Genomic DNA, 288,358 nt, shown 5'->3' with positions numbered 1-288,358 from the left:
CAATATTTCCACAATTTCCTCTTTCACAAGAAAAACACTCTTAAGCCAAGCCCCAGCTTGCTTCAAGAGTGCAAAAAGATCCTTTACGTGCTGTAGTATATCAGGTGCTGAGGTATGCGCCTTTAGGATTTATTTCCTAACTCCAGATAAGTTTAGACTCGTATCAAGCATTCCAAAGTAGAAATCACCCTGGTTTTTGTGCAACGATCGGCACACTGATTTTATCTCATCCGAACTGTGACTCATCAGTCACTGCAAAACAGAAACAGTTGCTCAGGAATTCTGGACAAATAATTCAAAGGATGCACCCTTGCCCATTATGAATGTCTATCCCAAAGTACAGTCATCACAAATGCAAGATGTTTGCAATAGCAAAGTATCAACCTAATGCCTGTGAATAAGACAGACACTCTTGGACTACCCAAGTTTCAGGATGAATCTAATGCAGTAATCTTGCAAAATATCAGCAATTTCTGCCACACTCACTCAGTTCTAAATGTACAGCAGTGCCTTTTATAAAAATAAATCATCTGTATGACTAGCAATTAGTCCTTTCTCCTTCCTCTCCTCTAGTCAGTAAGTTCCAGGAGGGCAGGGACCAGTTCTGTCTCATTTATACTGTATCTGGTATACAGTAGGCACCCAAAAATATTTCTCATTTGAAGTAATAAAAAAGATGAACAGAAGTATTTGCTAGCAGATCTTATATAACAACAAAGAATATATCACACTTAACATATGGCAAAATATATTATCTGGCATCTCTAATTGGTAGCCGTGAATTAAGAAAGAGCAGCATGGTAACTGCTATGTTTCCATGTACTTTAATTAGCCCAGGTTTCTCACTGAAATTCCACCATGGTTCTTCCTCTATGCTGCAAAACCTCTGAAATGAGAATTATAAAACTTATGTATCCATAAACCAACAGTGATCTCCTAAAGCTCTACCTGTAAAAAGATAGTCAACATTGGGGGGCAGGGCCAGCGGGAAAGGTACAGTGCCCTCTCATTTTACATTGTAATTGATTTCTGAATAGCAAGTCTCGGATAGCATCTAACTATAAATATTTAATATATCCATATTGAAACAAATATGTCTGAAGTTTCTCTAGCAAACATCATTGCAGTCCATGATTGCCTGAGCTTTCAATATCTTTAGTTGCCAGTCCCCATTGGCTTTGGTCAGCATTTCCCTAAAGTGGGATCTTTGGGGCACTAGTCCTAGCAGATGCACTTGTGACACTAGGGGGTTTAAAAGGAATCTCTTTTAGAAAATGACTATGAACATTAGCATATTTAGGGTTCTCAGAGTTCCTGCAATTAAAATGTTTCATTTTGTTAAGACTAGCATTTCCTACTCAAACATGGCAATTTTCTTTTAAATCAAAGTATGAATGAACCTATCTTGGAACACTCTTAAAGAAACACTAGCACAGATTGTGCTATACTAATCCATGTCTTCAAATTTCATTCTGTTACACTTCATGACAAATAAGTCATGCTTCTGGTGTGTTTTTAAAGTTCTTGCACCAGGAGTTTGGAACTATTTGGTTTATTTTTAATGTTTTTGATATATCCCAGAAGTCTTAAACCATCTCCCTATGGGCCAAGTGGGTATCTTAGGGTGCCCTGACTATATCATTAAACAAATGACAGATACCTGAACTCATACTGTGAGACTAGTTTAATGTAATCCCAAACACAGTAAAACACCATCACACAAAATTCCTGGGAATTTCCAGGGAAACCCAGGGAAATGTAAATGAGCTTTGCTTCCTCCTCAAGACAAATAACATGAATATCCTATCAAAGTGTGTTTAGAGATAAAGGAAAATATAGAGAAAGCCTTGGGCTGTCTGTGTGAATACAGCCAATGAGCTGCCTTTATTAATTGCCTACCAGTGAGTCTCTATATTTCAGTCTCCTCAGGAAAATCACTATATAAGCCAGTTTATGATTTTCTTTCTCTGATCTTCATTGCAGCTGGTGATTGCTGAAATGATGATCTCAGAGTCGGCTGTTCCTGCCAGAGAGCTTGCACACAGAGAGATGCCTTTGTGAAGCCAGCCATAGAAACCTGCATAAAATTGGCCTTCTTTCCTTAATAGAACCACATGAACAAAGATGAGTTTGTTGCTGACTCAGAGCTGAAAGCTTTGTTTTGTAAAGCTCTCTGAATGTATTGCGCTCTGCCAAAGGAGAAGGGCTCCTTCTTTAAAAAAAAAAAAAAATAGAGGAAGAACAGTAAGCGGAAATCAGACAACAAATCAAAGTGCACACCCTTCGGGTAGATATTTGTGACTAAAGTGGCCTGAAACATTTTTGTTCTTTTCTTTTTTTTTTTTTTTTTTGGTGAATACTGGTCACATTTCACAAGCTGAATAAAAATGAAAGGAAAAGGAACTCTAATTAATGGGGTGCCTTTTGATTTGCAGAGCAAAACTGCCATAGCAGATGTACCAGCAAAGAGGATTAGATTGTCCCTTCTATGAGGCACTGAAATTTTCTTTCTTCCCCTGTAGTAACCCCATTGAAGAGAGGCTGTCTTCAGTGTCGAAGATTCAGTGCTGCAAAGAAGCTGTTGTACTTAGGCACAATGGGCCACTCTCACAAGACCAGACGGAATATGTGAGGAGAGAACTAATATCCCATTCAATCTGGGCAAGACAGTTTTCATTTTACTATTTTTAAAAGGCTAAATTAAAAGAGAAATTTGTGATGCATTCAAAGTTGATAAAATATGCATTAAAGTGAACCTTAAAACATTCATGGATAACATTCATCATTTTGAAAACTGTAATTGAATCAAGAAGGAATCTCATGCTAATTTTCCTTTGTTTTAATTTAATCAGTCCAGGGTGTTTTTATTTTGTGTATGTGTCTGTGTGCGTGTTTATTTGTTTCTGATGGTTGTTGAGATCCTCATCTAAAAAGGTAGCTCTACTTTCATTCAAAAGGAATAATTACCCGAATGGTAACTTTAATTGCCATGAGAGAACCAAAAATGATTGGTTAATCATCCAGATAGTTAATGTTTTGCTTAAGTGAGTTTTGAATGAGGAGAGAAATAATGTGTTGCTGTTGTTGTTGTTATCCTTAATATGATCGTGGGAGGAAAAAGAGAACTGAAGAAGTGCATTTGTTCTTAATGTTTAGTTTCAGGTCATTTTGTATTTATTTCTGCACTTCTGGGAAAAAAGCAAAAAGGGCAGAATGCTACTCAGCTGGGGTCTGATTCTACTGAAAATAGCTGTGGTTCTCTGTATAACTTAGGTTGTGAAAAACCATGAATGCTGGCACCACCACAGGCTCACTTATTCAGGGAAAGAGTGAGGTCAACAGACTGCGGAAGTGAAAGAAATAATCCTCTCTCTCTCCTCATCCTTCCCACTACAGCTCTTTAGTGATGAGTTGCAAATCTGCCCCAGAGTAGGGTACAGTATTCATTAAATGATTTTCCTCTGCACTCAGCTAACTCTGGGGTGAGTCTATCTCTTTTGCTACTGTGAGGTTTTGTCTTCTGACAACAAATAAAGATGCAGTTCTCTCTCTCTCTCTCTCTCTCTCTCTCTCTCTCTCTCTCTCTCTCACACACACACACACACACACACACACACACACGTGCCTGGATTCTCCCATTCTTTATAATAGTGAAACTGCATTTGTTAGCAGTTATCCCTCTGTAAGACAAAAGTAATGCTAATACGAAAAATGTCTTCACATTATGATGGTCTATGTGATTTTTCAAGTAACATCTACTTTGACGGGTACACATACAGGCTGATTGGATGTCTAATTAAGGATGGCTCTACCTGCTTCCCTAACTCTCCTTGGCTGTTAAGAAATAGAACAAACTTCTTACTCTGATTGATGGAGAAAGTTCTCAGGGTCCCATTGTTGCGTTGTGGCTAAGTGTGAGGTACTTTGTTGGTTTTCTCTTTTCCTCATCTAAACCAGCACTATAATCTGGATAGAACACTGCCACTCCAAACCCAGTCTAATCATGTCTATTAAACACGTTTAAATATAGAACACATTATCTATAGGGGCCTAGCGCACATAATCTCTGAAAGGCATTGTCAGCACTGACTAATTTTAAGATAAAATTTAGACTCAACAACACTGGCGCAGACACTGACCAATTTGCATTTTTACATACCAGCTTAACAAAATTCTAATGGCCCGTAAAGTATTATTGCTCCCTTTGTTTTTACAGAGCGACACAGAAACATGGTAGATGAAGAAAGGATTCTGATATCAAGAAATATGTGGGAGAAAATTAGATAAACTGAATTATATTCCTCTTACATCCTCAGTAGAGCTATGAGATACTTTCCAGCCCTCTTTATGTCTTTGTGCCTGAACACTAGACCCTTTCCAAATGTACCTCCAAATCTTGCCATCATTTCTAAAAGCATGTTTCCTAAATGCAACTGCTTCTCTTCCAGGATAGCAAAACCTCTTATTCATACTACTCTTTCTTCAGCTGAACAAATTAGCACTTACTGCAAAACTACTGACTACATTATAGAAGACACTGTTGGGAGAAATAGAGTCCAGAAAATAAAGATCCCCAGGAAGCTTACAATCCACTTGCAGATACTGATACATACCCAAGACAGAATGAAATAACATTCAAGAGGTATGTTATTGCAGGACATAGAATGAGTATTGTTATCAGGCTAAGGGACAATGAGATAGAGGTCAGGGATCACTGTCTATGGATAGATGCCATTTGAGCTCATATTGAAAAATGAGCAAGACTTTAATCAGTTAAGGAGTGATCCCTAAGGGAAAGCATGGTGGTAAAAATCAGCCTTCTAACATTACATGGTGCTATGCAACACCCTTTTGCAATCACAATTTTCAGCAGGAGACTGGTAAAAGTTTACACTTATGCTTGCCTTGCCCCAGGTAAATGGGTCTTGCATCTTCTCCATTCACTAGTGGTGAGGTTGGTGAAGTCTGCCTCAATTCCATAGACTAGAGTTATGTCTATGTTGATGATTTTCTTGACCTCTCTCTTTTCCCATGTATGAAAACAGGTGTGATAGATGAACCTGTTCAGAAATTTGGACATAGTGACATAAAGATAAGCTGAATATTCAGAAAGCTTAGATGATCCAGTATGAATAAGTTAGAGTTGTTGAAAATTTGAGCATTGTGATTAAAATCATACCTATCTGTTCAGTTTCTCTTAGGCACCTATCCATTGGCCACATTTGCCAAGGATGTTGGGAAAGTGGGCCTGAAGCATATCTTCCATGATTCATCTGTTTCTGATTTCCATATATTGTTTCCTCTGCCTCAAAAGCCCTTCTACCTTCCCCAACTCCTTAACAGCTCCTTTTTTCCTTTAAGCTGTTGAGCTCCCTCATGACCCAGCTAGAAATGACATGCTCTCGGTAGTGTCTATTCTAAACTACTGGAATTATAAGTCTTTGCAAATTAGTTCTCCAAGGTTCTTTAAGCTCATGTTTTACTTTAACAATACCATCCTTATTGGGAAGCATGCATACTATCTTATAGGTATGGTTTATAGAAGAAATGGAACTAAACACTCCAATCAATAGATTCATGCATAGAACATGAAAAAATGACCAACAAGTATGTATTTGTTTGGGTTAAGTTAAAGAGATAGGTAGGTAGGTAGGTAGGTAGATGGATAGATAGATAGATAGATAGTAGATAGATAGACAGTTAGATAGATAGATACATGTACACACACACACGCATCACTCAGATAATACTCTACTTAAATGAACTTTTTGATAGCCACTTTTCTTTCAGTCCTAACTTAATAGACAAATGAGCTTCTGTTGTATCTCCATTATGGTATTCTTTTTATCATGAGCAGCCATTATTTATGTGTTTAACTCCCTGTATTAGGGGGAGACTATGCCTTACCCATTTTTTGTGACTTCAATGCCCAGTAGATTACCTAAAACATTTTTTCCGTAAGTGTTTTTTAATAAAAGGTTATATTGATTTTCATAACAATTGATGACATAGATAATACTGACATTATGCTCATTTCATAGATGAGAAAACCAAGACTCACAGAGCTTGAGTGATCTGTCCAGGGGCAAGAGCTTTAGATGAAAATGACCTCTCTTCTTGACTCATCTAAAGAGCTTATGGCACCAGTAAATGATGAAGCGAGTTTTATTTGGTGATTTTCCAGAGGAAGCTAGATCTTACCTCTCCTAGGAAATGAGATCCCATTAAGTGGCCTATATGGAATTCTTTTTCTTTTTCTAATTACTCAGGGTAATTAGAACCGACAGAATAAACCACTCCTGCCTCCAAAAAGCTTACCTGGTATTTTTTGTGTTCTCTTCTCCATAGCCAAGACTATCTAATATTAATCATATCTATTCTCAGGTAAATTGTGTTAGAATAAGAAATGATAGGACAAAACCCACCTTGGGCTTCTTTTCAGGAGCTCCCGGGACTGCAGAGACATATGGGGGAAGAATGTCTGGTTCTCATTGCACTTGCTGAGAATTTAAGAGGCAATATCATAAAGAGCTTTTTCAGCTTGATTTTGAAGCCTAATAATGATTCTATCTGTTTTTTCTCGAATTGTAATGAAAACTACTATTTATTCATCATGTTCTAAGTTCCCAGTACTCTGTAGACAATGCCGTATTTAATTCTCATAGTGAACTGCCACTTCTTATTCACCTGTCAGATACCTGTGCTCCCCTGATTGAAGAGAGATATGATGAATTATTGATTGGGTAACTAACCCCTGCTAATGTGTTGGCTAGCTAATTTGTAACCCTAGTGTTCAGAGAAAAAAAAAATCTTTATTTATTTAGAAGATATGTATCCCTAAAAGGTAACTATGGCAAGAATTTGAGATTACATACATATGAATAGAATTTGTATTGAGACTAGCTTTTTAAAGCCCTCAAATTAAATAAAATAGCTAACCCATCTGTCTCTATGTAAAATCAATGCTGCTGAAAATATGCTCCAAGGAGTACTTCAGTAACCTTGGTAATGACATGCAAGCTCCCTGCCCATAGACTCTCCTTGACTCATCAGGAAGTGCCATTTGGACAATTTTAGTTTAGGAAAGCAGCCAGTCTCTAGCCCAACTCCTGCATACCCTTTTCTTTGTTGGTAGAGGTAGAACTGGATTTAGAAAACACTTGTCTCTAAATATTATGTATCTGGATATAACAGCTCTTTATAAATGGTGGTAGAAACCTCAACGACTAGGAGCAGCTATGGAGAGTGACACAGGAACTCAAGCAATCTTCCTTTCAAGTCTCTTCTAACACCATTTATAGCAAGAACACAGAGAACACCATTTAAATAAATATTATGACATCTGCCACAAAGATATAGTGGAGAAACAGTCATAGACACATATTTGAGGAAGAAACAGTTTATAGAAGATTTAAAAAGCACCAGATCTTGAAATCGTATATCTTTGGTAGAATCAGTACTTTTGGGGGACTGGTGGCATTTTAAATGGAAGTGATGCCTTTTGAACAACATCCATAAGACTACAGTGAAAACTCACTAGAAGAAGCAGGATAAAAAGCATAATTGGAAGAATAGTGGTCACATGGTAAGCAGGAGGTATTGATAGGTAATGACAGCTCCTGAAGCTAGAGCAACCTGCCTCTCTCCTTGCATTAGGACATGCCTAGGGCCTGGATCCCCATGACATCTCCCTGTCATTCTAATCCCTGACTCCCTGGTTTAGCAAATGCTTTCTCCAAGAGCTGATCCCTGTGAATGTTCGTCCTGTTCACCTGTCTTAGGAGCTCCTGAATGTTGGGAAGAAGGGAATCTTTTTTCTCTTTGTGGATATAGGTGAGGCAGCCAGGACCTTAGTGCACCTGTATCAACTGCCTAAGGCTGGTTCCAATTATGCTTTTTCTAATAGAACCAAGAAAAAGTTAGTTAATATTGTTGGTATTTTCTTCTTTAGTGATCAACAATTATTCATTTCATGCTAAGCCCTTGAATGAGTATCTTCCCAGTCAGAGTTACCTAGCACTGTTCTGATGTCATGGGATTTATGTCCAGGGATACTTTTTCCATGGTTTAACCTTTTAAAAGGCATTATATATTCTATCACTGTTTTACTAGTATCTAAAGTAAGAGTCTTTGCTTTGCAGAGGAAATTGTTCTTAGAAATAAACAGATTATTTTCCTGAAATTGTAATCTTTAGAAAAGCATCTAGGAGTTGATTGGGGGAAGTGATATGTGATGTGAACGACTTTGCCAAGTTGATTCCAGATGCAGTAAAGTAGAAAATTTCAGAGGAAGAACTTATATTTACTTCCATAGTTCTTCAGGATTCATTCACAGAATCTGAAATATATTGGTTTGTTCTCTGCAGTGTTCAGCTTACCAAAGCTAGGTGCAAAATTTTATCACCCTTGGATGCAGCAAACTACCACCATGGCACGTGTATACCTATGTAACAAACCTGCACGATCTGCACATGTACTCCAGAACTTAAGGTATAATAAGAAAAAAAAAAAGGAGATGAAAGAGGACAGAAGCTAAAAAAACAAAACAAAACGAAGTTATCACCCTTTCATATATGTACAGAATGGCAAGGTATAAACTTTGACACTTGATATGATCCTTTCCCCCTATATAATGCATTTTCCTCTTGCTCCTAATTTAATAATATTTAACATATCTATGATTCATTTTAGTGTTATAAATCATTATTAGCATAATGTCTTCTTTTTTCCCTAGCTTTATTAAGATATAATAGACAAAAAATTATATATATTTTGGTGTGAACCATGATGTTATTATATATGACATTGTAAAGTGATTATAACAATCAAGATGATTAATATATTCATCACCTTACATAGCTAAAATTTTTGTAATGAGAACATTTAAGATCTACTCTCGGCAATTTTCACATATACAACAAATTGTTATTAACTATAGTCACCATGCTATATAAAAGATTTCCAGAACTTATTTATCTTATCTAATTGAAACGTTGTGCCCTTTGACCAACATCTTTTCCTCCTTCCCCCTAACCCCTTCCCCTGCTCAGACAACCACCATTTTACTCCTTGCGTCTATGAGTTAGGCTTTTTAAATTCCACATATAAATGACATCATGTAGTATTTGTCTTTCTGTGCCTGGGTTATTTTACTCATCCTGTTGTTGAAAATGATAAGAATTCCTTCTCTTTTTTAAGGTCCAAGAGTATTCCATTATACATTTATATATTTTATGTATCCATTTTTCTGTAGATGAACACTTAGGTTGTTATCATATCTTGGCTATTATGAATAATTCTGCAATGAACATGGGAAAACAGACATCTATTTGATATACTTATTTCTTTTCTTTGGATGTTCTATGATCTAAATGTGTCCTCCAAAATTCCCATGTTGAAACTTCATCACCAGTTCGATAGATTAAGTGGTGGGGCCTTTACATGTTAAGTCATGAAGGTGGAGCCCTCATGAATGGATTATGGATTAGTGTCCTTCTTTTTTTTTTTGTTCAGATGGAGTCTTGCTCAGCCACCCAGGCCGAAGGGCAGTGGCACATTCTTGGCTCACTGCAACCTTCACCTCTCAGGTTCAAGAGATTCTCCAGCCTCAGCCTCCTGAGTAGCTGAGATTACAGGCGCACACCACTACATCTGGCTAATTTTTTTGTATTTTTAGTAGATTTGGGGTTTCACCATGTTGGCCAGCTGGTCTCAAATTTCTGACCTCAGGTGATCTGCCTCCCTCGGCCTCCCAAACTGCTGAGATTACAGGCATAAGCCACTGCACCTGCCAGATTAGTGCCCTTCTAAAAGAGAGGCAAGAGAGCTGCCTCACTCTCTCTCTCTTCTCTTTCTTCCATGTGAGAACACAGTGTTTGCCCCTTCTACCATGTAAGGACTCGGCAAGAAGGCATTCACCAGACATTAAGTGTTGGCACCTTGATCTTGGATTTCCCAGCCTCTAAAACTGTGAGAAATGAAATTCTATTGTTTATAATTTACCCATGCTGTGATATTTTCTTATAGCTGCATCATAAATGGACTAAGGCAGGATACTGTCTTTTTCAAGAAAACCCTATTCCTTTATCCATCTTTAAATCAAGTTATTTGTTTTATTTCTATTGAGTTGAGTTCCTTATATATTTGGGTTATTAACTGCTTATGAAGTGTGGAGTTTGCAAATATTTTCTCTCATTTCATATGTTGTCACTGTACTCTGTTGATGGTTTTCTTTATTGTGCAAAAGCTGATATGTTAGGTACAGTTCTATTTGTCCATTCTGCTTTTGTTGCCTGTGCTTTTGGAGTTATTTCCAAAAACTCATTGTCTAGTCCAATATCAAGAAGCTTTTTTTCTATGTTTTCTTCTAGTACTTTAACACTTTCAGATCTTACACGTAGGTATTTAATTCATTTTGAGGTGATTTTTGTGTATGGTATGAGAAAAAGATCTATATTCAAATTTAATCACCAATGTGATAATTTCATTCTTCTACATGTGGATATTCAGTTTTTCCAAATATTATTTAATGAAGAGACTGTTCTTTCCCATTGTGTATTCTTGGCAACTTTGTCAAAGATTATTTGCTTATATATTTCTGGGCTTTATATTGTTTTACATTGGTCTGGTTTAATGGCATCACCATACTGTTTTGATTGCTATAGCTTTGGGTATATTTTGAAATCAGGTAATATAATGACTCCAGCTTTGTTCTTTTTGCATACAATTGCTTTTGCTATTTGGGATCTTTTGTGGTTTTACATAAATTTTAAGATTTTTTTATTTCTATGAAAAATACCACTGCAATTTTAACAGGAAATGCCTTAAATTTGTAGATCACTTATAACAATATTATTCTACTTCATGAACACAGGGTATCTTTCCATTTATTTGCCTCTTCTTCATTTTATTTCATGAATATTTTATAGTTTTCAGTGAATAGAGCATTTAGTGACTTGGTTAAATTTATTTGTAAGTACAAGTTAGGCATCTCATATTCAAATATATGAAATCAGCAAGCCTACAAAATTCAAAACTTTTTGAGCACCAGCATAACAATCAAGGGAAATGCTCACTGGAGTATTTAGAATTTCAGAGTTTCAGATTTGGGGTGCTCAACTGCTAAGTATAATGCAAATATTCCAAAATCTAAAACACTTCTGGTCCTAAGGCATATTCAACCTGTATTTTATTTTCATTTATTCTTAAGTGTTCTATTCTTTATAGCTATTGTAAATAGGATTGTTTTCTTGATTTCTTTTTCACATAGTTTGAGTGTCTAGAAAAGATACTGACTTTTGTATGTTAATTTTTTTTTTTTTTTTTTTTTGAGACAGAGTCTCACTCTGTTGCCCAGGCTGGAGTGCAGTGGTGCAATCTTGGCTTTCTGCAACCTCTAGCCTCCTGGGTTCAAGTGATTCTCCTGCCTCAGCTTACTGAGTAGTTGGGACTACAGGTACATGCCAGCATACCTGGCTAATTTTTGTATTTTTAGTAGTTATGGGTTTTCACCATGTTGGCCAGCATGGTCTCAATCTCCTAACCTCATGATCTACCTGTCTTGGCCTCCCAAAGTGCTGGGATTACAGGTGTAAACCACTGCGCCCAGCCTGTATGTTGATTTTGTGTCCTTCCACTTTACTGAGTTTATTAGTTCTAACAATTTTTTGTTGAATTCTTTAGGGTCTGTATATATGAGACCATATCATCTCCAAATGGAAAATTTAATTTCTTCTTTTCTGACTTTATTGCCTTTTATCCCTCTTTATTATCTAGTTACTCTGGTTAAGACTTCCAGGACTATAACAAAAGTGGCAAAAGTGGGAGAGTGAGCATTCCTGTCTTGATCTTCATCTTAGAGAAAAAGCTTTTTAATTTTTTGCTGTTAAGTGTGATGTTAGCTGTGGGCTGGTCATAAGTGGCCTTTTTTATGTTGAGGTACATAATTTGTTGAGAGTTTTTACTACTGAAAATGTTGAATTTTATAAAATATTATTTCTGCATCTATTGAGATGCAGTTTTTGTCCCTCATTCTGTTAATGTGGTGTATCACATGTATGTGGTACTTAATCCTTGCATCCCAGGGATAAATCATACTTGTGCATAGTATATGTTACTTCTAATGCACCGTTTAATTCAATTTAATAATATTTTGTTGAGTATTTTTGCATCTATGTTCATCAGACATATTGGTCTGTAATTTTCTTTTCTTATAGTGACCTTGTCTGGCTTTGGTATAAGTGTAATATCTGAGTTTGGAAGTGTTCCCTCCTCTTCAACTTTTGGAGGAAACTGGAAATTATAGGCCATAATTCTTCTTTAAATGTTCAATAGATTTTTGCCAGTGAAGTAAGCAAGTGTTGAGCTTTTCTATGCTGGAAGTTTTTTAGTATTACTGCTGATTCAGCCTCCTTATTCATTATTGGTTTGTTTAGACAGTTGATCTCTTCAAGATTAGTTTGTGGTAAGTTGTATGTTTCTAAGAATTTACTCATAGCTTCAAAGTTATTTGATTTTTTTTGGTATATAGCTGTTTGTAGTAGTCTTTTATGGTTCTTTGTATTCCTGTTGTATCAGGTGTAGTGTCTCATTTTTCATTTATTACTGTCTCCTGTTTTTTTTCTTATTTAGCAAAAGAATAATTGTTTATCTTTTCAAAAAACTGACTATTAGTCTCACTGATCTTTTATATACTCTTTCTAGTCTCTATCTCATTTATTTTCACACTGATTATTATTTCCTTCCTTCTGCTGACTTTAGCTTAGCTTATCTTATTGTTCTAGTTCCTTGAGTTGTAAAGTTTGGCTGTTTGGGGATGATTTTTCTTTTTTCTTCATGCTGGAATTTATTACTATAGACTACACTCTGAGAATTACTTTTCCTGCATCTCATAATTTTTTGTATGTTATGTTTCTTTATTCATTTTCCTCAAGACATTTTAAAATTTCCATTTCATTTCTCTTCTGAATCATTAGTTGCTCAGGAGTGTGTTATTTAATTTCCACATATTTGTGAATCTTTCAATTTTCTTCCTGTTAATGATTTCATTTTATACCATGTGGTCAGAAGTTACTTGCTACAATTTCAGTATTCTTAAATTTGTTGACTTGTTTTATGACTTAACATATGATCTATTCTGGAAAATGTTCCATGTGCACTTGAGAAGAATGTTTATGTTTTTTCTGCTGCTATTGGATAAATGTTCTGTATATGTCTGTTGGTTTGTTTTATCTGTAGTGTTGTTCATGCCCGCTGTGCCCTTTTTATCTTCTGTCTTGATAATCTATCCCATTGGTAAAACTGGGGTACTGAGGTTCCCTACTATTATAGTATTAATATCTATTTCTTCCTTTAGTTCTATATATTTAGGTACTCCAATGTTGGGTGCATATATACCTACAATTGTTATAGTTTCTTGATGAATTAACCCCCTTTCATCACCTTTCTTGTACCTTGTAATAGTTTTTGACTTAGAATATATTTTGTTTTACATAAGTATAGCCATCTCTGCTCTTTTTTGGTTACAATTTACATAGAATACCTTTTTCCACTCTTCACTCAGCCTATGTGTATTCTTAAAACTAAAATGAATTTCTTATAGGCACCATAGAGCTGGATCTTGTTTTTTATCCACTCAATGACTCTGTGTCCTTCATTGAAGAATTTAATCATTTTGTCTTTGTTATTATTAGTGTATAAGGACACAGTACTACCTCTTTAATAACCATTTTCTAACTGTTTTGTAGCTCCATTGTTCCATTATTCATCTCTTGCTACTTTCGTTGCTATTTAATTTTTTGTAGTAGTATGTTTTGACTTATTTTCCTTTATCTTTTATGTAACAGCTATATGCTTTTGCTTTGTGATTACTGCAAGGTTTACATAAAATACCTGATGGTTATAATAGTCTACTTTAAAGTGATAACAACTTAACTTTTACTACATACAAAAACTCTACACATTCTCTTTACACATCTTATATCAATGTTAGAATTTACATATTTTACATTTGATGTATATGTTAAATCAATATAGCTTTAATTATATGTAACACATTTGCCTTTCAACTTTTATAGTAGAATTAAAAGATGTTTATGTACCACCATTACAGTATTGGAAAATTCCAAAGGTACTTATATTCTTATCTTTACAGTGAACTTTATGCTCTCCCATAATTTCATGTTGTTAGTTATCATCCTTTTGCTTCAACTTCAAGAACTCCCTTTAGCATTTTTTGTGAGATAGGTCTAGTACTGATTAACTCCCATAGCTTTTGTTTAGAGAAAGTCTGAATTGCTTCTTCATAGCTGAAAGAAGACCTTATTGGGTAAAATATTCTTGGTTGACAGGTTTCTTTCCCCCCTCCCCCCAAGTACTTTGAATATATCTTTCTACTCTCTTCTGGCTTACAAAGTTTCCACTGTGAAATTTACTTATAGTCCTATGGAGATTCCTTCATATATGCCATGTTGCCTTTTGCTTGCTGCTTTCAAACTTCTTTTTGATTTTTGATAATTTTGTGACAATGTGTCTCAGTGATGATCTCTTACATTTAATCTATTTGGAGTATGTTGGGCTACATAGAATGCTCATTTTTCTCTACAAATTTGGGAAGTTTTCTCTCATTGTTTATTTAAATAGTCTTTCTTCTCCTTTCTCTGTCTCTGTTTCTTCTGAGACTACCATAATGTGTACAATGGTTTAACTCATGGTGTCTCATCAGTCCTCTAGGCTTTTGTCACTCTTTTTCATTCTTTCTTCTTCTCTCTCCTCTGACTAGGTAATTTCAAGTGACTTGTCTTTGGGCTCACAGATTCTTACTTCTGCTTGATTGAGTCCACTGTTTAAACTTTCTGTGGAATTTTTCAATTTAGTCATTGTGTTTTATATTTCCAAAATTTATGTTTGGTTGATATGCTTTCTATCTATTTGTTGAACTTCTCACTTTGGTTATGTATCTCTTTTAAAATTTTGTTTAGTTGTCTGCATTTCTTGTAGCTCAATGAATTTCTTTAAGAATGTTATTTTGAATTATTCATCAGGCAGTTCATAGATCTCCATTTCTTTAAGCTCCATTGCTGGTGTTTTATTTTGCTCTATTGGTGGTGTCATATTTACCTGATTCTTTTTTATTCTTGTGGCCTTGTGTTGATGTTTGTGCATTTGAAGAAACAGGCAATGCTTTCAGTGTTTATAAAGTGCATTTGGTAAGAAAAGCCCTACACTAGTCAGTCTGTGTAGATTCTGGGTGGATTATCTGGAGGGATCAATGGGCAAGCTTGCTGCTTGAGTCCTTGTATGAGCTGGCATAATGCATAGATCAGTAAGCAGATAGATGTGAAGCCTCAGATTATAGGGATGTGCCTTTGTCCTGAATATTCAGGGGTAGTCCCATAGTCTGAGTCCACTGGGATGAGCCTGGACCTCAGACTAAGAAGACCAGCTTGGTACCAGAACTAGACTGGAACCTGAGTGTGAAGGTGCTAGTCTAAAGCCTGTGGCTACAGGTGCTGGTCTGGTGCCATGTTTCTCTTGGGTGAGCCTGGTCCCAGGGTTTCTAGGGTCTTCCCACATAATTCTACTTCTCTCATGCACAAAGTGTCTCCCTTCATGTTCTGCTGCCAAGGCTTGGGGTACAAGTGATATTGGTGATGTGAAAGTGATCTTCCTACTTTCATGTCTCTCTTTTTTTTTAATTTCTCTGCTACAATTAGTTGCTATAATCTCTCACTTGAATTCCTTAGCTCTTTTAAAGGTATTTTCATGCATGGATAGTTGTTCAAATTGCTGTTTCTGCAAGGGGACTAGTGCTAGGAAGTCCTATTTTGCCATTATGCTCTCATTTTAGTGTCGGCTCAAGTGCTGTAAAAAATACTTTAATTTTATTCAAAAAAAATAACAATAGTTAAGATGTATTAAGCATATTGTATGCTGAGTGTTCTACATAAATTATTTTATTTAATCCTCATAACAACCCCAGTAGGTATGATTATCATATTTTATAGATAAACTGAGGCTTAGTGAAGTTATGTGAATCACCTGATTTGTGAAGCTGGGAAGTGGTACCATTAGTTTTTGAACCTAGGCAATATAAAACTAGGTTTTCAAAACTAGTTTTGAACCTAGGCAATATAAAACAAGCATCTAACTGTGTTGCCACACTGTCTCCCTTTAGATACTCTCCTGATTCTGAATCTCTATAGCCTTAATAAAAATACAGTATGTGATGGCAGGCACTTCAACTTCTTAATGTTCTAATAGTCTCCCCATTGCCAGCAAACACTCATGAGATAGGTGGGCCCAGCTATGACCTATTTTCCAGGCTCCTTTATTCAATTGCTCATCAATTTCTGTCATTCTGACTTGATATTTTCTAGAGTCTAAGCCTTCATATCGTTTCTAAGGAAGAAACAGCTCACTATTCTATTTTGCTGAAAAAGTTATTGTTCAAAGTCTTAAGATGTACATCTGTGGTTAACTTAAGGGTCAGAGGTAGTTACTATGGGATCTCCTACACAAGTGCTATTCAAAATATAGCCTGCAGACCAATTTCTACCTGTGAACTTTGTGTTATTTGTATGTGATGAGATAAAGAGCTGGTATCAAAATAAAAATCAAGAAGCCAAACATTTCTTTTAAAGTAAAAGCTTTCACAAAATCTCTGTACATTAAACATGTATTGATAGAATAGTCCTAATTAAAGTAGAAGCAGAGGAACTGAAGCCCTATCTTCAATGATTACCTCCAGAAAACACTTAAGGTACCTTCTCAGAGCCCTAGGATTCCTTGAAACACAGCTTGAGAGTCACTGTTAAACTTCTGGAGTATCATTTACAGACTATAGTATTCTAGAGTCATTTTTGTCCTCATTTTGAATTGTACAGGAATGTGTCACAAAACTGTTCCTGTTTCTCAATGCTTTCAACATGAGGACCCAATTACCAAAGGTGATTATGGACAGTGATAAATGTTTATCAATGTTTAAAATGTAAAAATACATATGACAGACTCCCCAAATCTCCCGAATAAACATTACCATTTCTAAATTTTGGAATATGCTTCAGCCAGAGTTTAAGTGCTTTTTCTATTATGACAACCTCCCTCTAAGAACGAAACAGCTTCTAGTAGTGTATCAGGTCAAACAGTACCACTTATCCTAGAATATGTTCCTGAGCTCTGACCCAAAAGTGTATTCCAAGTTTGTAGCCTAACCACCCAGGGAATTTGCCATATATTTCTCTTCTTTCTATTGAGACAAGTGATTTTTCTTAGAAGTTATAACATTAGGGTTAGGTGATATTTTTCTATTCACTTCTTCTAATATATTTATCTCTCCCTGAGTCTCAAAAGCAATGGAAGACACATTTGCCACCATTTGAACTGTATTCTCTCCTAAAAATCTTTTTCAATACATAATAACCTCTACATCAGTCTGCAGAAACATTTTATATCTGCCAGCCATGATCACAATCTATTAGTATCATTGATATTCCAAAGCTTTTCCTCTTAAAACACACAATACTCATATTCAAATTCAACTTCCTCTGCTACTCATGCCACTTACAGTCCAAATAAAGCTGTTGTATTTGGACTAAGTATTGGTTGTTTGCTTGTACTCTGGGTTTTGCAGAATGTATCAAAGGAGTGTATTTATCTGTGTGTGAGATAGATGTGTAAAAACAGCATACATTTAAATTTAACTTTATTTCACACTTTTGTCTGGAGTTTTAACTAAGAAATTGTACTGAGCTCTGAATTTTCAAAAATTAAGGTATTCTAAAAGGGGGCAGAGCAAGTTCTCAGAAGAGAAGGCTCTGCTAATTGTCCCCTCCTAATCCCCTGGCAAGGACACCAATTTACAACCATCTCCACACACGAAAAAGCACCTTCATCAGAACCAAAAATCAAGTGAGCACTCATAGTACTTGGTTTTAACTTCATATCACTGAAAGAGGCACTGAAGTGGCATGAAAAACAGCCTCGAATCATCAATTCTACCTGTATCAGTCTGTTTTTATGCTGCTGATAAAGATCTGCCAGAGACTGGGCAATTTATAAAAGAAAGAGGTTTAATGGTTACAGCTCCATATAGCTGGGGATGCTTCACAATCATGGCAGGAGGTGAAAGGCATGTCTCACATGGTGGCAGAAAAAAGAAGAGAGCTTGTGCAGGGAAACTCCCCTTTTTAAAAATCATCAGATCTTGTGAGACTTATTCACTCTCACGAGAACAGCTTGGGAAAGACTTGCCCCCATGATTCAATTCTCTCCCACTGGGTTTCTCCCACAACACATGTGAATTAAAGATGAGATTTGGTTGGGGACATAACCAAACCATATCACTACTTCTTCCCCATCCCCTGGCAGCAGTGGTGTGGTGCAGAGTGTTCCTGTGCTCTGGAAGGAGAGCACAGCAACCATGAGACATTGAATGCAGTGCCATCTAGTTATAGAAGAAAGAAAAAGCAGACCAAATTCAGCTGACACCAGCCCATGGAAAAGCATTTGAACCAGCCCTAGCCAGAAGGGAATCACTTATCCCAGAGGTTGGAACTTAAGTTCCTGCAAGCCTCACCACTGAGGTCTACAGTGCTCTGTGTCTCTAAGTAAACTCGAGAAGCAATCTAGGATCTAAGAATTGCAACTCTTGGGTGATTTCTATTGTTGAACTGGGTCCAGAGACAGCAGACTGGGAGGACACATGACCTGCTGAGACATCAGCTGGGGTGTCTAAGGGAATGCTAGCATCACTCCTTCCCTAATTCCAGGCTGCACAGCTTATGTCTCCAAAAGAGATCCCTTCCTTCTGTTGGGGAGAGAAGAAGGAAGAGTAGGAAGGACTTTGTCTGGCATATAGTATACTAGCTTAGCCACAGCAGGATAGGGCACCAGTCGCAGTTGTGAGGTCCCTGTTCCAGGTCCTAACTTTCAGATAACATTTCTAGACACACTCTGGTCCAGAAGTGAACCTGCTAATGTGAAGGAAAGGACCCAGTTCTGGCATCATTCATCACGAGCTAACTAAAGAGCCCTTGGCCCCTGAACAACCAACCAGTAGCAATACCTAGACAGTACGTTGAGAGCCCTAAGTGAGACTCTGAGACATGATGGCTTCAGGTGGGAATCAGCAAACTCCCAGCTATGGTGGCCACAGGATGAGACTCTTCCTGCTTGAGAAAAGCAGAAGGAAAAGTAAAGGGGACTGTGACTTGCACCTTAGGTACCAGCTCAGCCACAGTGGGGAGAGCATCTGGATTCCAGGATGTGGCTGTTGGATGGCATTTCTAGACCTGCCCAGGGCCGGAGGGGAGCTCAGTTCCCTGAGGGTCACCACAAGCTGATGAAGAGCCCTAAGGCCTTGAGGGAACATCAGCAACAGTCTGGCAGTATTCCCTATGATCCTGTGGTGGTATGGCCATGGGATGAGTCTATTCTGCCTTTGAAGAAGGGAGGCAAGAGTGGGAAGGACTTTTGATTTGAGCTATGGCTAACCCACAGTATATTAGAATACCCAGTAGACTCCTAAGGTTTTAACTGTAGTCTTTGGCTCCTGGATTGTACCTATAGAGCCGCTCAGAGACTGGGAGAGCTCACTACCCTGAAGAAAAGGACAGAGGTCGGGCTGACATTGCTACCTCCTGATTGTAGAGCCCCAGGACCCAAAGATTGATTACAGCAGGCCTTGCATGAGACCCCGTGCAGTGCTGGCACCAGCACAAATCCAGTGGTGGTAGCCACAGGAACGCTTGTGTCAGTCAGTCCAGCCCTAAGTGGCTCAGAACACAGAGAGAGAGAGAGAGTCTGTTTTGAAGACAGTAAGGGAAGAGAACAAGAGTCTCTGCCTTGTAATCCAGATTCTTCTGGAACTTATCCAAGACCACCAGGGTGGTACCTCTTTGAGCCTGCAAGAACCACAGCATTACTGGGCTTTGGTGCTCCCTAAAGCAGATACAACTTAGAGCATAACACCAAAGTCCTTTTGAATATCTGGAAAGCCTTTCAAAGAAAGATGAGTGCAAACAAGCCCAGACTATAAAGCCTACAATAAATAGCTAACCCTTCATTATCCAGACATAAACAAACATCTGCAAGCATCAGGATGATCCAAGAAAACATGAGGTCACCAAATGAATTAAATAAGCCTCCATGGACCAATGCTGGAGAAACAGAGATATGTTACTTTTCAAATAATTCAAAATAGCTGTTTTGAGGAAACTCAAGGAAAGTCAGAATAACACAGAGAAGAAATTCAGAATTGTACCAAATATATTTAATGAAGAGATTAAAATAATTAAGCAGAAATTCTGGAGCTGAAAAATGCAATTGGCATACTAAAAAATGCACCAGAGCTTTTAAATAGCAGAATAGATTGAGCAGAAGAAAGAATTAGTGATCTTTAACACAGGCTATTTGAAAATATGCGATCAGAAGAGACAAAGAAAAATAGTTTTTTTAATGAAGCATGCCTATAGGATCTAGAAAATAGCCTCAAAAGAGCAAACCTGAGTTATTGGCCTTAAAGAGAAGGTAGAAAAATAAATAGGTATAGAAAGTTTATTCAGAGGGAAAATAGATTTACAAACAAAGATATTAATATCCAAGTACATGAAGGTTAGAGAACATCGAGCAGATTTAATACAAAGAAGACTACCTCAAGGCATTTAACAATCAGCTCTAAAGATCAAGGATAAAGAAAGAATCCTAAAACCATCAAGAGAGAAGAAACAAATCACATAAATGGAGCATCAATACATCTGGTAGACTTTTCCATGGAAACCTTCAGGCCAGGAGAGAGTGGCATGATAAATTTAAAGGGCCAAAGGAAAAAACTTTTACCCTAGAATAGTGTATCTGGCAAAAATATTCTCCAACATGAAGGAAAAACAAAAACTTTCCAAGACAAACAAAAACTTTCCAAGACAAACAAAAGCTGAGGGATTTCACCAACACCAGACTTAGCCTGTGTTCTGAACAGTTGCTCAAAAGTTCTTATTGTCATTGATGATAGTGTGAGTGTGATAGGACCATTACAAAGTTTGATGAGTCATGGTATTGATTCTTTGCTATCTGCTAATAATTATGAACAAGCAGCAAGCAAAAGCAAGTGATAAATATGTTGAAACTAAATAAAGAAAATGTCCAGAAAAAGTGATTGCCTGGATTCACACATTAGTTGTTAAATATATGGAATCATCTTACATCTTCTGAAGCCTGGGTTCAAGCACATGATTTCACAATTTGTAGCAATACTTTAACTTTTTTATCTAAAAAAAAATAGTGAACCTTTTATAAAGGTACAGTGATGTGGTTTGGCTCTGTGTTCTCACCCAAATCTCAATTGAATTGTAATCCCCAGTGTTGGGGAAGGGACCTGGCGGGAGATGATTGGATCATGGGGGGCGGATCTCCACTCTGCTGTTCTCGTCATGATACTGAGTAAGTTCTCATGAGATAGGGTTGTTTGAACATGTGTGCCACTTTCCCCTTATCCCCCTGCCCACCTCTCTCTCCTGCTCCACCTTAGCAAGACGTGCCTACTTCCCCTTTGCCTTCTACCATGATTTTAAGGTCCCTGAGACCTCCCAGTCATGATTCCTCTTAAGTCTGCAGAACTGTGAGTCAATTAAACTTCTTTTCTTCAGAAATTACCCAGTCTCACATAGTTATTTATAGCAGTGTGAGAAGGGACTGATATGTATGGTAATTTTAATAGACTGATTACAATCCTTTTAAATAACTTTTATTCCATTTAGATCTAGATTCCACCTCTTACATTTTGCGGAAAGACAATCAATTTCCCTAAACCACTGAACACCAATTTTCTCATCTGAAAAATGTAAATAATATAACCTGCCCACCCTAACTCATAGGTTCATGTAAAATAATGGATAAAATAGCCCTCTGTAAATTATAATATATTCTATAAATCTTAAAATATAAATCACAAAAGCATTTAAGGAAATTGTGACTAAAATTCATAAATCTCCAACATTTGAATAGGTTAGACTACTGTTAACACTTTACAAGTCAGTGATTGCAAAACTTACATATGAAATTGCATACTACACTATTAGGTTTGCAGTTGATTAGGTGCCATCAACTGGGATTTTTAAATAAAAGCACAAGGCTGGGCATGGTGGCTCATGCCAGTAATCCCAGCACTTTGGGAGGCTGAGATGGGTGGATCACTAGGTCAGCAGTTCAAGACCAGCCTGGTCAATATGGTGAAACCCCATCTCTACTAAAAAATACAAAAATTAACTGAGCATGGTGGCATGTGCCTATAGTCCCAGCTATTCAGGAGGCTGAGGCAGGAGAATTGCTGCAACCCAGGAGGAGGAGGTTGCAGTGAACCAAGATCAGGCCACTGCACTCCATCTGGGTGACAGAGCAAGACTCCATCTCAAAAACAAATAAATTAAATTAAAAACAAACAAATAAATAAAAGCACAACTGTTGATGGTAAATAACCTTCGTATAAAGACTAATTTACAAAAAGTTAAAATGCTGGATCAATTTCTTTTTGTACAAATTAAATATATTCTTATAAAATTCCACAGGGGAAAATATACATTTCTTAGGATTTAGATAACTTATTTCCATAAATAATGAGACATCATTAATGAGGAAGTTATAATTGCTATTTAGTGATGAAATGTTCATCTTTGGGCATATTTGAGAAGTAGCACTGTAGAGAGTTTGGTAATGAGAGAAAATATATGCAAATTATGTATCTGACAAATGTCTAATATCCAGAATCTTTGAGAAACTTAAACAAATTTACAAACAGAAACAAATGATCCTATTAAGAAGGAGGTAAAGGGCATGAACAGAAACTTTTCAAAAGAAGATATCCATGCAGCCAACGAGCATGTGAAAAAACACTGAACTTCACTAATTGTTAGAGAAATGCAAATCAAAACCACAGTGAGATACCATTTCACACCAGTCAGAATGGTTATTATTAAAAAACAAAAATTTAAAGGATGCTGATAATATTGCAGGGAAAAGAGATGCTAATACACTGCTGGTGGGAGTGTAAATTTGGTCAGCCATTGTGGAAAGCAGTGTAGGGATTCCTCAAAGAACTCAAAACAGAATTACCATTCAACCCAGGAATTTCTTTATCGGGTATATACCCCAAAGCATATACATTATTCTACCATAAAGAGTAATTCATACATATGTTCATTGCAGTACTATTCACAACAGCAAAGACATGGAATCAACCTAAATGCCCATCAGTGGTGGAGTGGATAAAGACTATGTGGTACATGTATACCATGGAATACTATCCAGCCATAAAAAAGAATGAATTCATGTTCTTTGTAGCAACACAAATGGAGCTGGAGGCCATTATTCTAAGCAAACTAACACAGAAACAGAAAACCAAATACCACAGGTTATTACTTAAAAGTGAGAGCTAAATAACAAGAGCATATGGGCATGAAATTGGGAACAATAGACAAAGGGACTCATTGAGAAAAGAAGCTGAAGGAAATAGAGGATCAGAAAAACATTTATCATGTACTAATGCTTAGTACCTGAGTAACAAAATAATCTGTACACCAAACCCCTGTGACATGAATTTACCTATATAACAAAACTGCACATGTAGCCCTGAATCTTCAATAAAAATTAAAAGAAAAAATAAGGAAAGGAAAATTCATCAGGTATGGTGCTGTGTACCTGTTGTCCTAGATACTCGGGAGGCTCAGGCAAGAAGATTGTCTAAGCACAGGAGTTTGAGGATGCACTGAGCTTTGATCACACCACTGCACTCGAGCCTGGCAACAAAGCAAGACCCTGTCATAAATAAATAAATAAAAGAAATATAAACAACATTCAACAAAGTAAAATTCAGAATGCCTACCATCCAATCACATGTTACCAGCATCAAAGAGGTGGGAAAATATGACACATAAAAAGGAAAGGCTGGGTGCAGTGGTTCACGCCTGTAATCCCAGCACTTTAGGAGGTTGAGGAGGATGGATCACAAGGTGAGGAGTTTGAGACCTGCCTATCCAACACAGTGTAACACTGTCTTTACTAAAAATATTTTTTTAAATAGCCTGGCATGGTGGTGGGCACCTGTAATCCCAGCTACTTGGGAGCCTGAGGCAGAAGAATCGCTTGAACTTAGGAGGCGGAGATTGCAGTGAGCCGTGATGGTACCATTGCACTCCAGCCTGAGTGACAGAGCAAGATACTGTCTCAAAAATAAAAAAAGGAAATTAATCAGTTGAGGGAAACCAACCCAAGACTAACACATATGTTCAAATTATTAAGTAGGAACATTAAAAAGTTCTAATTGTATGCCATGTGTTCTAAAAGTCATGTAGGGGCCAAGTGCAGTGGCTCTCTATTAAAAATACAAAAATTATCTGGCCTTGGTGGTGTGTGCCTGTAGTCCCAGATGCTCAGGAGACTGAGACAGGAGAATTGCTTGAACCGAGAGGTGGAGGTTGCTGCAGTAAGCAGATATCATGCCACTATACTTCAGCCTGTGTGACAGAGCGAGACTCCATCCCCACCCCTACCCACCCCAAAAAAGTTATGTAGAGACACAGAAGGTATTTTTTTAAATGTAAACAAAAGACCCTAATTAAACTTCTGGAGATAAAAATACAACCAGAGGGAATAAAAAGGAAAGATTAGTATACTTGAAGACATGGCAACAAAAACTCTCAACAGAAACTCCTTTTCTCTTTTTACAGAGAAAGGGGTAACAAAAAGTAAACAAACCATCAGTGAGCTGTAGGACAATTTTAAGCAGCCAAATATACATGGAATTGGAGTTGTACATAATTAGAGAGGAGAAAGTGGATGGAACAAAAACTTTTTTTCTAAATCTGATAAAAAATTATACCACAGATTGAATAACACAATGAACCTGAAGTATGATACACACATGAAGCAAACTACCCAAAGCCCGTTGTAATTTAATAGTTCAAAACTAGTGAGAAACAAAAATACCTAAAGGAAGCCAGAGAAAAAGTGCCACATTATAAGTGGATGAAAGATGTGAATAACAGCAGTTCTCATTTTTAAAAATGTAAATTAGATGATAGTGAGGCAATATTTCTTATTATGCTGAAATAAAAAACTAAAATATATTTCAAAAACAAGGTCAAATGATAAAGACTTTTTCAGAAATAGAAAGGATGAAAGAATTCAGCACAACCACCCCGGCACTGTAAGACATACTAAAGGAAGACCCAAACAGAATAAAATGATATCGGGGGAAACCTGACCTATACAAAGGAATGAAGACCACCAGAAACCACAAATACTGAGTAAATAAATGAAATTGGTAATGTATAGCTCTTTAAAAGATGATTGACTGTTTAACCAGAAGTAGAAACCATCTATTATGGTGTTTATAACACATTCAAAAATAAAGTGTGTGTCAACATTATCTCAAAGGCTGGGCCAGGAGAAATGGGAATATATTACTATAATATTCTTCTAGTACACATAGAATGGTATAATATAATACATAGGTAGAGTGTGATGAGTTAAAGGTATACATTATATACTTTAATGTAACCACTAAATTAAACAAAAACAGTAGCTAATAAGCCAACAAATGAAATAAAATTAAATCACAAAAAGGTACTCAATCTCAAAGAGGCAGAAAAAGTTGAAAAAGAGAATAAAGAGCTGGTGAGACAAATAGAGAATAAGTACCAAAATGATAGATTCAAACTAAGCCATATTAATAATCACAAAATATGTTAATGGCCTAAAAATTCAATTTAAAGGCAGATGTTTTAAGATTTTACAAAAAAGGGAGATATAACTATATGCCATCTTTAAGAAAGGCACTTCAAATATAAAGATACAAAAAGGCTACAAGTATGGAGATGGTTAAATATAGAGCAGGCTAATGCTAATCAAAAAAAGTAGGAATAGCTATACTAATATCAGACAAAGTAGATTTGAGAGCAGAAAATACTACCAGAGATAAAGAGGTCACTTCATGAGGATAAATGATATGATGGTGATAAAAGAATCAATTTATAAAGAAGATATAATGATCCTAGTCATTTCTACACATAATAAAAGAGCTTCAAAGTACAGGAAACAAAAACTATACAACTAAAAAGTGTAATAGATAAAGACCTAAGAACAGTTGGAGATTTTATACCATTTTCTTAATAATTGATAGAATAAGTAGAGAAAAGATCAGCAAAGGTATAGAAAATTTGAACATTATCAATCAACTTGGCATAATTAATATTTATAGAACATTATACTGAACAATATTCTCATTACATCCATATGTTATATTTAACAAGATAGACCATATTCTAGGCTTACAGGCCAAATCTGTCCCATTGACTGTTTTTATACAGCCTGCAAGGTAAGAATGGGTTTTACACATTTAAATGATTGAAAAAATATCCAAAGAAGAATATTTTGTGACATGAAAATTACATGAAATTCAAATTTCAGGGTCCACAAATAAAGTTTTACTGGAAATAAGCATATCCATCAATTCACATATTGTCTGTAGTTACTTTTGCACTGCAAGTGGCAGAGTTGAGTAGTTGCCCACAAAACCTAAAAGATTTATTCTCTGGCTCTTTACAGAAAAAGTTTTCTGACTCCTGCCCTGGCTAAAGAAGCTGGAGATGTAGGGACACGTTCACCTGGAGCCAGGCCTGGCTCTACCATTCCTTTCCTGTATTATCCTGACATGTTACCCTATTTCCACAAGCTTCAGTTTTATCAAAACAAAAAGGGGACAGTAATGTCTACTGTACAGAATTACCATTGATCATTATATTTCAGAGCAAAAGTAAAATACCTGGCACATGGACTAGCACACACAGAAAATGAGTTCTGTCACTAAGTGAATAATTGGTAAAAATACCATGGAACGACAAGCAATGCAAGTTTTCCTATCTTACTGTTTATATAACTTTTCCACTTTACCATTTACTAAACATATGTCTATCTTCTCATCATTCCAACTGGTGTCACAGGAGATTTGCTTCTTATCTAAAGCTTATCCCTTTCCTGTAGACACCATATCCCATCCCTTTCCAATCTGCTGAGATAATAGTTTCTAATCTTTAGTGTGCTTGCAAAGCGTCTGGGTGTTACAATACAGGTATGAGAGCCTGAAGAGGAATCTGCATTTCAAAATCACTTCAAGGAACGTTAATATACACTCTCTCTCTCTCTCTCTCTCTCTCTCTCTCTCTCTCTCTCTCTCTCTCTCTCTCACACACACACACACACACACACACACACACACACACACACCTCTCTTTCTCTTCCTTTCTAACATTTTTGCAATCTCTTTCTTCATAGACTTCTCTCATATCAATCAGAATCATTATCTTTAAAAAAATAAGATGGAGTTTCTGTTGTCATAATATTTTTTTCTGGCTACCACCAATCTCTTTATTCTACCATCAAACTCCTCACATGAGCAAATTATACTACATCTGAAGCTATTTAGGAAACGTATTTTATGATTTTTATATCTGTAATGTCCTGTGCCACCTCTCACTTTCTATTTCTTCGTACTCTATTTCTTTTGTCATTTTCTCTTCATCAGACATAGAACCTCCTTTTACTCAGTTTACTGCCTCACAGTCTTTTACTCCCAGTGAACTTATGGAGCCCTAGTCAGAACCATCTTTAGGGAACTTCACAATGGGAGGCTAACATCCTTTTGCCACAAGGCCATGCAGTTGTATTCAGGGTTTCCTGACATAGTTTCCAGGTCTGGGGTTTGAGGGAACTCAAAACTTATTTTTCCCTTCCTGAATTAGCAGAGACAAGAGCTAGACAGAAATAATGCAAATAGAAAAATAAGAGAAAAAATGCTATTGCTGACAAGAATGCTTTATGGAGAATGTAGCTTATGTCAGCACCTAAGTAGTTTGCAATACTGAGACACTGAGTTATACAGATTTATACACCCAGTAACAGGCATTACTGTTAGTAACAGAATAACATCAGAAATTGGAAAGAACTCTTCTTGACAACTGTGAGTCCATTCACAGAAAGACTCTCTACCTAATTTTAATTCTCAGAAGATAAACTCCTCCCATGTGTAGTATGATTTGCACATGTGAGGAGTTTGATGGTAGAATGGAGATTAATGGTAGCCAGAAAAAGATATGACAACAGAAACTCCATTTTTCTGATTGATATAAGAGAAGTCTATGAAGAAAGAGATTGCAAAAATGTTAGAAAGGAAGAGAAAGAGAGGGGGTGTGTGTGTGTGTGTGTGTGTGTGTGTGTAGAGGGGGGAGTGGAAACATGTTGGGTAGAAGATACAATGTGACACAGAACTTGGTAACAGTGAGGTATGAGAATGGAAAATTCTACTTGAGTTTAGGAAATGATATTCAGATCTTCAGAGAAGAAACACACAATAGAAACGTGATATAAAGGGATGTGCTTTCAGATAATAGAGGTAATATAGAATGGCCTAGGGGGAAAGAATCCTAAGTAATCATTTTAAAATGCTCTCATTTTTGTGCGTGGTGGCTCATGCCTGTAATCCCAGCACTTTGGGAGGTAGAGGCCAGTGGATCACCTGAGGTCAGGAGTTTGAGACCAACCTGGCCAACATGGGGAAACCCCATCTCTATTAAAAATACAAAAATTAGCCAGGCATGGTGGCAGATGCCTGTAACACCAGCTACTTGGGAGGCTGAGGTAGGAGAATCGCTTGAACCCTGGAGGCATAGGTTGCAGTGAGCTGAGATTGCACCATTGCACTCCAGCCTGGGTGAAAAGAGCAAAACTCGGTAAAAAAAAAAAAAAAAAAAAAAGCTCTAATTTTTAAGGGCTAACTAAAGAAATCTTCTGAAAAGAACTAGAAAAACCACTGAATGTGAGGCACATGACCAAGACTAAGCCAAAAGATCTTTATAAACTTATATAAATAGTGTCAGGAAGACTAAAGTCCTCACAGAGGATATATGAGCAAGATGAGGTTCAGAAATGCCAGACAGCAAAAATAACTTTATAGATGTGATCAAAATGAAATGAAAGTAGAAATAGTCTCAGAGAAGATGATGTAATGTTCAAAGATTACAAAGAAAAGGCAACTGACTCAACATTACTCTTAAGCAAGTCATTTTATCTTTCCATGACACAGTTTCCTGCCTCCTCAACAAATGAAAAGGTATTGGGCACCATGTTGCCTTCCAGTTTATTTTTGTTTTTCATATACATAAAAGAGAATGATCTTCAATCTAGGAAGGAGGATATATATAATGAAGAGATTTAATTATAATTATAACACGATAAGGGGGATAAGGTAGATTGAATTAGTAGATATAACAGCTACTGTAAGTACACTAAATAATAAGATATGCCACACTGACTTCATTTCTGCTGATGATAGAAAAATGTCATAACCATAAAGTTTCTTAATTTCAGTAAAATGTGAGATTAGTCCTCCAATGATATAAATTTGGATAAAACAACACGAGAATAGAAAGGAACATGATATTGGAATTAAATTTCGCAATAGTATATCTTTTTATCATTCCAGCAATGTAATCTGGCAAACATGACTTAATTTATCTGAGTCTGTTTCCTAATTGGATAAAAAGAAAAAGTAAGCAGCTGAACTATTTAATTCTGAGCTGATTTCCTACTCTAAAATTTAAAGTTTATAATGTTTCAAACAATTTGATATCAGCATATAAGAAGACCAGTAAATTACAAGATTTTTTTTCTTGGTTTTGCACAGTTCAAGATATTTATAAGTGATTTGGATGAAGATATTGAAGACCTAATTACAGGACTTACAGATAACACAAACCTGGATGGGGTGACAAAAATGACATGCTGAAGAATCAGGATCTGAAAAAAGGTCTCAAGAGATTAAAGCTTAGAGGGTACTTTAGCACTCGAATGAGAATTAAGAATACCTAGTTTGGCAACAGTTTATGTTTGTGAGAAAGCAATGCTGATCTCAAATTTAGCATGAACCAACAGTGTAATGGGAGTGCAGAGAGAGAGAGAATGAGAGGAAACAAAGATTTCACCATATTGTCAATATACATCAAGAACTCTAAAAACTTTGTAACTTTTAAAGAGAAATTCCAGTTTTGATAGTTCAGAATTGAATTATCAGAGAAAAAAGAGTAAGACAGTTTCTAAGGAGTCAGTGAAGGATAAGTATGTCTCTAAGTATCAGCTACAAAAATTGATTGCTGAAGTATTTATAGTCACTTAAAATAAAATAAAAAACAGAAATACGTAACAAAAAGAACATACATTTGAATAAATTGTGACAACCCCTACAACAGATTCTTATACAACTAAAAAAGTATATACAGCCATATGGAAAGATCATAATATATGACTGAAAAAAAATTCACAGGTTTACACTACAGCATATGAGTTCATAGTATGAACTCACATGTATGTAACAGATTGTCTCAGAATTCCATGTGTGTGTGTATGTGGAATACTTTTCCAGGTACACACTGGCAATATCCCACTCATCTGTGTTTTCACCAGTATACCAGAGGACAATGGCAGGTTGTAGCAGATACCCATTGGGTTTCAGCAATCCAGCATTCATTTCCCATTCTTAATAAAAGTGATCCAGTATTTTCTGGAGTCAGCTCTATCCCAGTCTGGATTTGGCATGTGACCCCAGCCGAAATCAATTAGTACCTTTCATTTTCCTGCCATAATAATTGGTTCACAAATTGTCACTAGATTAATTTGAGTCAAATATTAATTTTCTAACTGAACCTGGGTAAAAGAGCCTCTTTCTTCTGAGATTTGAGACTGAAAGGAAGCTGCTTTGACCTATACAGCACCCGTCTCCCCACTGATTTGATAGAATCTGTCCAAAAAGGAACCCAACAGAGAAGTAGAGCACAAATGTACATAAAGAATCCAGGCACTAAAGTTGTCCTTTAAGCCTCTGTATACAACTCCACTTAGAATCAGTTTATCCCACTTGTCCAAATTTCCAGGCGTGTTTTTTTAATCTTTACTATGGTTTGAATGCGCTCCTCAAAGTTTATATTTTGAACACTTAATCCTCAGTGTAACAGTGTTGAGAGGTGAACCTTTAAGGGGTGATTAGATCATGAGGGCCTTGCCTTCATAAATGAATTAATGCCATTGTAGAGGTCGCAGGTTAGTTATCTTGAAAGTGGGTTTCTGATGAAAGAATGAATTTGGCCCCCTTTGCTTCTTTCTCTCTTGTGTGTGCTCTGTCTTCTCACCTTCTGCCATGGATGACACAGCACAAAGGGCCTTGCCAGATGTGGGCTTCTCAACCTTGGACTTTCTAGCCTCCAGAGCTGTAACAAATGAATCTCTGTTCTTATAAATTACCCAGTCTCAGGTATTCTATTTTGGCAGCACATAACAGAATAAGATAACTTTATTGAGGTATGACTGAGGGAAAGATTGTATATATTCAAGGTGTATAGAAAGATGTTCAACATCACTAATAATCAGAAAGTGCAAATCAAAATCACAGTGAGATATTATTTCACACCTGTTAGGATGGCCATATAAAAAAGCAAGAAGATAACACGTGTTGGCAAGGATATGGGGAAAACGAACACAGATACACTGTTGGTGGGAATGTAAATTGGTGCAGCCATTATAGAAAATAGCCATTATAGAACATAATCATCCTAGAAAACTTTTAAGGATATTCCTTTAAAAATTAAAAATAGAACTATCATTTGATTCACCTATCACATTTTTAGGTATATATCCTACGGAAATGAAATCAGTTGAGATCACAATCAGCGATGGATAAATGGTTTCAAAAATGTAAAATGTGGTGTGTCTGTGAGATAGGAGTGTGTGTGTGTGTGTGTGTGTGTATGTGTGTTTCAGCCCTAAAAAGAAGTTAATTTTGCCGTTTGTGACAATATGAATGAACACAGAGGATATTGTGCTAAAAGAAATAAGCTAGTTACAGAATGGCAAGTATTGCATGATCTTACTTACATGTGGGATCTTAAAAATTCTAACTTACAGAAAAAGAAGGTAGGTCTTGGAGGTTGGGGAAAGGAGGCGATTATGGTCAGAGGATACAAAGTTTCAATTACTAGATGAATAAATTCTGGAAATCTAGTGTACAGCATGGTAACTTTCACTAATAATAGTTAATGATCATGTATTATATATTTAAAATTTACTAAGAGAGGAGATATTAAGTGTTCAACCATAGATACACACACACACACACACACAATGGTAACACACATTTTCAGCTTTTTAGGCCAATAAATTCCTGTTTGGCTTTGCCCATGTAAATGGTACTTTCAGGTTCTTATTACTTTAGTATTCCAATAATATGGTGTGGTGAATTGACGATAAGTCAAGAGTTTACTATTGAGCTCAGTATCAAGAATACTGACGTCCTGTGACCAGCTCCTTCCACCAGATAATTCAGAGTTAGCTGGGACTCCAATAAGGTAGACATTCTCATTTGGAGAGTGGAACAGAAATCTCAAGGTGGTCTCCGAAGCCAGTGTCTCTAGTAGCTGTTCTGGGAGTAGGGGAGAGTACAGTGGGAAGACCCTGAGGCAAGAAAGTGATCAGAGGAAACTTCAAGGTCAGCGACTCCTGTAAGGTGATTTTGTTTCTAAGTTGGCATTAATTCGAACTGATAAATAGAGTCAAGTATCAGTCACTGAACGTCGCTGTGCAATGGCGATGAGTACAGCTAGTATTCCCCTTAGAACTTTCTCATGGCTTAAGCATCACTCGATGATTCTGACACCCATGCAGATAATATATGCTGTAAAGAGAAAATACACTAAAAGCTCTGGAAAGAAGTGGCAATGGTGTCCACCCCAATAAAGACAGAGTAACTGCCAAGGGGCCTAAGGAAGGGATTGCAGGCAGTTTCCATCATGCAGGGAAACAACGTGAGTGCAGGAGCAAGAAGCACCTGGTGAGCTCCAAGCATCAGGCTGGTGTAGACATTGGCAGCAGCCTACATCTGAGAAAAGGGTCAAGATCTAAGACCTGGGGCAAGAGTAACAGGAAATGAGGCTGATTGAGAAAGGGAAAAGCTAGGTGCCACCCATAAGTATAGGTATCCCAGAAAAGGCATGAGAACCTCAGTCCTGCGGTCACACAGCTGTTAGACAGAGAAACTAATAAATATTTGACTTAAATGTTAAAGTGATCAATTTGTATCTAAAAACTGGAATTTGGGGGTGTGGAATTCTTCTCCTCTTTCTCCCCCTCCTCTGCCTTCTTCTGTTCCTCCTCTTCTTCTTCTTTCCTTATTTCTCCCTTTTTCCTCCTCCTCCTTCTTCTTCGCCTCCTTCTTCTCCCTCCTCCTCCTTCTTTTCTTCTTTCCTTTTCTCCTCCTCCTCCTCCTCCTTCTCTTCTTCTTTCCTTTTCTCCTCCTCCTCCTCCTCCTTCTCCTTCTTCTTTCTTTTATTGCTTATCTGTACATCCTATTGGTTCTATAATAAAGATAAATTGCTTGTGTAATGAAAAGGCTATTTTTTTCATAAAATGGCCAAAAAGGGGTCTTACCTTACATTGATGGAAATATAATTCCCTGACCTAAGAAATTCTGTCATTGTATGTAGTAGCCACTCTCCAGCTCTCAGTGATCTACTTACCTTGGCACACAATTCTGACATCAACTGTAAGAATAACATTGATAAATTAGAAGGCAAATGGGCATAGGAAAAAGATGTGACACCATCTTGTTTAAAAGCAGTAGTTGAAAGAACTGAAATGTCTAGCCTGAAGAAGAGATCTCTGATGGGTAAGAGCTGTAGCTATACCTAGTACAAGGTAGGTACTTATTTCATGTTTTTGAATAATCTTAATCAATACATCTCCCTTACTAGATTATGAACTTCTTTATTAGAAGAAATTATGAACTGTACTTCCTTCTGTCCCTTCAGAGCCTATTACCAAGCTTTGTTTATAGTGAAAGCTCAGAAGATATTTAGCAGCTGATTATATTTCATTCGTAGCCCATCACAGTTCTCTATACATAGCTAGAGGCAGAGCCCAGGAGCTAGGAATTAAGTTGTAAAAAACCCTCTTTTATCTGTGTGCTTTTCCAGATCATCCTTTACCCCTCAATTCCTCTGGCACTGAAGAACTTTTTGCCTTCTCATTTCCAGTGACCTCCACCTCCAATCTATTAGACCTGCCTGCTGCTCTTCACCAGGGTGTCCCATGATCATGGGCTACTCTCCCATGGAGTTCTTAACTGAGAATCCAATTGCATTTTGAATTAAATTTTCTAGGCCAATGGCCTATCAATGCTTCTAACTACTATGCTTAAGGCTAAATTCATCATCTTGTCATCCAAATTTATCTTGTTTTTTTTTTTTTTCATACTTCTGGTTACCGTGCCATCACTGGCCTGCAAATAATGTTTAAAACCTCCAAGTCATCTCTCTGCCAAATCCAAATGCTCTCCTGCCAAAAGCATCTTCTTTTTGCCATTGAATCGTCTCTCCTATTTAAACTATCTTCTCCATTCACACCCTCTTCACCGTACTTTATACCCTTGTTATTTGCTTTCTAGATTAATTCAACCCCTCAGTTTCCTCTTCACTCTCCAACACATCTTTCACATTGCTTCCAGGTTAGTGTCCTCAATGCCTTGTTCTGATTATGGTCCTTTACTCACTAAAAATCCTTCCTGACTCCCGTTAGGACTAAATAAACTTTAAATCTGGTTTGTTGCACAAGGCTCTCAACTAATTGATCCTAATCTGTTTTTACCAGCATGATTTACAGCAGGTTCTGTAAATCAGCTCTGCTTCAGACAATTTGTTCTATGCGAATACTGTCTATGCTTTTCAGCTACTTAATGTTTTCATTGTTCTTCTACCTTCAAACCCTAAGTTAAACACCACCTCTTCCTTGCAGCCTGCTCTGATCTCCCCTCCCCAGAGTCAAAAAGTAAATTTCTCCTCTCCAAACTTCCACACCACTTTCTCTCATATTTTAGTTATCACTCTCTAATACCTTCATGGGAATGTATAAGTTTTGTTTGATTTTTCATAATAAAACATACCTCATGTTAAGCACAATTATTGGCATACAAGAGGGAGGTTTTTAATACCTATTTTTAGATTGTATTCCAGCCTGGGCAATAGAGCAAGGCTGCTGTTCTCTCTCCCCCTTTCTCTTTCTCTTTCTTTCTTTCCAAAAAAAAAAAAAAAAAACAAAACAAAACATACCTTATGCTATGATACCTTACATTATATATACTTGTATTAGCTATATATTCACTAATTTAAAATATTTATTGAGCACTGGTGATGGGGATACAGTAATAAACAAGATGAACTTGGCTTTACTTTCTCAGGACTTAAGCATGGAACACTATGGATAAATAACTAATACATAGTTATTAATTTAAATTATGATAATATTAAAAGTATACAGCACTGTATGGAGATATAGAGGGTGGATATATAAGATAACATTGTTTTATTACCCAAAATACCCTTTCAAGGTGGAAGTGCATTCACTCTGGCTTAGCAGACTTGCTTATTTAATAGACACTATTTTCTTTATATATAGCATGTTGTGGCTGTTATGTGTAAAGACAATAATATCCGATGTACAGAATAGGAAACTAAATTTCCAGTCCTCAGCAACCAGAACTGGCTAGTTTTGCTGCCAAGCTAAGCAGAAGTCTTGTCTTTTTCTTCTTTGTTGTTTTACTCTGGAGCAATTATTTTTTGCTTTTACCAGTTGCATGGATCCATCAGTTGAGGCCGGTAATCTCCGACAAAGTAAGAGGAATTAAACCATAAAAAGACAAGTGATTCATCACTAAGCCTGATGCCAGCTACAAGGGAAAAAGCCCTTTCTGACTTGGAGCTAGCAGGCACAATAGCACATTATTCCCAGAGGGGCTATGAGTTGAAGTTTCTGAATGGACTTACCAGCAGTCTCAGCTGGCAGCTTACTACGCATGCACGGGCATATAAAGTCTTCAAATATACTTCTCTCCCCAGAATGGACACTGTTCCTAATCTTTCCATATTTATTTGAAAAACAAGATTAGACTCCCATTTTTCTTTGCTCCCACTGAATTAATGCTTCATCTAGGAGAGTATAAAATTACCTCCTACTCTTTCTTAAACAAGTGCTTTCTTTTTCGCACACACAAGGTACTATATATATTTTGGCACCTCTGATTGTCAGTAGAGGAACACTGAAAATAACAAATTGCAGCCCGATAATGATCATGTAAATGAAGGAAGAGAACCACCGTGACAGCCACTTGCATAATGTGGTGTGTGGATGAAAGACCCACCGTAGGACATAAGGCAACGGTCCAGGTGGAGACTGCCCCCCTGGGAATGAAATAGCCTAACAGAATTACCCAGACAAAGGTTACTAAGGAGAACTAGTTATCCTATGGCCTTGAATTGAAAGGAAAATGCAGCAAACTCATAAAAGCCATTGTGCCTGTGTCCTATAATTAAATGTTGTTTACACATCCTTAAGGACTATGAAAGATGGATAGGGCATATGGGAAATTTTCCACAGTGAGCCATGAGTGTTGCCCCTGCAACAAGGGGTTTAGTTTATAAAGAGGGCAATGAAAAATAAAATATGCCTTGCCATGTATTTTTCCCTTTTTCCTGGGAAAAATAAATAATTTTTGTGGCAAGTATATTGGAGACATTGTTTAGGAACAGTTCCTCTTCACATAAAGGTTACCTCTGTAAAGCTGCCAAGGTCGGTGCCCTGGCGGGTTATCTGCCAAGTAAGTGCCAGTTGTGGAATCTACACCGTGGCAGGCGTGGAGGCAGGCTTCACTCTCCCACCCTCCTTCTGAATCATCGTTCTTTTCTCCTTTGTACCAGAGTTGTCACTTTTCCCACTCTGTGCCCTTCCTTCTCATTGGTGGGATCTCTTTCCTTACATATGAGCTGAATGTTCCGTTGTTTGCCAGGAAGACAGACTTGCTGAATGCTGATTTCATGGAAGTCACACAAGAGAGGCAAACAGTACTTTTCCAAGTAATCTGCATAAAAAGTAACCTTTTAAGGCACAAAGTGCTCAGCTTGGCCCATGATGCATTTATGATTTTTTAAAAGGGATGATTGTTGCATATATGTGTGTGAATTTGTATGAGTCTGTCTATATGTGATACCTCTATGTATGTACAATACGATATGCTATACATATACAAAAGCATATTTATATGGATTTTTCCCTTCATATATACACATATACATATATGTTTCTGTTTCCACTTTATGCTGGGCATTTTAAATGGCTCTCTTTTCTTATCCAATGGCTTTTTTTCTCTTTTTAAAAGCACCACAAGAAAAGTACAACTGCAAACTAGCTCTTCAATTTCTTTAATCTCTTCTCTAATGTATTCAGACCACCTAATAGCCACTCTCTAGGGTTTGATATGATGGAAAGGTTTATTTGTATTTTGACATATAAAGCAAAAAGGGGCTATTCAGAAGAAGCCTGTGTTTATTCATAGCTGTTTGCCTAATATAAAAGATATCCTCATAGTCATTTCAATTTTGCATTACTTTCTGCAGGAAAAATTTTTAGCACATGTCCTATTTGACTATGACCCTTGTAACATTCATTCAAATCATTTTTATGTTGATGTTTTATAGAAATTAAAGAGAGGTTAAGTAATTACTTGTAGTAAGCTGTGTCTTTTTTACCCTAAATAGCTCCCTCAAGAACTGTCACCTAACTGTACATCTATCATTAGGGTGTATGTGCCTTGATAAATCCATAGGGCAAGCACCACTTGATGGTAATGACTTGTTTTTTTAGGCAGTGAGAAAGATTTCACTGTTATATTTTGAATAATACAATGTTCATAGGTATAACTCTTCAAAACCCTGGAAAACACAGAGATTGTCCATAATGAAAACCATCCCTTTTTGTGCCTTAATATCAATTAATTGTGCAAATGCTCAAACTTGTCTAATTTTTCTCTGATGTTGCACATCTTAATGAAGCAGTAAAATAAAACCACCAAAATTTGTTTTATTTAACATATTATATGCTTCCTTACTTTTGACACATAACAAAAAGACAAAAAAGAAAAATCGCAGAGGCAGCTAGCGTCACAGAAGAGAGAAGTATATTTGTTGAAAAATTCAGTAACCAACAGATAATAAGTTGCAAAGTGTGACCAGGACAACTACTGAGAAATGAAATATCTATATTAGTAATGTGATTACACTATAGACTGTTTTATATATGATTACTCTTTTTTTTCCTACTGCTTTCATTAATGAAACCAGCAGAAGTAATCAAAATTGAAGTAATGATAGGAAGTCAGATAACTCAGAATTTCTAATGGGAAATAAAGACTCCATGTGAATTCATCTGTTCAGCACAGCTCAGATCTACAAACAATTTAGAGCTGTTTGGCATTCTGTTCTCAGTTCTGGCAGAGATTTGAAAGATTGAATGGAGATGAATTCTTAATGGATTCCTAACATTTAGGTGAGGGCTTTTTCCAGAAAGATATTGAGATACAAGAATTACAAGAGCAGAATGAAGGAATTGGGTACTTTGGGGCTTCTCCCTGTCAGGATGGAGACATAGGAAGTCAGTTCTTGGCAGACATGAGTCTGCAATAGACTTAGATGAAAGCAAAATTATTGCCAATAGATTCTTTTTTTCTTTCTTGGATTTCAGCTTTTATTGTAGATATAGAGAGTACATGTGCATATTTGTTACATGGGAATATTGAATGATGGTGAGTTTTGGAGTATGGATCCTGTCACCCTGGAAGTGACATAGTACCCAATAGGCAGTTTTTTAACTCACCTTCCTCCTCGACCTTCTAGTAGTCCATGGTGTTTATTGTTCCCATATTTATCTCCATGTGTGCTCAATGCCTAGCTCCCATTTATAAGTAAGAACATATGGTAATTGGTTTTCTGTTCCTGCATTAATTTGTTTAGGATTATGGCCTCCAACTCCATGCATGTTGCTGCAAAGGACATGATTTTATTCTTTTTTATGGCAGCATAGTAGTCCATGGTATATCTGTACCACATTTTCTTTATCCAATCCACAGCCGAGGGCATTTCATGTCTTTGCTATTGTGACTAGTGCTGTGATTAACATATGAGTGCATGTGTCTCTTAGGCAGAATGATTTATTTTCTTTTGGGTATATACCCAGTAATGGGATTAATGGGTTGAATGCTAGCTCTGTTTTAAATTCTTTGAAAATTTGCCAGAAAGCTTTCTACAATGGCTGTACTAATTTCCATTGTAACCAGCAGCATATAAGCATTTGCTTTTCTCTGCAGCCTTGCCAGCATCTGTTGTTTTTTGACTTTTTAGTAATAGCTATTCTGATTGTTACGAGTTGGTATCTCATTGTGGTTTTGATTTGCATTTATGTGATGATTAGTGATTCTGAGCATGTTTTCATGTTTGTTGACTACTTGTATGTCTTATTTTGAGAATGTCTGTTCATGTCCTTTACCCATTTTTTTAACGGGATTATTTGTTTTTTGCTGGTTGACTTGTTTAAGTACCCTATAGATTCTGGATATTAGGCCTTGTTGGATGAATGATTTGCGAATATCTTCTCCTGTTCTCTAAGTTGTCTTGTTTGCTCTCTTGATAGTTTATTTTGCTGTGCATGAGACCTTTAGTTTAATTAGGTCCACCAGTCTATTTTTTGTTTTGTTGCCATTGCTTTTGCTTAGACAAAAATTCTTTGCAAAAGCTAATGTCAAAAAGAGTATTTTCTAGGTTTTCTTCTAGGTTTTTATAGTTTGAGGTCTTACATTTAAATCTTTCATCTATTTTGAGTTAATTTTTGTATATATCAAAAGGTAGGGGTCAAGCTTCTATTTTCTGCTTATAATTAGCCAGTTATTCTGGTGAAATTTATTGAATAGAGAGTCTTTTCCTCATTGTTTGTTTTTGCCAGTCTTTTCGAAGCTCAGATGGTTGTAGGTGTGTAGCTTTATTTCTGAGTTTTCTATTTTGTTCCATTGGTCTGCATGTCTGTTTTTGTAACAGTACCAAGCTGTTTGGATTACTGTGGCTTTATAGTATAGTTTGAAGTTGGGTGGTGTGATGCCTCTGGTTTTGTTCTTTCTGCTTAAGATTGCTCTGCCTATTCAGCCTCTTTTTGATTCCATATGAATTTTAGAATCGTTTTTTTCTAATTCTGTGCGAATGACTTTGGTAGCTTGCTAGAAATAGCATTGAATCTGTACATTTCTTTGGACATCATGCCATTTTAATGATACTGATTTTTCCTATCCATGAGCATGGAATGTTTTTTCATGTTTGTGTCACCTCTGATTTCTTTCACCAGTATTTTATATCTCTTCCTCTAGAGATCCTTCATCTCCTTGGTTAACTATATTCCCAGGTATTTCATTTTCTTTGTGGGCATTGTAAGTGGTACTGTGTTCTTGATTTCATGGTCAGCCTGGACGTTAGTGGTGTATAGAAATGCTACTGATTTTTACACATTAATTTTGTATCTTGGAAATTTACTAAAGTAGTTTATACATTTTAAGAGCCATTTGTTTTAAACAAAGATTGTTTTTTGGGGGCATCTTCTGGGAATGCTTTACACATTTAAAGATATATTTTCCTGATTATTTTTGGTCTAAGATATATATATTTTCTCTTTCTGATCAATTTCAAATGGAAAGCACATTGATACTTTATGATATTTAGTCCTATGCTATGAATTTTTAGGTGGTCACATTTTTTAATTTTAAAGAGGTAAAATATCATGTGCTAGATGAAACATCCCCTGCCCAGTTTGTATATTTTGGAAAGTTATTTTAAAATAAGAATCAGCACCAATCATACATTCCATAATGAAAATATCTTTCCTTGTGTAATCACATTTTCCCTTAAATCAGTTTAGTTCTATTCTCCCCCAAGTCTCTATGCCAGTGCATTGGCTGGTTGCTTCTTCTAAATCCAGCTGCAGCTGTCTTTATCTGTGCTGTCCAATATGGAAATCACTAGCAACAGGAAGCTATTGAGCACCTCAAATGTGACTAGTCTGAGTTGCCTTGTGATATGAATATAAAACATACTGAATTTGAAGATGCAATATAGAAAAATAATGAAAACATCTCAGTAAGATTTTTATATAGATTTCATGTTGAAATGATAATATTTTAAATAGGTTGTGTTGAACCAAACATACCATTTAAATAAACTTTACCTGTCCATTTTCTTTTTTTTTTAATGTGGCTACTAGAAAATTTGAAATTACACATGTAGCTCATGTAGTGTAACTATTAGGCAGTGCTACCCTGTATAGCTAGCAGTCAATACAGTTGCAAATCCAGTTTGTATGTTTTATGCAGTCCACAGAGGTTCTTTCACCAAGGAGAAAATATGAAGATCATATCAGGCAGAGTTGCTTGACCTCTAAACAATGGCCTTAATGTCAGTAGTAGATGCCCAGAGATGGTGAGTAATTAGCTCTTATTCACACAGCCTGTGACAAAAGAAGGTATATCTAACTCCAAAGTAGTTACTTTTAATCATGTAACTGCACTGCCTTTCAGTGCATGAATTATGTACAACAAAGCCAGATGGCACATGGATTCTAAATTTGCAAAACATTTCATCTGCCTAGTAAAAAGTGTGAACAAGAAGAGGACATGATTAGTCACCCTTTAATATAAAAATGTTGAACTGCACTAGAGGTGCCCTTTTTCTCAAACACAGAACAAGAACCTTGACAAAAATATGTAGCTCAAATAAACCTTGTGTTTTAACAAAATAACAAATCTATTAACCAAAATAATATAATGCAGTTTAAAAGCATGAAACTACAGATAAGTTACTGGTTTAAATATTTATCTTTTCTTTCTATTATCAAAAACTTTGAAAAGTATTGCCATCTATACACGTCTAAAATACTTATGCTTACCCATAAGTACTATTGTGTAAATTTCATACAATTTTATCTTCAAATATGCCTTTTATGCCTGCTTTTTTTGTCTTTGAGAACTTCTTCTAAAATTGACACAGAATGCATTATTTTTTTCTTTTCAGCCATGGAGTCCATCTGTTGTGATGTATAAAGTCAGGAGCAATTAACAGAAAGCAATAGGATGAAATTTTATTGAAACTAAAGGGACTATTTTGATGACTCTTTGAATACTTTGCTCTTTTGAACAAATATACCTGGCTTAATATAAATTAGCAGCCACTCAGTGCATGACACAATAAAATCATAACATATTCCACCCACAAACTAACAGATTGCATTTTAGGTACTGAAAAAAAGGCATTCAAACTTATTAATTTTTAATGTCAGAAAAAATTAGCATCTTTTGTAAAGGCTGTATTAAATGTGCTTTGGAAGTAAATAAAATTAAAATTGATTAAAATATTCTAACAGAGATAAGTATTTTTCTATATTGAAGAGAAAGTTTCTTCTGGAGTCTAAATTGTTTTCAATGGTTTTATGTACATTGTCTTCATTCTCCATCTGTTCGATTTTCTCACACTAAATTATATTACCTTTTATATACAGGCCATTTAATACATATGTATTATATATATAATGTATGTATTAATTCTTAGAGATAGTCAAACAATATGTACATAGTTTATATATTAACTATATGCATATAGCTAAACTATATAAACATTTTCAGTGTCTTACTTTGAATAAAGTTAAACTATACATATATATATAGTTTATCTACTCTATAAGAATTAATACATAAGCAACCATAAAAATGCTCACTAGGAATATATGACTGAATGCATGCATGAATAAATTATTGAAACAAATGACATAAACAATAAGGAGTTTAGGGGTGGTGGCTCATTCCTGAAATTCCAGCATTTTAAGAAGTTGGGGTGGAAGGATCACTTGAGGCCAGGATTTTCAGACCAGTCTGGGCAACATAGTGAGTCCCTGTTTATACAATAATAATAATAATAATTGTAATAATAACTAGCCAACCATGGTGACATGCACCCATTGACCCTACTCAGGAGGTTTCAGCAGGAGGATCACTTGAGCCTAGGAGTTTGAAATGATAGAGAGCTATGATAATGCCACTGCACTATCATGGGAGATACAGAAAGATTCTATTTCTAAAAAAATTAAAAATTAAAAAAAAGAAGACAACATATGGAAGAAAAGTTTAAATTAAATAATTTTGAAATATAGAAAATCAACTCAAAAAATATATTAAATAATCATAATTATTTTAAATAATTTTTTCCAGCCCCTTGAGAGAGATCTGTTGATTCCTAAAATCTCACAAAAATAAACTTTTATAAGCTAAGATATAAAATGATATGTTAAGCTCTAAATGTATTAAAATTTTAACTACTTTGCTGGGTGCAGTGGCTCACACCTGTGATTCCAGCTACTTGGGAGGCTGAGGTGGAAGGATCACTTGAGATCAAGAATTTGAGGCTAGCCTGGAGTGATATAGTGAGACCTCCATCTCTAATAAATAAATAAAATTTTACCTACTTTTCCATGTTCTGAGTTATGTTAGTATTTTTTCTTGTTTCAGATTGCCCTCTTCAGAAACCTGACCCAGTCGTTTAAAAGTGGCATCAAATGACCTAGCCTTCCAGCTCTACTGAATGGAGGTAAAGAAGCAAACTTGTTATTCCATATTGCTCTTTATTCAGTTTTCTGTGCTTTATTATTTTCAGATCACAGTGGATTTATTAAGAGCCTTTTTTTTTAACATTGGACTTTTGGCTACTTTTTATCTTTGGGTTTTAGGGAAGGGTGTGATCAGTAGCTATGATGGGCAAATAGAGGCTCCATTCACCATGCATAAGCACTACCAGATCAGGATGAAAATGGGAAGAATTTTCACCTAGGAGGTACCAGCTCTTGAAAAACCTTATACCTAGATAAAATTGTCAACGTTTACATTAAACTTGGAGCCCTAATAACTTTCATTCTAAGCTGATTAGAAATCTGAAAACACCCTGAATGAATGCACTTTTCCAAGGTTTCCAGGGTTTGTAAGGCCACAGAACTTAAAAAATTCCTGTCTTTCTCTATAAACTGGCTGTTCATAACTTTTGTCTATTTGCATTTTTTTCATTAAGAACAAATTTACATATTGTAAGTTTCACACATTTTAATGTATAGTATTGTGAGTCTGGGGAAATGATCACAGTCATAAAACAATAACCACAACCAAGATATAGTATAGTTCCGTCACCCCAGCAAATTTCCTCATGCAACTCTGTCATCATTCCATTTCTCCACACCAGCCCTTAGCAATTCTGGATCATTTTCCTGCCCCTATTGTTTTGTCTTTGTAAAACTGGCATATAAAGGGAAGCAAATGGTATGTATGCCTTTGAATCTGGGTTTTTTTCATTTAGCATAATGCATGTGCCATTAATCCATGTTCTTATGGATGTCAGTAGTTTGTTTCTTTATGTTGTTTCTTTGTATCCCAATTCATAAATATATCACTTATTATTAATCCATATTCCACTCGAAATGCATCTGGATTGTCTTCAGTTTTGGGAGGTTACTGATAAAAACCAATATAAACATTGATATACAGTTTTTCCATGTGAACATGTGCATTTATTTCTCTTGGCTAAATACCTACAACTGGGATTGCTGGGTTATATAGAAAGTGTATGTTAAACTTTTTAAAGAAATGCCAGCCTTCTTTTTCAAAATAGCTGTATCATTTTTGAATACTTACAAGCAGTACATGACAGTTCCAGTGGCTCTGCCTTTCTCCTAGCACTTGCAAACTTTAGAATTGTGTTGTTATTGTTGTTGTTGCCATTATATGCAACGTACAGTTGCATTACATCATGTTTTTTATTTGCATTTCCCTACTGATTAATAATGTGAGGCACTTTTTATGTTTACAATGCCTCCTATTAATGATGTGACCTCAACTCTTTTACCCATTTCTAGACATTCAGTTAATTGTTTTCTTATTATTGAGTTTCGAGACCTATTTATATATTGTGCAAGCAACAGATTTTCTAAGTATACAACCAGCAATATGTGTTCCAGCTTGCTTTGTCTTTTCAATTTCTCAACTAGCAATAAATAACTAAAAAATATTTGGAAAATCCCTAAAATATTCAGATATTAAACAACTCACTTCTAAATAAGTTATAGCATCAAGAAGAAATCAAAAAATATTTTTAACTTAATGAAAATGAAAATATGTCATATAGAAAGCTGTAGAATACAGCTAACAAAGTATTAAGAATAAAATGTATAAAATGAAATGCGTATATTAGAAAGAAGATAATAAATCAATAACCCAAGATTCCACTTTAAAAACCTAGAAAAAGAAACAAATTAAATCCAGAAGAACAGAACCAAAACACCTTGTTTCAGTTAGTGTTCAATAAATCAATAACATAAATCAGTAACATAAAAAATCAATAACATAAAATCAGTGCAGAAAATCAATAAATCAATAACAAAATCAATGCAGAAAAATCAACGGAACAAAAAACGGTTATTTCAGAAGATGAATAAAATTAGCCAACCTCTAGTCAGAACTATTGGGGGAAAAAAGAGTGAAGACACAAAGTACAAACATCAGGAATGAGAGATGTGGCAACAATACAAGTTCTATGGAAATTAAAACAACATAAGGAAATATTATGAACAACTTTATGATAACAAATCTGACAATTAACATGAAATGGGCAAATTTATTGAAAGACCCAAACTTCCAAAGCTTACTCAAAAGGAAATAAATGTATTAAGTAGCCTAAAACCTTCTCACAAGGAGTCCAGATGGCTTCAATGGTAAATTTTAACACAAATTTAAGGGAAAAAAAAAGATCAATTCTATACAAACTCTTCCAAAGAATTGATGAGGAAGAAATATTTCCCAATCCATTTTAGGGCATGATCATTACCCTGATGCCAAAACAATATAAAGATATTACAAGAAATAAAACTGAATATTGATATTCTTTATGAACAAGATACAAAAATCCTCAAAAAATTTTTAGCATATCAAATTGAATAATATCTAAGAAGCAAATACCTCACGACTATGTGGAGTTTTTCCCAGGAATGAAAAATTGGTTTAACATTTAAAAATCTAACAATTTAAAAATCAATTCCAGATGGACCACAGACTTAAATTGAAGACCTGAAATCATAAAAATATGCTAGAAGATAACATTGAAAAACCTCTTCTAGACACTGTCTTAGGCAAAGACTTTATGACTGAGAACCCAAAAGCAAATGCAACAAAAACAAAGGTAAATAGATGGGACCTAATTAAACTAAAAAGCTTCTGCACAGCAAAAGAAACAATCAGCAGAGCAAGCAGATATTCCACAATGTGGGAGAAAAGCTTTACAAACTATGCATCTGACAAAGGACTATTACCCAGAATCTACAAGGAACTCCAATCAGCAAGAATAAAACAAACAATCCCATCAAAAAATGGACAAAGACATGAACAGACAGTTCTCAAAAGAAGATAAACAAATGGCCACGAAACATGAAAAAATGCCCAACATCACTCATAATCAGGGAAATGCAAATCAAAACCACAATGTGATACCACTTTACTCCTGCGAGAATGCCCATAATGTAAGAAATAAAATTCCAAAAGATGTTAACATAGATGTGGTGAAAAGGAAACACTTTTACACTGCTGGTTGGAATGTAAACTAGTACAACCACTGTGAAACAGAAGTATGGAGATTCCTTAAAGAACTAAAAGTAGAACAACTATTGGTTCCAGCAATCCCACTACTGGGTATCTGCCCAGAGGAAAAGATGTCATTAAAGATACTTGCACACACATGTTTATAACAGCATAAATCACAAATGCAAAAATATGGAACCAGCCTAGGTGCCCATCAACCAACAAGTAGATAAAGCAAAGGTGGTGTGTATATATGCATACACTACTCAGCCATAAAAAGGAAAGAAATAATGGCATTCACAGCAACCTGGATTGAATTGGAGACTATTATTCTAAGTGCAGTAACTGAGGAATGGAAAACCAACATGGCGTGTTTTCAGTTACAAGCTATGAGTACACAAAGACATAAGAATGATATAATTGACTTTGGGAACTTGGAGGGGAAGGGCAGGAGGGCAAGGGATAAAAAGTCACACATTGGGTACAGTGTACACTGCAATAAGGCAGAATAAAGCAAAAGACATCCATACTGGAAAAAAGAAATTAAAAAGGCACTATTGGAAGACAACATAATTTATGCCGAAAATCCAACTGAATCTACAAAAACACTACTAGAAGTAATAAGTGAATTTAGCAAGATTGCAAATTATAACACCAGTATTAAAAATCAATTTTTTTCTATATACTAGCCACAATCCACAATCAGAAATTTAAATTTAAAAAAAAAAACACTACAATTACAAAAAAATAAGTTCTTAGGGATAAATCTGACAAAGTTGTAGGAGACCTGCACAAATTAAAACTACGACATATTTCTGAGAGTAATTAACTTAAAGAAATGGAGAATTATGTTGTATTTAAGGGTCAAAAGACTCAATATTGTTATAAAATGAATTCTCTACAATTTGAAAAAATTGATAGCTCACACAGTTAGAAACACATCTACTCTTTGGCAAATTATTCCACCTCTGGGTATTTATCATGTAGGCTTGCTTTCATAAGTGAGAAGTTATATTCCCAAATTACACATTGCAGAATGGTTTGTAATTCCAAAGTTTAGAAACCACCATAATACCTAATAATAAATAATGGATTCTATAAATAGTAGTTTTGATTCAGATAATGTAATACTGTATAGCTTTTTGTGACTTGACATGGAATAATCTCCAAGCAAAGTGCAAAGCATGGTGCAGAGCAGCTACAATGTTTTAAAGGAGGTTGGGGAGTGAATAAATAAACATAGTTGCTTGTAATATATTCATAGAACACCTCTGGAAAGAAACACAAGACTTTGTAACTAGTTGCCTGTGAAATTGAGGGATTAAAGATCAGTGAAATGTTTGCATTATATATTATTTTGCATCTTTTAAACATTAAAGTAGGTAAATGTATTACCTCTTCAAATTATGAATAAATACAATTAAAATTAAAAGTCAATAATAACAAGATAACTAAAAATCTCAAACATTTTGAAATTTTAAAATATACTCATCTAAAGAGGCAAGGGTCAAAAAAGAAATCATGAGGAAAAGTAAGAAACGCAGCTCAGTGATAATGAAAATGTTAAATATTAAACTTCCAGGATATAATTGAAGCGGCATTTAAGCATTATTTGCAGGCGTATATACACATTTAAGGAGAAAGCTAAAACCAGCAAATTAAACATACAGTTTATAAAGTTAGAAATAGCACATCAGTATAAACTTGAAGTTTAAGACAGAAGAAATTAATGAAATAGAAAACAAAGATACAAATATAGAGTAGCTCAACTGAACCAAAATTTGTTCCTTAGAAATGTAGAAACAATGAATAAAAATAGAGACTCCTTTGGCAAGATAAATTTTAAAAAATAGAAAAGGCATAAATAAATGATCTCAGGAAGGTTGGGCACAGTGGCTCACGCCTGTAACCCCACTTTAGGTGGCCAATGTGAGCAGATCACTTGAGGTCAGGAGTTCAAGATCAGCCAGACCAACATGGTGAACTGTGTCTCTACTAAAACACAAAAATTAGCCAGCACAGTGGTGCATCCTATAATCCCAGCTACTAGGGAGGCTGAGGCACAAGAATATCTTGAACCGGGGCAGTAGCGGTTGCAGTGAGCTGAGATCATGCCACGGCACTCGAGTGTGGGTAACAGAGCAAGACTCTGTCTCACACACACACACAAAAAAGGGAAACAAAAAGAAAACCTTATGATTTTTAAAGAGGAGGATTTTTCTTAATTGAAAGAGGAAATCATGACCAACTTTATGCTAATAAATTTGTAGATGTTGATTTTTTAATTTCTAAAAAAGGTAACACACCAAAACCAACACAAGTAGGAAATATTGAATAAAATCCAAAGCACTACACCTGCTTTCATAAATTTAGTCTCCCAATAAATAGAAGACTTTTTAAAAAAAATCTATTCCTAAAAATACACAAAACAAATATAGTTTTATAGGTGATTTCCATGATTTCTTGTGAGATCATTCCTATTTATTGACTCATCCTGGAGATTTTATTTTATGAGGCTAATGTTACATTAAAACCCTCACCACTTTCAAAGTTTAGGGGTTTATCGTTGCTTAATTTTCCAAAAATCCCTGGTATTTGTAATTTTCATTTTATAATTTTCCTTGTTGCTTTTGAATAGTTTATAGGCAAAGAAAAAGAGAAATACATGAAATTATCTTCCCATCTTTCAAAGTGTATTTAACTTTCTATGTCTTTATGTGTATCTTCTGTAGGCAGCATATAACCCAACAGTTTCTTTTAACTCTGTGTGGAGGTAAAGGTGAGATTAGTCTACTTACATTTATTGGGAATACTAATATTGGTACATTTAACCTTAATTTGTTTCCTGTCTTCTTGCCTTCTAGTGTCACATTTTTACTGCATTTTTTCCTCTTCTACAGACTTGGATGTTATGTACTCTGTTTTTCTTATTAATGAATATTCTTTAAGAATAACATGCATATTTAGTTTTTTTTATTGCATTTTAGGTTTTGGGGTACATGTGCAGAACATGCAAGACAGTTGCATAGGTACACATATGGCAGTGTGTTTTGTTTGCTTTATCCCCTTCACCCACATTTGGCGTTTCTCCCCAGGCTATCCCTCCCCACCTCCCCCTCCCACTGGCCCTCCCCTTTTCCCCCCAATAGATCCCAGTGTTCAGTACTCCCCTCTCTGTGTCCATGTGTTCTCATTTTTCATCACCCGCCTATGAGTGAGAATATGCGGTGTTTCATTTTCTGTTCTTGTGTCAGTTTGCTGAGGATGATGTTTTCCAGATTCATCCATGTCCCTACAAACGACACAAACTCATCATTTCTGATTGCTGCATAATATTCCGTGGTGTATATGTGCCACATTTTCCCAATCCAGTCTATCATCAATGGGCATTTGGGTTGATTCCAGGTCTTTGCTATTGTAAACAGTGCTGCAATGAACATTCGTGTGCATGTGTCCTTATAGTAGAACGATTTATAGTCCTTTGGATATATACCCAGTAATGGGATTGCTGGGTCAAATGAAATTTCTATTTCTAAGGCCTTGAGGAATCGCCACACTGTCTTTCACAATGGTTGAACTAATTTACACTCCCACCAACAGTGTAAAAATGTTCCTATTTCTCCACATCCTCTCCAGCATCTGTCTCCCGATTTTTTAATGATCGCCATTCTAACTGGCGTGAGATGATATCTCAATGTGGTTTTGATTTGCATCTCTCTGATGACCAGTGATGATGAGCATTTTTTCATATGATTGTTGGCCTCATATCTGTCTTCTTTCGTAAAGTGTCTGTTCATATCCTTTGCCCAATTTTGAATGGGCTTGTTTGTTTTTTTCCTGTAAATCTGTTTGAGTTCTTTGTAAATTCTGGATATCAGCCCTTTGTCAGATGGGTAAACTGCAAACATTTTTTCCCATTGTGTTGGTTGCCAATTCACTCTAGTGACTGTTTCTTTTGCTGTGCAGAAGCTGTGGAGTTTGATTAGGTCCCATTTGTCGATTTTGGCTCTTGTTGCCAATGCTTTTGGTGTTTTGTTCATGAAGTCCTTGCCTACTCCTATGTCCTGGATGGTTTTGCCTAAATTTCCTTCTAGGGTTTTTATGGTGCCAGGTCTTATGTTTAAGTTTTTAATCCATCTGGAGTTAATTTTAGTGTAAGAGATCAGGAAGGGGTCCAGTTTCTGCTTTCTGCACATGGCTAGCCAGTTTTCCCAACACCATTTGTTAAACAGGGAATCCTTTCCCCATTGCTTGTTTTTGTCAGGTTTATCAAAGATTGTATGGTTGTAGATATGTTGTGTTGCCTCCGGTGCCTCTGTTTTGTTCCATTGGTCTATATCTCTGTTTTGGTACCAGTACCATGCTGTTTTGATTACTGTAGCCTTGTAGTATAGTTTGAAATCTGGTAGTGTGATGCCCCCCGCTGTGTTCTTTTTGCTTAGAATTGACTTGGCTATGCAGGCTCTCCTTTGGTTCCATATGAAGTTCATGGTGGTTTTTTCCAGTTCTGTGAAGAACGTCAATGGTAGCTTGATGGGGATAGCGTTGATTCTGTAAATTACTTTGGGCAGTATAGCCATTTTCACGATATAAATTCTTCCTAACCATGAACATGGAATGTTTCTCCATCGGTTTGTGTCCTCTCTGATTTCATTGAGCAGTGGTTTGTAGTTTTCCTTGAAGAGGTCCCTTACGTTCCTTGTGAGTTGTATTCCAAGGTATTTTATTCTTTTTGTAGCAATTGTGAATGGCAGTTCGTTCTTGATTTGGCTTTCTTTAAGTCTGTTATTGGTGTAGACGAATGCTTGTGATTTTTGCACATTGATTTTATATCCTGAGACTTTGCTGAAGTTGCTTATCAGTTTCAGGAGATTTTGGGCTGAGGCGATGGGGTCTTCTAGATATACTATCATGTCGTCTGCAAATAGAGACAATTTGGCTTCCACCTTTCCTATTTGAATACCCTTTATTTCTTTTTCTTGCCTGATTGCTCTGGCTAGAACTTCCAGTACTATATTGAATAGGAGTGGTGAAAGAGGGCATCCTTGTCTAGTGCCAGATTTCAAAGGGAATGCTTCCAGTTTTTGCCAATTCAGTATGATATTGGCTGTTGGTTTGTCATAAATAGCTTTTATTACTTTGAGATACGTTCCATCGATACCAAGTTTATTGAGGGTTTTTAGCGTAAAGGGCTGTGGAATTTTGTCAAATGCCTTCTCTGCGTCTATTGAGATAATCATGTGGTTTTTGTTTTTGGTTCTGTTTATGTGGTGAATTACATTTATAGACTTGCATATGTTGAACCAGCCTTGCATCCCCAGGATGAATCCTACTTGATTATGATGGATAAGTTTTTTGATTTGCTGTTGCAATCGGCTTGCCAATATTTTATTGAAGATTTTTGCATCTATGTTCATCATGGATATTGGCCTGAAATTTTCTTTTCTTGATGGGTCTCTGCCGGGTTTTGGTATCAGGATGATATTGTCTCATAAAATGATTTGGGAAGGATTCCCTCTTTTTGGATTATTTGAAATAGTTTCAGAAGGAATGGTACCAGCTCCTCTTTGTGTGTCTGGTAGAATTCTGCTGTGAACTCATCTGGACCTGGGCTTTTTTTGTGTGGTAGGCTCTTAATTGCTGCCTCGACTTCTGACCTTGTTATTGGTCTATTCATAGTTTCAGCTTCCTCCTGGTTTAGGCTTGGGAGGAAACAGGAGTCCAGGAATTTATCCATTTCTTCCAGGTTTACTAGTTTATGTGCATAGAGTTGTCTGTAATATTCTCTGATGATGGTTTGAATTTCTGTGGAATCTGTGGTGATTTCCCCTTTATCATTTTTTATTGCATCTATTTGGTTGTTCTCTCTTTTCTTTTTAATCAGTCTGTCTATTTTGTTGATCTTTTCAAAAAACCAGCTCTTGGATTTATTGATTTTTTGAAGGGTTTTTCATGTTTCAATCTCCTTCAGTTCAGGTCTGATCTTAGTTATTTCTTGTCTTCTGCTGGGTTTTGAGTTTTTTTGATCTTGCTCCTCTAGCTCTTTCAATTTTGATGATAGGGTGTCAATTTTGATCTCTCAATTCTCCTCATATGGGCACTTATTGCTATATACTTTCCTCTAGAGACTGCTTTAAATGTGTCCCAGAGGTTCTGGCATGTTGTGTCTTCGTTCTCATTGGTTTCGAAGAACTTCTTTATTTCTGCCTTCATTTCATTGTTTACCCAGTCAACATTCAAGACCCAGTTGTTCAGTTTCCATGAAGCTGTGCGGTTCTGGGTTGGTTTCTGAATTCTGAGTTCTAATTTGATTGCACTATGGTCTGAGACACTGTTTGTTATGATTTCAGTTGTTTTGCATTTGCTGAGGAGTGCTTTACTTCCAATTATGTGGTCAATTTTAGAGTAGGTGTGATGTGGTGCTGAGAAGAATGTATATTCTGTGGATTTGGGGTGAAGAGTTCTGTAAATGTCTATCAGATTTGCTTGCTCCGCATCTGAGTTCAAGTCCTGGATATCCTTGTTGATTTTCTGTCTGGTTGATCTGTCTAATATTGACAGTGGAGTGTTAAAGTCTCCCACTATTATTTTGTGGGAGTCTAAGTCTCTTTGTAGGTCATTAAGAACTTGCCTTATGCATCTGGGTGCTCCTGTATTGAGCTCTTCTTGTTGTATCGATCTTTTTACCATTATGCAATGGCCTTCTTTGTCTCTTGATCTTTGTTGCTTTAAAGTCTATTTTGTTTAGAGATGAGAATTGCAACTCCTGCTTTTTTTTCTCTCCATTTGCTTGGTAAATCTTCCTCCATCCCTTTATTTTGAGCCTTTGTGTATCCTTGTATGTGAGATGGGTTTCCTGGATACAGCACACTGATGGGTTTTGGATTTTTATCCAATTTGCCAGTCTGTGTCTTTTGATTGGTGCATTTAGTCCATTTACATTTAGGGTTAATATTGTTATGTGTGAATTTGATACTGCCATTTTGATGCTAGCTGGCTCTTTTGCCCATTAGTTGTGTAGATTTTTCATTATGTTGATGCTCTTTAGCATTTAGTGTGATTTTGGAATGGCTGGTACTGGTTGTTCCTTTCTATGTGTAGTGCCTCTTTCAGGAGCTTTTGTAAAGCAGGCCTGGTGGTGACAAACTCTCTGAGTACTTGCTTGTTTGCAAAGGATTTTATTTTTCCTTCACTTACAAAGCTCAGTTTGGCTGGATATGAAATTCTGGGTTGAAAGTTCTTTTCTTTAAGGATGTTGAATATTGGCCCCCAGTCTCTTCTGGCTTGTATTGTTTCTGCCAAGAGATCTGCTGTGAGTCTGATGGGCTTCCCTTTGTGGGTGACCCGACCTTTCTCTCTGGCTGCCCTTAGTATTTTCGCCTTTTGTCAGGTTTATCAAAGATTGTATGGTAGCAGATATGTTGTGTTGCCTCCGATGCCTCTGTTTTGTTCCATTGGTCTATATCTCTGTTTTGGTGCCAGTACCATGCTGTTTTGATTACTGTAGCCTTGTAGTATTGTTTGAAATCCAGTAGTGTGATGCCCGCCGCTGTGTTCTTTTTGCTTAGAATTGACTTGGCTATGCGGGCTCTCTTTTGGTTCCATATGAAGTTCATGGTGGTTTTTTCAGGTTCTGTGAAGAAAGTCCGTGGTAGCTTGATGGGGATAGCGTTGATTCTGTAAATTACTTTGGGCAGTATAGCCATTTTCACAATATTAATTCTTCCTAACCATGAACATGGAATGTTTCTCCATTTGTTTGTGTCGTCTCTTCATTCGTTGAGCAGTGGTTTGTAGTTTTCCTTGAAGAGGTCCCTTACGTTCCTTGTGAATTTGTTTCTATTGTTTTAAAAATTCCTTTATTGCATTTTAAACAAAATATTAGTGCGTATTTATTTTTATATAAATGCAAACACTGGAATTCTTGAAATGCTGTCTCTTTCAATGAGGTAAATTTTACTCTTTAATTATTTAAGAAATAATGGGAAATCATAAATAATAATTGAAGGATTGCCTCTATATTACTATATTACTTGTATCATTTAAAGACTTGACAGGAGTTATAGCAGACAATTGATTTACTTTATAATAATGTTTCATTCTTTCATCAGCTAGATAATATTCAAAATCTTTCCCCTGTATTTTTTGTGCAATTTCTAGTTGTAGGACAGTGGAATATTTAACCTTTCATTGATCAGGCTGGATGTTATGAGGTATATTGCAATCATACTTCAATATGGCTTTACCATTGTTGCAGTGTCTCTGATATCACTCTTTGTGTCAGTATAAACTGCTTCAGATTCTAATTGCATCCCCTCATTATCTTTATAGATATTACAAATGAGGTATTTTACTTCATGCATGGCACTGCACTACAAAGTAATACAAATATAGACAAATTCTCTTCTCTTAACTGATGAATAGTTATTCCTCCTTTCACCTGAAGTTTAAAAAGTTACATCTACCTGGTCTGAGAAACTTGGATCATTTTTGTATAATGAAATCCGGACAGTTTCTACAACAGGTCTGTTTTATTTTCTAGATGCAGGAGGCTTTTGAGTTATTTTTTTCATTGCCTGTTATAGCTTCTGTGTTATTACTGAGGGTTGTTGAATGGCCTCCATTAAATTTTTATTGGTGTCCTTATAATTTAATATTGGGCTATACTATAGCTACTTCTCTTTCAATGTCAACTATTTTAAATTAGTGTCACCATCTTAATCTCTAATTTTCGTGAATTCTGTCAACAAATGATCATCTATTTTATACTCCTCGATATTAGTTTTGGTAAATAATAACATTCCTACTCTCCAAGAGCATGTGAAGTTGGAGCCACTGGATCTAATAATTCTAAATTTCCACTAAAACTTTATGCTATAGATTTGCATTGTCCAATAATGTAATCATTAGTCACATGTGGCTATTTAAATTCAAACTTTAAAAAATTGAAAATTTTGTTTCTCAGATATGCTTGCCACATTTCAAGGGCTTAAGAGCCATGTGTGACTTATGACTACCATATAGGACAATGCAGGTATAGAGTGTTTTCATAACACTGCAGAGAGCTTTATTAAATAGAACTACTTTAGATCAGACCCTTTCTATTCAAGGACCTCAGCTGTAACTCTCACAGTGAAAGCAAAATATTTGTGAATAACACTTTAAAAAGATTAATCTGTCAGGTCATCATGCCCGGGTACTCTTTAATTTATACATATGACCTAGCCAATTTTACTAGTTGTGTAAGTCGGAAATTCACAGTGCAATATAAAGCTTGTATCTTGTTTCATTTATTGCTATTGTAATAAAATCAGACTTCTCAGTGAATTCTAATGGATCAGGTGTGATCATACAAAGTACTAGCAATTGTCTTTTTTAAAGCAGTGTTGATCCAATGAAGGGTTTGAAATACATCAGCCTTACAATACATTCCTAAATGAAGTCATATCTCAACTGCCATACCTTTGTAGTCATTCAAAATAATATTTTTAAAACCTCTTTTAAAGTGGTACTTTAAAAGTACCACTTTAAAATATGGAATATTGTCTAGAAATTTTTCATTTAGTATCACTACTATATCCAATATTATTATGTTAATAACTTTATCTCTAGGTATTTTTACATGTTAAAAATTAAAACTAAATAATCTTTCCAAAGACAAAGTGTGACTATATTTCATAATCTCTTGTAAAGAAGAAAGTGATGCCTAATTTGTCTGTTTGGTAACACCAATTTTGTTTACTCATTGCTATGTGGCCTGAACTGTTTGTTCAGTAAACTTCACTTCCAAATTAATGTTGTGGCAGAAATTCTGCTGTAATACGTTTTTTTTTTTTTTTTTTTGCAGACATTGTAATATCACAGTCTGGCTTTTTAGGTGCTTCAGCATCCACCAAGTTTAAAGCATAAGAAGACATTTTTTGCATGAATATTGTGTTAACACTTTTGCTTTAGTCATTCCTAATTGTATTGCCCCAACAATACCCATTCCAAGAAATATCTCCTATAAAGGGGTTATAGAAGCTCTGTTGTTTGCTAGGACATCAGGTTCATTAACACCACCTACTGCAAACAAAAAGTACAAAGGAACTATGTATCTTAGAACTAGTCAGCTGGAAAGAGATGTTTTGACTGAACCATCTGTTATTCACTTGTAGCCATTTCTTTATCAGAGAAAGCAACTTCTCTTCTAAGAGAGTATATGGGAATTCTACCTGCTGCAGCAGCTTTCTATCTATTGTGACCATCAAGGCATGAACAGAGACCATGAAGATTTTGTTTCACTGATCACAGTGACTATCACTGCAGTGTCATCTGAGTACACTACAATAAAGCCATCCACAAACCTGACCAGTTTTCCAGCAAGTATTCCTGGTTTGCTATGGCTGAAGTTCATAGCCACATTTCTAGACCTTGTCCCCTCTGTCTGCAGTACATCCATCTCCATAAGGGGGCATACAGGATTCCACCTGGTGGCCAGAGGGTTGGTCCTTAGTGGGTGGAGTCACAGGAATCTCCCTATAATGTACTTAAGTATGATTCTTAAGGTCTTTTGAATTATTCTGATATTTCTGGTTCTTGTGGTAAAAATTCATCTATTATTTTTGATAATTCTCTCTTACAGTTTTTTTTTTCTACTGTGTGTATTTTTTAATTGGGGGTATACTTGAGTGCATGGGTGTGTGTATGCATGCATGTATGTAAGAGAAAGAGAGTGTCCTATAGAACTTGAGTTGTGAAAATGTCCAAATACCTGAGTATTCATAAATCTTGTACCAGTTTTTGTATTAATTTTATTTATTCCTAATCTCCTACTGGGGCTACTCTTGCTGTTCCTTCATTGCTCAGTAAAAAAATCACCATCTCCAAATTTGATTTTAATCATGTTCAAGCTTGTGCTACCCAATAATTGAGTTTGAATTATAATCTTCAATCAAAGAAATGTGCTATACTGAAAAAGGGAAAAAAAATGAAAGAGAGAGAGGAGAAGGAGAAGGAAGAAGAGGAAAAGAAGGAAGGAAAGAGGGAGGGGGAGAAAGGAATGGAAGGAAGGAAGGAAGGAAGGAAGGAAGGAAGGAAGGAAGGAAGGAAGGAAGGAAAGGAAGCGGGGAAAGAGGGAGGGAGGGAGAACTTGAACATATTTTTTCATGGAATAAATATGGCCTTACATTGACATCTGCTCTTGCTGTGAAGACTATATCATTAAACTAGTTTCCTCTCCTTTGGAAAGAAAAAAATCTACTTAATAATGATTATTGGTTTATCCTTGCATAACAATGAATAATAAACGTAGTTAGTAGGCTCCTCTTGGATACCATATAGAGGTAGTACAGTCTGTTTTTCTAGATTGCAAGCTTTAGGGAATAGGTCAGTTCTCCCTTCCCAGCTCTCTTTGATCCCAGGCTTGCTTTTTTTTTAATTGCACTTTAGGTTTTGGGGTAGATGTGAAGAACATGCAAGATTGTTGCATAGTTACACACATGGCAGCATGATTTGCTGCCTTCCTCCCCATCACCTACATCTGGCATTTCTCCCCATGCTTTCTCTCCCCAACTCCGCACCCAGCCCTGTCCCTCCCCTATTTCCCCCTGACAGACCCCAGTGTGTGGTGCTCCCCTCCGTGTCCATGTGTTCTCATTGTTCAACACCCGCCTATGAGTGAGAACATGCGGTATTTGATTTTCTGTTCTTGTGTCAGTTTGCTGAGAATGATGGTTTCCAGGTTCATTGATGTCCCTACAAAGGACATGAACTCATCATTTTTTATTGCTGCATAATATTCCATGGTGTATGTGTGCCACATTTTCCCAGTCCAGTCTATCATTGATGTGCATTTGGGTTGGTTCGAGGTCTTTGCTCTTGTAAACTGTGCTGCCATGAATATTCGTGTGCATGTGTCCTTATAGTAGAATGATTTACAATCCTTTGGATATATACCCAGTAATGGGATTGCTGGGTCAAATGGAATTTCTATTTCTAGGTCCTTGAGGAATCGCCACACTGTCTTCCACAGTGGTTGAACTAATTTACACTCCCACCAACAGTGTAAAAGTGTTCCTTTTTCTCCATATCCTCTCCAGCATCTGTTGTCTCCAGATTTTTTCATGATCACCATTCTACCTGGTGTGAGAGGTATCTCAATGTAGTTTTGATTCGCATTTCTGTAATGACCAGTGATGATGAGCATTTTTTCATACATTTTTTAGCCTCATGTATGTCTTCTTTTGTAAAGTGTCTGTTCATATCCTTCACCCACTTTTGAATGGGCTAGTTTTTTTCTTGTAAATCTGTTTTAGTTCTTTGTAGATTCTGGATATCAGCCCTTTGTCATATGAGTAGATTGCAAAAATTTTTTCCCATTCTGTTCATTGCCAATTCACTCTGATGACTATTGCTTTTGCTGTGCAGAAGCTGTGGAGTTTGATTAGGTCCCATTCATCTGTTTTAGCTTTTGTTGCCAATGTTTTTGGTATTTTAGTCATGAAGTCCTTGCCCATGCCTATGTGCTGAATGATTTTGCCTAGATTTTCTTCTAGGGTTTTTTATGGTGTTAGGTCTTATGTTTAAGTCTTTAATCCATCTTGAGTTAATTTTAGTGTAAGGTGTCAAGAAGGGGTCCAGTTTCTGCTTTCTGCACATGGCTAGCCAGTTTTCCCAACACCATTTACTAAACAGGGAATCCTTTCCCCATTGCTTGTTTTTGTGAGGTTTGTCAAAGATTGGATGATTGTAGTTGTATTGTGTTGTCTCTGAGGCCTCTGTCCTGTTCCATTGGTCTATATCTCTGTTTTGGTGCCAGTACCATGCTGTTTTGATTACTGTAGTCTTGCAGTATAATGTGACATCTGGGAGTGTGATGCCTCCTGCTTTGTTCTTTTTGCTTAGAATTCACTTGACTATGTGGGCTCTCTTTTAGTTCCATATGAAGTTTAAGGTGTTTTTTTCCAGTTCTGTGAAGAACGTCATTGGTAGCTTGATGGGGATAGCATTGAATCTGTAAATTACTTTGGGCAGTATGGCCATTTTCACGATATTGATTCTTCCTAACCATGAACATGGAATGTTTCTCCATCTGTTTGTGTCCTCTCTTATTTTGTTGAGCAGTGATTTGTTGTTCTCCTTGAAGAGGTCCTTTATGTTCCTTGTTAGTTGTATTCCTAGGTATTTTATTCTTTTTGTAGCAATTGTGAATGGCAGTTCATTCTTGATTTCACTCTCTTTAAATCTGTTATTGGTGTAGAGGAATGCTTGTGATTTTTGCACATTGATTTTATATCCTGAGACTTTGCTGATTTTCAGTTTCAGGAGATATTGGGCTGAGACGATGGGGTCTTCTAGATATACAATCATGTTGTCTGCAAATAGAAACAATTTGACTTCCTCCTTCAGAAGGTGGATAAGAAACTTCTGTGAGCTAAAAGAACATGTTCTAACTGAATGCAAAGAAACCGAGCCCAGGATCTCTTTCTCCTCCCCCATGCTTCTCAAATCCCATGAGTCCTATTTGAATCAGCACTTGATTATTGCTTTGCTTTGACTTCTCCTTCCTTTCTGGCACTTAGAGTTTACCTGTCTCCTTAAGTTCAACTCTGGATTGTTTTAGTTTTTAAAATTTTATGGAAAATGTTTCTAAATGGATTCATCACTTATTTTATAAAAATTTTTTTGTGAAAATCATTTAGCATCAATTATAGATCTATTGAAAGCATTAGGTTTTCAGAATTCAAGCTGTTGATATTAGGGTAAAGGTAAAATCAGGAAACAAAAAATAAAAACAAGCCTTGCAATACATCATGATTATTTACAAGTTGATTACACTACTGATTGTCTTCAATAGATAATTTTTCTTGAATGGGTAATAAAAATAAGCACCATATCAATCTTTTTAGAATTTAGGCTTCTAAGCTTTTATTAGATCTGACTTAGACTGCAAATATTTTCCAAGAACTTCCCCACTTAGGATGACATTTTATTTTATTTTAGGTGTTTCTCCAGTTTTTTTCCACTTTTTTCATTATTTCTCATATTTTTTATCACATTGCCTTTTTCAAATATGAATATTGCCTTTGTGAATATAATTTAATTTTAAATGACCTAGTAGAATCTTAATATTGTGTCTTTGCTAGCTTTGTATTTTGACATTGACCAACTGTCTTATATCAGAAATCCAGAAAGTTGGGGCATGATGGGAAAGATATGGTAGCAGGAGGTCATTAAGCCTGTTCCCTCAACACATACACGTGCCCACATGCATGTACACATGTGCATATATTCACAAGTAGCAGAATATAGAAAAGTCCTGCCAGCTCAACTCTAAGTTTCCCATCTGTTTCATTCAAAGTCAATGAGAGAAAAAAGCAGTTTAAAAATTAAAACAAATTTACCATCATGGTGAAGTACTTCGTCAAATATCCACCTCTTATTTGTCTCCTGAGGCTATTTCCCCATGGTAAAATCAATTACACCACTGAAAAATAAGTAGAACCCATGGGATTTCTTTAAACTAACTCAATGTCATAGAATAAAAAGTAGAGAGTTGTGGCAATCACCTTAATATGCTGCGGAAAGAGAGGAACACTCATGTTTAGGCAGAAGCCAATGTTTCTAGTAATTTAACAAATATTTCTTGAGAGACCAAGCATTTAAATCCACAAATTTTTACATGGAAGCCTTTATCTTTAATAATTGTTAATATACTTTCAAAATTCTTTCTTTGTTTTCTCACATTTCTGCCTAATTTCATTGTTGTTTTTTTAGGGTGGGGTGGATTGTTTTAGGATTTAAAAAAAAAACTCATATAAGTTCTATTTTCTCAGGCTGCATCATTTTTGTTGACTACTTTTAGAGCCTTTTCAGCTTTACGTCACTCCTACCACCTGGCCTCATAGTGGGACAATTACACTTGCTAAGGTTATAAGCCATGTTAAGGATTCCTATGTGTTTCCCAATATTAAGGCAATCCCTCAACAGCAGGGATATACAGGAGGCTGGTGAGATAGGCTTGCAGTCACAATTCCACAGTTCAGAATGAAGGAGAAAGAGGGGGATAGATGGAGGTGAGGAGTGCTGTGGGAACTTAGCAGGAGTACCAATTTAGTTGTATCTCCTTGGGTTAAATCATGAATTTGCACATCTCTAATTTTAAATGAGAGCTTTAAACTTATACCATCTTAATCTTTACCTAAAATTCAAAGGTTTTTCTATGCCTCTCATCCAGGAGAGGCTTGCAGATAGTGGATGATGGAATTGTGAATCTCACAATTTACGATAATGCTATGCTTCATTAATCATCCATTATTTTTGAAATCTTCAGCTCCATTTTCTCTGGTGATTCTCTCTAATTCATCTTCAAAAATGCTTAATTGTTCCTGTAATAAAAACAGAACAACAGAAACTTTTATTAAATATACCTCTCTCTTTTTCTCCTACTCTTACTCTCTTCTTTCTTTTCTTTACTTTGGACTACAGTAACCAAAACTGCATGATACTGGCACAAAATCAGACACATAAACCAATAGAACAGAATAGAGAGCCCAAAAATAAGGCCACACACCTACAGCTATCTGATCTTTAACAAACCTGACAAAAACAAGCAATGGGGAAAGGATTTCCTATTCAGTAAATGGTGCAGGGATAACTGGCTAGCCATATGTGGAAGATTCAAACTGGAACCCTTCTTTACTTCATATACAAAAATCAACCGAAGATGGATTAAAAACTTAAATGTAAAATCCCCAGATTATAAAAACCCTGGAAAACAACCTAGGCAATAACATTCTGAACATAGGAACAGGCAAAGATTTCATGATGAAGATGCCAAAGCAAGTTCAACAGTAGCAAAGGTTAACAAACGGGATCTAATTAAAACAAGAGCTTCTGCACAGCAAAAGAAACTATCAGAGCGAACTGAAAACCACAGAAAAGGAGAAAATATTTCAAACTATGCATCTGACAAAGGTCTAATATCCAGCATCTGTAAGAAACTTAAACAAATTTGCAAGAAACGAACAAACAACCCTGTTAAAAAGTGGGCAAATGACATGAAGATAAACTTTTCAAAAGAAGGCATACATATAGCCAACAAGCATATGAAAAAAAGCTCAATGTCACTGATCACTAGAAAAATACAAATCAAAACCACAATGAGATACTGTGTTAATACCCTCTCAAGCTGCTATGAAGAAATACCCAAGACTGGGTAATTTATAAAGAAAAGAGGTTTAATTGACTCACAGTTCTTCATGGCTATGGAGGCCTCAGGAAACTCACAATCATGGTGGAAGACACCTCTTCACAGGTTGGAAGGAGAGAGAATGGGTGTCAGCAGGAGAAATGCCAAATTCTTATAAAACCATCAGATCTTATGAGGACGCACTCACTATCACAAAAACAGCATGGGGACACCACCCCTATGATTCAATTAACTCCTACTGGGTCTGTCTCCATCCTACAACACGTGTGGACTATGGGGATTCCAATTCAAGCTGAGATTTGGATGGGGACACAGCCAAACCATATCAGATACCATCTCACACCAGTCAGAATGGCTTTTATTAAAAAGTCAAAAAATAACAGGTGCTAGCCAGGTTGCAGAGAAAAAGGAATGCTTATAAACTCTTGGTGAGAGCATAAATTAGTTCAACAATTGTGGAAAGCAGTGTGGTGATTCCTCAAAGAGCTGAAAATAGAATTGCCATTCAATCCAGCAATTCCATTACTGGGTACATTCCAAAGTAATATAAATTGTTGTATTATAAAGATACATGCATGTGTATGTTCATTTCAGCACTGTTCACACCAGCAAAGACATGGAATCAACCTAAATACCCATCAGCGATAGACTGGATAAAGAAAATGTGGTACATATGCACCATGGAATACTATACAGTGATAAAAAAAAAAAAGAACAAGATCATTTCCTTTGCAGGAAAATGATCCAGGAGCTGGAGGCTATAACTCTTAGCAAACTAACTCAGGAGCAGAAAACCAAATACCACATGTTCTTGCTTGTAAGTGGAAGCTAAATGATGAGAACACATGGACACTTACAGGGAAACAACAGACACTGCAGCCTACCAAAGAGTAGAAGATTGGAGGAGGGAGAGGATCATGAAAAATAATTAATGAGTATGGGCTTAATAACTGAGTGATGAAATAATCTGTACAACAATCCACCCTGACATGAGTTTACCTATATAACAAACCTGCACATGAATCCCCAATACAATACAAAGCAATTTTATGAAGTAAAATATGGTTTTATTTTTTAAAAGTACGGTTCTTGACAATGATCAATATTCCTGCCTCTGCTTACTTAACTCTGCAGCACTCACCAGCATACTGAAATCTAACTTTCACTCTCAAATGTTCTGCCTGCACTTCTTTGTCAAAAGTCAACATTCTAAATTAATGACATTCTAAATTAATGCCCAGTGACCTCTCCTCAACGCTTCCTCTATTGACTTCTGTTGAGATTTGGGAATGTTGAAGCTATTTTTCTCTTGACTTTTTTACCACAACTCTCTGTCCACTTAGTTACTCAGTCTTTAGAGCTTGGACTAAGACTATTCATATCATTTTCAGGATATTCTATTGAGTTCCTAGTCTTTTTTCTATTGATTTGAATGGGATCCCTATGTTTTTTTTTTTAAAAATAGCATACAGTCTTACATGAGGTGCAAATATTTCTTTTTTATCTGCCAAAAGAATGGAAAAATCTTGTATTTGTAAGAAAGAAAATCCATAAGGTAGAAGGAGGTTGAATCTCTGGATGGATATGTAGAAGACATATTGGAAGTGCCCATAATGGACTATAATGTGACCAAAATATTAACATTTATTAACATAAGCCATTGAAATTTGGGGTGTATTTGCTACAGAAGCTTTCATTACCTTAATCTTTCAGAAGAGGCTAAGATCATCTAGATACAGTCGAAAGAGAATTAGGAACTCTAACATTTTTAGTCAGATAGTAGAAAAAGGGCCCCCAAAATATGGATTAATAGTTTCCATTAAGATAAGAATGAAAGTTAAATAATGCAATATTACTGCAGTCAAGGAAAGAGCATTTCAAGAAAGATGGAATCATTAAGTGGGTTGAAAGTTGACAGAAGTTAAGAAAAACTAACATGGTGTTAATTGGAGTTAGTAACATAGAAGACACTGTTAATTTTAGCAAAATCCAATTATAAGGAAAATGGATGAGGTATGAGTGTGAATGAAAAATTATAAAAAACAAAAGTCATATTTGAAAGAGATGTGTGATTGAAGAAGTGTTGGTTTAATTTTTTTAAAACTCAAGAAAAATTTCCCAGACTTAATACTGAAGGTAAAACCTAATAATGAGGGAGATGTGGAAAATCAAAAGAGCTAGATAGTAATTGATGAGACGGGGACATAGAACAAGAAATGTAATGCAGTAAGTGGGGAAGATTCAACTGCACTTCAGAGCCATAAGTTTTCGTCATTAAAAGAAGAAAGATGGAAGACAGAAGGAGATCAACCAGTATTACATTTGGAAATACAGTGGAACAAAGCTGAGGCAGCTCCAGATGGTGGCTTCAATTTCTTCTTTGGAAATTTTCTGATGAAAGTTAAGGGTCTGAGTGTGGAAACTGGGTAAGATATTTAAGGATAGTGGAAAAGAAACTGAATAGTTACTATGTATAGTGGAAAAACAAACTGACTTGAAAAATGAGATCAGGCTTCTGATATAGTTGGAATACATTTGAATTTGATTAATATAAGCTAATAGGGAAACCTATTTACCCTGCTTCGAGTTTCTTTTGTAGTATCTGTCACCCACAGGCATAAAAAAAAAAAGAGATAATTGGGTTCATCCTGGTTTGAAGTTTTGCCAAACAAGGGGAAATAAATTTGGAATATTGGAAATAGGAAACTTAAAATGACAGACTGTAGAAACTGAGAATAGGAAGGGGAGTGAAGACAGGAGATGTCTGCGAGATGGAAAGAAATGTGCAGATAAATGGACTAGAAATCATATTTGTGTAAAATCAGAACAATCTCAATACAATTAGTTAAATAAGGAATTTGAAATATCAATTGTGATTAAAGAGTGGATTGTTCAAATTAGTGCTTTTGGAGGTGAAGTGGCATTAAAAGAAGAAAAGTTCCATGGTGTGCATAGAGCGTGTAGTAATGAAAACTAGAAGTAAGTGAAAATTATCAGAAAAGAAAGTGTATTCGCTGGGGTAGGAGTGATTCCTACAGTCATACAGTCACGGAGTCAGATAGGCACTAAGGCCATGCTGAGGAAATACATCATAAATCCTCATGTTCTTATCTAAGTGAGAGCTAAATGATGAGAACACCTGCACACACAGAAGGGAACAACATACATTGGGGTCTTTCAGAGAGTGGAGAGTGGGAGGAGGGAGTAGATTAAGAAAAATAACTAATAGGTACTAGGCTTAATACCTGGGTGATGAAATAATCTGTACTACAAACCCCAATGACACAAGCTTACCCGTGTAACAAACCTGCACATGTACCCCTGAACTTAAGATAAAAGTTAAAAAAAAATACTTAATACTGTGAGAGACTTTGGGATAGTCTGTGGGCTTCCTCAGCATACCTTTAGTCACTGAGTCTCCATAAGCGTAGAAACCATATCTACTTTTGTTTATTGTTGTATCTCCAACATGTGGCACACTTCCTGGCACATCAAAGGGACTTAATGAATGTTTACAAATGAATGACTGAATAAATAAATAAACAAATGAAGGAAGGAAGGAAGGAAAGATGGTGTTGGTAGTCAGCCTCCAGGATGGCTCCCTATGAACTTTGTTCCTGGTGTTCACACCCTTGTGTAGTCTCTTCTCATGCTGTACCAGAGTTGGTCTATGTGACCTAAAGACTAAAGAAGAAGTGAGGATGTGTCACTTCTGAGGGTAGTTTATAAGACTATGCAGTATTCATTTTGGACAACTTGCACTGGGGAAAGCTATGTCATGAACAGCACAAGGTGAAGAACTAAAGCCTCCTGCCAACAGCTATGCAAATAAACTTGGAAGCAGATCCTCTGGCCCCACTCAAGTCTCCAGAAACCGGAGCCCTCCTGGCCAACAGCTTGACTGCAATCTCATGAAAGACCGTAAGCCAGAATCACTAAGCAAAGCCACTCTGGATATCTAATCCTCAGAAATGATGTGAAATAATAATGTTAGTTGCTTTAAGCAGATAAGACATTAGGGTAATTTGTTATGCTGCGACAGATAACTAATACAGATGGCAAGCTATTTCTACTGGACATCTCAGAACTCGTTCCCTTTGCTATTTTCCCCCATTTGTGCATAGAATCATAATTAATGTCTTTTCTCCTTCTATAATAATTTTAAGAATCTGATATTCTCACTTTAGTAATAAAAAAATCACAAGTATATATTTTGCAGTCAAAAGTATAACATACCACTACATTTTGGCATAATGACTTTTTCCCCTCACTTTGTGAGACACTGTGTAGGCTGACACAGAAGGTATGAACAATGTTGAAATTGCAGTGGTTGCCCAACTCACATTGAATTATGGCTATATTTGGCATGTTTTTCAGTTTTTCTCATAAGCAAAGCAAGTCAGTATAAGTCATAATTGACAAAAGTCAGAAAATGCACTTTCAGCATAGCGTGGCTCCACTATTGCTCACTTTTTGTTCATCCCATTTCTAATTCTAAGTAATTAAAGCCTCGATAGTAACAAATCCACGAATAAATTGGGAGCTTAACTTTAGAGATAATTAGTACTAAATGTAATACAATTTCTGCTCAAATTAAGTATTTATTCATGGCATTGATTTAAAAACGAAGCATTACATGATAAAACCTATTATGCTAAATGATACTTAAAAGTTAATTGTCAGAAAAGACAGTTAAATGAATTGAGGAATATTGTCTGTTATTTCTTAAATGGGAATGTCATTTTCAGCAGATATTTTACACAAGAATTTTAGAATAAAATTTTTAAAGAGAATTAAATTAAGACAGTTCATGGCATTGGAAATTTTCCAAACAAATTTTAATAAAATGATAGATACTTTATAAAAATAAAATCTTACCATATGGAGTTTTCCATTATTATCTGTATGAAATATAGCGACATATACAACCACCAAAATTTTAGATAATATCATGATTGTTCCCTCTATATATATGACATATATAATGTTCCTCTGTATCTTGCTTAAGGATTATATATTAAAATTAGAGACCTGTCTTAATTTATGAAACTGAGTGAATACTACAGGATTATTGCATATTTCATGCCAAATTTTCAAATTTATGAAAAATGCAATAATCATAAGCATTTTATATGACATGCTCTAGCTTATCTATATAATTATCAGAAAAAATTGTACTTATTTTATTTAGTATTTCCCTATATTATAGCAATATATTTTGATCTAATTTATATTTTTAAAATATATAACTAAACATCATTCAATTCTTTGGTTAGGTTTGACTCATAGAAGAGATAACCTTGAAGCACAATTAGCACTGTGAAATTTGCCCTAAAAACATTTCAGTACACATTTACACCTGTTTTAGTTCACCTACACTGCAAGCCTGGCTCATAGTACTTTGCAATTCATTCATCCTGAATGACAGCTTGAAAAAATTAGCACACCAGATAGGATAATAGAGGGCCCATAACAATAAAAAATTCAATTTCGTAATATAGAGTACATTTTATATTATTAGGTATATTCAAAACTACTTGAAAAATTTTTAAACAAAAGCATTATGAGAATTATAGCAGAAGCTGTAATCTCAGTTGCTTATATCTTTTCATGTTGTACCAACAAGTCTAACATTCCTACACTGTATTTGCAGAGAGCAAAAAGCAACATATGCACGCATGGACAGTATGTGTTTTATTTAATGTCCAACTGGCTAATATTCACCACCATTCATCAAATTAGAACCTCGAGGGAAGAGACAGACATCTCCCATGCTTCTTGCTACTTTTCCTCCCATCTGTAAGGTGTCTAATAGAATGTACAAAGCAAGGGGTTAATCGATATTTTTATTTGAGTTGACAATGGCTGTGTAAACATTTCTTCTCAATCCAATAGCTTTATATTTAGTGCTAAGCTTTCTTTTTTTTTTCTTTTTCTTTTTTTTTTTTTTTTTTTTTGAGACAGAGTCTCACTCTGTCACCAGGAGCCAGGCTGGAGTGCAGTGGCACAAACTCGGCTCACTGCAACCTCCGCCTCCCGCTTTCAAGCAATTCTCCTGTCTCAGCCTCCCAAGTAGCTGGGACTACAGGCATGCACCACTATGCCCAGCTAATTTTTGTATTTTTAGTAGAGATGGGGTTTCACCATTTTGGCTAGTATGGTCTCCATCTCCTGACCTCGTGATCTGCCCGCCTTGGCCTCCCATAGTGCTAGAATTATAGGCTTGAGCCACCACACCCGGCCAGTGCTAAGCTTTCTTTTGTGTTAACTGGGTTAGAGTTATACTACGACTATACACTATTTTATCCCCCAATAGCAAATATTGTTTAGTATATTTGTTTTTCTAAAAAATATTCATAAGGATAGGCATATGGTAACTCAGTCATTAAGTTAAGAACACAGTGTGAAGGCAGAATAATATTTTTAATGGATTTGGCTTCATGGAATATAAAAATACAACTTAGGTAGATTATGCATTTGGCTATTTGTTCAAGAGTGCTCTCAATCTGCAGATACCCTTGACTGAGGCACTAGGTCCTAGGCTCACACAGAAGTAGCCTGCTTTCCACACCAGGTAGCCTGTCATGAAGCTGTGCTCTCCCACAGGTGCATCTTTTCTTTTTTGGTGCTCCCAATCATAAACACATTCTACTAATATTATTTATTGTATTGAAAATTGCTAACAAAAATTGACAACATTTAACAATTTAAAACAACAGGAAATTTAAAAGTTTTATAATTATAGAGGGAAACAACACACACTTGGGCCTTTCAGAGTTTAGTGGGTTGGAGAAGGGAGAGGACCAGGAAAAATAGCTAAGAGGCACTAGGCTTAATTCGGGGGCAATGAAATAATCTGTACCACAAACTCCCATGACACAAGTTTACCTCTGTAACAAACTTACGCTTGTACCCCTGAACTTAACAGTTAAAAAGTGAAGAAAGGTTATACATTCTAGTAGTGTGTCTTTCTTTCTCGGGGTGGGGTCACTGCATATAAGACAGGTTGAAGTTCCATTCTCCACTTTTACTCCATCCAGAGGGAGACTTTCGTAAACTTCCACCATCCTTCCTGTCCATACTCTTGCTTGGTATTATTTCACGGTGAGGAGTCTTTTTGGTCTATAGGTATTTGAAGGAAATCAGGACAAAAGCAATTTCTCTGTAGTCTCATAGCACAATGTACACTACTCCCAGTTTGCATGGATATCTATTTATCTCTTCTCCATATAGAAAGAGCCTTCTTTAGGCATCTCTTTATTTTAAAATCCCATGAAAATAATCATGCTCTTTAGCTCATAATCTTGTTTCTATTAACTTATCCTCAGGAGAAAGAGAAACTTTAAAAAGATAGCTTTATGCATGTATACCTCCACTGCAACATTACTTATAATAGTCAAAATTGGAAGCAGCCAATTAAAATTTCACAATAAGGAAATGTTTAGTAAAATTATGATTTAGTCACTCAATGGAATATCATACAGCATTAAATTATGGTTGTGAAGACTGGGTTATAAAGCATAAATGTCTGTATTTTAATGTGAATTTAAAAGGAAAAGTGAATTCAAAAAATAATTAAAGAAAATTAAAAAGAAAAAAGTGATAGTACATAAAATTGTACTTGCACCATGATAGCAATGCTATAAAAACATGTATGTACTTGAAAATTGATGGTAAGAGAATTTTTAAAATAATGTACTAGAGTGTTTCTTCTTTGTTGGTGATTTGGTTGATTTTGTTGTGTTTTTTTTTATAACAACAAACAGGTTTATGGGACTTTGTTGTTGTTGTTGTTGTTTTTGAGACAGAGCCTCACTCTGCAACCCAGGCTGGAGCGCAGTGGTGTGATCTTGGCTCACTGTACCCTCCACCTTTCAGGTTCATGTGATTCTCCTGCCTTACCCTCCCTGAGTAGCTGGGATTACAGGCATGCATCACCACACCCAGCTAATTTTTGTATTTTCGGTAGACATGGGGTTTCACCATGTTGGCCAAGGTGGTCTATGGGACTTTTGAAAATAAAATGTTTTTATAGTGAAAGAGGGAGAAAAGGAAAGAAAAGTGTATACTTTCTTCAGTTTTTTCTGGGGTAAAATGAAAATTAGTCTTAACTGGTTGCAGTGAAGATTAAAATCAGACACTGCACTAAACCAGAATAATTAAACTACTCTGAGAAGTGTGTGCCGGATGGTCTGTTAGGCTTCTTCACTCTCCATATGACTTCCTTCATACATCAACCTTATATTACAACTGAACACTAGTAGAAATGACTATCCACATACCATACACTTCAAGGAACTTCAAATTGGAAGAACTTTGAACTGTATGTTCTCACTCATAAGTAGGTGTTGAATAATGAGAACACATGGACACAGGGAGGGGAACATCACATATCGGGGCCTGTCCGGGGTGGGGAGATAGGGGAGGGATAGTAGACGGTGGGGGTTAGGGGAGGGATAGCATTAGGAGAAATACCTAATGTAGATGATGGTGTGATGGATGAAGCAAAACACCATGGCATGTGTATATCTATGTAACAAACCTGCACATCCTGCACATGTACCCCAGAACTTGAAGTATAATAAAAAAAAAAATCTTTCCTTACACTGAACTCATTAAAAAAAAAAAGAAAGAAGATGTTGATGTCTCATAAATTTTTAACATGACAAGAAGTAAGTTTTTAAAACTCAGGCTATAAGTAGATGTCATAATCCACAAAACCCTGCCTATTTCATGAAATAAAAAATAATTAGACACAAACAAACACACACATATGTTTCTGCATGGATATACTAGAGACAGAAGGAAATGCCCCCAGATTGCAACAATGTTTATTGCTAAGTGGTGTTATCATCTGTAGATAATTTTTTCCTTTATGGTGTGTTTTTATTTTCTGATTTTTCTATGCATGCATTGTTCTATTAACAGCCGAAATATATGCTAATCTTAATAACATATTTTTAATTTTTAAATTTTTGTTTATTTATTTTTTTGAGACAGAATCTCACTCTGTGGCCCAGGCTGGAGTGCAATGGTGTGATCTTGGCTCACTGCAACCTCCACCTCCTGGTTTCAAATGATTCTCATGCCTTAGTCTCTCAAGTATCTGGGACTATAGGTGTGCACCACCACATCTTTCTATTTTTTTTTTTTTTTTGTATTTTTGGTGGAGATGGGATTTCACCATGATCTCGAACTCCTGGCATTAAGTGATTTACCTGCCTCGGCCTCCCAAAGTACCAGGATTACAGGCATAAGCTATGATGCCTGGCTTTGAATAACATTCTTTTATGTTATGGAATATAATGCTGAATCATTGAGATTTGGCTGCAAAGAGCAGAAACTACCAGCTTATTTAATCTTATTTTTGGGAAAAGGAGAAACCACTTGTGCCATATATCCCATTCGAACATAGTTGCTATTCTTTCTTCAACAATGATAATTCTTGGCAAGTTAGATTGTATAGACTTTAGAATATTTCCTATAGTTATATACCTCTCCTCCCCCCGCAAAAAGTTGATGTTGTTCTGGAATCTATATGATGTCATGTAATTACTCATTATTCATGGAACATTTTTATTTATTGGCTAAGAAAATGAGATATCATTTACTAAGCATATGCTTTGTCAGGCACTGTGTTAGATCAACCTCTAATGCACTCTTCAGCTTTAGAAAGCATTAAGCAATCACACCATTTAGATTTTCATGGCACTTTAAAATTTACAAAGGACATTCACAAACATTATCTTATTTAATACTCATAAGAATCCTGTAATAAACAATACTTTGCTAATTTACCTAAGAGGCAACCGGGGTTTAGATAAATTGCTCACGCTCATACATCAAGCAAATAATAGAGCCAGAGTCCAGATAGCTCTCTGTGTCTCAAGGCCCACATAGTGCTTTAGCTATAACTTCATGGGTACAGCACTTAAAGCAACGTTTTCATTATTTGATATCACTCTGCTAGAGTTCCTTCTTCCCTTTTGCTCTGAGCAAGAATGGTTCAATTCTAGGCAAAGCCAGCACTTACTCCCATTATGTTGCTTTCCCGATTGGCCATCTACAAAATGTAGTCATCATCTTAAACAGAGATAGAAGCTTTGCCTTGCTAGGTAAGCTCTCTGATTAATATAAATTATCAATTTATTGCAGTATAGCACAATTTTTCTATTTTCTTTTGCTGTAATTTTATTGGCTTCCAGAAATTATGGCTCTAGCTATTTAAATATTTATAAAAAGTGGTATTATAAAATATTGATAGCAAAAGATATATAGGATAAGAAAAGTCTCTTTTAACAACATCTCACCTGCAGTAAGATTGTAAGACAAAAGTGGTGGTGAGAAACAGCCCTAGGCACACCAGGCACTGTAGCAAAGGGGTTGTCTTTTGTGTAATCTTGTCATTGAGAAAATCTGAAGGTATCATCCTGTCAAAAAAAAAAAGGAGGGGGGAAGGGAGTAAGAAATAGGAGATCCTGGTATGCAAAAATTAATAGAACAACAACTCTATTTTCCATCATACAGAAAAATAAATTATAATGATGAATAAATTAAGAATGATGTAAGAGAAATAACAATGAAAAGGAATAAAAATGATTATTTCTAGAAATAGATGAAGTTCCAAGGCAAGTTCCTTAAATAGAATCAGTGAGCATTAAAAAGGAAGGTGATGTTACAGAATTGTAAATCACTGGTTATGATATCATTTAGCCCTGACTCCCGAGAATTTATGATGGACATGTGTTGAGAAGTTAGAACTAGCATTAAAATTGTTTTAGACCATTAAATATTTTAAAAAGTTAAAAAATTGAAATCCTTTAAAATATAATGTGTGATCTATTAGACTGATGATCTTAAATATTTCTCCTATAAATCTTAATTTAATACTTCCATTGTCACACAGAAGCATATGCTATGAAATATACCCAATAGTTTATTCATTTGAAGACATATACATTCTTAGCTCTGAATAAGTAACAATTGAAGACTGCATAAACTTGTAGGAGCACAAAAAACAAATCTGTTTGTACTCTTATGTTTGAGGACAAAAATATAGATAAGCAAAATGTATAGGTAAAAAAAGCAAAGCCAAAACAACTATTGTCAACTGATCACTCAGAACAACTCCATAATTTAACAAATCATTTAATAAATAAGTAATAGCTATTTTAGTTCAGTATGTAATAGGGCATTGAATGGATTTGTTTTCTGTTATCACAGAATTTTGTCTAAGGTTCAATGCCAATAATTAATTGCTGCATTCTAGTGAGAGTCACCTCAAAACGAAACTGTGGTGAGACCTTTAACATTTTCTAAGAGGCTATTAAACCAGCTCTGGGACCACCAACTGGGGAGAGGTACACAGCTGTCAGTTCTTCAGGGAGTACAGTGCTTGTGTTGAGAGGGTTTTCTTTTTTGCTCGTGCCTTTCTTTACCAAAGCCATGGAATTAGTATGGGAAGGATAATTTTCAGTGAATCATTGCTAGAGATGTATGGTGCTATCCCAATTAAAGATATTAAATGTGGACCAGGCACAGTGGCTCACGCCTGTAATTCCAACACTTTGGAAGGCCAAGGCAGGATAATTGCTTGAGGTCAGGAGTTCAGGACCAACCTCAGCAGCATAGTGAGACCCCCTAGCTACAAAAAAGCAAATATTTTATATTAACTAGATGTGGTGGACTGAGACTGTAGTCCCAGCTACTTGAGAGGCTGAAGCAGGAGTATCGCTTGACCCCAAGAGTTCAAGGTTTCAGAAAGCTATCATCACGCCATCATACTCTAGACAGCCGGAACAACAATGCAAGATCCTGTCTCTCAAAAAATAATAAATGAATAAATATGGTTGATTTAATATATACATTTATCTTGACTCTTTACAGAAGCCTGCTTAAACAACAGTTAATATTTAGTATGAATTTTTTGAAAATGATATCCCAAGAACAAAGAATATGAGAAAAAATTATTGCAAAAATAGAAAAATGAAGAAAAATCATAACTTAAAAATCAGGATAATGTTGACTGATCTACCAATCCCAAGAAACTTGAATCCTAAATGACTGTGACAAAAGCCAATAAGCAACACAAGGTGCACTGCAGATCCCTGAAAATTCTTCAGTAATAGGTGCTATCAGGTGCTTTTGGAAGTGAGGGAAAAAGTGATTTTAAAACTAGAAGATGGTCTCTAAAGCTGATAATTCAATTTTAAAATGGCCTAAAAACCTGAATAGACATTTCTACAAGAAGACATACAAATGGCCAAAGGTACATTTTTAAAATGCTCAACATCAGCAGTCATCAAATAAATGAGGCCAGGAATGGTCGCTAATGCCTATATCCCCAGGCCTTTGGGAGGCCGAGGCAAGTGTATCACCTGAGGTCAGGAGTTCGAGACCAGAGTGGCCAATGTGGAGAAACCCAGTCCCTACTAAAAATACAAAAATTAGCTAGGCATGGTGGCGTGTGCCTGTGATCCCAGCTACTAGAGAGGCTGGGGCAGAAGAATCACTTGAACATAGTAGATGGAGGTTGTGGTGAGCCTAGATTGTGCTGCTGCACTCCAGCCTGGGTGACAGTGAGACTCCGTCTCAAAAAATAAAATAAAAACCATAATGAGATATATCATTTCACATCTCATTACGGTTTCAATCTGTCAGAATGGCATTATGAAAAACAAAATTAAGGAACAATCGTTGGCGAGAATGTGAAGAAATAAGGTTCCTTGCACATTGTTAGTGAGAATGCAAAATAGTGCAGGCACTATGGAAAACAGTAGAGAAGATCCTCAAAAATTTGGAAATAGGCTTAGCATATCATCTGGAAGTCTTGCTTCTGGATATTTATTTCAAAGAATTAAAATAAGAATATTAAAGAGATATTAGCACTCCGATGTGCTGATATGGGAGAGAGAGAATACCATGAATCTGAATGGCTTTGGAAGCATCAAGAGCTTGACAACAAGAAAAAAAATACAGCAGTGACCTCAAGATTCTGATCAAAAATGGTTTTCAATTTAGAATTCAACACTCAGCCAAAATCAATTCAAGATAAGAGGAAACATGTTTCTAGATAGACAAAGTCCTCAGAATTCACCTTAGGTGCATACTTTCTCAGTAGTGAACCCTAGTAACAAATAATCAGGCACAAGGAAAAGGTGCCCGGGAGGAAGATCAGCAGAGGTCTCAGAAGGAAAAGTTTCAGGGACCTGGAAGGAACTGGTCCAGATTGAAGTAGATCAGAATTTTATGGAAGCATTTTCTCCAGAAGTAGCAAAAAACAGAACATCTATTGAGTCTGAGTGTATTGAGACAGGATTTGTATTACTTGGCAAAAATCTTGGGTGGAATTATAACATATATATAGAAAATCAGGAAAATAAACAGGAGAGGTAAACATTATTCCAGGAATGATGAAGAAAGAAAACAATCATAGATGAATGGTATTTTTATGGTCATAAAAATGTAAATTCTCAACACTGATCAAATGAAAATTTTAATGTAACTCTTGAAGAATGGGAGGGAGGGAGGAAAGTTTGTGTATGGTGGACAAAGATGTAGCTAAAGTATATTTAAGTTTTTCATTTGGGGAAGTCAGCAGATTCAGAAAGATTAACAAGTAGCCATATGAGCCTGCCACTCAGAGGTTTAAAACTGACCACCAAAAGAGGGAGCTAAATAAATTAAAGTTGGTTGTCTCCTGTAAGCAGTTAATGGTGAAAGGCATTGATGGAAAGAGGTTGTTATGTTTTTTTGTAAAGAACTTTGTGGAACATTTGTAGTAACTAAGCATGTACACATTAGTGGAAAGCAAACTCAACAATTAAAAAAGATGAGCACTGCCTACATGAAGGAGAAAGTGGCATTTTGTTCCCTGCTCAGATATCTGTCCAGGCTGCAGAATTGCTAAGCTGTACGTTTACCTGTGGTAGGAAAGAAACACAAGGCTAAAAACAACACTGGGCAGCCAAGTGGAGCAGCCAGCAGCATTGGGCTTAGCAAGGATACAAGGGATATCTAGTATGTTAGTTTTCTATAGCTGACATAGCAAATTGCCATGACAACTCAGATTTATTTTATATTTCTATAGGTCAGCGGTTTGACAGGGGTCTCACTGAACTAAGGTCAAGGTCTCAATAGACTGCCTCCCTTTTTGGTCTATCTAAGAAATAACCCATTTCATTGCATTTTCCAGCTTCTAATGGCCACCCACATTCCTTGACTGGTTATCTTCTTCATCTTCAAAGCCAGCAACAGCTAGTTGAGTTTTTTTTTTTCACATACATCAACTGAACTTACGCTTCTGCTTCCCTCCACCATTGTAAAGGGCTCATGAGTACTCAAACTCTCATGGATACTCTAGGATAATCAACTAACTTAAGGTCAGCTGATTACCAACCTTAATTCTGTCTGTAACTTTAACTTTTGCCATGTAACATAACTTACTGAGAAGTTCCAGGAATTAGGATGTGGCAATCTTTGTTGGGGTGGAGTGGAACCATTATTCTGTTTAACATACTTAGGGATGGAATGGGCAGCTGAAATGGTAGCTGGGCTTCAGTTATCTTTCTAGTACTTCATCCATTAGGGATTCCCACTACTAAGCCACAGGGTAGCCAACCATAACGGTCTCTGGTGTGGATCAATGGTTGTAGGCTTTAAAGGGGAAAGGTAGAGACTACTCTGGATCATGTACATCAGAAAATGTTGCAGTACAGAAGCTCTAGAGTCCACATGTTCACCCAACCTACAGAGTTAGAGTTCAAATACCTCCAAAAGAAACAGGCAGTCAATCAGTGATAGAGAAGTGGCAAGAATCAATAAGAAGAGGATTGCATTATTATAAAGATAAATGAGGAGATACTGGCCACTTTTCTCTGAGGAGTCAGAGCTCTTAGAGAATTTAGGAGATACTGTAAGAATACTCCACAACCGGGGCACTTGAGTCTATCCATCCCTTAGAGGCAGGGAGAGAGGGAAAGAAGTTGACTTTAGATGATATTGAAGTTTCAGACTTGATTGGAGTAAGTTCTCAGAAGTGCCCAGAAACCTCACCAACTCTGACCAAGATGCAATAAGGGGATGAGAAAAGGACTTTGCAACTTGGTAACTACTGCAAACAGTTTATGAAGAAAATTAACTCTCTGACATTTTTACCGCTATAAATCTACATTTTTCAATATCCTGTTACAAGTACATAAAAATCTGGAAAGACAATTTGTAATCTAACGCAGATATTTGTGCTGGGAGGTAATCAATAAGAACACCACCTCACTCAACTAAACTGAAGGACCATGTTCTATCCTCAGGCTTTTTCCAGCAGTAGTTCTTATTTCCAGTAATAGTTCTTTTTAAAACTGTAATCTTACTGTACAATGAAGGAAATGTGGCTCAAATTAAAAAGTGGTAAAATCATTTTTAAAAGTTTTCTAAGCAGTAATGGAATGACTGGTGCTGATATAAATAAAGGCTGACAACTGTTCAAGCTTTCGTGATCTTAAAGTATATAAGTGGCATCAACATTTTTCTTTTCAAAAGTGAAAAATGTAAGAAATAATCAGAGAAGTGATTTGCTTCTGTAGTACATACTATTGTTTTGCTGTCACTTTCAGTCCCTTCACCCTTATTCATCCACTCTCTTCAGCCTCCTACAGAAGCCTTCAGGGATAGAGCAACACCTCAAAGATTAATAAAGGAAGTGGGTTAATATTCTGTGTTTCAGTTTTGACAATGGAGGCTTTACGTATATTTTTTTCTGTGAAAGACTTCAGAATATTTTTTATGTTTAGAATATAAGATAGCAAAACAATTATCAAGTCATTATGCAATCACAAAGTGTAGTCTATTGATTTGGGGTTTCTTCATATAATTTTATTTTATACTCTCAGATTTTCTTTCTTTTTCTCTCTCTCCTCTCCTTGCCTCCCTCTTCTTTCTTTCTTTCTCTCTCTCTCTCTCTCTCTCTCTCTCTCTCTCTTCTCTATGTAGGGGACATCTCTATTCCTATCTATATTTCTTTCTCCCCTTTTTCTAGGCACATTGGAAAGCCAGTAGGTTGGAAGGGAAGTGATATATGCCATATCTGTGTGGAGATATTTAAGTTGATAGTGCAAGAACAGCCAGCACACTCTTTCTCTGAAATGGTGGCAACACAGGTAAAGAAAATGCCTAAAGCTGAAAGCACCTTGGGTTCCTGAATAAATACATCCAAGACAGGTACCCTAAAGAGTTACCTGAATACATAACAGGCTTCAAGAGAGCAAGACACTCCTTGTTGCTGCAATATTACATAGCCAGTCCTGACTGACATACTCACTTTGTATGACTTATTTCCCCATTTATTTTTTGTTATTTTAATTTACCCTCATTTTTAGGCACTCATTCATGTTGTTAAATATGCTTGACTGATCTTCAAATTTTAATTTTCCAAGTGTGTGTGTGTGTGTGTGTGTGTGTGTATAGATATACAGGTATACATCTTTATATATATCTTTATATGTATATATACATATGTATGTATATATATGTATGTATGCACATCTAACTATCTAAAAATATACGGACATAAATGCTAAGAAGAACCAGTATTGTTGGAATATGAAGCTAGCAGGAAACTTGTCAATTCAGTTTGCACCTCAGGTGTTCGCCGGGTGATACAGTAAATACTGAGTACTGCTGCTTAAGAAAGGTGCCTTCCTATGGCCAACTCAATTCAAGGTGTATTTATGGAAAGACGATACACACTGGAATCAGAGAATCTCAAGTTTTAATTCCAATTCCACTGCCACATTTTTTTGTTTTGGCTCTGAGTAATGCTAAACTCTGAGCCCTGGGGAATATCTATAAAATGGTGAAATGATATATCTCATTTGCAGAATTTGAAAGAGATTAAAGATAACAGATGCTAATGTATTTGGCATAGAGTTGATAGTCAATAAAGGAAAAATATTACTGTTATTATGTTTTTCTGATAAGATTTTGGAAGTTAATCAGATGCTGAAAGCTTTAGGAAAGAAAAAAAGGGTTCCAATATTACCCCTTTGTTCTCCAGCCATGAGGAGCTGGATAAGGGAACCCAGGCTTTGCAAGCTGTAAAGGATCAGAGACCCATGTTAAACACTCGGGTAGCTTGCCTACTTTACTTATCTCTTTCACATTCTTAGAATTTTATTTTTAAAAGCTTTAGCTTGGCATTGACTATGTAGTTTTAAAATAGTTTTAGCACACTGTGCATTTTTTAAAAGCTACTCTTCTCTTCATCTTTTCCCACCCCTGTATCTTGTGGCCTTGTGGATCCCTTATTATTTATGTATTTATTGTATTTCCCTTATTTTTGGTATCTACTTATTCTCAAAGTATTTCTTTTTTTATCTTCATTCTTACTAGCTTTTAGGACTTCCTCTTATTACTTCTATAAATATGAACCTTTTTATATATTGTATTTATCTCAATGTTTACATTAATATATTCTTTATATTTTTCTTTACCGTATTTTTGTTCTTGTTACTTTAATGGAAAGGTTTTAAAAGTCTTTTTCTTATAATGTTTTAGTACATTTGATGTTAATCAGCCACCTTTAATCTTTAGTGCCTTAATTCTTTTCCTTGTTGTGCATCAGGGCATGGCTCTACCTTGGATAATTCTGATTTCATAGTGCAAGAGACTATATCAATCCATTTTCATGCTGCTGATAAAGACACACCCAAGACTGGGTAATTTACAAAGAAGAAGAGGTTTAAAGGACTCACAGTTCCACATGATTGGGGAGGCCTCACAATCATGGTGGAAGGTGAAAGGCACATGTTGCATGGTGGCAAACGAGAGAATTGAGAACCAAGTGAAAAGAGTTTCCCCTTATAAAACCATCAGATCTTGTGAGACTCACTTCCATGGGAACAGTATGGGGGAAACCACCTCCATGATTAAATTATCTCCCATCAGGTCCTTCTCACAACGCGTGGGAATTATGGGGGCTATAATGCAAGATGGGATTTGGGTGGGGACGCAGCCAAACCACATTAGAGACTATTTCAAAAGATTTGTTCAGCAGCTACAACAGGTAGGATCTAACTTTGGGTGCTGATTGGTCTTTAGTTAACTAAAACACTGTTAGGGGACTTTGGGTTTGTAAAGTTAAGTTCCATGCCCTAGTCTGGAAAGGAGAGTATGAGACAATTGATTCCAAATTTAAGCACAATGTGAAAAGTTTCTAAATTGTAAACTCCTCCATCGTGTATGCAATGTGTAGCACAAACAAGTACTGAACACCTGTAGAATAATGAACTGCAGGAATGATTGGTGTTAGACTGCAATCTAAAGAGGTGGCCAGCAACTTAAATGCCTTCCTTGTAAAAGTACATAGAACATTTAGTGATATGTGATATGCTTTACATGTTCCTCTTTGCAATGTAATTCCCTCACAGTCTCCTCATATCTTCAGTGAATTTTATAATCACTACCGTCTAGCAGTGCAGTGACTTTCTGCAGTCACACAGCATGTGATCTCAGGGTATTTTTATTTAAATTTTAAAGGAATGACTGGTCCCATACATGAAACGCTGAATGTCACTTGAGTTTTTTGTTTATTCTTGTGTTTGCTCTCAGTCCCTAGTATCAGGCATGAGGCAAGGATTAGGAGAGCGCCTTCACTGTCTCATCAATCTTGGGAGAGGCAATGTCTTTTTCTGTTCAAATCTGCTATATTTGACCAGAATTCATTTCATTTCATTTCAAGGATTATGTTCATTTCCCTCTCAATTCATTTCGAGGATTATGTTCCAAAATATTTCTACTGGATAACTGAAGAGGCAGACAGCACATTTTAATTCCCAGAATATTGTTTATTTCTCACATCACACATGTGTAACTGACACTTGACATTGGGTACACTTTGTAAAATATACTATATATGAGGAAAGTGAAGTAAGCAAACATTTTCTCGTCTGGGTTTGGCAGCAAATTAGTTAGTGTGGAACCTCCTACGCATTCTCAAGGAGAAGCAGTGTAGATTAACGATTAAGTATGAGTTCACGTCCAAGTTCTGTCACTTACGATCTGTGTGACTTTAGACAAGTCTTCTGCCTCTGCTTTCCTGTGAGATTGGAAAGATGGTGGTAAGACTCACATCATAGGTTTGCTATAGAGATTAAACAGTTATATACGACGCTTTTAGAACAAAACTTGGCACCCAATAGGTGCCATGTAATTGTGGCTAAGTCACTATTATGACAGAAGGAGATAAAATATGGGGTTGATAATTAGTTTTCTGAAACCTTGGTTTGTACTAGTTTCTCAATTGCACATTTTGTATTTGAGTTACATTCTTTCTTATGAGAGTAATGAGAGAATTTTTTAGGGCTGTAGGCCTCCTCGGCTTCTGTTTTTATTTTAAGGATCAAGAGAAGCTGTCCAGAAATAATGTAGGAGAAGCAGATGCTTAGGGAAGATGACCAATGGCAAAGGGTTTTGCAAAGGCTAGAAATAGAGATATTTCTTAACTCTCAAATTTAAAATAGCTAAAGGCCGAATATTGCCAAAACTTCACTAAAGTCCAAAGTCTTCCGGTCTGCCTGGTTCTTTGCTTGAACAAAACCAGGGGAGGAGGATTTAATTGTGAGTGAAAAAATAGAGGGTAAGACTAAAACAAGCCAGGAAACACTCTGGAGCTGTTCTAGGCCTGCTAGCCCACACTGTCAGTTGAAGAACTGCACACTCAAAAACCATTAAGTTCTACGTCATGGAAAGTAGGTTATGAACACTCTAAGAGTGTTGTTAAAAAAAAATAGCCAGTAAGTCAAGTGAAAGAAGATGCCTTAGTCCAAGAGCCTAATCTAGTGTCCAGGAACTGACAAAAACGTCAGATATGTGTGCTGGAACCTTGTTATAAGCAGGCAAGAGAAGGAGCTGGTAGTATTGGCTTGGCAGCTGCACTTCTTCAATAAATTAGTTCATATATTTGAATATTTTTAAAGCACTGAATATGTGCCAGGTCTGTTGATTATGTAAAAAAAAAATTATAGAAACAAAATGGAATTTAAGAGTAAATGTAGGATTTGGTGACTGATCAGATGGGAATGTTGAGGAAGAAGGAGCCGGGAGAATTCTTGATTTTGTGGACTACAGAAAGCACCAGTTTTAGAGGAATGATGAGTTTTTGTTTTGTGTGTGCCTCATATGCAAGACAATTAGAATTTGATGTTTTTATCTTTTAAAGACCACTATTTATAGAATTAGAAAGGCAGAAACCTAAGTGTAGTAGCTTGAAGAGAAATTAAGAGGAGGAGATAATGATTAAAGTCTATTCTTACCAGAAAATTATGAAGAAAGAGGCATCTGGGGATACAGCTGTAATAAGATATGGGGACAAGAGAGACTTTTTTTTTTTCTAGGAAAAGATAATGATAGTGAGGGACTACGTTAACTTCTCTTCCTAGGTCCACAAGGGGCATAGTTTAAAAGACTAGAACTTCCCAGTGCCAAGCCTCCATCCACCTCCCCATCCGGGAACCTAGAGGTCTTTGTCTAACTTTCCCACACCCAGGCCAAGTAAAATTCCCAGTGACCTTCCTTTGTTCAGAAAGCCCACCAAAAGCCCTGGAAGACAGGGTTCTGTTGTGGGCCCAAGCAATCAATCTGGGATCAAAGTCAAAGATCAATCACTCCAGAGGAAGTTTGAAAGAGCTCCTCTCATTAGACAAGAACATGAATGGGGTGGGAATAATTTCAAAGTTAAAACTCCACTGCACCTTTCCTGCGTGTATTTCCCTCTCTGGGATCCCTTCCCACAACAGTGTGGGAGCTCTCTCTACTTCTCTCTTTTTCTCTCTCTGCCTAATAAATTGCTCTCTGCAAAACTCTTTGAATCCTTTACTTGACCGGTAAGCTGACCACACCACCAGGACCTCTTTCCCATTCCTGGGACCAGGGAGCCCAAGAACCTCAGGCACATCAAATCAGGGTGAGCTGAGTCCCGTCCCATCCCACAACCAGTTACAATAGCTTTGTGAAAAAAATACATAGGGGGTGGGAGATTGAAAGAACTGATGGGCTGAGCATGGTGGTTCACACCTGTAATCCCAGCACTTCAGGAGGCTGAGGTGGGCAGATCATGAGGTCAAGAGTTCCAGACCAGCCTGGCCAACATGGTGATACCCTGTCTCTACTAAACCTACAAAATTAATTGGGTGTGGTGGTGCACATCTGTAATGTCAGCTACTTGGGAGGCTGAGGTAGGAGAATCACTTAAACCCAGAAGGCAGAGGTTGCTGTGAGCTGAGATTGGAGTGCCATTGCCCTCCAGCCTGGGTGACAGGGCAAGACTCTCTCTCAAAAAAAAAAAAAAAAAAAAAAAAAGAACTGATGGACTGTTGCTTCCAGAAGAGTCAGGGAGTTCAGATCAAGCTTGGAAGAATTAGAATTTAGCAAGAAAAAAAATCACATCTGGAATTAGAACAAGAGTTCTCCTTACAAGTAAGGAGAGATTTGTTCCAGGTCCCTAAATTTAAATGGATGGCAGGAATAGAGAGAAAAATATTTTTGGTCAATATAAAGGTGAATAGTTTTTAATATGGTCAAAGATAAAATGGATCATCTAAGGTGATTGTGAATTATTTTTTCTTGGAGATAAGCAAAAAAAAAAAAGCAAAATGACCATTTATCAGAAATATTTGTAAACCTGAAATAGAGCCGCTCATTCCAGTGACCCCATCCAGTGCTGATTCTCTAATTTGTAGCTCTTGTTTTATATGTTTGCTTTCTACTCTAAAATATCCTGAACATTTTTCAAAGGCCTAGTGAGCAGGCAGATATTGATGTTTAAGCTTGTAGAAAGACTTTAAATTTCAGGGTTGTCTCTGATATAATAGGCAGAAAGGTGGGGTTTTTTTTAGATGGCAAATAAATGAAATTAGCAATAAACCTATATTTGGTCATATGGATTTTTATGACTTCATACAAATTTGAGGGCACATTCCCTTGCAAGTTATTTCAGTAATGAAGTTAAGATCATGGGGGTTTGGAGGGAAGAAAAAAACGTTTCTTCCATGATGATCCATAATAAAGGTGGTGGTGGGGCAAAGAGAAGGGAGCAAGTTGTGCCCATGTTGAAATATCATCACTAGCTCTGGACAATCACAATGTAGAGGAAGAATCACCTCTCCTATTCTAGAATATACAAATCTATCAGTATGACAAATACTTGTCTTAACACAACCAATAATGAATAATATAGGACACTGCTGATTTACATAATCTCCTCAAATAAAATATCCCACTATAAAATCAGATTGATTCTCTTTGGTTAATAGTTTTGAATCTTTAAAAACAATCACTAATGCTGGTCCCTATTTACTGGTGTTTACTCCATACTAGATACTCATTATATAAAGATTACTCTGGTACTGAACATGGATGAAAACATAAAAAGACGAATGGCAGTACATTCAGTAGGAAGGCGGGTACAAAGTCTTATCCAAGAGGGATAGAGCCAGAAACAAGATAAATGAGAGCTGGAAGAAAGGGAATTGTACCTGAGAATAAATATCTTCAAGATTAAGAGCAACTTTTCTAAGGAAGCAGCATGGCTCTAGTAAGGCTTATCCTTAAATAACCCAAGGTGGTGCCTAATAATCATTAATTACTCTTCTCAGTGATTATAAATTGGGACTTTAGTAAATATTCTAGAATCAACAAAAGCTTCTTTGATAAGATCAAGAAGCTACCGAAGGACAGCAGCCTGAGGAATGGTGTGTGCAGGAATTTAGATGAGTCCAATTACTTTGCCAAGAGGTCTTTTTAGTTTATAGCTATGGATACAGATGGATAGATAGATAGGTGGCTAGATAGACTGACATAGGCATAGAGGTACAGAAGGAAGAAAGAGCAGAGTAGACAGAATAAAGGTAAAATATTAATTGGAGAGTACAAAGTGTATACAGAAATTCTTTTAGAATTTCTACAACTTTTCAGTAAGTCTGAAATTATTTCAAACTGAAAAGTTGAAACAAATGAAAATCAAAACATAAAACCTGATTTTAAAATGGGCAAAAAGCCTGAACAAACACCTCACTAAGGAAGACATACAGATGGCAAATAAGCATATGTAAAGATGCTCAAGATCATAATTCATTAGCAAATTGCAAATCAAAACAATAATGAGATACTACTGCTACATACCTACTTAAAGAGTCAAAATGCAAAACACTGACAATACCAAGTGCTGATGAAGATGTGGAGCAACAGAAACCTTCTTTCAATGCTGGTGGGAATGCAAAGTTGTGCAGCCACTTAAAAACAATTGGCAGTTTCTTATAAGACTAAACATACTCTTATTATATGATCCAGCAATCAAGCTCCTTGGTATTTCCTCTAATGAGTTGAAAATTTACGCCCACACAAAAACCTGAATACAGATGTTTATAATGGTTTTATTCATAAAAGCCAAAATTAGAAGCAACCAACATGTCCTTCAGTAGGTGAATAGATACATGAACTGTACTACATCTCAGTAATGGAATTTCATTCAGCGTTAAAAAATGAACTATCAAGCCATAAAAAGACATGGAGGAACCCTAAATACTTATTAAGAAAGAAGCCAATTTTAACTGGCTGCATGTTGTATGATTCTGCCTATGCAACATTCTAGAAAAGGCAAAACTATGAAGATAGTAAGATTAGTAGTTGTCAGGTAGGAGGGCAAGACGAATAGGCAAAGCACAGGAATTTTAGGACACTACATTATTCTGTGACAATATAATGGTGGATACATGTCATGATACTTTTTTTAAAACTCGTAGAATGCACAGCACCAAGACTGAATCCTAATGTGAACCATTGATTTGGGGTAACAATTAGGTGTCTATTGATGGTAACAATGGGATATTCATGATGGGGGAGGCCATAAATGTTATGCATGTCTTGGGGCAGGAGATAACGGAAACCACTCAATTTTGCTATGAACTAAAAACTGCTCTAAATATAAAGTCTATTGAAAAGAATCAAAATATGTAAAAATGAGTCAGTCAATTAAATAGTTCAACATAGAGCCTCAAAAAGACCTTAATGCCCTGGCTGGGCATGGTGGCTCACTCCTGTAAACAATAGCACTTTGGGAGGCCAAGGCAGGTGATTGCCTGAGCTCAGGAGTTTGAGACCAGCCTGGGTAATAATACAGCCTGGGCAGCCTGTATTATTCTACTGATGCTCTGAGAAAGAATCATCCTGAATCAGTACTATAATCCTGAATCTTGTACTATATGGTGAAACCCCGTCTCTACTAAAATCCAAAAAATTAGCCAGACATGGCAGCATGCACCTGTAATCCCAGCTACTGGGGAGGCTTAGACAGGAGAATTGCTTGAACCTGGGAAAGAGAGGTTGCAATGAACTGAGATTGCCCCTCTGCACTCCAGCCTGGGTGACAGAGCGAGATTCCATCTCAAAACAAAACAAAACAAAACAAAACAAAACAAAACAACAAAACACCTTACTAGCCTTTATTATAAAAAAATGCAAAAATGAGTTTATCCATATGATAAATGAAAATTTTCAACTCAAGATAGCATTTTAACAAAGCATGTGTTTGAGAGGCCTTCTACAGGCTGAATATTTGTCCTTCCTCCAAAATTCATATGTTGAAGCCTAATCCCCATTGCAGTGGGCCCTTTTGAAGGTGGGCCCTTTAGGAGATCATTAGGTCATGAGGGTGGGGCCCCTCATGAATAGAATTAATGTCTCATAAAAGGGGATTCAGAGAACTGCCTTGCCCCTTGACCATATCAGATTCTTGCAAGAAGATGGCCATCTATGATCCAGGGATTGGGCCCTCATCAGACACCAAATTTACCAACGCCTGATCTTGGACTTCTCAGGTTCCAGAACAGTGAGAAATAGATTCCTAATTATAAGCCACTTAGACGAGAGTATTTTGTTTTAGCCGCCTGAATGAACTTAGAATAGACCTAAGATCTTTGCCATGATGACGTGTTTTCTTTTTACAGAAGAAAAACTGAAATCTAAGAAATATCCATCCAGAAGTAATTTTCAAAGTTTATGGTTATCTTTTATAACCACTGTTTCATTGAGAATATACAAAATACAGAATAATATTATTCTACTGATACACTGAGAAAGAATTATCCTAAAACTTGTACTATACCAAATATTCCCAAATTGGAAAAAATGATTCCTGCCTTTTTGTGTTTTTTGATATAATGCTCCCACTGAATTATTGAATATAATAGGTTTAAATTACTTTATAGTCAATCCTAACAAGATACTAAAAGGCTAAGTAGGTAAATGCTGTGGTTTTCTTCAAACATAATTATGCCTCCTTCAGATGGACTCAGGGCACCATATCACTCTTAGCTCTGGAGCTATCAGTGAGGTATCAGGTACCCTTCTACCTGTTTTATGCCTGATACTGGAAAAATGCAGTAACAGGTTATCTAGCTAAACCCTAAGGGTCACTAGGAACAAAGATGCAAAGCTCAGGCAGGTAGGAATAAACTGCTTTTGAAGCAGAAAGTAGCATCATCTTTTCAGAAATTTCACATTACAAGAATACTAAGTAGATATCATTGTGTCCATCAGATGTGAACAAAATTTGTAAGGTGCAAAACACATGATAAATCTAGCCTCGTAGTCTAAAATACATTGTTCCAGGTAAAATGAGATTGGCTTCTGACAAACACCTTATAATTATTAAAACTATATTTTACTTCAAGCAAAATAAGCATGACTTTCTCAGTCTGTAGACATTTGTTTCAATTCAATGACTTCTGTTCGTATTTAACTTCTGTTCAAACATAGTTTTCAATGACAATTGATAAAAATGAGCAAAAATGTATGTGAGCCAAACAACTTATTACAACTTATAACTTATAAACAACTTATTGTTATAAGAAGCACAGATATTTTGCTTACCATTTAATTCCATAGTTTATTCAGTGACTATATTCTATACTCACTGTGTTACAACATAGAAGTGTTTAAGAAGCACTTCCATCGAATTTAAAAGTCAAACAGATTCTGCAGAGTAAACATCTCCTTTTCCCCATTTGCATCTACCTATATTTATGTTAGGGACACTTAAGAAATAATTCGTGGAACAAGGAAACTTATGGAAAACTATCAACATTTCATAATCACAAGTGACCAATCCTGATATTAGAAAATTCTCAGATGCAACAAAATGAACTGCCAGAATTTGCAAATAAAAATAAAGAGCACCTAGTTAAATCTGGGTTGTAGATAAACATTAATTTTTTAAATATAAGAATGTCCCAAATATTGCATGAGAGTGCATAAAAATTATTTACTGTTTATCTGAAATTCGAGTTTCACTAGGCATCCTTTATTTTATCTGGCAATACTATGCACCGATGTTTTAATAATGATGCCTTTCTCTCCTATTAGAATGTTGGTCCCTTTATGATACAGACGAAATAATTCATATATAAACATAATGAACACACAACAGAAATATATTAAAAAACTGAATGTAAAGCACAAATTTTAAAGACCCTCAAATTTGTTCTTTCTTGGAAAACTTACGAGTTTTGAAATTTTTGTCAAATCTTCCATTAAGCCACCATTGTCTACCTGCAGAAATGTTCCTCATCCTTGTAGGTCCAACTAATATAATCTCTTCTCATCTCTTTCTCTAAACTATTTGTACTAAATGGTATATTATACTTATTGAGAGTGAGAAGACCCTCAGAGCTTTGGCTTAGACATGAGTTTCAATTTACAAAATGCTCCAGGATGGTATGTAGGTGAGAATAAAATGGATCTAGTTCACCAAGTTAATGTTTTAGGTATAGGTTCTGCTATCTCTGTCTCTCTGCCTCTTTCTGTCTGTCTCTCTTTCTCTACATACATTCTGTCTGAATACATGTATACATAAATTCATATATATGTATACTCTGAATAAAGGTATGTGGGTTTGCAAGTTTATAACTTCAACTTACATTGGCTAATGCATATTGAGCAGGTACCATGTCTCAGAAATGACTATGACTCCAGTAACATTTGTGAACTGTGAGATATGCAGTACATTTTTTGATGTTCCCGCTCTGCTGATGCCTTCTCTTCTCCCACACTTTGGCTATTATAGTGACCTATTTTCCAAAAAACTCAACCTCCTATTCCATCATCCCTCCCCAGGATCATCAGAACCACATCCACTGGTCCTACCAGTCAGTTTTCCACAGCTGTCATTCAGTCTCACTGAATTGGCCTCTAACCTGCTTTCCTTAAAAACCTCAGTAGCAATATGGCTGCTCCCTCAAGGTGGCTTTTGTGCCTTCCCAGGGGAATGACAGTAATATTAATTAACTCTGAGAACCAAATTAGAAGAAAGCACATATTCACCTTCCCTTTTTACTAGGGGTGGGTGCGGTGTCTCACACCTGTAATCCCAGCACTTTGGGAGGCCTAGGCGGGCAGATCAAGAGGTCAAGAGATTGAGAACATTCTGGCCAACATGGTGAAACCCTGTCTCTACTAAAGGTACAAAAATTAGCTGGGTGTGATGGCACACCCCTGTAATTCCAGCTACTCAGAAGGCTGAGGTAAGAGAATCACTCGAACTCAGGAGGCAGAGGTTGCAGTGAGCTGAGATTGCGCCACTGCACTCCATCCAGCCTGGTGACAGAGTGAGATTCCATCTCAAAAAAAAAAAAAAAAAAAGGAAAAGAAAAAGATTGACTAGTGATGTGACTTTTTTGGTCCAGTAAGAGAAAAGACAGGGTTATGGTGGTTGTTGTTGGATTATTCTTGCAGGCTAGTGGGGTATCCTTGATAATTGGAAACTATTGGAACACCATAATCTCCCTGAGCAAAACAAGCTTTCCTTAAATAGTTGAAGTTCTTAGGAGTTTCTTTTGTGATTGCCCCTGTTTTGTATTTCACATACAAGCTGCTCCATTGGGAAATCAATGTTTGTCACAGTCCGACCCCACTCAATCTGCTCAAATGTAATTCACACGGTTTTGTTTTGTTTTGTTTTTTTTTATAGCATGTGACATCTGCTTCTTTCTTTCCTGTCCTCACTGCCTTTGACATGAATTTTTTCCTGTTAGTCCTTCTTGTTTAACTACACATTTATAGGAAACCTTCCCTGCCTACTACAGTTAATATTAAATAAACACTTTCTCTGAACTCTCTGTGCATACTCACTTTATACACCTGCACACTTCTTGTAATGCTAGCAAAAAAAAAAGGCCCCCAAATTTTCTTCCTATATAGAAACTCATATGAGCAGCTATCAATCCCCACCATAATTCTTGTAAAAGCTGTAGCATTTCTATTTCTGTTCATGGTAAAAATAAGATCAAGGATCAATTTATTAATATTGACACGTGTTTCTGAATAAACACGCTAAATGCTTTCAAAATCTGTTATTACACGACTATAATCTACTCCTGAAGCAACAGCAAACTGCCATTAGTTCTACATTAGCCAATTGTTCACAGGTTGGGATATTAGCAAGAACTCATAGTAACACTTGAAATACATTCAGAACTCAATTTTATGTGCAGTAAGTTTTCTTTAAATTTTTTAAAGCTAGAATACTATTTTTGAGACAAGAACAGGACACAAGAGTACACACTGTACAGATACCTACATCAAATTGTTTCTAAGAATACATGAGATAATTCCAGAACTTGGCTTTCCGTGCCTTAGATGGGACTCCTAAAAGGCTCTAAAGTGGGTCTCATATAGAGAAAACCATCTACTAATAGTTAAAGACTATCATATATATGAAAATCTCATGAATTTTTGGTGTAAAGAATACCACCAATTACCTTATTGTTTTCTTTAGGCTTCAAATTAATTCAACAAACATTCAGGGAACACCGATTGATTTTTTTTAAAGGCTACTGTGCTAGGAGCTGGGATTATAATAATAGAGGCAAACTCCCGGCCATCAAGGTGCTTACAGTCTAGTTATGAACACCACTAAAGAAAAGAGCACACGAGGGTGACATTTCCAGCTCTAAGGCAGCAGAAGATATGTATTATACATTTTTTGCATAACCTTCAATCAAGAAATAAAGTCTTCCCGTGCGACCCTGTGCGGGAAGCACTTGTGTGGTTCTGTCTGGCAGGACCACCTCCGTGTTGAAAGTTCCCCCAAACAGCTGTGCCCAGCAGGGCAATTTCGTTGGGGTCTAGGGAAAGGGCAGGGTCACACTAGTCACAGTCAGGGCTGGAGATTTTTGGAGTCAACCCTCCCAAAGGCAATGGGGTCTACTACTTTAATAGGAAAATGGAAAGAAAAAAGGGAGGGAAACAACGTGCTCAGTCGCCCCCAGCACATTCTGATTGGACCCACTTAAGCTTCTGCAGAAAACGATAAAATGAGAAACTCTCCTAGAGGTGAAACTCAAAGGTCAACCCCTGGCTGTGCGGGACGACGGGGGTCCGGACTTCCCTTCCCTTCCGAAGTGACGGAGCCGTAACCAGGAGAGATTTTTTTTTTTCTGCGAAGATTGGAAACCCCAGCGGATTCCTCTAACTCCAGGGCCGCGAAACCACCGGCAGCGGACCAGGGGAGGGAGGTCTGTGTGTCTCGCTACCCTGCGACCCGGACCCAGAGCGGCAGCCGCGCCCCTCCGCCCCCCGCGCGACCCCGGGCCCGCCGCACGCTCCCAGCCGCACGGTCCTGCGCCCCCGCCCCCGCCCCCGCCCCCGCCCCCGCCCCCGCAGGGAACCGCGACGCGCACAGCCCGGCCGGAGCGCGCACCCGACACTCAGGCTTCGCTGCGCTCTGAGCGCTCAGACCGCGGCCGCCGCAGCCAGCGAAGGAAGCAAAGTCCCGCCCGGCGACCGACGTGCGCCTCGGCCCCAGCACCGCGCGGCGGCTTTCTCCGGATTCTTCCTCCCCCTCTCTCTCTCTCTGTCTCTCTCTCTCCACACACACACACACACACAAACACACACACACACGCACACACAAACACACACACACACACAAACACACACACACACACACACCCCACGCACGCACCATCTCACATCCATCTCTACACTGGAGGATTAAAAAACAACCAACGTTTCCCTCGCGCACCCTCTCTCTCCACTCGGAGAAGCGGAGGAGCCGCACGGCGCGGGGCCCGCGGACCGCCTGGAAATGCGAATCCCAAAGCGCTTCCTCGCTTGCCTTCAGCTCCTCTGTGTCTGCCGCCTGGGTGAGTGCGCACAGCTCGGTGGGGTCTCAGCTCCGGGGTCGGTGGGAAGCGGGCGGGGGATTTCAGCACGTCCGCGACTTGTCGCCGCCGCCATCCAGCCAGGAGGAAAAGGGGGCCGCCGGCTGGGCTCCCACGGAGCGGTGCAGGCAGCCGCTGGGGGTGTGCGCGCCCCGTCCCCGCCCCGCGCCCTCGCCCCGCGCCCTCGCCCCGCGCCCTCGCCCCGCGCCCTCGCCCCTGCCAGCCGCCCGCCGGCGCTCGTGCTCCGGACCCTGGGAGACAGCTGGGGCTGCTCGGATCCCTGCCGCCGCCGTTCTTCTCGCCTCTTTTGCAAACTGTAGAAATCGCCTTTTAGAGATACGTACGAAGATAAATAAATGACCAAAAATACAACTGCGGTGCGGGGCCGCTTACTGTAATGTCTTTTTTGCTGTTCACTTTTATGCTACAGGTATGATGGGCTTAAGTGAAAAGTACACGTGTCTGATGTGAATTGCACACACACACACACACACACACACACACCTGAAAGGTAATAACAGGAACAAGCACCAACCTGACTTTTCAGGGTTTTTTATTGCTTTCAATTTAGTCATATTCAAGTCTGAGCAGTTACTTAAAAAAAAAAAAAAAAAGTTCAATCAAAATCTCTAGGTTTTGCCAGTGCTGCCAGAGTCAGAGGAGAGCTGCAGGTTGATATATTTATTCACAGATTTCATCTTTCATCCACACCCTCCAGGTGACATTTAAAACCGAAACTGCATTCTGAAATAGCCAGTTTAAACATTGCCTTTACCTGCGATGCAGACTCAAGTTTTCCAGTCATTTCCAAGAAGTGCAAGACTGGACATTTGCGTTTTATTAAAGAAATGCCTGTTTTCCTTCATGATTTTCCATCAGGATGGAATATAATGGGTTTAAGCATTTACCTGAAAGTTACAAAGTGTGCCTCGCTTTGTGAGTACACATATTTCTTTTCAGTCAGAGGCTCCCAATTTTTAAATGTTAGCTGGTTCATATTAGAGTAGATACTACACGTACATTTTCTTCCAATAGATGGTGCTGCTCTCGGCACAGTAACCTTTACAAACAGAAATCATTTTTAAGTTCTAATAAATGAGAATTGCATTGCAAATTTGGTGATAATTGCCCACAGACCACCACACACGGACATAATTTAAATTTCAAACACTTTATGAAAGTGCTCAGGGGCGGTGTGATGCACAGTTGACACGTAAGACATTCAGGCGAATCTCTGGTCCCCGTTGATTCTAAAACCTTTATAGTCAATTCTGGAGACGGGAAGACATTTTTGAAAAGTACTGTGGTCATCAAACACACACCTGTTGAATTCACATTTCTATTGTATATCTATTTTAACAGTGAAGCCAGGTCTTCTAAGTACTTAAATAAGTTAAGTAAACATTACAGCAGTGAGGAAATTAACCAGAGTATTGCTTTGTCTGTCTTCAAAGTCATGTGCCCAGAGCATGTTGTGGATCCTTTTGAAAAAATGTTGAGATAAAATTCACACATCATATCATTCACGTTTTTAACATGGTTCCGTGGTTTCTAGTATATTCATGAAGATGTGTAGCCATCACCACTATCTAATTCGAAAATGTTTTAATAACCCCCAAAAGAAACCCCATGTTCATTAGCAGCCATTCTCCATGACCCTGGCTCCTCACAACCACTAATCTACTTTCTGTCTCTATAAATTTGCCTATCCTGGACATTTTATATAAATAGAATATGGAACATGTGGCCTTTTCTGTCTGGCTTTGTTCACTTGGCATAATATTTTCAGTTTCATTCTTGTGTAGTATGTATCAGTACTTCATTCCTTTCTGTGGCTGAGTAATAGTCCATTATGTCAATATACTAAATATACCACATTTGCAAAGGTTTTTCTCTGTAAAGCATTATTTGTAGCCTATTTTTGTAGTATAATTTTCAGTCTGTTGAACATTTTCTTTAACTCTTTGATGATGTAAAATTTAAGTGTAAAGAGCTTAATTAACCTTTAAAGACTAGCACAAGCTTATGTAGTGCTACTGATTTAAGCTTGCATTGGAACTCAAAGTGAGTTTTGTTGAGACTGGAAGGTGACTGATTTTGTGTCCCTCACTATGTTAACAAAGTTGGTCTTTCACATAATTGCCAACAGGCTGATTTGGAGGGACTGGCAACATCAAGTAACATAAATATCTTGATCTTAGGGCAGCATGTTTTGAGAAAGTGAGGCACATTATCTTCAAATGAAAAAATTAGGCTTCATTTCAATTATTTTTCACTCAGCTCTTACTTCAGTGTTTGTGAATGTGTTTACTCCTCATCTTCAGCTTTCCTGGAGCCAGTGAGATAGCCTGACACATGTAATAAGTGCTTAGTAAGGGTCTGTCAACTGACTGAGGCTTGCTGTACAGGAAGACAGCTCAGTAGAATTTGAACATTAGGTTGCTGTTCTTAGCATTATCCAGGAACAAGCTGTAGAGTTCACGAAGATATTTGATTATTGGCAATTAAGAATGTCTTAGTGATCAGATCATATCATTTTGTATCTAAAATGCCCTGATGTTTTGAACTGAACATAATAGACCAACTGCTTCTTTCAAATAACTCTCCAGACAAAAAATTTACCAGAGTCTATGGACCATAACAAATTTTTCTTGACCCACTGAACAGGTATAACTTATGGGGAAAGCTGCAGTGGTTTTCCTGTAAGGAGGCTTAACTATGAGTCATAGAAGAGAGGTAGATGTTTTAAGAGCTTTTAAGGAATAATTTCTTCCAATTAATGAGAGAATTCAGGATCTTTGAATTAAGTGAGTTGTAGTGCCATAAGGTATACTAAGTTCAAATGTTTAAGTATTACTATTAAATACGTAATGAATCACATTCTGAACTTTTTAGTCATGTCTTACTGCTTTAAGAGCCATATTAACAGCAAATTATACCCAACTCCTCTGCAAGAATTAGCTTCCTAATTGATGCTGGTTATACAGTCAGTGAAATTTAATATGTTGTGACTTTGAGTTTGGTCCGTTTATCCTCTGAAAACAAATTGTAACCATATATATAAAATATTCATGCTTTTCTCCCAAATAATAACTAGTCTCTATTCAGAAGATTAATTACTTTTGATTGCAGAGTTGCAATTTTCTTTATTTCAGTTCACTCTCCTTTTTACATATACTGTGGTTACTTCCACTCAGGGAAGTTTGCCATGAGAAATAATTTCATTGACGAATTCGTTTTTACTATCATGTCTGCACTAGAGATTTAAGATCTTGCTTAAAATTTTATGTTGTGGGAATTTTGCTTTTGGCAAAAATTCAGGTTTTTCTGGAAGCACAAGCTGCGTTTTCTCATTCTCTTTAACTCTGAAAAGATTTGAGTACTGTCTAACGTGAGAGATTTGCTTGACCACCCATTTGCCAACCATTCAGACTGTGGCATGGAAATGGAACCCCTCAGTCAGAACCAGAAGACTTCAAAGGAAGGCATCATCAAGAAGATGAGCCTCTGTTTTATTTTCAGTTACCATCTACTCAGATGTTTACCAGATGCAGTTTCAGTATTGACCATCTAAGGCACATTCTCTCATTTCACTCTTCTCAAAACCCGTTGATATTGGCATTTTCATTGTACACCTTTTACAAATGAGGAAACACAGTACAGAGAGCTCAAATAACTTGCCTAACATCATACATTCTGACTCAGCCTGTGTAGTCCTTCGGACTCCAGAGCCTGAGGCGTTTCCTCTTTTTATTTCCAGGATCAATTTGCTATTTGGCAGTCACTAGCTTGCTTACATGCAATGTGATGGTACATTTCACAGTCCCATTTGCTTTCCTGAGGATCCCTTTCATGATTTTTCCCAAGTGCTCTCGTATTACCCTTTTGTTCTTTATTGAAAACTAAGGCTTAGTTTACATTTTGTTAGTGTACCATCTTGAAAATTTTCACAAATGCATATGGTCGTGTAGCATCCACTGTGACCCTGATACAGAATAGTTCTGGCCATACTACTTTGACTACACATTCACTAGATGTCCATAAGTGCCTGACATCTGCAAGGCACCATGCTAGGCACTAATAATTCAGCTGTGCGCAAACATAATCAGACTTAATACTCATAATGCCAACAACCTAGCTAGTCTGATTCAATCCCACAATGAAAACTTTCTTTAAATCTAGTTTTAAAGATACTCTCTCTGTTCATAACTAGTTGAGAATATGTCTTTTCCAAATACCTCCTAATGTGTTGAATATGTTAACTCTTAAATATTTTTAAATGCTTCCTGCTCCATTACAAATTCTAATGGTGAAATTCAGAGCCAATTTAAACGAGAGAGATATGTGTGTGTTATGTATCTATATGCATATACATAAATGTATACATATATCTGTGTGTATACATGTATATATGCATATATAAAAATGTGTGTGTATGTATATATATATATATATATATATATATAATTTAATTGTTTTTTAACTTTTAATGTCTTACTGAGATTAATTAATTCCTAGAAGGAACTTCAGGTTACAAAAGGAAACCAGTTTTTCTCTGTGTTTGCAATTCTTCAGAAACATATATAACATATTGTATAGAAATTAAAGAAAGAAAAAATATCATATTGCACAATCTTAAAACACTTGCATTTAAGAAGTGTCCTGTTTAATTCCATAGCCACTAGGCAGATGTAGCTATTTAATTTAAATTGCATTAAAATAAAACAATTCAGTTCCTCAGTCACACTACGCACATTTCAAGTGCTCAGTAGTCTGTGTGGCTAGTGGCAACCACATGGGGCAGTACAGATATGGAACATCTTCATCTGGGCAGTGCTGTTTTGGCACAACAACAACAACAGAAAAAATACTAGTAAAATAATGATTGGTAAGACTCATGAGGAGCTGTCAACTCAACAAGGAAAATTTCCAAAGTCATTAAAATTGTTTCAAGTGTTGATGCATGTGAGTTACGGTTTATATCGTGTTAGCCTGCAAACATCCTAGAAACATGATGGGGCCTTTGGTAGAGCAACAATAAGTGAAGAGTTCAATGGCCACTTTGTGGCCTTTATGGACTGCAGTTAAATGGAGGAGATTAAGCACCAGTACCACCAGTTTGAGAGTGAATGCTCTGCTCCCATAACACATTTTCCGTAATTTGTTCTGTTATCCACTGTATTGTTTTTCAGTGACTTGACTAAATTATTTGAGGGTAAAGAATTCATTCTTATTTTCATCATTCATTCATTTTTAAATTCATTCAGTGAAGAATTCCATGAAAAAATCCAATCACCATTGCATTGTTAAACTTAACACTTAAAGTAGGTGCCAATAAATCTTTAATGTGTAAGGTCATAGGAAGATTGTACCATGAAGCTTCTTAGAAAAAAATAGTTGTTTGTTGTTGAGACTGGCCAATTTTCACTGGTCTTTCCCTCCTTTGATTATGATCTCAGTCTGGGAGTAAGGTCAGCATTCACCTTAACCTGTCCATCTTTAATGTCACTTCTGGTACAAGAACTTTACTATCATCGATTCTCCCAAAAATACGCGTAAGCACATAAGCATCCTCTGTGAGGCTGGAGCTGTCATTAAAGTGATCGATGCCTGCACAAGCATCACATAGATCCAGACACTGTGCATGGAAAATAAAGCTCCTGTGATTGATACTGAATGTGTACTTACAGAATCAGCCTTGAGTGAGCTTTTAGTTCTAGATGAGTCGGCACCAATTAGTTTTGGATACATTCCAGGGGACCAGAACTTCAAGTCAGTTGGTGTGCCACTTTGTATGTGTACGAGTGCATGTGCCTGTGCTGCTCTGGTGTTGGGGAGGAGAGGGCAATGGCGGATGCAGGATGGTCAGTAATGAGAAATAAAGTATCCTGAGCCTGTGAAGACTGTATTTTCAGTCAGTCAAAAGCAATCACATTGGTTTAAGTCTTCTTTAGTCAGACAGGCCATAAGAGATAGTGGCACAAAACAATTTTGAAAACCAGGCAAATTATGGGAAGTGTAGTTTCATCATGTGGATGTACATGCTTTTGGAATTTGTCTATAATTTTATCATTATAGTTTTATCATTAATCCTAGAGATGATGTGCTGCACAAGTTTAACTCTGCACATAGCAAATATTTGAATCTTCATAGGAGTCAAAAGCAGAAAAAAGGAGGTGATTTTCTGTTAGGATCATTGCCTTCCTTCCTTCCTTCCTTCCTTCCTTCCTTCCTTCCTTCCTTCCTTCCTTCCTTCCTTTCTTCCTTCCTTTCTTCCTCTTTCCTCCCTTCTCCCTTCCATTCCTCCTTTTTTTCTTCCTTTATTTATTCCCTCCTTCTTTTTCTTTTTTTGTTTCTATCTCCTCTTCAGCTTCACTTTCTTTGAGCATGAGTTTAGGATAATTAAGCAAACTTAAGTTTGCTCAGCACCTTGATGAAAAGTTTGATAAAGAAGAGACTAATGCTATTTGAAATCATTAGTTAAAATATTTTTACTGTGTTAATAACATTTGGGAGTCTTCATAGTTAACATAATTTTTGAAGTATGAGTTGACAGAAAGTATATGTTTAGGCAGAAAGTATATGTTTCCGCCTAAAAATTCGAGTGTTATAAAATGAGCTGATTGTCTTTTTTTTCCCCCCTTCTGATACTTGCCCACAGATATTAAAGTAAACTTAATTATTCTGGGTACTGGTTAATGTGAACTTTCTGGGCTTATTCAGTAAGTACAAGTCAATTTATGTGCACACTAACGGGATATTTTTTACACGTTTCCTTGGAAATGTAGTACTTAGGCATTTGGAAATAATTTATTAATTAGCAGGAAAGAAGGATTTTCTGTTAACATATGCATAACTATGATGAGAATACAGTTATCTTCCTGCTCTTGGAGAAATATTCTACCCTCTCTCTGCCTTCCCTTTAGCACTTGCTGGATAAATTTTGTAATTTTTCACTGTCACTTACTGAACTGCTTATTTCTTGAATCCTCAAGCTCTAATGTATTTACCCAGGGATCGGTCTTGATATGAGCTCTTTTCTCCGAACTGATTAACTCAGTACTTTGAGTGGGAATAAAATAAAATATTGCTTTTTAAAATGATCACTTTAAGCAGAGACCATGGTAATAATCAGAGTCTTGATTGCACGCTTAGAACATGCTAGAAGAACATAGGAAGTTTCTAGATTTTCTGACGGTTTTCATTCATATTGTCATCAAATTAAAAATTATTTCTATTCTTATATTTTTACCTGCTTGCATTCTGACACATTTTCTTGAAGAGGATATGTTAAGGTGGTCTTGTCTCAGCTGCCACACACATGATTTTGTGCAAAATCATGATCTTCCCAAAGGAGTGTAAGGATATCTTTGAGGAGCATGTGGGATATTAGCGTCATGTGTGTTTTAGTGCACAAAAAAGCTGATGACCATTTATCTAGGACGGTAGTTCTCAATCCTGGCTGCATTTTGAACTTACCTGGTGTTATGGACTGAATGTTTGTGTCCCCTCCAAAATTCATGTTGAAGCCCTAATCTGCCAATGTGATCGTATTTGAAGATAGGGCCTTTAGGGGTAGTTAGGTCATGAGGGTGAAGCTGTCATGGATGAGATTAGTACCTGTATAAGAAGAGAAAGAGATGAGAGTCCTCCCTCTCTCCACCATGTAAAGACACAGAAAGAAGGCAGCTACCTGCAAGCCAGAAAGAGAGCCCTCGCCAGAGATCAAATCTGCTGGCCTTTTCATATTAAACTTCCCAGCTTCCAGCTCTGTGAGAAGCGAATGTCTTTTATGTTAGCCACCCAGTATATGGTATTTTGTTACAGCAGCTCAAGCTGACTATGCGTCTGGGAGACTTTTAAATCATACTGATTCCTGGGCGTCAAATTAAGTACTTCATAATGTATGGGTGCTAAGCCCAGGCGTAGACATTTTTCTAAAATTCTCCAGGTGATTATAGAGCACAGCTTGGGATTAAAACCACAGATTTAGGCCAAATTCATGACACTGCTAATCTTAGTTCATTTTTCTTAAGGTGGAGATATTGGCAAGTTTTACGCTGTCATAAAACAAAACTAGTGCTATAAGACAGAGGTCCTGAAGTTTTCCCATCTCTCTCTCTCTTCTTAAGGCCGTTTTAGTTTCAGAGTAACCCTAGAAGTAGAGTATGGTCTATGGTGGTTGACCTCATAGTCTTTGAAAGCCAGAGAATTTCAGGAGGCCAGGCAGTCTTGGAGTGGGTCCAAAGATTCAATTCTGTTAGTAGGTAGGAGGATAAATTAACCAGCCTCCGAGATGGGGACTCCAAGTGGCATTTATCCAGATATAGGCACATAATATCATTCATTTCATCAGTGATACATATTCTTGTTGTTCTTTGTGATTTATTTTCTTTCTCCATGCATAATTTGTTAGAATTTTGCTTTTTGTTTACTGTTATGAAATAGATATTAAGATTTAGCTATTGGTTTTCCATTTTAGCAACTTATGTGTTTTTGTGAAATTATTAATCAATTCTAGGCTATTTCTTTTTACTACATTTGAAAATCACCAAGAACTCCATTTACAACCAATAACTCAGTGCCTTGATTAGCAATAACAATGAACTTTTCTAGGTGTTTCAAATAACTCCTTTAATATACTTATTAGTGATTACACAAGTACAAATTAATTGAATGAATCTTTACTGAGCAACTTCCTTGGAATAAATATTCCTCTGGAGAGACTATTCTTCTCGTGGTCAGCTGAACTTTTACAAGATAGAAAGATGCAAACATAAGTAGGTCTCATATATGATGGAATTTCTGGCATATGAGATTGTGAGATGTGTGGAGATATGTTTAATCTTAAATTCACCTCTTGGAAGGTTTCTAGCAGGAGATGGAGTTGGATATACACCATGCAGGATGAATGGATAGAGCTTCAGGAATCACCATGGGAGCAAAGGGCATCAGAAGCATTAAGGTGACATGCAGAGAAACATGGACTGAAAGTAAGAACCTGGCAATTGGAGGGAGAGGACAGAGGGTAGAGGGGTATAACAGTAAAAGGTCTCAAATGGTAAGTAGGATTTAGAATGGCCGACTGAAGAGTTTTGAGTTTGAAATCTATTCATTATACAATGGGAAAGTATTAAAGTGTTTTCAGCTGTGAAATGACTGGACTAGATCTCTTTATTTTAGGAAGATAACTCAGGTATCAGAGCATAGGGTGGATTGAAGCAGAGGAAGACAGGGAATCAGGAAGCTTGGTTAAAAGCCACCTTTGTTTTTTTTGAAACGGAGTTTTGCTCTTCTTGTCCAGGCTGGAATGCAATGGGGCAATCTCAGCTCACCACAACCTCTGCCTCCCAGGTTCAAGCAATTCTCCTGCTTCAGTTTCCCAAGTAGCTGGGATTACAGACATGCACCACCATGCCTGGCTAATCTTTGTGTTTTTAGTAGAGATGGGGTTTCTCCATGTTGGTCAGGATGGTCTCGATCTCCCACCTTCAGGTGATTCACAAGCCTTGGCCTCCCAAAGTGCCAGGATTACAGGCGTGAGCCACCGTGCCGGGCCTCTTTAAAGCCTCTTAAGACGGTGGCAGTCACAGTGGAAATTTATAGATCATTTGGGATATAATAATATCATCCTCTTTAGCGAATTCTTGAATGTTTAACAAACACTTTCAAATACATTACCCCACTTGATATGAATGTAATTGGTATAATTGGTAGGACGTTGTGCCATTCTCTGGAGTGAGTCACTGGTGATCCTCAAGGGAGTGTCTTCCCTGGGAAAGTGAAGATGTAGCATGGAGCACATGGAATGCAAGAAATATCCAGGAAGGAAATGAGAAGGCAGCAAATACACACAATTCTACAGAATTTGATAACTTGGAGGGAAGAAAGAAGAGAGAAAAATAGAGGATGGTTGCTTGAAAACCTGCTTATTTATTGAATGGTAGAATGCTAAATTTGTTAAGACAAGACAGGAATTGACGCTAGGTATTTTCTCTGAACGGATTAACTCAGTGCCTTGAGTAGCAGTAAGAGGAAATAGTGCTGCTTAAAATGATTATTTTATTTAGAGATTAGCATCACAACTTAAACAAGAGAAGCAAACTTTTTTTAAAGAATGGATTTGAGCTTATTTATAGCTTTAGTTTAATCTTATCAAGTGCTCATCTCAAAACTGCTTACTTCATTCGCCTTTCGAACCCTTGTATTTGTCCTTTTTGCAGTGAACACATTTACTCTTGTGACATTCAGCCAGCAGTCTGCCAGTACACAGCCTTCCTTAACCACAAGTTCAGATTACTTGAAGGCCATCGTATTTATGTCCATAATCTAGTATCTTTGTAAACTGCTAACAAATTTATTAACATAACGTTAACATCATTAATTTTCGGAAAGAGAGAAGGCGGCAGCTGTCAAGGACTGAAATGTAAGCATATATTTTCCTATGTGATGAAAAAATATGGACATGTTGTACTATATAAGAGTTTAATATACAACTTTTGTCTATTTTTAAAGTATGACTGAATAGATTTTCAATAGAAATGTTTGGTTACTGTGAAGTTTCCTTTGATACCTTTCAGAGTGAGGAAATGGCATGTGATGTTTTATATATATAAATACATTTACATAAGTATGTTCTATGGAAATGTATATGTATATGTGCATATGTGCATCTATGTACACACCTAAATAAGGATATATATAAATGCATGTATGTAAATGCATATATATACACAAATGCATGTGTATATTTTATTATATATGCATTTTTTCCTGCCTTTAAAAACTGATACTGCTTTATTTTGAATGTTAAAAGATTATATTATTTGGGAACATTATTATGTTTAATTGTACCATATATCCTGGATATTTTGACCCTGACGGTTTCCTGCCTCCAACATAAAGAAAGAACAGAAAGAATTCTGCTTCTTCCTGTGACCTGAATACACTGCCGGCCCTCTCCAAAGGGTTTGGGTCCAGTTAGAGCAGTGAAACTCAGTTCAGCACATGTTTGTTGAACGTTTTCTGTGTGCTCCACACTGTGCTTGGTCTTCTTAATAAATACTTTTTGTCTTTGAAGAGTTAATCTGGTTACAGATATCAATTGTACCCTGTACAATTGGCAGCATACCAAAAAAGAGAATAATAATGTAAATGTTAGACTATTTGGATGATATTTTAAGTCTGTGGAAAGACAGAAAAAGGAAAGACAAAATAAAGACATAAATTTATTTTTCAAAACGTCTCTGACCATATGAGCAACACTTCTTCCTTTTGAACATGGATGGACCATTAGCAGTTGCATTCAGTATTCTGAGCCTCTTTTTGTACCCCTCCCCATCACTTTTGCTGCATTTCAAAAAACATAAAAATAAGCCTATATTACTCATTTTAGATTATTTTCCTAAGGAAAAGCTTGAATACAGAAATTTGTTGGTTTTTGTCCCTACTCTAAAATGCATTTAGTGTTCCTCAGCATTCCACTGTATCATGTCCAGATAATTGTGTAAGTAGGAAAAGATATAAGCAAAATGTGTATGTTAAAACACTCCTCTTGTATGTTCTGTTCAACACCTACCACTAGAAAAATGTCACATCATTTCCACAATTAAGTCTTCCCAACTTGAGTCTTAATTTTTGGTGGTGGCAGCTGCTATTTTGCCACAAAGGTAAACTCTTGGTGCCAAAATTTCAAAGAATGATTTAGGATGCATATGATTCTTGGCCACTCTGGAGAATTTTGAACATAGATGGCAATGCCGTCTGAAAAATGGATTCCTGTGACAGAAGCACAAAGAGTGAAGTCACGTGGCTAATTAGAGTAGCTAGTGTATGTTGCCATTAAATCCTTTAAGTGACAGCACATCTGGGCACCGTCCATCCCACAAGAAAGTATCCAATGATGCTTCTGTCTTATCTGTGAATCCAGCTTACTTTCTTCCTAACCTCTCATTACTTTTTAACTATTCAGTATTCTTGGCATAAGAAATCAAGAAAACACAAGAACCTCCCATGTTTCTAAATAAATTATTCAAAATTTTATACCAAACCCTTTCCACCCCCAAAAAAAGGCAAAATGCCAGTAAGAAAGTATTTTGATTCCCTATTTGGAAGGAGCTTTTAAGACATCCTCTTTTACTTCACATTTTAAAATTAGAATTCTACAGCATCTGTCAATTTGGAGGGGCAAAACACATAATTTTTACAAACACGACAAGAGACTAAGTTGTATTAGACTTGATGGCATTCAGGCAAGTGAAGATCCCATATATAGCCAGTCTCTTTACTGATGATAAAAGGCCTATAAACCCTTTTATAGTGAGACACGTTGGGTCTTCTACTGGTAAAGAAAATGTATCTTCATGCAGTGAGTTTTCACTCATAAATACATGCGAGTGCTGGCTTTTTAAATATGAGGCTTTGAGACTACAGTACACAGTCTGCTGGAGATGTGTTGGGTGATTGCGCTACTGGGGAAAATGCACCGAAAATAGGTCATCAAGAAAAAATTGATATAGACTTTTTTGTGTGGCAGTAATTATGCTTGATTATATCAGTCTGTTACAATCTAATATGCCAGACTATGCAGTTTCAGTGAGAAAATATTAATATGTGCACATATAATCCTACTTAGGATTTGTAGACTGGAGTTTAAGTTCCTACTGATTAATCCTCACAGGGTCTTTGTCTATTATTCAGTAATAAAGAATAAAAAGTTTTTGCATATCATATATGTTCTTGTTCATTCACTTAAAAATACCAAACACACGTTAGTTCATCAAAAACACAGCTGAAATATTTCACTCTATTAAATGTAACACACACACACATGTACACACATGCGTAACCATAAAAATAGAAACAAATCCATCTACCATCAAAGTAGGAAATCTTCACCAGCCTACTTTCTTGCCAAGATGTATGCTGTTCAACAAATGCTTTATGGTTATTACTTATTTGATAAATTATTGCCTAAGGCCAATGTCATCAGACTTTTTGCAAGTTTGTAGCAGTGACTATTGAAATGATTTAAGGAATCAGATTCTTAGGGCTTTCCTTTTACATGATATGTTTCTGTAATTCTCAGAAAGCAATTCTTCTACAACTGACTTTAATAACAAAACACAGTACAGGTCCCATCAATGGAAACCTTTGAGAAAATAATAAACAAAATCTGTGTTTTTCCTACTCATCAGGGGAAGGACCTGTAGATTCTTACGAATTTTTATGTCATATGATGCTCTTATCAGGGCACGCAAAGTGCTTCAAACCTGAACTCAGGCCACCTGTCCAGCTTTACTTGAATCTCCATACGTGTGCTCCTTCCCTTCAGCTCAATCTTTTCCTTGTCTTGTGGTGTCTTTTGCCCCCATGCATTCCAGTTGTCTTTTACTGTGAAACTTTCTCTGATACATCACTGACCCCTTCCAGAGAAAGGAAAACATCTCACCCATGATGGCACAGCACTCATATTGCATGTCAGTCATTTCTATGACTGTGTCTTCAAGGATTCTAGCCTTCTCATGAGATATAGCCACTGGGCTCTAAAGACTTCTTGCTTATATAGTAGGTGCTCAGTAAATATTTGTGGAATAAATGAGTGAGTGAAATTCCTTCAAAAGCAATCACTTGAAAAATAGAAAATACAGTAATTTCTGGGCAACCGAATGTTAAACGTTGCTAATTATGTACCCCCATTTGGCAGAAGAAGAGTCTTGAGATCACATTTGCTGCATTTGGAATTAGAATTCAGTTCACCCTCAAATTCACTCAATCCCTCTTATATTTTTTTTAAAAAGGTAAACAGAAAGTAGGTCAATCAAATCACATTCTCATTTTAACAGGTCCAAGAGTCTATATAGATTTTGAACTGAATTGGCAGACAATCGTGGACAACTTCCTAAGGGCTTTTACTCTTGGCATTCAGAGTTTTAAGAAAGAAAATTAAGTGATTGGAATAGAGTATAATAGTGAATGCAGAAGAAGGGAAGAGAGATGACTGTGGCCAGAAACATGAGAGAAAGAGAACTATAAGTTTCTTTATTCTAAGTAGCAGTGGGAGAATCTACTTTTTGGCCTGCGAAGCGGATGCACCATTTCTATGGGTAAGTTTTCCCTGTGTTTCCTGTCAAGTCGGGGTTTTAATGAAACAAAAAGATACCGGATCCCTCTTGCTAACACCTCTTCTTCCCTCCAACATCCCAGCCAGTGCTAGCCAAGAGCATTTCTCTTGGTTCCTTTTATCCCTTTCTACCAAGAACAAGATCTGAGATATGTGAGATCCTGTTTGATTCAAGCTTGGAGAAAGCACTGTCTGTATATTTTACAGCCACTGGATGTATTGTCAGCATTTTTATCATGGATTGAATGCTTTAAAATTTTTGATCAATGTAAAAGATTTATAGAGGAAAAGCTATTTTCCTTAGGAAAGAGAGACAGTGTTTTTTGATGCTTCAAAGTCTTAAAAAATATAGGAATATTAGAGTTATGCCCTGCCCTGCTTGGAGGGTTTTGAGTGACATTCTGAGGCCATACATTTTGTGTCAAGAATCAGTTTCTCTTCTTTGGGCTGCTGGCATTGTTTAGAGTGTAGATGAATTGTTCCGAATAAGAATTGTAAAACACTAAGAGACTGTGAAGAAATCCATTGTTAAAATAAAAGTCTATCAAGATGGGGCAAATGTTTCGAATACTATTGAAGTTAGCATTCTATTCAATAAAAAAATAGCTGAAATAGTTATGAGACTAATAGCAAATGGAAGTTATTTACACAAACTTCTGTAACTTCCCAATTCTGTGAAAAACTATAAGGAATTCCTATTCAGAAAACATTCATCCCAATCAGAATTAGAATCAGGATAATGGACCCACTAAAATATGTAATCGCTTACACTGAAAGAATAGCCATTACTTTTAGCTTAGGATGAATTGGACTAATATTAAATAACAGGTGATCTAAGAAATTATTTCAAAATGTTTGTTTTAATATGCAGGACAAAATGTAATCATTATAATTTAAGAAATGCATAATTAAGAAAAAACAACACATCTGAGGAAAGTAATTACAGTGCTCAGTTGTTAATTAAGAGACACTAAAAAAACAGACTATTTGTTGAAATAGTGATGCTTGATAGACTATTAACTATGTTATTAGACATTTAAAGGTTATTATTTTATTACATAATAGCTAAAAGCAGCAGTATTTGATCTAATGAAGAATTGGCAAATAGCCATAAGCAATGATTAAGGCTCCGGTCAGACTTAATTTGGATAATCATGTTTTAAAACACAATTATATAGGGAATGAATTAAATTTTTGAAGTTTTAAAATTATGAACACAGAAAGGAACTAAATAGGTTTAAAATTAATATTTTTAAATTAATACTTTGATCCCACCTTCAAAAGGCTTTCTTTTTTACAAAAAATTATGTAAAATGAGGGCTGAGTCAAACATTTCAGTATGAGAAGCGTTGCACAAAATTTAGCCATTATACTTACGGTCCTTTGTATTAGTCATAAAATTATGTTAGGTCTATGTATTAGGATAAATTTACTTTGACTTCTGAAATTTTTGATGAGGAATTCTTTTGTGCAAAAGCATAAAGGGCTGTAAAATATTAGAGAATGTAGACAAAAGTACCATGAATTACTTTAGAAGGACTTCCTACATCCTGAAGCAACGTTTTGTGTGAATGTTTACAGCTAACTGTCACATCTTCAGTTACAAAATTCATTTTTTTTGCATTATATCCATTTGTAATTGAAGCATTGGTGTTTTCTTTCAAATTAACAGCTTAGCATAAGGTAAGTTAATCAGCAACTGTGGTTAAAATAATGGGTGTTTCTTAACACGCTGTTATTTCTACCATTAGAAAAAAAAAAACAAAAACCAAAAACTTCTCTTGACTTCTGCCACATTTCTCTCTTCTATTGCCTGCTAAACTTTTGGGAAGAGTTTTCTATAGCCGATGTCTCCGTTTTCTCTTCTGTCCTTTGTTCCTGAACTCACTTTAAACAGGATTATGCTTCCACCATGCAAAAAACAAAAAAACAAAAAACCCTTATCAGTCTCACCGGTGCCTTTGACGTTGCTATATCCAGTATATATCAAGTGTTGGTCCTCACCTGATAGACCTGCTAGAGCTTTTGACTGTTACCATTGTGTCATTCTGGAGATGCTTTGTTCACCTGACTTCCAGGGCACCATGCTTGTAGCTTTCCTGCCATCTCACTAGCCACATACATTGTACTCCACTGGCTTCCTCAATCTCTTTTTCTAGTTCCTTCTCATCCCCCCAACTTCTAAACACTGGAGTCCTTAGAGTTCTTCCTTGGGCTCTTTCTGTTTTGTGTCTACACTATTTGCATTGCTATCTCAACCCTGTATTCTCTACATTGATGACTCCCAAATTTGTTTGTCTAGACAAGAAGTTGTACCTGAACTTTAGGATACATATTCAGCTATCCATTTAGATACGTAACACACTTCTCAAACGACGTGTTCAAACTCGATCTCCTGATCTTCCTCCCATCCCAGCTCCTACTTCCACTGTCTTCTTTATCCCAAAAAATAACAACCATACTCAGTTGCTTAAGATAAAAACCTTGGAGCCACCTTTAATTCTTCCATCTCTCTTATGACCTATGCATAATCTTCAATCGCAGATGTCAGTATTGCTCCTGGGCTATCTTTTCTCATGATCTCCATCAACTGCTACCACCTATCCAAGTTTTTACATCATCTCTTCTTGGATTATTTCACTGGCTTCTCCACTGATGAAGTTGTGTGGCCTACTTTGCCACACAAATCAGGCAGGGTGATTTTGTTGGAATGTAAGTCAGATCACGTCACTCTCCAATTTCTTATTTCACTCAGAATAAAAGCCAAAATCTCTGCTCATGAAGTGTCCATCAAGCCTCAAATGCTCTGGCCTCCTATTGTTTTTCTTCTTATTTCTTAAAAATTTATTTTGTTATCACTCTGTCACCCAGACTGGAGTGCAGTGGTGTGATCAGAGTTCGCTGTGGTCCTGACCTTCTGAAGTGAAGCAATCCTTCTACCTCAGCCTCCCAAGTAACTGGGACTACAGACACATGCTACCACGCCTGGCTATTTTTTTCAAATTTATCGTAGAGATAAAATGTATCTATGTTACCCAGGCTAGTCTCAATAGCCTGGGCTCAAGCGAGCCTCCTGCCTCAGCCTCCCAAAGTGCTGGGATTACAAACTTGAGCCTTGAAGCTTGGCTCTGCTGTTGCTTCTTCAGTGGCCTCACTCTTCTCTTCTGGACTCACTATCCTCCTAGCTCTTCTGAATCAAGGCACATTCTCCTCAAGGCCTTTGTTGTTGCTATTCTCTCGAATTGGAATGGCTTTCTTGCATAATTATTTATGATCCACTTTCTCACCTCCTTTGTTTTTTGTTCAATGATACGTTTTCATTGAGGACTTTCTTGGACACATTACTGCAATACTGCAACCACCTCTCTTCCTAAATGTCCTATGTCTTCCCCGCTTTATTTTTCTCCTTAGTCCTTATCACTCCTGCATTTTTCAAAGTTCTTTTATTCTCTATCTCTTCTCAGAAGAATGTAGCCCTGTGAAGGTTTTTGTGTTTGTCCACCATGTAGTCCCAGCCCCTAGCATAATGCCTGGTATGTGAGACATGCTCAGTAAGTGTTTGTTTAATAAAACAAAATATTTTTTTTCTTTTTTAGTTTGACTTTGCTTGAATCATATTTTGGCTGATATCACTGCTTCTCTTTTTAGTTTGTATTGCCATATGCATCTTACATTTTCATTTTATTTTTGACATTTTATGAACCTTTTATTAATATTAAATGAACCTTGAAAATATCATATAGTCACATTTTTTGACCTTGTCTGAAATCTTAGCATACTTTTTCAACATTCTTCCTTCATCTTGTTTTATTTTTCATATCTATGCTCATTTATGCACTCTCTGGTTTTTGGTTTTTGCATTGTCTAGTCTTTTCATGTATCATTTCTGGGTCACATTTTTAATTATTCTACCCATTAACTACTAACATACCTTAAAATTTTTTTTCTGTAATTTTCAAAAGGGAAACCATTTTTTGAATCCTGCACTACAGCAGAGAAGAAGTGCATTACCACCCACCACCAGCAGCCTTCTTCCATCTCCCTCCGACTTCTCTGTCTCTTGTCATTTAGTACTGTAAATACAAATTTGTTATTTTAAATACAGAATGTTCTTAAGATTTTTAAAAATTATTATTATACTTTAAGTTCTGGGTTACATGTGCAGAATGTGCAGGTTTGTTACATAGGTATATACATAGGCATGTATATACCTATGTATAAATATGGTTTGCTGCACCCATCAAGCCGGCATCTACATTAAGTATCTAAATGTCTTACAGTGACTCTTAATAATCAACTTTCTATAATAAGGCAGTTGGGATTTACCCCAAAATACAGATAATAGACCAAGACTTAGGAATATGCCAGCTTTTCAACCATATATATATAATTTTCTGTGTGGTAGTGGGTATCTTTGTTTTTTTGAAAAATATTTTTGTGGTTATAAAATTATACACAATCATTGCAAATATTCAGAAATTAGGTAAAATACATAAAAGTAAATTTTACTCACAATTCCATCAAAGATACAATTTTTTAAACATTTTAGTTAACTTCTTTCTTGGCATTTTTCTACATGCACGTGCATACACACAGTGAAGAAGAAAGGAGGGAGGGGTAGAGAGGAAGAGAGGAGTGAACATTTTTAACAATGATTGCCCTATGCAAATGGTTTGGTGATCTGCATTTTGAACCTAAAATATACTGAAACTTCGTGATGTCATTAAACATCATTTTCAGTCACTGTATCAGTTAGAATATAGCTTGATTGCATGTCTGAAAAACCCCAAATGGCTATGTGTTTCTCTTCTTTTCCTTGTCAGCCCAGACTGGTGGGCCTCTCTTTTATAAAGTCACTCAGATGGTTTGTACCATGGTGTCAACATCCAAGGTTCTTCTATCTTGTTCCACTGTCATGGAGGTAGTACTGTCTTCCGTATTTCCTGATTAGTTCATGATCCTGTTAGTATTCTATCAAGTAAGAAGGAGAAATGGGGAAATGGCAAAGCCCGTGTATTCTCTTTACAGACACAGTGCAGAAGTTGTACTCTTCACTTTGCCAGAACCTAGCCACAAGTCCACAAAAAAGACTGGAAAATTTAGCGTTTATTTTGGATGACCAGGTGCTCAACTAAACGATTTTGTTACTGTAGAAATAGGGGGAAATGGTTATCGGGGAAACAGTTAACATTCACTATTAAACGCCAAACTAGTATTTCATTACATTATGTTTTGACAGGGTTTTTTTTTTCTGTTATTCACCATGCATTCATGAATTTTCTTGTATTGGTTCCCCTGTAACAACAAATTCGTAACGACAGCCAGTATTTCCTAAGTGTTTGTAGGGTCCCAGATAGTATTTTAATTATTTTGTATATATTTTTTCTACTGAAAATAATGATGTTATTGGGTAGCTACACTTCTTTATCCTCATTCAGGGGTGTGACTGAGGAAGTCTAGACTTCGAATGTGTTAAATGAGAAAGTATTCAACAACCTAATCATGTGCACAGGGCTAGTAAATAGTTGATTGACATGAGACTCGGATCTATGTCTGAATTCCAAGTCCTTAACTCCTACTGTCTAATCATTTTTTAGAATAAATTTTTAGAAGGCAAAGTTCTGCCACAAAGTCATGCATGTTCCTAAAACTGTTGATTCAGATTGTCAGACTGCACCCTGGAAAGCAGGTGCCAGTTGGTGCTCCTGTCAGCGGTGTATGGATGGACCCCTTCGCCAAAACCCTTCCCAGCATTAAATGTTTTACAGACCAAAAGAACAGAAACATCACTCTTGTGTTACTTGGCATTTGTTTGATGAATAATATGGTTAAACATTTACATTGGTATTTATTATTTTTTGCATTTCTTTTGTGAATTGCTTTTTTGTACAAATCTTCTATTTAAATTGCTTGTTTATTTTATATTTTTATTTTTTATTTGAGAAAGGATCTGGATTCGTCACTCAGGCTGGAGTGTGGTGGCGTAATCTCGGCTCACTACAACCTCTCTCTCCCAGGCTCAAGGGATTCTTTCACCTCAGTCTCCTGTTTAGCTGGGACTACAAGATGCACCGCCACGCCTGGCTCATTTTTGTATTTTTTGTAGAGACAGGATTTTGCCACGTTGCGCAGGCTCACCTCAAACTCCTGAGATCAAGCAATCTGCCCACTTTGGCGTCCCAAAATGTTGGCATTACAGGTGTGAGATAAATTGCCTTTTATCTCAGCCAGTCGTTGTTCTTTTGCTTATATTATAGATTATTAGAATTATTTGTCGTAAGGATATGTAGTTTGGACTCCCCCTGACCATTTCCTTGGATTTTGATAGACTTTATCAGATTTGAGGGAGGGTGTATTTTGTTCACTGTTTTTGTCATATATAACTTTTTAGATAATTTTGGGATTTATCACTATGGAAGTGGATAGACTTTAAAAGGAAAGACACCCTAAATGTCATCATAGTTCATTCTTGGTTGAGAGTATCACCTTAATTTTAAAAATGATAATCCCTCCCTTGGAAGACAGAAGTAAAATCTGTTCTAGGAAGGCTTTTGTTTGCATAAATTGTTTATATCTTTTGTTCAACAATCTTTAGCTCTTTTGATATCCAAATGTTTTAAAGGGGTATATTATTTCTTCTCTTCTAAAATAGAGGCTGTACCCCTGGTTTTTGGAGCCCAAAAAAATAGGCATTGGCCTAAAAGTCTGGCTGTGACCCTAATGAGAAAAATAGCTGTGACCTCTCTCTCCTGTCTGTTCTCTTCTAGTCCCATTTCCCCTACCTTCTTTAAGTCTTGTGCATGTAGGACAATCACACTTATTTCTCTTTTGGGGAGACAGGTTATTGAATCACAAGGCTTTTAGGAAATAGGGGGACTTACAGGAAGTGGATAGTATTGGGTAGAATTGATTTCATACGCTAATTAAAATTTTTGCAGACTTTTGCAACAAAAATAGCAATGCTCTTTTTCTTAAATTTTTATTGACAGAGATGTAAAACAATATTTTAAAGGAAGTGTAAACTACAGGAGGGAGTAAAGATTTTGTTTATTGCAAGTTGCAAAGGCTTAGTTTATAAATTATTTTATTGTAAGCACAGCTATCATTTTATAAATCTTTAGTTTTACACACTAGAAATAAAGATCTCTCTCTCTCTCTTAAAGGATCATTTGAGAGTCTTCATGATGACTCAGATTGGCCTTATGAGGAAGGGGTATAAAAGGCATTGGCATCCTACAGTCTGTACACTAAACAGGTCAAGAAGATAATTGTCAGTGAAATGTAAAAGACCAGATCCTTCAGATACCAGACAGATCTCAGAGAAATAGAAGTTTGGCTTAGCATTTTCCCTTTTTCTTGACGTATTTTCTCCTATGCTCCCCAGATACATATTATTTCATTGACTTGGAGAGCTAGAATCCCCGTTTCTGCCCCTTGTCTGGGTCCTCCCTCTTGCCAAGTGTTACCAGTCTCCCAAGTTAGTCAGTCATTCTGCCTGTTTTCCCAATCAAATCTCCATTTCTTTGTGTACTCGTTTATACATTTATTCACTGATTATCTGGTCAATGTAATTTATGCTGAACTTGAATGTCCAACCTTAATAAGAGCATATATACATTTTTAAAAAGGAGCACATTTACATCAATGATTCTGTAATTGATAAAGAGTAGATGTTTTAAAAGCTTATTGTGATAAAAAAACACGTAACTTGAAATCAACCTTCTTAAATTTTTAAGTGTATAGTATAGAATTGTTAATTACATGCATATTGCAAAGGATATATCTAGAATGTCTTAATCTTGTATGACTGAAACTCTGTATCCATTGAATAACTTCTCATTTTTCCCTCTCCACCAGCCTTGGAAAGTACTATTCTATTCTCTGTGTCTAAGAGTTTGCCTACTTTAGATACTACGGCATTATTCATAATAGCTGAGAGATGGAAACAACCTAAATGTCCATGAATGAATGAATGGACACAGAAAATGCAGGCAGTGAAATATTAACCAGCCTTGAAAAAAGAAAGAAATCCTGTCATAGGCTACAACATAGATTAACCTAAAGAACATTATGCTAAGTAAAATAAGCCAGCTACAGTAAAATAAATACTGTATGATTCTGCTCATATAGATAAGATATTTATGAGGACTTGGGAAACAGACTTTCTGGGGTGAGATTTTTTTTATTGCTCCATGCTTATGGCTTCAGTCCATTTTTCCCTCAATTGGCAATTTGCCTTAATCTCTAAATTGTCAATGGGTTTATTTGATAATCAACATTTCTTGTATAAAGAGACTAGCTTGGTTTGTATTGTCCTTACTAATAACCATTTCTTCAGACATTCCTAGTACCAGGCACTTTCTATTTGTGTTCTCATATAATCTTTATAATGCAATGATAGACACTATTGTTGTTTTTCTTGTTATTATTGGTCTTTTAGCTTCCTTAAAGTCATAAGTGGACGGTAGAAGAGCTTGGATTTGAACCAATGTCTGTCGATTTCAAAGCTTCTGCTTTTAATCCCATACCCTTTAGTGTTAATGGGCTTTACTCATAATAGTGGTGGAATTAGGTTTGAAATAGGTTTGACATAGATTAGCATACACATTCTAAGAACTAGTCTCTATGGGAAAAAATGTAACGTGACCTCTTCAAAGCCAGAATCTCAAGTTTTTTTACATTGATGCTATGGGTTCAAGGCTTTCTGCTGTCATGGTGCTTTCAGAGTATGGACATTTGTTCTTGTTTTTCTACCTTGTTTTATGCATCCCTCTATCCCCACAGCCCATCAATGCATGATGCTGTCTGGTTGCTTAGTCTGCTCTCTCTGTCTCTCCCCATCTTAATATCCATTTTTCACCAAAATCCCTCTTTCTGTTAGCTAGGTCTTCTTTACTTTCTCCACTAACCTGACCCGTGTTCTTCCTGCCATTCTCACAGCATTACTCTACCCAAAACTATGCACAGCAGCTTACTCTGCCTCCTCCCCAAGGCTGCATGTAGTGAATATGTTTTCATCTCCATGGGTAGAGTAAGTGATCAAGAAACACTAGATGATTGCGGTGGCCAAAATGCAGAGAACATTATAGTATATAAGGAACATTATAGTATATAAGGCAAAATTATCCATTCATGACTTTATTACTTATTTGACCATTCAACTACAGTTTTTAATCACTTGTTCTTTTCCCTAAAACCTTATGATATCATAATGGATCCATTAGTTAATCTAGTTGAAATTAAAAAAAAGAAAAAAGAACTTTGCCCTAGGGAAGGAGGAAAATAACATCCTACTAAATGTAGAATGTACCATTTTGGTGGTACATTTAAATACTATGGTAGCAGAAAATAATACCTGCTAATGTATACAGAGAAGTATCAGCCCTCTCGGTCCTGAAACAAAACAGTAAACCATGTAAGTACTTAGAGACTTTCAAGAATATGAGCAACTCTCTTAAGTGTCATCCTACTCACTGAATTCACTTCAGAGAAGATTTCTTTTAATCATAGAATAACGTGATGGGTTTTTTTTCATGTTCTATGTATGGTTCTATGCTGAGGAACAGCCTTCAGTGAAGAAATTCAAAATAAACAGGATGTAATGTTTTCACAATCCAAAAATGTCGTTGCATATACTCCAGAAAGTGGTTCTGTTGTTAAGAGAATTTCTTGGAAATCTTTTATCCACTGTTTTGCATAGCTATAACATAGACATAATAGATATTGTCTCTATGGTATTCAAATTGTATTTTCTAAAGCATGAGAAGATGAAGTCCGATGTCAACTTTCATTTTTTTGTAAAAATATATACTATTTTTCTTTCCTGCCAGAATAATGCCAAATTTATGTATGTTATCTACACTTCCTTCGGGTAGATGAGGGAATTATCTTGAATATGTTTCTTTTGAGAAATTGAGAAGTGTGCTCAAGAAGTGCTGCTGAATGCTTTGCTTGCTAACCTATACATCAGAACAAGGTGGTATATCTGCTGCTCTAAGAATAAGAACATTTTGCTACAAAGAGACGTCTTTCATATACTGACTTAAAATCTACCAGAAAGTTCGGGGAAGCTCTTAGTAAGTAGTTGGGTTACTTAGATTCAGGGGAAAAAATACTAAAGCAGAGTGTGTGTTCAAGAATAAAATAGTGCATGGAATCACTAATGGTGGCAGTACATGAGGAATTGTTGTGAAATGAGGCTACAGAAATAACTCAGCAAGTCTATCTAAAACTTTTACATATTCATTATTGTAAAGCCTGAGTAATCTCAGGTTTTAAGATACTTCAAATTATTTCTATAATTTAAAAAAGTAGTAACAATGAGCAATGTCATTTAAATTATTGCTATAATTTAAAGTATCTTTTAGATAAAATTTTTTCATCACTGCTTTCTCATTCCTTTCTCAGCTTATCGTAAGATTTAAGTCCCAGGATGGTAAACATTTTGTAGCTTCAAAAGCCCTTCAATACTAATGGGTTTTTTTGAAACTAGCAGTTTTCAATGAAACTATAGTTATGAGAACACATCTCTATTTTCTTCCTGTTGGCAAATTCTTCTAGGTATTAATACTTATTACTAAGTTCAGACTGATTATTTTCAATCATGACTCACAGTGTTTCTACCTTTTAATAATTGTAGCTATATTCAAATGTGATTTCAAGATCTCTCAAGTACATTTTCTATATTTATTACTTTGTTATATTTGTATTATTTCATAGGTAACATAAAGTATATGGAAGATAAATTCTGCTAACTGTACAAGTTCATATTTTGTTTTTTAAGTTATCAGAAATTTTGTTCTATCTTTGAAGTTACTTAAAGCTTAGATTTCATTTGAACAGAATGAAACATTATCTAGTTTCTTTCAGGCAATCTCTCTCCTGAGAAAGCTTGAATCCTGGAGCTCTTTGGAATTACAGCTGAGCATAGAGAAGATGGGGACTTGGGACAAGGGAATACCCATTCCCTAGACCTGGGGAAAGGATCAGATCTGATTGGAAGACCCTCTAGCTCTATGCAAGTCAGACTGTGGCTGTGGAACAGCCTTCAACTGGAGGTTGACAATTCCCTTGAGAGAGCATTACATGGTGTTCATGGATTGAGAGTTCCTTTTATGGACTATTGGAGACCAAGCTTGGGGCCTTGGACAAGAGAGAGTTTTTAAAGTACAAGGAAACTCTAGAAATAATATTTGTGCTTAGGAACTAGTTCTCTAATAGTAGAGACCACTGTTTCCAGTAGGTAAACATAGGGGCCTGCAAAGCTATTGGAACAGATATAGATCGTTTTCTGAAGAAAATTCTGGCCCAGTTATAGATACTCTCATGGCTGACATCTGAACAGATGTGAGAGGGTCAATTACTGAGACAGAATAGGGCATGAGAATGGGTATTGAAACCTGAGAGATAGGTCAAGAGCCCAGGAGCCTGTATTTGGATTTCAGAGTGCAGAGGTCAAGTTTGGGAGCTGGAAGAAGTAAGAAACATGACCAGGGAGAAAGTAAGCAGAAAGGGTAAACTGAAACAAGATGCTGAAGACACCAGGTCATAAATGTGAACAAGGGTCAGAGCCCTGGCAACTGAAGAAACCTGCTCAACCCAGAAAAGGCTGCTCACCCTTCACAACAGAATGCAAATTAACTTTGCCTTGTCTCTGACGCCTTTCTGTCTGTCCCAGTCACTCCTTCAGTTTTGATGTGCCTCTCTTTATTGGGTTGGGTCCCATTGCTGGTTTAGATCCCATTGTATAGCAATTCTTTATACATTTCTCCTTCCATTCTACTCCATGAATACTCAGCAGAGACTAACTTACCACATGACATGTAAATGATGTGCAATTGGCAAAGATATCTTTGAGAGTCTCTGTATCCGTTTGTAGGGGGAACCCACCAACAAACAGCTTTGATAAGGTGGTTCACCTCTAGGATATAGATAAGAATAAGTCATGCTGCCCAATTTATTCAGACACCTCTTCCAATCTGGCTCAAAATCTTTGCATTGGGAGGAGAAGGACATAGGACCGTAAGGACATAACTGAAGCCAGAATATGTTTATGTATTCTTTTAATAGACACTGTGCTAAGTGTTGGGGATGCAAAATAAAGCAATGAAATCTCTACCTTCAAAGTCTAATAATACGTATGATGACCACTGTTTCTTGTATATGAACCATGCGCTAATCACTGCTGTTTTCCATTTATCATGTAATTCAACATAACAACAACCCTGTAAGACTTGTTATATCCATTTTACAAATGAAATAAGCCATAGAGAAGTCATATAACTTGTTCAATGTCATGTAGCTGCTAAGTAGGTGAGCTTGGATTAATGTGTCTGAACTCAAAGCAAGCCTTTTTGGTAGTATGGGTCCCTATCTATGTACCCCATTTTTTGTTTCTGATATTTAGCACCATGAATGCCCTTGGATTCTGAGTGATTCTTTCTTGAGAATGAAAGTAGTAACAACAAGCAGTGTTATAAAAAGCCCCTTCCATAATTCAAGCAAAAACATTATGCATGCCAGTAATCTCATTTTCGTCTTCACAACCTACTCAAAGTGAGAAAGCAGAGCTAAAAATAGGGATGAGGCAATGTTATGTAAAGTTCAGGAAAAATTTAATAAAAGCCAAACTTAGGTAAATATTATTGCAGAAAAGATGTATTTTGTAAAAATGGCCTTAAAATCTTTTCTGTATGTTTCCTTCAGGATATAAAATATAGAATCACTTTTTAAATAAATGATTCAATGAATATTACAGAATTACACAGTTACCAAAACTGTCTTCACTGATTAGTATATTCTAAAATTTGTTGAAGTAGTATTGCACAAGTCAAATCAGAATTTATTTGTAATTAATCTTTTGATACTTTATTACAGATGAGTGTTTTTAAAAAATAATCACTTGGACTTTGATGCTATTTGCTGAAATAATTTTTCTAGGAGTTAATTCATAAGTGCATATCAAAGTGTAGAAGATTCTTTTGCCATCCTGAATAAAGTTTTATTTTGTTTTTAAATGACACATGACAATTGTGTATATTTATGGGCTACAATATGATGTTTTAATACGTGTATACATTGTGTAATAATCATATCGTGGTACTTAGCATACCTACCCCCTCAGACACTTGTCATTCCTTTGTGGCAAAAACATTAGAAATTCCCTTTTCCACCTAGTTTGAAGACTACAGTGCATTATCGTTGACTGTATTCATCCTACTTTTCTGGAGAACACCAGAACTTGTTCGTCCTATCTGACTGTAACTTTGTACCTGTGGACCAATCCCTCTCCATTCCCCACTGTTCCCACTGCTCTCACCAGCCTCTGGTAGTCACTCTTCTACTCTTTACTTCATGAGATCAATGTTTTTAGATTCCACGTATGAGTGAGACCATGTGCTATTTGACTTTATGTGCCTGGCTTATTTCACTTAGCATATTATCCTCTAGGTTTATCCATGTTCTCACAATCACAGTATTTCATTCTTTTATAGCTAATGTTCCATTATGTATATATACCACATTTTGAAATTCACTTATCCATTGATGGACACTTAGATTTATTGCATATCTAGGCTACTGTGAATAGTGCTGCAATGATAAGAGTGCAGATATATCGTTGACATATTGATTATATATCCTTTGGATATATACCCAGCAGTGGGATGGTTGACACATATGGTAATTCTATTTTTAATTTTTTTAAGGAACATTGTGCTTTCTTCCAAAATGGCTGTATTAGTTTACATTCCCATCAACAGGGAATAAAAGTTCTTTCTTTATATCCTTACCAGCATTTGTTATTTTTTGTTTTTTTTGATAGTAGCCATTCTAACTGAGGTGAGATGAGATCTCATTGTGGTTTTGATTTGCATTTCTCTGATAATTAGTCATGTTAGCATTTTTTCACATACCTATATGCCATTTGTATGTCTTCTATTGTGAAATATCTATTCAGATCTTTTGTCCATTTTTTAATCAGACGATTATTATTACTGTTATTTTTGCTGCTGAATTGAGTTATTGAACTTTCTTTTACCTATTATAATCCAGTGTCAAGAAGAAAGTGTATTAATTTTTTTATTTAATTTATTAATCAATGTTTATTGATAATATCTCCCTTCATGCCCACAATGAAGCAAAACCTTACAATATTACTTTCTGTATTTCCTCAGGATTCCATAGCCATGCTGTGTAATGTTGAAAAATCAGCAGATTTACTTTTTAATGTAGGAGAAAGAAAAAAAAATAGCAGAGGTGACAGCTTTCCACCACAAATTTCCTATTTTGAAAGTTTGAAATGTTCTATATTTGTTTAATATAGAACATTTCTGTGTCACCCACTGTTCTGACTGCTGGCTGCTGGGAATATAGAGGAGAACAGGACTGTCCAGTCCCTTGCCCACATAGAATACTGCTGTTACACTTCGTACTAGTGCAATACCAATTATGATAGCATCACTTAATTAAAGTTGGGCAACTGTGTTATTATGCTTAAGTATCATGTAATATGTTGTGATTTTTAAAATGAATTTATCTCATTTGATTAATAACTTCTGTTGTTACTTCTGTAGTTTCTAGAATTACATTGTTTGGTTCCAAAGAAAAGCATTTCTTTTTCTGGCAGGTATGAGTTTGCTAGAAATTCTCTGGTTAGGCTGTATCAACTGCAATATCATTAATTTACTTAGAAAGATGTTGTCATGTTCATTATTTGAGCAATGAAAACTGGGAGAGATAAGTTTTATTACAGGTTTCTACTGCTGTTAAAGTACTAGACTTTGCCACTTAGAGTTGTTCAAAATTATTAATTTATCAAACAAATTGAAAGAAAAGCCAGGGTTCTGTTGCTCATTTTTGAGTAAAACTGTAAGCATTAAAAAACATCGAATCAATGCAATATAAATGTGAAGATTTGCATTTTTTACCCAGCCACTGTATCCAACTAGACTAGGTTGAATTCTACTTTTCTATCCTGTGATGGCATTCTGGGCAGGTTCCACAACTTTCTGGTCACTTTTGGTTTTTAAAAGTCCAGTTCTTTTCGCAAAAGATTAATCTCCACCTCAATTCAAACTTAATCTTTTGCCCATCCCTCAGTTTGAGTCCAAAATCAAGAAAAAGAGAGGTAATCCTAGGAAGCCTCTTCTTCTTGCTCATTCTTTGGTTGAGAAATGAAGAAAGATACGGTACATAGAACACATTCTCTAAATATCAACTGAAAGCATCAGTGAACAAAATGGCAGAATAAATTAAATTCTGTGATTTGCTAGAAGTTAATCTGAAATGTATGCAGCATTCTGTTGCAGTTTGTAAATCACACACATACAGACACTTAGACACACACACACACAACTATCATAAAATTTGAACAAAGAGTTCAAATTATAGTGCAAATCTGCCTTTGAATATAAATTACTTTCTCTGTGTTAGTCTGTGAAATGAGTAAGTATTGAAACCTTCACTGATAGATCTCCAAATAAAGTCCCATTCTGGTTGGACATGTGCTTGGCAAGAGGGCATGCACTTCTGCTTCCTCCGAGTAAGGGAAAAGAGAATGGAGAGACAAGGGAGATGGAGCCATTTTTCAGGTATCCCATTCAAGAGGCTGGCTGCCAATTGAGGGCGCCCCAGAAGGAAGTGAGTTCTTCTCACCGCATCACTGGTAAGGAGGACCAAGATGGGCGGCAGATGGCAGCCTGGAACCAGGTCTCCCATATCAGGGAGCTGTGCGGTGGGGACACTCACAGCCTCACTCAAAGTAAGCAGACAAAGGCCCCCAAAGGTATTCACCTTTTGCAACTGAATCTTCCTGTCTTGGTTTTACGTTCTTAGATGATCGTAATTACTATAACAATTATTTTGCATTTTTAATTTTTGATTTTGTTTTAAAATAATAAGTAATCTCAACATTTTTTGCCATATTTATGAAGCAGGAAATGTACTTCAATTCCTTATTTATAAAAATTATATGGGCCTTATAATCAGAAGAGACTCAGATGGTTTTATTTAGTAAGATTTGAAAAGGTTTCTAGAATATAAATAACTTCTGTTGTTACTTCTGTAGTTTCCAGAATGGTATTGTTTGGTTCCAAAAAATAGTGAGAACTTGACTTAGCATAGAAAACATAACCTTTCATGTCAGCGCTACTTTAACAAATGCAAACACAATTTTGTTCAACTGCCTGGAAAAATAATGATATTAGGTAATCTACAATCTTTCAGCTTTCACATGAACCTAAGAATTAAAGTTGGGTTTTTAACTTGACTTTGATAGATTTAAAGGAATTACGTTTTTGCTATCTACGAAAGTTGTTTAGTTAAAAATATTTTAAATGAACTATAATTAATGTAGATTTATGTCTGCTTTTAAAACTCTTAGTGCTGTTTTACATATTTGAGTCTTAGGATATGCTTTTCATATTTATTTTGCCAAATAAACTATAGATAATTTGATCTGTAGCAGGATGTTGAGGAAGGCTTTTTCTCTTGCTTTGGAATCGCTGATATTGGTCCTTGGGAGAACACAATGATGTCTAAGAATTCCATGTTCTGTAGAAAACCACCAACCATAGTAAGAGGCAGCACATTTTCCAGGTCATACTTAAAGAACAGATCTTACCACTGTCAGCTCTTACCCCAGCATGCCTCATACCTCTTTTTAGCTCTTATGGGAAGAGTTCTGGACAAGGGAGACAAGAAGAGTCACTAAGGACAGCTGCCTTACACAATACTTTGGTAAGGGGACCTCTTTCACTTTCCCACTTCAGCTTTAACAAAGCCATGCAGTTATGAAGTTGGAGCATGAGCATAAGAAACATTCAGAAAGATCTAAAATGTCTGCAACAAGTGGAAATTGACATCTATAAGGAGATTAAAATATAAGATTTTGCTAAAAGTTAATCTGAAGTACACAGTGATTTCAGGGTTCTATTCTTTAGCACACACACACAAATGGTGGGCATCTGGGCTTTAAAGGTGCAAAGAAAAAGAAGGACCTGTGATATAAATTCAGATTTAGACCTACTGTAAAAATACAGTATCTTTTATGTATGATTGGGCCACAAGTAAATCTGGAAACTTTTTTGGTAGATCACCTAGTCTTTTTACCATGGGCTATTTCTTTTACAGTTTTGCTCAATCACCTTATTAGCACTGCTTTCCTAGGTTTTTGGCAATATTCACAAGAGGTACTGATGATAGTCAGTAGAAGTAGCTTTATTTCTATTTCACCTGCCTCCACTACACAAATGGCAAAAAGACCTTGACTGCATGAGAGATTGCTTCTCGAATAAAGTTGTGGTTTCTGTGTATATGGTAATACTCTTACTTTCCTGTAATGTTTCAGTGATACTTTTTTTCTAGAAAACTGGAGAATTTAATTTTACACAGTAATCTCTGGTCTTAGAACTTAGCCTAGTGATAATAGTTTTAAAAGATCTCTACCTCCATGTAAAGGAAGCAATTATTCCAAAAATACAGGGTCTCCAGTTGACTAACAACTGTATCAAGGTTGAAAGATTATGTCTGGAATATTTCCTGCCTTATAAACTTTTGTGTTCAAAATATACATTTTATATTTAAGGAGGCATGTGGGTATTACTCTCTGATATACAGTATGGTTATTTTATGTTTATATTTAGTAGTAGTTGTTACAACAAAATGATATGAATTGTCTTCTTACTAATATACTAAAGGTAAATGAAATAAACTTTTTATTAAATTTCAAACATTTTGTTTAATTGTATCAGTTTGAGAGATGGTTCAGTATTTTAGAAGCAATGTCATAAGATGGGCTTCCATAATTCCAATTAAGCTTCATGGTTTGTAAAGAAATATAATTAAGTTGAAGTTTCCATTGTTTGGTAGGTGCCTGGCTGGTATCAGATTTTGAAAAAATAAGATTTGTTTGAAGGTGCTTGGGTTTTTCCCTTAATATCAAGGTTATGTGTTGGATGGGGCTTGAGAAAGGGCCGTGGGTTCTGACTACACATCAAAGATGTTAAAGACATTCACTGGCTTGACATCATCTGGACAGTGGCTTGCTTCTTCATTTCCTAGTCTCAATTAAAATAATAAATTGTCAGGGTTTACTCACACTATTTTTAAAATGAAGCTTATGATCCATAATTTTGTAAAATAAACTTGGGTTGTATTCAGTATACTTATGGAATAAGTTATTACATTTTAAAGATGACAATGATGTAATGATATACTTCTATATTATGTTTGCAGATAGATTTTTCACAGAACAACATTCCTCAGCTTTAATTCTACAATTTCTACAATGTGATACTGGAATTAAAAACAAGTGTCTTATGTGTGAATATTTTATCTAATTTGTTATCATCAAAATAAACGTTATTCATAGAGTTCAATGTCATCAATAATTAATAATGTAACTAATACATGGTGAAGAAGAATAAGTTATATAAGTTAATTTTTTTGCTTACAAATATCACATTAATAGAATAACTGGAGTAATATTATGTTGCTTTTATTAAATGTATAGTAACAAGTCTAGAAAATAACTCTTTTTTTTTTTAAGACGGAGTCTTTAAAGTGCAGAGACACTTTATCCTCTGTCTCCCAGGATAAAGTGCAGTGGTACGATCTTGGCTCACTGCAACCTCCACCTCTAGGGTTTGAGCAATTCTCCTGCCTTAGTCTCTCAAGTAGCTGGGGACTACGTGTGTGCCAGCATACCTAGCTAATTTTTGTACTTTTAGTAGAGATGGGGTTTTACCATATTGGCCAGGCTGGTTTTGAACTCCTGACCTCGTTATCTGCCCACCTCGGCCTCCCAACATGCTGGGATATAGGCCTGAGCCAATGCACCTGGCGAAATGACTTTAAACTGATTGGTACATTTGTTAAATTTATGTTTGTTTTCCTGAAGAACTACACACCGTAATACTTATTTTCCAAATGAATTAAATATGTCAAATCATCCCCAGACATTTATTTTACCGAATTTTATGTGGTTAAACAACTAGGAACAGATATTTTACAAGTAAAAACCGTAAGACACATTTTATTAGGACATATGTAAAAACCAATGCTTTTCACCATTTATTATTTGGTGATGGCCAAGGACCATAGATTAAAGAGTGATTTCAGTAACTATCTAAATTTTTACATGGTTTCATTTAATCATAGGATTAGGAGAGTATTTTAAATGATTAGAAAATTTCCTTAATTTTTTCAAAGTTTGGAGTATTTATATTTGTATGTTAAAATATGTGGAAAAGGCTAAGGTCAGGGTGTTTTAAAATTACATAAATTAGGATCTAATTTATTTTATATCTACATTAGCTTTTCTCTGCATAAGTTTCACGGATAAATTAAATAAAGTTCACAAATAAAGTTAATTAAATATAATACACCTTTCTTTTTCAAATGTGTAATTTAATGAGATTTTGAATTACCCAGATCATTTCTGAAAGTTATTTTTTCAAATGAAAATAAAACTGAGCCATCATTTGAAGGCTATATGCTCTTGACTTAAACTGATACATTTGCAAATATATCTATCCAACAGCAAAATGATCATCAAATTTAGGTGTTCAGCCTTTGAGTAGAGAATAGGAAGAAGTTATTTGGCTGATGTGAAAATTGAACCAATGATTTCAATCCTCGGACATTCTGAACTCTAACCAGATGTGTCAAGTGTGGCCAAATAAACGTAGAGAAAGAGGATACTATGCTTTCTATTAAGAAGGTTAACATTTGTCTGTAGAATAATTTCTCTTCAAGGTTTCAGTGAAATGTATCGGCGATGGTTAGTTAACTATAACCTGACCATACAGTTAACTTATGTGTAGCCACCTGTTGTCAACATCATATCTTTCTAGTTCCACCACTCTTGTAGCAGCGGACTATGTGCACTATAAATAGCAGATTTTGTAAAATGTGTAGGTTATCCCTTTTGGAAAAGAATATCAACTACACAACATCTGTATTTCTTAGTTTTATACTATTTTTTTCTCTTTCTTTGTAACAATACTAATGTATCCAACATGTATATTCCTTTTTGTTTGTATTATATGTTAGTTTTTGCATAAGATTTATTTTTTACTTAGGCTTTCTAATGGGGCTTCAGAGGTTAGCACTGCTAGTGTTACAGGTCCTCTTCTCTAGAATGGTATTGTTATACCCGAGCAAGTTGTAAGGAAAGTGCCACACACTGAGATTGAATCAGGAGTCCTTTTTTGCCGGCCACCAAGAGACAGCTAATGCTCAAAATTCTCTTGGCCCCGAAGAAGGGGTTCGACTCCTTTTTATGTCTTGCTTAAGAAGGAGGAGGGGAAGCCTAGTTGAAGCAGAATTTACAGAAGCAGAACAAACAAGTTAGATAAGGAGGCTGGTAACTAGGAGGCAGGAGGTTCCCATGATTGTTGATTATGAACGAGAGTATACACAAGTGGCTCCCACGATTGCTGGTTACCAAGGGGGGTACTCGGTACTTGCCATACAATCAATCGAGGGGGGTATTCACAATAGCAAGTGGGCCTGCCAAGCAGAATATGGTTACAAGGGTTATATGCCCCTTTAGTTCTAAGCACAGCATGACCCAGCACAGTAGCATGACCCAGGTGTGCACTAAAGGGAGAAATGGTAGGAGGAGTGATGTGGAGATTAAGTTGGAGTCTGTCTGGCTCTCAGCAAGATGGAGTCTGTCAGGCTAACACAGGGTAGGTTAGCACAGTATCTTTGACTTCTGTAATGACTTTTGCTTTATTTCCATTATCTTTTAATTATAAAAACCCATACTTTAAGCAGCTTTTAAAAATTAAAAACTTGAATAAATTGCTATTTCAAAATGGGTTATGGAATAATCTTTCAAATCTAAAATGTTTCCAGTAAGCGCATTTCAGGCTAGAATAACATTACTAATAGCACTATATTAATACTGCTACTCATCTTTCTGGAATAAATGTGAGATGCTCTTGGATAAGGATTGGAAAGTCTAAATATAGTTTTGTATATTGGAGAAATATAAAATATATAGTGTGGAATTTTGTTATTGAATATTCATTGATGCCTGAATATGTCATGGAAATGTATTTAGGATTTACAGAATATTTAGCAGACATGTTAGACTTTAGTATTGTCACATTTTGTATTATTTCTGATTATTCAATGTATTAAACATATGGCCAATGTAATTTTGGAACCAATTTGCTTATTCTCTTCCATCTTCAAATTAAAATTAGAAGATAATGGCACAACACGATACATGCCTTAAAAAACTAGAGGACAAAGTTATCTTTAGCCTAGAATTACGAAGAGAGAACAAGCCAATCTAAAAACTTTTATCTGTGACTCTTTTTCAGAAGCTGCTGGAGGATAGGCTCCAGTGCTCACCAAAATAGGGGAATAAACCAATAAGGGGGATTCATGGGATTCAGGAAATCAGAGTTGCAGCCAGTGAAACAGCATTGAGAATGAAGGAAACGTGAGCACACAAGCTAGGCAGCAGGCTGTGCTGCCACCAGTCCAGATTGGAGCAGGAGGATTTCAGGGAGGAAAGCGAAAATTCTGTATTACTTATTCATTGACTGCATCAGACAATATACTGATCTATATTGTTTTGAAAATCTAGAAGTATTTTACAGATTTGGAGAAAATTAGCAATTGGTGCTGGGAAAATGATCAAATTTAAAAGGCCTTAATTAACTGCAAGAAAAAGAAAAAGTTGAATAGAAAGTATAATCATAATACACTGCTTTGCTCAACAGTCATGAATACATAAGGATAATGTTGAATACCTCTAAAATATGACATTTATACTCTAGTTCTGGAGAGAAGAGTACTATTTAAGTTAAAGCATAAATACTTACTCATCAACATAAAAAGGTAATATATGGTATCTAAAATTTGTAAGTCAAGAAATCACAATAAAAGTATGTTATCTGAAAATATGGAGTTAAATTACAGAAGGGATAGCTGAAAGAATTGAAAATTGTGACCTGTGGGACACTGGACTAGAGAAGTGGAGTGAAACCAAGCAGGGTACAGCTGCTTTCCATTATGAGTCTTGCAGTCGCCCTTGAAGTTTTAAATTACATACATGCTTGATTTGATAAAAGTAAATATTTTTAAAAAGGGCAAAAGATATTGTGGTAACCCTTGGCAGTTTGCAATGTAGAAAAGAATGGAAGAGGCTGTCTTTATTTTTTGAACCTCATTTTCTGGTAATTTCCCTTGCCTGCTCTCAGCTTCAGCCATTCTGGCCTCTTCTCTTCTTCCAACACATGGGGCTTGATCTTGTCTTAGGAGCTTCGCACCTGTGCCAGCACTGCTCTTCCCGCAGGGGTCTGCAGGCTTCTTTGCTGATCTCCTTCAAGGCTTTGCTTGAATGCCACTCCTCAGCAAGCTTCCTTTTGCCCACTCAGTCTAAACTGCACCTGCTCGTGCATCTGCCTTATTCCGCTCTAATGCTTTCCTCCATGGCGTTTATTACCTTCTTAAATACTGAATCATTAAGTCATTTATTACCGCGGTTCTTAACTTTCTGTCTCCCCTTACTACAATGTGAACTACACAAGGACAATATGTTTGTGGTTTGGATGATTGGGGGGTCCACCAGTGCATCTCGAGTGTCTATATATATGAAACATACATGTAATACTTTTTATTTTAATGAGCTATTCAGTATTTTAGTAAGCTATTAAATGGTGGTTGGCATGCAGTATGTAATCAGTATATATTAGTCGAAGGCATCAATTAACGAAATGAAGAAAGGAAAGACTGAGGAAAGGAAAAGAAGAAAAAAAGGAAGGTGGGACAAAACAAGGGACACCAGTTAGGAGGCAAATGCATTATTTCATAAGATGGTGCTGGATTGAGTCTGGGTAGATAGAGGCAAGTTAAATGGGGAGAAGTGAATGAATTTCATTATAATGAAAAATATGATTCTTTCTAAAACCAATATATCATCCATTTTGTAAGCAGTAAATACCTGAAAATAAGGAGTATCAAGATTCTATATATGTTATTAGAGGTGAATGGAATTCATAGTCATGGCAAATAAAGTTAATGAATTATTAAATGCTATTTAAACCCACAGAAATTCTAGAACTCGAATGAAAATAAGGATACAGTAACTTAGCTAATGACAATAATAAAATCTTTGATAGCATTTTCCTAGAAGTTTTACAGGTTAGCTTGCGTGTAGGTTACAAATATGAGGATTTTTGTGCTTTGAAATATAAAAGCTCATAACTAAGTAATGAAAAGTTTAATGTTGTACTTAGTTAATAGTGTTTTCTTCTATTAAAAACAGCATTCTATTCTTATTGATAATTTTATGGGAACAAATTTCACTAACATTTATAAAGTTTGATTTTAAAATAAATTATATTTCTTAATAATTATATATGCACAGTTATGACGTGCATGGATTTAAGCTTTGGCCTAATTTAAAGCCCATGTTTTCATTTTAACTGTATATTTGAATATACTGATGATAGATTAATCTGATTACACTGTAACTGACCAGTTTTGTGAAATCAAGTCTTTTCTTCCTTGTCTTAGTAGTCAGAACTAGTTATGTATACATTGTGGTTTTCTTTCATATAAATGATTCTAGATTGCATACATTTAAAATAACTTTTCATGCCTAATTCTGATGCACATCTTTAGCAATATGAAAGCAACCTTCCCACTGTCTCTGATTCTTAACTTTTCCTTTTGTTATCCTTTCAGAGCCCCTTCCTTTTCTGAAACTTCAAGGTATGGTTGTAAAAGACTTCCAAGTTTCCAGGATTTTTCCCCAACCAGGAGCTCCTGAAATAGTTTTAAAATGAAGAAACATACTTAGGAGGCACTCCCATTCTCAAATAGTTTGTAATGTAAACCCAATTATTTCCCCAAGCAATAAGTTATAGCTCTTATTCATGACTATACATTTCAAAGCATTATGTCTGTCATATCATATGACATACAACGTAAGAAAATGCATATTTTAGAAACCTTTTAATTTCTATTTTCTTATTTTCACTTTAATAAGCTCTTCAATATCTCAAAAGGCTATTCAGTATTACAGGCACGTAGATAACTAAAAGGTAGTTCATTATGTTTATTTCAATGTAAGAACTTAATGTGGAAAAATTTAAGTTCTATTAATAAACAAAATAAGTCTACTTTTATTAGGTCTACTTTATTAAAAGTAGACCTATTTTGAAAAGAGAAGTGTCTGTTTCCATATTATATTTTAAATAAAAAATGATAATGAAGTTTTTTTCCAGCTTATGAAAACTAAGATTCTTTTATCCATAGGGGCTGCTGTGTAGTTGAGGATGTCCATAATTGAACAGCAGGAAGTATTAGACAAATTCGAGAAAGTCCAATAAATCCTAGAGGGAATTTGAAATAAATTTCATATATTTATTGTTAACTGCAACCATTTTATATAAAAATTATAGCAAGGCAAAATTTGCATTTCATTATTGATATAGTGCCCCTACCCACTGTTTTTTGATAGCAGTCAAGTATGGGAAACACAATATAAGAGATGGTTATAAGTTAATGTGTTTAGCACTGCTTTGCACTCATTCTGTATCCAGTGATCTCTTTTTATTCATTGTGTTAAATATTTATGAGCAATTATTCTGTGCCTGATACTGAGGTATAGAGGGCCTGACGGTGTGCTAGAATGATTCATAGACAGAAGAGAGACATACAGGTGTATGCTCACTGAAAGGTGACAGCTACCATTTGAAGAATGTATAGAATAGGGGCTTAAAAGAAAATTCAGACTGGGCGCAGTGGCTCACACCTGTAATCCCAGCACTTTGGAAGGTCGAGGTAGGCAAATCACAAGGTCAAAAGATCGAGACCATCCTGGCAAACATGGTGAAACCCTATCTCTATTAAAAATACAAAAATTAGCTGGGTACGGTGGCACAAGCTTGTAATCCCAGTTACTTGGGAGGCTGAGGCAGGAGAATCGCTTGAACCTGGGAGGCAGAGGTTTCAGTGAGCTGAGATCCTGCCACTGCACTCCAGCTGGGTGACTGAGTGAGACTCCATCTCAAAAAAATAAAAATAAAAATAAAAAAGAACAATTTAGTGAAGAGAGAGAGATTGAAGTCCAGAAATCCTGGAGAAGGTAGGAGGATGTGAAAGAGTGGCAACATCGGTCTCTGTGAGAAAGACGGTGATGAAAATAGAAGTTGGTTAAAAGGTGAAGGGGAGGGAACTTGCAAAACTTCCTGTTTTCTGTTTTCTTGGTGAGAACAGAATGTTCAGTCTGCTCCTGATCATAAAAAGGAAAGATTTAGCAGTCACTGATCTGAAAAAGATTGGGGAACACATAGGGGTAAATGAATTGCAGGTGACAGGGAACATTCCTCTGAGATTATAAACCCTAAATTCGTCTGTTATTCATGCAATGAGTATTTACAGAGCACATTTGCCTAGGTTACGTGTTGAATATACAGCAGGAAACAAGATAGTCACATTTTGAATTCTCAGGAAGTTCATGCCTAACACAGTAAACAAGTATCAAAAAATTATTACTCAATTATAGTTGTGAGAAAGACTATAAAAGTCAAATAAATGGTATTAAGGTACCACCTGATGCATGAGAAGGATTAGAGTTGGGTGAGAAGGCAGAGAAAGGAGAAAGTAGAGACATCCAGTTGGAGAAATTTCTGAGCAAAGGATCTGAAGACCAGGTGCTTGAGGGTGGCAAGGCTTCCCCTCAGTGTGCTATGGTCCCAGTCGTGATTTACAAGTGTGCCAAATATTCGTCTGCTCAGCTTTTATTTGTTATCCCAAGGCACAGAAAACATCACTTTGTAATTGAAACATGATATGAAATAGTTTGAGAAGCTTTGCATTAGAGGAACTGACCTCAGAAAGTTTTCATCTATAGCACCAGCAAGGTGTATGGAATAAATAAGGTATCTGGACATTTTGATTAATTTGGCACTTCTTGTTTACAGTCATTGAATTAATTAGTTTATTCAGTAAATAGGTAGTTGAGAAAATGATGCTGCATTTAACCTTTGCTAGTTTTATAAATATTACAAATTGACACAGAGATGGCCCACAAAATGGAAGTTTATCTTGGGATTGCTTACGAAAAGATTAGAAAAGTTGTCTTACCTTAGCAGGTGTAAGGGAAAGTTGGAAAGTTTGCTCTCATTTTTTTTCATTTCCATTGAGTTGTATCAGTAAGATAGAATAAGATTGAGTGGAATTTCAAATTATTTAACATTCAACCAAAAGAATTCTCAACTTACTCACACCTGTATCTTAAATAAAGAATTCAGAAAATCATTCATAAAGTTCAGGAAAAATCTATCTAATTCAGAAAATCATTCATAAAGTTCAGGAAAAATCTATCTAACTTAATTGCCGGGAAAAACTGGAAGTGTTGCCTAGAATTATCCAGCTAAACAGTCTATATTCAGCTTTAAATTGCATAGTTATCCTTTTCACCTCTGTGTATAGCACATATTTAAAAGAAACAAACCTGGCCTGGTGTGGTGACTCAGGCCTCCGATCCCAGCACTTTGGGAGGCCAAGGTGGGTGGGTCCCTCAAACCTAGGAGTTCAAGAGCAGCCTGGGCAACATGATGAAATCCTGTCTCTAAATAAATACATAAAAGGAAGAAACAGAAATATGACATTTCTTTTTTTAGCGGTGGATTGTTATACGTGTGTGAAATCATAGGTGTTTACCACTGTCTTAAATCGTTGCTTTATGATTACTTTTTTCTGTATTTTTAAAGTATTATTTTTTTAATTGGTATAGAAGTAATTTTTTAGCATATTATAAATTTCTGGTAGTAATTTGTATTACAAAGGTGCATATTGTTTAAGATCCCAAGTAAGCTTTATGTATAGAAAAGATTCCTCTGCTCTTTCTTTTTGTCCTTAAACATAAACTTCTGGAGACCTGGAGAGAATGAAAGGCGTCCGAATGTGTGTCCATGGCAATCTGTTAGCTGTGTGGAGGAAGTTAAAGTGGCATTAAGCCACGAAAAGGATCAATTGTTTTTGTGAAAAATCCTTGAGACGTGCCTTGAATTTAAAGAATCAAGTTCATTAAAATCATAAATCATCTATTAATCTTATTTTGCTGAACTATCCTTGGTGGTCCATGGTATTTTAGAGACCAACATTTTTAAAAATATAATTGAAATAAGGACATAATGGGATTATTGAAGACCATGAAATAAAATCCTCAATGCCTTCTCTTCTTGAGAGGTTTTACTGGATACTTGCTATACCTATACCTCTCCTCACTATAGAACTGTACGTGATGTCAGATGTGTAACTTTCATTCATTTATGTGCCAAGCACCATCTGATATTACATGTGAAAAGTTTCCAAGGTTTTCTTGTTATGTCTACAATTACTGCTAAGTTTCCCATAAGTAATTTGGTGGACTGGAAATGAGGGCAAAATTACATAAAGGGCTAAGAAAACTGCATCAATTCTTTTTTAGATGTGTCAGGGAGATGGGGGTAGTCTTTCTCCCCGATAAGCAAGACCTACCAGAGCACCGCCATATACTACCATATACTGCACATATGCTTCTGAATGACAGGAGTTTTGTGTGAGATGAGAAAGCTGTGTCAGGCTGATGGTATTATCATGATTCCTTGGCATAGACCACCATCCCAAATCACCAGACACTCCCTGATTGGGAGGGACCTGTGGATTTTTCAGCCACTGTATTACCTAGGAGGTTCAGGTGGGAGATGAGTGCATAGCCTCAAGGGGTCTGGCGGAGGGCCTCTTGGGAAATGCAGAACTTCTTTGCCTACTAATGCCCCTTGCTCTAGACCAGAGAGACTTCTGAGAGTTTCATCCTCACAAGAAACATTCGTTTCATTTAAATATTATGTGAAGCAAGACATTTCATTTAGTTAAAAGTGGATATCATTTAAAATGGTAGGAAAATTGACAGTTTCTATAAGCCATTGCTGAGGTTAAAAACAAGGTAGTTTAAAATAATTTTTATTTCAGCATATACTATTTTCTTAATTTGCCAATGAACTTGAATGACATATTAAAAAACTTTAGGCATTATGTAGTTAGTTTGCGATCCGCTTGGGCACAAAATGTATATCATGTGATTTGATTTCCAAGGTTAAATCAGAGTATCCCTGGCTAGATCTATACTCACTTATTAGATAAACATCTTCTGCCAAAATAATATTTGCCATCAGTGAAATTAATGGCAGAAGTATAAAATTCAGAAAGGTATTATCACTTAGATGCCCAAAAATGTATTAAGGAAAACGTAGGTTACCTTTCAATATCTGTGTCTTTATGTTATATGATATGCAAATTCCAAGGTGTAAATCTTGCCATAAAAACACTTTTTTCTTTTTCCTAGACTTAGAGAGAAACATTAGCTCGCCCACAGAGCTAGCTCCTTTGATGTGCAGTGATGCTACCTGTGGTCTGTTTTAAGATGCTCTTTTTTATTTAACCTTTACCATTATAACATTAGGCAGTGCAGGAGTATGTTAATTATGTTGAGGTGTCCCAGTGGCCTAGTAAGGCCAGGGCAAAATGCCAGCAGGGTCCTGGCCAAAAACACTACATTAACTTGTTCAGTCTCTTGACATCCTCACAAACAGAACAGTGAACCTGGAGAGAAAACATATTTGTTCCAAATGAGTTAACTATTCCAAAATAAATAATATCTAACCCCTGGTCAACAGTTTGTAATTGTGTATAAAAAGTAACTAATGAGATGTATTCTCCAAGACTCTTAATTATGTACTGAACAGGAATGCTTTTTAGATGTTGTTCCTCTTAGTGCAACAAACCTGTGTAATCTAGGCAACCTAATGAGCATCTTTGAGCATCTGCCACTGCAGAGTGCATTCAAATTTTAGGCAATATTTGGGAAGTGCTGTTGCAGCAGTGGGCCAGTAAGACCTAGTGCTGTCATTGGTCAGGATAGGTCACCAATTATAAGACTTGAAGGTAAGCATATTGTGATTGGTGGTTGAAGTAAATCCGACTTTGGGGGTTCACAGAATGGGCATTGTAAAGACAGCAAGTTTCAAGGAGAATGCAACTATTAAAGTGAGAAAGAAAAGAGAGTACAAGTGAGATGCTTGGCATAGAGTAGAGGCATGGGATGGGACTAAAGGTATCCAGCAGAAGAATGTGAAGCCAATAAAATGATTCTGCTAGCTAGCTAGATTGAACTTAAGCTATACTAATTGAGGCAATAGGACTCGCACAATTTCCCCTCACTTTAAACAAACTTTGCAATAGAAGAAAATAATATGGTAAACAGTAATTATTGCTTCATAGTCTATTGGCAATGAAACATTTATACACACCAATAAAGCAGTAGATGAAGTCTTTCTTGTACAGTTATGAGCAAAATCAGTGATGAATATAGTTAGGTGCTCATTAACAACTAAAAACCTGCTAGAGATGTCATCAAAGTGTTCAGTTTTTTTAAATTGCTAGTGGAGAAAGTTGTTCTAAAATAAAGAACTCTTTAAAATGTAAACAATATAAGCTTTTAAATAAATAGTGATCTTAAGCTGTCTTAAGTCTTTTCTGAAACAAGGAAAGTATTTTGAAAAATATTGCTTTAAAAAAATTTATTGAATTTATAATACAGGCCAGGTACAGTGGATCACTCCTATAATCCTAGCACTTTGGGAGACTGAGGCTGATGAATCACGTGAGGTCAGCCTGGCCAACATGGTGAAACCCTGTCTCTACTAAAAATGCAAAAATTAGTCAGATGTGGCGGTGGGTGCCTGTAATCCCAGGTACTCGGGAGGCTGAGGCAGGAGAATTGCCTGAACCCAGGAGACGGAGGTTGCGGTGAGCCGAGATCATGCCATTGCACTCCAGCCTGGGTAACAAGAGCGAAAACTCCGTCTCAAAAAAAAAAAAGTCATGTTGTTGCATTTCTTAAAATTTTGCTTCACTATTGAAAGAAAAAAACCCAAATATCTGAAAAATAAAATTCAGGAAATGATATGAGTTGCTATATGCACATTTTTTACTAAGAGCTCAAAATGGTTTTACACATGCCCTACCCCTTGTTACAGTATCTTTGTAAGTAAACAGCAGACATATACCCCTATTTTTAAATTGTGGAAATACAAGCAAAGAGATGTGACTTGTCCAAGGTCATCACTAAATGGCAGAATCTAAGATCCTGACCTTAAGAATAAAGTGAAAGGAGACACAAAAAATAGGTGTTTATAGTTAAAATTAGGCAGATCTCCCTTGATCATCCTGATTTCTTTTTGCAGTATTGCCCCAGCTGAAGTAGTTCTAATGAGCAAAAGCAAGTGGCTTGTAAAAGATACTGGCAAATTGAAGATGTCTTAAATTATTAAAGCTACATGGAAAATTATCAATTTATTATAGTAAATATGCTTTCTGTGAATGAAGTTTTCTTATTTCTAGCCCAGTTTAAAAAAACAGAATTCATGACAAAAATGAATTTTCAGTCAATACACTGGGAAAGTAGTCAAGAAAATCTTTCTGCCTTGTGCAGACAGAACCACACAGTGAATCAGTCAGCATCCTGGCAGCAACTTTAACATGACCCACACCTATTCCAGAACACAGGTCGTTAATGCATAACGCTGCCAGATTGTCCTGCTTAATGGACAGACACTGACGTTTGGGTTTAATTTTATCTAAGCAAAATGTGCTGTTTTAGAAATAAGATAAAAATTAAAATAAGACTGTTTCAGGGTTTAATTACAAATTGAAGACCCAGTCCATCTGATTTTCACGGCCAGTAAGATGATCTGGGAGTTTGTTGCATTTCCTGGTTTGCTAGGGTTCTTGTTTATCATTGTCTTTGTAGCTGAAGTACTTAACTTGCCTACTATGTGTCAACTTGGCTATTATTTCATAACCTTAACCCTAAAATGCTGTTAATGCTTCATCTGTCGTGCAGAATCTTGGAAGAAGATTTTAAAGTGAATTTCAAATTTTTCTTTACAGTCTTAAAAGATATTTACATATTTAACTTTATTTAGTTGTAGAATCAGAGATATTCTTTCAGAGTGCATATACACTTTAAATTTTAAAAATATTTAACTAATAAAAACTCATCAAATATTTGGGAAACATAAGAACATATAAAAAAAAATCACTCCCAATGGCACCACATAAATAAATTTACATTTCTTTATATATGTACTTTCTAGAAAATTGTATCACAACTTTTGATAGCGTTTTATATTATATATTTCAAAAAAAATCAATAAATGTTATTGAAGATATACTTATAATGGCTTCATGTCATTTCATATTAGGAACCTTATATAATTTGTTTAAACTTCCCCCACTTTTTGTATATTAACATATTTTATACTTAACTCATCATTATTTTCAATGTTGTAAACATCTTGGTACATCATGTTAATCTCTGTTAATCTTTTAAAATATGTTCTTTGTAATAGAATTATTGTGTCCAATGATATGAAGAATTTTAAGGATCCTGATAACTCTTATACACTCATGTCCCAGAAAGTTTATAGTAATTCATTCTTCTACCTATATATAAGGAAACATCTGAAGATTTCTGGATCATCACTGAATATTTAAAAAGTAATAATAAACCTTTGATAACCTGTCAGCTGGAAAAATGCTATCTTCTTGTTATTTTAGTTTCTGTTTCTTTGATATCAGAAAAATCTAACAGTTCTTTATAAATTTATTAATTGTATTTGTGTTTTTAAAACTTCTCTGCTCATATTTAACTCATTGATTTGTAAGAATATTGTATGTGTGGAATATATTGTAATATATGTTTAATGTATTTTAACATTTATCAATAGCTTAACATTTACAATTTGAATTTCATTAAACATTTCTCTATACAGGTTTAAATGTTATGTAATCAAAACTAAAATGTTTCTTCATAGTATCCTTTTCTTCATACATAGTAAGGCATCCCACCTCTTAGGATAAATTTAATGTTCACTTTGTAAATAGTTTTTCTGCATCTTTTTATAACACTCTTTATTCCACTTGGAATTTATTTTTATGTATGTGTCAAATACGATTTAAATTTTTTCACAATAGTCAGTGTTCCCAACCTTTGAACCTTCATACATTTCCTTATCTGATTGTGATGTTTCCTTTATAATATAATAAATTCACATCTATAGTAGGTTCTATATTAGTGCTATTTGCTTTTTTCCATTGATCTGCCTGTCAATTCATTTTTGTTAGTAATTGATTAACCAAGCCTTTATTAATTCACACTTTCTATGAATAGTCAATTATTACTTTCCTTTTATCAATCTATATAAATTTTAGAAAAATTTCTCCAGTTAGAAACATCCTAGTGAGATTTGACCTATTCATAAATAAGGGGAAAAAAATGACAACTTCCCCAAATTCAGTGTTTTCATTAAAGGATGCAGTAAGTCTCTTCATTTATTCACATTTTCTTTTATATTAAAAATAGTTCATATCTTTGTTCCTTTATGAACTCTCTTGGTGTTTTGTGCTTTTCATGGTAAATGCAAATGGAATCTCATTGTATCCTCTAATTGGTTATTTAAGTGTGCCAGTTGTCCAGAAATTCCTGAGCGACCCCAATCAGAAAAGAGCACAGCAGATGTTCTTGCTCTGCGTCAGATTTCAGTGAAAGTATGTGGGCATAAGGCTTCACAACGGCATTCTTATTTACATTGCTAAATAATGCTATTATTGTAAGATAATTTAATAGCATATAATAATATACATAACAAATATAATAACTTTTTTTGCCATTTGATGAATTTTGTTTTCTACTAAATTTTATGTACTTTTTCTTACACAGATTGGGTTCTCTTCTCACTTTTAGTATTATTTTTATCTTGTTCTCTTAATTGTTATTTGTACATAGTTTGATATTTCTGTCTCTGCTCCTATCATCACTGAGCAATTGGGTTTTTCTCTTATGGTGGAACAAATTCAGTGGTAGCTATAGACATAAAACTAGGTAACTATAATGATTGAGGAACAATAACAATAAGTTTGTGCTTAGTGTTTTGTTGATGTTATGGAAGAAGGTTGACAGGAAAAGTGTGGTACTTCATCTCCGACAGATTTTATTTTATACATAAAACTCAGGCAAAGCCAGTTTAATAGAAACTATCATCATGCATATCATTGAAGCTCAAGAAATAAATCTCCTGACATTGTCAACTTTTAATTTCAGTATCCAAAAAGTAGAGACTGCTTTAACTGTTATGATGTTGTAAAATACTACTTATTAAATTGAGAATATGTCAGTGATTCATTATCATGGAAAAAAACAGGTTGCCAAAGAGTGTCATTGAATTTAAATAAAGTCCAAATTTATTAAACGTAAATATGTAACATCCAGAAAAACATATATATGTGCAAAATTGTTAATAGCAGTTATTTATAAGACATAGGATTACAAGTAACTTTTAAACTATTTTTGCTTACCTGTATTTTATCTAATTTATTTGAAATAGGCATGCATTATCACTTATGTCATAAATAGAAAATTATTAACGTGTTTTAAGAAAAATTACCTCAACTTTAAAAATATAGATAAATTACATTCGCTTAAATGCATCTAAGTATAGGAAAATACACTACTTATTAAGACTAGCCTGTGAATGTTTTGAGCTTTCATTGAAAAGTTTGAATAGTAGACATATTACCAACATACAGATTATCTTTGTGAAAGCATTCATAGTGTCGGGTGTCTAAGAAACAATAAAATCGAATTGCTCACCTTTGAACCTTTCCTTGGTTCTGTGAGACATATGCATTTCTTGGTTCTGTGAGACATATGCATTTAATTGGATGTCTCACTATCAAAATAAGCATATGGAAGAAATAACTCCCTTTGTTCCTTTCCATTATCCTTATGTTCAAATTTTCCATCTCGTTTGATTATTTTACCCTTTTGATTATATAGTGCCTCACGTATGTACTTCTTTATCTCTTTAAACCTATTCTTAAATAAAGATGTTACCTGGACTCTTATATATTTTTCCAGAATTATCTCTTTTTGATTATGTAAATTAAAATACCCTCTTATTTTGCATAAAGTTGCTATTAAAGTTTTGACACATTCAAAAGTACTTTTATTTTGAAGGCTTTGAAGAGAGGAGAAAAGTGAAACTCTGCTTTCTAACGCTGGAAGGTAGTTGAAATTGGAAAACAAATGGTTTGGGGAAAAATAACATATATGCATAAAAAGCAGTATTTTTTAGGTGTTTATGTTACATCTGAAATGATTAACAGTAAGTGCAAGGTTCGAACTATTACTATAGCCTAAATAAACCATACTATCCGAATTACCATAATTAGCTGAATTATGTTTCATAAATGTCTTTGCATATATACTGAATAAAAGTTTACATTCCAGATCGCTAAAGATAGGCTGTATGATCATTTAACTTGACTGCAAGCCAATCCTTGACATTGAATGACTAGAAAATCCACAGAGAAAATCTACCATGTATAATATTGTAGACTCTGTCCTCGTGGGCAAAGTTAATTTTACTTGCAAAGTTTGTCTTAGCTAATCAAGGTTTTGGGTTAGATCATTTGGATCATCAACTCAGCCTATCAAATGGAGAAAGACAATAATAATAGAACATCTGAAGATACAAAGTACTTAATAACCAGGTGATGTGTTCATAGGTTTTCTTTAATCAACTAAAGAACTGGTGGCTCACGCCTATAATCCCAGCATTTTGGGATGCCAAGGCGGGCAGATCACTTTAAGTCAGGAATTCGGGACCAGCCTAGCCAACATGGTGAAACCCTGTCTCTACTAAAAATACAAAAATTAGCTGGGCGTAGTAGTGCACGCCTGTAATCCCAGCTACTACGGAGGCTGAGGCAGAAGAATTGCTTGAACCCAGAGCAGGGTGGTAGGGCGGGGAGCTCAGAGGTTGCAGTGAGCCAAGATAGAGCCACTGCACTCCAGGAGCCTGGGTGACAGAGCGAGATGCCACCTCAAAAATAAATAAATAAATAAATAAAGTAGATTCTCTTCTTAAAGGAATTCCTATTTTTATTTTATTCTCAGAGAGTGGACTTATTTTGCTTCCAGTGACAGATGATCACGACTGCTGTCACTATCAACCATTGTTTATCCATGCCTCTACGGTCTTAAGCACGTCTTGCTGTCAAATTCTTTAGTGGATGATAACCACTCTGATGACATTAGACTATCTCCAGAGGTTTCCAAGTCCTTCTTCAAGGCTTCACAAACCACCTACCTTTTTCACAAGTACACATCCGACCCCTTTCATTTCAGTTAAAATATTTATTGGATTATTTCATACTCATCTTTGATATTTTTCCTCAAAATATACTCAACATATGAAATACATTCAATGACATTCAGTCAACTCAGTAGACTACCTCCTCGCTTTTAAAAGAAATCTAGGTAAGAAGAGAGTAGGATGAAAGTTAAAAGTGTGAAGATGGATATGACCTTATATCACAGTAAACTATCACCAAAAATAAGTCCCTAGTGATCTGTGAAGATCCTACGTGAGCGCTCCCTGGCCTCTCAGATTTTGAGTTCTGTGATTTCTCACTTCTTGGTGCTCATGCCCTTTCCTCTACCTGGAACGTTCAGTCCCTTTCCCCAGGTCTCTTCTTTGTCAGTCTTCTTCAAGGTATTTAATGGTTCATCTCTATTTCTTTGCCACATTTCTAGATTTCTGCTACCAGCTGATCTCCTTTTTGCGTCCTTGCAAATTCCTTAGTAACTTCTTTAAAGGATGTGAAATTTGCAAGAAGTATCATCTACCTTGGACAAGTTCGCTTTAGGAGACATGAAATCCTACACTTTAGACTTAGATCTGTGGTTATTTTCTATCTGAAATTTCTTTCTCTTAAGAACACTCTATTTCTCCCTATTATAGTAATATCTTGGCCACTTTATGGCAAGAACGTGTGTATGTGTTTGTGTGTGTATTTTGTCAGAGCACTGCTGCTAGAATTTGTTGTAGTAGGATGCAGGTGATAAATTGTTAATCAACATGAAACAGAGACCTTTCTTAGGGTAAGGCTACAGTCAGAAGCATTTTTGGAATTCAAAATATTTATAATGACTTTTTTTTAGTGGGAAATGAGCACCCTGATTTTAATTTCAGAGGTTAAAAAATGTGAGAAAAAATGATTTCCTTGATAAGGGCGTTGTCAAGGAAAACAAAACTTTGATTTTCTTTATATAAGTGTAAACAGAGATGAAGAAATATGTATTTATAATACATATACTAAATAAATATATGTATTTATATCTATCCATATGTGTGTGTGTGTGTGTGTGTGTGTGTTTGCATATATGTAAGTGCTCAAGGTAAGTACAAGGCGGAATCAGTTGAAAAGAATGTTTAGGTTATCTGAAATAATATAAACCAAATTTCTCTCAGTTTTGCTAGGAGGTTAGAAACCTGCTTCATTAAGAATATTTTAGGACAAATTTTAAGGTAACCTTAAAAAATTTACTAATATGTATTTTTTGTTGTATATCTTGTGAAAAATCACTTCCTGAAATTTCTTAGATTTATCACTAGAAAACAATCATACCATCACAGCGTGTCAAATGTTTTAAATGGAAAGAAACAAAATGTTAAAACTAAAGAAACTGAAATCCACGGAAATGAAAAAAATCTGTATTTCATTATTTTAATGGATCTTAAAATGTGTTCGCACTTTGATAGATTCCTTTTTATATAGGATTTCCTGGTTTTCAAAGTATATAATGCAACAAAAAAGTGAACCCAGCTCCTTTTTTTCTTGTTCATTGGAGCTATCACATCTCATCTATCAGACCTCTAAGTAGAATTTTAAAAGTGGGGTACTCTCTCACGCCCAAGCACTATGTAATTAGCATGTGAATGTGTAACGGATTGTTTGAAGTAACAATTAAGGGAACAATACATAAAGGAACTGAAGAGAGCTACAAACACCTGGGAACCTTGTATTGAAAAGCTTTCTTAATGTAAGTAATTAAAAACCAAGGATAATTGTTCATTGTGTAGGGATAAAACTCTACAAGGAAAGCTAAAATTCTGCTGATGTTTTGCTGTTATCCTTTAGAATGAATCATTAAAACAAGAGCTTACTGTTTTATTTATCTCAATAGAATGCTTGTTAAATGCAGGTTTTGCATGGCATCTGATCTCCTGAAGTCACCACAACGCGTAACAAAAATGTCTTAACATTTCTAAAATATTTATATTTAAAATATATAAAAAATGACAAGGAATCTTTTCCCTATGACCAACGCAGAGTTTCAGAGGAAAATTTCAATTGATTACCAGGTTAAATCATGTATGCAGTGAATTCTCTATAATTTATTTGTGCAAGTAATTCCTGCTAATGAACCTGTAGCCCTCTGTATTGTTTTGTGCTATTTTGTGTCTCTTGAAGGCATGCATGCTGCAGAGGCCCCTGCTAGGGCAGAGCACCTTAGGAGAGTAACCAGTAGCTCAGGATTCCTAGGAATCTTTGATTCTGAGGGAGGCTGAATGAAGTGGGAAGCAGGAATCCTGCATTATGGTTTCCATTTTTTATGTCTTACTGCCTGTAGAAACCACTTTTTTTTTTTTTCGCATAAATCTTCTTATCTGTAAAATAGGAATTACTTTTTTCTAGAATGTTAAGTCTCAGTCAGTAACCTTTTATGTCCCTTTCTAATATTCTGTTGTATATATTATTTATAACAAGGAAACACTTGCGCCCAGAATTTAACTTAAATCAATTTAGTCTTAAATAACTAGCATTTTATAGAACGACCTTATTTGAAAAATAAATTGTGAGCCTAGTATTCCATTTTCAGTAGAATGTGAAACAAAATTATGTATGAATATTCATAACCACATTATTCATAATAGCTAAAAATTAGAAACAACCCAAGTATCTATTACTTGATGAATGGATAAATAAAATGTGGTATATTCAGTTGTCAAAACAAAAATTGCCCCGAAGTTAAACAGACAGGAAATACTTTATTCAAGGCTGCTGCAGTAGCGGAGAGAAGCTAGAACAGAGTCTGAACTCAACACACAAGAAAGGGACTGGGTCAGGTTTTTAAGGACTGGAGTGAGATAGTGGAAAACAACTACAGGTCACTCAGGGCCATAAGCTATTTGTGTTTGCTAATTGACTTTATCTAAACTACCTCTCGTCATAAAGATATGAGTTTATATAAATAAATTCATACTTTTATGATAAGAGGTAGTTTTTGCAACTTTGATCAAGGGGCCCCACTGATTTTAGCCTCCCACCCTCCCCCCTAATCTGGAAGATAAAGGTGCTGTCTCTCTTGTTGATTACTTTGCAAAGAGGTGGTTCCCAGGTCTTTGAAAGGTACATGTCTGGTTTGTAAAATTATCAGGGGGCTATTAAAAAGATTTATATCTCACAGAGGTAGAGAAAGAATTACAATTAACAATATTCCTAAAGTAAATTCTATAATAAATGGAAGATCAAGGGCCTACAGTCGGGAACAAGGCTTTCTAAGATTTTGTCAAACCAAGGGGAATTTTAAGGCTGTCCTGGTCACCATATGATAGAATATTCTTGGACAGTGAAGTAAAATGAAGTATTAATACATGCTATGCCATGTATAAACCTTGAAAACATTATGTGATGTGAAAGAAGTTGGTTGCAAAAGGCCATATATTTTATCATTCTGTTTATATGGAAATGTCTAGAAAAGTCAAATCTATATAGACAAAGGTATTAGTGTTTTTCTAGGGGTGGGGGATGGGAGTGGGTGTGGGGTAGCAGCTAAGGGTATGGAGTTTCTTCTAAGAGTGATGAAAATGTTCTAAAATTGTTTGTAGGAATGGTGACAAAACTTTATAAATATACTAAAAGCCATTGAGTTGTACACTTTAATGGATGAATTATATGCTATGTAGATTATATTTCAGTAAAACTATTGTAAAAAATAGATTTATGTTGAAATGGGCTATATAGCCAATAGAATATTTATTTACCTAAATATTCAGATTTTTTAAAATGTAAACACAAACAAAACCTTTATTTTTCCAAAGTTGGTTTTGGCTTTGGATAATCTATGAATTTTAAATGTGCATTTCTGATAGCTGCCCTGCCTTCTAGTTTTTATAAAATAGTAATTAATTACCATGTTTTAATAATCACAGAGTGTATGACGTAGAAGAAAGAAAAATGAATTCTGAAATGTCTTTGAGATATTTTCATCCAACGGAGAAAACAAATGTATAAAGAGAATAAGAAGTAATTTTAATACTATATGAATGCAATGCCAATGTATGACTGAATAATGTTCTGCAAGTACATTTGTAAACTAGCTATGTAGCTTTCTCTACAGAAACAGTTCTGCCAATACCAGTTTCCAAACCTATCTTGCAAAGATTAATTTTATGCACAATGTAGCTGAAATGAAGTATTAATGTTAGTACAGTCTGTGATCGAGGGACAATCGTACAGGGAGGAGGAGAATGAATCTGAAAACTCCTATTTATTGGTTGCAGGCATGGCTCCTGGCAAAATTTTGAATTATGCAGAGTGAGACTGGTTTTAACCCATCTTCCTGTGTCTATTCTTTGCCCCATGTTCTAGATCCAGAGACTCTCTCTCTGGGTCATGGCGCATTCACTAGCTTTATGGCCCTAAGCTTCCCGTTGCATTACCTAACTCAAGCGTCTTTTTCCTCCAAGGGACAGATTCACTCACAGTATCTGACACAACATTTCTCCCAAACAACATATGCACATTTAAATTCTACTTTCTGATGGCAGCTAATTTTGTTTGGTATTAGGAAGGAAGCAGATTTTGAAAACATGATAAACTCTGGGTACACTAGACACATTTTCAGGTAAAACTTGGATTGTAAACATAAAGGTGTCTTTAATCAATAGGATTTTGGGCGTTAGACTTAGGGAATGGTAACAACATTTGGCGGCATGACGCTGTTCTTTTTAACCCACTCCCTCTTTGAGGCTGAACCCCTCTAGGCTGCTCTTGCATTATCTAAATATATACCTTGTTTCTGCCTGAATGTCAGCATGCTTTAAGCACACTCTCTAAAATTTCCACTAGCTACCAGAACAGGGGCATTGGAGTATATAATATAATGGTGGTGGTTGAGGTTGAAAGAACACATTAAGAAGAAAATATGGAAAGGGGTAATCAAGAACTATGTATGGTATAAATGATTTTGGCATCTTTTATTTTTGGACACATATTTTCTACATGCTGATTACTTGTTTTGTTTTTGTTTTTCTATAGATTGGGCAAATGGATACTACAGACAACAGAGAAAACTTGTTGAAGAGATTGGCTGGTCCTATACAGGTAAACATATTACTTGTATAATGAGATCTAGCAGAAACTTTTATTGTTTTGTGTCTTTTTTATACATAAAAGGAAGCTTTGTAGCACAACACATTTTGTCAACTTAACTAGGTGGTTAGAATAATTGATATATCAGATACAAAATGGTATCTTGTGGGCTTTCCATAAACAAATTTGGTAGTGTAGAGCTTGTTGGCATCCACCCAAGCTGGATTTGAAGCTCAGGCCCAAGCTGTCTGTATGCCTTCAAGAAATAGCATAACCTAGGGCTCTGTTTTTTTCAATGGTGAAGTAGGGGGCTGTTCTGAGCATTAAATGAGATGAAGAGAGTGTGAAGCACTTGTCACAGAGTCTCTTTCTAAACAGAAGGCTCTCTATAAATGTTAGTTGTTGTTATGATCATGCTAATGATTATTTTTTTTAACTTAACAAATATTGATGGGCTTCTTGCTGTCAGAGGGGCATTCTTCTGAATTACTGTGGTTAATATATTGGAGTTAGAGTATAAAATGATTTTGTCACGTTACCAGACTTTGCTTAGAACATTAGAAACGTCCGAAATTGGCTTAAAATAGTTACAACCAAAAATCATCATCAGAAACCCTAGGAGAGAAAGTTCTAGCCCTGAGTGGAAGAATATGAGTGGAGTTTGGGTGAACCATGACATGCCTAGTAACCATCTGGGAAGGAGTTGAGCATTAGAGTTGGGTACTTACTAGCAATAAGCTTGGGGTGATAAGATAAAATCAGGTTACAAGGGCTTTACCGTGAACCTGACCAATTTTACTTAATAGATGAAGTGCAGAAGCATGTTGAATTTTGTTGATAAGGATGCATTTTCTTTTTAATTGCTACTTTAAAAGTAGTAAATGTTCATTGTAAAAAATTTAGAAAATAGGTCCAAGTACAAAGAAAAACATAAAAAGTCATTCTTTTTTTCCTGTCAGAAATATCCACTTAAAAAACTACTGTAGTCCATTTAGGACGGTTTTATTCTCCAGAAAATATATATTATATGTATAGAGTCATGCATCCAGTTTACTCTTAAAATTATATTTGAGTATTTCCTCATTTTAGTGGTGATTCCGGCTGGTCATGATACTTAATCTGCTTAATAATCCATTGAATATGTTTTTTATTATTTAAGAACTTGCTTATTTTTGGATATTTAAGCTTCTATAAGCAATGACAAATAGATGAATAGACAGATATATATGATTTGGTTGTATTTTTATTACTTCTGTGCTAATAGAATTCTCGATATGCAATTACTGAGTAGAAAAAAAGAAGCTTTTAGATTGGTCACAGTGGTTCAAGCCTGTAATCACTGTACTTTGAGAGGATAAGGTGAGAGGATCACACAGTCAAGAGTTCGAGACCAGTCTAGCCAATATGGCAAAACCCCACCTCTATTAAAAGTACAAAAAATTAGCCAGATAAGTTGACATACACCTGTAGTCCTAGCTCCTTGGAAGGCTGAGGCAGGAGAATCACTTGAACCCAGGAAGTGGAGGCCACAGTGAGCTGAGATCACACCACCACTGCACTCCAGCCTGGGCGACAGAGTGAGACTCTGTCTCAAAAATAAAAAGAAAAAAAAAAAAACTTTTGATATTTGTGATACACACTGCCTAAATATTTCCTAGACAGGTTACACTCATTTGTCATGTAAATGATTACCCAACTATATACTACCCAGGATTGATGATTGTCATATTGAAAATCTTTACCAATTCAATAGGTTTTTAAAAATCATGTTTCATTACTTTGATTTACTTTTGCTGGATTACCACTGAAGTCATGATTTTAATTTTTTATTAGCCATTTGCACTATACCTCTTGAATGCAGTAAGTTAACTTAGAACATGGAAAATAATCAAGATGTTCATGAGAGCAGAAAGAGTGAACAAATTAAGACATATCTCTACTGTGGAGTACTAGGCAGATGGGTATGAGGTAGACCGGTGTAATTTATACAGAAAGACCTGTTCTTAGTTTACTTACTTATCATAATGACTCATACATCTATGAAATACTACTTTTGATATTTTAAATCCTAAAAAACATATAAAAGCAAAAACTATTCATGTGACTCCATTTTGAATTATTGAATGGAATGATTTCCTTTTTGTTTTTCTATGTAAACAAGTTATACCTAATTTAATAAACATCAGCAACTCTATTTACTTGAGGAATTTCTTTTTTCAGAAAACATGAAGTCTAATAAAAAGGGTTGTTGGACCAAAGGACCTATCTATTTATAATATTAACAGATATGGTCAAATTAATTTCAGAAAATTGTGTTAAAATTATCTATTTCTCCACATTTTCACTAACACTAACTTTAAAAATCTAGTCAGTTTAACCAAAAATGTAATTTAACTTTTAATTTGTATTTCCCTGATTACCTAATTTCTTAAATTATCCCAAGCAACAGGGTCTAGATTAGGGTTTAGGCGGACATATGGTAAATAAATACTACCTGAAGTATTGGTTAATTGAGTAAGAATGGTAAACATGAAGAAAAAATGTAAAAAATTAATGATTCTTTTCATGAAGTTAGAAAGTAGATTGGTGGTTACCAGAGACCCAAAGGAATTGGGATGGAGAACTGAAAGGAGGTTGTTTATTGGGTACAAACTTACAGTGCAATGGAAGAATATAAGACCAATATTCAATACATAACTGTAGGGGGACTATGGTAAGAAGTAATCTATTATGTGTTTCAAAAGAGCTAGAAAGAACAATTCAAGTATTTCCAGCACAAAAAGAAAATGTTTGGGGTGATGGATCTCCCAAGTACTGTGATTTCATCATTATACATTATATAAATGTATCAGAATACCATAAGTGCTTTATACATATGTACATCTATTATATATAACTTTTATAAATAAATAAATAAAAATAGGTGGATGATCCTTGTTTTTATCCGCAGCCTTCCAGACATAGCTCCTTCTAGAAGTCTCGTTCTCAGCAGGCCGTCACAGGAGCCTAGATGGTGGGAAGAGCATTTCTGTTGTTTTCAAGATAATGTTTGCTCCATTAAGAGTAAAATATACCTGTTTTTCAAACGTGATACATAGAGATTTTATCAAAGAATAAGGGTCAGCCTGGTTTAGTTTTGTTGATGACTAACTTTTTAGTTTCAGACGTGAAGCAGGTTATTTTCCTCTAACCAATCAATCTTCAGAGAACTCAGATATTTACTAAGTATGTATGAGTAAAATAAAAAACAAACTTTAATGCTCCTTCCACACTCCCTAAAGCCAGAGTTAGAAAACAGAGAACCTACTTCCTAGCGAGACAGAAAATTATAGTTCTCAGCTCCAAGGAAGATGGAGTGATGGTGTGTTTCCCAGCAGTCCGGGGGCCCTATGCATCTTGGGTGAGCTTCATCAGGTCAGGAGAAGACAACAGTTTTGCTAGGGTATCAGCGGATACAGCAGTAGCACATACCGTTGTCCAATATCTTATTATCTTAGGAGACAGCCACAGACCTGCTCCTTTTAATGGGCTGAGTATAGACATGGCATTTATAGAGTAGCTAGTCTTTAACAGATGGGTCTTTGCAGAAGCAATGCATAGTTCTTTGCTTTAAAATCACGTTGAATCATCTTGCTCATGACCTAAGGCCTATTGGCATTAGCTTCCTTCAGGAAAGTCTAGTGATCAAAGAAATAGACCCATTAAAATGAGGCATTTGTTGTAGGGGGTGGGGTGGCAGATCTCAAAAGGGGATGTCCCGAAGTCAGGGTGAGGATGGAAGCTTACCAAAGTTTTAAAAAGTAAATTGCTTTATTTGCAGTAGTGCTTCCCATTTGGTTTGGAAAATTATTCCTAGAATATTTGAGGATCCTGGGAAGAAACTAAAGATGAAGAAATTTTACAACTATTTGTTTAGCTCAAACTGAAATGACTTAATTATTTTGTCTGAATTACTAGAATATCAAAGTGAAAACAATAAGTGAAATTCTTTATCCAAATGAATGTATTTCACCCAAGCAAATTACATCAAAGGCAAACCTTTAACGTGGATTATTCACAATAAAGTGAATTATTACTTTTTATTTTTAATATAAGTATTTAAAGTTTGGTAGTATTTTTAAATTTCTATGCTAGCATTCCACTTAGAAAATGAAAACCATGCTAACTGTATAAAATAACTGTATGAAAAAAGTAAAAATTTTAGTCTTATCATTCTTAAACGTAACTAATTTTGTGAATGGCTTGAGTAAATTGGTCTTGACCACATTTAGTTCTAGTTTCATGTCTAACAGTTTCTCTTGTTGAGCTGTATGTTTGTCTTCCTTCCCATATTGTGTCATCATTTAAATTTATCAAATTAGTGGCAATCACAGAAGAAATGACTTGCCCTTGAGTGTTTGAACATACAGGATTCTATTAATAAAAATCACTAAGTACATTATAAGCCTTGTCTGTTAAAGAGCTCATAAGCCATTTAGAAATTTTACATTGCACATCAAACATTATTTAAGTGGAATCACTTGAGCCAAGGTAATTTATGAAAGAATTACACAATTATAATATATGAAGTAACAATGTAAATCCCCGCTGGCTACCAGATGGGTGGAGAAAGGGAGGAGAAGTAATACTCTTTTAGTTGTGTTTTATGCATAGGTTAAGAACAACTTTCTATTCAGGATGTAGGCTATAATTATGCTGAGAAATGACAGGGTTGGTAAATACAGTTGACAGTCCCATTTTTAAAAGTTAATATAGGAGGGTGAGCAAGGCTTGCTTGTCACTGTGTGATGAAAGAGTGAATTGTAAATCTGGGAATGTCAGCACTAAGAATCCGACTCCTTCTTTAATAACTTCACTTCATTTACAGGTTTCAGAAAATAAATGTCACTCTTTCTATTAACCTTAAATTTTCTATGACAATCCCTAAACAAGGGCAGTTCAGTGAAAAAACAAAATAGATAAAACGAAGTCATTTTATTTTTTTTAATCTTATGAACACATAGCCCAACATTATCATAGGAGATGTTAAAAATCTTCCTTCTCTTTGAGTTGTTATATCTTTGATTGTAACTCCAAGCAATGATAAGATAATCGGAAATGGGGGCACTTTAACTGCTTGCTTCATTCTTAGAAGTAATGCCACAGAAACATAATCTTTATTTTCTGGACTTTAAAATATCATATTGTTTCTTGTTCACCAGTCTTTAAAGCAACTTGAAATTGGAAATTTTAGACTGATATATTCTCAGGTGTTCTTAAACCTAAACACCCTTAAAATGTTGGTTAAAGAATGCATTAGGTTCAAATAAGAAAGTGTGGCTGTTTCGACCACATACAAGTCTTTTAGACTTGGCCAGATACCCCAGAATGAGGGAGGCTTTAAATACCAAATTGATAGTATTTCTGTAAATAGAATATCCTGTCTAAATCGTCTTTCCATTTTGATAACTTTATAGACTAGAAAATGCTACTTACAGAAAACAAAAGGGCCATAATTTAAGGTTGAATATAGTATGGTTTGGTGTTTGGCTTTTATTTTTGTACATAGTAAGTTTTAGTGTTTTATTTCTTTTGACCCAGGAAAAAGTAAGTCAAATGTCACTCAGAAAGAAAATTTGAATCCATGTAGAATAATGACTGATTTTTGGCCTTTCTTTACTTCTATAATCTGGAATTCCTTTTAACGTATTTTCCTCTTTGATTCACCACTTCTTATATTAAACAGACTGTTCCTTTCTAATTTCCAATTGAGTAATAGAAAAGACAGTTCTAGAAATCTGCCTATAAAATTATCTCATTTCTGTTAAAAATTACATATTTATATGGACATAGATGAAAGGCTGGAATGATATATTCTAACCTGTTGGCCATGGTTACCCCATGGAAAGTGAGTCTCTAGATGTGGATGAAACCATAAGAGGCAGGAGCCTCTCTTCTTTTCTTTTCTTTTTTTAGATGGGGTTTCACCATGATAGCCAGGCTGGTCTTGAACTCCTGACCTCAGGTGATCCACCCACTTCAGCATCCCAAAGTTCTAGGATTACAGGCATGAGCCACCGCATCCAGCCAGCAGGAGCCTCACTTCTTACTGTATACTGTTTATATATTGGGGGGGAAATAATTGTTGACAAATATGTTGACACAAAATGTTTTCAACTTAACATACATTAGTTTTAGCAAGAAAGGCAAAGGTAGTTGAACATGAACCACAGCTTTGTGTATTCACCTGTCAGAATGTAGGGTGTCTGCTTGGCTGAATTTCAGTGTGAGGATATCACACACCCTAATAAGAGTATGAACAGTGCTCAGGGCAAGTTTTGTGATCATCATTAATCTACAGACTGACCAGGCTGCTTAAGAGCTCTGCATTTCAATTTTCCCGTTTGTAAAAAACTTATTTATAATGCCCAACTTAATTGTGTGCAGATCAAACAGATGCTTCCCATTGTTGCAGGAAAGCTCTTTGAGCAAGTACATTATAAATCCAAGTAATTATTATTGAATAGTGTCTTAACTTGAGCCCAAACAGATTGAACAAGCCTGGGCCCATCTGATAATCTCACAAGAGGATTTAGAAGGGGTTGATTTGCTTGAATGGATATTATAGACAGATATTTCCTATCATCTGTGGATTTGTTTTTTAAAGTTTAGCCATGATTTATATTCCGGACAAACTTTTCCTATGCTAAATAATGATGACTAAAGCATGCCTTGTTGTGGAGGCTGAACGGGGTTCAGTTAAGTAATCTAAAAGTCAGAACCTATTTGTATTGACTCTATTCTTGAAAATTGTTGGCTGAATGTGCTGCCTTATACCTGTAATCCCAGTACTTTGGGAGGCCAAGGTGGGCGGATCACCTGAGGTCAGGAGTTTGAGACCAGCTTGACCAATATGGTGAAACCCTGCCTCTACTAAAAGTACAAAACTTAGCTGACCGTGGTGGCGGGCACCTGTAATCCCAGCTAATTGGGAGGCTAAGACAGGAGAATTGCTTGAGCCCAGGAGGCGGAGGTTGCAGTGAGCCAAGATCGCACCACTGCACTCCAGGCTGGGTGACAGAGAGAGACTCCATCTCAAAAAAAAAAAAAAGAAAAGAAAAGAAAAGAAAATTATTAAGAATAGATTTTAAGTGTTTTCACTGTAAACATACAAAACAGATAAGGATGTGAGGTAATGTTTATGTTAATCAGCTCAATTTAGTCATTTCACAGTGTATCCATATTTCAAAACCACATGTATACAATAGATGTATACAATTCATATTTGTTGATTAAAAGATAAATAAATATGCTTAACCATTTTATTTGATTGCAACTCTCATTTAGTATAGAATTGAAAAAAATAAAAACATGGCTGCAGAATAGCATCATAATTAGATAATCATTATTTATTTTATCTGCTAGTAAAACTAAATAAGGAGCTTCCCCTATTAAAAAAAAATAAAGTTTAAGTTGCTCAGATTCTCTACTGAGTCCATCCTCTCAACTGCCATTGCTGGTAGCATCTAGTAGAAGCTTCAGTGGGATGGGCAGGTTCTTTAGCAGCTCACAATGAGGAAACTTGGCCCCCTCTTCTGTCTGTGCTGGAACTGTCTGTGCTTTCCGGAGAAGGCACTGTGTTTCTTCCCTTTGTGGGGCCTCCTTTACTTCACTCTCCATGTTCTTTACTCAGGAGGGCTCTAGTTCATGAAACAGATACATATCATAAAGGAAAAAGAGAAGAGAAAATTACATGGATAATTTAAAGAAATCTAAGTTTAGGCAGCAGTTTGTATTGTCATACAAAATTCACTTATATGTGTTAAACTTTTGGGCAAAATGCCATTATAATAATTTTATGTTGACCTGTGCTGCCCTCCAATTTTATGCATCAGTAAGGGCCTAGTGGAAGGTTTAACTTGGTTTCTGTTTCCTTTGTTTTCTCTATGATAATTCTGACTCTTTTTTTTTTTTTTTATTTTTTATTGCATTTTAGGTTTGGGGTACATGTGCAGAACGTGCAAGACAGTTGCATAGGTACACACATGGCAGTGTGTTTTGCTAATTCTGACTCTTTAAACCAAGAATTTTCAAGGAGCAAAAAGATAAAAAAAAATAATGTAAATGACTCATTTCTTATATTCAGACAATTTTTTTCTGTGACGTATATTTTAATGACTGGATTACAAAAATTATTTTGAAATATAGTCAAGACACATTTTGGACTTAAGGATTTTATTTCCTTTATCGCTTAGGAGGAATATGTATATGGCTGTTTATCCTGTGATCTATGAATACCACATGACAACTAAGAATAAGAAGACCAAACTTTTAAAGAATTGAAGTTAGTTTTATTCCAAAGTCTGACTGAGGACTCCAGACTAGGCCTGTAGCCGAAGTACTGCTATTGCACACTGCCGCAGCCGCGGCTTTTACACAGGTGGTGGAGGTTCCATAGATGCAAAATCACATCACATTCACTCAAAAGTTAGATTAAAGTGGAACCACATCAAGGTTTGGGTGTAAGAGTACATCTAACTATAGATTACTAAAGTACATTGGTTATAGAGTATAGAAGCATAATCACTAACACCATCAGATGTTATCTTAAGTGTAAGAAAAGCAAGGACTGAGGTCATTTATCTTCCAGGGAATACAGTGACTCAGGCAAGAGACGTGGGGGCTTTGTGCTGTGTCCTGTTTTGTCTTCAAAGCATTCCTCCGGAGAACCACACATTGTCATAGAGTCAGGAGTTTGTGAAATTACAGTGGCAATCAGAAACAAGCAAACATGCCTTCCTACATTTACCGCTTTGTCTCATACCTGTGTTTGCTTAAACCACATGACGTTTGGTTCAGGTGAGATACTCCTTGACTGGACTAGAGCTGGGCCTTCTGACTGGATGCAGAGGATCTTAGAGATCCTCTGTGGCCCTTGACAAACTAGCATCCAAATGGTTATAGACTGTTCAGGGAGCTTCCAACTATCACAGAATATTCTGGTACACTTACAACAGCTGCACAGATTCATCTCTCAGTTGCACAGGCCTAGGGTTCCTTTGGGAGAGACGGAAACTTGAACCCTATTGAGAAGTAGTGTCCACACCTGTAGAGCCATGTTTGGATAACCTGAGGACAGTGGGCCTGATGGAAGCCAGAACCAAGGGAGAGACAACAGGGAGACCCTGAGAGACAGTAAGGAAACAGTTGGGAGACTGAGGAAGAAACCTGGTAGCAGGGACTGAGTGCAGAGTGGAGCCTGGCACCAGTACGGGCAGGTTATCGGTTCATTGTGATGCTCTTGGTGGCACCCTGGGTCATTCCCCACCCTGAGTGTTCCTCTTCCTCAAATGCCTGCATGCTTTGTCCTGGAAACAATAGAGCTCCAGCAACTCCATACTGGGGCTCCTTCTGAAAGAGGCAGAAATGAGAAGAGGAAGATGCTGGGGGTTCCACAGCTGAGGTGCATGTTGTGCAGGCATTCAGTCCAATTAAATGGGCACCCACACCAAGGGTGGAGACTGATGGTCTGGAGGAAGGAGAGAAGGAGCATCAACCTTGAACAAAATCAGATTCTGGTCTATGCAAGCTAAACTTCGCTATTCAGCTCCCTAATTTAGTAGAATAACTTCTGATTACCAATAGAAAGGAGCCTATACACACACAGGCTGATGAGACTTTGTGTGATAAGATGGTAGATATCTTCTGATCAGAATCCCTTAATGCCCAGATCTGCAAAGTGTAGAGATCTGAGCCATTATCTTGACAAGTAACGTAAGTGCCAATCTGATATTTTTTTTCCACAAGGAAAACAATTTTTATTTCTCATTATAAAAGCATGTTCACTTAAGAAAATCATGTATGTATCATATATTTTATATTTAATATGTTTACATATATAGTTTATCTACCTATCTATTATAGCTGTCTATCTGTGGAACTGCACCTTCTAGAGAGAATTACTCTTAATGTCTTCTGTTGGGAACGTATAATTAAAAACAAAATCTTCTCTCACCTCAGAAATCCTCTCATAAAAGTAGTAGGAAAAAAAAAAAGCAGTTTTATTATCAAGCATTAAACCAGAATGTAATACACATCACAGGTAATCACTGAAAGATTTCCAAGATAGAAAGAAATCTCACCCCCTCATATAGCCAAACAGGTACAACCCAAAATGTTTTCAAGATAAACAATATCTTGTCCTTAAGTAGAAGGACTTGGCAGCAACTTTGTAACACATGGTTCACCTAAACTTTAAATGGTAATTGGAGTGACTATTTGTGTTACTCTATTGGCTTTATTCAGGGGGAAAACAAACCTCATATTTTTGTGGTAAGAGGTAGCTTTACAAATTGGAGTGAGAGGCTTACTGAAGTAAAGCTCCTGCCTTCCCAGAGAAATTGGGAGAGTGGGGCACTATCTTCCTTGATGGCATTTCACAAGGATGGCCCCGGGTCCTTGAAAAAAACACCCTGGATTATAAAGCTGACAAAGGGCCTATCTAGTTTTCAAAAGGACTTATATACATTGCAAAACAAGGAGAAAGTACTTACAATAGTCTCTTTTCTAAAGTAAATGCTCTTTAAAAAAGGGTGGGGTGCGAATGTAGAGAAAAGTGTCTTCCTGGTTTTCAATAGGGAGAATTAAGCCTTTTATTTTTAATTTTTATTTGTTCTTTTACGTCCTAATTATGCATCCTGAATTCTGATGGCTTCTTACTGGATGTACTGCTTTGTCACCTGCTTTTATCTCAATAATAGTTTGTGAATATCTTTCTAAGTAAATTTAATGTAGCTAAATCAGTGTGAGGGCAACAGAAAAAACAAGCTTCTGCCAGGGCAAAACTTTAATTTCTTTAACTATCCCTGTGCCTGAAGCAGACTCACACGAAGTAGAAGCCCGATATATATTTGATAGTTGTTACTTTACTTCTAGTCTCATGGGGGAAGAGAAATAATTTCACCTGGGAGGAACTGTGACTAGTAATAGCATAATTTCAGGGGATCATCCCAAATCCTTCTTGCAACAAATAGGTTATACAAAAAATAAATATTGTGGAGTGAGTTCAGAGCAAGGTTTAGCATATAAGAAATAGCAAAACATCTTAAGGAATTGGAAAACAGGAAAGGCTGCATTTTATAGCCCTTTGGCACCTGGAAATTGAAATAATGGCAGAGCTACCTAGAATCAGTGCCAAAGCAAATCCAAAAGTTGGCATATGCCAAAATATATTACCTCTAAACTCTGTAGTTTCCATTATTTCATATTTCATAAACATCTCTAGGAAGTAAGATCTACTTGTAGCACTTAAAAAAAATTACATATAGTTTTTCTTTTCCAAGATCCTAAATGTTTGTTCTTGAAGATCAGTTGTATTTATACATATAGTGTCCTCATATATCATTCCGATTTTTATGTTCAGTCAACTTGTGTTAGAATATGCAGGAGTAAACTTCTCATTACCTTCCTGGCTTGCCTTCTACCTTAATGATGTTATAAACTTATTGACAAAGGAAAATTTAAAGTCTGGAGATGATTAGTTTAATCAGTACTCACTGGATGTATAGCATAAGCCAGACATTGTACTAGGTATTAGAGATGCAGTGATGAATGTAAGTAATGGCAAGTATGCAAACGATAATGATCAAGCATGATTTTTTTTTAGGCATGGTAAATGTCGCAGGGTAGATTGTGGTAACCTAAGGTAGAGAACCCTAAGTGGCTTAAGAGGTTCAGGGAAGGCTTACTAGAGAAAGGGACTTTAGATTCAGATAAAGCATAAATGGGAGTTAAGTCAACATGGATGAAAAATTGTGCCAGGAAAAGGGAGTAGCAATCCTAAGATCTGTAGGTGAAGGAAAAATCACTGTGTTCCAGCCTCTACAGCATTCTTCTTGCCTTTGGACAGAAAACTAGGAATGTGATGAGACAGGCTTCTTGGGGCCCACTGAAACAATTCTGGTATCCTTGCCCTACCGAAATTCTGAATAACAAGATTTATACCATAGTTTGACTGGTAATGGCTTAAATTTTAACTGTTGATTTCCTTGTATTTAAGAAATGTTAGGCATGATTTTACATCAGCACACTAGTTAGGAAACTGAAAGAAGAGGAACTAGTAAACGAGTCCAAATGAAAGGAGAATAAGAAATGGAGCTTCGCATAGTTCAAGAGGGGTACAGTTTCGAGCAGATAGGATTAATCAATGTTGTCACACATAGTTTCAGGGAGTTCATAGTGAGATAAATACTATGGACTTGGATGTATTTTAATGAAGCTGATTGTACTGGGGACTCCTTTGTCACTGTCTGATGAGAATACAAGCTCCAGAGGCGGTCCTACTGCTTGGCTTCTAATCTGGGCTCCATCTTACATGTCATCTTTTTTGTCCCAACATTTTTTACCTGTAAAAAGAAATAATGTTAATCCCAATCTCAACAGGTGCTGCAATGATTACATAAGTATGTACAAAGCAGTTAGAATAGTGCCTGGCACATATGAAGTGCTCAATAAAATTATTATTTAAATTCAGATAAATCTTCTGTAATATTCAGGACTTATGCCAGGTTTATGTCCATCGCATGATTATCTTTCAATAGTACAGATGTAATTATATGATTCTCCCCATCACCTACAGAATAAAAAAAAAAATGGGCTCTTTAGCTTGGCATATAATGGCTTTAATGAGCTGACCCACCTATCCTGTTTCATTCCTCATCATTACCTTCCCTCTGCCTGCCACTATACCAGCCTTTTCAAAAGCAGATCTCTCTAATTCTGTTTATCATCTTGTCTGAATAGCAGACTGTGCATTATCAGGAGCACCTGAGAAGAGCCAAGAAAAAAAGCGAAGCCTTTTTTCTTGGCTCTTTTCTTCCGCAGGCCAGAGCACATCTCTTGCTTTCGTACACTGTCCCTGGCCCTCTTTCTTTATTGCAGTGCAGTGACATAGCAGGTTCCATGTCTCATTGATCTTCCCTTGCTCAGAGTGTAGTACCTTGTGTGTGCTGAGGAGGTATGTATGAACAGAGCTATGTGGATTGAGTTTTTGCTTCATAAATGGAGAAATAAAGAGATGTAGTCAGTTGCCCAGAGTCACAATGTAAGAAGAAGACTGGAAATTTGATCCTGAGTTTTGACTCCTAGGGCCCTGGCTTGAGAATTTCGATGGCCACATCTGATTTTTTTTTTTTAAGAGATGTGGGAAGTAATATAAGACATAAGGCTGTTAGGCTTTGAATTCCTGTGTAAATATAAAAAATTCTGGTTCCGAAGCTTTGTGTATGGCACAGTCTTTTTGCTTTATGCATGTCTTAGGAAATTCGTAAGAGCAGTCATTTCTGGAAAGTGGAATTATGAGTGCCCTTTATTTTCATCTGTTTGCTTGTCTAGTATCTTCTAGTTTTTCTAGACTAAACATATACTTGTTTTATAATCAGGTCTGGGAAAAGGGAGCTTAAATGTCTAAATTAATTTTTATGCCAGGATGATTAAGATATTGTTTTGCATCACGGAATGTCTTCTGCCTTTTAATATTCCTCATTCTATAATGGTCTGTTTATGTATTTGAGGGGCCCATGTCTGGGCCTATTTCTACTTGACTGTACCAGGTGAGCTTCTTTACCAAGCAATAAAGTCAGAAATGGTATATTAATCATCTGTATTCTTAAGGAGTGATAATAAATTAATGTGGAAATATATTCTCTTAGGAAAATGGTTCTATTATACATTTGCATATTATCTAGATTTGATCTAGCCAGGATTCCACTGAGGGCACTTAAGGGATCATACAACTTGATTTTCTTCTCTGCTGTGACATAATAGCCTCACTTTGCATTCGTTTCACAATCTGGGATCATTATCCAAGCTCAGTGAGAATCAATTTCACATAGTTGATTGTCTGAATCACTGCCAGCTCAGTCACATTTTTTACATCATTTACCAGGAAGTATAATTTTTAAAAAGTCAGAACAATCATGCAGGTAACCCATAACCCAAATATGCCTCAAAGTATGCTTCAGAGTGGTCACCCACCCCTGAAACTCAAAGTCTTCTGCAAATTGATTGACAGTGTTACTGCCCTGCAAATCAAAGGATTCCCCATTCCAATTCACCATTTTCTAAGTGAGTCTCTCTTGACATGAAAGAGTTCATTCTCTTTTGAAAGAACGGTTCATCTTTAGCAAGCAGCCTCAATTGTTTGCTTTTTAATAGAATAATTACATCTTTCATTTCTATGGAGATAATGAAGAAAGCCAGTTTGGAACATGTTTATGAGGTTTCAGAGTATATTTGAGAAGAAAATTCCATAACTTTTAATTATGATCCTTTACCCTCAGAGTGTACACATTTAGGTAAATTGTAATAACTGCTTTACTTTCATTTATGGTGATTGCTTATTCATGCTTAAACACAAGAGAGAAAGCTTGATTTAAAACCTAAGTCTCATTGATGTGTTTTTACGCCACCATCATGTTTAAAAGTAAATTTAGTAGAAAGCTAAGTTTGGCATATGATGCAAATTCCTCTAATTTATCTGGCCTTCATTTTATCATTTATGAGTTATCACTGTAAGACATTTCTATAGAATAGATACCACAGAGATCTAAGGAACTAAGTTTATTTCATCCTCATTAATATTTGGCCTTAAATAGCTAGTCACACCACTTTCCAGTTTCCTAATTTTAGGCAATTAAACAGCTAGCAGCTGTTGGCCAGATAAATGTTCAACTTTGCCAAGTGGAAATATGCAAGTTTTTTAAATCATATTTGGACTATATTAGAATAGATTATAAAATATGTTGACATCATATACCTTAGAAGATTGTATGTTATAGGTTCTTACTGAACAATTATTTATATCTGCTTGGTACTGTTAAAATTCATGCTAACGTATCACAGATAGTTATATACTATCTATGCATGCCTGCTCATAGTATGTGAAGACATCAAGTAAAAACTCCTGTGACTTTCTTTATGAATGTGCTTCATATTTAAATAACATTGAAGAAAATAAAATATTGTGTTAGTGAGGAATTTTATTTCCTTATTTGGAACATTCCTAAACTTTTACAGTTTGTTCTTTGACAATGAAATTGTCAAATGAGAAATCACAATGATAAACAATGAAACAATAAACATAGACAATGTATAATTTAAACCAGTGGTTCCTAAATTTTAGAGAACGTGAGAATTACCTGGAGTGCTTACTGTAAAAAGATTGCTGGGCCTGATTTTTCAGAATTTCTGATTCAGTAAATCTGAGATGGAAGCCACTAATTTAATGTCTAACAAATTCTCAGGTGCTCCTGATAATACAGATCTGAGGAGCCGAACATTGCAGTGTCTAGAATCTAGATCAATCTCAGCTTATGTTATCTTAATTTGTGGAACAAATGAATGATGGAGTAAAACAGAGAAAGCACATGCATGAATATATTTACATGTGTAAAAGTGCTTTAGCTCTCTGGATGAAGTATATTGACATTTAAAAAGTAGCAGTATTGCCTCAATGTAACATGTAATAACATTTAAAATGCTATTTTCAAAGCCTGCTATCTGCATCAATAGAGATAAGTTATGTTTTTGGACAATTTTTAATGCAACTTGCATTAATTTTCCCATCTGGATTGGGCCACTTTACCTATATAGGGAAATTCCTGGAAATTCCTGGCCTAGGTGGACCCAGCGAATCCTTAATTAGTGAATCTGGCTGCAAGTTATCTTTACCTTACATGCCTCTTGACACATTTATCCCTAGCACTTTCCAAGGAAATTTCCTATTTTATCATCTTTTTATTTACCTGACTCCAAAAGATCCTGGGTCCTGAAAATATTAAGATTGTATTTTTTATTCTTATATTTTTTTTAAGTTTTAAAGCCCAATAGTAGATAGAGTCCTCTTAAATTGTGTTGTTAGTAATCATAATAATCATAATTTCCTTCCAATATTTTTGGCTGTCAGTAATGTAATTTATGGATATATCCAAAATTTTTTAAATAGGATATATATATCTGAATTTTTATTCAGTAAAGGTTGTTATTTATTTTTTGCTTCAGTAGCTGTTTGGAGTTAAATCACTCATGTAATTGTCACTTTTCAAGTCAATAATGTCACCTCCACAGGACAAATTCTTTTAGTGCCATTACATTTTTTTTTTTTGAGACAGAATCTCGTCTTTGCTCTGTCACCCAGGCTGGAATGCAGAGGTGTTACCTTGGCTCACTGCAACCAACCTCTGCCTTTTAGGTTCAAATGATTCTTCTGCCTTAGCCTCCCAAGTAGCTGGTACTACAAGCATGTGCCACCATGCCCAGCTAAGTTTTGTATTTTTAGTAGAGATGGGGTTTCACCATGTTGGCCAGGCTGGTTTTGCACTCCTGACCTCAGGTAATCCACCCGCCTAGGCCTCCCGTAGTGCTGGGATTACAAGTGTGTGCCACCACACTGGCCCAGATTACATTTTTTTGTCATTGGGCTGCACTTTTCTTGAAATTTACTCTGTAACCCTGTTGGGTATGTTTGAAAGTTTTAATGGTTGTCCAAAAACTGTTATCTGTCATTTCCCATTACTCTAGCAGAGGATTATTTGAAAATCTCATGATGAATGGTAGAGCCTGCATTTGTTGGGTAATAATTTCATTCACTTATTCATATATTCAACACATCTTAATTAAGCTCTCCTATCTGCCAGCAGAAAATATAAAAGACTAAGTGTCCCAGATGGAGTTTGAATTCTAAAATAACACAGAGCAAATATCTATAGGTAAAGGAAATGACTCATGGTGACACATCAAACTCTGCTGCATAAGATGCCATCCCATTCATGAATATCAAGTACAGTCATTTTAGACTATTATCCTCTGGAGATATTTCAGAATTATAGGGATTAAGACCATTGCTACATGTAGATCAACACTACTAAATTTTGAAGATCAAAACATTGTCTTATTTTAAGTAGATAATATTTTTTGGTACATTTTCAAAGTTAAAAGTTTTGCAAACTTAAAAAATTTAAAAAAGCATAATTTTTTTTTTCATTTCCTCAGACTCAGTATTCTCCTTTCACTTAGAAGGATTCACAGTATACCTCCAGGTTACATGAGTAGCTCCAATCAAGTCATGCCTAATAATGAGCTAGTTCATGTTGGGAAATCCTGAAAACTGACAGCTCATCCTAGTTCTCACTAACATTTGCAAGCAGTCATAGCTACTTTTCCTTTAAATTTCATACCTCTTCTCATACACACCCTAGAGACAGTGTGCCAAGCATAACATCTTAATTCATGCCCAATGCAAGAAGGAATTCTCGCTCCCTTTTTAAGCCATGGAATAGTCCTCTTAGTTTAAAGACAGCGTCTTCTTCACCTCCCTAGGAAGAATGTTAGACTTAGTGATGGGATAATTTTCTCAAAAGTTTGTAAAAAAGCAGCTTGTCATTTTGGTCATATTATTTTTATTAAGCATAGGAAGTTACCTTCAGAGTAGAATTCAGTAGGCACCATTCCCTAAGTGTAAATCTCCTTCACTCATTAAAATTCTGCACCACACCCACACTGCATGGAGTATTGGAAGTTGGTCAGGAGTCTTGGTTGCTGGTAAAAGAGCCTGAGAAGTACTCATGCTCCGATTTGTTATGAGTGGGAAACAGTCGTTCAGTGCTCCTGACATTGAAACAACAATTTTTTTCTTACAGAGAAATGGGAAAGGATCTAGTGATTACCTAAAAACCTACGGATCCGTTCAACTATATAGAGTCACTGGCCACATGGAGGATCATAACCCATCCCTAGATATTCCTGTATGTGGTGATAACCATACAGATGGGAACAGTTTTGAATCCTAAGACTGTACCCCATTGGATATAATGAGAGAGAATGTAAGTCAGCGAGGGAATTCAAATTGTCTCTCTGAGAGCCTGGGGAATGTAAAAAACTGGTTTACTCACTACACTAATCCTAAAAACAGTTGTCATCGATTTTAATTCATTTCTTGGAAAAGAGACAACTGATAACAACGTAGAGAAAAGGTCCCATAGAGCTCCAATAAATAGTGGCAGTAATGTTTTGTATCCTGTTCAACAAATACGAAACCTTGAGTTGAAATTAAATTAAGAATTGAAAAAATTAAATGTAATGAAGAATGAGATATTGATATAATTTCAAAATATCTCCCCTCAAAATACTTTCTAATTACAAAGACAAAGAGAATGCTATTACAGTGGAAAGCCTGACAGCCACTGTAATCAAGTGATCCAAGTAAATATCAGCAGAAAAGGTCTTTGTAGAGATCCTGTACCACTGACTAAGATACAGTGAGAAGAAAAGAGCATTTTCTTTGGTGACATTTGTAATAAAAAGACATAACCTGAAGAAATATCAGAAAAACTCACATTGAGGGACATTCTATAAAATAACTGTAGTCTTCAAAAGGATCAAGATCGTGAAAGTGAAGAAGAGGTGGAAGAACTGCGTCAGACTGAAAGAGTTAGGACAAGTACAGGCAACATGTGTTACTGAACGGAAACTTAATCCGTAAAGGTTATTATGTTGGGAATAGGGACTCCATGGTACTAGTGTTATCAATGTTAATTTCCTTATTTTGAAGAGTATATTGTGATTATATAGAAAAATATTCTTGTCCTTAAGAAGCTCAGGCTGAAGTACTCAGTGTCAGTGGGATGTGGGCACCATGCACTCTAGTGGCTAGAGAAGAAAAAGTCTTTGTTCTGTACTTGAACCTTCTGTAAGTTTAAAATTTATTAAAAAAGGATATACAACAATTACTTAATAGGTCTTGCATTTAAAAAAAGAAGTACAAGTTGGATAAGGTTAAAATGAAAGTTTTTAATATTTTACTCCATAGTCCTATGTGTTGCTCTGCTACATGAACAATGCATGAAAATTTTAATTGCTTAATAAAAAAGAAAGGGAAAGATAATATCTTAGAGCTCACAAATATGAGCCTACCAAAGCAGAAATTAGATTATACTAGTTTCAACTATTGAATTATCTTGTAGTTCAAATTGAAAAACAAAGATAATTCAATTAGTAATTCTACATCCAATTTAATGATTTTTCCATAAAAATTATTTGGCTTATAAAGCAATACAAAATTCTAAGAAATATATCATTTATTATGGGCTTCCCTTTACTCATGTCTGCCAGGGTTTCTAACTAAAATAAATGGAAGCAGGATGTTGTAATGAGAATTTGTTTTGGAACTCTTTAGCAGTTTGTTAGCCTGTATTTGAAAAAAAAAAATTTATGAGGCCAACTCCGGGCTAAATTAAATAGATCTCACATGGTTATATTATCATTTTGGGTTCTAAATAAGTGATTCCTTTTAATGTGCATACTGAAATTTTCTCATATGACAAACTGGGACATATGAAATGGAATTTCATGCACTATTGAACTGAATTCTCTGTAGCTACTGAGAAATGTTTGGGGAGTTTTAGCGACCATATTTCTCCTCACATCTGTGAAATGCATTTGGCTGTTATTTTAGTTATTCTGAAAATATGAACTTATTTACCTGCCTGTTCAGAGAACATGCATGAGAGCTAAGAGAAATGATGATAAGCACAGTAACAACAAATATAGGTGATACTCACTAACAGATTCATTCAATACTATCTGCAGAGACTAATATTGAGGGAATAAATTGATGAGTAGCACTTGTCTGGTAACAGAACAGGAAAGTATCTGCTCTAATTAGGCTTACATTCTATTAGGAAGAAAAAGACCAAAAAAAATCAAGAGGAAATTAATAAATAATTGCAGAGTATGATAACTATTGTGAAAAAAATAAACCTGGCTGAAAATGGTGTCTCACGCCTGTTATCCCAGCACTCTGGGAGGCTGAGGTAGGGGGATTGTTTGAGCCCAGGGGTTCAAGACCAGCCTGAGCAACTCAGTGATACCCTATATCTATTTTAGAAATATAAATACATAAGAATAAGCATGGTGATATGACAGACAAAATAGCTTAGCAGAGGTGGGGAGGACATTTCATCTGAGATATGAAGAAATAAAAGTAGCCATCTGGTGACAAGTAGAAGATGACTGTTGGAGGCAAGGGCGAGGAAAGAGCAAAGGTGCTGACATGAGAAAAGAGTGGCAGCTTATGAAAGAGAAAGCGGACTGTGGTAAAATGGGGAGTCCAGCAGCCATTCTTTTGTCATTTAAGCCTCCCAGTGATCCTGTGAGGCTGATCCTCATGTACTCCATATATTTTAGGTAGTATTACTGAGGAATAGAGAAGTAAAAAGACTTGAGATTATTAGTTAATAAATGGTAGATACAGGGTTTTCACACAGGAAGTGTGACTTCAGAACCCATGCATTCTAAACATTATGTAGTGTTACTTCCCGTGAGCCCCAAAATGTTAGACAGGTCTCAGTTAACCTAAAAAGTTTGTTTTGCCAAGGTTGAGGACGTGAGCCCATGACACAGCCTCAGGAGGTCCTGACGTGCCCAAGGTGGTCAGAGCAGTCTGGCTTTATACATTCTAGGGAGACATGAGACATCAATCAACACATGAAAGATGAACATTGGTTCCATCTGGAAAGATGGGACAACTTAAAGCAAAGGCAGAAAAACTGGAAGTAAAGAGGGGGCTTCTAGGTCATAGGTAGATAAGAGACAAATGGCTGTAGTCTTCTGAGTTTCTGATTAGCGTCTCCAAAGGAGGCAATCAGATATGCATTTATCTCAGTGAGCAGGGGGGCACTTTGAATAGAAAGGGACGCAAGCTGGCCCTAACCAGTTCCCAGCTTGACTTTTCTCTTTAGCTTAGTGATTTTGGGAACCCAAGTTTTATTTTCTTTTCACATGTCCCAAAGAAAGTACCATGCACATATGAATTACTGTTGTTTTAACGATAAAGTTGAAAGCAAGTTTTATAGCCTAGAAAACTCATTTAGATTATCATATTTTGTTCCATTAAAAATATTGTGCCCAACTCTAGTTGCTAAGCTTTACAAAGAATATAGACAAATTGGGAAGTATTTGGTAGAAGGCCCCTTGATTGGTAGAGTCTTGATATATGAGGAGCAGGTTTGACTGTATCATGAAAAAGATGAGTCTCAGGAAACTACAGGAAACTACAGGGCCAGTATTGATATATTTCTGGGGCCATGATATGGAAAAATAACTAAATATTTTGGATGGCCCCTAGTAGGTACAATTTGGAGAGAAATATAAAAGCTATAGGAACCTACTTTGATACAGGAAATAATTTTCTAACATTGAAAAATAAAAAATTGCAATGAAGTATTCTGGGACAGATAGAGACCCCAATATCAAAGGTATTTAAATCTAGGTATAAAAACTTCTTGTTGACAGTGTCCTATAGAGAATTCAAGCAAAAATGGGTAATTGAATTGTATTAGTCCATTTTCATTCTGCTAATAAGGACATACCCAAGACTGAGCAATTTACAAACAAAAGAGATTTAATTGGACTTACAGTTCCACATGATTGGGGAAGCCTCAAAATCATGGCAGAAGACAAGGAGGAGCAAGTCACATCTTACATGGATGGTGGCAGGCAAAAAATGAGAGAGCTTGTGGAGGAGAATGCCTCCTTTTAAAACCCTCAGATCTCATGAGACTTATTCACTATCAGGAGAACAGCATGGGAAAGACTTGCCCTCATGATTAAATTACTTCCCACCAGGTCTCTTCCATAACACATGGGAATTCAGGATAAGATTTGGGTGAGGAAACAGTCAAACCATATCATGAACTAATGTGGTTTTTCCCAATCCTGAAATTCTGTGATGGACAAGTTATTATCAGAAGACAGAATAATCAGAATTGAACTTGATTTGACAGAGCATGGAATAGAAACCTGATGTCAGACAGTGAAACAGAACCAAAGTAAAATCCAAGATAGTAGGCTTGCAATTAAATACAGAAACTGCCCTGTCTTCTCTAGTTATCAAGGGGACTGGTGCTCTGGCTCAGACTAGAAAGCAGGAGTAGCCCTACCCTGTCTTAGTAAGTAGGCATGCAGTTTCTACACTCAATATTATCTCCTCTTCAAAACCTGTTCTGACACCCCAGGGAAGTGATCATGTGCACATATCCTTATTAAATTTTCTGTAATTTCATTGCATTGATTTGTTTATTTGTATGTCTTCTTGTTCTAGACCTTAGTCATCCTGAGAGAAAATTCATATTTGTATTTTCAGACCTAGGAGTGTTACTAGAAAATATATACTAACTAATACAATAAGTAGCAGACTATCAAATGTCCAGGGAATAGAAGGTCAAACAAAGTCAAATTTAGAAACCTATTTGTGGCCATAGATTTTTTTCTAATTACCCATCAAAGTTATAGATATGTATGCTTTGAATATGGCATCAGAAGACTAAGTCATAAAATATAATTTTGATTTAGAAGATAACATCCAAATGTGTCCATAAAAGGCATCATGAATTATAATCAAATTAGATTTTAGATCTGGAAGATTTCTTCCATTTTATGTTCTAGAGTTCTATCAAGTGAAATCACAATGAGTTAATTGAGAATAAATTTTTTATTCTAAGACAGTTTGACAGATTTTATAGAGATATGGTCTAGAATCAACTTACTTGAAAATTCCAAAATTTTAGTTCAGCTTCTTAAACACAGGATCCTGGTGTCTTCTTGGAGCTGAGATAGATATAACCTCATTGCTACCAGCATTATCTTTATCACTGAAGAAAAAATACTTTGCAGTACTTTTATCTTTTTGTTTTTTTCCTTTTTATGGAGATCAGCGTCTGGCTATATTGCCCAGGCAGGTCTTGAACTCCTGGGCTCAAGCTATCCTCCTGCCTCCGCCTCCCTAAGAGCTGGGATTATAGGCATGAGCCACAGTACCTGGCTGCAATACTTTTGATATTACTAGTATAACTTTTCAAAGTTTTATTTATTTATTTATTTATTTTTGAGACAGAGTTTTGCTCTTATTACCCAGGCTGGAGTGCAATGGCACGATCTCGGCTCACCGCAACCTCTGCCTCCTGGGTTCAAGCAATTCTCCTGCCTCAGCATCCCGAGTAGCTGGGACTACAGGCTGCGCCACCATGCCCAGCTAAGTTTTTGTATTTTTAGTAGAGATGGGGTTTCCCCATGTTGATCAGGATGGTCTCAATCTCTTTACCTTGTGATCCACGCGCCTCGGCCTCCCAAAGCACTGGGATTATAGGCGTGAGCCACTGCGCCCAGCCTAAAGGTTTTATTTTGAGTAATGAAAAAGAGTGATTTTTTTTGAAGAAGTGTCCTAATACTACTCTGATGTGAACACCTTTCAGAAATGTGGTGTTTTTTATTTGGTAGTGGCAAATGTGAAAACATAGGCAGTGCATTAACTAAACCAGGGTGAACAGAGAAATTTGCTGACCTGGGAGTGCATTGTTGACTTGTACCTTGTACTTAACTTTGGCCATTCCTCAGTATTAATTAGTTAAAAATGTCTCAAACAGATGTCAGCTAGGGCTCTCAACCTTTCAAACACGTGAGCTATGCTGGCTCAAAAGCCAACCTGCCTCTTCATCTCCTCAAATTCCACTGCCTGTGAAAGTCCTAAGCCTGCCTTAGAGTTTCTGTGACTTCTCAGGGGTTTTCACTTCTCAGTGTCTGCTTTACTTCCCTTGCCCCAGCTTCCTGACAAACCTTCTATGTGCAGTGATATAAAGACAAGGAGCCTGCTCATCCAAAAGGAGAAACTACTTAAATATATTGTTACTGAGTAGTCTGCTCAGGCTGCCCCTGGGCTGAATAAAGTGGACACAAGTTTAGATACATTTAAATTCATGCAAGTGTATCCTTTTTTTTTTCCATAATAAAGACTTGAAGATGGCTGGTACCTGTAATTACAGTGCTTTGGGAGGCCGAGACTGAAGGACTACTTAAGGCCAGGAGTAGAAGATCATCCTGGGCAACATAGAAAGACACTGTGTCTACAAAAAAATTTTAAAAATAGCTAGGTGTGGTAACAAGTGCTTATAGTCCCAGTTACTTGGGAGGCTGAGGCAGTAGAATCGCTTGAGCCTAGGAGTTCAAGGCTTCAGTGAGCTATTATCACAAACTGCATTGCAGCCTGGGTGACAGAATGAGGACTGTCTCTTAAAAAAAGAAAAGAAAAGAATAGATTTGAAGAATTAATTTATTAAAAATCAAATATAGTTGGTTTACATAAGGAGCTTAATATTTTACTTTAAGATTGATAATCCTTTAACAATGACTCCTAACATTTTAGTTTAAAGCTTTTCTCTTTCAACCTTTTAATGTATACACTTAAAGAGTGGGGACACATGCTAATATAATGAAGTATTGCAATGAGTCTATTTGCAATGTAGGCTGATTACCAACTTGTTTTAGCTGATTTATAAATTGTTATGTACCAGAATTACTTATATCAAAACACGTAATTTATACATCATCATTAAGAAATGAGATAGAAAAAAGGGAAAAGGTCAGCATTCAGGCTTCTGCTTAGCTTATAGGAGCCTCTTGATTGAGATTAATTTTAAAAAATAAGTGGAAATTCAGGAAAGAGGCTAGAGGCATCAATAGACAAGTGGCTTAATGTCACATTTGAAAAAATTAACTCTAGTTCTTAAAGTCACTTTTAAGATTTTAAAATATCAAGCCATAAATTTGCTATCTTTAAACAGGAGTTCAGTTTAATTATCAATTAAGGACTTTTTTACTTTCTCATTTTAGGTCTTTAATTGGCGTAATAATTTTTCATCTGTTTATTTTATACTCCACAGGTTCTCTTGCTCTCATTAGACTGTTTATTACAAATTGCTTGTGAATAAATAAATGTTAGGTGTCATAATTTTCCCAAATGATATCTATATGAGTGTCTGTCTATCAAACTTTCACTTGGTTTGAAAAGATACAATAATCAGACTGGGAAAATGTAGATGAATGGAAAAGGCAAATAGGTCTTTAAAAAGAACAATGCAGATGACATCTAGTGTCACATAATGTTTATTATTATTCAGCTATGTACATGCTTTAAAAGATCAATTCAAGATGAGATTTGGGTGGGGAAATAGCCAAACCATATCATGAATAAATTATTCTTTATGTTAGTCTTTATCATCGCTTTGCAATATAAAGAAAGCAAGGTGAAGACTAATTTTTCTCTTGTACGGAATCATCATCAGGCTAAATTTTTTGCATCATTGCAGTCCCTGGAGACCCCTGAGAGATTCTGGGAGCCAATGGTGCCTCTCTGGCCACAGTGACAACAAGTAAGTGCCGTAAGGAATAGTTCACTTCAGCTATTTTTATGCCACACATTGGTTGTCATTGGCCATTGAGGAGAGCTCAATGTAGATCAAAGAAAATGGTGATTCTTCCCCTTCTACCTGGCCACTCACCACCTGAACCTAATGCATCAGTGTACAATGACCACAAAGGATGTCAAGGGACTTGGCAGCCAGTTTCTGGAGGAATCGGTGCTGTTGGCTTTTGGCTGGTGGCAGCATCATCTTCAGTCATCTAAGCCAGAGTCATCAAAGTGATCATTCACCCATTCACTGCCTCCTCCACCTCCTCCCCACAGCTAATCAACTTACCAGTTCTGAGAATTTTTTCTTGAATATTTAAATCTCAGCTTTTAAATCTTCCTCAAAGTATCTGTTTATTCTTATCTCTGACCTAGTTTAGATCCTTAATCATCTTCACCTTACCTATTGCTAAAACTTTCTAACTTATCTATCTTCCTTCAGTTTTGTCTTCCTTAACTCTGTTAACAAAGTTACCTTCATAAAATTTAAATATGACTGTGACACTTGCATCTTAAATATCTTCAACAGCTTACTGGAAAACTTTCAAAGCCTTTGTTCTGGCATGCAAAGCACCCAATTTTTTCCATGTATTTTTCAGCCTCTCCACTCACTGCCTTGCATTCAATGTCTGAGCACATAGAACCTCCTACTCTCCTCCCCAAACAGCCATGCATTCTATCTTCTGTACTGATGCTATTTACTGTCTTCCTAGATGCCTTCAGCCCTGGATTTCTTCCCTGCCTTCAGTTAGATACCTGTTAATTGAGACTTAGTGCAAATACCTTTTTATCTAGAAAGCCTTATTTGCCTTACATCCTGTCTGGGTTAGGCACCTCTCTTTGGTGTCCCTGGAATAGCTTATGCATATTTCTACTATTATATTCATTAGACTGTATTATAATTGACAGTTTTTATATCTTTGGTCCTCACTAGAACATGAGTTCTTTGATGATGGCACTTTTTACTCATCTGAATCTTTTGTACCAGGTATATATTTTGTCTCACACTAGGCACATCATAACTATTTGATAAATTAGTAAACAAAAGCTGCAATCAGTAGCATTAAGTTTTGATGTGATCTGTGGAAACAATAAAATATAGAATTCCTAGCAGTGCCAGCAGATCTGTGGCTGTCATAATGGATCCACAGCTTCTTTCTTGTTCCTTGAATGTGACCAATAACAGTGCATCTAGGAGCTCTCATGGCAGAGTGTTCTGTGATAAGTGTATACAGAAAGGAGGAACCAGTGACTCAAATAGGAATTAAGCCAGAAGCTTCCGCCATATGGGCAGCATGGGCTTCAACCAAAACAACGAAACAATGCTGTGGTTAGCAGAGGTCCTACCATGAATAGGATACCAGGTTGCAGCTGTGTCTCAGACTCTAACTCTGTGTTGTTGACCCTTTTATCAAAGGTAGGAAACAGCAGTCATCATGCCAATAAGTATGTGGACAATAAGCATTGAGTACAGACCTAATGGTGTGTCGCTGTCAGAGACTTGTGTTGTTTTCCACTGTGCTGCTACTTCTGTGCTAGGAGAACTTAGCTCATCAGTTATTGAAGAAGGGGGAATGTTAATAACCACAAGAGGACTATTACAATGACCCTAAGGCAACTTTCAAAGCTATTGTGCAAGAAGAGGTTTTTATATCCCAAACCAAGGAGTAATTTTCACCAAGACTTTTTGTTGTTGTTGTTCTGTGTTTGCCGTCTCATTGGTAATAGCAAGACTGCAGCAACAAGGAAAGAAATCTCACTCTGTTGCTCTCATCATTCCATAAATAGTTTGCCAGCCTTTCATTGAGTGCCATTAGTTAACAGCAAGGACTACAGAAAAGTCCTATAGTTAATCAACCTGCATTGCCTTCAGGTCAAATCCTAAGTACTAAATAAAACACAGTGGGTGCAATTAGATAGAATCAGTCAAATATAAAGGTCATAACATTAGTCACAGCGTCATCTAATTACTGAGCCACATTTTTTCTTCTGGAAGTGGTGTCTTGTCAGTTGGGATATAGAGCAACAAGAACTCTCTGTTCCAGGGGTTTGTTAAATTTTATCTATGATTTTTCCCTTTTTAAAGACAAAAACAAAAACGGAGTGTCTCTCTGTTTCCCAGGGTGGAGTGCAATGGTACTATCTCAGCTCACTGCAACCTCTGCCTGTCAGATTCAACCTATTCTCCTACCTCAGCCTCCTGAGTAGCTGGGATTACAGGTGCACACCACCATGCCCAGCTAATTTTTGTATTTTTAGTAGAGATGGGGTTTCACCATATTGGTCAGCCTGGTCTTGAACCTCTGACCTCATGATCTGCCCATCTCAGCCACCCAAAGTGCTGGAATTACAGGCATGAGCCATTGTGCCCTGCCAATTTTTCCAATTTTAATTAAATATTTGATACCAGGTTACAGCAACAGATATACTACAGTATTGGGCTTCAGCACTATCACTCTATCATCTTATAATTTAAAGTGAAAGATGTGAGGACTTTGTGGTTCTGACTAATAGCTTTTTAAAAATGATCTTTCTTTCCTCATACCAGGTTAGAGATAGCGGGGATGGGGGGAGATCTTCAACATCCTCTTGCCAGAGCCTCTAGTTCTCTAGCTTTTTATACTTCCACCACACTTGTCCTACTGATTTCCACAGAGGGACCACCTGCCCTCTGTGCTTATCCATCACGACTACTGACTGCCAAACGTTTCTTAAAAATTAACAAGTTAAACCAAAAATATATACTTTTATTTTTTTATTTGTATTTGTTCGAAGCCAAACTGTATTCATCTCTATTAAAGACATTTTCCATAAACACAAATGGTATTTCAGGCAGGACATGGGCAGACAATTATTAACAGTATACAACACCTTTCAAATTCCCTTCTTCAATGAACTACCAGAAATCCACTATAAAACTCAATGAAGTCTTCATCTGGTGCACTGAACAGGGAAAGTTTTGAGTGAGGGTTGACATTTCACATTTAGCATGTTTTTAACAATTTTCTACAACTGATCCTGACTTTCAGAAATGAAATAAAAATGGCAGAATTTATTTGAAGATTCACAATCTAGAAACAGAACCACTGCTGTTTTGAGGCATGCCATCTCAGTGGCATGACTGAAAAGTCCAGATTGCCTGACACACTGGTAACCAATTATTGGGGGTCAAGTCCCAAAAGATGTCTGAGTTTAAGGGAGTTAAGTCTATGCTAAAAGGTGGAAAGGGAGCAGAGGACATAAGAACAAATTTGTTTTTCCATACCACAAGGCTTTTGTGCCAAGGTGGCCATGTGTGTCAAAGTCAGGAAATCTTTCCTCCTGAGAACCAAGAGGAAGTCTCTCAAAACTAGAAGGGAAAGGTGTTTTCCCTATATCAGTCCAGATTCAGAGACTTTCTGTCAGTGACATATGCCCATTCCCAAAAAAATGACAATGCAATGTTCTATGTCTTAATAATATAGCTTTAAAAATAAAAGTAAAACAAAATTCTGCATTTTTATAAAATTGGCTAAAAAATAGTATCTCAAACTGTTCAGTCATCAATACACAGTTATCAGAAATCCACACACTTCACTTGGTATCTCCGGCACCTTCAGCTTTCCATGGCTGGTCTGTTTGGCATCTTCGTTTTTGCAGGGTTATTCCCCTCCTTGACAGCACCTGCTTTTCCCTTTTTCCCTTTGGGCACCTTCTCTCCTTCCTTTGCAGGGCCTTTTTAGACTTGGGCTTTGGCTTTAGAGGAGCAGGTTCGGCAGACAATCTCGTGGATCTTCTCTGTGGTTCATCCTTCACTTCAGCTTTACCTCCTTAAGTATCCCCTTTTGCCCTTCTCTTGGGCATGGTGGTGGTGATGGCGGCGGGATGTAGGAGCTGGGTGCTGGATGTGGCCAGGCACAAGATGCAGTGTGCACAAGCTTTGGTCTGTCCAGGGCTCGATCTCGCCTCCTCTTCTTCCAATATACACTTTAAATAGTGCCTCTATAGGTTTCTGGTCTCTCACATCTGGAGAGCCCTCAGTGCTTTCCCTCAGCCTGAATGTCCGCGATTTTATTCTTCAGTATTTCCTCAAGACTGTTCTCCCACCTGCTCCTCCCTCGCAGTGAATGATACTGATTCCAGTGTTTCTGAGAAGATAGGTAAAGGGCTTGAAAAGATATGTATTGTCTGCCTGCCCATTTACATATACTATCCGACTTAATTTGCACAGTCCGAGAGGTGGAGATTACTCTTTCTTTTACAGATAAGGTAACTGAGGCTCAGGAAAATGGTGGTGCTGAGATTGAGTTCATGTTAGTTCAACTGCCGGACTTCTCCCATGTGATGGGATGCAGCTATAAAACAGAAATACTGGGGCACGAACATCAGACTTTTCACTCTCCTTTTCTAAATATAGCTAAATCCATATGAATCCATATTCCATGATTGGCTCAAAGAGATTGAGCTCATTGAGCCAAACTTCTCCCATGTGATGGGATGCAGCTATAAAACAGAAATACTGGGGACGAACATCAGACTTCTCACTCCCCTTTTCTAAATATAGCTAAATCCATATGAATCCATAGTCCATGATTCTCTTGTGCTTCTTTCCTCCCTCAGGCTACTAATATTCTATTGATTCTTTGCATTTTCTCTTTCAGGAGATTTGATCATCAACTTTCCATAACTTCAAACTCCTTCTTTTAATAACTCTTTCCTCTCAATATGTACACATACATATGTTTCCCTCTGTCTTAAAAAAATCCATTTCTCATCCTTGCACCTGTCTCTGGGTGCCACCTTATCATTCTTCTTTTGTTCACAGCAAACTTTTTTAAAAAGTACTTTAATTCTACCGGTTCCCTCTCATTCACTCTGTACTCTGAATTGCAAGTCTGTCATTTTGCTGAAATGGGTTTAGTCTAAGAATGTGGGGTTTGGAGTTGGGAAATCACCAGATCCAATGCTCACTCTTCAGTCATGACCCTTGGGCAATCTCTCTGCTGTGTATGACAGCCATTTCGGGGTAATTACTCATTGTTGAAACCATGCTACTATGACTTACTTTCATGATACCATTTTCTCCTAGGTTTGCAGTTCATTTCCAGCCCCCTCATTCTCAAGTCCATTTGCTGCCACCACTCCCTGTTATCCGGCCTCAGTGTTAATGCTTCTCCACCGTCTTATCATTGAACCTCTTTTGCTTGCCAACTTTGAAGTATTTCATCTTATCTGTGGTTATAAATGTATGCTATCTGTACGCTGATGTTCCCCAGACTAGTACCTCCTAGGCCCATAATTTTTGTTTGTCTGTTTGTTTGTTTAATGATCTTTCATGGAAATTTCCAAGTCTGTAAGTTCAAAACCAGATTCAAAGTCTTTCTATTCATACCCTCTACCAACATGACTGGTACCATGATACACTCAGGTATGTCCCCATCAGGATTTTAGAAGTCATCCTTTGCCTTTCTCCCTTCCTCACTCCCAAATAAGAACCCTCTCAAACATCCCTCACCTTCAAAATGACATCTTTTGTTCTTGGTGGTGGTGGGGTTTTTGAGACAGAGTCTCACTCTGTTGCCGAGGCTGGAGTGCAGTGGCACCTCTGCTCACTGCAACCCCCGCCTCCCGGGTTCAAGTGATTCTCCTGCTTCAGCCTCCCGAGTAGCTGGGATTACAGTCAAGCACCACTATGCCAGCTAATATTTGTATTTTTAGTAGAGATGGGGTTTTGCGATGTTGACCAGGCTCCCGACTCCAAGTGATCCACTGGCCTCAGCCTCCCATAGTGCTGGGATTACAGGCATGAGCCACTGCGTCTGGATGACCTCTTATTTACTGTCCTCAATTCGGTTGTATTTATTTGTACTTCCATAATTTCTTGCTTTAACTAAAAATTTATTTCTCTATAAGAATTGTTTCATTTTATGATTAAAGCAATAAGTTGCCAGGTGCGGTGGCTCATGCCTGTAATCCCAGCACTTTGGGAGGCCAAGGCAGGTGGATCACAAGGTCAAGAGATCAAGACCATCCTGGTCAACATGGTGAAACCCCGTCTCTACTAAAAATACAAAAAATTAGCTGGGCATGGTGGCGTGTGCCTGTAATCCCAGCTACTCAGGAGGCTGAGGCAGGAGAATTGCCTGAACCCAGGAGGTGGAGCTTGCGGTGAGCTGAGATCGCGCCATTGCACTCCAGCCTGGGTAACAAGAGCGAAACTCCACCTCAAAATAAATAAATAAATAAATAAATAAATAAATAAATAAATAAATAAATAAAGCAATAAGTTAATTTTGAACCATTATGAATATTATATTTGTTCTGTTTATGGATTTAATTTATGCTCACCACAGATTATAAAGTCTTAATCACTTATCCTCAATGTAATAGTATTTTACTGTGTCAATGTCCCTTGATCTTTTTTCCATCTTGTGTTTTTTATTTTTCCCCTGTGGTCTGCAAAAACAAAACAAAACAAACAACACTCTTCAGTTAATTACAGTATAGAGCAGTAAATTTTGTTGTTATGTTTTGTAGGGTTTTTGTTGGTTTATATATATTTTTTAACTTGGCAAAGTTCCTAAAACTTTGCAAAAAGTTTCTGGTCTATTTCTCTGCCTTTAATGATTGCTGGACTTTAATGATTTTCTTAAATATCATAATGCTGAATTTGTTCTAGAATTTTCCTAAATAAATTGATAACTACCTTCTGTGACATGTAACCCCTGTCAATTGCATGTATCAGCCAGATTGAGAAGATTTTTTGCTGCCCTGTTGCGACTGTCCCATTAGTACACAAAACAAAGGAAAATGTAGTTTGACTAAACAGGTTCTCTTTCTGAAATGGTTTGCATTTGATCTGCGTTTTTTGCAGCATTAATAACAGCTATAATCAACCTTGGGTAGGGGCTTTGCTCTTTCAAGCTGCAGAAACTTCCGTCTGGCCAAAAACACAAAGAGGCACACTGATTTGTGCATGGAAAAAACACCCTCATTCTTATTTTCATCATGAGAAGTTGTCACAGACAGCCCTCTTCCTTTGCTTTGAGTCAGTTTGTGTGATGGCATTTATTATTATGACACACAATCACTTAGTGATTGTCATTCAGTTACTTTAGGTTTTAGTTTCTTATCTTTGTGGAAGCCCCTTTTTCAAACAGCTAACTCATGCATCTGAAAAGTGTCTTCTTAAGTATATCATTTTTCCATTTTGCTGGAATTCTAAATTTTATGCTACTTTTTATTGAAAAAGTACTGAATTACTTCATTTCTGTATTTCATTAAACTGAAATTTGAATCCTAGTCACTCAGCACTGGGTTGCTAAGTTAACATGCAAAAATAAGATTACGGGAGGTGGTTCATGGTTTCAGGTAAAGATGAAATAAAGGCAACAAAGGGAGTTTTGGTTTAGAGGACAGTTCATGCTGTGGAATGTGTGAAAATTCAGTTTGTTGTAAGCAAACATCTTTATAGAAATCCCTGTTTTGCTTTTCTTATTTTTAAACAATAAAATGTGCTAGGCTTTATGACCAGAGAAATATGGAAAGGACATATTTCAAGGATAGCCAGGTGATTACGTTTTTATAAAGAAGATCCCGAACAGATAGAAATTACCCCAAACCATTCAATGGCAGAGGGTGACAGTAGGTCTGAAGGCGGCTACTTTTACAGAGAGTGTTGAGGAAGTCAGAACTTCACTCCTCCATCTGGACCCCTTTCAATCTGGACCCTTGGCTAGGACTAACTACCTTACAGGACAAGTAGGCTTTCTGTTGATTTGAAAGAATTGTGACTGCGGAACAAAGCCATTGTTGAACCGTAAACTTGGCACATTATGAGGGTGACCATTAGATTAAGCTTGCATAAACGTTAGTTCTCATTAACTCTCTTATCACAAAGAGAGGATAGTTGTACTATCTTCTGGAGACTAAAGTTGTACTAAGCCCTGGTTGTTCTATAGCCTTGTTTTTTATAGCGGCATGGTTGTTCTATAGATGTTTTATAGTGTTTCATACTGAAATCCAGAATGTATTTATTTTTATGTAATGTATTAACTATAATATAAAGTTTAACTTTTGCATGGTAATTTAAGAAACTAAATGTCTTACTCTTTCTTTTTCCCAGGTGCACTGAATCAAAAAAATTGGGGAAAGAAATATCCAACATGTAATAGCCTGAAACAATCTCCTATCAATATTGATGAAGATCTTACACAAGTAAATGTGAATCTTAAGAAACTTAAATTTCAGGGTTGGGATAAAACATCTTTGGAAAACACATTCATTCATAACACTGGGAAGACAGGTAAACTATTTGCATTCTCTTTGCCTTTAATATATTTTTCAGAGCTGGAGTATGTCTAGACTAGTTTCATCTCATTTTCCTCTGAATAATGTACTATGAACTAGGTATAAGTTACATGTAGAGGAAAACAAGTGGAACAGAGAAAATGGGAAATTTGGACAATATTTTGACAATTTGTACAAAAAACTAAAATGACCAATGTCATCATGTCATGTTTTCCTACAGTATACCAATGATGCTGCTGCCTCTAAAGGATGTGATAATGTGATTTACAGCTAATATAATTTAGTCAATTCCTTAGTCAACCCGGGTTTCTTTTTCTTGAGCATTATAGTTTGATCTTTTCTGCCTACCCTCATGTTATATTCAGTATTTGGATAGGAGAAAAGCAATTAATAATAATTGAAATTTAAGATAATAAATTTCTAGCTCTCCCATATAGAAGGCTTAAAGTTGTATTCCATCCTTAGGAAATGCTCTCTTAGTGCCTTTTTATTGAGACTATCTTTTTAAAAAAACGTGAAAAATATAATACATTAAAATTTAAATACAAATTCTAATAAGCTCTATGTGGACAAATAATTTCCAAAAAGTGACACCTTTTCTCTTTTGATATTCAAGGTGTTTTTTTTTAAATAGTATATTGGGAAATTATGTAAAGGCAAATATATACATAACAACAAAGATTAGAAAAATATTCAAAATTATAATAGTAGCTCTATGGGATTTTTTTATCATTAGTGATTTTTTTTCTATTTTCTATATTTAGATAATGTAATAATTTAATGTCAAAACACAAAAGAGTAGTAGCTGGGCACGGTGGCTCGTGTCTGTAATCCCAGCACTTTGGGAGACCGAAGTAGGGAAATAACTTGAGTACAGGAGTTCCAGATCAGCCTGCCCAACATGGCAAAAACACATCTCTACTAAAAATACAAAAATTAGCTGGGTGTGTTGGCACACTCTTGTGCTTCCAGATACTCAGAAGGGTGAGACAGGAGAATTGCTTAAACTCAAGAGGCAGAGGCTGCAATGAGCCAAGATCATGACACTGCACTCCAGCCAGGGCAATGGAGTGAGACCCTATCCGAAACAAACAAACAACGGAAAAAAACCACTCATGCCAGGCTCAGTGACTCGCGCCTGTAATCCCAGCACTTTGGAAGGCCCAGACAAGTGGATCACCAGAGGTCAGGAGTTCAAGAACAGCCTGGTCAACATGGCGAAACCTTGTCTCTACTAAAAATAAAAAAAAAATAGCCAGGCATGGTGGTGCATGCCTGTAATCTCAGCTGCTAGAGAGGCTGAGGCAGAAGAATCGCTTGTGTCCCAGAAGCAGAGTTTGAGTGAGCCAAGATCGGGCCACTGCACCCCAGACTTGGCAACAAGAGCAAAACTCTGTCTTAAAACAAAACAAAACAAACAAACAAACAAAAACTCATGAAAGTAGAGATTTTTCTATATCAGTGCCTGATATGTCATAAACACTATTTCTTGAATGAATAATTTTTAAAATTATTATGTTACATCTAATAATTACTTAAAAGAATACTGTCCCAAATCTTGACTTTTTTTTGATATTTTTATTTTCAGTTGTGAAGGGTGTTACAAAGCAGTAGGGCATGGAACCTCTCTCATAGGGGAGAATGGTTATTAGATCATTGAGCTAATAGAGCTACTGTACTTGGGTTTATTACTGGCTCTTGAAATGACAGTGGGGAACCTTTGAGCAACTTAGCCTTTCTGTGACTCAATTTCTTTATCTGTAAAATAAGGATTATATAGTATCAACTTCCCAAGGTTGTGCAAGGATCAAGCAGATAATATATGTAAAGTAATTAGTATAGTCCATGGTATGTCCTTAGTGATAAGTAAATGTTGGCTGTCATTGTTATTGTGCTTATTATTATCATTAGAGGGAGTTGTATCCCTAGCTGGCTAATATGTTGTATTCAGTCCCTGAAGCCAACAGTGATTTCTCCCTAATGGAACAGAGACTATTTAAATTTGCACTGGGCTCTCAAGAGAACTCTCCACAAGACTGCTAAAATATAGTCAGATAATATCTGCTGTGGGACTCATACAGGGGAGTTTAAGCTTCTGATGGTTGCCACTCAGGGTTCAAACATGAGATGGCTAAAACTCCTCCATACGAATGCGTTTCCTGCCTTTCCTGCCACAGCCAGGAACCCAGGTTCTGGAGCTTGATGATGAAGCCTGAGTGATACATGGAGGGATAAGCAGCAGCCTAATGAGGAGTAGAAATGGGCTGAAAGTAGGACGGAGGGATCACTTTGAGAAGGCTTTTTTTTTTAACCTTTCTGTTCCTTTCCCCTTTGCTCTGCCTTCTTATTACCTGCTGACATATCTTAGAGAAGCAGAGCTTTCAAGGAACAGCTATCTCAGGACACTACACAAACAGAACAGGTGGACTGGCTGTCTTCTGCGCTTGGAGTCATACCTAATCAAGATCTTTAGCTTAGTTTGCATTGTGGCAATATGATATGTTAAGTATATTATACTGACCTACAAAGTTTGGCTTCTAAAATGGCGACTTCATATTTTGTAAATTTATCAAATAAATGACTTTCTTAATGTAACTTAAGTAGATGAAAATTTAGTTGAAATTTAAAATTTTGATTTTCAGAAGTTTAGATGTAATTGTATTTCTTTTCTTAGTGGAAATTAATCTCACTAATGACTACCGTGTCAGTGGAGGAGTTTCAGAAATGGTGTTTAAAGCAAGCAAGATAACTTTTCACTGGGGAAAATGCAATATGTCATCTGATGGATCAGAGCATAGTTTAGAAGGACAAAAATTTCCACTTGAGGTAAATCAGGAGATCCACTCTTTACTATTTTATTTTCTTAATAATTTATGTTTTTATTTAGCATATAATTTGATTAATTTTAAAATCAAATATAATTTATAAAGTGATATTTTGATTACTTGATTAATATACTAGACTAAGTTAAAGGAGTATAAGACTTATCTTTGATTTGCCACTTCCTGATAACCCAAAGTGCCACATAATAGGTAATCAATAAATGTTGATGAATTATTGAATGAAGGAAGGAAAAGGGGGAAAACTGTATTAACATATTGGAGAATCTTTTGATTTAAACCTTTTGATTAAAATGATAAAAATTTTCAACTTTAAAATTAGCAAAGTAAATAATTATAAAAAAATGGATGTGCAGTAAAATGTTTTCTTACATGTCTAGAGAAAGTCTAAATTGGTAGACTTTCTGGGAAGCAGCTTGCTTGGTTTTATTAAGAATTTTAGCCGGGCATGATGGCTCATGCCTATAATCCCAGCACTTTGGGAGGCCGAGGTGGGTGGATCACAAGGTCAAGAGATCGAGACCATCCTGGTCAACAGGGTGAAACCCCGTCTCTACTAAAAATACAAAAAATTAGCTGGGCACAGTGGCGCGTGCCTGTAATCCCAGCTACTCAGGATGCTGAGGCAGGAGAATTGCCTGAACCCAGGAGGCGGAGGTTGCGGTGAGCGGAGATCGCGCCATTGCACTCCAGCCTGGGTAACAAGAGTGAAACTCCGTCTCAAAAAAAAAAAAAAAGATTTTTAAATAATTTACACTCAATACCCAACATTTAAATGTAAAACCATTAAATCTAAAAATTTAAAAATGTGCAAAAATTTATTTAAAATATATTGAAACAAAAGGCAATGCTTATTTTAATACATTATGGTGGATATTATAGGTCTTACAAAAATCATGTTTTTGAATGATATATTTAGACAAAAAAAGGTTAATCATATTAATGATTTTAAAAAGAAACATGTTAAATGGTATAACCAGTATTATTTTTGCAATTTTTAAATACATGAAAACTAATTAAATATTGACTGCAAGTGGAGTCTGAGTATAATGGACTAGGTTTGCATCTTGGCTCCACCAAATTTTGGTTATTAGTTACATGACATCACAATGTATAAATTATTTAACTTACCTATGCTTCCATTTCTCTTCTGTGAAATTGACATTGTAACCACACCTGCCTTTTAATATTATTATGGAAATTAAATGAGGGATTGACTTATTACTCATAAAAGTAATTGAGGGTCCAGGCACAGTAGCTCACACCTGTAATCCCAGCACTTCGAGAGACTGAGACCAGAAAATCACTTGAGGTCAGGAGTTCCAGACCAGCCTGCCCAAAATGGTGAAACCCTACTTTACTAAAAATACTAGAATTAGCTGGATGTGGTAGTGCACATCTGTAATTCCAGCTACTCGGGAGGCTGAGGCATGGGAATCACTTGAACTCAGGAGTTGGAGGTTGCAAGGAGCCAAGATCACATCACTGCACTCTAGACTGGGTGATGGAGTGAGACTCTCAAAAAAACAAAAAAAAACAAAGGTAATTGATGGAAATCAAGAAAATGCTAATAATAATTTTCTCTGGGTGATGGCATTATAGGTGCCTCTTATTTTCTCCTTTAAAGTCCCCATATTTTCTAAAAGACCTAGAATGAAACTATTCATTTTATAATTCAAACAGTTATTAATAATAAAAATAAGATCAGGTGAATTACTTCTTTAAAGACTAAAAAGCTTTTTTAAAAATGTTGATATCCACATTCACATTTACAGCTTATAATCTACATTCTTTTCTTTATTCAATATTTTTAAAGAAAAGCAGGTTTATCAAATTTGATTTGTCAGAGTAATCAAAGTCAACTCATTAAATGGCATTTCAGTTCTGAGAGTTTAGCTTACTCACAGTATTACCTATTTAGAAAAAAGATGACAATTAAAAAAAAATCTATCAAGAGCCCTAAGCAATCCAAATAAATGGTACAGAATCCATTTAGTGTACCACTGCACTAAACCTAATACAATTTTTTTAATGCAAAAGCCTCTGAAATTATCTCTCAGTGGTACTGTTTCTTGTTTAAAACACTCACAATATAATTGTGTAAACAGGAAACCCAAGTATCATCCCTGGATCTCTCCTTATTTCTGATCTCCTACATCTTACAGTCAAGTCTTCTCAATTAACCAGACATGGTGGCTCACACCTGTCACCCCAGCACTTTGGGAGGCTGAGTCTGGAGGATAGCTTAAGCCCAGGAGTTTGAGACTAATCTGGGCAACATAGTGAGACTCCATCTCTGCAAAAAATAAGAGAAATTAGCTGAACATGGTGGCATGTGCCTGTGGTCCCAGCTACTCGAGAGGCTGAAGTGAGAGGATCACTTGACCTCAGGAGGTCAACACTGCAATGAGACATGATCATGCCACTGCACTCCAGTGTGAGTGACAGAGTGAGACCCCCTCTCAAAACAAACAAACAAAAGCCTTATCAAGTCTTCCCCTAAATACCATGTGGGAGGTCAGAAAAAAAATTTGCTTACTTGGATTATTAAATTAATAATTATTAAATTTTACATTGTATTTCTTTCAATTTCCCATGCTTGTCATACTGTCTTGCCTAATAGGCCTTTTCTAGGTAGTCCTTCTGTCTTGAACACATGCCCTTCTCTTCTGCCTTTCACCTGGCTAAAAGCTGCTCATTCAGAATTCCTGTCTCTGAAAAGGTTTTGGTGACTTACCCAAAGCAGGAGCCACTGCCATCCTGTTGACACCTTCTATTTTTCCCATCAGAGCACTAACTATGCTTTACGCTCTCAGAGGCTTCCTATTCTTACCTTAATTCTACTTCTATCTAGCCTGAGACACTTGATTTCCATGCCCAGACAGGAGAAGCACCAAATTATATACAGGCTGTTAAGGAAAGATACGTATATTGACTAAAGCAGAAATTAGCAAGGGATAGCCTCACAACTGGAAAGGAGAATCAAAATATGAAACTTAAAACTCTTTGAGATTTTTTAGGTAGAAACGGAGATTCCTTGAGAGTTTCAATATTAATAGACCACAACATGGTAATATCAAAAAATGGTATCTCTGGACTGTCAAGAAAGGCATGCACACTTGAGAAAGAGAGAAACTTATATTTGAAAGAATTCAATAAAACAGTTAATGTAATATATGATTATTTATTTCATGTAATTGCCGTAATAAATTTTGCCACACAGTCCCCAAAGTGGTAATCTCAAAGTGGTCATTTTGGTTTTAGATATGTCTAACTTTCTATTCCCTTCCTTATTGAAGGATGATAAATGATAGTAAATGTAGTTGTATACATGTAATTTATAAAATGTTTTAGAAATAGGTAGAATGTAGAATTACACAGTTTATAGAATTTTTCAAATAGAACATATTGAATTGCTTGTTTTGTTAAGTCTCTGCTGATTTTTATGAAGTCTTTGTGTATCACGAAACTGTTATTGTTACATTGATAGATGCAAATCTACTGCTTTGATGCGGACCGATTTTCAAGTTTTGATGAAGCAGTTAGAGGAAAAGGGAAATTAAGAGCTTTATCCATTTTGTTTGAGGTAATGATTATATATATGTTTAACATGAATGTATTTCCTTTTGAAGTCACTTTAAATATTGATGTGAAATATCAAGACATACTTTCTAACAAATAGTAAAGCTCACATGTAAAATTATAACTAATTGTCATTTTCAAAAAAAAGATGACCCTTACCTGGTATTTTTAAAAGGAGACTCTTGTGTTTGTTAATCGGGTGGATCTTTTCTAGCTGGTCAAAGTGTTCTCTAAGTACACAGATTTGCTTATTTGTACATACAAACATTATATTAATAATTATATATTATCAGTAATGGAATCATAACATTTTAAAATTTACTTTTCTTAATGAAATATGTAAGCTAACTGGGATTTTTTTCTTTTTTGCTTTATTTATTTTCACCTAACTATAAAAAAGTGTGTTTGGAACTTACTATTTTTGAATGCACATATTTAAAATGGAATTTATTAATCTTCACATTTTTGTTGAACAGTTATTCAAATGCTTTATTCTATTTTTAGAATGTGATTCTTCTTTAACAGGTTGGGGCAGAAGAAAATTTGGATTTCAAAGGGATTATTGATGGAGTCGAGAGTGTTAGTCGTTTTGGTAAGCTACTGGGAGAAATATCTTTCTTCAAGATTCTGCTTTGGATGGATATGAGAGTTTACAATATGACAAAAGTCACCTGTTCCAAAAGGTAGAAAGTAGTACATTTTTAAAGGAGAGCAATCTCTCACTTTCCCCACTTGATAATTTATACATTTCTCACCAAAGAAAAATTGATCGGAAAATTTTATTATGTCAAAAGCATGAAACACTAACGTAAGTAGGAAATTGGAATTTTTTAAATTTATTCTTGAAAATAGTCTAATTATATCATGCATTTAGAGCCTATTTATCTATTACATCTCTGCATTGTACATCTCCTAATCTGAAGCCAGCTGATTTCATAAAAATCACATTTTAAAGTAGAAAAGAAATTGTTACTCAAGTTAAAATTTATTCCCTTGTGATTTCCTTGATAAATCCTTTGCTTTACCAACATGAGGAGATTAGATTTTTGGAATAAGGTCAACACTTACATAGAAGAAGATGCAGTATGCCTTGACATTGTTCTGCCTGCTGTCTCATGGATCTTGTAATTTGTCGCAACAAATGCTTTTAACAACATTGGCAGTAGACTGTAAGCCTGTTCATATTGCTATTTTATTTTTATTAAGCGCCCACACACAGAATCTTAATGCTGCCCTGAGTTACCAATAAAATGGGGATTATTTCTCTTTGGGAAGGTGCAAAATTTGAAATCAGAAAAAAAACTCATGTGGACCCTTTACTTGATAGCAGAAGCCTGACCTAGGATTGATTTATCGTTGTCAATTACATGTGAGGATCTGAATTGACCCAACTTTTCAGAAGTCAGGAATATGTGAACTCCTGCAGTGTAGCTTTCCAAAAAAAAAAAAAAAAAAACCCACAGTCAAACACTAGATGAAACTCTCATTTCCCTCCGTTGACCCAGATTGCAAAATTTAACATTGAATGCCATAAGTCACATTTAATTTTCCCCTCAAGTCAGAAAGTGGATTCTATCCAGACTGAAATAAAGCAACTAGTTTGAATTCCTGTACTTTAAAAACATGTATAAGATATGAATTCTGAATGTTCTAGACCTTCCTGTGGGAACAGTGAAAGGGATAACACCGGGTTGCTGACCCCTGACTTGTGTAACTATAGGACCTTTGACACTTTCTCTTAAGGCCTCTTTAGTTTTCAGGGTGCCTTAGAAGGCACTTATATGAGCTTGAGAATAAACTTGGTCATGTTTTTTAACTAAAGTTTCCTTTCTAGTATCTACTGTCTACAAGCCATTCAGGAAGATACTTTGTCAGATACATGTGACCGCATATTCTCTTATATTCTCACTCTTTCTGAGAATATGGATTCCCTGACATTATTCTGTCTATATCTTGGCTTTATTAATTTGAAAGCAGAAAAGTTCTTAGATTAGCTGAGGACAGATTCTAGTCCTTTACGCTCTCTTTCTCTCTCTCTACCTCACTTGTATTAGTCCATTTTCACACACTGTATACTCCTTGAGACTGAGTGACTTGTAAAATAAAGACAGTTAATTGACTCACAGATCTGCATGGCTTGGGAGGCCTCAGGAAATTTACAATCATGGTGGAAAGCAAAGGGTAGGCAAGGCATGTATCACATGGCAGCAGGAGAGAGAGAATGAGACACTAGCAAAGGAGAGACCGAAACACTTATAAAACCATCAGATCTAAGGGAACTCACTCACTGTCATGGGAGCAGCAAGGGGGAAACTGCTCCCACGATCCAATCACTTTCCACCTGGTCTCTGTTCAACACATGGGGATTACAATTTGGATTACAGTTCAAGATGAGACTAGGGCAGGGACATGAAGCCAAACCATATCACTACTATTTATGCACCAACTTCCTCTTTTACCAAAAAACAAAATCCTTCATGCCTATCAATTCATTCAGCTGGATACTTAGTATTTTAATATACTCAGCAAGGACAGCTGCCCAAACCAAATTAAGTCTTTCTAAAGTCAAATGTTTCCATTTTGAGAGTTTTTAAATTAAATCTGGTCTTACTCCTGACTCTGGAAAATTCCCTACTGCCCAATAAACTGAAGGCTTCCCCATATTGGTTGCTGCTGGCAACCTTGAGGATCAAAGGTGGGGGCTTGTCTTCTAGCTTGTCTTGGAATCACACCTAAACCCCCAAATTCGGTTCTGTATTCACCATATAATGCAAGTTATTAAAAAAAGAAAAACTTTTCAACCATTTTTCAGATGATAAGATCTCTCTTACTATGCTGTGGGCTGGTTGCTCATTTCCTGTTTCCTCCTCCCTAAAGGACAAATCGCATTTCTCATTCCTTCCCTCAACCCCTCTTTCTTTCTCTCCCTCTCTTCCACTATACCTGCTCAATGTTAGGCATTATTCTGTCCATGGAGTGGAGAGAGAGACAGCATGCTGTTGCAGCAATACTAAGATCATGCAGATCTGTGAGTCAATTAACTGTCTTTATTTTACAAGTCACTCAGTCTCAAGGAGTATCTTTACAGCAGTGTGAAAATGGACTAATACAAGTGGGGTAGAGAGAGAGAAAGAGAGCGTAAAGGACTAGAATCTGTCCTCAGCTAATCTAAGAACTTTTCTGCTTTCAAATTAATAAAGCCAAGATATAGACAGAATAATGTCAGGGAATCCATATTCTCAGAAAGAGTGAGAATATAAGAGAATATGCGGTCACATGTATCTGACAAAGTATCTTCCTGAATGGCTTGTAGACAGTAGATACTAGAAAGGAAACTTTAGTTAAAAAACATGACCAAGTTTATTCTCAAGCTCATATAAGTGCCTTCCAAGGCACCCCACAAAAGTAAAGTACCCTGGGAAACTAAAGAGGCCTTAAGAGAAAGTGTCAAAGGTCCTATAGTTACACAAGTCAGGGGTCAGCAACCCGGTGTTATCCCTTTCACTGTTCCCACAGGCAGAGCCCACAAAAAACGTTAGTTGCGATCTTTCAAGTTGCAGAGACACATCCCAGGTAACATCATCAGTGATTGTATGATGGGAATTATCAGAATGATTTATGGCGCTTTCCTAATCACAAATTCAGCCCAGAAATTTCTATACTGAAAAATCCTCATAGACGTTGGTGTGGCCCCCTGCTAAATACCATTGTCCTAAGTAATAGGAGTTGCTCTCATGTAGTTACCAGCCTTTCCCTAGTGCTTGGCCCCGTTGTGGTTTCTTCATCTTTGTTCCTCCCAATCTTTTTTCCTTCCACTGTTAGCCTTCTCATGGAAGGATCTGATTAGTTGGTTGGTTGATCCTCAATATATGTTCAAACAAATGGTAATTGCATAAATAAATGACTGACCCCAAATCGAGCAGCACTGGTTCTGGCGTGCTTCTCTCTTGTGTTAACAATAGTGAGGTTATGTGGATGAAGCAGGTGTTTCTTCTCAAGCCAAGAAAACAAAACAAAAAAAAACCACAAACACAAACGAAGGAAACATGCTGTAGTGAAATTTCTTTAAAAGAAAATGTAACTGAAAAGCACTTCTGTAATTGAAAAGTCTTGTGATATCTAGTTACCACGTCCGTAAGAGATAGGTGATTGCTATTGAAGTTCAGAGGCAAGAAGAATGGATTCCACACTGGGATAGGGAGAGGAAAATTATTAAAAGCTTCTTCTGGTTCTTTTGCTTCCTTTTAACTTTTTTACCCTTTAATTTCTTTCCCAATTATAGGAAAATTCTTTATCTCACTCTCCTTACTCAGGTCTCACCTCTGCTTTCCCTTCCTGGCCCTTGGTTCTCCTGGGGTCAATTCATTTTCACCTAATTTAGCAGTGAATCAATTCCTGGCTCCATACTTAATTAGTATTCTCAACACACACATTTTTCGTGACATATTTGTAAGATAAATTTAGTCTTCAGTGGAAAAAGGAACACTTACAGTCTACTGACAAGGAGGTAATTTAACCAGAACAATTTTTTAATATGGAAAATATAAATCTACAAGAAAAAAATTCACAGATTAAAAATAAATATTCTTCTTAATTCCTAAGAATTTAAATCTAATCTGAATTCTGATCATGTTACCTTGGCATTGGAGAATTGGAGGACATACTTTTAGAAGTTAATAATGAATCTGTTAAATCAAATGGAACTTGAACTTTCTAATGGATTAAAACTAGATTTAGGTCATATTGACATGACTCTCAAATCAGTCAAGAAAAGGTTTTTATTTATAAGAGTCAGTTTTTAATTCAGACTGAAGCAGTTGTCTCTGACTTTAGTTAATAACAGTATTCCTTTTCTTTTCAGAAGTTTCTGTTACAGAAAAGTTAACATTTGCTAATTTAACTTATAAATAACATTTTTTTCTTTGAGGCTTTCTGAATATGTTCAGTCTTCATAGAGTTTAAAGCTGAAATATACTTTTAAGGTCAAATAGTCATTTCATGTTCTAATGTGGAAAGTGTGATTAATAAAGACTAAAACCTAGACTGGGCGCTGTGGCTCATGCCTGTAATTTTGGGAGGCCAAGGCAGGTGGATCAGAGGTCAAGAAATCAAGACCATCCTGGCCAACATGTTGAAATCCCGTCTCCACTGAAAATGCAAAAATTAGCTGAGCGTGGTGGTGTGTGCTGGTAGCTGCTTGGGCGGCGGGGTGGGGGCGCTGAGGCAGGAGAATCACTTGAAGAGGGGGCAGAGGTTGCAGTGAGCTGAGATCACACCACTGCATTCCAGCCTGGTGACAGAACAAGACTCCATCTAAAAAAAAAAAAAAAAAGACTAAAACCTTGAGAAGGCTTTACTTCACTTAGGATTTTCTACAGTGTCCTGCATGTTTGCATCACCTGAGGATGCTTTTTGAAAATCTAGATGCCCAGGCCAGACCACTAGAAATCTTAATTCAAATGGTCTAGAGTGAGGCCTGGGGCATTGGTATTTTTCTGCAACTCCCCAGATTATTCACATAAGTATTAAAACCACTGCTCTACACTCTGCTGGTTAGTTGGTTTCAGGGACTATTTCTTTTTCTTTCTTTCCTTCCTTCCTTCCTTCCTTCCTTCCTCCCTTCCTTCCTCCCTCCCTCCCTCCCTCCTTCTTTCTTCTTTTTCTTTCTTTCTTTTCTTTCTTTCTTTCTTTCTTTCTTTCTTTCTTTCTTTCTTTCTTTCTTTCTTTCTTTCTTTCTTTCTTTCTTTCTTTCTTTTCTTTCTTTTCTTCCCCCCCCCTCTCTTTCTCTTTCTTTCTTTTTCTTTCTTTTTTGAGACAGAGTCTTGCTCTGCTGCCCAGGCTGGAGTGCAGTGGCACAATCGGCTTACTGCAACTTCTGCCTACTGGTTCACGCAGTTTTCCTGCCTCAGCCCCCTGAGTAGCTGGGATTACAGGCACGCCACACGCCTGGATAATTTTTGCATTTTTACTAGAGAGGGGGTTTCGCCATATTGATCAGGCTGGTCTCTAACTCCTCGTTATCTATCCTCGTGATCTGCCCACCTCAGCCTTCCAAAGTGCTGGGATTACAGGTGTGAACCATGATGCCCAGCCTTCAGGGACTATTAACGGCCTCAATCTCATAGAGAGGGCAGAGAACTTGCACTGGGCTGGTTAGTTCAGGAGACAGGAAAAAGAATTGGACACAGCTCTCACTGACAAACAGATTACTGCCTACATGAGTGAGGGCTAGTTCACAAATGGCTAAATGGTGAAGGTATCACTATGGACAAGTGCTATTGGAGAGATACAAATGAGACTGTTCAAGGAGACACACATTTGGATTGTTTCAGTGTTTGAATGCCAGATGGCCCACCTAGGAAACTCTACCAGTTTTTGGATAGAAATTCTGTAATCTGTATATAAGTTTATATATAAGAATAAATCAATATTTATTGACTTACATACATATGTGTATATTGTATCAATGTGTCTACACATATGTATATTGTATTAAAAGTTTTCCACCTATTGACTTTCCGTTTTACTCTCTTAATAATGACTGTTGATGAATAGATCTTGATTGTCATGTACTCAACTTTATGATTTTTCTTTGTATGGGTAATATTTTTTTTTTTGTGGCATTTCAGGAACCTAAACCTACCATTAGGTTATGATGATAATTTTTAAAATATTTTTCTTTAAAATTAATCTGTTCACATTTAAATGTGCAATCAGTTTAGAACTAATTTGTGCTTATGATGTGAAGTACGGAATCAAGATTTACTTTTTTCCATGGGAATATTCAATTGATACAGCACTGTTTATTGAAAAGACCATCCATTCCACATTCCATAATAATTTTTCTATCATAAATCAAATGACTTTATTTTTATTTTTTATTTTCTCTGTCACTGTCCTCTTCATCTATGTTTGCACAAATACCTCACTATCATGATTTTTACTGCTTTCTATATAACAGTATGACAGATCTTCCTATCTGGTAGTGAAAGTTCTCCAGCTTTATTATTTCTCAATTGTCTTAACTTTTCTTTGGATTTTTATTGAAATTTGAGAATCAACATGTCAATTACACACAAAACCTTCTGGGATTTTAAGATTTTATTGAATCTATAAATCAATTTGGTGAAAATAAACACCTTCACAATGCTGACTCTTCCAACCCGTGAACGTGGTCTTTCTGCCATTTTAATGTTTTATTTAATTCTCTCAGGAATATTTTGTAATTTTCAGTATAGTTGTTCTACACATCATTTGTTACATTTACTTGTATTTGATAGTGTTATGCTATTCTTTTTTTTTTTTTTGAGATGGAGTTTCGCTCTTGTTACACAGGCTGGGGTGCAATGGCATGATCTCAGCTCACCACAACCTCCGCTTCCTGGGTTCAGGCAATTCTCCTGCCTCAGCCTCCTGAGTAGCTGGGATTACAGACACGTGCCACCATGCCCAGCTAATTTTTTGTATTTTTAGTAGAGACAGGGTTTCACCATGTTGACCAGGATGGTCTCGATCTCTTGACCTCGTGATCCACCTGCCTCGGTCTCGCAAAGTGCTGGGATTACAGGCTTGAGCCACCGCGCCTGGCTGCGTTTTGCTATTTAAAATCCTAGTGCTTTAAAGTTTATTTTCTGTCCTTTGATGCTGGTGCACAGAAATACAACTGATTTTTGTAGATTGGTCTCAGTGCAGTGGCTTTGCTAAATTCATTTATTATTCCTCATACTCTGTAAATGATTTTCATTGTTTAACATGCACAATTATGTTATTTGCACATTGTGATGGTATTATTTTTCCTATACAATCTTAGGATTTTTGTTTCTTTTTTCTTTATTGCACTGGCTCAGTCATCCAGTTCAATATTAAATAGAAGTGGTGATGGCAGGATATCCTGGTGTCATTCTTGAACTCTATAGGAAACACTTTCAATAAGTCATTCTTAAACAGGACGACTAGTACAGGCTTTGATGATAATCTTCACCAGAATAAGGGTTTTTGTTTTCCACTAACTGGTATTGAGTCTTAAGAAGTGATATAATTGTTTCTATTGAGATGATCCTACGATTTCCGAGTATCTTTTATATGTAAAATAGTCTGTTCAGCGTCTCGATATTGTAAAGATAATTCATTTAATACTGTATAGTGACATATGTAGAACAATTTGGGGCATGCCAGCTTTATTATCATTTTAAAAATATATCTAAAATGTTTCAAAATCTCAGTGTTGATTAAATACATAACAAAGCATGTGTCTCTGTTTCATAGAAGCTTGGAAGAGCTAAGTTCCAATGGTGAGACTCCAACTGAGATGTATATTTTTCCTTTTTAGGGAAGCACGCTGCCTTAGACCCATTCATACTGCTGAGCCTTCTGCCAAACTCAACTGACAAGTATTACACTTACAATGGCTCATTGACATCTCCTCCCTGCACTGACACAGTCGACTGGATTGTTTTTAAAGATACAGTTAGCATCTCTGAAAGCCAGGTAATCTTAGAAATTCAAACAAATCAAGTAATTGAAAGCCATTTAAAAAACATTAAGTTCTAACTTTGCTGTAGAATATCCATTTTAAAGCACTGACCGAAGCCTTTGAAGCAGATACGTTAAATTATTTGATCTTCTTTTCAGTTGGCTGTTTTTTGTGAAGTTCTTACAATGCAACAATCTGGTTATGTCATGCTGATGGACTACTTACAAAACAATTTTCGAGAGCAACAGTACAAGTTCTCTAGACAGGTGTTTTCCTCATACACTGGAAAGGAAGAGATTCATGAAGCAGGTACATATTTAATTATAATCTGCAACTGTTGTAAATGCAATGTTACAGGAGGTAATTGTGGTAAAATGGAAAACAGAGAGAATTTAGAGCTTTAGAAATGTTTTAATTATTAACTTTGTAGCTTTAGGTAAGCTGTCTAATTCTCTGAATGTCAGATACCACATCTATAAAATGGCAACTAAAAAAATCTGTTCTTTCCCATAAGAATAGCCCCATTTTATAGATGAGGAGAACTGAGATATAATAAGGAAAATCATTTCCCTAGAATACACAGTCATAAGTAGCAAAGCAAAATACACACCTATAAGTTTACTTTCTGGTACTTGCCTGGGCTAAGAGGTTTGAGAAAACAATGAATAAGAGGCTGAGGTGTTCAGAGCTTGGGCAACCACTTCTGGTCGGGATGATCAGGAAACCTTCATGGGACAACTGCCGTTGAACTGAGTCTTGACACAGTATTTGGGTTTTAAAGTGCTTATCTTTCTGTTGGCAGCTCCCAAGAAGGAGCCTAGCACCTAATCGGTACTGAAAATAAATGCACTGAGTTATTAATGAATAAGAAGTGAATCTTCTTCTCAGTTTCCTTCTTCGGAGGAAAATAATTTTGCTCTTGTTAGGTACAGCCCATGGAATGACGCCAGAGGGATGTCTCTGGAGTGCCCCCTGGTGTCATTTCCATTGGCAATTTTTAAATGTCTAGAGAACACAATCAGATACATCTGCTGACTTGTCCTTTTCAGTTCTTACTGAGGTTGTACTTGTTCATCAAATAAATCATTGAAGTGCCCTTTGCACTGGGTACTTCTAACCTTTCCAAGTAGATGGATCTCTTTGATATTAGTCTTGCAATGAAATCATTGATTTTTTTGCCATGTATAATTTTAATATCTGCTTTTGAAAATTAGACATTATAACAATCAGCTCCTTATTGTTTTAAGACAGAGTCTTACTCTGTCGCCCAAGCTGGAGTGCTGTGGCATGATCTCAGCTCACTGCAACCTCCGCCTCCCAGGTTCAAGAGATTCTCCTGCCTCAGTCTCCTGAGTAGCTGAGATTACAGGCATTCACCACCAAGACCAGCTAATTTTTGTATTTTTAGTAGGGAGGGGGTTTTACCATGTTGGCCAGGATGGTCTCAATCTCTTGACCTCGTGATCCACCTGCTCAGCTTCCCAAAGTACTGGGATTACAGGCATGAGCCTGTAATGTTGGCGCCCAGCCAACAATAAGCTTTTATTGTTTTAACGTGATATTTCTAAGAATTGTTTATCTTTTAACAAAACAATAGAACTCAAGAAGTGATGAATAGCTATATTTAATGGGACATTAAATTTCAAATTAAATTACCCCAAAGTTAGGAAATTTAATTATATTTCTACAGTAGTACTAAGTACTATAGCATACTGTTCAGTAAATAATAGACAATCTATTAGAAAAAGGAAAGTAGATTTAATCATCCCCTCTTCTCAAATATAATAGACCAGATCACAAATTAAATAAATGATTCTTTTTTGTCACATGGTTTTATCGATTCTATTTTATTAACACCCTTCAGTAGCTCTGCATCACTATTAGAATAAAATTCAAACTGTTTGTTGTTGCATGGTGGGCTCTGTGTAGGTATACTAGTCTTAGTGCTTAGTCCTCCCCAACTAGCACCCTTCCCTCATACTGGACTACATGAAGTCCCCTGAAAATGGAAGACTGCATTCTTTGAGTTTCCTTTTTTTTTTTTTTGAGACAGAGTTTTGCTCTTGTTGCTCAGGATGGAGTACAATGGTTCAATCTCCGGTCACCACAACCTCCACTTCCCGGGTTCAAGTGATTCTCCTGCCTCAGCCTCCCTAGTAGCTGGGATTACAGGCATGCTGGCTAATTTTGTATTTTAAGTAGAGACGGGGTTTCTCCATGTTGGTCAGGCTGGTCTCAAACTCCCAACCTCAGGTGATCTACCTGCCTTGGCCTCCCAAAGTGCTGGGATTACAGGTGTGAGCCACTGCATCCAGTCCCAGGTTCCATTTATACATTTGGCTTCCCCATTGGTGGCATGTTCCTCTCCACTATCTTCACTTCCCTGCCTCCTCATTCTTTGAGACTCAAGTTGAGCATTGTATCCACTGACTCTACTTCCATCCCCCTAAGTCTGGCCCTGGCAGTGGCCACAGGGCTGCACACTCAAGGAGACACTATACCCATAGATAGATGGTAAATGGTGCTCATCTGGAGGTTGTATGGTGTGCTCAGCTCCTACAGACGTCATAGCAGTTGCCATATTATGGTAATTGTCTGTTTACTTACTTGTCTCTGCCAGCAATCTCTGAGCCCCATAATGGAAGTAAATAAGTATTTTATCTCTCTATCTACATGGCCAAACTAAAGTAAAGCTCTTGTTCACTAAATATTCACTACACGAATGAAAGAACCCATTTCCACCTAATAAAAACATAGCAAGTTATGCTTGATGGGTGCTTCTTGCACTGTTTAATGTGTAAACCTATATATAATTCTGATTTAATGTAGAACGTTGCATTCACAGTTAAGTGTTGAAGAACCAGAGTAGTAATCCGCAATAACAGGAACAGTAGCAGCTACTAGGTGTTCTGTGACCTACCACACACTGGAGCCAGACAGTATTCGACTTAGACCTCGCATAGCTCTTACGAAGTTGCTCTCATTGCCTTCATTTTACAGTTTGGGAAGCTGATATTAAATGGCTTGCCCAAGTTTACACAACTAGAAAGGAATGGAGTCAGTATCTGAACCTAACTCTCCCTGAATCTAAAACTTTGCAAAGTTTTGTCCACTGTACTTTACGTTTATGCAGGAACATAATTTCTGCTTACATTAAAAAAAACTGATGACTTTAAAGACATGAAACTTCAAAAAAGTAATAATCGATTTGAGTGTTTTGTTTATCCTAAAGTCAAACACAGAAACAGCTCTTTCTGTGTTTGCTGTTTGGGTTCTATAAAGAAATGATGGGAAAGCAATTTTCTTGAGTGGAGCTTGTAGGAATCTATTTTATTCCCTTAGACCATGTGTGTATATTGTCACAGAATTTCACATCCCTGCTGCAACACTATTATGAGTGCAATAGTAATAATAATTTACTTTTCACCTGTTTGTCTGTGGTTTGGTTCCAAAACAAATGGCAGAATTAACCATAAAAATGACAACTCAAAATAGACTCACTCATTTAAATTGAAGGGATTTAAGTAGGCAATACTTAAGGAAAAACTAGAAAGTTCTACAGTAAAAATGCACATTCATAGGCTGTTTTTGTTGTGTACTTATTCGTTTATGTGCCCCTTCCCCACCTTCCTCAAGAAAATTCGGTCACACCAACTACTTTGTAATGTTTGTATTTTGGCTAAATATTTATAGAGTGTTAGAGAAAACTCAGCATCTCATCAAAATATCTCCTACAGCTTAAACAATATTTCTTAGTGTCATTCCCTTATATTTTATATCCTTAGGATAAATAAAAGTCCTCAAAAGCCAATCCCAGTTTTTATTAAGGTTTTATGTCTTTATGGCCATCAGTTTTTATTCTAAAACTATATTAGCAAAAGCATACTGCTCTGCTTTCTCACTTGCTGGGCCTTAGAGAGTCTTTGCCTTCGGATTGTTTGACCTTCCTCTTTGGTCAGTTCTTCTCACAGAGTCTCAGCCGCTACCCTCATCCCACCCAAGTCTTCACGTCTTCCTAAGGCAGAAACATTACCTTTGTCCCAGGTCCTTCCAACTTACCTACCCATGCTCATCCCAGTGAGCTCAGTAATCAAAAAAAGCCGTTTTTGGTAGAGTGATTTATTTTCTTTTGGGTATATACCCAGTAATGGGATTGCTGGGTCAAATGGTAGTTCTGTCTTAAGTTCTTTGAGAAATCTCCAGACTGCTTTCCACAATGGCTGGACTAATTGGCATTCCCACCACAGCGTATAAGCATTCCCTTTTCTCTGCAGCCTCACCAGCTGCAACGCTTGTTGCCTTTTTAATAATTGCCATTCTGAATGGTGTGAGATGGTAGCTCGCTGTAGTTTTGACTTATATTTCTCTGATGATTAGTGATGCTGAGTATTTTTTCGTTTCTTGGCACTTGTATGGCTTCTTCTGAGAAGTGACATATGTACTTATATGTATATTGCTCTGCTAGTCACAATAGCAAAGACATGGAATCAACCCAGGTGCCCAGTGGTATTTTAAAGAAAATGTAGTACATATACACCATGGAATACTACACCATTATAAAGAAAATGAAGTCATGGGTCTCTTTGCAGCAACATGGATGGAGCTGGAGGCAACTAATACAGGGACAGAAACCCAAATACCTCATGTTCTCACTTATAAGTGTGAATCAAACACTAATCACACATACACTTAAACATGGGAACAGTAGACACTGTGGTCTACCAAAGAGCGGACAGGGGGGTGGGTTAAAAAGTCTACCTATCAAGTGCAATGCTTACTACCCGTGGGAAGGGATTTGTACTATAAACCTCAGCATCTTTTAGTATTTTCATGTAACAAACCCGCATATATACCCCCTGTATCTAAAATAAAAGTTGAAGTATAAATAAATAATTTTTAAAAGGGGTTCATCATTTGGCAAAACATATCCCCTTCTTGGGGGGTCAGAGATGATACAGAACTTTTTTTTTCTAGTAACATAGACTTATACGCACATATATGATTTTAAAGTTTCAATTGTTGCCAAAATGTATCGTTTTGAGATAGCAATGAAATAGAAAAGTCAGGTCATGGCAGTTGGATGAATCTTATCCATAGAGTTACATATTCAGTCAGTCTATATGCCTTGACGCAGTATAGAGTCTTCCTGGTTACCCAAAACTGAACGTAATTCCTCTTTATTCTGAACCGTCGTACTCCCTGACCTGCAGTCGTGGCACTTTGCCTTTCTTGCCTTGCTTCAGATGTATTGATGTGCATGCCTTGATTTCTTGGTAGATCTCTGTCTGATGGATCTCAGTATTACCTGTAACATCTGATAAAGTACCTGGCAGGTAGTAAGAGCTCTTTGACTCCTTGATGAATGATAAATACATGAATTAATTGAACATTAGCCAAAACTTACTCATGTCTAAGCCGCTGAGGTTAAAAAGAGCATATGTGTTACTGGCAACAAACACAGAAGGAATGACTGGCTTTAGATTTTCAGGCAGGTTGGAGCCAAGTTCTGCTTGCTGAGCATCCTTTAAATAATTAAAAATTTGCAAAGCCTTCAAAATAATACAGTGCAGTAGTATCAGCATGTGTGTACAGTTCATGTTCAAAATTAAAGATCACTCCAGGAAAAGAAAGATTCTAATTTTTAAAAGATAGTATCAGTGTCATGATATAATTGCTAAGAAGTAGTTTCCTTTGTGATTGAAAAAAAGCTAAGGCCGGGCGTGGTGGCTCAAGCCTGTAATCCCAGCACTTTGGGAGGCCGAGGCGGGTGGATCACGAGGTCAAGAGATTGAGACCGTCCTGGTCAACATGGTGAAACCCCGTCTCTACTAAAAATACAAAAAATTAGCTGGGCATGGTGGTGTGTGCCTGTAATCCCAGCTACTTGGGAAGCTGAGGCAGGAGAATTGCCTGAACCCAGGAGGTGGAGGTTGCAGTGAGCCGAGATTGCGCCATTGCACTCCAGCCTGGGTAACAAGAGCGAAACTCCGTCTCAAAAAAAAAAAAAAAAGAAAAGAAAAAAAGCTAAATAATTTACATAATTTATTCTTCATTCTGACTCTGTTAATCCGCTATTATTGTAGTTAACGATAATGAACACCTAGCATATTGAGATTATATAATAATTTTTACAGATGTCTATTATATAACAGTCTGCATTTATTGAAATCATTATAAAGAAGTAAGCTACTTGCTTTTATTTTTCACAGTTAAAAAAGAGAAGATGTGAATCTGATGAGACTCATAGAAATTAGTTCTTTCTTCCCAAAGTAGAACTTGCTTTTTCCATCAAGAGTCTTTACACCAATGAACATTTATTATCATTTGTCCTATGCATAGAACTACTGTGTTCTTATGAAAATTTTTTTCTTACTGGATATACTATCTTCTTTCTACATTTTGGAACTGAATTTGAGAATAAGAATTGAGGATTGTATTTAGACTCAGTTCTGATCTTTACTAAATTTAGTCTGAAAATAAATTTTTATTACTTGAACTTATAAAAAGTAGGAAATATAGATAATCACACCGAAGAAAATAAAAATTCCCTGTACCCAGAGATAACTATTAAGATTTTGGTAAATATCTATCTAGGTCTTTCTCTGAAATTCTAAAAAAATGTTACTATATTTCATGCCTGTTTACTGATTCTTTTTACTTCATATCTTTGACACATTATTTTTAATTTTTATGTGGTTTGCCATCATATAGTTATAACTGTATATTAAACCTTAACCAGTTTTTCAATTTTGGACATTCAGGCAATATATTTTTTGCCATTGTAAATATCTAGCATCCTCATTTGGACCCAGAGGAGGAGTAAAAGCTAGCATAAAAATTGTCAAAACCTTGCTCTCAATAAATGCATTATAGGAAAATGCATTTTTAGAAATACATTGCAAATAATTGCAAAAACCAAGTGAGATTTATATCTTCATACAAACTCCGTAAGTTTAGAGACCAAGCCTTACTCATTTTTTTGCGTTCACAGCAGGCACTCAATAAATTATTTGTGAATTAATACATATTTTTTCAGAACTTCAAACCCCTGTATTTCCATTTGTATGGAGAGCTGCCATTTATTAGGAAGGCATTTCTTTTTGGCTTCATGGAATGGACATTGGCTCTTTTAAGGATCACAAAGTTTAATAGAACTGTCTGATCTAATCTTGAAATTGTCTTTTTTTTTTTTTTTTTTTTGAGTCAGAGTCTTGCTTTGTCACCCAGACTGGAGCACAGTGGCTAGATCTCTGCTTACTGCAGCCTCTGCCTCCTGGGTTCAAGCGATTTTCCTGCCTCAGCCTCCAGAGTAGCTGGGATGACAGGCGCGTACTACCAAATCCGACTAATTTTATATTTTTAGTAGAGACAGAGTTTTACCATGTTGGCCAGACTGGTCTCAAACTCTTGACCTCAGGTGATCTGCTCACCTCTGCCTACCAAAGTTCTGAGATTACAGGCTTGAGCCATCATGCTTGTCCAATAAAAACTTTTTAAAATAATGAGGACTATGCGTGAATAACAGTGTACAAACGTAGCAAAAATATGAAGTAGATGAAGTTCAACTTTATCCATGACTTCCAGGCATCAGATGCTTTCATGCTGCCTTCTTATTACCTCGCAAGGTTTTTCTTGTAAGAAGCAGGGACTTGCTGAAGCACAGGGGGAAAAGCAGTCTTTAACATCCAGTGGACTTGATTTTAAACCTCAGCACCACTAATACCATTGTCATGTATATATATGACAAAGAGGCAAGATATCACAATGATAGTTGAATGGTATGGCACACTATTCAAGTTTTTCAAGTTTGAGGTGTTTTTGTTGAATAGAATTATGGATGCACTTCAAATCTCATTTGCTAGCACTGTAATATATTTAATGCAAACTTAAAAAAATTGAAGATAAAATAGTTGTCAAGGCAGAGTAGCATGAAGGGAGTGTCTTTGTAGCATAATATTTTTACCTATGAGAAATGTTCTAGAATTTTCTGAAAAATGTCATGATGAATTATACATTACCTTCCTGAAGGTCGGTGCGTTATTAATAGCATTTGTTAAGGTCACACGTATGTTAACACTGTACTTCAGCTCTATTTTAAAATGTGAAATGAACATTATTTACTTCTCAGAAAATTATGTATATCAAATTGAACTACTGATGAAGCCACTCTGTGTTTCTAAAGACTGAGTGAAAGAGGTTAGAATTAGAAAAACTTCTTTTGGTAATTAATCTAAAGTGAATATATAATCATTCAGAAGTGCAAAACAGGGATAGATCTTTTCCAATTACATTTAACATTTGTGTCAATGTTTACGTTAGTTTTATTAAGATCTGCTGCTGCCTGAAGTGAAATCACAGCCTTTCTCCCAATAGTCATCCACATACCTGTCTTACTACTTTTTAAAAATGAGGATCATAAGCTTCAAATAAGGATGTGGGGGATTTATTAGCATGTAGTTACAAAGCACTTTTGTCATGAGCTGTGTTAAACCATACAGAACTTCCAATTAGTGGGAAACAGCTGAGTGAGACCCAGTGTAGTCGCGGGTAATTATGACATTTTCTCTGTCATTCCCTAAGAATCACCTCTCTGCCATTTTGTATCAATCCGAATCTTACTCATAACACCTGAAGCTAAGGCTGCACCTTCTCCCTTGGGGTAGATTGTGCTTCTTCCAAGGCAGCCTAGAGAACAACAGAAGTGAAAGGAATCTCCTATCAACCTTTGGCCATCTGCATCAACTTTCTTGATTAACAAAGAGATCTGTCACAGCCAAGGAATGCATATGTATTTCTCTGTCTTTATTTATTTTTTCTTTTTTTCTGCACTTTTTCCTCATGTTACTCAGTGCTTTGCTTATTAATATTTTGGCACTTGTTCCATAGATTATGTCCATTCCTACGTAATAGGTGTTCCCTCTTCATTTAAGTAATGAGAAGATGAATGAAAAACCACAGGACTTTCAGTCAGCTAAAAGTTTCAGTAGCTTATACCATTTTTAGTGGGAAACGTGTATGAATTTGAAAAGAATTACCTAATGTGGTCTAAATGGCAGATTTTTTTTTCACAAGTTTGTTATACATCCCTCTATCAATGGAGTGCCGAATTTAGAATCTAAAACCACTCATTAGATCTGAGAGCTTACTAAACCTAAAGTGTTTGAAAGCTATCACAGGAATGAGCATCCTAAAGGCTGAGACAGTACCTTCTTCTTCTGTATGTCTAGAGTGCCTAGAAACAAGCAGATGAGAGTGGAATGCTAAAAATAAGTTTTTAAAGCAAGAACATGTATAGCTCCCTGATAAAGGAGACTGCATTCTCATTCTTGACAGTGAGGATATTTTGCTCACTGTTTACGTATGGTACACTGCCATTTACTTGTACTCTACGTGACTTAACATGGGTCCCAGACTCACAGACAGAAGCCTGCAATAACCAGGTTCTTATCCTTGGTCAGTGCTCCCTAAAGAATCAGTAACTATGACCTAGATCATGTGTTGATGTGGAAAAGAATCAGTATGTGAGACGTAGTGCTCAAGAAGGAATGAAACCTCAACAGTTTCTAACTCCTCATGATCAGGGAAATTTTATTTTTGTTACCATTTTATTCTATAGTAGCTTGTATTTGATGTCTGAGTACATATTGATTTGAAAAACGTTATTGACTTTCAATCCAGAAAACATACTTTACAGAGCACACATGCTTCTAATAAGAGAATTGGGCTGATTTCCATAGGAAATATATGGAAAACCTGGAAAATTTAGTGTCTATTAATCACTTCTTCTGTGGTCATTCCATGGTTTGAACAACAAATAGTGCATATGGAATTAACTAAATTGTTATTTAAAAGATTCAGTTCGATCTTATAGAAAGGCAACCCTTTGGCAAGATCATACACCATACAGAAATATAGGCTTTCTTGTTAAAAAAAATTCTAAAGTATGTATTTTTTTTACTCTACAAGATCCTGTGTCACCACATCTAAAAGGGTTTACCTGAAGCTTGATAACATACAACTATATTGTTGATTATTAATAAACACAAGTATTTTAAAAATAAATTTCTAACTAAAATATGAACTCAAATGATTAAACAAGTAACTAACACACTCTTACAGATTTACAAGGAAGAGAACAAAAAAGTGAAAACCATTGTCAAGAAAATAGAACTTTCTTTTTCGGAGCTCTACTTTATGTTAATGTTGATTCATAAATTTTGACGCATGTCCTGATTGCTTTTTTTTTTTTTTTGAGACAGAGTTTTGCTCTGTTGCCCAGGCTGGAGTGCAGTGGCATGATCTTGGCTCGCTGCAGCCTCCACCTCCCAGGTTCAAGTGATTCTCCTTCCTCAGCCTCCTGAGTAGCTGGGATTACAGGCGTGCACCACCATGCCCCATTAATTTTTATATTTTCAGTAGAGACAGGGTTTTGTCATGTTGGCCAGGCTGGTGGTCTCAAACTCCTAAACTGGGGTGATCCACCCGCCTCTGCTTCCCAAAGTGCTAGGATTGCAGACATGAGCCACTGCGCCTAGCCTGATTGCTTTTAAGGCAAGACAAACACAGACATCCAATCAAAGTAGTTCCTGCTATTTAGGCAGTAGATCTTTGGATGTTTTGCAACTAATGTGCTTATTTTTTTCTCAAGAGATTGTTATGGTTTGTATGCATGCATAAAATTAATGCATTTCAAAACAGTTTTATCTTGAAGAGTACAGTTCACTTTAAATCATTCCCATTATGTAAAAAGTGGGATTGATTTTTGAGGGATGAAATCTACAAATGATATTGTTTGGAATCACTTCCAACTTTCTAAAAGTGAACCTGGGATTCATTAGAAGCAAGAACGAGGTTGTTGCTCCAATGATATAAATGTGAATAGCTCACTTGAGACGATTCGAAGGTCTTCTGCCATCTGGTGGACATTAGTAGAAGTGTCACTTGATAGAGTAACATGATTTACAGATCTAAATTAGAATACATTTTCTTAATCTAAATTCATGTTTTTTTGATAAAGAAACTTTTCTTTATTTCCAAAGGAACACCCCAATCTAAGCCCACTCTAAAATAAAAATAGCATCAAAGGGTTGAAGTGAAAAATAATTTTAACTGATATAAAGCTATAAATGTATTTTTTAAAGTATATGTATTCATATTTTATAAATCATTTCTGCACTACAGCTAGCATACTGTACATATGGTATACCACTACTAGCATATTGTACATTTGCTAAAATTGTGAATACTAAATAGTATATGTAAATTGGTTTCAATTTATAAGACCAAGTGTTAGTTGTGGGTGCCCTCTTGTGTTCATGAGGTGAACTGCAAACTAGTAGAGACAAGGCATTTTGGTCACATTCTGCTGCAATTGTTAACATATTTTTGAGTCCTTGTAGTTTTTGTACCAATGATGACTGATTGACCTAAGTGTACTGCATGCTCACATCGAGTGAGGGCTTTGTAACTTAAGGTATCACCTGAAAACAAAGCCCGGATTCTGTAAGTATAATAATATTCTCCCTGAGAGATTGCTTAGCAAATCTATCTGGCCTGTGAAGAGATTATTAATACTTATTACTCTGCTTCATTAATACAATATCATAAAAGGTTACAGTTTTTCTCCTCTCAATTATTCCAAACTATCACATTATAAATGCATTTGGAAAGTTCCAGGGCACTCTGATGAGACTAAAGTTGGGGCATGGTTCCCAGCATGGGCCTGAATTCATTTTAAGAAATCTCTGAATGATTTTTCACAGTATTGTTTTTTTCAGATGAGACAAACAAGTCTTTTAATTTCCTAAAATTATTTTCTTAATCTACTTATGATAACAAAATGAGATTTTTGTCAGCACTTCTGAAAAATACTGAAATGGTCATTTTAGTTGTTCTTTGGTTTTCTCTGGTTGGGAATTTTAAATTACTTCAAGGATTCTCTAATAACAAAATGTTCCAATAATAGTATGCCTTTCATAATTGAAATTATCCTCATCCTGAGCTGAATATATTTTCAGGTACCAAAGAAGAGAAATTAAGTCACCATGGGCTTGCAGATATGCTTTGTTCATTTATTTCTAAGAATGAATCTGTATGCCAAATATATTTACAACAATGTTCTAGGCAATATTGAACTACAGAGCTGTGGTTCTTATGTTTATAATCTATTAGAGGAGTCAAGATCCATTCAGGAAAGTATAATACAAAAGTATGCAAATAATGCAGTAATAAAGATAAAACAAAATAGGCGATTGATAGTGACAGAGATCACTTCGGTAGAGGTTAGGGTGCACAATGAAGGAGGTAGCATTTGACCAAGACCTTTCTGCAATGGAAAGCTGAGATTTGAACAGATAGAGTTAAGAGGGAAGGAAGGAGTATTTTAGACATGGGAAGTGGGATACGCAGAGCTCCATAGGGAAAGTGTAACTGTTTACCTTATGTTGAAATAAAATATAGTAAAATTGTTATAGAATATGTTTTATTTGTTAAGGTCCTCAAGGGTAAGTTCTATCAATAGCTGTATTTTTTCTCCCTCTGAAGTTTGTAGTTCAGAACCAGAAAATGTTCAGGCTGACCCAGAGAATTACACCAGCCTTCTTGTTACATGGGAAAGACCTCGAGTTGTTTATGATACGATGATTGAGAAGTTTGCAGTTTTGTACCAGCAGTTGGATGAAAAGGACCAAACCAAGCATGAATTTTTGACAGATGGCTATCAAGACTTGGTAACTATATGATCAGTTGTTTTACATATGGTAACATTATAATTTAATTTCCAAGGTAAGAACTTACAAATGATTATATATTATTGCCCTCCATTACTTTTAGACTTTATGAGAAGGTGGGGTGGGCTGAGTATTTTTAAATTTAAAAAATTTTAAATTTAGAAGCTATACTAAATTATGTCAAAAGTTTAATTAAATGGAGACCATAACTTTACCAATAACAATAACATTATAGAGTAGATACATATGAAAGACTTATGAACTGAAGATCATTTAGTATAGCCTTTCTTTATAAATCAAGACATTTTGAGAACAGCTAAATAAAAGTTCCTCAGGATTTCAGTTGTAGAATCGGGCCAGAATCTCAGTGCCCTGATACATTTTATACTGTGTCTTCCATTATGCTATATCAGCACAGGAAAAGTAGAGTAGGGGCATACAAGTCCTTTTTGTTGCACCAAAAATATTTCAAGTAACAGATGGGAAGTCATGATTAGGTCAGAACTTTGGGGATGTAAGACAAAATGTCTTACAAAAAGGTCCACCCCTGCCTCTCTCCACCAGTGCACATGGATAAAGTATGGACTCCTTCTGTGACCTGGGCATAACAGCATTAAACTTTGCTCTAGTAGGGAAGTGTTGGCAATAGATTAGGGTGTAGTTGACAAACCCTCATCTGGATGTAGGTCCAGAGAGTCCCCACTGTAGGTTAAAGGACACTGGACTCTGCAATCAGGTACCTAGAGTCCTGCAAGTCTTGGGACCCTGCATGTAAATAAAAACTCATTGTCAATTATGTTTCAGATCATGTGGATGAAATGGATAAAATTTTAGCATCCTTTTAATTCGGTTGCCTAGAATGTGGAGACACAATGATCTGGGAAAATTGACATTAGTTAATAATAAATATTTTTATCTCATAATTATGTGAAGAAGACAATCGTATTACATATCGCCAAGAAAAAGAGATAAATTCATTGTTCACTTTTTTCATATTGCTTCTTATTTGCAAATGCTCCCCATTTCTTTGTCTAAAATATTAATTTTTAGTTTGTGGTACTCACTTGTGAATTCGATGAATTCTGGCTAAAAATGAAACTTCCTAAAACTAAATCTGATTTCTAAAAAGGAAAAAAAAAAAAAAAAAAAAACCCGGCCAGGCGTGGTGGCTCACGCCTGTAATCCCAGCACTTTGCGAGGCCGAGGCGGGTGGATCACGAGGTCAAGAGATCGAGACCATCCTGGTCAACATAGTGAAACCCCGTCTCTACTAAAAATACAAAAAATTAGCTGGGCATGGTGGTGCGTGCCTGTAGTCCCAGCTACTCAGGAGGCTGAGGGAGGAGAATTGCCTAAACCCAGGAGGCGGAGGTTGTGGTGAGGCAAGATCGTGCCATTGCACTCCAGCCTGGGTAACAAGAGCGAAACTCCATCTCAAAAAACAAAACAAAACCCTAGTTTTCCAGTATCTTCATAATTTACAAATACCACAGTTTAAGAAACATTTCCTTAGATTAATACAAGTATTTTCCATGGGCTGGGGGAAAAAAGTTTTATATGAAAGATACCTAGTGTGTTATTAGTCCTATAAGAATCGTATTTGTATAGTTACTAACATCTTTCTTTTAGGGCGCTATTCTCAATGATTTGCTACCCAATGTGAGTTATGTTCTTCAAATAGTAGCCATATGCACTAATGGCTTATATGGAAAATACAGTGACCAGCTGATTGTCGACATGCCTACTGATAATCCTGGTAAGTGCCCCCCAGATACACCTATATATTAACTCAATCAATGAGGTTAGTTTAACTACTGTATACATTGATGCTTTCTCTCTAAGTTTATATTATTTTGGCCAAAAGGCAAAGTGATTTTCTCTTAAGTCTGGATTGCCAGGTAATTTTTTGAGGCATGGGACTCATTTCTCATTCAGCAGGTCTGGTGCAGGAAAATAAGTAAATTTATCCTTAATACTGGAGTTTTCCATTTGTAAAATAAGTGCGACTAATCATATTTATAATGTAATGATCATTAAATGAAAATTGCTATGTAAACATTGAGACTGTTATTAATAAGATAATTAAGAGTTGGTTTCATTTGTATTTATTTCCTTTTTTCAGCCCCCAAAGCATTATGTAGTAAGTATATACATGGTCCTAAGACCATGTGAAGTACTTTCAAAAATCTATACAAAACATTTCAAGAGTTTGTCTTAGATATTTTTCTACTTTTTATAATTTGGTTATATTGAGTGGGGTGCTTTCCTCTTGGATGATTGCCAATACTCTTTCCCAAAAACAAAACAAGCAAAAGTTGTTTTTACTTGTGTTTTATTTGCATGCACCTTCTCTAAGTATATGGGAAAATCTTTTGATCTTAGAGCATATGCAATAACTGAATCAAATACTGACCATCGTAATTGACATCTTACAAGTTTACATAATTAAGTTAGTTTTCCTCTTGTTAGTGTAAGCAGTTTTAAAGTAACAGAAGGTATATATATGTATATATGCATATACATATATATAATCACATACATCTTCATACATACATACATAAATATATATATTCTTTGGTCATCCATATTAGGATCCTACTCATCGAAACTTTTGTAAGTGAATGGTTACAATATCAATTATAGACTATTTCAGTCTTACCTATGGCAGGAAAACTGATGTGCACAGTTTGCATTGTTGTCTAAATGCTGTAGCAGGGACTTTAATCCATCATAAGCTTAAATAAAGTACATGTTCCTTGATCAACTTACCACAGCTTTTCTTACTAGTTGACTTTTTAAATTAAAGAGCATATGTCAGGCTGGGTGCAGTGGTTCACATCTGTAATCCCAGCACTTTGGGAGACCAAGGCAGGCAGATCACCTGAGGTCAAGAGTTTGAGACCAGCCTGGCCAACATGGTGAAACCCATGTCTACTAAAAATATAAGAAAATTAGCTGGACGTGGTGGCACATGCCTGTAATCCCACCTCCTCAGGAGGCTGAGGCTGGAGAATCTCTCGAACCTGAGAGGCGGAGGTTTAGTGAGATGAGAATGTACCATTGCATTCTAGCCTGGGCGGCGGAGCGAGACTCCATTTCAAAAAAACAAAACAAAAACAGTATGTATCAGAGAATCAGATGTTTTAGGATGCTTCGTTCCAAATCACAGGCTACAAAGCTTGCAAAATATTGATAACTGATGAATATTACTACTACCATCATCATTTAATATTTCTTATGACCTGCCTCATGGTCTGGGTATAACCATCTCTCTTATTGCCTTTATTTAGCATTGTTTTTCAAAATCAGGTTATTTTTAAATGAGATGTGAGCTCTAAATCTTACTGAAAGATGAGTGTCGAAGTAACTGACCGTGATTTTAACTGTGCCTATCATGCTGCACCACTGACTGGCAGCCCTCACCCAAGTTTCCCACATTGATCTACCCTGAAAATAACATCTTTAGCCATACAGTATTGATGTTGGCCAACACCGTATTTGAATTAATTGAAATATGGCATAAAAAAATCTCTTCTACCCTTATTTATGCATTTTGAGTACGAAGTATATTGAACACATTCACTTAATTTTATTACCTTTAATTATGCTACTTTAATTTCATACATACAACAATATCTCAGAAGTTTGCAAAAAAGTATTACTTTTAGTTATTTATGTTTACCCTGTTTCCTGTTTTATTCATTATGCCAAAGCTTTAAACTTTCTGAATTTTTTGTTCTTTTTTTATTTTGGAGAAACTTATTGCATATGAAAAAAACAGATTGAATATGTATTTTCTCCATAAGTGATTTCTGAGTGATCCTGTTAGACTGACTCTATATTGACACAAAGTATATTATTCTTCTTTCATTTGTTGTATTTTCACATTTGTACAAAATAATAAATATTATTGTAATTTAAATTTCTATCTATTTAAAGGATTGAGACACTAACGAACATTGTAATAATGAGATGCTTGTTTGGATACACCATTAAATCTCCATGGATGCCTCAGTCTGTTAAGACATTTTGTACAGTGACGATATTTTAGTAAAAGATGGCATTTCATTTGATGATTTCATATGCTATGCCTCTTAAAATCCAAGGGTTACAAACTTAGGTAGATGGCTCCCTAACTATTTCTACCAAAAGTACCTGCGTCAAAAACCTGTTCCCACAAAGTCTGGGATTATCCTATTTTTTATAAAGAAAATATGGATTCTCATAGAATTTATTCTTACTGATCTTCAAGGCTGAAATGGCATTTTTATCCACATATTTATAATTCAGTATTGAAATTACATTGTCTTAATTATTGTTTCTATGGTAAATATATCCCAATGAAAGTCTTGACAGTAGTACTATCTTGTGGCTTGGTAAAACAAATTTGGTGCCTACAAGATCTGTGAATTTTATTATTTGTGTTGCTAATGTAGATGTAAGTGGCTTTTGAGTTTGCTGCTTATTTCATGGTTTTCATTAATGCCACTTCATCCTGTTAATTATGTTGTTTTATTAGCTTGGTAACTGTAATGTAGCCTACTTAATCATTCTATTATTATTTAGGATAAACTGTTTATTAAATATTGTATTGTTTATTGCTTTTGTTAAAAAGAAATGAAGAAGGTAATTTAGAATTGCTGTCATTCTTTGATAGATTTCAAATATTTTAATCAGTTTCCATGAAGAAAAACTCAGTCTCCCAAATAGTGCCTTTAACTTCCTAAATTTGATAAAAATGTGCATTTAAATAAGGAATCTGCTTACGTTGTTTTGTACATTTTAATTACACTTGTGTACAATAGTATCACCATAAACTAATGTTCATTATTATTTCAAATTGCCATTTAAAAATAAATGTATAAATTTGCATTTAGAAATTAATTTAAATTTGCTAAGGAGACTTTATGTTAATGTTAAAAAGACATATTCTTTTTAAAGACTTCTTAGTTATATTTATAAATGAATAATTTCATAAATTTATTTTATTGTCATTAAGATATTATGCTTATTTCTCATATAATATAGAGCTAATTACTATACAGTTGTAAAGGCATTATTTAAGTACATGTTTCAGGGCCTTGATAATTATATGTGTTAAATTTAAAAGCATGATGAATTAAATCAACAGTTTCCTGTTACTGTGTGCTTTCAGTTGTATAACAATTGTCTTGTTAAGTCACCCATGCATCTGTCCTTACTCTACCTGTACCATCCTTCCTATTAGTGTTATTATGTTATTATATGCAAAATCGTAGTTTGAAGTAGTTGCAGTCTGCATTGCTTTTATTTCGTGCACTGTGAAACTTGGCTTATCTTCATAAAATTAAATCAGCCTTCCTTGCTCACCTACATCAGTGTTGCTTTTTTGTGTCATAGAAAATTAATGTGATCTTAACATGTTTTTTAAAAATCTAACATTACATATGTTCCAAAACAAAACCAGAATGAGTCAAAAGTTTTTGTTCAGTCATTTTAAAAATGTGAATTTTAAGTGTTCACTCAAAACAAAAAAATTCTGATAGTTCTTCACTATCAGACTTTTTTCTAGCCTTTATGGAATCTGTTTTGATGCAGAGAGAAGATTCTATAAACCAATATAATTTTTGGACTATTTAATATATTAGCAGTGCCTGACTCCAACCAGTGGTTACTAAAATATCGGTTATTACTTGTGAGAAAGCAGCAGGCCTAAGGGTACCTAAGATGAGACTCTGTGCCCATCAGCAGAGCTCAGTTTGAGTCCAAAATGTTGAACTCACAGATCTAGAATTATGGCTTTAAAATCTTAAGGAAGATAGAAGCAATAGTTCAAAATTATTTTATTTCAAAATTGTTCTGAAGTGTCTCAGCAAAAGACTGCTGGATTCTAAGAAATAGAGATCTTGAAGTGTTCCTGGGAATTTCAGTCAATTCAAATGATCTGAGACCAGTTGGAAACCAGAATAAAGTTCCTTCAAGGTGGGTTTACACACACCACTATGAATGTGTCAGCACTTGGGGTGATTACCCATGAGAGTGCCAAGAATGGAGGGAGTCTCAGAGACCTGCCTAGGCCCACACATGTTGCCCCAGAGATAAGGAGGCCCAAAGAAAAAGTCTTACTTTTATTATAGCAAACAGCAGCCTAATTATAGTATGAGTAATTAATATTCTTAATCTATCTACATGACTGGATTAAGACCCTGTATTGTAATTTACTAGAATAGAAACCATAATCCCTATAGTTAATTTATGCTCTGGTAAAATGATAAAAATAAATAAAATGCAGGGCACACTGAAAATATTGAAGCAAAAAGGAAATAAATCCATGATGCGATAGTTATGCCCTAACTCAACCCCTATTATAATTAAATAAGAAAATCATATCTGCCCATTAAAAGTATGAAGTTAAGTGGAGTTAAACCATTATTAAAAAAATTAAACACTTCTTAAGCATGTTGAAACGAATGGAATATTGTTGATATTTTTTCCATAGCCTCTTAGCAGAGGAAAAACCTACAGTATGTGTACTACTAACAAGTATTTGATTATGATTACCCATTATGAGCATGAAATATTTCAAAAGTCTAAGAAAAAGAGTTGCTTCTCTTCAAATTACTTTGAGTAAAACAAGGTATTGTCTAATGTGCTCAATTTGAAGATTTTTTACATGCATGAACGTCTTTAGTCTTAGCTCTTAGAAAATCATATTGAAGTTCATATGTCACTTGTCTGTCACAGTTCAGTTGCGTCACATTGTAAAATTCACGTGTATTAATTGGTGTGGCAGTTACAAAGACACAAGTGTTTGAGATGATTGAAATCACTTTAGTTTAGAAACGTAAAGAATAAAGAGCAGGAAGAACAGGCGGTGAGGAAAGGATTTCATAGGAAGAAAGAAAGAGAACACTAATGATCAAAATAAAATTTCCAAAGTTCTTCATGGATAGTGTTTATAAGAAAAAAAGTGAGAATTAAAAGTAAGATTGCGATTGTTTCTAGTGAGTACTTTCCTTTTTAAATCACAGGAAGATGTTTAGGGTAAGTAATTTTGAAACAGGTATGTTGTCAAGAATATTAACTTAATCTGAATCTTCTTGGGAGGTAGGCATGCTTAACAGATTTTACATGCATTCTCATTTTATGGTTTTCAATATATCAATACCCAAGAGTCTTGATTAAAAATAGAAAAAATCTCAAGAAAGTTTGTATTGGAAAACAGATCTGGGTATGACAAACATTTAATGGTGGTTCAGGTATACCTTGAAATTTCTATAGAATATACATTTCTTTTGAGGACGAGAAAGGGCATAAAACAGAAGATAAGCAGCATTAGGATGATGCAGAGCATAAATTTTGAAGATAGCCTGAGATTCCATAAAAGCATGGCAGTTTGAAGAACATCATCATAATAATGCTCCAACCTCACTGTTACTTTGCCTACCACCTCCCTAATGACCGGGGCAGCTCAGACCAAGACTAAAGAAAAACTCTCCTCTGGCCCCTCTGTCATTTGGCAGTGTGGCTAGATTCCTTCTTAGGAGAGAACCAGTTTACTCTTTCCTGACATTCCCTGACAGGTCCTGTTTTAGTACTGAGATGGTCATATGTTGATTCTGATTCGTTGGGATGAACAGACTGGAATAATCCTGGTCATCAGATTCTTAGAGTAGACAGCATTAGCTGAGTTTCCCTGGGGAGAAGGTACAAGATTCGTTCTGTTCAGTTCTTCTTGCTGACAGCAAGGCTGGAAAACACTCTTCATTGTACCTGGTGCAGCACCCTGTATAGAAATAAGTATGAGCCCAAATTTGAGGAGTAAAGGTAATTATTTGTCCCTCAGTCAAAATAGAAACTTAAGGAAGAAGTAGCTGAATAAGAAAAGCAATTTTCCAGAAAATCCCTGGCATTTCCCCAACTATGCTTTTATCAGCTCTGCTAAGGATGAAAGTAACTCTGTGCTGATGAAAAATTATTTGCATTTTTTTACACTCAGTTTTATCAGTTTCACTGACCTCTCTGTTCTTAGCTTCAATCAGACTTGGTGGGGGGAACGGGGAAGGGAGTGGAATGGGAGATAGAGATCAAGATTTGTGTAGTTACATATAAGCCCGTGTAGTGTTGTGTTGTAGTTTTCAGAAATGTTGAAAACTAAAATTTGGAATTTTTATTGTGAGAAAGTCTAAATTTTCAAAGCTGACATTAGATTTTTGGTTCTTTTTAATTTCTCCTCTTTCCACCCATAGGTAAATCCACAAAGGCTGAAATAGTTGAACAAATAATAATTTTGTTTTTAATTTTGTAGAACTTGATATTTTTCCTGAATTAATTGGAACTGAAGAAATAATCAAGGTATCATAGCCATTTTAATATTGAAATGTTTTGTTATTAAATGGTCTATTTTGAATTGTTGCTTAGTGTTAGGTCTTGTCTTGTCACATGAATACAAGTTGTGTTGCACTATTTATGGTTTGTGGGGTTAGTTGCTAAGCTTTACATACAGTCACATAATTGATATATGTGATTCTCTTTAAAGAAATTGAAAGATGTTTTGATTGGTATAGTACTAAAAAACCAGAAATATAAATGGGGATGATAAAAAACAATGACCCTTAAAAATAAATATATGTATGCACTACGGCTATAAATTGGAATTTTTTTAGTGTCCAAATTTTCTGAAGAACTAAAATTATATTTAACCAGTTCTTAATATTGCCGCAGTTTATATATAAATAACCAATGATTTATAGATTCACAATAAATATGGCCCCAAATACAAATTGTATATATATATTTTGCCCATGTAAATTCTTCATTATTTAATTTGATAAATATTCATTTACTTGAAGAACATTGTGCTGACAACAGACACTTATAAGTAGTCTCTACCATTTATTGATAAAATTTATAGGTATTTGAGATTATAAATTTTAACATTTTTAATTTTTTTAATAGAAAGTGATTAATATATTTTATATTCCATCCTATGCTCTAATGTGCTGTTTATAATTGAAATTGTGTATTCAGTTTATGTGCTATTGTTGATAATATGAATGTGTGCATGCGTATAGATTGTGTAGGAGCTGATAAAGTGTGATAACTAGTGCTGTTATCCAGCAATAAATAACCAGAAGGTCTTTCATAGGTATAAACTATCTTGATATTTTGTATATCTTATGGCTAGTCTTTCTTACAAGGGACTATTTTACCAAAATGACCAATCTACCTTTCAACAGCAGTTTACATATTTCAGCTAAGGATATCTTTATTTGTGTGTGTACAGACATGTTCACATGCATGTGGATATATATATCTACAAATGATCAACAGAATTAGGTCAAAAAAGAAATTATATTTATGCTGAGTTGTTAATTAAAATAATTGGTCTGACGTACTGATGTAAGCCCTCGTTTCAGTAATTGGTACCATGTGATAAAAGATATTCTGTCTAAGTTCCATCGTATATACTAGGCATTACACATCACAGATTCTTTAGAAAAGACCAAGGAATGATCAATTATTTTTCATAGTAATTCCCATTATCATGATTCATGATCCCTGCTTAGCTACTTTAGTTACAAGATCCATGTTTAGTTGGGAGGCCAAGGCGGGTGGATCATGAGTTCAACAGATCGAGACCATCCTGGTCAACATTGTGAAACCCTGTCTCTACTAAAAATACAAAAAATTAGCTGGGCATGGTGGCGCGTGCCTGTAATCCCAGCTACTCGGGAGGCTGAGGCAGGAGAATTGCCTGAACCCAGGAGGCGGAGGTTGCCGTGAGCCGAGATTGCGCCATTGCACTCCAGCCTGGGTAACAAGAGTGAAACTCCGTTTCAAAAAAAAAAAAAAATCTATGTTTAGTTATTTTTCTTCTCTGTTCCCATTAACCCTATGACAACTTATTACCATAAACCTAAAAAAGTTATTTAAAATCTGTCAATATTACTAGTAAATCTCTACATAAAACTATATTTATAATATTAACTGTGTAAATAGGTTATACTTGTTATCTGACATACATTTTTAATTAATTTCCATTTTTAATGGGCATATAATCGTTTTACATATTTATGAGGTATATAGTGATCAAATCAGGGTAATTTGCCTATCCATTATCTCAGACATTTACCATTTTTCTGTGTTGGAAACATTTGATACCCTTTTTTCTACCTATCTGAAAATACATATTATTGCTAACTGTAGTCATCCTACAGTGCTATTGAGTACTACAACTTATTCTTCCTATCTAGCTGTAATTTTGTATCCTTTAACCAACCTCTGCTGGTCACCCTCTTCCCATGACATTTCCCAGCCTCTAGTAACCACTATTCTGCACTCTACTTCTATGAGATCAACTTTTTTAGTTTCCACATAGGAGTGAGAACATGCAGTTTTTATCTTTCTGTCCTTGGCTTATTCCACTTACATAATGGAAGTATATCTTTATTTTTGTCATATGCTCTACAATAGAGGTCCCTAAAGCTATGCCTGTCATGGTGCCTCTGGTCTCACCATTTACATATATGAAAGACAGTAGCAGATCTTCCTGTTCAAGGAGAATGTGAAGATGTGTGAGCAGGCTGGCGTGTTGTACCCAAAGGAAAGTTTATGAATAGGAGGAGATAAACAAACAAACAAACAAAGAGTTTAGTGCCTCAGTCCAGGGTCCAATAGGAAACATGTCACACTCAAATGGAGTCATGGAAGTTAATTTAATATATATACAAAAGGATGATTCACAGATGTGGGAATTCTTAATGCAAACAAACAAGGGGTGGGGTTGTACATTTGGGGTGAATGATATCAGGGACGCGTTGCTACATCTAAACATGAAAGGCAAGGAGAAGGTACAGAGAGTGGCACAGCAAATCTTGTGAATTCTGTAATGGGACAGAGCCATCCTGTGGTGACCAGTTAGGTAAGAAAACTCCCAGGGAATAACCACATTTTCCAGCCACCCACTCAGTAACAGAGTGGAGACAGGTGGAGAGGCTTTGGGAAAATGAGGATATACAACACACTGAGGAAGGAGTCACCTGAGAAGGCAGAGTAAAATTAAAAACCAATGTCATTACTTGTTAGTAGAAGACTATGATCTAGAAGAAAATGAGGAGGAGAAAGAATTCTTAGGACATTAGGCTTATTTGGTTTGTGGGGCTTTACCCAAAGAAACATCAGCTCAAAGTCTTTGAGCTCAAAGAATCCTTGGCACTGCCAAGAGAGAGGGAGCCAGCTACTGCCACATAGACAGGGGTTTAAAATAAAGGATACAGGAGCAGTGCTTGGTAAGCTTAGCATGGCAAATTGGTAGTAGTTCATGCTATTGAAATTAACTATTGTGTTAATAATATATTGTCAAATCAAAAGAGACTCATGTCATAATATGTATTCCTGGAGCATGATTATGAGAGGGGATGAAAACACCACTTAACCCATCCACTATTCACTTCCTTCACTTTATGCAGGAATGAATGACAGGCTGGAAAATGCATGGAATGTATTCCTAATGACTTTTAATCCCTGAATATAGAAATAAATAGTTGAAGGATATTTCTTAGGTCCTCTCCAACAGAAATGTATGAATTTGCAAGACAAAGTATCTGTAGCATGATCATGGCTTTACACTAAATTTTTAAAATGAAGTTGTGAAGGATGACATATGACAAAGATTGAAATTACAGTGGAAGAGTGAGTCACAATAACTCCATAAACAAATCGTAGGAAAGAGTATTGTTGAAATATTTGTAGTCAGACATGAATAAAGTGATCACACCGCATGAATGATATATTCTTAAAATGTTGACACAGCCAGTATGACCTTATAGAGATCAACAAGATGCAACAGGGTAGGATTAATGAAGGCCTAATCACCTTCACCAGGGACTGATATATTCTGAACCCCATAAAGTTTACAGAAAGCATATGTAACTGATATGTGCATAGTTTTTGTTCTAAGTATGTAACAAGAAGAAGTGCATAGCATTATGTTATAATAGAAATTTTATGGAAATCTACATTGCTTATAGCAGAATATGATAAAGTATGTTTATGTGGAAATGTAGAGAAATAAATGTAATATTATTGTGGAAGTCAATAGACATTAGATTATATAGAGAAAATAGATGAAATATCTTCAGGGAGCTTTAGCTATGAAGGAGAGATGAGAAGTAGAATGATAACTAGAAGGTGAATTAGAGGTTTTCTATCGTGTTCCCTTTACATAAGAGAGATCGGAGTTGATTTAAGTTGATGAGAATGATCTGTTTGATAATTTGAGAAAACAAATTGGAAACACAAAATAGATTGAGCTACTCAATTATGTTCGATTTCCAGGTTCACGATAGGGAATAGATCGAAAACACAGAAGTGGGAATTAGCTTTAGAAAGGAAGAACAACTCTATAGTTTTAACAGGACAGGAGGGGCAGGGGCCTTGTTTTTAATGTTAGGAAGAGGCGTATTTTTGTCTGGTGGCTTCTGTTTTCCCTGTAAACAGGAAGGCCATCTGCTGAGAATGGGAGGAAAGGATAGGAAAATGAAAGTTTGAATGGAATTTTCGTAGAGGGAAAGAATGTGGAGTGATATGAGAAAACTAGGCAAATATTTCGGTTTGCAAAGACAAGGAAGAATTTAGAAACTCCACACTGCCAAGCTGAACATTGATTCCCAGCAAAACTCTAGATTAAATTATAAAACAAATATTTATGAGAACTTCTAAGGAAAGAAGAGATAACTGGCACCAACCAATTTTTCCCAAAAGAAAGTCAATGCAAATTATTTTTATTTCCGTTCACATGAAGATTTTTGGTTTGTAGATTATGGGAATATTTTATTTAGGAAATTATTTGACAAAATCTCTCAAGTGGTCCTTGTGAACAAGGTATCATACAGAATGTACAACTTCATGAAAAATGCTGACTACTCATAAGGAAATTTGTCAAGGGAATCTGAGAGCGTAGCCATTTTTAGCACTCAACATAATTCAGGTCAAGTGCACTAACTTCCCAGAGTTGTCACATATGATTCAGAAAATACAACCAGCAAAATAATTAAGCTGTAAGTAGTGAGGCCACCATTAAACTTGGAATCGTGTGTTTCATACAGTGCAGATTTCTATGCGTATGACACATACTCATGAGCACACTCAGTTTAAGATTCAGATTCTTTCTGATATTGGTCAAGTTCTCACTGGCTGTACTCAGTCACCTCTTTCTTCTTTTAGGGAACATGCCTTAAAATATCTAGTAGATGATCAAATAAGTGACAATTCTAACAAGTTATTGGGTACAGAGGTACTGACAAAATCATGTCCCACCTGAACTAAAAAAAAAAAAAATTGATACCTTTGGCAATTGAGTTTTCTAAGCATATAATTAGATATAATATGCCCAGTTACACACACACACACACACACAAACAAACATGCACATATATGTGTGTGTGTGCGTGCGTGTGTGTGTATATGGGGAGAGAGAGAGAGAAAGAGAAAGCATAGGTCTTGGTTGACTTTTAACCAGAAGACTGGAAGTCTCTTCCTGTGTCACTGCATGGAAGACTCCGCCTCCTGAATGGTGATTCTAATGGAAACACAAAATTAAACTAGGAGTAGCATCATATTTTGAAAAGCTGCCTTTGAAAATCTGCCTAAGTCTTAAGTGGAAAATATTAAAAACTAAAAGGGAAACAAAACCAAACACCTATTTTAGTTCTAAATCTTCCCCTTATTCTGACCTTAAAATTATGATTTGTTCTAAATATATACAATTAAATATTCTGAATGTTCAACTACTTTGGTCTTTGAATTAGTTCCATCACCATTTCTTACTACAATATGCTAATGGCTATTTAGCTTGATGCTTGATGAACAAAGAAATATAAAAACAAGAAAATAAATATCATGTTAAATAACACTCTCAATAAATAACTTCAGTATGTCTCCTTTTAAAGATGTGGTATCTATTCATTTAACCACTTCTTTCCATAGCATTAAAATAAAGGCAGCAATAAATTAGGTGTTTTCATTACATTTAATTACTCTCCTGGAGAGTGGATGATAACATTTGTAGGTTAGAGACATGCATTTTACAGAATGGTGTTTTATGGGGATAAAAAGTTCCCAAGACACCCCAAGTGATTACTGGCAGTGTGAAGATTTTGTTATTCTCCTGTTTCCTTATGTCTCATTAAATCTTGTTTGTTTTTCAAAGGTGGAGGAAGAGGGAGAAAACATTGAAGAAGATGCTGTTGTGAATCCTGGTAGAGATAGTGCCACAAACCAAATAAGGAAAAAAGAACCCCATCTTTCTACCACAACACACCATAATAGCATGGGGACAAAATACAATGAAGCCAATGCTAACCGATCCCCCACAAGAGGAAGTGGATTCTCTGGAAAGGGTGATGTTCCCAACACATCTTTAAATTCCACTTCCCAACCAGTCGCTAAATTAGCCATAGAAAAAGATATTTCCTTGACTTCTCAGACTGTGACTGAACTGTCACCTCACACTGTGGAAGGTACTTCAGCCTCTTTAAATGATAGCTCTAAAACTGTTCTTAGATATCCACATATGAACTTGTCGGGGACTGCAGAATCCTTAAATACAGTTTCTGTAACAGAATATCAAGAGGTATCTACTGATATCAGTGAGGAGGAGAGTTTATTGACCAGTTTCAAGTTTGATCCCGGAGCTGAAGATTCTTCAGGCTCCAGTCCTGCAACGTCTGCTATGCCATTCATCTCTGAGAACATATCCCAAGGGTATGTATTTTCTTCTGAAATCCCAGAGACAATCACATATGATGTCCTTATACCAGAATTGACTAGAAATGCTTCTGAAGATTCAACTTCATCAGGTTCAGAAGAATCATTAAAGGATCCTTCTGTGGATGGAAATGCATGGTTCCCTAGCTCTACAGACATGACAGCCCAGCCCGATGTTGGATCAGGCAGAGAGAGCTTTCTCCAGACTAATTACACTGAGATACATGTTGATGAATCTGAGAAAACAACCAAGTCCTTTTCTGCAGGCCCAGTGGTGTCACAGGGTCCCTCAGTTACAGATCTGGAAATGCCACATTACTCTACCTTTCCCTACTTCCCAACTGAGGTAACACCTCATGCTTTTACCCCATCCTCCAGACAACAGGATTTGGTATCCACGGTCAACGCGGTACACTCACAGACCACCCAACCGGTGTACAATGGTGAGACACCTCTTCAACCTTCCTACAGTAGTGAAGTCTTCCCTCTAGTCACCCCTTTGTTGCTTGACAATCAGATCCTCAACACCACCCCTGCTGCTTCAAGTAGTGATTCGGCCTTGCATGCTACGCCTGTATTTCCCAGTGTCGATGTGTCATTTGAATCCATCCTGTCTTCCTATGATGGTGCACCTTTGCTTCCATTTTCCTCTGCTTCCTTGAGTAGTGAATTGTCTCACCACCTGCATACAGTTTCTCAAATCCTTCCACAAGTTACTTCAGCTACCGAGAGTGATAAGGTGCCCTTGCATGCTTCTCTGCCAGTGGCTGGGGGTGATTTGCTATTAGAGCCCAGCCTTGCTCAGTATTCTGATGTAGTGACACATCTGACCGCTACTCACGCTGCTTCAGAGACACTGGAATTTGGTAGTGAATCTGGTGTTCTTTATAAAACGCTTTTGTTTTCTCAAGTTGAACCACCCAGCAGTGAAGCCGTGATGCATGCACATTCTTCAGGGCCCGAACCTTCTTATGCCTTATCTAAAAACGAGGGCTCCCAACACATCTTCACTGTTTCTTACAGTTCTGCAATACCTGTGCATGACTCTGTGGGTGTAACTTATCAGGGTTCCTTATTTAGTGGCCCTAGCCATACACCAATACCTAAGTCTTCATTAATAACCCCAACTGCATCATTACTGCAGCCTACTCATGCCCTCTCTGGTGATGGGGAATGGTCCGGAGCCTCTTCTGATAGTGAATTTCTTTTACCTGACACAGATGGGCTGACAGCCCTTAACATTTCTTCACCTGTTTCTGTAGCCAAATTTACATATACAACATCTGTGTTTGGTGATGATAATAAGGCGCTTTCTAAAAGTGAAATAATGTATGGAAATGAGACTGAACTGCAAATTCCTTCTTTCAGTGAGATTGGTTACCCTTCTGAAAGCACAGTCATGCCCAACATGTATGATCACGTAAATAAGTTGAATGCATCTTTACAAGAAACCTCTGTTTCTATTTCTAGCACCAAGGGCATGTTTCCAGGGTCCCTTGCTCATACCACCACTAAGGTTTTTGATCATGAGATTAGTCAAGTTCCAGAAAATAACTTTTCAGTTCAACCTACACATACTGTCTCTCAAGCATCTGGTGACACTTCGCTTAAGCCTGTGCTTAGTGCAAACTCAGAGCCAGCATCCTCTGACCCTGCTTCTAGTGAAATGTTATCTCCTTCAACTCAGCTCTTATTTTATGAGACCTCAGCTTCTTTTAGTACTGAAGTATTGCTACAACCTTCCTTTCAGGCTTCTGATGTTGACACCTTGCTTAAAACTCTTCTTCCAGCTGTGCCTAGTGATCCAATATTGGTTGAAACCCCCAAGGTTGATAAAATTAGTTCAACAATATTGCATCTCATGGTATCAAATTCTGCTTCAAGTGAAAACATGCTGCACTCTACATCTGTACCAGTTTTTGATGTGTCACCTACTTCTCATATGCGCTCTGCTTCACTTCAAGGCTTAACCATTTCTTATACAAGTGAGAAATATGAACCAGTTTTGTTTAAAAGTGAAAGTTCCCAGCAAGTGGTACCTTCTTTGTACAGTAATGATGAGTTGTTCCAAACGGCCAATTTGGAGATTAACCAGGCCTATCCCCCAGAAGGAAGGCATACATTTGCTACACCTGTTTTATCAATTGATGAACCATTAAATACACTAATAAATAAGTTTATACATTCTGATGAAATTGTAACCTTCACCAAAAGCTCTGTTACTGATAAGGTATTTGCTGGTATTCCAACAGTTGCTTCTGATACATTTGTATCTACTGATCATTCTGTTCCTATAGGAAACGGGCATGTTGCCATTACAGCTGTTTCTCCCAACAGAGATGGTTCTGTAACCACAACCAAGTTGCTGTTTCCTTCTAAGGCAACTTCTGAGCTGACTCATAGTGCCAGATCTGATGCCGATTTAGTGGGTGGTGGTGAAGATGATGATACTGATGATGATGGTGATGATGATGATGATGATGATGACAGAGATAGTGATGGCTTATCCATACATAAGTGTATGTCATGCTCATCCTATAGAGAATCACAGGAAAAGGTAATGAATGATTCAGACATCCATGAAAACAGTCTTATGGATCAGAATAATCCAATTTCATATTCACGATCTGAGAATTCTGAAGAAGATAATAGAGTCACAAGTGTATCCTCAGAGAGTCAAACTGGTATGGACAGAAGTCCTGGTAAATCACCATCAGCAAATGGGCTACCCCAAAAGCACAATGATGGAAAGGAGGAAAATGACATTCAGACTGGTAGTGCTCTGCTTCCTCTCAGCCCTGAATCTAAAGCATGGGCAGTTCTGACAAGTGATGAAGAAAGTGGATCAGGGCAAGGTACCTCAGATAGCCTTAATGAGAATGAGACTTCCACAGATTTCAGTTTTCCAGACAATAATGAAAAAGATACTGATGGGGTCCTGGCAGCAGGTGACTCAGATATAACTCCTGGATACCCACAGTCCCCAACACCATCTGTTACTAGCAAGAACTCAGAAGTGTTCCACGTTTCAGAGGCAGGTTAGTTACGGATCAAAAGGATAGAATAAGGTGTGGTGGTTTGCTTTCTCTAAAAGTTAAACAGAAAAATTATGGAAAGGTAGAAATTTGGTAAAATGGTACATCATCATTTTTAAAAATCAAAACATTCAACAAATCAGTTTCCAGTTTTTAAATTATGATTTTATTTATTATTTCAAATGATTATTTAACACATTTTGGTTTTTTTAATTTATCTCCAAAATAGACAAAACAATTTTTATTTACTGTCAATATTTCATACTCAACAGATTGATGTTTCATAATACATTTTTAGTACACTGCTTTTAAAATAAGATCAGAGTATGCTATTTTAGACTATTTTAATTTTCATTATTTTGTCCTAAAACAAGTTGTAAGCTAACTCAATTATAAAATGAAGTATTAACTCTGAGAGGAATGTGACTTAAGCACTTCTCTCTGACACAGCCCCATAGGAAGGAACTAGTAATTTGCACATTCATTATCAGTTTGGGAAGCTTTATTTAAAAAAAAAAAAAAAGTTCCATTGCTAAGTTTTGAGAGTTAATGATGAAGTTAAACAAAAATTTATTTTTCTTTCTTTACCTTAATGTTGCCTAAAGAGGGCAGTGTAAAACATCAAAATACATTTTACTTCATGCCTGCTGTAACACACCTTTTTGAAGTTAAATACTGGGCATAAATATATGCAGTATGTATAGGTATTATATGACAAGATGTAAAATACTAAACATTTTTCTGCAGAAATGAATTTCATTTGTGAATGTATTTTATGCAAATTGGCTTACTGGCCAGATGTTTCTTAGAGCAGATTACGTGCAGTGTATATAATACAGATGTCTGCTTTAAATGCCAATGGAAAGAAGAGGGAAGTTCAATTCTATTAAGTATAGAAAATTGATACTTTCACTGAATTGGTCATAAGAATTTTATAATTTGCTTTTATTACATGTAAAAGTATTCTGAAATTTCATAATGAAAATATTTAAATCTTAACATTAAGTTAAATGATAGGCTAATGTAACAAAATGCACTGATTGTATAAAAGTGGATATTTGTAATCCAGAACATAGACATCAGTCTCATTAGGATATTTTTTCTCTTTGCTATTTCATCTTTTGAATTAGTAGCATATTTTTTCTTCAGTGCAGCAGCAATTAAAAGTTTGTACATTTTGATAGAGAAGTTTTTCTGTATTCTGACTTGATACCTATTTAACATTGCATTTTAAACACTTAAATGCTGATATGTGAGAATGAATAATTAATCCATAGGTCACTATAGTCATTAGTGCTGTCATATATAGGAACTGTTATCTGTCCTCAATTATAGTAGTTGCTTTTTACTTTTTATTAGATTTATGTTAAAAGAAAATATCAGGAATCCATCTACCTATCTTATCAGGTAGTGACATCGATATGTTCTTGTTAGATGATACTGCTGTAGAAAGATATATATAATTAGGTGCTAAACCTAAAATTATTGACTAAAGCTTAACAAGTTTCTCTTCAGTGTACTAATTAGTTTTATTTAATTATCAAGAATATGTTCTCCCACTAATTAGGATAAAACAATATGAATATAACCTCCAACATTAACAAGTAACATAATTAGTGAAATAAATAAGATCAAACAAAATTAAGGGAAATTCTGGCCTATTTTAAAAACTGTCTCTGTAAAATCATATGAAGTCTATCTTATCCAATAACTGAGTATATCCCTTTATCAAATGCATTCAAACTAGTACTGAAACTTAAAATTTTATGGTGTATTTCTAGAATGCAGAATAATTTACAGGATATATTCTTGAAAATAATACACATAAGGAAAATATAAATGTTCACAATTTATAAATGAGTACACTGAGACCCAAAGATAGATGGTTATTTGATCCAGATCACATGAGTAAATACAAACCTGAGCCTGGAAATGTGTTATTGATGTCTATCTCTTAGAAGCTATGCTTTCATATTGGGGGCCAATTAAATAAATGTAATGCTTAAATCCTAATGCCAAAATTATACTATCTTATTCTCAAAACATATTATAAATTTTAATCTTATTTCATTATTTCATAATTACCTAGTAATCAAGTCTTTTAATTTAGGTAACTCATATATACTACTGAGCCATATTAAAACATATTTTAGTCTCAAGTACATAAAAATAAAATCAGTACAACTAGTTCCTCATTATAGTACATAAAAACAACCAACTGTCTGTACTTTCATGTGATATCCCATCTTGTGTAAAAGAGCAAGGTTTCATGCCATAGATTGATCATTCTGACTCCTTAATTAACAGATTTAAGATCAAGTATTACAGAGAACTTTTGAGAAAAGTTTATACACAAGACTATATGTGTGTGCATGTGTGTATATAATGCCTGTATATAAATGTGTATATGGTATATTTACATATATAATACATTGTATATCTTACATATATAACACATATATGGTTGGACATATATATGTATGCTATACATATATAAATGAAATATGTAATTATATATATATACCCATATACACGTTGCTATGAAAATTTGTGGCTGTTAAATACTTGCATAATTATATAAGCTTACTTTGAGCATACATTAATCTACATCACTTGTTCTCGAACTTGAACATAGATCAAAATCAACTGGAGGACTTGTCAAAACACAAATTGCTGAGCCTTGCACATACAGTTTCTGGTTCAGAAGATTTGGTGTGGTTTGAGTGAAGCCCCAAATTTGCATTTCTAAGTTATAGTCGTGTCGATGTTGGTATTCTGGAGATCACAGTTCAAGAAAAACTGATACAGATAATTATATGAACAACCATTTGTACTATACGAGATATCAGGGACTTTGCTAAGTGAATGTTTTCATTTATGACTCACACACTTACTTTCCGTATAGGTAACAATAGTTACAGTAGAAAAAACTGTGACGATAACCACATACAAAATAAGATGTTTTTCTAAATCTTATAAGGAAATGTAGGTGACTAGATGATTCTAGATAAGTTTCCACAAAATAATGAGCTGAGAATTAACATTTGAAAAATGAAGTGTTGGGCTTTTCTCACAAGAATATTAACTACAACTTAGGTCTCAGTTGGCTCAGCACATTTTCACTTTCCATACAGTTTTATGATTTTTAATCACACCTTTGAATTTCATTTTTTCTAGTAAATGCATTTATAGTTATAAGAACAAACATCTCGGGAAATGTGTGTGCAATTTACATTCCTGTCATAGATCTTATTTATTTATTTATGAGACAGAGTCTCACTCTGTGTTCCAGGCTGGTGTGCAGTGGCAGGATCTTGGCTCACTGCAACCTCCACCTCACCGGTTTAAGACATTCTCCTGCCTCAGCCTCCCAAGTAGCTGGGACTACAGGCATGCACCAACATGCCTGGCTAATTTTTGTACTTTTTTTTAGTAGAGATGGGGGTTTCACCATGTTGGCCATGCTGGGTTTCGACCCCTGACCTCAAGTGATCTGCCCACCTCGCCCTCTTAAAATGCTGGGATTACAGGTGCGAGCCACCACACCCTGCCCAATATATTTTCTTTACAAGTGGATTAAATTCCTGGCCCTTTCTGCTATCATCCTTGATCAACAAAAGAAAGCTATTATTTTAAATCTTAAGTTCTCTCCATTTAGATGTATTCTAATGCTATATATGTGCATTTATATTAGTCTTAATTTCTTAAATATTTAAAGTTAAATGAAGTTTCTCTGTCTCCTATTTCTAAGAGTGAGGCAGTTGGTATGAAAGCATCGAAAGTGCCAAATGCATAAGAAGGCATGTAGATTTAGATGGGAAACTCAAATGTTCTTTCAGAAGGTCTGCAGGTAGATAAGCTAAGGGCCCTTTGTAGCATGTCAGCATGTTGTAACATTAGAAACTATTGTCATGCTCAATCATCTTGGTTTTCCACAGAATGCACCTCAAAGCAAAGAGGAAGGATTGTTATTGGCCACAAACACGGTTCTGAAACTCTTTTATAACAACTTAAAATTTATCTCCAGTTATAGTGATTTTCAAAGTGCGAGTACAATAATGCACCTCACTGTTCCCAAAAATAATCATGTGTCATCTTTTAAAATTAACTCAAGGACCAAATTGGGAGTTTTAATTATTTACAATTGCATACTTCAGAAGAATTTCTTAGAGCTACATATTAAAAATTGCATTTTTATTTTTTGTAGAATAAAACAATGGATAAGAAAAGCATTCAAAATATCATTTAAAACCAATCTATACTTAAAATTAAAATAGATTGCTGATTGAAATATTATCCTAATATAAGAAGAGTTATTCCAAGATCTTTTTCTTCATGAAATTATTAATTGCTTCTAACTATTTTCCTAATGCAGGGTTAAACATAATCATATTAAAATTTATTTTAAAAAAATTAATATATATGGTGATTCAGTAAGTAGCACTGTGTTTCCTGACAATTCTATTTTAAAACTGAGGTTTTTTTTTTTTAATTTTGCTATTTCTATTTCCCTTATTTAGTAACATTTCAAGGCAGTATTATGCTCACCTGTTGCCAAGACACCCTTATCTGGGTGCCAATCTCTGCCGGGACTTTGTAGTTCTTCGGGTTTAATAGCCTGCCTTACTTTTTAAACTTTGCTTTATTTAAGTTGGCCTATAATTGTAGACATTCTTTGCATCAAAGAGTCAAAATTTTAAAGGTAAGTAACACCAATGAAGGTTGCAATTAATCAGTTGAGAAGTGCTGTGACTTTTCCTTCAGCTTAAATATCAATTCTCTCAATTTTCTCCGACTACAGAGGCCAGTAATAGTAGCCATGAGTCTCGTATTGGTCTAGCTGAGGGGTTGGAATCCGAGAAGAAGGCAGTTATACCCCTTGTGATCGTGTCAGCCCTGACTTTTATCTGTCTAGTGGTTCTTGTGGGTATTCTCATCTACTGGAGGTAAGTGGAGTGTTTGTTTTAGAAAATTTAATTCATAAAGTTCAGATTTTGCCCATATTTCATCTGGAAGCTTTTCAAAGCATATCCAACATTTATTTTACTTGTGAGCTGCTGTTAATTTATTCAAGGTAAATTTGTTAATCCAAAGGCACAATAATGAGAGTTAATTGTTCCTCATACAGCAATTAAAGGTAAAATGGAAGAACTTTTACTTGTTACTATTTAATACAGTATTTTGCCAGTTGCACTTTCATGTTAATCTAATTAATAGACATCATCATAGCATTTAACATAAATCTAAGCTTCTCATTAGTTGTAATTCCAAAAATTAAGAAAACATTTTTATATAGTAACTAATATTGTTTTTAAATGACAGAAGAGTTTGTATAAGATGCATATTAACTGTACATACTGATAAAAATTATAAACTGTGCATAAAAGTAAAATCAAGCAATTAAAATATGATTAGGGAATATGGTTAATGACTATCTTAAGATGCATGGGCATTTAAGATTCCTTATTATTTGCTTTGAGGATGAAATATAGCTTCACTGTCAATAATCTATTAGGTCATTTAAAGGACAAGGATAATTGTACCCATCATAAGCTTTCTATCTTGTAGAAAGCAGAACACACAACAATTAGTGGATTTATTAGGACATAAGTCAATATAACTATGTCTGTTAGAAAATGAAGACTTTATGATGATATAAGGAATCATATGTATAAACCAAGAAAGGGCATAGCATAGTACTATATACTTTTATTTTTAAACAGAGTTTTGTTCAGAAGATATATAATGCTTTTTATTTAGCAACGTCATTCTGTAAGTTTATATCAGCACTCTTTATGTGTATTCTCTCAAAACATATTATCACTGTTTATTCTGAAATATTTACCATTTTTATTGACTGTTTTCCACGTACCTAGTACTGTGTTAACTATCAGGAAATAAAAAAAAATGTCAATGATTTGAAGAAATCTATGTTTATTGAGGGGAAAGAATTTGTCATAAAAATGTATAAAATGTATGCATAGCACTTGAAATCTAGTGCTAGGAATAGTCAGAGAACAAAGAAACTTGATAGCCCAGAATGCCCCGGGTTAAGTATAAACTAAAATATAGGACTCAAGTTGTATAGGATTCAGAAAGAAAAGGAGAAGGGCACTCCAGGCAGAGACACCGCAGGTGGAAAGATCGGAAAGTAGAAATGAGCTGTCTTTTGAGTAAAAGCTATTGGATGCTTCAGACACAGTGAGCCATGGAGCATGTACTAATGGTTGCATGTAGTAGACATTGGTTGACTAGGGTAGAATGTCTCCACGATCAACTGTATTTCATATCTGACTTCCTTTACTAGAACAGAGTAGACTGCGCACTATGGAGAACAGATCTTGCTTTTGTTACACCACATGAGTCAGGAGTCTATTTTGTTCATAACAAGAAGCAAACCTGGTTTCTTCAGTCTGTATCTTGGTAATTCCAACAACTGCCAATTATTTTTTTCTGAAGATTTCATGCTTAGCAGAGTGCTTTTAACATAATCCATAATCCATATGAGTTTCATCAATAATACATACTGCTTTTCTCCCTGAACTTGTTTCCCCACTGAACTTGTTGACCACATTGATATGTGTATTCAGATTACAGCTTTCTATCTAATCTGATCTTCCCTACTAAACTATTTTTAAAATTAATGGGAGTCAGTGTTAAAAACTGAAAATAAGATGGAGAATATGACCAATTCTGCTTCATAGTAAATAGTGCTAGTATAAAGTTCGAATAAAGATGTCTGATGGTTTCTAAGATTGAAGTTAGTTTCTTTATCTCTGTTACTTAATATTTCAAGTATTTTTTCTAAAAATTTGGAAATCAGTATCTTATTTAATACAATTAGACAGTTTATGGAAAATTAAAATCTGGAGAGGTTTATATCTTCTATGGTAATGGGTCATTTCATTTGTATTATATAAATTTACCTGTCAAAAATATATTACTTTGACCTGGAATAAGATATTTCTTTTCTCCTCACAAATAACACTTTAGGTAGCTTCAATGCAGAGTATAATAGTGTAAAATATATATGAGTATTTTGACCAGGCACAGTGGCCCACACGTGTAATCCAAGCACTTGGCAAAGATGAAGTAAGGACATCACTTGAGGCCATGAGTTTGAGACGAGCCCAGGCAACATAATGAAACCTCCATCTCTACAAAAAAAATAAAAACTAAAAATTAGTTGGGCATGGTGGTGCATGCCGTAGTCCTAGCCTCCCAGGGGGCTGAGGCTGGAGGATCACTTGAGCCCAGGAGTCAAGTTTACAGTGAGCTACGATTATGTCACTGTACAGCAGCCTGACCTAAAAATACAAGTTTTTAGATTATAATATTCTAAGGGTATTACGTGCTGGTCACAAGATGATAGTTTCAGTGCATTCTTCAAGGCTTGTGTGAATTATTCAAATTCCAGTGAAGTTACGTTTGTAAACAATATGATTTCACTAGTCAATATATAAACATTTTAGACCTTTTTAAAGGCTACAGCCTGAGAAGAGGTTTAAACCTCTAAAGTCATACCAATAACAGTCCTAATAGTAATATAGTCCTTATGAATTTTTCCAAGTTTATATATTTGAACTTTTTTAAACAGCTTAATTTAGATAATATTAAAATACTGTAAAACTCACCTATTTAAAGGGTACAATTCAATGGTTTTTAAAGTGTTCTATTTCCCTAATGACTAATGATGTTGAGTGTTTTTTCATGTGCTTGTTGAACAGTTGTATATCTTTTTTGGATAAATGTATATTCAAATCCTTTGCTGCCTACTTTTTAATTGTGTTATTTGTCATTCTGTTATTGAGTTGTGGTTTTTGTTTGTTTGTTTTAAGGAGCAGAGAGTTTAATAGAAAAGAAAAATGGGAGAAGGCAGAAGGAAGAAGCTCCCCCATAAAGAGACAGAGGGAAGGGGGCTCCAAAGCTGAAAGAGGAGACCCCGAGTTGTGTGTTTTTATATATTCTAGATACAAGTCCCTTATCAGATACCTGATTTGCAATTATTTTCTCCCATTCTATGAGTTATCTTCTTACTTTCATGATAGTATCTTTTTTAAAGTATGAAAGTTTTTAATTTTGATAAAACCCAATTCATCTATTTTTCTCTTGTTGCTTGCACTTTTAGTATCATATCTAAGAAGGCTTCCTACCCCAGAACCACAATGATTCACTTCTAGATTTTTGTCTAAGAATTTAACAAAATTAAAGGACCCATGCTGCCCAGTTACAAAACCTTAATTAAAAGCTACAGGAATCAAGAGAGTCAGATGCTGCCATTAGAATAGACATATAGATCAACGGAATCAAATTGAGAACCCTGAAATCTTGTGTTTATGATCAATGGATTTTAGACAAGGATCTGAAGACTTTTCAACAGGCAAAGAATAGTCCTTCCAACAGATGGTGCTAGGACAATTAAATATCCACCTACAAAATGTCAAGTTGAACCTTTTCTGACAATATACACAAAAATGAACTGATAGGGGACCATAGACATCAGTGTAAGAACAATAAAATTTTTAGAAGAAAATATTTAAATATATTTCTAACCTATTTTAATGAGAAATTAATCTCAAAGTGTTATAATAAATCTATTTTGCCTAATTTACCTAACTCAACATGTTCCCCTTATATTTTGTATAAACCTTTAGAGGAAGCAGATTTTAGCCGAAAGACAAAACAAATTCAAAGCGAGAAAGTCCAAATCTCTTTTCTAGTCCCGCCTGGCATTTGCTGTATGGCTTGGGCATGTCACTTACCCACCTAGGACTTGTTTTCCTCTGTTTAACATTTGGGTATATTCGCTAGATCATCTTTAAGATCATAGCCAGGTCTTTTTTAGGGGTTCTATGAATAAATGCAGACGCTGACGCTTGTTTCGTGTTTGTATAAGGATACTCAGGAATTGAATAATATACATGTCTAGGTTTTCATTATAAATACTGTGATCAAAAGGCGTAAATTAAATAATCAGATTACCATTGATTGAAAGGACCTATGTCTACAAGTTCAAAACAGTCATCACGTTTTTCATCATGCCTGATGGATAATTAGCAGGTGACGTAGTTATCAACACTTAGCACACAGACGTGAAGACATTCACTCCTTATACTGAACAGATGGACTACAGATACTGAATCTTGTCATACATTAAATAATATGCCTTGAAATCATTTTCCAGATGTTTTAAGGTATAATTTACATGAGCCAAACCATAAGTTTCTAAGATGCAAAAATGACTTCAAAAGGGAAGATTTTCAAATAGTTTTTTTAAGGCAAATTTTTGAAAGCTTTTTTTTTTAAGAGTGAGAACCTAAAAAAATATCAAAGTTATATCCAACTGCACATGATTATAATCAATATAGAAAAGGACTTCATACAAACACAATTGTTTTGGCTGGGGGGAAAGAGAAGAAAAGCAATATGAATTATCTCTTGATCTTAAGCTCCAATTTGAGGGTCACTGAAGATGGCTACCAACCCAGAAGGGAGGTACCAGATTGCCTTTTAAATGTAGTATCACATGCAATATAAAACCACACTACGAGGTATACCTAACCAGTATACAAATGGCTTTCATCAATAATTTAGCCTATACTATCTTAATGTTTCCTACTTACAAGCTTTTTTGGTATTATTTATAAGGTCCTTTTAGGAAATTAATGCCAAGTAGTGTTATTGGGCTACTTATTTCCTAGAACCAACAAAGATTTGATTACAGAGCTGACAAGAGTAGAACTGGTGTTACCCAGACTACAGTGAACATTAGCAACATGTTCAACCTCAATGCCAATAGGTTTTAATTTACTGTTGTATATTCTTTGAGATGCTGCTTTTTTCCCATTCAGTCATAGTTACTGGTACATTCTCCATCGATCCATTTGCCCATCTAGCCACCCATTCATCCATCCTTCACTACTATATATCTCATCTCTGCCTCCAAAATGTTTTGAGATTTTAAGTTATCCCATTCAAGGCTCAGGTAGGTAAGAGAATCAGGATGCAGATGAACAACATATGATTGGTGGGTTTTACTTGCTACTAGAAATCCATCTAATCATTCAACAAATATTGAACACCTATTCTACTCCTGGCACAGTATTAAGAGTTGGGTTTACATAAAATCAAGCGATATGGCCCCATCTTTTAAAAATTTAACAAGGATATAGGCACACAACAAATATATTACAAAATGATTACACTAACCACCAATTAAGAAAAAATGCTTAAAGTAAAATAATGTAGAATAATGTCCAGAAAATGAAGATATTCTTAGATTCATTGGGTATGTTTTCCAGTTTTTTTTTTTTTTGAGACAGAGTTTAGCTGTTGTTGCCCAGCTGTTGGTGTACAGTGGCATGATTTTGGCTCACTGCAACCTCTACCTCTTGGGTTCAAGCAGTTCTGCCTCAGCCTTGCAAGTAGCTGGGATTACAAGCATACACCACCATGCCTGGCTAATTTTGTATTTTTAGTAGAGACGGGGTTTCTCCATTTTGGTCAGGCTGGTCAGGGTGATCCACCCACCTTGTCCTCCCAAAGTGCTGGGATTACAGGTGTGAGCCACCATGCCTGGCCAAAACAGTCTTCATATTGGCTTATGTGAATAGAAATTTGGGTTAGGTGCAGTGGAAAAGAAGAAGCTGCTGTGCTAAAGGCTGCTTAGAAAACGAAAGGCCATTTCACAGAGAAGATACCTCTGAGCTGTCTTGAAAGAAGACAGTGTTTGCCTGGCAGATTGACAAGTGAGATATTTTGGTTAGGAGAGGCATGTTTAAAGCAGAGAAGATAAATACCAAGTTAGGAGAGACAAGGCAGGTGTGTTGATCTACGTGATTATATTATTAGAGTATAAACTTCCAAGAAAAATGTCTAACAGGGTGAGGACAACAGACAGGTAGGGTTTAAGTATTGAAAAATCTGGGATATTATAATCTAAATATTTTTAAAACACTTAACTAGAATACATGGGTAAAAGTAAAAGGGAGATAGATACGAACCCATTAGAGCTATAGCAATGGAGCAGGAAGACCTACGTACCATTTGGAAGCACTTAGAAGGGAATAAGTTTTGAGTTAGTAAAAGAAAAAAAATATTTGGCAAATAAGGAAAATTCAGAAGGAATGATCTTCTTCTCACTAAAGGTATTCAAACTGGACCTTCTTAACCATAGGTTAGAGATGCTTTTGAAGGGATTCTTGTATCAGCTGTGATATTGCACTCACTTTTTAAAGGCATTTTACAATGTTAAGATTCATTGAAATATTTTTAAAACATTTCACCAGTTTGTGTAACTATATTTTAGAGAAATCAAAGGGATTTTAATTACGTGATCTTAAAAGCATGCATCAAGGCTAGTGTTTCCATATCAGTATGTCAGATCATGCTCCATTCATAGTTGCACAGATAAGCCAAACTTTGCAGTTTCTGCCAGTCTGGTTTTAGTTCTGCTCATGTAGGACTTCTGTGGGATAGTTTCTGTGGCCTTCATCTCTCTCACTCCTCATCAATCTGCCATACTCTCCACTTTGTAAGATACTGACCTAGTTAGGATTTCTTTGACACTTGATTCTGTATCCACGCACCTTTTTTCTATACCACTTTCTCTCTCTTGAAGATATTTTTGTGTTCTCTCAATACATCTTCTCTCGAGTGTGATTATCATGGTTTATACCACCACAGCAGATGACAGACTTTGCTATGCACATCATTGCTTTAAGGTTTTTTGTTTATTTTCTTGTGACATTAACGTTATAAATAAGCTACACAATTTTACACTACTCCTATTTATAGAAGTTCATTCATCAAAGAAGTACTTCGGGGTTACCTCAACATGACACACATGATCCTTAGCACTAAGGACTAACACTGCAATGATTGAGACAAAGTAGTTTTCCTTGTGAGGCTTACATTCTGATAAGAAGAGGCTAATTATAAACATGTTAAACAAATAAACAAAAACATAAATCATAATATTTCAAATAGTGATGTGCCACAGAGCAAACTAAAAGGACAAAAAATAGTGACTTATGGGTTGGTCTGACACTTCGCTTTCATGATGAGGGGAGACCTCTCAGAGGGAGTGGCATTTGGGCCAGTGCAAAGGTGATGGGAAAGAGGCAGGCAGGGCGAATGGCAAGAGCCAAGACCCTGAGATGCTACTGACAAGGCTTCTTCAAAGGTGAAGGAGAGGACCAGTGTAAGCTGGATCCTGGTGGGTAAAAGAGTTGCAGGAAAGGAAGCTACTGAAGTAGGCTGGGGGCCAGGTCAGGGTTTAAAAAGGTTTTAAAGCCCTTGTTAAAACAGCCAAATATAATTACAATTAGAGTAAGAAGCCATTCAAGAATTTTATCTAAAGTAACTAATTTACTAGAAAAATATCAAGATTTAGGTGTGTCACTATGTAAGAACAAATGTTACATTAAAACTCATTAGGATAAATGCCTTGTAGCTTGAGGGTTTAGATGGAAAGCGAGATTGGCGTTTTCACGCAAACAAAACTCAAGTGTTTCAGTTTAACCACTCAGGAATATTGCTCCAACTAAATTAAATGACCTACATCAAAGAGTGTCATTAGCAGTTTTAATTACCTAATTTTTAAAATTAAAGATAGTTGGCATTATTTTACAGCAGTAGTTTGTTCTTGGCTCTTCTTGATAGTTTGTGGTGTGCTCTTCCCAGATGTTACTCTTATTATCTGAATGAAAATAGATTCAGGTGACATTGTAGGTTATAGTTGTCATTCAATCTGAATATATTCATTCTCAAAACCCTCATCAACATGGCTAGCATCCGTTGGAAAGAAAACCATCCCTGTTTTTGATTGTGTACTCATTATTTTCTCATTTAAGTTCTGTCACTCCCGCATATTACAGCATAAAGCTACTTTCCTTTTCATCAAAATGTTACCACTGTGTAGTTTCATTTCTACGTAGTTCATTTCTACATAGTTCATAGTTCCTTTCTATGTACTATGCACTGTGTATTTCATTTGTACATAGTTCATTTCTATATAGCTTGCTGCTTTTTGATAGCAGCTGAATATGCTAAGAAGAACATGGTCACCTAAATATTGAGTGAAAATACCTTTGGACATTATTTCTTTTCGTCTCTGGCTCTATCCAAGATGGCAGGACGTTTTTGGTATTAAAGCCACAATGGAAGAGTATGTAGGGCACTGAGGTTTCCTATATTAACAAAGCGTCACTTGGTACTTTGAACCCAGCTACACCTTCAAATACCATCTGTGTTTTTAGCATGCCTGATACCTACTTGCTCTTCTGCATCTGGTACAGGTAAAGCTGAGATAAATTTTACAATTTAATATCTTGTTATTTGTTAAAATGGATGTGGATCCAGCAGTCCCTCTTCTGGGTATATATTTGCTTTTGTTTTAGTTCTGGAAATTTCTATCACAATTTTCAAGCAGCTCAGAAGTTGTCTTATTATCCATAGAAACTAGTAGTATAATTTTTTTTCTTTTCTTTCCAGGAAATGCTTCCAGACTGCACACTTTTACTTAGAGGACAGTACGTCCCCTAGAGTAATATCCACACCTCCAACACCTATCTTTCCAATTTCAGGTATGGCTTAAAGTGTGACCATGAGTAGCTGGTAGATGTTGAACAAAAAGCACATTGTTAAACATTTGTTTTTATTGGAGTACTATGCACATTGCTATGATATAGATTAGTAAATTTTTGTGTTGCCCAAAATATTTATTACATCATGTGTCAGGTACTCAGATTTATATTCTGTCCTCATTAATTTTAAACATTCTTAACCATACAGATATTATAAAATAATTTATAATTGTTCAGGTATACTATGTTAAAAACATAAACATTTATAGCAATAAAATATTAGTTAAGAATAATGGTTATGTTTGCTTATTCCAGTTGTGTCAATGGAAACCCAAGCAACAGAAGTCAGACTAAGTCAATGCAGAAAATGTGGATGGGAAAATAATCACAAAAATAAGGATAAAGCCTAGTTCCTTTCTGATTATTTGAGTTTATGTGAGAAAAGATATTTTTAATCTACATTAGAAAAAAAATCTATAAAACTGTGGTGGTAGTGGTAGGAAAGGCCATGAACACAAAGAATGTATGGTTCAAACATCTCAAAATGTTGAACAGTTAAATATTTGGGAAGACTTTAGCTATTTTTATCATAATTTACCTGAATAACAGTATTCAAAGATAACCAGGGTCATTTTGATAAAGACATCCATTAACCCTAGAGTTTGCACTGTAAATAAAATCATAGTCACTCATTTTTTAATATAAATTCAAGTGGTGCATGTGCAAGTTTGTTAGATGGATATATTGCATATTCAGGCAACTTATTTAATTAACATTTTATAACATCTTAAATTGAAAAGTGGCAACCAAAAAAAGTGGTAGTCTAGAATTGTGTGATCTGGAAGATAGAGGACAATAAAAGTAAAGAGAAGTTATGAAACTAGGGATACAAAAGGAGAAATTCATCTATGGGATCATTTTACAGATGGTGTTTCTAAATTCTCTGACTGATGCTCCATATTTTATTGCTAGAGGCTCAAGTTTCACATGATGTTATCTTCTGAAATCTCATGACTTAAAAAAAACAAAAAATGACAAACATTTTCTTTTTATTTTACATTTATATGTTGATGCAGTTTGTTATATGTTTATATCATATGTGGTATATATTTATATATATTTAACTATGTATGGTATTTTCTTCTTGTACCTTGTAAGCTTAGGAGTTATAAGTGTTTCACTATTTTTCCTCTTTTGTCAAGTCTGTGTCTTTAAGCACTACTGTTTTCTTTGCTTTTCTAGTTTATATTAAAATACTGTACATTTATTTTAGTACCACAGTGTCTCATTAACATATTTAGAATTTTTAGACCGACAGCTCTCAGTTATCTGTTACATTTTGATTCCCTTCACTTCCAAATATTTCCCTTCTGCAAATCCCATCAGCAGGGGTATGCAAATTAGCTCCAATATTATCCAAAGTCCAATATGGTTTATTTTTAACAAATGAAATAATATAAAATCAGAAACTTGTCCAGGAGATCCAAACTCCTCTGTTTTGAATGTCAAAAAAGGGTGATCCAAAGGTATTTCCTTATTTCACTTGTTCTGCTCTCAAAGATTTCCTCTTGATCACCTGAATATGCATGTTTTTGTATAAAATCAGAAAGCAAAGAGAATGTTAGTCTCACTTACTTGTAGACCAATTAATAAAAGAAATTACCAAAATACCTGACTGTCAATAAAAGGTAGTAATCTACTTGTAAAAGGAGGTTGGCAGTCCAGGATAACATCAAGGGATTTGAAGGACATTTACTAGAACTAATGACTTACATGAGATAAATTATTTCTGTTTCTTTATCTAATTTTTAAAGCTTTTTATAAGCAAGATCCTTCTGTCAGTGTGAAGGTAGAATTACACCTTTGTCTAGTGCTTCTTCAGCTTGACCGACTAATTCAATTTTAGTATTCAGATCCACTCATCTAAGAGAGAGAAAAACAGATGGATTCCAATTTTTTTTTAATCAGGAAATTCTTGTTAACTGAAGCTTTAAAATATTAGATGGGCTGAATGCTGAACATCTGTTGATATAAATAACTGTTTCTACTGATATGTGTTTGATGTTTCCTTGTCAGAGAAATCGCTTGTAAAATTGCATACTGTGAACTAGTAATGTGTTCAGTCTAAGAAAGTCTTTCCAGCAAAAGAAGAAAATCAGAGCCACTTACAATAATTTGGCCCCTTCACAATTAATTGACAGATCCAGTGACTTTGTTTACATAGCATATTTTCAAGTCAGAATTCTTGAAATTTTACAGATTAGAAGCCCCAAAGGCTTTTGACATTGTTCTTAATGAATATTCTACATCTAAATGTTTTCTATTATTTATAGAGAGAAGGAAAAAATGTTTTCAAATGTACACATCTGACTGCAAGACGTTAAATTGTACAGTTTTATAAAATTGAACTTGTACTATCTATTATGCTTGGACCACAGTAAAATTGAAACTATTTTTTCCCAGAACTTACATGCAACATCCAAGCATGTTAAAGAAAGCTGTTCATCATAAATGCATTCTACTGATAAGGAGTGAGGTTTTGGTGGTATTCATAAATTCACATTGAAAATAAATGATTTTATCTTTAGGGCATACATGGAAAAGAGATTGCTGAACAAATTAGATTTCTGAAATACAGATACAGGTTTTGATCGATAATAAATATAGAGAAAATTGGTAATTATTGCTTAACTATTGAATGCTGAGGTTTAGTTGGAACTATACAAATAATTGAAATTTGAAATTGTTTCAGAAGCTACTTTACAGATGACAGGTACATTTATTTCTGTTAAATTATCCTTTGTAACACAATTGTTTTATTCACTTAGATGATATTGGAGCAATTCCAATAAAGCACTTTCCAAAGCATGTTGCAGACTTACATGCAAGTAGTGGGTTTACTGAAGAATTTGAGGTATGATTTTAATATGTCTATTTTAAATAATATAGAAAACAGTAAAATTTAAAAGATTCAGCAGTAGGCTATTTCTTGACCTAAAGACAGTGAAACCATTTTCACTTCTAGTAAAAATATTAATTTTCTAATTACATGTGTGTTTAGGAGGTGTGTCAGCGTTACCATATAATTTAGAAACTTGGTTTTCTATTTTAAAAGGCAATTTGTACTGGTGGAAAAATAAAAAACATTATTCATTTTCTTCCATAAAGTATATATCTTGAGTATTCTTTCTTAAAATCTGAATTAATAACAGTGATTCTTTGTAATTTTCTAAATTATAAATTATACTAAACTACTAAATTTCATAATTTTCAGCCAAAGTACATACCAATTCTTAACTGTGACTTGTACACCAGTGTTAATGCAAAAGCTTAGATAACCTTTTCATTTAACAAATAAAAATGTATCTTCTTTTCAAAAAAAAATGCATTTCTTAAAAAAAATTGTAACTTCAAAACCAGTGAATGTTTTTCCAATGATATTCTGTTAAAATACCCTTAAATAGAAGGGCAGAGAAATGTACTGCAAATTTATCATGGCCCACTGAATTGTTAGCTAAGCAGATTTTTTAAAATAGAGAGCCATAAGCACAAAGTTAAGAATAACAACCATGGAAAAATAAAAGCTATCCTTTGTGAATACTTTCTTATATGTCATTTGACTATGGGCCTTCACATTCAACCTTCACCCATCTCTAGGAGTCATTTACTATTATTTCTATTCATATTATTGATGAAATCAAACTCCATAGAAGTTAATTAATAACTAATAAATAGCAGAGTTGCATTCAAACCCTAGTCTGTGATTTAAAAACTCATGTCCTTTCCACTGTAGCTGTGAGCAGGCAAACAGTCTTCAGCTTCCCCTCTGGCTATTCCCCACTAGAGAGCTTCATACTGACTTTTTGCTTCCTTCTCCCTCAACCCCAGTGGCTCTGTGGACCTCCCTCTTTGAAGTACTTAGATTAGAGCTGTGAGACGAATCACAAAATCCACTGTCTCCTGATTTTTTCTCCCCGCTGCACCCAGTAGTTGCTTCCCAGAGCTCACACTATCATGATTTATTTAGGGACGCAAAATGTTATAGATTAGAACGTTTTAAGAAATCAAAGAGAAGTATGGTATGTTTTTACTAATTTAAAATAATAGGAGCCAATTTATTTAATTCTAATAGAAATCTAAATCAGAGCTACATTGAATAAGAAGTAGTGTGAGGCAGTACTCAGTAAAGTGGACTAATATGAAGAATTACATGTTTAAAACATCAAATTGTTTTTTATTATTTTTATAGGCTAGAGGATACACATGCTGTAGCATTAACTCAATGTTAATTTCAATGTTAACTGATAGAAATTACTGGCTAACATCCAACAAAATAAGAAAAAATAGACATTTTATAAGTCATTGGCAACATATGCAGATTCATGGTTTTCATAACTATAAAATCATTTTGAATATTAAGGAGTCCAAAATAATTACATTAATAAAATAACCTCATGTTTTCACTTTAAAAGTTTTTTCTTAATTCCATCACTTTTAACTCACTGCCTGATTCAAGAAAACTTTTCAGTAACTGAATAATTAGCTTGATAACTAATAGTGTTAAACCTTTTAAGTGGTTCATGCATCAAATTGCTTTCAATTGTTCAGAATGACTTACTGCAAAAGAAGCCTTAAAATCTTATTTGGAGGGAGACTGGGCCATTTGCTGATGAATCAGATTAGTATTTGGGTTATCTACTTTCTCAGAAATTATGAGGCTTTTGTTGTATTATATAATACTAAATAATTATAAATTCTAAACTGATATATTTACATAGAAAATATTTCTGAAAAGCATATTAACTGATTTTTAATAAAAAATTTGCAGAAATAAGTTTTCAATACTTATTGAAGTTTGAATTAAAAGAGGTCTACTAATTAAATATTTAGAAGGTAATTCTATCTAAATTTTGTTTCAAAATGATAGAGTGTATGATTTTTAAAATTTTTCGGAAATGGTTAATGTTTTGAGTCTTAAATCTGTTACAAACCACCTAATAGGAAGCTGTTTACTCTTTAAAATAACTCAGTGAAAAATAAAAACAGAAAAGCATATCACTAATTCAGAGTTTCAAATAGTGCTATAATGGTGAAATAAAATAAGATTTGGATGTTAGCAAATCTGACTAATATGACAAAATGTACCATGAAATATGTGGTTACTCTCATCTGCGTTTTTAAAATCATCAAATTATGACATCACTGTCTCCTTTTAAAAGTGTTTTTTTCTTTTTACATAAGTTTAAGGTTCCAAATTATTAGACATTCTGATTTGCATGCAACTGTTTGAAACATTCTGTTGTGTTAGTATTTGACAAATGTATTTATTGCATGATCATAGTTTTCCATTGTAAACCTAATATGAACGCTTTTTTTTCTCATTTGTCGTGTGCTGTGGAATTTGATTTCTTTACTTTTTTGGCATTCATTCCCTCATTAGACACTGAAAGAGTTTTACCAGGTAAGGCATTATTTCACTGCATTTTCTTTTAGCCAAGAAGTAGTTGTAACGTTTTAAAATTTTCATTTGATAGATTATTTTGTTTGTTTTATCTTCCTTATTATATTTTAAGGCACGTTGTTTGAAAGAATATGTGCTAAAGTGGTTTACATGTAATTTTTTATAGGAAGTGCAGAGCTGTACTGTTGACTTAGGTATTACAGCAGACAGCTCCAACCACCCAGACAACAAGCACAAGAATCGATACATCAATATCGTTGCCTGTAAGTATATCCTTAAATCAGCTCTGACTTCAATGTTATTGCCATTTTGGTGACTTTTAAAAGTGTTCTGAAGTCATCTGAGAGCTGACCCCAGTGTGGCTCTTTTAGGGTCTTTTTATCTGGGAATAATAAGACTTGTGTTAGATAATATGTGGCATTATAATCACTCCGACTGACATACCTTCTGCAATTAGTAACATCTGCTTCTTTTAAACAAAACAAACTTAGAATTTTAATCCAGTTCTTTCTTTAGGCTTCATGGACTGTACATCTCCTTTTGTGGTTTTTGCTGTTACTTACATGACTTGGTCCTTTTTTGATTTGCTGACTTTTATGTTAATTTTCCAACTGAATAAAATTTTCCTTAGACTTTTTCTCTTTTCTTCTACCTTTACCTGTTTCCTCCCTTTCTTGGCATTCTTCCTGGGATCTTATAAATCATTGGTTGGATTCCTTCTTTTAATTTTCTTTCCCTTTGTTTTTTTAGCCATTCTCCTTCCCTTTCTCCTCAATTAGGAGCTTTTCTCATTAATGCAATTTTACCTACTATTTTTCTATGAAATTACTGCCTTTCATCTATCTGCTGATAGCAGTTCTGGTTGTATCTGTTACCTCTTATTTTGGTATATATTCCCCTCCATCTCCTAAAATTGGAGTGGGGTTCCTTCCCCACTCCAAAAACAAAACAAACAAACAAACAAACAAAACCTTCTACTTATAGCCTTTCTATATATGCAGTGGCCCTTCCTTGCTTCGTATGAGCATGGTATTACCAATGAGGTTATTTAAATCCTGGTTTTATTCTCGTTCTGGAAGCCAGTGGAGCTGCACTCTTCTCCCTTTTATCATCATGATCTCTTACATAGTTGGTACAGATGCTGATTTCTTGCCACAGAGCTTACACTATTTTTATTTTTTAGTAGAGGGCTTTATGTTTGTCTTCCTGAACTGTGTCTATGCTGGCTACACATAAAACTCACTTGCCTCTTGAGATAAAAGTATTAGACTTCCCTCTACAAGCTAAATAGAACATACCCATCAGGTAATTAAGGAGGGGGTAGAGATTAACATTTGATGAACATCTACTATGTGACTGGCACCGTAAGTATGTTATTTTATTTAATCCCTGAAACAACCAGGCTAGATAGGAAATTGTCCTATTTTAGAGATAAAGAAAAACAATCCAGAAATTCTAAAAATATTAAAACCAAACTACAAAAATAAGTCAGTCTGACATTGAGACCCATCTGTCAATTGCCATGCATCTATTTACACATACATTCCTGTATCAGTGTGAACTGTTAACATCACAGAAGTTATTCATATCCCAGAGTACCTCTTTAACTTGTTATGATTTAGTTGTATTCACTTCATCCTTGAAAACAATGTTACTCCCAGTGAAACCACCATGTGTCCTTCAAGTAATACTTCATTTCTCATATGTATCTTCTTCAAATAAATATAGTTTTTTGTAGAACTGAATTTAATTTCAAACTCCTTTAATCATACTTTGAATTACCATAGTTATACCATTTATCAATTACCACATTTTGCATTCATCCACTTTTAACTGGCAGTCTGATATCTACCTCCTCTGTGCTTGGACAGCTGTTCTCCTGCCTCCCTTCAGAGCAGTTTCTCTTTGAGGCTCCTCCTGAAAGAGCTATTTGCTGTAACTATTCACAGAAACTTCTAGGGAAACTTCGGCTTTCTTCTCTGTCTCCTCTTCCTTCATCAGCCTCCTGTTCATCCTTCCCTAGTTTTGTGAGCCCCCCCTCATCATTTTTTTCCATCTCTTTGAGAGGCTCTCCACTGTTCACAGCCCTTGTAACCAACCTTAAAATTCCATCTAAGAGACCAACTTCAGATATCAACCTCTATAGAAACTTGAATCTCAAACCAAAACAATTTCTGCTTTTATATCCCTCTACTACATTGTACCTCTCACTTAACACTTGTGTTTATGCCCTAGCTTCACCTACTACCTTAGAAATGTTCCTGAGGGTGGAGATTCATTTTATACTTGTCTTTGTTATCTTTGTCATCTCTGTATTCTCAAAACACCTATTAAAGTAATTGCTTGCATTGATTTTAATTGTGCGAGATAAATTGTTATGCAAATATGAATGACCTTTATGCCGAACAGTAGTCTGTGCTACAGTGAAATATATTCTTTTTTATTACAGATGATCATAGCAGGGTTAAGCTTGCACAGCTTGCTGAAAAAGATGGCAGACTAACCGATTACATCAATGCCAATTATGTTGATGTAAGCATGTTTTAATTGAACATTTTATAGAAATTATATTAGACTTAATTATTATACCATAATACCATACATACATACATACATATACCAGTGCTTAACGTCATGTTATTTGATAGATAATAAAAAGATAAATTAACACTAAATAATTTTTAAGAGATTCTATGACTAAAAAATTTCATAATGAATGACATTCAAGCTATTTTACTTGGTTTATCTCTCCTGAGTGAGGGAAGGAATTTATGCTGGGAGTGTACATTCGGGGTAGAATAAGTAGATTCAGTTAGGTTTCTAACTCTTTAAATGTGAACGACAGGGCCAGTGTGTATTTTAAGTTTCCCAGAGCTCCTGGCACAATGATACCCATTTAGCAGATGAACAAAAAATGTCCATGGTAGTAATGATGAAAAAGCAAACATGATTATTAAGCCAGTTATCAACCTTTATAATTTTGGGTGTTCCTCGGGATACGCAGCTTTGGGAAAATCACTGGCACTCTCCAGAGACTGTAGACCGCTCACTAACTTCATTGGTTTTCACTGTGATCACCTGAATGTCAGTAAAACTTAGTTATTTCCCTGACAGGCACCTCTCAGTCTAACTGACTTTGGGTTAATACTGTGTGGAACACTGAATTCAAATAAGTGAATACTTAAGTATAAAGTGGGTTTGTTACAGGCAACCATTTCATACTTCCTGCAGAGGAAATATGCATGTCAGAATGAACATGAGATTTGTAGTTAGAACTGATTTTTGAATCACTTCTCTGCCACTGGCTAGCTGTGGGCCTTTGGAAAATCACTTCACTGTTCTCAGCTTTAGCTTCCTCATCTACACATCAGGGTTGATGCTTCCATTTTGCACAGGTGAAAGATGAAGGTTCACATTCTATATTAGTCTGTTCTCACACTGCTATGAAGGAATACCAAAGACTGGGTAATTTATAAAGAAAAGAGATTTAACTGACTCACAGTTCCACATGGCTCAGGAGGTCTCAGGAAACTCACAGTCATGGAGAAAGGCACCTTATCGCAGAGCGACAGGAGAAAGAATGAGTGCCGAGTGAAGGGGAAAGTCCCTTATAAAACCATCAGATCTCGTGAGAACTCACTATTATGAGAACAGCATGGGAGAAACTGCCCTCACGATTCAATTATTTCCACCTGGTCCCTCCCACAACACACGGGAATTATGGAAACTACAATTCAAGATGAGATTTGGGTGGGGAAATAGCCAATCCATATTGTGTTCATAAAACATCTGGTCCAAAATAAGACGCAGAGTGACAAATTGCTTATAATGATTAGCACTTCTCAGTAGCTCAAAGGAGAGTTAAGGAGGCTTCACTCCAGATGCTTTTCTAGCTGTTGTCGACAGCTGATCCCCATTGCCTAAAATACATTTCAAAGCAGTGCTATTAAAGACCTGATTTTAAGCATAGTAAATAGATATGGATTAAATGCACTTGGAATAAAAATGCACAGAATTCTGTTTGTATCCAAGCAAAGAGAGATTTTTTGTTTTTGTTTTTACAAAAATGCTAGAGATCCTTCTGCTTCCTAACCAAGAGTAACTACCTTGGTTAGTACTATGAAATTTCTCCAACTTTGCAAGTTTATTTTTATAGTTTTTCATTCATAAAAAAAGTATGCTGACTTTAAAAACTTAGGTATTGTACAGTTAAAGGTGACATATAAATCAGTTAGTAAGAAACATTTGTCGTCTAATTCTTCAGGGCTACAACAGACCAAAAGCTTATATTGCTGCCCAAGGCCCACTGAAATCCACAGCTGAAGACTTCTGGAGAATGATATGGGAGCATAACGTGGAAGTTATTGTCATGATAACAAACCTCGTGGAGAAAGGAAGGGTATGTAGATAATCTGTTATGTCATCCCCAAAAAAGTAATTAGAGGTACTTTAAATTAGTTTTAATAGAGTCAACATTAGTAAAGAGCCGAAGTTTTGAAAGTTAGTTGGGATTGTTTTCTAGTAAATATGACAGCTAAAGGGAAACTGTTAATATTGTCAGTCAGAAAGTTTTATGATGAGTCATGCTATCTGCCTTTTACATGCATTCTTCATGCTGTGAGAGTAGCAAATGGGACTCACTGAAAAGCAATGTAGAGTGAAATTAATTTTAATTCACAGGACATGGATTTTAGTCTTGGCTCTGTGACCTGAATCTTCTGACTCACTTATCTCATCTGAAAGAGGAAAATTTAGGCTACCTCATCTCAGTCCCTTTTAGCTCTCAGATTCTATTCCTAGGCTCCCCCAAACTACTTTCAATCACTTATAAAGAAAATGAAATATTTAGAAGAGTGAGGGAGCCCATTTCTGTCGCTGTTTCAGGGAATGACTTTTACATGGAGCATTTGACATATGGAAGTAGCATCTACTTTTTGTTTTGCAGAGGAAATGTGATCAGTACTGGCCTGCCGATGGTAGTGAGGAGTACGGGAACTTTCTGGTCACTCAGAAGAGTGTGCAAGTGCTTGCCTACTATACTGTAAGGAATTTTACTCTAAGAAACACAAAAATAAAAAAGGTGAGTCAGCAAATGATGTACATAGTCAAGTGAGCAACGCATTTGGTCATTTTTTAAGTAAATGAGTGAACCAAGAAAGGGTAAAAAATATATAATTAAAGGCATTAAAAATTCTTGTAATCCCAGCACTTTGGGAGGCCAAGGCGGGTGGATCACGAGGTCAAGAGATCGAGACCATCCTGGTGAAACCCCGTCTCTACTAAAAATACAAAAAATTAGCTGGGCATGGTGGCGCGTGCCTGTAATCCCAGCTACTCAGGAGGCTGAGGCAGGAGAATTGCTTGAACCCAGGAGGCGGAGGTTGCAGTGAGCTGAGATCACGCCATTGCACTCCAGCCGGGGTAACAAGAGCGAAACTCCGTCTCAAAAAAAAAAAAAAAATTCTTGTAACAGACCAGATATGTGGCTCATGCCTGTAATCCCAGTACATTGTGAGGCCAAGGTGGGCAAATCACTTGAGATCAGTAGGTTAAGACTACCTTGGCCAACATGGCAAAACCCCATCTTTACTCAAATGCAAAAATTTGCTGAGTGTGATGGCGTGCACCCTGGAGTCTGAGGCACGAGAATTGCTTGTACCTGGGAGGCAGGGGTTGCAGTGAGCTGAGACTGTGCTACTGCACTCCAGCCTGGGCAACAGAGTGAGACTCTATCTCAAAAAAAAAATTTATATATATATATTCTTATCACAGCTGCTGTCAGTCCTAAAGGTTTCTGTCTAGTCTCTAAGAGCCAGCTGTGGCTCTGGAGCCAAGTTGGTTTTGTTACTGATGTTTACAGTGAATGTGATGCATGAACGGAAATTCCTACCTTGTGTGGTAAATGCATATAGGATGGCCCTGACACAATCCCAGCATTCAACTAAAAAGAGTGGAGAGGAAGAGTACTAAACACTGGGGTCTATTGGGGGGGGAAAGGGGAGGGCCAGTGGGAGGGGGAGCTGGGGAGGGATAGCCTGGGGAGAAATGCCAAAGGTGGATGAAGGGGAGAAAGGAAGCAAAACACACTGCCATGTGTGTACCTATGCAACTGTCTTGCATGTTCTGCACATGTACCCCAAAACCTACAATGCAATAAAAAATTAAAAAAGAAAAAAAGAGTGGAGAGTGAAACAAGGGAAGGAAAGAAAACACAAAAAGAATAATGTGTTACTCAGGTTCTTCAAAGAAACAGAACCAAAATAACAGAGATAGATTTATATTTTTAAGGTTTCACTCACACAGTCATGGGGATTAACAGATCTTAAATCTGTAGGACAGGCTGGCAGCCTGAAAATTCTGGCAGGAACTTTACATTGCACTGTTGAGAATTCTTTCTTCTTCACGTAACTTACCAGACTTCATTCTAACAGCCTTCAACTGATTGAATGGGGCTCACCCACATTATGGACGATGATTTGCTTTACTCAAAGTTTACTGTCTTACATGTTAATCACGTCTAAAAAACATACCTTTACAGCAACATCTTGTGTGACTAGTGTTGACCAAACAATGGACCACCATGGCGTAGCCAAGTGGACACAAAATAAACCATCACAAATGGTACTCTACTTTTTTGCCTTCATGATGGACCTGTACATCAAGCTATGACTCCTGGCTTGCTGTTTAAGAACTGTGTGTGTGTGTGTGTGTGTGTGTGTGTCTGTGTGTGCGTGTGTGTGTGTGTGTGTGTGTGTCTGTAATTAACTGTCTGAACTTTTCCAGGGATCCCAGAAAGGAAGACCCAGTGGGCGTGTGGTCACTCAGTATCACTACACCCAGTGGCCTGACATGGGAGTACCAGAGTACTCCCTGCCAGTGCTGACCTTTGTGAGAAAAGCAGCCCATGCCAAGCGCCATGCAGTGGGGCCTGTTGTCGTCCACTGCAGGTGAGTCTCAGAGATGTGCCTCTAAACTCATAGAATTGCTTATACTTGCAAAAAGGAAATCAGTGGAACAAAGCTGTTGCCAAAATGGGAATGACGTCTTGAAGTGAGGGTGATGACATTATGTGTTAATTTTCATGAGTATTGATCACTAGGAAATGAACATGCCAGACTCAGAATTGGATTGCTGAATATTTCTAAGCACCATGTATTGTTTGATGCTGATTATTTTATTTGATTGTTCAATTGGATTTCAGCTTATTAACTATTTGAGGCAGGTGGAACAATGTTTTTGTTGTTAAACAAATATCTACCTCAACATATAACACCGTGGGATAAAAATGCTTGGGATACAACCCCTGTTCCTAGGAGTTAACAGTCCGTTTTAGAGTTATTATGCCAGGCTTGTATTACAGAAGCCAAAGCACACAGATTGTGAGAAATTTGGCAAAATATATTTGAGTTGTTTTAAACATTGGGACCGGAATCCCTTTTTTATTTTCTGGAGTTTTTTTTCTAGTATATTACATTGAACATTTTGTCAATTCATTGTCGCCAAGCTTTTTTAAATTTCCAAGATTGGGTTGATAAATAGAAATAATGATATTTCAATGAAAGAGGAAAAATATGTTAAACATCCTTATTTGACGCTTTAAGTTAAAATAATAATAGCAGTTAATATGTATTGAGTGATGACTGTGTGCCAAGCCTTATGATCGCAAAGATCAAATTTGTTTCTATGTGAAGTATCATAATCAAAGCAGTGTGTTTTGACAGGAGCAAGTGTTTGCCTTTGATATATAGCTTATCTAACACATTCTAATTGCCATCTCCGGAGTTACATTTGAGAGACCCATCTTGAGGTTTTTTAAATCTGTTAGCCTGATGATAAACTGAGGAAAACAGGAAGAAGCAAGAAAAATAGCGCTGAAGGTCAGGGATTGTTTCCCAGCAAACAGAGAAGGACCAGGCTATTGTGCAGAGCAGGTGCTAATTTTCCACTCTAGCACTTCCTACTTGTCAGAACATTTGAAAAGAATTCCTGTCTGTGAATTCTGTCCCTCCGGTAGAGGCTTTGAAGAAGTCGATAGATAATGGCCCTTTAGAAATAACCGAAGTCATGCTTTATTCCTCACAATCTCACTGAAATGATATTTTCATCTAAAAGCTTTATCAAATTCTTTTTCCCATTAATACGGAAACCTTTATAAACATGTCTACTTGGAAACATAGACCTAGGGACCTTTTCTTTTCAGAATTTGGTGAAGCTGATGCTTCCATTTTTGTCAGATTAAATGTCTATTTGCCACACTCTGATACATAATATTTTCATTGAACAATACACAATGAATAATAAATACATTTTTTGAACATTTAAAAGTCTCCAACAGAAGTAGGTTATTTTTCAATTAGACACATGACAAAAAATTGAAAGGGAACTTTTAAATTTCTTGTTTAAAGCGTGTGCTTAACTACTAAATCGATGACAGTATTGAACTGCTAAATTTATTGTGTGACTCACTTGCTTGAGGAAGGAAGTTATTTTAATCAACATGACAACCGGTAGTGATCTATGTTTCAAATGTATTTTATGCTTAACATTGAAATATTTCTTTATTTGTGCTCTCTTTAGTGCTGGAGTTGGAAGAACAGGCACATACATTGTGCTAGATAGTATGCTGCAGCAGATTCAACACGAAGGAACTGTCAACATATTTGGCTTCTTAAAACACATCCGTTCACAAAGGAATTATTTGGTACAAACTGAGGTATGATTTTTAAAAAGATAACTTTATTCATCTAAGGCATCGACATGTCAATAAAACGTAGGTGTATTCATCTCCTAGGACTGTATAACGAAGTACTACAAACTCTGCGGCTTAGTACAACAAGAGTTTATTGTCTCACGGTTTTGGTGTCTGTAGGTCCCTGCCCTTCCAGAAGCCTCTAAAGAAGATTCTTCCTTGCCTCTTCCAGCTCCTAGTAGCCTCATGTATTTCTTGGCTTGTGGCAGTACAACTCCGGTGTCAGTCTTCACTTGGCTGTCTCTTTCATTGAAATACCATTATTTCTATTTATCAAACCAGTCTTGGAAATTTAAAAAATCTTGGCAACAATGAATTGACAAAATGTTCAATGTAATGTATTAGAAAAAAACTCCAGAAAATAAAAAATGGATAAGGGATTCTGGTTGTTTAAAACAACTCAAATATATTCTGACAGATTTCTCACAATCTGTGTCTGTGCCCAGATTTCCCCCCTCTTATAAGCGTACCAGCCATCCTCCTCCTCCATTTGATCTCATCTTAACTGATTACACCTGTAACAAAGCTATTCACAAACAAGATCACACTCTGAGTTACCAGTGGGTTAGAGCTTCAATATATCTTTTGGGGGGGACAACATTCAACCCATAACACCGGTAACTGCAGCTATATCATGAACAAGCCAGTTAAATTTTGTCTCTTTTGTGACCCCCAAATAGGAAATGTCTTAAAATGACACTGGCCATAGAGAAGATACAGCAAAAGTCTGATTAGAGTGGTCCACACACATCCCTGCTAGCAAAAATCTCAAGTTGTTCATACACATAGTGGATTTTTTTAAAATATAAATTATGCTTAAATTATATCTATTTTAAGCCCATATAGTTTACCCATAAGTGACACAGAACAACATCAGCAAAGCAGCATTTTATCTTCACTGTTTCTAAATCAAAATGAATTTGAATGGAAAACTATAAATGGCAGCTTCAAAGCAATCAAAAACATATGGCTGAGTGGGCTTCAAAACCAAACCAAACCAAACTTTCTTCCATCCATTATCCTCAGCAAACTTACACAGGAACAGATAGCCAAATACCACATGTTCTCACTTATAAGTGGGAGCTAAATGATAAGAACACATGGACACATGGAAGGGAACAAGATATACTGGAGCCTATCAGAGGGTAGAGGGTGAGAGGAGAGAGAGCATCAGGAAAAATAACGAATGGACTAAAAAACTTAATACCCGGGTGATGAAATAATCTGTACAGCAAACACCATGACACAAGTTTACCTATGTAACAAACCTGCACATGTACCCTGAACTTAAAATAAAAGTTAAAATACGATATTCTGGTCATATAAGACCAAGGAAAAGTCCCATGTATGAAGTATCAGAGAACTGTTAACTGTATATAAAATTGAGTTAAATTATATATGACAAGCGGAAAGAAGAGTTGGCATTGCCAGAAGGGGTGGGCCCACCAGAAGTATAGAAATCAGGAAAGCCCTCCCACAAAGTGTAGCGGTGTCAAATTTGAAGGATAGGCAGAGAGGACATTGCTTTGTCGTACCAGCTCTTCCTGCCTCCTACCCTTTTGTGTATTCCCAGCAATACACAATAAATGAAGAGGTAAGGAATGAGAAGACGTTCTTTCTCCTGTGGCCCACTTCCTTTCTTCTGTCTGACTTCCTTCCAAGTCTAGTAAGCACTCTTTTGTGGGTATCCCCTGATTCTGTAAAACTCTCCTCTTCTGTCAGTGGAAAGTACTATGTTTGTAGCTAGATACATATGAGGAAAACTTGAAGCAATAGTTCTTATTGTCATTGTTTTTCCAGGAGCAGTATGTCTTCATTCATGATACGCTAGTTGAGGCCATACTTAGCAAAGAAACTGAGGTGCTGGACAGTCATATTCATGCCTATGTTAATGCGCTCCTCATTCCTGGACCAACAGGCAAAACAAAGCTAGAGAAACAATTTCAGGTGAGTCCTCTTGGATGTCACTAGAGAACTGAATGTCCCTGCCTCTTCCCATTTGAGTTGACAAGGTCATGTTGAGTGGGCAGTGTTGGTACAGTGGCTTTGTATTTGAGCTATCATTGTTCCTTACTGTGGGCCACAGTGCCCATGATAAATTTCAAGGAGAAACATAATTCTGAGTCGCAAGAGGAAAAGTTCTCAGAAACCTTAAACTAAGTTTTATAAATGCAAACTTGGTGGAGAAAAGAGGGGCAGAGAGCATTACAGAATGAAAAGAAAGAACTTATAAAACAGACTATGTAAGTGCTCTTTTTACTTTGAAAAAAAAGCAGACCACTTAAACATGAGTGCTGTGGCTCAGGCTGTTCCTGATACACTTTGGAAAAATCCGTGTCTCACTTGAAACCTCTGGACCAGAGTAGTCCACACTGGAGTAATAGCCTCTTCAACCCCAGTTTCTCCCCCTCACCCTGTCTCAAGGCCGTAAGCCAGATATGAGAGTGTGTTTTGTCCATATTGTACCTCCCACAATACCAGCTCTCTGACTTTCAGAAATCAGTAGGCAAAGAATTCAGAAAGCAGGTGTTACCAGACCTGCCAGCTGAGACCAAAGCATTTACAGAATCGTAGCTTTCCACAGGAAGGGGAATGGGAGCTGTGTTATTTGCTCTACATTGTTCCTGTGCTATCTGCTTACTTCTCAGAGTTCCTGAAGAAATAGGGCCAAATTTTGAAGAATGTATATCTAGGAAGAATTTGGAAGACCTTAGAAAAACCCAAGAGAGTTAACAGACCTTGAGATTTCACTTATTTTTCCTGCTTTGTTTCCCAGTCTTCAGCATAGAAGATGCTGGCCATCATGAATTCCTTGGGGCCTTTTGCCTTTTAAAAAACTGCCTTGTATGACTTTGGAGGTGTAAGAGAAAGACTGGGGTGGATACTGAGCTTAGAACCTATTGTCAGAACTCATAAATGTTTTACTCAGTCAAGCTTATCTCAGTCATAAAAGAATGCCTCTTAGGGGGAAAAGAGTAGGCAGTTGGGTTTCAGGTAATAAAGAAATGTTAAAATGTAATTAAGTTGTTAAGATATCTTTTCCCTAAATAAATTACACACACACGCACACACACGCACACACACGATATTACCCATTTCAACAAAATTCTCATTTAAATATGATTTGCCACTGTTATTTGTATAAAAAGATAGATATGGCTTAAGCTAAATAATCCAGGATCAAAATGAAAACATGAGTTATAGGGTCAGAATTCAATTGAAAAGAGAGATATTTTACTCTCTTTCCTGTTAGCATCATAAATAGGTAAATGTATTTATGTCTATGTGTTTGTACCATCCCATTAAATAGTTATCTATTCAAGTTTGTCCATAGAAAAATTTCTTGAAATAAATTGAATATCTGTTTATTTAACAAGTACTTATCAGACACCTACCAAATGCCAGGTTTTTGTGTTACTGGGTGAAGACATGAATTAGAAGATAAATAAATAAAGCACAGCCAGTTCCTAGTCTTACGGTGCCTGCAGTCTAATGGAAGATACAGGTAAGAAAACAAACAGGCCAGGTGCAGTGGCTCATGCCTGTAATTCCTCTGTTTTGGGAGACCATGGTCAAGAGTTTGAGACCAGCTTGGGCAACAGAGCAAGACCTTGTCTCTACAAAAAGTTAGCTGGGTAGGTAGCATAAGCCTGTAGTTTTATCTACTCAGGAGGCTGAGGTGAAAGAATTGCTTGAGCTCAGAAGTTCAAGATTACAGTGAGCAATGATTGTGCCACTGCACTCCAGTCTGGGAGATAGAGTGAAACCCTGTAACTAAAAAGAAAGAAAGATCCCAGCACTTTGGGAGGCCGAGGCGGGTGGATCACGAGGTCAACAGATCGAGACCATCTTGGTCAACATGGTGAAACCCCGTCTCTACTAAAATTACAAAAAATTAGCTGGGCACGGTGGTGCGTGCCTGTAATCCCAGCTGCTCGGGAGGCTGAGGCAGGAGAATTGCCTGAACCCAGGAGGCGGAGATTGCGGTGAGCCGAGATCGCGCCATTGCACTCCAGCCTGGGTAACAAGAGGGAAACTCCATCTCAAAAAAAAAAAAGAAAGAAACAGATAAATAAAATAGTGTGAAAAATTCCATTATAAAGGTAAAACAGGGTGCTGTAGGAGTACAGGTAAGGATGCAATTTACCAGGGAAGAATTGTATAAGATATATTTAAGAGTTGAACACAGGATTTGGTGATTCACTGGACATTGCAGAGAGGGAGGAGAGAAAAGGCAGGATAATTAGTCAGATTCTGCTTGGGCACTGGGAAAGTAGTGATGTCATTCACTATGATTGAGAATCAGGAAGAGAAGGTGGTACATGCTTGAGGGGTGTGGTGAGGGAGAAGGTGGTGAGATATGTCTAAATCTAACTTATTTTTAGGTTCTTGGGAGATGTCCCAATAAATATGTGTATTTGGCAGTTGAATACTGGGTCTGAAGCATAAGAAAGAGGCCTGGCCTGAAGAAATGGATTAGGGAGTGATCAGCTTAGAGATATTTCCTTGAAGCCTTGGAGTTGGATAAGACAGCCAACTAAAAATGAAATGTCTAAGAAAGGTTAGAAAGGATTATCTAAGAAAAGATTTTAATTAATCAGTGAATGGCTAGCCCACAAAAGAAAGGGGGAAAAGTGGCATCAGAAGGTAGGAGAAACTTTGGGACAGTGGGATACACTAGAATCCAAAATAAATAATGTTTCATAAAAGAGGAAATGAACAGAGATAGCAAGTGCTAATGACAAATCAAGTATGTTGGGAATGGAGGGGGCCATTGGATTTAGACGTAAGTCATTGCTAACCTTTGTATAAAAGCTATTTCAGGAAAGTATAGCCTTGAAGCCAGATTACAGGTAGTTAAGAGTAAATGGATTTGAGGAATTAATGACAATTACATAACTCTTCAAAAAAATTTTACTCTAGACAGAATGATTAAGATAACTATAAGAAAACTTTGAGTTAGAGAGTAAGATGGGGGTTGTTTATCTGGGGGTTCTTTGCTTATGTTTTAATGTGAGACATGTGAGCTTCTTTAAAAACTAGTAAAAATTGGATAATTGGAGTTTGCAGAGACCCTGAGTGGAACAAAGAGGCGGGAATTCAGGACACAGGTAAAGGAATTAGTGTTCAATAGCAGTAAAATCTAAGTGCATGTTCATAGTACTACACATATAGGCTCCAAGGCTGGAGGCAGAGGGAGTACTCTAGAGTTCCTATTCTCTCTGAAGAGAAGGTGTGAGAGAGATGTGTTGAACATATATTCTCTTTTTTTTTTTTTTTTGAGACAGGGTCTCACTCTGTCACCCAGGCTGGAGTGCAGTAACACAGTCTCGGCTCACTGCAATGTTCCTCTCCATGGATCCTTAAGTGATCCTCCTATGTCAGCCTCCTGAGTAGCTAGGACTATAGCAGGTGTACACAGCCATGCCTTGCTAATTTTTTTTCCTCGTTAAATTTTTTAATAGGTCTCAAAATTCTGTGACAAATTTTTAGTCAGGTTGTTTCCACTAAAAAGTATTGATTTTAAAAACTAATAACTTAAAACTGCCACACGCAAAAAAAAAAATGAAAGTGGTCCACAAAACATTCTCCTTTTCTTCTGAAGGTTTTATGATGCATTGTTATCATTAATCATTCTTTTATTACTAAACTTAAATGGCCAATTGAAAGGAACAGTTCTGAGACGGTTCTTCCTCCACCACCGATTAAGACCGATGTAGCAGGTATTAGTGATAATATTCATTTAGCCTTCTGAGCTTCCTGGGCAGACTTAGTGACCTTGCCAGCTCCAGCAGCCTTCTTGTCCATTGCTTTGACGACACCACCGCAACCGTCTGTCTCATATGACGAACAGCAAAGTGACCCAGAGGTGGATAGTCTGAGAAGCTCTCAACACACATGGGCTTGCCAGGAACCATATCAACGATGGCAGCATCACCAGACTTCAAGAATTTAGGGCCATCTTCCAGCTTTTTACCATGTTGGCGATCAGTCTTTTCCTTCAGCTCAGCAAACTTGCATGCAATGTGAGCTGTGTGGCAATCCAGCACAGGGCATAGCCAGCACTGATTTGGCCTGGATGATTTAGGATAATCACCTGAGCAGTGAAGCCAGCTGCTTCCATTGGTGGGTCGTTCTTGCTGTCACCAGCAACGTTGCCACGACGAACATCCTTGACAGACACATTTTTGATATTGAAGCCCACATTGTCCCCAGGAAGAGCTTCCCTCAAAGCTTCATGGTGCATTTCAACAGATTTCAGTTCAGTGGTAACGTTGACTGGAGCAAAGGTGACTACCACGAGGTTTGAGAACACCAGTCTCCAGTCAACCAATAGGAACAATACCAAATAACACTAATTTTATAGACATCCTGGAGAGGCAGGTGCAAGGGCTTGTCTACTGGACCGGTTGATGGTAGGGTGCAGTCCAGAGCCTCAAGCAGTGGGTTCCAGTGGCATTGCCATCCTTATAGGTGACTTTCCAACCCTTGAAGCAAGGCATGTTAGCACATGGCTCCAGCATGTTGTCACCATTCCAACCAGGAATTGGCATGCATGCTTCTGTGTTGGGGTTTTAGCCAATTTTCTTTTTTTTTTTTTTGAGATGGAGTTTCGCTCTTTTCACCCAGGCTGGAGTGCAATGGCGCGATCTCGGCTCACCGCAACCTCCGCCTCCTGGGTTCAGGCAATTCTCCTGCCTCAGCCTCCCGAGTAGCTGGGATTACAGGCACATGCCACCATGCCCAGCTAATTTTTTGTATTTTTAGTAGTGACGGGGTTTCACCATGTTGACCAGGATGGTCTCGATCTCTTGACCTCGTGATCCACCCGCCTCGGCCTCCCAAAGTGCTGGGATTACAGGCTTGAGCCACCGCGCCCGGCCTAGCCAATATTCTTAATGTAAGTGCCGACTTCCTTAACGATTTCCCCACATCTCTTCTGGCTGTCAGGTGGCTCAGTGGAATCCATTTTGTCAACACCAACAATCAGTTGTTTCACACCCAGTGTATAAGCCAGAAGGGCATGCTCTCAGGTCTGCCAGATCTTGGAGATACCAGCTTCAAATTCACCAACACCAGCAGCAACAATCAGGACAGCACAGTCAGCCTGAGATGTCCCTGTAATCATGTTTTTGATGAAGTCTCTGTGTCCTGTGGCATCAGTGATAGTCACATAGTACTTGCTGGTCTCAAATTTCTACAAGGAGATATCAATGGTGATACCACGTTCACGCTAGACTTTCAGTTTATCCAAGACGCAGGAATACTTGAAAGAGCCCTTTCCCATCTCAGCAGCTTCCTTTTCAAATTTTTCAATGGTTCTTTTGTCAGTGGCACCGCATTTGTAGATTAGATGGCCGGTAGTGGTGGACTTGCCCGAATCTACATGTCCAATGACAACAATGTTGATATGAATCTTTTCCTTTCCCATTTTGGCTTTTAGGAGTAGTTTTCACCACGCCTGTGTTCTGGTGGCAACCCCGTTGCAAAAATGAGCCTTGCTAATTTTTCTTTTTTAATTTTTTATTGGATTATAGGTTTTGGGGTACATGAGCAGAGCATGCAAGACAGTTGCGTAGGTGCACACATGGCAGTGTGCTTTGCTTTTCTTCTCCCCTTCACCCACATTTGGCATTTCTCCCCAGGCTATCCCTCCCCACCTCCCCCTCCCACTGGCCCTCCCCCTTTCCCCCCAATAGACCCCACTGTTTAGTACTCCCCTTTCTGTGTCCATGTGCTAATTTTTAAAATATTTTTGTAGAGATGGGATTTCACCATGTTGCCCAGCTGGTCTCAAACTCCTGAGCTCAAGCGATCTGCCTGCCATGGCCTCACAAAGTGCTGGAATTACTCATGTGTACACTGCGTCATTGTACACATATTCTAAAATAAAACTGTTGATAGGTGCAGAGGGAAAAGGAAGATAATTTCAAGGAGTCTATATCATACCAGTCATTTTCTCAGAATGTAATACAGTAAAATTTGGAACTGACAATGAAAAGTTGCCCCCAAAATGTTTATATTTGAGAATTAAAATACCCTTTTTAATAATATACATATTTAAGAATAAATTATAAAATATTTAGAATTAAAGGTCAAAAGAAGCACTATATAACATTTTTAAAGTTTAAAAAATTAAATAGAAAATTAAAATGATTAAATAAAGATTTAACAAAACCAAATGCAGGTTCTGCCAAAAGACTATTAAAATAGAAAAACCTTTGTCCAGACTGATGAGGGGGGGAGAAAATGTGATTAAATAATATTGAGATTAAAAAATAGAGATATAATTTACAAACATTTTTAAACACAAGACATACAATTAACATATTTGTGGCAATACCTTTGAAAACCTACATGAAATAAGTAATTTATTGTTCTAAAATAACTAAAAGCATATAATTGGATTGTTTGTAACACAAAGAAAGGATAAATGCTTGAGGTGATGGATGTTTCATTTGCCCTCAGGTGATTATTTTGTATTGTATGCCTGTATTGGATAGCTCATGTTTTCTGTAAATATTACACCTGTTATGTATCCAAAGAAATGAAAAATAAAAATTAAAGGAAAAATATAATAAAAATACATTAAAATATATATAGACAATTTAGCCTAATAACCATCAAAGAAATCAAATCAGTTGCCTAAAATCCCTCTTCAAAATATAACCAGTTCCAAAAGAATTTAAGTCACATTTTACCAATTTTTAAGGAACAGAAAATTCCAAATGTTAGCATTAAAAAATCCAGGTGGAAAACTAACCCAGCTATTTTTTTTTTTTTGGAAAAATATACATTTGATTCCAAAACTAAACAAAGACAGAATATGACACTTATAGGCCAGTATCAATAATCTTGTTTAAAACAGCAACTCAAATCCAACAGTGTATTTCTTTAATATCATGAGCAATTAGAGTTTATAGGTTTTATTCCAAAAATGAAATGATGATTTAACACTGGAAAATATGAATAGATTTACATAGAGGAACATTATGACCCTGTCAATTAATACAGGAAAAGTAGTCAATACAATTCTATATTGTTCATTAAAAAAAAAAAAATTCTTAGTAAACCAAAAATAGAAGAAAGCTTTCTTAGCCTTTGAGAAAGTATTTATCCTAAAACTACAATAAACATCGTATATGAAAATTAAAATTGGAAATGTTCATAGTAGATTCATGGACATATAAAGAACGTCAATTGTTGGCACTATCATTCAGCATTATCCTGGAAGTTGGGTTAAACTAGAAAGAGGTAAAAAGGTAGGAAAGGATTTACAGATAGACAATATGACTACCTATAAAGAATATCAGGAGAAACAAAAGGGAAAATAATTATCATTTATTAGAGTTCAACAAACATACATAAAAATCAATAGCATTGTTATTTGTTAGTTTTGAGTGATTAGAAAATGTATTAGAATAAAAAAGAACCCAATCATTAACAACAACAACAAAACTTCCTCATCTCAAAAAATACACTAACAAAATGTGCGGTGAATATGGAGATATTTACAAAGTGAATTGAAAAGCATAAAATTATGCCCAAATAAATATAAATGTTGGTACATGGAAATATTAAGATATTGCTTCTCTTTAAATTGACTATAGAAGTCATTGCAGTATCAATCAAATTTCCAGTAGGATTTTTCATGGAAAATGTAGAACAGATATTAATTTAGCATGGAAAATTAAAGAGCCAAAATATACTTAAAAGGAAATTATAAATAGAGCAAAAAGGAAATTATAAGTAATAGAAGAATTCTGTCATACTGTATATGAAAGACTTATGTTGTGATATAATAGTATTGGAAAACGAAAGAATCTAGTAGAGGAATGATGCATTTGAGGAAATCTGTTACACGGCAGAGATGACAGGACAATATCTGTGAAGAAACAGAAGACTTATCTTTAAATAACACTGGGAAACTTTTCATGTCAAAATTAGTAACATTGTATCTCTACCACTCTTCAAACACTAAAATGTATTCAAAATGGATTAACTACCTAAAGGTGAAAACAAACCTTTATAACTATTGTAAGATCATTTTAGAAAAGAAAATATTGGGTTGGGCGCAGTAGCTCACACCTGTAATCCCAACAATTTGGGAGGCCAAGGCAGGTAGATTGCTTGCGCCCAGGACTTTGAGACTAGCCTGGGTAATGTGGTGAAACTCCATATCTACAAAAAATAGCAAAATTAGCCAGGTGTAGTCATGCACACTCTAGTGCCAGCCACCTGGGAAGCTGAAGCAGGAGGATCTCTTGAGAATAAGAGGTCAAAGTTTCATGCACTCCAGCCTGGGCAAGAGAGTGGGGACCTGTCTCAAAAAAGAAAAGAAAAAGAAAAAGGAAAGGAAAGGGGAAAGAAAGGAAGGGAAGGGGAAGGGGAAAGGGAAAGGGAAAGGGGAGAAAATAAAATATATTGGAAAGTATATCTTAATAACTTTAGGATAGAGAAGGACTTCTTAAGTAAAATCATAATTTGCAGAAAACTATTAAAGAGGAAAATTAAATTGGCTGTAAATCTCTGTGTGATTAAAGAAACTGAAGAGATTTCCAACTTTTTTTTTTTTTTTTTTTTGAGACGGAGTTTCGCTCCTTACCCAGGCTGGAGTGCAATGGCGCGATCTCGGCTCACCGCAACCTCCGCCTCGGTTCAGGCAATTCTCCTGCCTCAGCCTCCTGAGGAGCTGGGATTACAGGCACGCACCACCATGCCCAGCTAAGTTTTTTTGTATTTTTATTAGAGACGGGGTTTCACCTTGTTGACCAGGATGGTCTCGATCTCTTGACCTCGTGATCCACCCGCCTCGGCTTCCCAAAGTGCTGGGATTACAGGCGTGAGGACATTTCCAACTTTTTACACCTTATAGATTTACATTCATACAATGAGAACTCCCTGCAAATTAATCAAGTGGTAATGAAGTAAAAACATGAAAAGGCAATCATCAAAGTAGATATCTTAATGACTAATGAACACTAAAATTTTAGTTTTACAGAAATTAAGAAAATGTGAATCAAAATCATGATATACTATTTTTCATTTATCTGACTGTCAAAATTAAACACTGATGAGTCCTAGTGCTCTACAGAAACTGTCACACGTGTGCATATTAAGAGGCATGCAGGAGATGCTCATAGCTATAAAACTATACAATACCAAAACACTGCAAATACCCAAACATAAACTAGTTACTTAAAGAATAAACAGAATGTAGATTATTTGGGCAATGGATTAGTAACAGAAGGAATAAATAAGATTGAATTATATGCATATATATATAATGTATCCGCACATGATATAATTTGCCTCCAAACATCTGTGTGAGATTTAAATAGAGGAAATGGAGGTTGCACATCTCTAAGCCATAAGGAATATTCTCTCAATGCTGAAAGAATAACTAGAGATTTCTTTGCTTCTTCTAACTCCCCTGTTGTAAACCGTAGGTGCTCCAGGAAGTTTACTAAAGCAAGGTTTAATTCACGAAATTATTGGAAAATATGTCATATATATATTTTTAGTCAGTATCTTACCTTGATTGGTGTGTGTGCGTGCGTGTGTGTGTGAGTGTGTGTGTGAGTGTGTGTGTGTATTTGGGGGACTTAAATGAAATAACCTATATATTTTTTTACTCTCTTGTCCAGCTCCTGAGTCAGTCAAATATACAGCAGAGTGACTATTCCACAGCCCTAAAGCAATGCAACAGGGAAAAGAACCGAACTTCTTCCATCATCCCTGGTAAGTTATGTTTAACCTTGAAAAGACAACTTTTTTAAAATAATAAAAGCCTTGTAGGCAATTTGGCAATATTTACTTACCTTTGGACAAATGGAGCACATTCAAATATTTCTAATTTTGTCCGATATGTAACTGTTACAAAGGACTCACAAGCCCTTTAAGGCTCATCTAAAAATGCAAAATGTATAAAAAAATCAGCCTACAGATCAGAGACCTTCAACTTGAAAAATGCAGCTATATTTCACATGTGGCATGGGGGAAATATGGTTCAACGCTGTGAGCATGGCTTTTTTTACAATGAATGTTCTGTGTTCCAGTGGAAAGATCAAGGGTTGGCATTTCATCTCTGAGTGGGGAAGGTACAGACTACATCAATGCCTCCTACATCATGGTAAGTCACAGAAGTCACCGCGTTACAGGGATCAAAACCAGAACGGGCTGCCAGAAGCAGAGGCTGCAGGCATAGGCAATATGATCAGTAAATCTAAGTCAAATGTCTTGACTGCAAGCCCACAGTTTGCAGCAACAATTGAAATAACAGCATGCTTTTATGTGTGCTGGGACTGAAGAAACCTCATGCAAGACAAATTACTAGATGCAGGAACACAAACTCACCATTCAGGGCTGATGAATAGATATAAAACTTACACCTGCTTATCTAAAAGGCTTTATTTCCTTTACTAAGGCAGAGCCCCTGAGCAAATCGAGGATTTACTGGCTTCAGCAAAGCCCAACCTCACTGACATCACCACTCCAGGTTTGCAGCATGACTCACCCTGGAAACTGGGCTTGTAACAGAACCTGGATTTCTAAAGATACAATGATTTTTTTTCTGCATTTAGGTCTTCTGTGTCAGAGATGACAGCTTTAGTAGCTGTTGTGTGACCTTCATTAACATTTTAGGTTAATTAATCACAGAGCTTGGCTTCAGATGAAAACCTCCTAATTTGTATTCCAAAACTTCTGTTGTATTTATCCAACAAAGAAAATATTAAGGAATATCTATGCAGGAAACATGGGGATGTGTGGTAGTGGCATCTAAATACATTTCACATTTTGAATGAGCCAATGGGTGATAGGAATGGGAGCTGAAAGCAGGAGGGGCTAGAAGAGCCAGGATTTTAGTAACAGTATAAACATCACAATTTAATCCAATAGCTATAGCTTCTAGGTATCTGTAGCAAAGTATGCAAGGTGTCTCCCTGGTTCCTCTCTTATAGAGGAAACCAAGGTGTCTGGACACCAAAGTGCAAAATGTAAATTCTCCTGTAGATTTCCACTCTCTGTAGAGTAAGAGACACTATCCACAAAGCAGTTTGGTAAGTAAGTCTACTTAGAGGTGTGTTTTGAATGAAACTGTTCAAGATACTCTGTCAGCTTAGCTGATAGCTACCATCCTCAGTGGCCACCAGAAACCCAGTGGAAAAAGCACCAGTATAGGATCCACGTGCATGGGTTCTGTTGAGCAGTCTCACCTGAAGTCTTCAATGACAGACCCACAGTATGAAAGTTTGGAGTTTTTAGTATTTTATGGACCCTGAGGAGTTCATGGCACTGGAGGCCACATGCATAGAGCTTAGGTAGAGCAAGAAGGGAAAGAGAGAAAAGAACCCATGGCCCTTTATTGGGTTTGGGGCATTATCCAAGCAGGTTTTCCATGGGGAGTTTTACTTGATGGGTTTAAAGCTAGAAAGCACAAGTCTCAGAAAATCACGTAGTGACTTACAGATATTTACTCTGACATATCTGCAGAGTCCATGTGGGTGTGAGGGTCAGTGAGGCCAGCCAACCAGGCTGTATCTAGCTGTTCCATAGTGAAATGGTCGCTATGAAGCTGTTTTGTAAGTTAGATACCTGGATCTATAACTTAAGGAACTGGGGGATGGGAAGATGTAGAACTGGAAACTGTATTAAGGGTAACTGAACCCTGCTTCTGGCATGAGAAAGTTCAACTTATATTTAAAAGGAATGCCGAGACACCATAAAAATCATAAACATTCACTACAAGATAATAGGTGACCTTGAATACTATGTCTGACTTCTTAAGGCAAACTTGGGCACACACTTAACTTCTAACTCCTCAGTTTAATCATCTGTAAAGTGGAGATCGTAGTTCCTATCTCACAGCAGTGCTGTGAGGAACAAATGACAAAAGACAAAGAAAACACATAGTGCCACACCTAACATAGGAAATGCCCAGTAAGCATTAGCTATAATAATCATATTACTACATATAGACACAATCTGCAATGCAAAAGTCTGTTTTGACTTAAGGACCATTGATGTATAAATACTTATCTGAATGTTTGAAGGCATACGCCAGTGTTGTTTTTATATTCTCTTTGGTTTTGTAGGGCTATTACCAGAGCAACGAATTCATCATTACCCAGCACCCTCTCCTCCATACCATCAAGGATTTCTGGAGAATGATATGGGACCATAATGCCCAACTGGTGGTTATGATTCCTGATGGCCAAAACATGGTAAGTCTGTTAGACCACCTTTGGGTATTTCTTTACAGGGGAATATCAGGTTACAAATAGCCAAAAGTCCAGCATACAAAGAAGCAAAGTAATTTTGTTTTCAACTTATAAATAATGTAATTGAAGTCATACTTTCTGTCTACTGATGAGCTTGGTCTCATTATACAATCTCCTAGGTCAAAGTGATGAATAAAAGTTTTAATTAAAGTAGATTTAAATTAACTTAAATGTATATGTTTTATGACACTGCTTAAGAAAATAGAATCACAGCCATGAATGAAATCAGTCTATATGCTTCTATTTGCATTTTCAAAATAAAATGTATTGGAATATTTAGAGATTCCCCGAGTTTAAGGTGGTCTCTAACTTTTTTTAAGACCAAGTTAGAATAAAGTGAATTCCTAGTATAGAAAGGACGTTTTTAGTATGAGAAAAGCAGGGATACCTATCCCCCTTTTCATGTGTTTGGATAACCCAAAGAGTAAAATAAAGTAAATATTTCATTTAGGATTTACATGTTTCCTTAGCTTTGATATTCAGTCCTTGTCTATAAAATTGCTGTGTGACCATTAGGCATGAGGCTGGAAGTTTCTGAGCTCTTAAAATTCCTTGAGTCTTCTCTACTCAGTTGTCAGTTACAAAGGCAGCAAGCTTATCATTGCTGTTGATAAACTAAGAGCATAAAATAATAAAGCAATAGATTGGGTTCCTAAGTGAGATATTTTATTCAGCACATCAATCTAGTTGAAGGCACCAGGAAGATTTTCAGAGTAAATATTCAGATTCAAAGAAAAATTTGAGTTGAAATTTCTGTGCCAATTAATTAACTTTATTTCCCAATCTGACTTATTAGGCATGGTATTAAAATCTAGACTCTTCTTTCATTTGTACTCCTCCAGGCAGAAGATGAATTCGTTTACTGGCCAAACAAAGATGAGCCTATAAATTGCGAGAGCTTTAAGGTAACTCTTATGGCTGAAGAACACAAATGTCTATCTAATGAGGAAAAACTTATAATTCAGGACTTTATTTTAGAAGCTACACAGGTAAGGATATAAGTTAAATGACACTATTTTTTATCTTAAACACATGTTAAACATATTCTGACCTAAGGATCTTTCCTAGAAATGAAAATCATGATTCTGATTTTTTCCCAACTGAGACAATTACCCAAATAATCAAATTACGTTGTCACTTTCATTTTCAAAATGGTATGGAATCATTAAACAATTAATCAGCCATACATCATTCCTGAATTTTACACACACAGGAAATCAAAGCTCTTTTTCTCCAGATTAGTGGTTGACAGATCTTAGGTGGAAAATAAACTCGGTAAAAGAATAAATTTATTAATTCTAATACCCATGTTTTAATATAAGCCCTCACCTTGTAGTCTCTTAAGTAAAATGGGGAAAATACTACCTACTGAAACTTACTATTCTCTTCCAATGTAGAAAGTTGATGAGTGGGCCAGGCCTGGTGGCTAACATCTGTAATTCCAGCATTTTGGGAGGCTGAGGTGGGCGGATCACGAGGTCAGGAGATTGAGACCATCCTGGCCAACATGGTCAAAACTCGTCTCTACTAAAATACAAAAAATTAGCCGGGTGTGGTGGTGTATGTCTGTATTCCCAGCTACTCTGGAGGCTGAGGTCAGAGAATCGCTTAAATCCAGGAGGGGGACATTACAGTGAGCTGAGATCATGCCCACTGCACTCCAGCCTGGTGACAGAACAAGACTCCATCTCAGACAAAAAAAAAAAAAAGTAAAAGTTGATGAGTGATAGTGACGTAATAAGTTGTTAAATGAAGTTCTTCAAAAGCATGCTGTACAATAACCTAGGAATATTTTACTAAGGTCTTGGTTATCTAACACACAAGATACTGTTGTTATCTACAAGATAATATATTGCTTTACTAAAATCTTAATTATGTGCAAATATCTATTATTGAATTCTTTGTCAATAATTATTTACATAAAACTACAGTGAAATACTAAAAGATACTAATAATGATGTCTAAGGCATGTGAGTTTCAGAGTATCTACTCAATTTGACAAAGATTATATTATGTTCCAAATGATTTGAATGTTTCACTTTTCCCTAGTTTTGAAAACTAGTACATATATGGTATACAAGTAAATTCTTTATTCCCTAGAACATTTAGATGACCAAAACATATGAACTTGACAATACAATAACTAACAATACAAGCAGTATGGCAGTAGAATAGTATCCTATCTGATTAAAACAAACAAAAAAATGATCATGTTGATTTCAGTGCCACAGATGAGCAATGTGGCCTTGGGAAAGTGACTTAGGTTCCTTATTTGTAATATGAGGAGCAGGAACTAAAAGGCTCCCAAGGTCCCTGAGAGCTCTTAATATTCCATTGTAATTTCTACCTGTGATTATTCCCTGACCACTTTAGTAGTAGCTATTTAGATCTGTTATCTCTCATGCCTTCTTCCCATTATTCCCAGTTAGTAAGAAAGCTTATTACAAGAGTAATAATCAGTAGATACCTATTACCTTGTCATGCCCATTGTCTTGTTTACCGATCATGTTTAAGATCTTGCTCAGCATTGGGAAATCAGCACTGTTTTTCTCCTAGTATTATGCAGAAAATAAACAAGATAATAAAGGTTCCTGATTGATCCCAGTTCAGTACATCTTATTTACATAAATCAGCTATCATGGACAATTTGATAATCCAGGAGCCCAACTGAGGGATGGACAGTACTTCTATAACAATGGTCAAAAAAGAAGGAAAGACTAAAGTGGACAGTTTCATTAACTTCAGACATTTTTAGGCACTTTGCCCAAATATCACAACATTTGAGGTTAGTAGACAGGGGAAGGTCTATTCTACTGAGCTCAAAAGCTAGGGGCCTTTTACTTACTTATTTGTTATGAGTACTATTTTTAAGAATTTATTAAATGTTGAATATATTTAAGTTGTTTATATGATATGTGCAAGGTTGAAAAATGTTGTAATAAATTACTGTTACCCACCACCGACTTCAAGAATAGAGCATGGATTAGTAGTATCAGTTCAGTCATTCATATGGTTTATATATGTATGTTCGTGTTCTTGGATATGTGTTTTATTCCATTGGTCACTTTGTTTATCACTCAGCCACAATGGCAGTTTTTTACTTCTTATAGCTTAGAGTAATTCTTAAGGAGTTAATTTCCTCTACTGTTTTCCTTCTGTGTTAGTATCTTGGCTATTTTGGCCCTTTGCACTTTCATGTAAAAATTAGGTTCTGCTACTTGTTTTTAAATGTATTATTTTTTAAAAATACACTTTTGGTAGCTGGGGGTCAGAGGTTTAAGGGATTTAATCAAGTCATAGTCTTATTGGTCACTTAAAAATTAGAATTGGGATCCGAGTTGAACCTGGATCTCCACCTCCTTGCCAGCGTTTTCTCCACGGTGTCATGCAATCTCCTTCTTTTCCTTAAGCCTGAAGATTACTGACATATGAAGAAAGTATATGCTATTTTCAAAACGAATTTAAACACCAATGATTTCTTTTTATATATTTGAATTTAGTAGTGCAAATACATCTTTGATACGTAGTTTCATGGTTTGTAAGCATTGACGTAAGTCACACTCATAGTTTATTTTTAGAATAAAGAAAAGAAATTACATCTTTTGATCCTACTGAGTAAATCTATGTGTGGTATACGTGGCATCACAACTGTTTCTTCCTTCTATGATGAATGTACCACAACTACTGCTGCTCACTCATGCCTGCCATTGGGTTTTATTACCTTACTGTAATTCCTGCTTTTCTTTGATGATTCCACTCATGGTAAACTGTCACTCATTAACATTACTTTGTTTTTCTTTTTCTTATAGGATGACTATGTACTTGAAGTGAGGCATTTTCAGTGTCCTAAATGGCCAAATCCAGATAGCCCCATTAGTAAAACTTTTGAACTTATAAGTGTTATAAAAGAAGAAGCTGCCAATAGGGACGGGCCCATGATTGTTCACGATGAGTAAGTTCCACAAGTTACCTTGTTTCACACCTGCACCTTTTCTGGGCATATGTATATTTCTGTTGTCTTCAGACAAACCTAATGCTTTGGACTCACTGTGATGATTCAGCCATGGTGGACTATCAGCATCTTATCAATAGAGTTAACACAGAATATTCTTTTTTTTTTACTTGAATTCCCTATTAAAGACAGAGAATGGGTTCATGATCACAAGCATCTTGCATTTGATGCTGAGAACACTTTGTATAATAAGTCAGTGTTTTAGCAATGAAAATTATGCAGGAGCCAACCAGAGGCATTTTTCAGTCATTGATTTCCTGGCATAGAAGTGAAATTGATACAGTTTTTATTTATCAGAAACAAGAAACTTTATCCAATAAAACTTTCCAGAATTCCATTATAAGCAAATAAAAAATGCATATGCTGAACTTAGGTTTTTTAAATATATATATAATATAGTTTGTTATATTCGTATTTATACATTTATATTATATATGTATTATACATGTATTTATATCATACTCCCAGTTAGGTTATTTTTTATTGTTGCCAACCCCTTTCGTAGTATACAAATATAAACCATAAGCAAATATTAAACTTCTGTAAAGTATGCCACTACTAATATCATTAACACTTGACAATATTTCAGATTAAATCACAGCTCTTTGTGCAAAAAGTGAAGAGAGACAATTCATTAAAAGTTTTACGTTTTTACTGCAAAATTGTCAAGACTATTTGCTTTGTGAGTTCAAAATGTGAGTGTTCGGTGCATCTCAATGGAGTCTCTCTGTTCCTTTCCCTTTTTTTACAAGGCACGGAGGAGTGACTGCAGGAACTTTCTGTGCTCTGACAACTCTTATGCACCAACTAGAAAAAGAAAATTCCATGGATGTTTACCAGGTAGCCAAGATGATCAATTTGATGAGGCCAGGAGTCTTTGCTGACATTGTAAGTAACAAGGCAGTGAACCAAATTTTTCACTGATAGAGTACTACTAATTTCCTGGAGGCTGCTGAAATCTTGCTGTCATGTATCAAGAAAGATCATATTAACTGATAACATCAGCATGTAGTTTTCAAGCTGAATTACAAGTCCGCAATCCATAGAACAATAGACATCTAAAATTTATCCTTCAGAAAATTTATGGCAAAACTTTTAAATCTCATGTTTGCCTTTCAGTGTAATAGTAAACAATGCAAATGGTCCAATTGGAGAAGCTTAGGTGAATGTAGAAGTCATAGGCTTATCTTCAGCTCCTTGGTCTGTTTAAGGGTCTTATAAAGAAACTTTCTTTAAAGGTCCAGCCCAGACCAGTTGGCAAGAGGTCAAGGTAATCTTTGTGCACATGCACTGCTGAGGAGATCCTATTAAAAGTCTCATTCGGGGAAGCTGAGTTGTATCAAGCTTGTGCTGTGTGAAACTGCTTTCCGGAGATGGACACTTCGTGAATGCATTTAATGATGCACTGCTTCACATGTAGCTCTAATGGTTTTTGGCTATGATGCTGCTCATTGGCTCGGGTGTTCTGTAGCTGCCTCTCCCTAAACTGCCTGAGATGGCATCTGTAAGAGAAAAGCTGTTTCATTCTTCTTTGTGCCCCTACTTTGAGACCACAGTAGAGCAGGTACTTACCTTTGATCATAGCAAAGCACAGGACCAGTCGGGCTGATAGAATGTGAACTTCCTCTTATTGGTGAACAGTTTATATTGTGAAGAACTGCATTCTCCATGGGTTCCAGGCTGACAGTACAGTCATTTCTGAGACCTGTCTATAACGAGGCAGACCCAGTGGACTTTCTAACAAGTAGAAAGAAGAAGAAACTTGTTTCTGAGTTACCGATGCCTAGTGTCAAACGGCTTCCCCCACAAGTTAACAGAACCCTGTCACATCACCTTCTGATTTCATGAAGTAAATGAATAAGAAGAAAGTGCTTATTATTGGCAAATCTATGTAGGTCAATTGTCTAGGTCAGTGAATGGTTTGACAATTGCAAAGTTAATTTAATCAAAAAGAGACATCAGTATAGGTTGTGTACATCTGCTGAGTATAACAATGCCCTTAACACATTGCCCTTTCATGAACAGTGCCGAAGTGTGTCTAAAAAGATTCCTTCTTTTTACAAATGTATGTATTCTCTGAGCTTCCTGTTTATAACCTCCCACCTTCTGTTCTCCAGGAGCAGTATCAGTTTCTCTACAAAGTGGTCCTCAGCCTTGTGAGCACGAGGCAGGAAGAGAATCCATCCACCTCTCTGGACAGTAATGGTGCAGCACTGCCTGATGGAAATATAGCTGAGAGCTTAGAGTCTTTAGTTTAACACAGAAAGGGGTGGAGCAACTCACATCTGAGCACTGTTTTCCTCTTCCTAAAATTAGGCAGGAAAATCAGTCTAGTTCTGTTATCTGTTGACTTCCCATCACCTGACAGTAACTTTCATGACATAGGATTCTGCTGCCAAATTTATATCATTAACAATGTGTGCCTTTTTGCAAGACTTGTAATTTACTTATTATGTTTGAACTAAAATGATTGAATTTTACAGTATTTCTAAGAATGGAATTGTGGTATTTTTTTCTGTATTGATTTTAACAGAAAATTTCAATTTATAGAGATTAGCAATTCCCAACTACAGAAAATGTTTGTTTTTAGTGTCAAATTTTTAGCTGTATTTGTAGCAATCTTCAGGTTTGCTAGAAATATAACTTTTAATACAGTAGACTGTAAATAAAACACTCTTCCTTATGATATTCAACATTTTACAACTCAGTATTCACCTAAAGTAGAAATAATCTGTTACTTATTGTAAATACTGCCCTAGTGTCTTCATGGACCAAATTTATATTTATAATTGTAGATTTTTATATTTTACTACTGAGTTTTCTAGTTCTGTGTATTTGTTTAGTTTAATATGTAGTTTATTATCTGGTCTTACTCAACCAGTCTTCTGACATTGTATTGTGTTATCTAAGTCATTAACTTTGTTTCAGCATGTAATTTTAACTTCTGTGGAAAATAGAAATATCTTTGTTTTGAAATAAGTTTTTATGAGAATAACACCTTACCAAACATTGTTCAAATGGTTTCTATACAACGAATTGCAAAAATAAATATAAATATTGTCATCAATTTGTGGTGTGCTTGGGAGCGTTGTGCTGAGGCGTGTGTAGCAGAAAATTGTGGACCTGGGTCCTCCTATGATGATGGCAGCAAAAAAAAAAAAAAAAAAGGCTAATAGGATGGGCCAGGGTTTAATGGGACAAGGTTTAGAGCAGTGGATCCCAAACTGTGCACTGAGGTACACAGGGAAGTCACAAAACTTTCCATTTGTAAGGACAACACAGCAACATGTGCAGATACTGCACAAACTTTTACTATTGAATTATTTGAACTTAACTACTCAGTGAACAGAACAATTATATATTTATTTTTGGCTTGGGAAGTGCTATTATCTGAATGTTTATGTCTACCCCCAATTTATCCTCTCACTCTCAAAGAGATAATATTAGGAAGTAGGACCTTAGGGAGGTGATGAGGTCATGAGGGCAGAGCTCTCATGAATGAGATTAGTGTCCTTATGAAAGAGGCCTGAGCAAGACCCCCCACTCTTTTTGCTGTGTGAGAGTGTGATGAGAAGACAGCTGTCTCTAAGAAAGCAATCTTTCACCAGACACCTTGATCTTGGAACTTCCCAGCCTCCAGAAGTGTGAGAAATAAATCTATGTTGTTTATAAGCCATCATGTTTATGGTATTTTGTTACAGCAGCCTGAATGGACCAAGACACAGAATTATGAAAATGTTACTGATGAACTAAAAGTATCAGGTACCAAAAAATGTTGGGAACTTCGGGTTTAGAAACTAGCTGGGAGTTAGAAGTAGGCAGATTTGCTAGTCAGAAACTCTAGTATAAGCAAAGGTCAAGCTAAGCAGATGATTGGGAAAAAAAGACAAGGACTAGGAGGTAAACATTCCAGAATGGAAAAAAGAGAAAACGACCCTGTTGAGGCAAATCATCAAGATCAAAGAGCCACATGGGAAATGGAATCATTACTCAGGCAGGCTTGGATGCTTGCTGCAGTCCCCTACCACAGCCAGGAGTATTTTATAGTACTACCTACGAAGGAGCTCACTGGTTCTTAAGGATGCTCTCAGCTCGGGGCCCAGAACAGGAAGCCAGAGAAATTTTGTTTAAATCCGTGGCTCTCAAAGTACAATTCCCAGATTTGTAGCTTCAACAAAACCAGGGAACTAGTTAGAAATGCAAATTTCAGATTCCCATCTCAGATCTAACTGTCGGAAACTCCAGGGACTAAGCCCAACAATCTAATGCATGCCTAAGTTTCAGAACCATTGCTCTATAGCAAAAACACTTTAGGGAGCCTCTATTTACCTCAAGCAATATCAAGAAATTTTTACCATGTTCTTAAAATAGAGCTAAAATTAATTAGCTTTCCTTTTTATGGAGCTTTTCTTTTAAAGCAATTATCATGAGAGCTATGAAATAGAAATAGTTACACAAAAAAAGCCCCATAAATAGTAGCATGACAAATCCCCAAATGGAGATAAGCACTTCTCTACAAGATACAAAAAGAATTAATGTACGTCTTATTTACCCTCCCAGGGAGAAAAGACACAACGTTAATTTTGAATTCCTCGGTTGCTTTCTAACCTTATCTCCTTGTCCTCTTTTTTTTTTTTTAACAGTTTCGTTTTATCACCACCCACAATGTCTAAACATAAGCTGATCTGAATCAGTAGTACATGTCACCTTAATTATTTTGTCTGTTTTTCCCTTAGTCTTTGTCCCAGGAACAAGCAACCTTTGAGGAGATACAGAATTTTTTTTACCCTTTTAAGGTTATTTATTTAGTAATGTGACTTATAGAGTCTTGTCCAACAGAAAATAATTATGCAGTAACATGTATATCAATTAAGCATTCTGACATAAATGTTAATAAATATACTTTGAAATAGATTAAAAAGAAAATTCCTGTTAGATACAGCAAGATTTTCTCTTTTCTTGATCCTTAACTCTGAGACAATAATCAGTTATGAGACAAATGAAAATAAATGAAGCCAGGTAAGTCTCACTCAATTATTTCCACCCACACCAAAAATCATTCCTTGTGTTTAACACATTCACAGCTTTTTTTCATACATTCTTTTATTTTTATAATTGTGGCCTCATTGCAAATACATTTTGATGTTTCTTTCTATAGTGATGTAGGCATTTTTTATTACACATAATTTATAAGCCTACCATTGCCAAGGCTAAGTAATCCACTATAGTGATCCACTATAGTGATTTCATCCACTATAGTGATTTCAAAGAAGGGGATGTTTGACACTGTCGGGCAATGTCTGGGGATATTTTTGATGATTACAACTGGCCAGAGGGTGAGGGGTGCTACTGGCAACTACTGGGTAGAAGCCAGAGATGCCACCAAATATTCAACAATGCATAGGATGGTCCTCACAACAAAGAATCACGCAGAACACAATGTCAATAGTGCCAAGACAGAGAAACCCTGTTCTCATGCTATGCTTTTGTAATCATTGTCCTGCTACTGGCTCTTTAGAATCCTTCCTATTACAATACAATAATAAACACTTCTTTGTGTATAAAAGCTTTTTACCATGTTTAGGATTATTCCTTAGAGTCAATTGTTGTGTTATTTGGGGGAGCAGATAGTAAGAACATTTTTTTGTGACTACTCTTTCACTTTCCAACAGAATTATGCCATTGACAGCTCCATTGGCAGGATTTCTATTAGAGTTCTGTTGTTCCGCTCATGCGTTCAAGTCTCTGCTCAAATATCACCTCCTCAGAGAAGCATTCTCTGACCAGCCTGTCTGAAATAGCCTTCCCTCCTCTCAAGAAGGAGATTCGAAATATTTAGCAGTAACCATCAGAAGAGACTGAGTCATGAGCATTAACAGAATGTCAGCAGCCTGCCTCTCCACTAACTCCACCAGACCTTCATTGTCTCTTTATCATGCTTTGTTTTTATCCATAACACTTTTTCTTTTCTGACATTATGTTCGTTTGTTATTTATCCCCTTCATTGGTCTTTAAGCTTCATGAGAAGAGGAGTCTTAACTCTTTTTGTTAACCTCATATCCCCATATGTAGAATGGTGCCTGGCACAATAAAGGCACTCACAGTATTTTAGATGAATGAAAAAAAAAATGCATTGATTTTTACTTAAAATGAAAATAGTCTCTTTAATACTCCTTTCCTTGTAAACCTGATACTCTGTAGGCAATGTTACTTAACATAATAAGTTTACCAGTTTTGGCAAAATATCTGTTCTTAAGTTTGTTTTTTTTTGGGGGGGGAGTATCTTTGTGAATTGGTCCAGTTGAAAAAACAAGGTTCTATACAAATCAAATTGTACCTCCAATTTTAAATTATGGAGAGCAGATCTGAAGCCTCAGAAGTCATATTAATCAGGAGCATAATCCATCTCTTTAGCTACTTCTATAAGGACTACAAAGTCCATCATAGTTCCAATATGATATTACTTGAGATACTATGACAGCAGATTCTTCATTTAAAATCAATGCAAACATATAACAGATGCATGTTCTGTTCAAATTATATAGTGGAGATCTTACTGAATTTTAATATTTCTTATCTGAAAGCCTCAAATGTGTCAGTACCTACTATGACAGGCTATATCTGTAATACACAAAACTTGGAAACTATAATGTCTTTATTAGCAGATAAATTTTACAATATGATATTAGAATTGAATTCTATTTAAAAATAGTGCATCAGAAATATTAAGCACTTATTGAATTAAATTTAACACTTTAGGGAAAATGGGAAATCGCACATTTGTCAAGATAAACAAAACATACTTTTTAGTTTTCTAAACCATGATTGGCTATTATCATTCATTTGCTAATTGCAAGGTACATTTTGGTATATTAGAGGTCTCGTCCTCATTAGTATGATAAGGGTTTGTTAGAGAAGTTGGCATTAAATGTTAAGACAAATAAATGTAAGGCACTACACTAGTTTTAAGAATCTAGACATCATTGACATTGACTTGTAGTTACCAAGGTTTATTTTTTTAAGGAAAACATTTTTAAAAAAAAAAATAAGATGTGGAAGTGGGAGTAGGAAAAACTGTGGGTGTGAAATTGAAACTTTTGTTACATACAAAACATTCTCATCAGTCCATTAGCTGTGACATATTCTAAGTAGGCCACAAGAGACACAAACTGACCTTAGAGAACTGTTCCAAATATACTAATTTAAAATATTTTACTTTTGGATGAGCCATTCCCAGTATCTCTCAGATTTCTGTTATCTTGCTTCAATCCTAGGAGAGTTGCTTTAGTTCTGAATTAAAGCACAAATAAATGAACACACAAATAAATGAACTGATGCAAGTAATTTTTATCCTCATTGCTAATTTATTTAATGAAGCCTTGTAGTGAAAACTACAAGCATTAAAGTTCTTTATGAAAAATATTAAAATAGCAGTCTGTTACAGCACCTTTACTTCAAGTAAGTAACTTAAGAGAATTAGGAAGTTAAAACTGTGTGTTTCCTGGGCTTTTTAGAGAATGTTAAATAAAAAAAGTTCCACATTTTGTCTATATGGCATTCCAGTTCTAACTTCAGGGGGATACATACACAGATTCAATAAACTACCTAGAGAAGAAAACTAACTGCTTAAAAAACCTACTAAGGCCGTTGAGGAAATATTGACAAATCCAACGAGAAAGACTGACAACTAGGGTAATCGCTGTGTATTCACAGTCGCTCACCCTCTAGGGAACATTTCTGTAGCAAATTACATTTTCCAGAAATAGCCGGATAATATCTTCCATACTATATGTGAGTCTTTGAAACTCATCCCATTGAGAAGCAGGGTGTGTGGTCCCTCCTCTTGGATCTATGGTAAAAGTGATGCTATGTGACTTCTGAGCCCAAGTCATAAAAGAGAACACAGCTTCTGCCTGATTTTCTGGGAATGTTTGCTCCTGGAGCAGCCCCACCATGCTGTGTCAAAGCTGCACAGCCATGGAAAGACCCATGTGGAAGAAACCGAGGCCCTGGCCCACAGCTCCAGATGAGCTTCCAGGCAGAAACATTTTGTCAGCTATGTAGGCAAGCTGTCATGAAATGGATTCTCCAGCTTTGTATCAACCTATCTCAAGTGACATTACATGGACCAGAGACCAGTTGTTTGCACTGAGCCGTGCCCAAATTATAGGTTGATGAGCAAAATAAGTGGCTACTCTTTCAAGATACTACATTTTGGGGTGGTTTGTTACACAGCAATAGTCACTAAAGCACTTCTTACACTTCAAAGCCTAAAATGCTAGAAACTGTATTTCCCAGACTCCTTCACAGCTAGGAAGTATGTTCCACCAAATACAGGGAGGCATAGGTCTGGAAACACAGTATTATTTTACCATGCATTATAATGTAATATTAAATGATTACCTAAAAATGAGTTCATGTCCTTTGCAGGGACATGAATAAAGCTGGAAACCATTATTCTCAATAAATTGACACAAGAACAGAAAACCAAACACCACATGTTCTCACTCATAAGTGGGTGCTGAACAATGAGAACACATACACAGGGAGGGGAACATCACACACTGGGGCCTGTCAGGGGGTGGGAGGCTTGGGGAGGGATAGCAGGGAGTAGGGGGATTGGGGAGGAATAGCATTAGGAGAAATACCTAATATAGATGACAAGGTGATGGATGCAGCAAACCACCATGGCACATGTATACCTATGTAACAAACCTGCAAGTTCTGCAAATGTACCCTAGAACTTAAAGTATAATAAATAAATTTAAAAATAATTTATCATGTGTTTACTCATGCTTTCTCACTTGCTGGCTACCATATAGATGTCCTTATGCATATTTAGAAGACAGAAATTCACAGTAGCCTTCTTCCTGCCCTCTTGAACCCTGCTGGTAAGCAAGGTTGTAAAGATAAAATTCTTCTGCAACAGGGTCCTAGTAGCTAGTATCAGAACCATGGCAGTAAGAGCAGTTGCTTCTGATTCTAGCTTCCCAATCATAGGACCCTAGCTATGTGTATACGCTCTTGGTCTTGGTGCCTTGTATGATTTTTTTCTTTAAAATATCTAGAGTGGTTTATGCTCCCTGCTCCAAATTCAGCAAACTGGAAAAGAATTGTCTAAATGATGCTATGACCATATGGATCAGTTTTCCAAGCATCTTTTCTTCTACTACTGCATTACTCTTAGAATATGTCTTCTTCCAGCCCTTTCCCGTTTCCCTGACTCAGTCTCAACACTCAGGCTAATAAGTCTTTTAGAAGCACAAAGCTGATTCTATCAGCCCCCTGTATTGTCAACCATGAAGTGACCCAAACCTATGGCTACACAATGATTTTGACAGTCAGGGCTGGCTCAAACTCCTACTGATGCTCTTTACCCACCCTCATGTTTTGGGAAGGTTTTCACGTCATCTCCAGGAAGCAACAAATCATAGAGAAGAATGTGTCTCTTTAGCATTGCCATCCAATATTAAAACATAACCTAAAGCTGAATTACATACAAGCCAAGCCTGTAACAACTTTTCCTTATCTCCACTTCCACCTTCACCACATCTTCATACCACGGCTTTTAAAGCTGTCAGTACTATTCTGCAATATACGTATATGGCAAAATTAAATAATTATATCATGTATAGTGTAACCGTTTTATATATATCATAATTATAGTTTGTATAGTTATAATTATATATTGTAATTGTATAGTTATAATTATATATTGTAATTATATAGTTATACATACAATTGGCATCTCTGTTCAGAAATTATAGTAACAATTATATATAGTAACAGTTATATATACAAAACAAGCAATTATACTATATATGATATAATTACATACAATTAAAATTATATATATAACAAATTTATACAATATTATGTTATATATATTTGTATATATGTAATTTCTGCTATGGGCTAGGCACTATGGTTGGTGTTGAAGATACCTTGGAGTCTAGTGGAATCTTAGTTTGGATTGCTATAGAAGCAGAACCTGTGACAAGAATTTAATGTCTTTCAGTAGGACAGAGAGTCAGGGAAGGAAAGACTGCTGATGGTGGATGTAGTATCAGTCAAGTACCTCAAGTGGATAACTGGAATATAGTCCCTTTGTAGAATTCTGGGAACCAGTAGAAGACATATCCACATCCAAGTTATCCTATCCAAAAAACTCAGGAGCTAGCTGATTGATACATCAACTCGCTCGAGTTACTGGCTGGCTGCAGAGAATGGAGTGGGAAAGGTCACAGTTCCTGGCATTTCTGGGCTGCTGTGATCATGGGTGAAGAGAGCTTTCGCTGTCAAAGAAAGCCTTCAGGCAAAGACAGGCTGACAGTTGGAGGTTCGAAGGTATGCAGTGGGATAGTAAGGCCAAGATTTGATTGCAACAGGTGTGCTAGAAATAGTTTTGCCCATATGGTGTATGAGTCAGTGGGGATTTATTTATTTTTTGACCTTGGAAAGGAAAATCAAAGACTGCTTTTATGGATGCACAAATAGACTCACCCATGATTTGAAAGGGATGATAATATGAACACAATCATTATCATCAAAGCAAATTACAATGCAAAGGTATCTGAAGTTGCTTTACAGTTATACAGTGCCTTAATAAAGCAAGGAAACTGATTGCTCTGAGTGGCTTCTCTCAGTGGGGATTTATTGTCTCTGGCCCTCACCTACCAGGTGTCAGCAACACCCTGCCCCGAGTCTGTAACAACCAAAAATCTTCTACATATTTTCAAAAGCCTTCAGTCAATGAGATCACAGAATAATCTGTGTTAAGAAAAAAAAATTGTATAGGGTTCTTTAGAAATACCTAACTCACACTTACAAATCCTCAAGGAAGTAACCTCTCAGCTACAACCTAAAAAGAGGACTAGGAGTTAACTAGGTGTAAGTTCTGGGGGAGATGAGTATCTCAGTTAAAAGAAACACAATCAGAAAAGGCTCAAAAGCAAGAAAGAACAAGCCTATTCAAGGAGTTGAAGTTCAGGAATTAGATAATATTTTGTTAGGAGGTGGGCAGTGATGAGATGAGACTATAAAGATATACAGAGGGACATTTGTGCAGAGCCTTGGAGGCTCTAATAGGTCTGAACTTTATCCTGGGAGGAATGGGGAGACAACTGAGAGTAAGAACATGACCATATTTGCAGTTTTGAAAGATTAATGTGTCTACTGTGAGGAGAATGGTCATTAGTGGGTAATTCTGGAGGACAGGGAGGCCAGGTGAAAGACTGTCACAATGATCCACATAAAACAATAGCAGTCTGAAGAAGACAAGTTGTTTGTGGGTAGAAAAACTTGGATGGAGCCAATACGTTTAATAGAAAAGAGGAAGAAATCCTGATTTGGTGAATGTGGAAGTGAGAGAAAAGAGAGCATCAAGGATTAGATAGAGAGCAACTAGGGTGGTAGCAGTTGCCAGTTCCTGAAATGAGTAATCACACGGAGGATTCATTTAGAGGACATAAAGTGGCCCCATTGAGAAACACTAATTTATAGTATAAGCTCTTAAATTTATGTTGAGTTTAAGAATTCTTCCATTAATGGAACTGAAGAATACAATACAGGAACTCCAAGAAGTATGCACAGGTTTAAACACTCGAATTGTTCAAGCAGAAGAAAGGATATCAGAGGTCAAAGTCCAACTTAATGAAATAAAACAAGAAGACAAGATTAGAGAACAAAGGATAAAAAGGAATGAGCAAAGTCTACAAGAAATGTGGGACTATGTGAAAAGACCAAATTTACATTCGATAGGTGTACCTGAATGCGATGGACAGAATGAATCCAAGCTGGAAAATACCCTTCAGGATATTATTCAGGAAAATTTTCCTAAACTAGCAAAGCAGGTCAATATTCAACCCCAGATAATACAGAGAACACCACAAAGATATTCCTCAAGAAGAGCAACCCCAAGGCACATAATCGTTAGATTCACCAGGGTTGAAACGAAGGAGAAAATACTAAGGGCAGCCAGAGAGAAAGGTCAGGTTACCCACAAAGGCAAGCCTATCAGACTTACAGCAGATCTCTCAGCAGAAACCCTACAAGCCAGAAGAGAGTGGGGGCCAATATTCAACATCCTCAAAGAACAGAACCTTCAGCCCAGAATTTCATATCCAGCCAAACTAAGCTTCACAACTGAAGGAAAAATACAATCTTTTATGAACAAGCAAGAACTCAGAGATTTTATTACCACCAGGCCTGCTTTACAAGAGCTTCTGAAAGAAGCATTACACACAGAAAGAAACAACCAGTATTAGCCTTTCTAAAAATATACCAAAAAGTAAAGAGCACCAACATAAAGAAGAATTTACATCAATGAATAGATAAAACAGCCAGTTAACATCAAATGGCAGTAACCCTAAATCTAAATCGACTAAATCCCCCAATCAAAAGACACAGCCAAAACCCAACGGCATGTTACATCCAGACCTGTTTCACATGCAAGGATACACAAAGACTCAAAACAAAGGGATGGAGAAAGACTTACCAACCAAATGGAGAGCAAAAATAAATAAATTAATAAATAAAAAGCAGGAGTTGCAATTCTCGTATCGGATAAAATAGATTTTAAAGCAACAAACGTATAGTGGTAAAAGGATCAATGCAACAACAAGAGCTAACGATCCTAACACCCAGATACATAGAGACTTAGATTCAATGAGACAGAAAATTAATAAGGATATCAAGGACTCGAACTCAGATCTGGAACAAGTAAACTTAATAAATATTTATAGAGCTCTCCACTTCAAATACACAAAATATACATTCTTGTCAATACCACATCACACCTACTCATAGGTTTAAATGAAACACTGATTGGCCATTATTAATACCCACTTTTTTTCAGAATAAAGCAATATTTCCATTCACCCTCCTTCTTTCTCTTCCTCTTTCTCCCTCTCCTTTACTCATTTTTTTTTTCTTTCCTTCTCTCAAAAATAAAAATTAAATAAATAAATAAAAAAGAAATCAACTTGTAAACCTCTAGATCCAGGTCAGCAATGCCTCTCTCATTGCTTGATTTCCTTCCTTCCCTTCCCTCTCTCCCTCCCTCCCTCCCCCTTCCTTCCTTCCTTCCTTCCTTCTTTCCTTCCTTCCTTCCTTCCTTCCTTCCTTCCTTCCTTCCTTCCTTCATCCCTTTCTTCCTCCCTCCCTTCCTCCTTCCCTCCCTTCCTGCCTTCCTTCCTTCCTCCTTCCCTCCCTTCCTGCCTTCCTCCCTTCCTCCCAAAAAAAAAAAAAAAAGAATTCTTGGAACTACTGGACAAAGATGTCAAGTAGATAGTTGTAGAGATAATGTGAAGCTCAGGTGAGAAAGTTTGGGATTGATTTAAGACATAGATGGTATTCCAGGCCATGGGTAGGAGGTATGCACTCAGAGAGAACACATATAGAGAAAAAAAACAGGACAGGAAAGAAATCTGAAACACATCTACAATTAACATATGGAGAGATGAATAAGAGGATGCAAAGCACCACCATCTCCATTAAGTATCTTATGTAATGAACTATTTGCACAATTCTCACCAGATTCATAGTCCACAACTAAATAGAAACACTGTGCCAGCCAAATATTTTCAACATTTCAAAAGTATTTTAACAATCCATGCCCCTGGGAATTGCTATTCTCTCATCTTTTCTGTTGGCCTTCCCTAGGTTTTACAGTAATCATTTCCATTTCTTTCTCAGCTCCCATTTGGCTCCTACCCCTTTTAATTATTTCTCTCAACTTAAGAAGAATAAATATTTGTTTATCAATAGTTTGCTATTAAGGCAAGCATGTTTTTTCTTCATCTGGGTTATGAGGTTTCTATGGGGGCTTGTTTTACCTTGTGCCAGCTTCACTGTGAACCAGGCCCAGATTACTGGAGCCAAAGGTCTGGTTAGTTGGGCCTGGCAACAGTCCAGAATCATTGCCAATATAATAGAGGTGCAATATCAATGCAGCTTCAGAAGGTTCTCAGGCTGGACATGGGATTCCCAGGGTTCATGAATTTGTTAGCCGGTGATATAGCACACATTGTCAACTAACATAAAACTAGAAGGTACTAGAACCCTTCTATTTTACTACACTGACAACTTAAATTGGGGGGATGTAACTTCCTAATTCAACAAGTTAGGACTGTGTTTTGTAATTCTTGTTAATTAATGAAAATTAAGTATGGGCATCAGGACTAAAACAAGATTGGAGAAAGGAAGTTATTAGATTAGCTGTCAGTAAATAACAAGTATGACTCCAGAATAGCCAGATTTTCTCACTGGATTCCTTTCACTGGAATCAGATCTGGCAGATGTAGTTCCACTGCAGTCAGCAAATGTAAGCCATTGTAAAGAAAGCTAATAGTATGCAAAATATAAAGATAAGATTATCTACTTTGCACAGCTGTGCAAATTGTGCATTGCATCTATGGGTGAACTAATCATATCATAGACGTTGAAGATTTCTGTATTTATTATGGCAATTTTCCATTAGAGGGTAGTAAAGTGTTTTGTGCTAATAAATTGTATATTTGGTAGCAATTTTTTGGCCAGTAGCAGTGACTTAAAGAAGGAATGCCTTCTTCTAATTTTCTGGCTAGTGGTGGCCCTAAGTTATCCATCCTAGATGTTTTAAAAATCAGGGCACTCCCAAATTTTATCAAGTATTTTGAGTGTTTCCAACTGATGACCAAATTTCAATATTAAGTCTTGTCACCTCAGGCAAGCCAATTAACTTTGTGAGGCACATTTTCTGTTCTGTAAAATCAGAGGCTTGGCCAAATGATTGTTGTGGTTTTTTCACCTCTTCAACCACCTTATGCAGCAGATAAATCTATGACTTGTTTAAGTAGCATGAATCTTTGAGGAGTCTTCCAAAGGTATCCAATAAATTGAAAAAAAAAAAATCAAAGTTAAAATCTCATTAACTTAAACTTCAGGCAAAAACTGTATTGTAAAATAGGGAAGAACAACCCACTGTGTTTTAACATCCATTAAATGGCAAGTATTCCTCTTTCACTATCTCATTAATTTTTATAATCATCTTGGGAGTTACTGTTATCCTCGTTTCATAAGGAAGAGAATAGCTAGTATGTTGTAGAGCCGATCAGTGTCTAGTATGATCTAGTGTCTCATTAATCTAGAACAAGGAAAAATGGATAACACAAATATTGGTATTATCTAAAAAAGAGCAAAAGAAGCAGAAAGATCTGAAAGATGTGAGCATTAAGTCTGCCAGAATGGTAAGACCAGGGATCCACAAGCTGGCTCGAGGGTCAAGTCTGCCTATCACTTGTTCTTACAAACAAGGTTTTACTGAAACACAACCATACACGTTTGTTTATGTACTGTTTATGGCTGCTTTCACAATATAGAGACAGAAATGAGCAGCTGTGATATCTTTGTTTAGCAAAACCTAAAATGTTTATATCTGACCTTCACAAAAAAAAAATTGTGGACCCCTGGTAAAAGTCTATGTTCACATGCTTATAACCATAATCTGCTCATTCATTCCCAAACCCTATCACTACCACCTTTATTAAAGGTTCTACAGGAAAATTTGTTATTGAGGGATAATGTAGTGTTTAATCACATATAGCTGTATTAAAGCTTACTGACATTGCCTTTTCTATTACCACCAACACTAACATTAGATCAGCTCTACAAATCAAATGCCCTTCAATTCTCATTGTTATCATAAAGCACAAACCAATTAACTACACTGAAAACTAAACTAGGTCCCCTTTTCTACACAAGGTGCAAGTTTATCAGTTCCCAATTAATCTGGGCATCGTTTTGCAGTGTGAAATCAATATTACACAAGTTGTATTTCCTAATCCATTGGGTTAAATTGAATGTCATGGTAAGAAAAAAAAATTCCA

At 36.1% G+C, this 288,358-nt stretch overlaps 1 protein-coding gene and 1 pseudogene across 8 annotated transcripts; one reads left to right on the top strand and one right to left on the bottom strand.

Moving 5' to 3' along the window:
* The first annotated feature begins 92,581 nt into the window (after nt 1-92,581).
* PTPRZ1 (protein tyrosine phosphatase receptor type Z1) lies at nt 92,582-275,559 on the top strand. Of its 8 annotated transcripts, none has more exons than XM_035254886.3 (31): nt 92,582-92,992; nt 147,378-147,443; nt 180,812-180,991; nt 183,671-183,822; nt 187,327-187,422; nt 187,944-188,010; nt 195,748-195,905; nt 196,050-196,200; nt 208,435-208,619; nt 210,249-210,375; nt 216,907-216,953; nt 222,811-223,810; nt 225,665-226,405; nt 231,204-231,348; nt 239,897-239,988; nt 242,817-242,902; nt 245,429-245,449; nt 245,616-245,712; nt 247,899-247,981; nt 249,714-249,848; nt 250,395-250,529; nt 252,233-252,396; nt 254,027-254,162; nt 255,999-256,145; nt 265,847-265,940; nt 266,258-266,331; nt 268,295-268,423; nt 269,323-269,469; nt 272,290-272,432; nt 273,245-273,380; nt 274,610-275,559. In XM_035254886.3, exons 1-31 carry the CDS (start codon nt 92,935-92,937, stop codon nt 274,748-274,750), a joined length of 5,133 nt encoding a protein of 1,710 aa, XP_035110777.3. In that variant the 5' UTR covers nt 92,582-92,934; the 3' UTR covers nt 274,751-275,559. The 8 variants fall into 8 exon arrangements, with proteins under 8 accessions (XP_035110777.3, XP_054093724.2, XP_009001426.4 ...); XM_054237749.2 differs by having other exon boundaries at nt 225,158-226,405; XM_009003178.5 differs by lacking the exon at nt 225,665-226,405.
* Nucleotides 259,845-261,723, bottom strand: LOC100386077 (elongation factor 1-alpha 1-like; annotated as a pseudogene).
* Nucleotides 275,560-288,358: the final 12,799 nt, after the last annotated feature.

The sequence above is a fragment of the Callithrix jacchus genome, chromosome 11, assembly GCF_049354715.1.
Source record: "Callithrix jacchus isolate 240 chromosome 11, calJac240_pri, whole genome shotgun sequence".
Lineage (NCBI taxonomy): Eukaryota > Metazoa > Chordata > Mammalia > Primates > Cebidae > Callithrix > Callithrix jacchus.
This window is presented reverse-complemented; position numbering and strand designations above follow the sequence as displayed.

What these genes read in the sequence shown, in the direction of transcription:
- PTPRZ1 (XM_009003175.5), top strand. Translation starts at nt 92,935, where the DNA reads ATGCGAATCCCAAAGCGCTTCCTCGCTTGCCTTCAGCTCCTCTGTGTC. An exon ending in CGAGAGTGTTAGTCGTTTTG is followed by an intron (nt 188,011 to 195,747) that starts GTAAGCTACTGG and finishes TTTCCTTTTTAG; the next exon opens with GGAAGCACGCTGCCTTAGAC. An exon ending in GGTTTACTGAAGAATTTGAG is followed by an intron (nt 242,903 to 245,428) that starts GTATGATTTTAA and finishes TTCCCTCATTAG; the next exon opens with ACACTGAAAGAGTTTTACCA.